The 288358-nt window shown below is 46.2% G+C and overlaps 1 protein-coding gene across 1 annotated transcript; it reads right to left on the bottom strand.

The window, feature by feature from the left end:
- Positions 1–72503: 72503 nt before the first annotated feature.
- LOC147747122 (voltage-gated potassium channel KCNC3-like) lies at positions 72504–208707 on the bottom strand. The gene is made up of 3 exons (XM_086952375.1): positions 208603–208707; positions 180221–180770; positions 72504–74697 (listed from the first exon to the last, which is right to left on the bottom strand). The coding sequence occupies exons 2-3, from the start codon at positions 180716–180718 to the stop codon at positions 73885–73887; spliced, it is 1311 nt and encodes a 436-aa protein (XP_086808501.1). The 5' UTR covers positions 180719–180770; positions 208603–208707; the 3' UTR covers positions 72504–73884.
- Between the last annotated feature and the right edge of the window lie 79651 nt (positions 208708–288358).

Raw genomic sequence — 288358 nt, 5'->3', positions numbered from 1 at the left:
CCATAACTCTCATTTTCTCTTGTTTCTCTTTCACCCTCAGAGAAGCACATTGCACATCATTACTTACAACTTCAGTCATTCTTTTAATCCACCACGGACACAATTTGGATACAGGCTCTCTCCCTCTTAAGAGGCAGAAAGGATTCAATTCTGTGACTGAATGAGAGGTAATTCGATACATCCAAAGTCTCTCCCTCAACACAGCCTTCCACTGTTTCCCAGATTTCCTGGCCCCTGCCACATCATCTTCAAGGACTCGGTTGAACCTCTCGACTTGGCCATTACTTTGTAGTTCATAAAGTGCAGTGTTAATGTTTGTAATGCCACACATCTTCACAAAATCCTCCACTTCCTGTGACTTTAATTGCACATCATTGTCAGTTATCAAAACTCTCTGGGCTCCCTTTACGGGCAAACATTTCCCTAAAAAAATTCAATTACAACTTGCGAAGTTGCAATTGTCTGGGCATTTGGAGTGGTAATCAATATTCACCAAAGCAAATCGGGCATCCTGAGGCCAACAATGAAATGGACCATAGATTTCAAATGCCACTTTCTGCCAGGGACACTTCGGCCATTTGTTTATTTAAGAGTTTTATATAGCGCTGGCCAGCCCCAAAGATATCGGAGCGCTTTACAACCTTTATTGTGATGCAATCAGCTATACAATATTTCAATAAACAGTATTGTCTCGTGTTAAATCCTGTTCAGACCTGGTACTAGGAGTGAGTCAAAAGGCAGGCAATGTAAAGGCCTTCTTATCGAAGTGTCTGTATTCTGCGCTGGGCAAGATTCCTGTGGCAGAGGAACTCTGTCTTGTTGGGAGGCAGCTATCCCTTCGGATGAGTTTGAATGAGGAAGAGGTCTTTGAGATGACTTTTAAAGTTTATGAAGGAGGGGTTAGTCCTGATAAGGACTGGGATGGAGTTCCAAATTGTAGCCACATATCCAGAGAAGGAGCGTGATAAAGTTTTTTGTTTGCAAGTTTTCGGGGGAATGAGAAGTAGAGTGTTGGCACTCCTGAGATTCCTCGTCTGGCATGCCTTTTTGAGTTTGGAGATTGTAGGCAGGTTTACCGGTGTGAAGAGCTTTGTGTGTGAGACATGCAGTTCTGGAGTTGGAACTCATTTCAATTGGGAGCCATTTTAGCTCTCTTAGAGAGGGAGAGATGTGGTCGTATTTCTTTACTCTGGTGACCATCCTGGCAGCTGCATTTAGAGTAGATTGAGGGGAGCTAAGTGAGATTTTGTCGTGCCTGTGAGGGTTGCATTCACGTAGTCCAAGCTGCACAGAACCAGGGATTGTGTGGCGTGTTTAAGGTCGTTGGGAAGAATGAAGGGTTTTATTTTGTTGAATAGTTTTAGGTTGAAGAATGCGCTCTTTGCAGTGTTCTTAATATGTTTGTCCATGTTTAGGCTTGGATCCAGAGTGATTTCCAGGGATTTTACAGAGTCGGCAAGGGTAAAATTGCAGTTCAATGGATTTTTGGCCATTTTGTGACTTGAGGGGGTCTGCTCCTTGTTGGATATGAGAAGGATTTCCGTCTTATCTTGGTTGAGTTTTAGGTGGTTGTGGGATAGCCAGTACTGGACTTCTCTTAAAGTGTCATTTAGTCTCTGTATGTCTCCAATTGAGAATGTTTCCAGGTAGATCTTGGTATCTTCCGCATAGAAGGGGATGTTGGCTTTTTTGAGTATGGCAGTGAGGGGCTCCATGTAGATGTTGAACAGTGATGGAGAGAGAACTGATCCTTGTGGGACTCCCCTGATTATGGGGAGTAGGTCAGTCAGACGTGAAGTTGTTAATTTTTATTTGTAGGGAGTGGTTCTGGAGAAAGGAGGTAAACCATTGTAGGACTACCTTGTCTGGTCCAATTCTTTCTCGGAATACATTTATGAGCAATTTGTGGTCGACCGTATTGGAGGCTGCCATTAGGTCAAGGAGTATGAGTAGGCAGCATCGGTCTGCATTGAGTGATTTGTAGACATCATCTATGACATTCAGGATTGCTGTCTCTGTGCTGCAGCCTTTTCTGAAGCCTGATTGGTGAGTATCCAGAAGGTTGTTGCTGTCAATGTGTTGGTTAAGTTGGAGGAGAACACATCTTTTCAGGATTTTGACTAAGAAGGGGAAGTTGGAGCTGGGCCTCAAAGTTATCAGGGTTGCTTGGGTCAGAGCCCGTTTTGTTTAGGTAATGGCGTGACTTGGCCAATTTTAAGACAGTCTGGCATGTTTCTGGTTCTCAGGGAGCTGTTTATAATCTTGGCCCAGAGAGGGGCTAGGGCGAGGTTGAGATTCTTTGCCAGTTGGGGTCAGCTGTGTGTGAGGAGGGTTTAGATCTGATCTGATAATAATTTCAGTGATGTCTGCTTTGGAGATGGGGTTGAATGTCTTCCAACTGCTAGGGGGCTGTTTCCTTCTTTGCAGGGGGGGTAGGCTTTCGTTGGGTGATAGGAGGTGGTCATCAAGGGAACGCTCAATCTTGGCGATTTTCCCGTGAAAGAAATTGGCAACGTTGTCAAATAGATCTTTGGAGGCCTACACGGTGTTGTTTAATGAGATTGAAGAGTTCTTTGGGACGATTTTTGGCATTGTCCAATGCACTACGGAAGAAGGTCGTTTTTTTCATTCTTGATGTGTTCTTCTATATTTCCTGCGTTCTGTTTCAAGTTGGTCACGGTGGTTGGTGGACGGGTTGTTCTGCACGAGTCATTCTGCAGCTCTGAGATGTCTTCTTTCAAAGTTTAGATCTGTATTGAACCAGGATCTCAATGGGTTATTCCTGACTCTTTTTTGTTTCAAGGGGCCTACTTGGTCAAGTATGGTTCTCATTGTTGCGTTGTAGTGTGTAGTAAGTTTAGTTGTAGAGAAGTCACTCATGGTGGGTGGGGGAGGAAGTAATGTTCTTACTCTTTCTTCCAGGTCGGGAAGGAGAATCTGTCTTAGATTTCTTGCCCATTGAAGGGATTCTTGCATACTGGGTAGGCAATGTGTCATTTAGTTAATATGAAATAATGTGGTGGTCTGACCAGTCAACAGGAAGGATGTGGTCAATAGTAACTGTATCTTCATGAGATATAATGGCTTCAAGGATTGAACCTCTGTTATGGGTTGGCTCTGTGCAGTGTTGGATAAAGGTATTATTGAGTAGAAGTTCATTTACGGATTGGATCAGAGTATTATTTCCATCATTCCAATGGAGGTTGAGGGCACCTAGTATTATGTTGTTGGAGTCCAAGAGTGAGCAGTGTGTTACCAGGTCGGAAAGGTGTTCTCCAAATGTGGGAGTGTTGCCTGGTGGATGGTAGAGGAGATGGCAGTATAGCATTTTGTTGTCATTCCTCTTAATGGTGGTAGTTAGATATGTAAATGTGCTGTAGATAAAGGAGTCAGCTTCAGTTCTGGAAATGTTGCTCTTGTGGATGATTGCAATACCCTCCCCCCATGATTCTTTCTGTCTTTATTGATGACTAGCACTATGGACTCGCTACATTACATCTTCTTCTCTCTTGTTTGGCGAAATTGGTACGTAAGCTTGTGGAAGCCAGCATATGGCCAGCGCAGTTAACTTGCACCCAAGAAAAACAGACGCAAGCCATGATGACGCAGACTCGCTTTACTGTTACCAGTACATGCAGGTGGGGAAGCTCTTACTTTTCTATTACGGGTGGCATTGGCCATACTCTGTTAAAAGGGCTACTGCTCAATTAATTTAACTTTCACCCTGCCCTACCCCTGACTACTACAAAAGGAAAATGAAGAAGATAATCTGATCATCTATCCCTTCACATGATATTTGCTTATATAAGGGACTAGCAGCCCGTACCGACGTTGTCCGGGTATGAATTGCTGCAGGCCAGTAGTGTATTGTTTTGTAGGATTTCGTTTTGATAGCATTTCCTATCTGTGACAGGCCTGTGAAACGCTCCGATTCACAGTGCACTGCTGATGCACTTAAGAGTGCGCGTTCAGTAATGTGTGAACTCGAGTTTCCCTACTTTATTTTTCCTTGCAATATTATATAGCGCGAACTCGACAACATGGCATGAGCACAATTTACATTACCGAAGAACACATTCATTTGTGGTAGGCACGGGGAGACAAAGAGATTTGCCTGGACTCACAGGATGTTGAGCTGATGCAGAGATTCGAACGAAGCTCCCCAGCTCTAAAGTTCACAATTCTAGAACTTGTGGCGGGAGGTGTGTCTAAAAGTGTATGTCGGTGCTGGCCATCAATGGGAGAGACCTGTGCATTTTTCAAATCGGTGGTGAAAAAATATGAGTATGTTGCTGGAGATGTGGGCCGCTGTGCCACCAATGTACTTACCGGGGGAGGGTAAACACCCATTATTACCAACTTTCTTTCTGCATACCATCACTCCGCATACTTTCATTACGAAAGTACCATGACTCCGCAATGCCATTATAACGCATGGCATTATATTTTATATGCTTTTACAACGCATACATTTACAACAAAATTTGTTGTAAATGCATGAATAGTAAATGCATGTTTTTTTAATGTTTGAATAAGGTAAGTATGGGTATGGGGGTATATGTTTTGGGGTACTGAGGTATATGTTTTGGGGTGTTTGGGTATTTTAAGGGTTCAGATATAGTTTTGGGTTATGGGGTACAGGGGTAGTTTTAGGGTTTTGGGATAGGTATGTTGTTTTAGGGTACTGGGGTTTTTTTTAGAGTTCAGGGCTAGGTTTAGGTTTTGGGGTATATGGGTACTTTTAGGGTTCAGAGGTAGGTTTGGGTTTTGGGATACAGGGGAATTTTAACGGTTCAGGGCTTGGTTTGGGTTTTGGGGTACAGGGATATTTTTAGGGTTCAGGGCTAGGTTTGGGTTTTGGGGTACAGGGGTATTTTAGGGTTCAGGGGTAGGTTTGGGTTTTGGGGTACAGAGTTATTTTTATGGTTCAGGGCTAGGTTTGGGTTTTGGGGTACAGGGGCGTTTTTAGGGTTCAAGGGTAGGTTTGGGTTTTGGGGTACAGGGGTATTTTAGGGTTCAGGGGTAGGTTTGGGTTTTGGGGTACAGGGGTATTTTTAGGGTTCAGAGCTAGGTTTGGGTTTTGGGGTACAGGGGTATTTTTAGGGTTCAGGGGTAGGTTTGGGTTTTGAGGTACAGGGATATTTATAGGGTTCAGGGCTAGGTTTGGGTTTTGGGGTACAGGGGTATTTTTAGGGTTTAGAGATATGTTTGGGTTTTGGGGTACAGGATATATTTATAGGGTTAAGATGGGTTAGTGTTTAAGGGTTTTGGGGTATTTTAAGGAGTAAGGGTGGGTTATGATTATGGGGTAATGGGGTATTTAAAGGGAGCAGGGTGGACACCCGGAGCTGGAATGTACAGAGCCTGGGAAGAAAAAACAATGAAATATTGGTTACAAAGCTCGCTTTTTTTCCGTAATCCTGCGCCCCGCACACGCCCACGCTCCCAGCACACGCCCACAGCACACGATATGAGACATGGCATGAAGGGCTGAACGTACCACACGCCCCCAGCGTTTGTGACGCCCACAGCACACGCCCTCAGGACAACGCAGACACGCCCACAAGGGACTACTTTGCTGGCACGGTTCTTTTACCTTTTAAATGTGTATGGTGGGTGTCTTCATAGCCTATGTCCTTCTGCTGCAACTGCCCTTTCCAACTCTGTATTGGGTGTTGTGATTGGTGCTGTGGTTCCTGAGATTACCCGCCGCAAAGGTTTGGGCTTTCTCTTTATTATATTAGTATAGATTGAGAACCCAGGGGCACAAGTGTGTCAATGATTGGAAAGGCGGATTCATTCAACCAAGTTTCTGGGATGAACATGATTTCAATGTCATGGTTTAGGATGGTTTTTGCCAGTTCTGTTGCATGTTTGGTTGCAGATCTGCAGCATGCAGTTGGTCGTTACCTTGTTGTTGAGTTTCTTTGGGGGAGGTGCCATGGGGGCATTAATGAGGTAGGCTGGTAGGCTGGTGGCCTTGTCATTCCTGGGGTGAAGTGGTCTCTCCCAAATCCAGTGATTACCTGTATTGTGGAGATGGGGTTGACATACGTAGATGAGTCGTAAGAGTTGGCAAGATCAGTCACCTATCTCAGGGACATTGCAGTGCTTATTCTTTTGGATCTCGCTTCGTTATGGTGGGGGTTGAGTTCCAGCTGTGCAACTGTGCCTTGGGAAGATTGGGTGTTGATTGTTGCTGTCAGTAGGTGGGGGTGTAAGCCTTGGGTAGACTCCAGGGGGCATATTACCAAGGGGGGCAATAGGCAATTATCGCCGGTTTAGCAGCCGTTTTTGGCCACTAAGCGGCGATAATTCTATCGCTATATTAGCAAGCTGTCGCTAACTGATGTTAGAGACAGCTTTTAGGCGATAGCGAGCGGTTTGGGGCCCGCTTTGCATGTCAGCGATATTTATCGGTAATGACATGCAAAGTGGGCGTACCCAACCTGTTAGCAACTGAAAGCAGTCGCTAACATCGCTATCGCCTATTAGCAAGGAGGGCGTAGCGATGGAAAAATTCCCGCTATCGCCAAAAACTAACGCCTGCTCAGACCAGCTCTTAGCCATGTTATCCAATTGGAGGTGGATAACATGGCTAAGAACATTTTGTCGCTAATGCATGAATATCGCTGTATTCTCAGCGATATTCACGCTATCGCGGAAAAATTATCGCTTTGGAGATAAACGTTGCTAATAGCATGTTATCTCAGTGATAATTTCTGGCGATGCTCCGCGATAAAAAAATCGTTGCTAAGCCTAGTTAGCGATAAATATCGCTACTCGTTGGTAATATGCCCCCAGATTCTTTTTTTTTTTAACATATTTTTATTGACATTTTGCATTTCCAGTGACGTGTTGTATCAGATAACATTCTCATACAGTACATCTACTGGTATTTATCTCAGAATGCATAGGTTTTCATGCAGTTACTAGTCGAGTTGCCTGTCACTATGGAGGTCTTCCTACGAAGAATTACTGAGTATAACTGGGGGGGGGTTGCTCATGGAATACCGGGTACAGATATCGGATGAGGCCTTGGGGTGGCGTATGCCCCGGTGAAAGATAGTGTAGCAAGATGTGTGGTTAGGTTTGATAAGATTTTGTTTCTGCCCTGTATTAAAATCAATAGTTGGCTTTCCAACAGAGAAAGTCTCTGAGTCATATTACAGTGAGGAGGGGGTAAGGGAGTTTAAGTTCAAGATGTCCTATGCGGGACAGTCCAGGGATGGAGAGTGTGGTTCACGTTGTCATTGGTACCTATGTTGCTCCTGTAGTTTACCATGGACATATGGTGAGAGTACTCTTGTCGTGTTTCAGACAGCAGTTTGTTGAGTGCTGTTGTAAGGTGAGAGCTGGGAGGCTTTGACTGTGGGTCGGCTTCACTGGTTGCCTGAGTGGAAGAGTTTCATGATAAGGGAAGGGAAGGTGGGGCTCAGCAGGCGGTAGGGGAGTCTTAGCAGAGACGTTCCTCTAAATTGTTCTGGATGAGAAGTATTTGGTGTGTGAGTGAGAAGTTGTGGTAGTGGAAGAGAGGATATCGTAGGGGGTGAGATTGAAGTTGGTGGAGTGAGTTTTGAGGTTGTTTTGTGATTTCACATGAGTGGACGGTAGGTTGGGGGATAGGGAGTCGTGCGAGTAGTTATAGTGTAAATGGGTGGTGGCGTTCCGTAGCATGGGGAATAGGGATTCAAATAAGTCTAGGTTGGTGGTGTTGGCTTGAATCAAGACTATACCATTGCTGTAGATGGTAACAGAAGTGTTGCCACTGTGCCTAAGACGGTTCAAGTTAGAGATCGTAGTTTTCCTGCTGAGAGGGGTGCTAGTTGTTTTGGATATGTGAAGGTGTGATGGACGCCAATTGTGGAAAATTAAATCCATTTTCTGCTGGCCTTTGGAGGAGCAGTGGTATATATCAGTGATGAGTGTTTCCGGGTGTTGTCTAATCAGCCTATGATTGAAGTTTCTTTTTGCTTTTAGTGTGAGATTGGGGTGGAAGATAATTGAGAAAGAGTTAGGACCGTGGGGTTCTATGCATTTTGGTGTCGAGGTGAGGTTCTGTGATTCTGAACCCGTTTTGTAAAGGTCATGGTATCGTTATGATTTTGGTAGTAGCGAACCGTAAATGACGAGTGCGGCAAGTACGAGTGTTTTCGTCATGTTCGATCGATGGATTCACTATGTATTTGGGGATTTCGTTCTGAACCTTCGGGTTCCATTTTGTGTACGGCAGCCATTTTGTGGTTGCCCTCACATAGGCCGATGACTACGGCCGAGCGAGTCTTTGGGACACGTACACCTTTAGCTGACTTCTAGATGACCTGAGCGAACTGACTCTGTTGCCTGAAGCTAACCTTGCTGAGCCAGTTCCTTGTCCGGCAGCTGGTCAAGATAGAAATCAAAGAGCAGGACATTGCTGAGTTTATGGTACACGCACACACCCTTCTATCTTGCTTCACATCTGTTTCTGTTCCTTCTTTTATGGCCTGTTTATGATTTGGGTTGTGGTTCTTTATTATGGGTTTGCCCGGCCTTTCCGAGCAAGAATGTTGGGCCTTCCCGTGTAATTGATGGTGGGCTGGACAACTGAAAAGTGGGATTGTCGTTATGCGATACCTTTTGCAATGTCACCTATGATTGGACAGTTTGTAAATAATGGGTGTTTGTTAGGAATGTGATTTTTGGCATAAAAGACGATCTCTCGCAATACGAAAATTGAGCAGTCTCTAGCGAACTACCCGTGTCGTACTTCGTAGATTTCTGTTCCTGGTTGCAGCCAATAAATTTGATCTTTGATGTCACCGAGAAGTATCCCGTGTCTCTGTATTCTAAGACAGGTGAACTCGAAGACTTTGGGCGTGCCTCTGGCGCCGCTGGGTTCTAAAACCCGGTTCTTCAGTGGGGCAGAGGGAAGTGGATGTATGTCTTTACTACGCATGCTTTTACAACGCATGCCTTTACCACGCAGGTTTTACAACGCAAGTCGTTACAGTGACTTGCGTTGGGGGGCACTGGATAGTGAATAGTTTAATTTACTATTCCAACTCCAGTCCCCGTGGATAGTAGGGAAGGTTTTGGATTGTAAATTATACTATTCCTTATCCTACAGCGCCCCCCAGCGCAAGTCGTTGTAACGACTTGCGTTGTAAAAGTTGTGTGGTAAAGGTACTGAGTGGTAAAAGTTGCGTTGTAAATGCTGTTCCCCGAGGGAAGTTGATGTGGCAGGTAGCATCATGACTCAGTGGGTGCCCTGATGTTATTTGCGCGTAGATAGGCAGATTTCTGCCAAGGGGTCCCCCCAGGTTATTGGTATAGGAGGGGCAAATCTAAGAGGTGCTGGAGGAGGTCTAGGACTAGCCCCACCCTTAGTGGTTTGGCGAGTGGGAGTTTACCCAGTATTTATTGTTCATTTCTTATTACATTTAAATTAATATGTGGATTCCTTACTGCATATGTAGTTGGGGAGAAACAGATTATGTGAAGATTAAGTGGTGCGGGAGAGGAGTAGGATTCCTTAGTATTTCTCCGACCTGTGAGGGAGGAATTAGTCTTTTTTGTAGTTTCCCCAGTAGTTTTGTTACCCCCTTGGTGAGAGTCCTCTTCCTGTTTCCTATTTCCCAACCTGGCTTGGGAGAAAGGAATTAGTTCTTTTTTTGTTTCCTCTTTCCAGGTTGTCAGCCTGGGTTTTGGAAGAGGATTTAGGGGCTCAATATGATGCTGGACGGAAAAGGCTTCCGTCCGCCGTGCTTGCGACAAAAATCTGCCTGCATGACCTTCAGCATCTCCGTTGGTCAAATTACGATGCAATGCACAGCAAATCCGACCACGTCGGACGGAACTCACAAAAGACCACGGTCTGAAAAGCTGCAAATCCGACCGTGGCGGATGGGAAAAGCTGTTCAATGCACTGAAAAGGCCGCTTCTACGTGGTATGACCACATAGCAAATTATGATGAGACTGCGTAGCTGGCGGCCCGAGCATTGCGGTCTGACCGCCGCGCTTGCGCATAGGCAAAATGAATGACGGTCTGAACCAACTAAACAACAATGCCCGCAATCACATCAATCAATCAATCAATCATGGTATTTGTAAAGCGCGCTACTCACCCGTGAGGCTCTCAAGGCGCTGAGAGGGGGGGGGGGGTTCGCTACTGCTCGAAGAGCAAGGTCTTAAGGAGTCTTCTGAAGGCGAGTAGGTCTTCGGTCTGCCATAGGTGGGTAGGTAGGGTGTCTTGGTAGCGAGGTAGGAGAAGGATCTGCCGCCCCAATGATACACTCCAACTGTCTCATGGCAATGAAAGCCATGCTCAGCATGGAAGAAACACCTGGAGAACATCACTCATGTGGACACACCCACATACCAATATATAAAACTAACCCCTTCCTGGACCAGCATCCTTTGCACACCAGAAGCCAAGACAGGACACCATTTATGCACACAGCACAACATCACATACACCCATCTCCACACAACACCACTTCCCACCCACACACCTGACATTCTTCACAAAACTCCACCACTTCCCGCACCATCCACTTTTCTCCCCTTTGCACCATGGCCAAACAGATAATGCCCAGATTCAGTGACACTGAGTTGAAAGTGATGGTAGATGAGATAATAAGGGTAGAACCATGTTTGTATGGAAGCCTGGTCCAGCACACCCCACTTGTGTGCAAAACCCTGATGTGGACAAGGATCTACAACAAACTCAATGCTGTAGGGACCACCCTATGCACTCTGCGTGACATCAAAAGGCGGTGGGTCGGCCTCAAGGCCCGGGTCAAGCATCGGGCCCAGAGGAACAACACAGCGGAACTGTTGGCGGCCCTCCCATTCCATAACAACAATTTGAGAGAGAGGGAATTGTCAAGGACACTCTCAGTCCCCCTGGTCAATCTTTTCAAACAACAAAAGAGTGTTGTGAAAAACAAATGTATAAGCACAGAAAACAGAGAAGGAAAAATCAACCTAAATGAATCACATTGGAAATCATTAGGGATTTCTTAGGAAGCCCTCACTCACCACCCTGGGTGGTGACATGCTTCATCATCGGGCCCACCAGGAGAAGCCGAATGCCTTCCTGGTGTGCTGCAATGTCAGGTTACTGCGGAGCTGGTTATTCGTGGCAATGGTGTCAAAAGAATGTGATTTAAAAATGTCAAGGGCTGTACGACACAAAAGTTGTATTCAGTGGTCAGCCTGACATAAATAAAAATATATGTGACCGGAAATCTACCAAATAATGTTTTGGATATTTCCACTTAGAGTGGGGTCGACATGTTTCTGCCCATCTATGTGTAATCTTACTGGGCTTTCATCAGGACTGTTAGTAGTGTACCTCAACGGTATGGGCGCGCTAAGGCCCACCCTTACCAGAGGACGTGAAAGTTAAAATCAGGTGTGAAAATTAAAGGGTGCAAAAAACAAACAATCAAGTTGTGGGTTTTCCCTCAGTTTAGAGGAACCTGTATAGTCTGAAAATTAAAAGGATATGCATAGAAAGAATACAACAACACATAAATAGTGCGATCCGTCTGTAATGTTTTCTGCAAGAATGATCTCTGCGTGGATGTGCTAAAGGCTAGTCAATATGAGTGACCATAATGCCATAACAGGTATGTTAGTGCAAAAAAACGCTGTTCTGGGGATCAGACAAGCGTGTGAACATGTAAGAAATGGCCATATGACAGAGCGGCTGATTATACATCACTCGTGGTTAGCGATCAAAGGGCCCGAATGTAGGGCCAGTAGTGATGTAAAAACGTCAAAGCATTATAAATAACTGACAAATACTGAGAGGATTTCTCACTTGTAAGTTAAAAGATCCACACCCCATTTGTCTCAGGAGGGGGGTGGAGGCGACAATGGCACACCCTGTAGAGGGACATTAGAATTACGAAAAGAGGGTTAGACACATAGTATGTAGCGAAATCGCAGATTACTTATCTCTGTGATGGAGAGAAGGAGGAAGGATGTTACGCCCGCAACGCCTGACACCCGCTCGGCACCTAGCGTCTCCTACTACCGGACCTCGTGGATGGGGTATCGGGGTCGGAGAACGCTAAAGAAGAGAGCCGACGGGGGAGGAGTTTGCTGGGGAGGTGAGTAGACCATACAAAACACGGGCATGAGAGTGAGGCTTGGAATGCAAGCCACTCACTCCACGTCATTGGCGTAGAGACAGCCAATCACCTTAGAAGGCTGTGAACACAAGCAGTGGCAGTTCGTGTTTTGATTTGCTGTAACTTTATCGATTTCTGGGAAAGTGCGCAAGGGACTCAAAAGGTACAGAAATGCACAAAAATAATTACAGAAGCGCTTATAAAGAATGTCTAAAAACGCTGGCAGTGGAGATTCATGGGAGTCAATGCTCCAGCTGTGATCTAGTCAAGGGAACTAACAAGCATCTGCGATCGGAGGACTAAGGACTCACAGGTTGTTAGTGGTCATTTTATAAAAAAGGTGTCTGTTGGCACATTAAATGATACACACTGAGGTGTTAAGGGACACAAGTTTCTACATGACGTAATCAATAAAGATAAATATGACGTCACATTAGTAATTTGCAGATAGGGTGAAAAAGGGAGATCTCTAATCATTAGAAGATCCTAATGTTTAAGTACTGAAGACCAGGGGATCTGGTCGTTGAGGCCATTCAGATGGGTCCCCAGTCTGTATACCCAGCGTTGTTCTTTATCAAAAAAGATATTGGCAGCATTTCTCTCAGTGGTGATTTGCTCAATGATGTGAAGTGACTGTCATTTGGGGTGTGATTGTGTTGGAGAAAGTGTTCACTCATCTTGGTTGTTACTTTATGGCATCTGATGTTACTGCGGTGTTCGCAGATGCGCTGTTTCACTTTGCGGGTAGTCATTCCAACATATCTTTTCTGACAGGGGCACGTGATCAGATAGACCACACTGGTGGAGTTGCAGTTTGTGTGTGTCCTCTGTGTCCATGTTCTGCCTGGTTCCAACGAAAGTTGTTTCGTATGTGACGTTAAGTGACAAGCACTGCAATTTGAACATGGATAATGTCGGGTAATTGGTGGTAAACCCCATGTACTTGTGATGGATCTCTCAGTGAGAGAGTTAGACGTCGCTGCTTTTGGTCGTGTATGTACCAGGGAGTCTTTCAGGCTCCTGCCTTTTTTGAACGAGAAGAGTGGTTTTTACCAGGTCCTTTTGTTACTCGTGACGATCTTCCAGTGTCTATTGACTGACTTTTTCATAGCGTCTGATAGACAACTGTATGTGGTAACACATGTGAGAGGCATATCTGCGGATTCCTTAACGGTATCCTCCAGAAGTGCTTCACGCGGTTGGTTCCTTGCACGTTTGTTTCCTTTGTCAAGAATCCTGGCAGGATAACCTCTAGATTTCAATCTCTCGGTGAGGTCAGTTGCTTGGGTTTTGTAGTCCCTAATGTCACTACAATTCCTACGTATCCTAAGATACTGGCCATAGGGTAGGTTCTCCCTAAGAGGTCTTGGATGGAAGCTTGAGAATTCAAGCAGATTGTTCTTGGCTGTTGGTTTGTAATGAGTTCTAGTTGATAGAACCGTGCCATGCACTGTAATGACCACATCCAAGAATACCACTGACAGCTTGCTGGAGCAATGGGTGAATTTTAAGTATGGATCTATGGTGTTTATCCAAGTCAAGAATGTTTCTAGATTAGTCTCTCCACCCTTCCAGATCAGGAAGATGTCATCAATATACCTCCTCCATAATCCTATGGAGGAGGTGAAAGGGTTGTTGGTGGGTAAGATATGCTTGGTCTCGAAGTCATGGACATATAGTCCGGCTATACTCGGAGCAAAAGTGCTGCCCATGGAAGTTCTGGTACACTGGAGGTATAACTTTCCTTAGTATTCGAAATAGTTTTCTTTTGGGGCCATGGTCGCACATTGTAATATGAATTCTTTAGGTGTTCTGTAATCCCACATGATTGAGTCTAAAGCTGTTCCTAGGACTCACAGGGGCAGATTTACAATAACTAGCGCATCCCCAGGGATGCACCAGTTATTGTGCGCCGCAGCTCCGCCACCCATGGTGCGCCGCATTTACAATGCGGCGCACCATGGGGCAAAAACGGCACAGATGCGTGACGCATCTGTGCCGTAAAGGTGGCGCATTGCTGGAGTTGTGTCGCAAGCGTGATGCAGCTCCAGCAAGGCTCGGGGTGCCCTATCTGTCTAATCTGCGTCAAGCCTTACGCCTGATTCAAGCAGGCACAGGGTTTTGACGCAGCATTGGCCTAAAAGTGACTGAGTGAAATCTTGTAGATTTCACTCAGCCACTTTTGCGAGGCACACCTGCCCCGGAACGCCCACCCTGCACCGGAACGCTCACATGTGGCGCAGGGCTTTACAACGTGACGCATCTGCCTAGATACGTCACGTTGTAAATGGGTCGCAGGTATGTGCCACGTTTACGCCGCCGTTGCGTGACGCAAACGTGGCGCAAGTCCAACATAAATCTGCCCCTAGGAGTCTTGTCCTGGGGAATGCTGGTGTAGAGACTCTCAATGTCAAGTGTGACTAGGATGATGGAGTTTTCCTCAAAACTGACTTGTTCTAGTAATTATAAGAGATTTTTAGTATCTTTGAAATACGTGGAGGTCTTCTGTATGAGGGGTTTTAGGTAATGGTCACAAAAAGTCAAAAGGGGTTCGAGGAGAGATCCGATTCACAACACAATTTGTTGGCCAGGAGTTGGATTTTTGTTCTTATGCGTCTTGGGCAGAGTATAGAAATAATGAATTGTGCTACCACCTGCCATAAGAAATGCAGCCTCCTGCCTGGAGACCTGTTCGTTCTCTTCTGCATCTTTCACCAGGTTGTGGATGCGTGCCTTCAGTTCAGGGGTAGGGTCTACTGTCAGGGGAGTGTAATTGGTCCTATTGTTCAAGAGGTTCCGACACACCAGGTCATAATCCTGTGTATTTTGGATCACTATGCCACCTCCCTTGTCTGCTGGCTTAATGGTAATTTCTTTGTCGTTTTTCAGATCCTCAAGGGCTTGATATTCTAAGGCAGAGAAATTCTTGAAGGGTGTTGGTGTTGGCAGGGATTCCATGTCATTAAAAACCGCCTGCTCAAATGCTGTTATTTCAGCAGGGATTGTGTGTGGTGGTGGGACAAACGTTGATTTCAATCTCAAGTTTGTGTCGATAAGGGGGGCGGTGTCCGTCGTTGAGTCTGCTCTAGACTCAAAGAAAGCTTTGAGTTTCAATTTCCTGAAGAACTCGGATAACTCACAATGGAGTTTAAATTTATCTGGTCTGGAAGTGGGGACAAACCCAAGACCTTTCTCTAAAACTTTGATTTCTGTTGGGTTTAGGATCTTGTTAGAGAGGTTAGTTATTAAACTCCCTGGGCACTTATGCCCGGTGTCGGTGTTTTGCTGCGGGTATGATTCCCCACTGGGTCCTTCACTTCCCAGGACACTTGGCTGTTGCCTTGTCTCCTTCCTCTTCCCCTCCCGCCTCTCTCTAAAAAAGGCATCTGGTGTTGGTTTTGGGGAAAGTGGGACTGCATATATGGATTCCAACCCATCATTCGGAATGGTGGTTCTTGTTGGAAGAAGAGTGGTGGTGGGCCATTGCCAGGTGTACGAAATAGTGGCCACCTAGGTTGTTGATTATGATAGTTGGATCTGCCTCTGCCCCCTCGTCGTCCTTTCTGTTTTTGGCCATGGTTGCTAGATGTACTGCAATTTGATGAATTACTATCTGATTCATCCGATTTGTTAGAATCTCTGCGTGGTGGAATGTAGTCCGGGTCTGAAATTTAGTGACCTTTGATTGCATAAGTGAGTCTTTATATTCAATAAGTTCTTTGTTGATTTCGTCCAGCTTCTTTTTGTAACCTGTAATGGATGCTTTAAAGTGTGACTCTGTTTGTTGGATTTCAACCATTAGCGCCTTAGATAGACGCAGTGCTGTTTTTATGATTAAAACCAACCAATCTCGAGTACAATGCCATGCTATCATAGCCCATTCTTTCCGGAATGTGGCATTATTGAGAAATATTCGTGGGGCATTGGTCACAAAAAGGCCTCTAGGTGCGGTGTTGGTTGTTAGGTACTGTTTCAGTATTGTCCCATGTAGAATTGTCCTTATCCGATCACGCTTTTCTCCGTTAGTTTTCCCATTCAGAGGTGTGGGAGATAGCTTGTGATATTGCTGGGTCCGCAAAGAGATTGGGATCAGCGAGTAATGCATCTACCTCTTCCTCTGAGTAGGTGAGTCCGAGGTTCGCCATTGTTAAAAAAGGATAGGAAATTGGTTACTGGGTGTGTACCAAATTCCTGCTATACTCTCACAGCTGCACGCTGCTAAATCAGTAACAGCAATTTGAGAGAGAGGGAATTGTCAAGGACACTCTCGGTCCCCCTGGTCAATCTTTTCAAACAACAAAAGAGTGTCATGAGAAACAAATGTATAAGCATAGAAAACAGAGAAGGAAAAATCAACCTAGATGAATCACATTGGAAATCATTAGGGATTTCTTAGGAAGCCCTCACTCACCACCCTGGGTGGTGACATGCTTCATCATCGGGCCCACCAGGAGAAGCCGAATGCCTCCCTGGTGTGCTGCAACGCCAGGTTACTGCGGAGCTGGTTATTCGTGGCAATGGTGTCAAAAGAATGTGATTTAAAAATGTCAAGGGCTGTACCACAGAAAAGTTTTATTCAGTGGTCAGCCTGACATAAATAAAAATATATGTGTCGGGAAATCTACCAAATAATGTTTTGGATATTTCCACTTAGAGTGGGGTTGACATGTTTCTGCCCATCTATGTGTAATTTTACTGGGCTTTCATCAGGACCGTTAGTAGTGTACCTCGGCGGTATGGGCGCGCTAAGGCCCACCATTGACAGAGGACGTGAAAAAAAAAATCAGGTATGAAAATTTAAGGGTGCAAAAAACAAACCATCAAGTTGTGGGTTTTTCCCTCAGTTTAGAGGAACCTGTATAGTCTGAAAATTAAAAGGACATACATACAAAGAAGACAACAACACATAATTAGTGCGATTCGTCTGTAATATTTTCTGCAAGAATGATCTCTGCGTGGACGTGCTAAAGGCTAGTCAATATGAGTGACCATAGTGCCATAACAGGTATGTTAGTGCAAGAAAACGCTGTTCTGGGGATCAGACAAGCGTGTGAACATGTAAGAAATGGCCGTATGACAGAGCGGCTGATTATACATCACTCATGGTTAGCGATCAAAGGGCCCGAATGTAGGGCCAGTAGTGATGTAAAAATGTCAAAGCATTATAAATAACTGATGAATACTGAGAGGATTTCTCACTTGTAAGTTAAAAGATCCACACCCCATAGGTCTCGGGAGGGGGGTGGAGCCGACAATGGCACACCCTGCAGAGGGACATTAGAATTACGAAAAGAGGGTTAGAATCATAGTATGTAGCGAAATCGCAGATTACTTATCTCTGTGATGGAGAGAAGGAGGAAGGATGTTACGCCCGCAACGCCTGACACCCGCTCGGCACCTAGCGTCTCCTACTACCGGACCTCGTGGATGGGGTATCGGGGTCGGAGAACGCTAAAGAAGAGAGCCGACGGGGGAGGAGTTTGCTGGGGAGGTGAGTAGACCATACAAAACACGGGCATGAGAGTGAGGCTTGGAATGCAAGCCACTCACTCCACGTCATTGGCGTAGAGACAGCCAATCACCTTAGAAGGCTGTGAACACAAGCAGTGGCAGTTCGTGTTTTGATTTGCTGTAACTTTATCGATTTCTGGGAAAGTGCGCAAGGGACTCAAAAGGTACAGAAATGCACAAAAATAATTACAGAAGCGCTTATAAAGAATGTCTAAAAACGCTGGCAGTGGAGATTCATGGGAGTCAATGCTCCAGCTGTGATCTAGTCAAGGGAACTAACAAGCATCTGCGATCGGAGGACTAAGGACTCACAGGTTGTTAGTGGTCATTTTATAAAAAAGGTGTCTGTTGGCACATTAAATGATACACACTGAGGTGTTAAGGGACACAAGTTTCTACATGACGTAATCAATAAAGATAAATATGACGTCACATTAGTAATTTGCAGATAGGGTGAAAAAGGGAGATCTCTAATCATTAGAAGATCCTAATGTTTAAGTACTGAAGACCAGGGGATCTGGTCGTTGAGGCCATTCAGATGGGTCCCCAGTCTGTATACCCAGCGTTGTTCTTTATCAAAAATGAAATTGGCAGCATTTCTCTCAGTGGTGATTTGCTCAATGATGTGAAGTGAAGGTCATTTGGGGTGTGATTGTGTTGGAGAAAGTGTTCACTCATCTTGGTTGTTACTTTATGGCATCTGATGTTACTGCAGTGTTCTCAGATGCGCTGTTTCACTTTGCGGGTAGACATTCTAACATATCTTTTCTGACAGGGGCACGTGATCAGATAGACCACATTGGTGGAGTTGCAGTTTGTGTGTGTCCTCTTTGTCCATGTTCTGCCTGGTTCCAACGAAAGTTGTTTCGTATGTGACGTCAAGTGACAAGCACTGCAATTTGAACATGGATAATGTCCGGTCATTGGTGGTAAACCCCATGTACTTGTGATGGATCTCTCAGTGAGAGAGTTAGACGTCGCTGCTTTTGGTCGTGTATGTACCAGGGAGTCTTTCAGGCTCCTGCCTTTTTTGAACGAGAAGAGTGGTTTTTACCAGGTCCTTTTGTTACTCGTGACGATCTTCCAGTGTCTATTGACTGACTTTTTCATAGCGTCTGATAGACAACTGTATGTGGTAACACATGTGAGAGGCATATCTGCGGATTCCTTAACGGTATCCTCCAGAAGTGCTTCACGCGGTTGGTTCCTTGCACGTTTGTTTCCTTTGTCAAGAATCCTGGCAGGATAACCTCTAGATTTCAATCTCTCGGTGAGGTCAGTTGCTTGGGTTTTGTAGTCCCTAATGTCACTACAATTCCTACGTATCCTAAGATACTGGCCATAGGGTAGGTTCTCCCTAAGAGGTCTTGGATGGAAGCTTGAGAATTCAAGCAGATTGTTCTTGGCTGTTGGTTTGTAATGAGTTCTAGTTGATAGAACCGTGCCATGCACTGTAATGACCACATCCAAGAATACCACTGACAGCTTGCTGGAGCAATGGGTGCATTTTAAGTATGGATGTATGGTGTTTATCCAAGTCAAGAATGTTTCTAGATTAGTCTCTCCACCCTTCCAGATCAGGAAGATGTCATCAATATACCTCCTCCATAATCCTATGGAGGAGGTGAAAGGGTTGTTGGTGGGTAAGATATGCTTGGTCTCGAAGTCATGGACATATAGTCCGGCTATACTCGGAGCAAAAGTGCTGCCCATGGAAGTTCTGGTACACTGGAGGTATAACTTTCCTTAGTATTCGAAATAGTTTTCTTTTGGGGCCATGGTCGCACATTGTAATATGAATTCTTTAGGTGTTCTGTAATCCCACATGATTGAGTCTAAAGCTGTTCCTAGGACTCACAGGGGCAGATTTACAATAACTAGCGCATCCCCAGGGATGCACCAGTTATTGTGCGCCGCAGCTCCGCCACCCATGGTGCGCCGCATTTACAATGCGGCGCACCATGGGGCAAAAACGGCACAGATGCGTGACGCATCTGTGCCGTAAAGGTGGCGCATTGCTGGAGTTGTGTCGCAAGCGTGATGCAGCTCCAGCAAGGCTCGGGGTGCCCTATCTGTCTAATCTGCGTCAAGCCTTACGCCTGATTCAAGCAGGCACAGGGTTTTGACGCAGCATTGGCCTAAAAGTGACTGAGTGAAATCTTGTAGATTTCACTCAGCCACTTTTGCGAGGCACACCTGCCCCGGAACGCCCACCCTGCACCGGAACGCTCACATGTGGCGCAGGGCTTTACAACGTGACGCATCTGCCTAGATACGTCACGTTGTAAATGGGTCGCAGGTATGTGCCACGTTTACGCCGCCGTTGCGTGACGCAAACGTGGCGCAAGTCCAACATAAATCTGCCCCTAGGAGTCTTGTCCTGGGGAATGCTGGTGTAGAGACTCTCAATGTCAAGTGTGACTAGGATGATGGAGTTTTCCTCAAAACTGACTTGTTCTAGTAATTGTAAGAGATTTTTAGTATCTTTGAAATACGTGGAGGTCTTCTGTATGAGGGGTTTTAGGTAATGGTCACAAAAAGTCAAAAGGGGTTCGAGGAGAGATCCGATTCACAACACAATTTGTTGGCCAGGAGTTGGATTTTTGTTCTTATGCGTCTTGGGCAGAGTATAGAAATAATGAATTGTGCTACCACCTGCCATAAGAAATGCAGCCTCCTGCCTGGAGACCTGTTCGTTCTCTTCTGCATCTTTCACCAGGTTGTGGATGCGTGCCTTCAGTTCAGGGGTAGGGTCTACTGTCAGGGGAGTGTAATTGGTCCTATTGTTCAAGAGGTTCCGACACACCAGGTCATAATCCTGTGTATTTTGGATCACTATGCCACCTCCCTTGTCTGCTGGCTTAATGGTAATTTCTTTGTCGTTTTTCAGATCCTCAAGGGCTTGATATTCTAAGGCAGAGAAATTCTTGAAGGGTGTTGGTGTTGGCAGGGATTCCATGTCATTAAAAACCGCCTGCTCAAATGCTGTTATTTCAGCAGGGATTGTGTGTGGTGGTGGGACAAACGTTGATTTCAATCTCAAGTTTGTGTCGATAAAGGGGGCGGTGTCCGTCGTTGAGTCTGCTCTAGACTCAAAGAAAGCTTTGAGTTTCAATTTCCTGAAGAACTCGGATAACTCACAATGGAGTTTAAATTTATCTGGTCTGGAAGTGGGGACAAACCCAAGACCTTTCTCTAAAACTTTGATTTCTGTTGGGTTTAGGATCTTGTTAGAGAGGTTAGTTATTAAACTCCCTGGGCACTTATGCCCGGTGTCGGTGTTTTGCTGCGGGTATGATTCCCCACTGGGTCCTCCACTTCCCAGGACACTTGGCTGTTGCCTTGTCTCCTTCCTCTTCCCCTCCCGCCTCTCTCTAAAAAAGGCATCTGGTGTTGGTTTTGGGGAAAGTGGGACTGCATATATGGATTCCAACCCATCATTCGGAATGGTGGTTCTTGTTGGAAGAAGAGTGGTGGTGGGCCATTGCCAGGTGTACGAAATAGTGGCCACCTAGGTTGTTGATTATGATAGTTGGATCTGCCTCTGCCCCCTCGTCGTCCTTTCTGTTTTTGGCCATGGTTGCTAGATGTACTGCAATTTGATGAATTACTATCTGATTCATCCGATTTGTTAGAATCTCTGCGTGGTGGAATGTAGTCCGGGTCTGAAATTTAGTGACCTTTGATTGCATAAGTGAGTCTTTATATTCAATAAGTTCTTTGTTGATTTCGTCCAGCTTCTTTTTGTAACCTGTAATGGATGCTTTAAAGTGTGACTCTGTTTGTTGGATTTCAACCATTAGCGCCTCAGATAGACGCAGTGCTGTTTTTATGATTAAAACCAACCAATCTCGAGTACAATGCCATGCTATCATAGCCCATTCTTTCCGGAATGTGGCATTATTTATTTTTTTTTTTTAATCCGTTTATTATGCAAAGATAATCAGCACAGTACAATATGCGAGGAGCCCTTCGCCTACAACCCTTCACAGGCCGGCGGTGGACTACCTCGCCATAGTCATGACACTTACAGTTAGCAAGCAGAAGGACCTGTAGATCAGGGCTTAGGTCACAGTGGCGATACGGATCAAGCGGGGCAACCCCCGCTCGCTATTCCTTACTGCGTTGCGGTGTGCATTGCGCGTGCCTTAAACAAAAACTGTACATTTTTATCATTTTCTCCCAACTAACATCCCAACCCATGAACCCCCCCCTCCCACAACCGGTCCCGTGTGCGTGCTTCTCGTGTGCGGCAGTGTGCATCCCAGTGGCGTGTACGGCTCGTGTCACTCACAGCTTCCCAGCATCTCAGCAGAGGCTCTCTAATATCCCATACGGGCAGGGGAGTGGAGTCCTTTCCCCCCCGTGTCGTGTTACAGTGCAGTGTAAAAGACTATCCAGGCTCCGTGTGCAGTTCACCGTCTAGGTCTTCCCCCTCTCCCTCCGTGGAGGCATCCCCTTCTATTCTGGAGGTTAGGTAACTCTGGTACAACCCCCAGAAGTTCTTAGGGCGGCTTCGGGGCGGGAGGAGCTCGCTGTATGTGTCTGTTTGCGTGTGGCAGTATTTCATGTCGCAAGTCCATCTCTTCAGTGTGGGGAGGGGGCCCCGCAGCCAGCTCAGTGCCACCACCCTTTTCGCAAGGAGCATGCCCATGCTCACCAGCCTCCTCACCGCGATAGGTATCTCCTTCGTGTAACCCATCAGTGCGAGGGCCGGGCTAAGGGTCAAGTCCAGCTCCACTATAGTACTAAGTTCTGCGAATACGCTTGCCCAGAACTTCTGAACTCCTGGGCACCACCAGGCTAAATGCAGGAAGTCCGCCACCGGCGCATGACATCTCTCACAGCGGGGCGAGTCACGTAGGCCGTATCTGTGCAAACGTTCCGGCGTGTGATACACCCGCTGCAGGAATTTAAAGTGGATCAAACGGTGCCGCCCGTTTAGGGAAATGCGCCTGGATGCCGCGCAGCAGTACCCCCACATGTTGTCATCAACTGGAGACCCTAGGTCAGTCTGCCAGGCTAACCGCGCCCTAGTGTAGTGCAGTGCCGTGTGCTCATGACCTATCGCGTAAAGCCTAGTAATCAGTTTCTTCGGGTTCTCGGTGCCTATGATGTATACTAGTTCCGGGACGTCAGGGGGTTCCTCGAGGTCGGGGCCCAACAGATCCAGTAGTGCACTCCTCACTCTATGGTACTGGAAGCGCTGGAGCACCGAGGTACGCACCCCCTCGTGTGCGAGTTGGTCCCACGTCCTCACCTTCCCTTGCGCAAAGAGGTCACCCATGGTGCGTACGCCTAAGTCGTTGAGGGCCTTGTAGACACCGGGTTCCGCCAATGTTGGGAGCCATAGCGCCCATTGTATCGGCATGTTGGATGCGTACATCAGGACTTTGTCTTGGCGCTGCAATATGGAGTGCCAGGCATGATTAGTGGACAGGAGGGAGTCCAGCACTCCCACTCTGCGGTCTTTGGGTCCGCATATGGTAGCTGGGAGTGGGGTGGGGTCCGCAAATAGCCGCTCCAGGATCACGTGCGGGATGTCCCGATTACCGTGAATCCAGGTGTGCAGATGGGAGGCTTGCGCAACCCGGTAGTAACGCTCCAGGTCCGGGGCGGCTAGACCACCCTGCTCGTACGGCAACTGCAGCACTTTCCACTGCACTCTAGGCTGCTTGCCAGCCCACGCCAATCTTACCAGTAACTTGTTCATGGTAGCAAAGAAAGCCTTCGAGAGGACCATCGGGAGGTTATTAAAAAGGAACAGAAATCTAGGGAGAATTACCATTTTCATCATAGCTATTCTGCCCATCAGCGACAGCGGAAGCTTGATCCAAACCTCTACGTCATCTACAAGTTTGCTGTATGCTACTCCGTAGTTTTCCCTCATCAGCACATCAGGGTCTGTGTGGAGCATGATGCCCAAATACCTCACTGGTTCCGTGGACCAGTGGAGCGGGTAATCCATCTCGAATGGTTCTGTGATGGGGGTCAGTGGGAAGGCCACCGACTTTGGCCAGTTGACCTTCAGTCCCGAGAGCGCGCCAAATCTCACCACTTCTCTTAAGACCGACGACAGGTTATTGGCGGGGTCTCTAATATACAGCAGAGTGTCATCTGCGTACGTGGATATGCCAAGCTTGTATGTAGGGTAGCTGATGGCCTCATAGGAGTGGTATTCCCGCATCGCGCACGCTAGTGGCTCCGCCACCAGTGCATATAGCAGAGGGGAGAGTGGGCATCCCTGTCTTGTGCCCCTGCTGATGGCGATCGGCTCCGAGACTGCGTCCCCTAGCTTGATCCTCGCCGTGGGCATATGATAAAGCGCGCCCAGGAGTTGGAGGAAGAGCTCCCCCAGTCCCAGCTTTTTCAGAACCCTGCGCATGAAGGGCCACTCCACCGAGTCAAAGGCCTTCTCCATGTCGAGGAACACCGCCAAGGCTTTTGTATCATGCCTAGTGTGCTGCATGGCTCCTAGAACAGTGCGGAGGTTGTAAGTGAGGTTCCTTGCTGGGATAAACCCTGCCTGCTCCGGGGCTACCAATTCCGGGGCCACCAGTGCCAGCCTGGTTGCCAGGACTTTCGCATAAAGCTTAGCGTCCACGTTCAGCAGGGAAAGGGGGCGGTAGGAACCTGGGAGATCAGGGGGCTTGCCCGGCTTCAAGATTGTGACGATGAGCGCCTCTCTCATCGAGGGCGGCATAGCACCGTACTCGCAAATCTCGTCAAAGAGCGTGGAGAGGTAAGGCAACAGCTTGTCCTTGTATGCCTTATAGAATGCTACCGACAGCCCGTCTATCCCGGGGGCGCTTTCGGACCTCATGGTATCGAGCGCGTCCGATATTTCCTCACGGAGTATAGGGGACATCAGGAACTCCCTCTGCCAGTCCTCGAGGAACGGCATCTTAATGTAATCTAAATAGTGGTCAATTTGGTCCTCCACCCCAGTGATCTTGGTAGTGTAGAGGTCCCCATAGAATCTCCTAAATTCCGCTAGAATGTCGTCCTCCGTGGTGACTCTCTCCCCCCCCGGGGTCTGCATTTCCGGGATTGTTTGCCTACGCCTAGTGCCCTTCATTATCCTAGCTAGCAGCGCTCCAGGCCGTTCACCCTCTCCATAAGAGCGCGCCGACGCATACTTTCCCAGGTGCCTAACCTCCCTATCCGCTTCCTCCTGGAACTCTTTCATCAGATCCTGCAAGGTCCCATCCCCGAGTGGTGTCGGGTCCAGAAGCTGGCGGCGCTCGCAGTCCGCAATCTGCCCCTCAAGGAGCTTAAGTCTGTTCCTAATAGCTTTGAGAACACTGGAGTGTTTCGCCATGGCCACCCCCCTGACGTAGACTTTGAATGCCTCCCAGACTGTCCCAAATCTGTCAACTGAGCCCACGTTAGTCGCAAAGTAGGTATCAATGTCCTCCCCCAGGTCCGCCCTAAATGCCTCATCTAGAAGTGAGTATGGCGGGAAGCGCCACGTGAACGGAGGGATCCTCTTCTTGGGAGTGGTCAGCACTAGCACTACTGGGGAGTGGTCCGACAGGGTGCGGGGGAGCGCACTGCAGCCCCTAACCATGGGAAGCAGCGTGTGCGTGGACAGCCAGTGATCTATCCTGGTATGGATGTTATGGTACGCAGAGTAGTGTGTGTATCCCCCCTGGCCGCTATGCCTATCTCTCCAAACGTCTACCAGCCCTAGGCGCAACATTTCAGCCTGCATCTGCAGAGCGGCCGCCGCCGGGCGCCGGGGGGGGCCCGCCGACCTATCCAGCTCCGGGTTGAATGTGAAGTTGAAGTCCCCCCCCCAGAGCATTCTATCGGAGGGGCATTCAGCGCAGTGGCTCGCCACTGCCGCAAAGAAGTCGGGGGAATCGTAGTTAGGCCCATAGATGTTCATGACTAGTATGTCGTGGCCCTTGCCTACGCACCTGCTCAAAACAAATCTACCCTCAGGGTCAGCTTTCAGCAGGGTGAGCGACAACTTGGATTTCGGGTTTACCCATGTAAGGACTCCCCGTGCATGTGTGGTGAAGCCCGCGTAAGTGGCGTTTCCCTGAATCCCCCTGTGCGTGAGCATCTTGCTGGTGTCGGGCAAATGTGTTTCCTGCAGCAGCGCCAGATCTATGTGGTGTCTGAGTAAGTACTGGAGCACCTTGCGCAGTTTTCGGTAATCATTTAACCCCCTAACGTTCCACGTAACAGCCTTGAGGGTCTCCGAGTCACTCAGCAGGTCGGCATGTGGTGCATCAGCCATAGTCCCTAAAGAAGCAAAGTGGTATCAAGGCCCAGCCATTCACCGCGCCCCTCCGTCTATAGCATTCACCTACGCCCTCCAAGAAGCACAACAGTTCAAAGCACAGTCCAGACCCCCTCCCCAAACAGTTCTGAACCCACAGGCCCCAATTCCCCCCCCAACCACAGTCCGCCAACCCCAACCTGGCGTGAAAGAATCCCCCAACTCTCGCAGCCCCCCGCCTCCCACAGTCACTCAACCCCCAACCTGATGTGACCGAAATTCCCGTGTCCCTCCCCCCCCCCACATCCCTACTCAAGCAACAATTCCCCATTTCGGCTCAATCCGAGTCGTAACCGCAGTACGCGCTGGGGCAGAGGTAGCCTGTGTAGTCTTTTTGTCGTCCTCGTCCCCACCGGGACTATCAAACAGTGTCCTTCAGCTTGCCCCTTTGCCAGCGCCGCGGTAACCAGGTCTAGCAGTGTCCACACTACTCCATAGTTCAAGAACGTGTTGGCAATCCCGTCCCCCCCACCCCCCCACGCCCAGAATCCTCAGCACATTGCAGTATTCCGCTTTCGGGAGTCAAATCGCGCCAAGGGCAGTTTCAGTAGCACAAATGCAGCACCCCGGCGGCCCCAGTACATAACACTTAAACCTCACCCACAGTTCAGCATGTAGCAGTCCAGGGCCTGTGGCCGTGCGCTCCGGGCAGCCATCTCCCAGTAGTTCAGCGAGGGGACGTAGGGGCACTAAGGCGCTTAGATATACGGGTTGCTCTGCTTACCGCCCTCTGTAACTCAGTCTTGTTCCTCGAGGTCCCCAGTGCAGGTCCGGTCCGCCGTGTGTGGGTTCGGACTCCCCCGGGCCTCCTTTATCCAGACCTTCAAGGATTTCTGCAGTTCTTTAGGATCCGTGAAGAAGTGCGAGTGTCCCTGCCTGTTGATGCGTAGTCTCGCTGGGTATAACATAGCGTAGTCCAGGCCCAGTTCTCTAAGTTGCTGTTTGTACGGAACAAATCTCCTCCGTTCTTCCTGGACCTTTGAGGTGAAGTCTGGGTATAGCGATATGTCCATTCCCTCATACTGTAGCTTGCCCTTTTCCCGGGCTGCTCTGAGGGCAGCGTCTCTGTCCCTGTAATTTAATAATTTCGCTATTATCGGCCTAGGGCTGGCGCCCGGGGGAGGCCTCGGGCCGAGGGTGCGGTGGGCGCGTTCCACTATAAACATGGGCGAGAAGGTGTCGTCCCCTAGCATCGTCTTCAAGAGTTTTTCAATGAACAACTCCATTTTGCCCGTTTGGGTCGATTCGGCCACGCCTGTGACGCGGATGTTGGAGCGCCGGGAACGCGCCTCTAAGTCCTCCGACTTCTCCTGGATGATCTGAAGCAACCTACCAAATTGCTTACGATCCGAATCCCACTCGGTTTGGGCCTCCTCCGCCTCGGTGAGTCTGCGTTCTGCCATGTCCAGCCTCTCCGCGTGCTTGTCCACTCTTTCTGTCATCCGGTCCATCCGGTAGGCCAGTGCGTCAATCTTACTTCCAATGGCTGACATACCTTCCTGCAGCCCCTTCTCCATAGTGTTGAGCATCTCCTTTATCTCAGCACAAAGTGAGGGGCTCTGATCGCTAGCCGGATTCGGAGATTGGGCAGCCGGTCTTTCCGATTCCTTCTGCCGTCGCTGCTCGAACGCCAGCTTCGTTTGGGTCCGGTCCCCCTTGACCATGGTGAAAGTTCGAGGGTTGAGCGGCACTTTCCGTCGGGGGGGCCCGCTGTGGCAGGGAGTGGCGGCCGTGGAATAATTAGGCGGGCTGTGTCTGGAGTGCAGCTTGCCAGGGTCTGATGGCCTCCAGTGTCCACTATATGTCCCAGGGCGGCAAGGGGAGTCCGCTCTCGTAGGAGGGGAGCTATGCCCGCAGGAGTCGGCTAGCGCCCCGACCAGTGCCCAGTTCACCTTATCTGTGTGGCCGAATGTCGATATTTGGGGCCCGGGCCGAGCCTACCTCCAGGGCGCCCCGTGATCACCACGTGGGCTGCAACCGGCTCCGCAGTCTCACCGGCGTCTCCACCGCTGCTCCCGCCAGCTCCCAAGTGTGTGCCAGCACCTCCGGTGCGCAGTTTCTCAGCGCGGGGCAGTCCGGAGGCCAGCCGCCGTCAGGTGGTTTCAGACGCCCAGCCGGCCACTCGCCGCCGCCGCACGTCGGGTGACGTCGCTCGGCCTCGCCGAGCAGGAAAGGCCGGGGATTCGGGCCTGGTCCGGCGTCAGCAGGGCAGTCGGGCAAAGTAGGGTTTCCCTAGCCCGATTTCGGCCAGAATTGCAGCCGGAGGTCCGCTAGTATCCGCGGGGACGACGTCCGCTGGTTTCGCGTGTGAGGCACCGCTAGAAGAGGATAAATGCCGGATAGATGGTGGCGCTGGCTCGGAGCTTCGCACTTACGCGTCCGCCATTGACGCCGGCTAGCTCCGCCCCCCCCAGGAATGTGGCATTATTGAGAAATATTCGTGGGGCATTGGTCACAAAAAGGCCTCTAGGTGCGGTGTTGGTTGTTAGGTACTGTTTCAGTATTGTCCCATGTAGAATTGTCCTTATCCGATCACGCTTTTCTCCGTTAGTTTTCCCATTCAGAGGTGTGGGAGATAGCTTGTGATATTGCTGGGTCCGCAAAGAGATTGGGATCAGCGAGTAATGCATCTACCTCTTCCTCTGAGTAGGTGAGTCCGAGGTTCGCCATTGTTAAAAAAGGATAGGAAATTGGTTACTGGGTGTGTACCAAATTCCTGCTATACTCTCACAGCTGCACGCTGCTAAATCAGTAACAGCAATTTGAGAGAGAGGGAATTGTCAAGGACACTCTCGGTCCCCCTGGTCAATCTTTTCAAACAACAAAAGAGTGTCATGAAAAACAAATGTATAAGCATAGAAAACAGAGATGGAAAAATCAACCTAGATGAATCACATTGGAAATCATTAGGGATTTCTTAGGAAGCCCTCACTCACCACCCTGGGTGGTGACATGCTTCATCATCGGGCCCACCAGGAGAAGCCGAATGCCTCCCTGGTGTGCTGCAACGCCAGGTTACTGCGGAGCTGGTTATTCGTGGCAATGGTGTCAAAAGAATGTGATTTAAAAATGTCAAGGGCTGTACCACAGAAAAGTTTTATTCAGTGGTCAGCCTGACATAAATAAAAATATATGTGTCGGGAAATCTACCAAATAATGTTTTGGATATTTCCACTTAGAGTGGGGTTGACATGTTTCTGCCCATCTATGTGTAATTTTACTGGGCTTTCATCAGGACCGTTAGTAGTGTACCTCGGCGGTATGGGCGCGCTAAGGCCCACCATTACCAGAGGACGTGAAAAAAAAAATCAGGTATGAAAATTTAAGGGTGCAAAAAACAAACCATCAAGTTGTGGGTTTTTCCCTCAGTTTAGAGGAACCTGTATAGTCTGAAAATTAAAAGGACATACATACAAAGAAGACAACAACACATAATTAGTGCGATTCGTCTGTAATATTTTCTGCAAGAATGATCTCTGCGTGGACGTGCTAAAGGCTAGTCAATATGAGTGACCATAGTGCCATAACAGGTAAGTTAGTGCAAGAAAACGCTGTTCTGGGGATCAGACAAGCGTGTGAACATGTAAGAAATGGCCGTATGACAGAGCGGCTGATTATACATCACTCATGGTTAGCGATCAAAGGGCCCGAATGTAGGGCCAGTAGTGATGTAAAAATGTCAAAGCATTATAAATAACTGATGAATACTGAGAGGATTTCTCACTTGTAAGTTAAAAGATCCACACCCCATAGGTCTCGGGAGGGGGGTGGAGGTGACAATGGCACACCCTGTAGAGGGATATTAGAATTACGAAAAGAGGGTTAGACACATAGTATTTAGCGAAATCGCAGATTACTTATCTCTGTGATGGAGAGAAGGAGGAAGGATCTTCCGCCCGCAAGGCCTGACACCCGCTCGGCACCTAGCGTCTCCTACTTCCGGACCTCGTGGATGGGGTACCGGGGTTGGAGAACGCTAAAGAAGAGAGCCAACGGGGGAGGAGTTTGCTGGGGAGGTGAGTAGACCATTCAAAACACGGGCATGAGAGTGAGGCTTGGAATGCAAGCCACTCACTCCACGTCATAGGCGTAGAGACAGCCAATCACCTTAGAAGGTGGGAGAGAGGCTGTGAATGCAAGCAGTGGCAGTTCATGTTTTGATTTACTGTAACTTTATCGATTTCTGGGAAAGTGCGCAAGGGGTTCAAAAGGTACAGAAATGCACAAAAATAATTACAGAAGCGCTTAGAAAGAATGTCTAAAACGCTAGCAGTGGAGATTCATGTGAGTTAATGCTCCAGCTGTGATCTAGTGAGGGAACTAACGAGCATCTGCGATCGGAGGACTAAGGACACACAGGTTGTTAGTGGTCATTCTGTTGGCACATTTAATGATACACACTGAGGTGTTAAGGGACACAAGTTTCTACATGACGTAATCAATAAAGATAAATATCATGACGGCACATTAGTAACTTGCAGATAGGGGGAAGAAGGGAGATCTCTAATCATTAGAAGATCCTAATGTTTAAGTACTGAAGACCAGGGGATCTGGTCGTTGAGGCCATTCAGATGGGTCCCCAGTCTGTATACCCAGCGTTGTTCTTTTTCAAAAAGGATATTGGTAGTATTTCTCTCAGTGGTGATTTGCTCAATGATGGTCCAGTGAAGGTCATTTGGGGTGTGTTTGTGCTGTAGAAAGTGTTCACTCATCTTGGTCGTTACTTTATGGCATCTGATGTTACTGCAGTGTTCGCAGATGCGCTGTTTCACTTTGCGGGTAGTCATTACAACATATCTTTTCTGACAGGGGCACATGATCAGATAGACCACATTGGTGGAGTTGCAGTTTGTGTGTGTCCTCTGTGTCCATGTTCTGCCTGGTTCCAACGAAAGTTGTTTTGTATGTGACGTCAAGTGACAAACACTGCAATTTGAACATGGATAATGTCCGGTCATTGGTGGTAAACCCCATGTACTTGGGATGGATCTCTCAGTGAGAGAGTTAGACGTCGCTGCTTTTGGTCGTGTATGTACCAGGGAGTCTTTCAGGCTCCTGCCTTTTTTGAACGAGAAGAGTGGTTTTTACCAGGTCCTTTTGTTTCTCGTGACGATCTTCCAGTGTCTATTGACTGACTTTTTCATAGCGTCTGATAGACAACTGTATGTGGTAACACATGTGAGAGGCATATCTGCGGATTCCTTAACGGTATCCTCCAGAAGTGCATTACGCGGTTGGTTCCTTGCACGTTTGTTTCCTTTGTCAAGAATCCTGGTAGGATAACCTCTAGATTTCAATCTCTCGGTGAGGTCAGTTGCTTGGGTTTTGTATGGGAGGAGAATGTGCTTGCCATACTGCATCCCAAGAGTCTCACAGGAATGAAGGGGGGAGTGGAGGGTGGTAAGTACAAACACAATGATCACATCTCACTGTAATGTACTGTTGTGCACAACAAGTGAGCCTCAATTGCCAGACAAAATCAAACTCATGTAGAATGCACACTGTCAATATGAATGTCTCACAAGGCTAGCATGTCCTTCTTTTGCTTCACCTCACAGGTAGGTAGTCAACTCATGCACCCTGGCCTCCCTCCCAAACAGCATGGAGCACCCTCCCCACCCCATAGCCATGTGGCAGCCATCACCCTCGACAGTGCCTCCTAACAGGTAGGTAGCCATCTTACTGGGAAGGGGGTTGTTGGGACCTGCCAGCAAGACCACAACTCCCTCAAGGCCCTTTGTCTCCTCTCCCAAACAGCATGGAGCACCCTCCCCACCCCACAGCCATGTGGCAACCATCACCCTTATCTGCTTCACTTAACAGGTAGGTAGCCATATTACTGGGGAGGGGGTTGTTGGGACCTGACAGCAAGATCACAACTCCCACAAGGGCCTTTGCCTTCCCTCCCAATCCCTAGACACGTGTTGCACAAACTCATACCACATCAGTTGTGGTAAGATAAATTGAGTTCAGTGTCTGCTAAGAAAGCTGCCACAATATACTAATGTCTCTGTACCTCTCCCTGCCCAACTCAGGCGAAACACCATAAGCTACATTACAAGTAAGCATTTTGACAGAACTGCATTTACCAGCATGCCAAGGGGTGAACTGTGCTGGGAGGTGGAGTAGTGTGCTCCCATCCCCCTGCTAACATCTATATGGACATGACATAAGTTGTCCCAAAACACACAGTGCTGATCAATGGAATCCTTAGCTGTGTGCCCACAAATGCCAGCATCAAAACAAATCCTGTCATGTGGTCAAAGGTGACATTGTCGCGTTCACAAACTCATGCCCTTTTACATGTCCGTTTTTAGCATTTGTTCCCAAATGAACAATCCCTGATGACATGCTCATGCCAAATATCCTTCTCATCGGAAGTTATCTTATCCTGAATGACCACAACTGCTGCAGTTTACGGGCAGGCATCCCGTAAATAGTAACACTTGCACTACGTGTTCCTTGCTGTTGCAATGTTCTCCTTACCTCCCATATGTGCTTGGAGATAGTTAGTTGTGGCCTCACATTCCCACAAGGAAAGCAGACTTCAATTATTGATGCCGGCACAAAGGGCTTTTGTTTCAACAAGGAGTCGCTCTTACAACAGCTGGTGAGACCTTCGAATCCCAGGTTCCTTGACCGTCCCATGCGATTCAGTCACTGCGAGACCTGACTCTCCCACTTGATTTGTGTCACACCAAATAATGATAGCGTCTGATACTGAAGACCTTGTACATTTTTCTACTTGTAGGCTCTGGCCTTGTCACTTAGTTGCACACTAATATTGGTGTACTACCGGGTGTCACTGCTCCTATTTACCAATTGCATTTGTCTGCTTCACATCAACCCTTTGCCAGTCTTGCAGAGTGCTGCTTTTCCGACTGCTCTCACGCAATGGAAGCCCATCCTGTGGTCCAGGCTAACCCCGGTAATTTGCAACTGTATTGTGAACAGATGCAGCTCGTCTTTGGATGTATACCATTGGCTGTGCTCTGCATCAGTTATATACTAACCTCCGCTATGCCTATTTCACCTGCGTGCAACCTGTGTTCTACTGTTGCTGATGCCCCTTTCAATGAGCCATGGATGTTTGCCTTTCCTACACATCCCTTGCTGATCTGGATTATGAACTGTGGGTGAGTCCTTTGTTGGCCCACGACCAGGACTGTTTCTGGGATAGCTGTTTATGGGATGCCTTTCAACGTGTCAGACAAGCTCCCAGCTGCGCTTGTGCTTATGCGCAATGGCTCCTATGCCATGCCTACATCGAGCCACTTCCAGGTTGCCTTGAATTGCTCCTTTCGTTCTTGTGGTACGAGGAGCACATATGTTACTTCATGCTACATGATTGGATGGCGGTCCTTTTTGCTGAAGCTGATTTGGATATTCTTCGAAGCTGCATGTGCCTTCTTGAATCCATAACTACTTACCAACATCCGGAACTGTTGGTGACTTATCAATATTGTCTTCACTTTGCTCGGCTCCTTCTGACATTGATTGTCATCCTTCTCTGACTTTGGCCCTGTCTGCATTAGCTTTGAATGTGCTGACCTCTGCAGTCTGTTTCACTTAGTACCACAGCACTGATGAAAGGGAGGCTGTCATATGTCCGTCTGGGACAAAGTCGCATAGTATGAGTCCGGCTTCCATCATGCAGCTGACGCACACATAAAGCCCTTTGGAGTTTAGCAAGTAGCTTTGTTTATGTCTGTCACATGGGAACTGTCCGCAGAGCTTGATCTATCCGCGCGCCTGGAGTACTGTCTGAACATTCTCTCTGTGGTCGGAGAACAATGTCCCTTGTCATTCTGTTCTTTTCAGGCCCTATCCCCACGACTCAACATAGTCTTGCAGCTGAAAGTGAACACAGGTGCCTCTTAGATGTTATTGGGCTGCCGGCTAGGGGTCCCACACTTGGATAGGAGACTATCCAGAGTGTAGAGCGACAAGGCACATGTGATGTACATTTCACCATATATGGGCTAGGGAGCGGGTTTGGCTGTCAAAGCCCATACTTCAGGGACATTTAATACAGGTTCTTTCAGCAGGGGGAGGGGGAATGAGTTCATGGATCTCCTTTCAGAGGACTTATTGATATGCCATCTTATTTATTGATATGTGGGCATGTTACTCCGCTAAATTCTTTGTATGCTAAATACATTTCTCAGATACTTTTGTGCCGTATACTGTATGTTCTTACACAGTAGTTGAAATAAAACTTCTGAACCATTTCTTGTCTTCAAATGAACCCATTGTGGACAAGTGTGAGAGTCAGGGTGACAGAGTGTGTCTGGTTACTGCTATTCCTGAGTGATCTGCGAGTGTTGTGTCCTGGGGGTCTTTGCGCTTCTATGACTGAACGTGAGTTGGAGAGCAAGTGGGGCATTATGGCTATTCTGTCCAGTTTTCAGAGTGCTCAGGTGGTAGGATGACTCGGTCCCGGACTGCCCAAGTCCTCTAACGGTGCACATAGTTATGTGTGTGGACAGAATTCCTGCAACAATCCTCAATGTTTTGGAGACAACAGCATAGCACACAGACACATACATAGTCGCTCATTGTTAACTTACAGTCAATGGAAGTAGTTGGCAATGAGATGTTGACGCACGTCAAGGCCTTCTTCCTCACCACTGTCATCATCACCGGGCATTTGTGGGTTTGGAGTTGGGGGTTGCTGCTGCTCATCATCTTCCTGAATCAGGGGGATCTTCTTGTTAAAGGTCAAGTTGTGCAGCAAGCAGCAGGCGACTACTATCTGGCACTCCTTCTGTGGGGAGTAGAGTAGTGCACCACCACTCTTGTCCAGACACCTAAATCTAGATTTGAGCAGTCCAAAAGTGTGTTCCACCACACAACGTGTTCTCCCATGGGCATCATTGTAGTGGACTTCCTAAGTGGGTCATCAACCACGGACGATTGGCATACTCTGAGTCACCTATTAGTGAGGAACACAGACAAATATTGCAAGCATAATATGTGAGGAGAGCAGCATGACACACATACATCACAGTTATTGACACAGCCCACTCACCAACAACCAGGTCCCGCTCGAGGTGCAGATTAGCCATCAATTGTGGTATTCTGCTGTTCCATAAGATGTAGGAGTCATGTGCAGAACCAGGAAACTTTGCACAGACGTGTGATATAATCTGATCCACCTGGCATACCACTACACATTGATGGACTGTTGGTGTTTGCGGTTGCGATAAATCTGCTCACGATCCTGTAGTGGAAAAAGGCCAATGTGGGTTCCATCAATAGCTCCCACCACATTTGGGAGGCCTCCCAGATCAAAGAAATTCCCCTTTAAAGCAACAAATTCATCGCGCCTGGGAAATTGGACATAGCTGTACTTGTACAGTATCAATGATGACAGGACATCACGCAACACCAAGCTAAACATGGACTGTGACATAGTGTACTGGAAAGTCCCAGTGGGGAAGACCCAGTGGGGAAGCCATCACTTTCACTGTGGCAGACAATGCAGCAGGATATGTTCGGTTTGGTTTCAAATGAGGTTCCAAATGAGCACATAGCTCTCGCAGTGTGGGCAGATCCAAACGATATTTCCTGATGATGTTGATGTCCTCCATCATCGTCAGGTCTGGGACACGTCGGAAGATAGGTGTTCTCTTCCTAAGTATCCTGCCAGAGTACACATGCATGAGATGAGTGAAAGATGGAATATGGTACACAGCTTAAGTGAAGACTCACACAAGCACAACATTGCCTTGACATCCATAGTAGTCGATGTGTATGTGTTGGAAAGTGGGTTATTGGTAGGGGCGAATGTAGATCAGCCACTGTCAATAAGGCCAATCATACAGTATAGGGCTCAGCATAGGTCTTTTTGTCACATGCTCATCCCTTGGTAGCTTGGTTGCGAGCAGGCAGGCTTACCTTCTAAGACAGGTAAGTAACGCATTGTAAGACACCATTTCTGTTGATAATTGAGACACAATGCATGCCACAGAAGTACGTGTGTTGGAAGTGCTAGGTATTACCAGTATGTCCGAGTTGCAGAGAATGGACACCTTCGAATTGCCAGCCTACATCACTGGCCCTTCAGTAGAAGGGCCATGGTCTGGGATTCACAAAGCCAATAGGAAAAGATTTACAGGCAGTGTTAACAGTTGTAAGTTACATTATACAACATTGGTACAGTGCGAGAGGCCTTGGGTCGTTTTACCTCCTTGACTCATTTAAGGCCATGCTGGTCATGTGCTTTATGGAGTATGTAATTTCACTCTCCTTTTCTTGAACAAGCCATGTGTGTGCGAAGGTCACACTCTATGATACCTTTACTGTGTGCACATATCACTTTAGGCTACTGTTTTGGGGGGGTGTCATGCAATTTGCATGGCGATAATGCAAATGCATGATGTATTTACAGGCGCGGTAGCTGGCATCCACAGGGAAAACACGCATTGGGCGCGATTGAGTGATGCAGGATTGCGGAGGGCGCTTCCTGCCCGACGTGGTGTGGCACCACCAATGCAAATGAGCCAACAGCCAATGGGAGCTGCCAGCGGCTTACATTTTTTAATGTCGTGGGGTGCAAGCTCTGCATCTGCGGGGCACAGCATTGGCCCCACTTGCCTTCAGGAACCCTGAGGATGTCACTCATGTGAATTGGATTGGCCTCACACATTGCAGTTGGCAGGTTGTCACATACATCGTGGAGCCAGCCCTGCCTGTACGCTTGCTGGGAGTTGTAGTGGGGTTGCATGAATGGAGATGATTAGTACGTACCTCTGCTGTAGAGAACAGCGGCGTCTTATCTGCCGGAGGTGCACCAGGTAGAACATCGGAAAGGCCTGTAGCATAAGATCCATGGCATCTCAGTAGGTCTGGATGTGCTCTGGGTGGCCTTCTCTTCTGTTGTGTTTCCGCCATCTGCGATGTGGTGGTCTTAGCCACGGTGGGACTGGCTGTTTGTTACAACGTATCTGGTTGGGGGGCGGAACGTGATCCCGCATGCCAGTCTTGCTCTATAGGCTCTGTCCACCACCCTTGCATACAGAAAAAACGTGTGTAGCCGGTAAAACTGTGTTGGACGGATATTGGCCTCTGTTGGCCCATTGTAATATGGTGGTCCCAATGACCGCATCACGGACGGAAAAAAGACGTTTTCTGCCACCGCCACCACTACGGATCGGCTTCCGTCCGGCATCGTAATGGGCCCCTTAGTCCTTTGTTGGTTTCCCTGTATAATCTAAGTGATTGGGTTATGGAACACCTCAAAGAAACTGTTCAAATATGGCTGATTTTAGATTGGGTAGATGGTTTCTTGTGCACTGGGCCAGGAGTCTTTCTTCAGTTTCTGTGGTTGAGATTGTCTAGAAGCAAGGTCCAAATTCGAATAGTTTCTTAACCTTTGCATGGAGGACCTCTGTCCTTTTCATTGGGCAGTGGATGGCCATTTTAGGAAGTCATGTAAATAGTCAAAGAGAATTGCTGTGATAGAGAGTGCCAAGGAACAAAGTCTTTTTTTTTTTTTACATTTTGTTTAGATCTCTGCATGTGAGATCTCTGTCGCCTACACTGGGTAGAGGGTTACCATCTTAGGGGGCCATGCATAAAGTCAAAGAGGAGAGAGTTTCCAAAATGCAGGGCAAGATGTAACACCAGAGAAAGTAGAGCCCCGACTGCGAGGAGATTTCTATACAAAAAAGTTACCTCTTGTACCATAGGTTGAGTATATTGTTTAACCAAGACGGAGCTATAAAATTCTTCGTCTCGCTGGTTCAACTGATGAACATACTTTCTAGAGTGTCAATTTTAGTATAACTAGTATTTCCCATATCATGTTTCAGGTGTAAGCCCAACTGATTTCAATCGAATTGATACTCATAAGTCAGGTATTTAAATTATGTCTTTTTTCTATTTTGTAGATTTCAAATAATTTTTTCTTTCTTTCACATTAGAATACAATGATGACATATATATATTTTTACAACAAACATTATACATTACAAACACCAGGAGAAGCACCAGAAAAGATTAAAGCTAGGCAAGTATGATTAGCGCTGCTCGTCCCAGCAACAGAAGAATTAGCCCCAGTGATAAGTCTTACCAGGGACAGAATTATGCCACTCCACTCGCAGGTCCCGGTCACTGCATCCTCATCTCATCATCTGGGAAGTTTACGAGAGACAAGGAGGGAGGCTGTTGCGCTGTAGCCAGTCACGTCGATCTAGCGAGGAGCACTTCTCTGGGCGAGTTCCAGCAGGCGAGCAATAACCCTCGCATGTGCCTACTCAGTGGGTCCCCGTATATACTTACTTGCCGGTCGGCATCTGCATTCCTCCCCCATCTCCACGACAAATCTTAGCAAATAATGTCAGCCAACAATCTCAGTTCTTGTTGATGGTCATTGTTGGCCGCAGATTTATTAATAACAATATTGCTTATTAATAACAATATTAATAACATACTGGTTGTACAATCTTCATTTGCGAACTTTAACCATAAATCATGCACATCACATTACAGTTTACGACACCTTCCCGTGGTACAGGTGTCTGTCTCTCGTGCACCCATCAGTTCGTAAATGGCACTTTTGTACAACCAGTTCTTAATCAGTTTCTTGGTGTTCCGGTAGTTGGTTGGCCACACCCCTTTTGGGTGTCATGGAGGGGAGCTTCTTTGCCTGGAGTTAGGTCCCCAGCTCGCTACCATTTGAGCCCTGCCGTCCGGCCGGGTCTGGGCCGCGAGTGCCGTCTCCGTTTTTTCCTCCCCTCCTTTGTGCGGCCACGTCACCCTGCCGTACGGCATTGAAAAGTGAGTGGCCCTCCTCCTACACACCGCCCACCGGTGTGTTTGGTTAGCCAACGATTGTAGGATTTCCGCCACGCCGCAGGGAGGCGCACGTCTTTCTGCGGCTCCCCCCTTTGCCCCTTGGTTCGTGGCTACCTACTTTCCCCTTTTTCTTGCTCCTTTTCAACGACAACCCGCGAGCGTCATTGCGCCCCACAGGTTGCCCCAGAACACCTCCATTCCTTTATCGGACAGATGCACCCCATCTTGTCCATATAGCTCTGGGCGGCCCGGGTGGATGAGGCCGTGCCGGATTGATTCCAGGCCGTTGGTTGCGCAAAACTTGTGCATGGCGGTATTTAGCTTGCGCCTTGCGTTGTCCACCGCTTTATTTGAGTCGGCACCCCTCCAGTGCCTCCTGCTGATCATCTCCGACCACACCACTGTCGTGGTCCCCAGCCACGCCGCCGCTTTGGCGATATCCCTCTGGATGGCTTGGCCCACCGCTTTGCGGCCCAACTGCGTTAGGTCGTTCCCTCCTAGATGTATGATCAGCACATCTGGCAGCCAGGCTGAGTCTGCCATGAGGCCGTCCAGGGTCGGTAGTAACTGCTCCCACTTCATGCCGGGCCGTCCGATCCAGCGGATGTACGTCGCCTTGGGTCTGCTTTGGTTGTGCCCCACTCGCCTCCACCAGGACTCCATTCTGGACACGAATGAGTGTCCCACGACCCATACCAGTTGTGGGCGTCCTCCTGTCGAGAGAAAATGCTCCATTAAGGTGGCTTTCTGCGCACCGGGTGTGGACGAGGAAAGGGGGGGCAATAAAACCCTGCCGTGCGGCATCCCAAGGCGGCTGCTCCCCCTCCCCCCTACTACCCCTTTTTTTTTTTTTTTTTTTTTTTTTTTATATGAGATGCGGCCGTATGTAAGACTTGTATGCCTTGGACCGCCATCTGCCCACGGCCTGGATCCTGTCCTCTGGCATGCCATACTGCGATGCCGAGGTGGCCGCCCCGATCCTGAAGGAGTGCGGGGCAAATGATGTTGCCTGGAGCCCCACCTTGCTGAGGCCCTGGCGCATTATGGCCGTGAACTGGAACCTGCTCAAGTTCCTTCCATCTCGGTGCACAAAGAGGGGGCCATCCCCCGCCGGCCGAACCGCCATGTATTGCAGCAGCCAGCACACTGCGCAGCGCCCCACCTCCGGGATACAATGTAGACGAATCGTCGCCCCTTTTCGAGCCCTATCCGTTTTGGATTGTCTAAGCGTGAGCTCCACCGTCTTTACCATCGGCTTGACGTCCCTTGCCTGCAAGCAGCGCTGCGCCGGGCCTGACCTGTTGGGGGCTACTATTTCGCTTACCCGAAAAGCCCCAAAGAAAGCCGTGGTGAACGCGGCCCCGAAGAGTAGCCGTTCATACCTGTCTGCAATGATGCTGGTTAGGGCGCTAAGTAACTGACCCAGCTTGTCGTAATCAATGGGGCGTCTGGTGTCCTTTTTGGTCCCCTCAAGCTTTCGCCAGCCTTTCAGGGCTGCCTTCAGGTAAACCGTTGCCGTGGGGTCCTCGCCTGTGTGGAGCCTGGCAAAGTATGCAATGGCGGCCAGGTGCGCCTGTGCCCAAGACCTTGTTTTCTTTGCGTCGAATGCCCATTGCACGAATTTCTCAGCCGCTGTGCGGACCGTTGATTTGTCCACCGGCGACACTATGCCCCCGATTCTCATTACTGTGGCCGCGTATTTCTTGTATCTCTTGTGCGCCTCAGAGGTGAGCGAGTGCCCTATTAGTCTGGACAAGTCAACTCCCCCAGGTCCCACAGGTATGTTGGAAAGGGGGTCATCACCTCGTCCGCCCCGGGTAGAAGTTGTTTGAACCGTGTCATCTGGGACCGGGATAGCGCATCGGCGACCGTGTTCTCCGTCCCCGGCACGTGCCGAGCCTTCAGCTCCAGGTTCCCCTCGAGCTGCAATTTAACCAACTCTCGCATTAGCCTCAACATGCCCGGGCATTTTGCTGCGCCTCTGTTAATGGCCTGCACTACCCCCAAATTATCCGACCACAAAGTGAGCTTTAGATTCCTTATCTCTTTTTTCCATACCGTCAGAGCCACTACTATCGGGAATAGTTCGAGGAACGTGATGTTTTTTGTGAGCCCCTGCGCATGCCACCTGTCTGGCCACTGGCTGGCACACCATTTGTTCCCCAGGACCGCCCCAAATCCCAGGCTCCCGGCTGAGTCTGTGTATAGTGCTAACTGATCGGCTGATACCCAACCCTTTTTCCAAATCAGCACACCATTGAAATCCTGCAGGAATTCGTCCCATACTTGTAGGTCCTGCCTTACACCCGTGCTCAGTCGGATGTGGTGGTGCTTGTGGGTAACACCAGCCGTAAGCGCGGTGAGGCGCCTGGAAAAGACCCTGGCGGGCGGGATGACCCTCGCCGCAAAGTTCAGCCTGCCTATCACCCCTTGTATGTCCCTGAGGGTGGCTTTGTGCCGGCCTCTTAGTTTGGCTATTTCTTCCCTGAACTCTTGTACCTTCTCCGGGGGGAGCCTGGCGGTCCCCGTCGTGGAGTCAAGCTCAATGCCCAAGAACGTCAGTCTAGTCGTTGGGCCTGTCGTCTTCTCTTTTGCTAAGGGGACTCCGAGTGTTTCGGTCAGGTCCTCGAACGCCGCCAATGTACTGGCGCACGTCGGCGATCCCGCCGGCCCTGTGAACAGGAAGTCGTCCAGGTAGTGCAGCTTCCCGCCCCCTTGATGTCTGTCGTGGAGGGCCCATTCCAGGAAAGTGGCGAATTGTTCAAAATAGGCACAAGATATGGCACACCCCATGGGCATGGCTTTGTCGACGTACGTGTCCCCTTCCCATTGGAAGCCCAGCAGGTGAAAGCTGGTCGGATGTACCGGTAATAAACGAAAGGCAGATTCGATGTCCGCCTTGGCCATGAGAGCCCCTTTCCCTGACGCTTTGACTAGCGCGATAGCGTCATCCACTGACGCGTAACCCACCGAGCATGCTTCCTGGTCGATGCCATCGTTTACGGACCCCCCCTCGGGGTATGACAAGTGGTGTATCAGCCTGAATTGGCCCTTTTCTTTCTTCGGAACCACCCCTAGTGGGGAGATGACTATTCCTTCGCACACTTCTTGAGGGAGGGGGCCCTCAATTCTGCCCAAGTTCCTCTCTTTTTCTATCTTCGCGCCCACCACCCGGGGATGCTGCCTGGCTGACTGTAAGTTATTCGCTCCTGTTAATGGCAGTGAGCCTTGAAACGGGATAATGAAGCCTTCTTCAAAACCCTCAACCAGCGTCTTTGCGTCTGTTTTGTTCGGATACCTGTTTGCCAAACTGCGCAGCTGTTGTGTATTAATGGGGGACCTAGCCAGCTGGCACTGCTTAATGTCTACTAGTGTCATGCCCCCACTGGCCTTCGGGCTAGTGCTTCTTGTGTTTCTCCTTCTTTTCGCTCTTTGCTTCCCGCTTGGAGCCTTTGCATGTAGCTGCCGCGTGCTTTCCTCCGCAGCTTGAGCACGCATGTTGGAATTTGCACGAGGAGCCCCATGAACAGTCCCCCGCATCATACCGCCAGCATATGGCCTTGGTCGCGGGGGGGGAGTTGGACCGCCTAGGGAAATGTTTCTGGTGACTTTTGTTCTTCCCCTTGTGGGACGAGCTCCGAAAGAACTGTTCGTATTTCCCCGTCCAGGCTCTAACTTCTTTGGCCGCGAGCATCTTATGAATAAAACCTGAAACGTCCTCCTCGTTCCACTCCATCTCTGGGTGCCTCTGCATTTTTAACCTAAAACCCTTATCGTATTCCAACCATGCATCCCCGGGGAATTGCCTCTGCGCAGAATGTATGTTAGCCTCATACAGCCATAGGTCAGCCGCGCAATGCGGGAACCTCTCTACTATGATACACGCCATGATCCTAAAAGCGTCTAGCCAATTCTCAAAGTTCCGCTCCTTTCTAGCCCCTCGCCTCTCCCTTTTCTCGTCCTCTCTCCTGTCACATGTGGTCAGGTCGAGGCCCTCTAGCTGTATTTCTAGGAGCGAGAATATATCGATGAACTCCTTGCGCCATATCCTCTCTTTCACTGCGAGAGGAATAAGGCACGCGAGCCCCGTGGCTTTCGTCGTCAAGGAGGCAGGACCGGGGGATGGTCTGGCGTACAGGTCACTGCCTAGCCCCCCCCGATCCCGGGCTCCCGGACCCAGTATTATACCCCCAACCGGGTAATGGGGAAACCTGATCCCCCTGTGGGGACAGGCCCACCTGATCCTGCACCCTTGACTGTCTGGCCCACCCCGGCTCCATCATATGCCAAGTTAAGCCCCCTGACTCGTCGGTGCGTTGTTCCCTGGGCCCCGCCGCCCCCTGCCCTGAGCTGTTCAGTAGCGACGGAGCGAGCGATTTCAAACATTCTTTCACAATGGTACTAATATGCTCACCATTAACCGTTCTGTCGTTCGTATCCTTTTGCTTGCTGTCGACTGACTTCAGCGGCGGGAGCTTCTGGCGCACTTTCTTTGGGGGATTCCTCTTGGCCGTCCTCTTCCTCGGCGAGGTCTTAGGCTTCTTGGGTGCTGACGGGCCTGCTTCCTCCTCCGCCTGGCCGTCTGGCCTATTCTCCTTCTCTTTGGCCAAATAGGGCTGGAGCCATTCGTCGCCGTGTACCGCCGATATCTCGCGGATCTTCTTCAACACTTCCGCCATGTCTCCTGGCTGATCTTCCGCCATGTTGTCCCCCAGGCCTAGGTCTGGTTTCAGCGGGCTGGTCTGCGCCGCTGGGTCGGAAGGAATTCCGGACCCGCCTTTGAACTTCTTTGCACGTGCGTGCTGTGTGTCCGAAGAAGCGGCTCGATGCGCGCTTCAAGCTAGACAATGCTTACCGCGCTGGAGCTTGGAAAAGGTCGCCGAGCTCGTCTTCTCTCTTCGACGCTTCGGATCCCGGGGAGCTGGGTGGAGAACTTGACCGGCGCGCTGCTCCGTGCTGTCGTCCTTCTGCTTCGTCCGTCCTTCGCCGCCTCCTGTCGCAGTCGGTCTTCTTCAAACGATGTCGTTGTCGCGCCGCTCTCCCAGCTCCTTCGAAGACGTTGTGATTCTGGCTGGGGAGCGGCGGTGCTTAAATCCCCTTGAGCCCCCTATGGGCTCCAGGTGAGACCCCCATTGATTGGGGGGTTCAAAGGTAGCAAGGTTAGCCATTGGTCGCCCCCCATGGGCGCCGAGGTCACAAGGTCACTTCCTGTCGGGGTGGCTGGTGCGCACCCCGTTTCCGCCCCCCTGAGCCCCCTATGGGCTTCAGGTGGAAACCCCTTTGATTGGGGGGTTCAAAGGTAGCCAGGTTGGCCATTGGTCGCCCCCCATGGGCGCCAAAGTCACCAGGTCACTTCCTGTCGGGGTGGCTGGTGCGCACCCCGCTTCCGCTGGTCCAGGCCGCTTCGGGGCGCCCAGGACCAGTTCCATCCCCCTGTTGGCACAGCGTGGGTTATGGCGCCGGCCTTTGAGCCTCCCCCACCCTGCGGGTGGGTGCGGTGGCCTCTGCAAGTTCAACCAAAAAATGCCGGCGGTCTGCAGGGCGGACGGATGCCTACCCCAGAACAATCCCCTTCACCGGGGCAGAAGGGTTAGGCATCATAATTTAGCAGTATTGAGCCTGAAGCCTCCGATTGTGAAGGCAGACAGCATGGCATAAGAAACAGCATCGCGGGGGTGACTCACCATCGTTGATCGGGGAGGCAACCGCCTCTGGGACCGGTAGGGCTTTCAGACAGCCATACCTTCGAGAGGCACACAGCCCGCAAGGCCCCACCGTGTAGCAAACCAGCCCTGCAGGTCCAGGGGGTACTTCCCAGTTCCCAGCGATGCGGAAAAAACAGCATTAAGGGACGAATCACCATCTTGGACCGGGCGGTATTTCCCAGTCCCGACTCAAAGCTCCAGGAAGACAATTGCGGAGGCCCCCAATGATCCGCAGGCCAGGACGACACCGAGTAGGCGATACCGGAAACCACAGCAATTGCTCCAGGCTTCCCTAGCAGGCTTGACCATGCTCCAACGCAAAATAGTAGCCATCGTCGGAGACCAGAACATCCACTTTAACTTCACGAAGTTTGTACCTGATCGAGCTTTGGAGTGAACCCTGATTTGTAGCAGGCACAACTCATCAATCCTGGTGCGTAAAGTTCAAACAAAATACCATTACTCACTCTAGATTTAATTCTGTGAACATGCTAGGAAACAGATGGTTGGATGGCGGGATTAAATGCAGGATTTTCACAGATTCGTGATCCCAAATCCTGGAGCTCCCTTTAGGTGCTCCATCTTGGCGGCCACCTTTAAAACCTTGTGCTATGGCACAGGTGTTAAAGGAGCAGGAAATGGCTTCAGCATCTTGTCACTGTTGATACACACACAGTATTCCCTCACTACTCTATCAACCATTTTATCCACACTGGGCCACCAAAAACTATATCTCACCAACCTGTTCATATAGGACATGCTTGGATGGCCCTCGTGTGCATGTTTAAGAATTTCATGCTGCATTGGCTCTGGAGGCACACAATTACCATCTTTGAAAATTAATTCACCTTCTACCTCCAATTCACTAGATGCGTGCTGAAAAAACTTTATTTCTGAGGGAACTTCTCTTGCTTTGGGCCATCCCTCAATAATAGACTTCTTAAGTATGTGCCATCTTTCTTTTGCAACTACACTCTTACTCCAACCTAATGTCTTCAGAAATAGCAGCAAATTATTCTGCAAGATATTCGCCCACAGATGCAACAAACTCAGTATCCTCACTCGCTTCAATGGTCTCTCTGCTCAGACACGGTAGGCGGGAGAGGCAATCAGCAGTCACATTGTTCCTGCCTGGAAGATACACTCCACTGAAATTGTACTCTTGCAGTCTGGACATAAGTCTACTTAAGCATGCTGTAGCATTCCGACCACCTCCAGGTGACAAAATTGACACCAAAGGTTTGTGATCTGTCCTTAGTATAAATCTGCTTCCCCATAAAAAAATGCAGAAGTGCTCAATACCTCATACAGCTCAAAAGTTCTCTCTCAATGACAGAGTACCTTCTGTCAGTATCACAGAGGGTGCGGGAAACAAAGGCAACACACCAATGATCTTTACCACACTTCTGAGATAGTACACTGCCCACTCAACACAAGCTAGAATCAACATTAACAAAGCATAACTTGTTCACACAAAATGGTTTCAATATAGGAGCCTGTATAATTTTATCTTTGATCTTTTAAAACGCATCTTGTTGTCTTTTAGTCCAACAGAACTCTGCTTTGTGCCTAGTAAGTTCCCTGAAGAGGTTCCATCTTGGTAGCAAAATTCTTGATGAACTTCCTATAATACTCGCATAAACCAGCAAATGACAGAAGTTTTTCCTTGCTATATGGGGCCTTCACAATAGCATCCACCAGGGATTTTTTAGGAACTACACCACTTCCAGAAAGAGTGCGTCCTAAATACTCAACCGAGCTGAAAAACATTTTACATTTTTCATTCTTAAGTGTTAAACCATGCAACTCTAAATGCTTACAGACTTACGATGAGAGGGAAATAAACATCCAACTGTAGATGATGCTTTGCATTGCACCTGAACTGAAAGACATTTAAATGTGCGAAGTACGTTGCTCCGATGCAGAAGTGAAATCCTTGCAGGAGGGGTGCTGCTCCAAAGTGCAGAAGATTGCGGAAGTGGCATGGATCGTCCACACTGACGCTGCTCCTAGTCACCTCAGGGCTACATAACATTCCCCCGCCCCACATACCCAAACCCGCAAAGGAAACACAGACAATTAGAAGTTTGGGTAAAAAATTGCTGCAGGATTTATTTACATACAACATATGTAAAGATGGTGGGTTAGCTTACGGGCGATCCAGGACAGGCCGCATTCTCGCCACCTGCCCGCCTGTTTGAGCCAAACAGCACAGTGGCGAACCACCCAACTGCTGTATAATATAATTAAATACTGACACACCCATTTGCTGGGCGTGACTAGGCAAACCCCCGGCTGCACAGGCCCACAACCGCCCGAAGGACTACTGGGGCGCCGACACGGATTCCTGCACCTCCCATGAGGTTACAGGTTAGGCTCTGGCACCCCTATGTGCCAGCTGAAGTACATCATTTGCACCTCTCTTCTTCCGGATCGCCCCGTAACTCCGCCTGCAACGAAAAAACAAACACATTAAAACGCCCCCCAACCCCTACATTGACACTCTGGGTAAGAGGTAGGGAGGGAAAAGAGTGTCCCGCAAGATCACGACGGCGTCCGGGTGGCAAAGAGGCTCAGGAGAGGGGCACCGAAGCATAAGTACCCCTGAAGCCCCTCCCCGCCACCCGGACGAGATTCTCGGCAGGCCGCCTCCTCCAACCGGTGAGGCGGATATGCCGGACATGCAACAGGGGGCGGGACCGCCCTCCATGACTAGGTGCCCGCCCTCTTGATGGCCACTGCATGGCCTCGGGCAGGCGCATAGTCTCCTCAGGGCTACATAACATTCCCCCGCCCCACATACCCAAACCCGCAAAGGAAACACAGACAATTAGAAGTTTGGGTAAAAAATTGCTGCAGGATTTATTTACATACAACATATGTAAAGATGGTGGGTTAGCTTACGGGCGATCCAGGACAGGCCGCATTCTCGCCACCTGCCCGCCTGTTTGAGCCAAACAGCACAGTGGCGAACCACCCAACTGCTGTATAATATAATTAAATACTGACACACCCATTTGCTGGGCGTGACTAGGCAAACCCCCGGCTGCACAGGCCCACAACCGCCCGAAGGACTACTGGGGCGCCGACACGGATTCCTGCACCTCCCATGAGGTTACAGGTTAGGCTCTGGCAACCCTATGTGCCCGCTGAAGTACATCATTTGCACCTCTCTTCTTCCGGATCGCCCCGTAACTCCGCCACAGCCTGTGCGGTGGTCACCGCTGCCGCACAGGCCCCCCACCATTGACACCTATTCTACCTGCAACCTCTGCTCATGAGTGCCTCCTTTAAGTCCAGCAGAAAGAGGTCTAAGCCAACAGGCGTGAGGTGAACACCATCTTCCTCGAAGTACCCCTTGACCTTCTCCTGAATCAAGTCATGTTTAATGAAACCCAGCCCTCTGCGCTGCGTAAACTTTTTCATGGCCGCATTTATGCGCCTTCTAGTTCTCTCGATTGCCTCGCTGGACTTAGCGCCCCGCCAGTGTCTCCTAGGCACTATTTCAGACCACCAGACCTCGCATTCGCGCAACATGCTGCCAATGATACCCAGGTCTGTTTTCATTTTGAGAAGAAGAGCGGATTTCCCCACAGAGGTAATGTCATTGCCACCCAAGTGGATTATTAAATGATGGGGAAGAAGTCCCCCCCGGGCAAGGACCTCCCGCAGTCGAAAGAGTAGGCTCTGCCAGCGCATGCCCGGGAATCCCAACCACACGCACTCTATCTCTGAAAAGCTACCAGTCCACTGCCTGATGGCAGCCCATCGTGCCAATCTGCTGACCATGGAGTGCCCCAAGACCCACACGCGAGCACCTGTCAAAGAAAGACGCGATATGTTGAAGGGTGTTCATTCAAAATTCACATGTTATACAAAATACACAGCACAGCAAACAAAATTAACACCAAAACTGAAATGGGATCAAGGCCTAACATAACGCCTATAACAAGCAGATTCCCAACGCCCAACCGACTGCACCTGCCCTGGAGACATCCCAGCGCGAAAGGCCGAAGTGGCCGCCCCTATGCGGAAGGAGTGACTAGAGAACTTCTTCCCTTGAACCAACAGGCCAGCCCTGTCAAGGCAAGCCAACATGATCTTGTCCATTTGGTATTTCGTTAAGGGGCTGAAATCGGCATGCACTAGGAGGTAACCAGGCCCCGTCGGGCGCAATGCTAGGAAGGCTTGCAGCACTGCCACGGGGCAGCAACGGACATCCCCAAGGGGGAGAGTCTAATAAGAGACCCCTTACCAGACTGGTCTGTCTTGGATCTTCTCAGCCTAATAGACAACCCACCCTCGAAATTAATATCCTCCACACATAGGGCATCCCTAGAGGTATCTGACTTAGAACGAGCCACCAGCTCACTACTCCTAAACGCACCAAAGAAAGCTAGAACAAAAGCAGCAGAGAAAAGGGCCTCCTCGTACCCGGAGTGCACAACTGCCTGCAACACCTGCAACATGGCCTGGAGAGAAGGTAAATCAATGGGAGATCTGTCATCGGGGGCCCTAGGATCCTCCCGCGCCCAACCCTTCAAGGCAGCCCTAATCACAAAAGAAGAGGTGGGATCCTGCCCCCCACCCAATCTAGCCTCGTGACCAATGGCCGCTAAGTGGCCGCAAACCCAAGAATGCGATCTCTTCTGCTTCTTAGCCCATACTATAAAGGCATGAACTCTCTTCTCAATTGGCAACGTTTGCAAACCCAGGTCAGTGATAACTTTAGTGAACGTAGCACGGTGGCTTGAGTAGCGCTTACGTGTACTCAACGCTAAGGATTTTTCTCCTAGTTCCCTCATGTACTGCTCCACTCCAAGATGTGCCAAAGCCTTGACGCAAAGGGGGTCATCTCCTCTCTCGCCTGGGGGCAAGCTGCCCGGAAACGATCCAGCTGCAAACGAGAGAGAGCGTCAGCTGCGACATTGGTGACCCCTACAATGTGTCTGGCTCTAAATTCGACATTGCAAAACAGGCACCTGCTAGCCAGTTCCCGGAGTAGAGACAGCACCAAAGGGCAGCTGGCGGACAACCCATTGATTGCCTGCACCACTGCCATGTTATCTGACCAGAACAAGACCTTTCTGTGGGACAGGACCTCAGGCCACAGGTGTAAGGAAATGACAATTGGGAAGAGCTCCAAGACAGCAATGTTAGAAGTAATGCCCCGCTTGCGCCATGAATTGGGCCAGCCCTGCGCGCACCACTGCTCTCCCAAAATGGCCCCAAAGCCCTCGCGGCCCGAGGCGTCCGTGTACATGTTTAACTCAGGACTCTCCACCCACGGGGACCTCCACTTCACGGTCCCATTAAAATCTGCCAAGAAAACATCCCACATCCGCAGATCCTTCTTGAGACCGGCGGTCAACCTGACAAAATGGTATTGTTTGTTAATCTTAGCAGTGGCTTTGGCCAGGCGCCTTGCAAAGACGCGCCCCACAGGAATCACTCTCGCAGCAAAATTTAGTTTACCTAGTAGGCTCTGAATGACCCCCAGAGGTGCTTTGTCTCTGCCCAGCAAAGCTTGAATGTCACCCCTCAAGGCCACCACCTTTTCTGCTGGAAGACGAGACACTCCCTGGACCGTGTCAAGCTCAATCCCCAGGAAAGTCAGCACCTGAGCAGGGCCTTCGGTCTTACCTGGCGCCAGAGGCACCCCCAAGCGACAAGCCAGCTCAACAAAACAGTCCAAGCCCTCTTGGCACTCCTGCGTGCCCTCCCTCCCAATGAAAAAAAAAAAAATCATCTAAGTAGTGAGACACCGCTGTTACATTATATTCCTCTGTGAGGGCCCACTGAAGGAAGGTGCTGAACGCTTCAAAGAAGGCACACGAGACAGCGGAACCCATGGGCATACACTTGTCGAAGTAATATCCCCCTTTCCATTTGAAGCCCAAGAGATGCTGACTGTCAGGATGGACTGGTAACAAGCGGAACGCTGCCTCTATATCTGCCTTAGCTAGCCAGGCCCCTTCTCCTGCCCTCCTCACTAAATCTATGGCCATGTGAAGCGAACAGTAGGAGACAGAACAAGCCTCTTCAGGCAACCAAGAATTGACAGAGTTCCCCTCTGGGAAGGACAAGTTGTGTATCAACCTGAAAGCCCCTGGTTCTTTTTTAGGGACAACACCCAAAGGGGACACAACAAAATCCGGGAGGGGGGGGGACAGGAAAGGCCCAGCCACCCTCCCCAAAGCTACCTCCTTGATGATCTTTTTGTCGACAACCTCCGGGAGCTCCCTCACTGATTTTTGGTTTTCAGCATCTCTGCTGACTCTAGGACCCTGATAGGGGATCTGGAAGCCCTCGAGGAAACCATAAGACAAGGCATCCCTATCTTTCACATTGGGGTATTTCTGAAGGAGGGCAAGCAGCCTAGGTAAAATTATTGGGGATGGGCCTTTGGAACTAAGATGGGGGGGGTCCCTGACGGGCAACACAGGTGGGCAAAGGGGAGAAGGGAGGAAGTCTGGCTGCTGGGGCACCCCAGCACAGGGGAAAGGGGGGGGGATGTCCCTGGAGGTACTACTTGTCCTTGCTGGCAGCGTTGGGGGCAGGGGATCTCTTCTCACAGGACGACTCGGGGTGGGAACCACCGCACTTACTGCAGATATGGGAGAACTTACAGGCCTTCCCCCAGGTGCAGTTCCCCGCATTGAACATCCTGCAAGAGGGAGAAGCATACTTCTTGGTGTACTGTTTGTTATAACCGCCCCCCCTCCCCCCCTCGAAAGGACTGACGAAAATTACTCTTCTTCTGCGAGAACAGCCTATCATTATCCGTCTTCCTAACCTGGACCACACTGTTGCCACCACTCTCTACTTTACCTTTGCCCATATGGACCATCCACAGTCTGACCTCAACCTGGTCCCATTCCAGCTCAAGGCAGACAGACATCTTTTTACGGAACTCGCAGTCATACAAGTACCACCCCATCCCAGATGTTGCTTCCGCTTCATTAATTATGACGCTATTGTATTGGGAGAGACCCTGTGCCTGTTCTGGGAAACGCTCAGTTATGACAGCCGCCAGGATGGCAAATGCCTGGCGCCAGTTTTTTATTGTCTTCTCGGGCCAGGATTGGAAGCGTGCTTTCTTTTCCTCCTCCTTGGACCCCATCCTTCTCACATCCACCCCATCCGCCCCCAGCATGAGGAGCGAGAAAATGTCTATGAACTCCCTCCGCCAAATGCCCTCCTTAGCTGCCTGAGGAACTTGCCAGGCCAGGGAACATTTGCCAGACAGAAGGGGTGCCATGGTCATGAGGGCTGTGGGCGCCGGGATGGACACCACCGCTGTCGGCGGGGCCACAGCACTGATAGTTGGCAAGGGTGGAGGGGCGGCAGGTGCACCCAACTGTGGCTGAACTGAGACCACCGCAGGCGAGAGGGCCTCCTGGGACACACTCTGCACCGGCGGCGAAACCTGTGGGAGAAGAACTCCAGTCACCGGACTGGGGGGAGAGCTGACCGTAGGGACAATAGAAACACTGCTGGAACCCACATTATCCCCCCCTTGGGAAGAAGTACCACCCCACACTTGCACCACATCAGCCTCTCCAACAGAAGACAAAGGGGCCACTGCTGGCGGTGGCAAAATTACAGATTGCGTAGAAACAGGTGACCGTGTCTGGGCAGGGCACAAACTGGCTCTTATTTCTGACATAAAAGACGCCAGCGAGTCTGAAATCTTACCCAGATCTTCCCGGGTAGCGAATTCCGCACTAGTGGCCGCCATGCGCGGGGGCGAGGGGGGGCACACCCGAACCACCGCTGGGGGGGATGCCGGGGCGTGCACTATCACATTCCTGACCGGGTCAGCCGCCCTGGTCTTTGCGGGGGGCTCCGCTGGGAAGTCCTTGACTGTTGGCTTCCTTGTGCGCTTAGATCTCACTGTGGCTGTGTCCTCTGCCACCTCTATTTCAGTTATTTGTGGGGCAGGGGCCGGCCCTGATGCTTTAGGGGGGTTGGCTAGTAAAAGTCCACTCGCCCATGCCACCCCATTGGTCTTTATCATGTTCAAAAGGGCAGTCATCTGAGGGTCCTGCGACGGTCCTAGCCCTGAATCCTCAACCTGGGATGTCTGTGAGAAAAGAGCGGGGGACCCCTGACTCTCCATGCCGCCTTCGAAAGTATCCTGCAAAAGAGATAACCATGAGCAACTGCACTTAAAACGACTTTATCAAGCCAGCCGGCACCTCCCATCCCATGTATGCTCTCGCCCCTCACATCTCTATGACCGGACCTGTGAAGGCGAGGAAGACACCCGACCGTGTCCCCCCTACGGTAAGCCTACCCATCGCACGTACATACCTCTGCACTTATTCACGCGACTGGTATAATGCGCGGGCCCGATGCTGATCCTTGACTGGTGCAATGCCTGAAAAAGAAAGGCGGGGTAAACACTTCGTCGCGCACACGAATTGCCCTTATCGGGACGCAAAGAGAATCAGAGGGAAAGAGGCCCTAGAGAAAAAAAGGGGGGGGGCCGTGTGATGCGGCCCAACCAGGGCAGAAAGCCCTTGCCTGCACCATCTACACGCACACACATGAGAACATACCTTACGCTGGTACCGCTGAATCGAGGGCGCGTCAGGCGACAAAGGGGGGGGGGGGGGGGGGGAGTGGGGCGGGGTGGATGCACCGATTCAGACCCGAAAGGCCTAAGTGCGGAAGCGATTGCACGAAAGGGCCGAATTCTGAAAGACAAAGAGGAGGCATGTTAACAGGGCGCCGCTGGGGCAGCAAATAGCCGGTGCTGCGCACCCACACACAAATGAAAGCCAGTCCGCTAGCCTAGAAGGGGCTTCCAAAGCAGGAGAACCAATTAGCGCCCTTCCGCTTCGCGGGAGGGGGCAGGCGCCATGCAGCAGCACACTCGAAGGCCCGGGCCCCTGCCCAAGCTGGCACCACCTACCCCCACCCCCTCTAAGAATGAAACATCCGTTGAGGCGGCATAACACGTTAAAAGGCTCGCTGCGCGCCAACAGTGTACCGCGCCCACGTGGTCGGGGGATCCCCGCAACGCGCTCCGCCGTGGTCGGGGAATCCCCACAACGCGCTCCGCCCCTACCTCACACTGGACCCATCAGTAAAATAAAACTTGCCCCAAACAACTCGGTAAACGATGGTTACCAACCCTCGTCTATAGACATCGTTCCGGGGCCTGAACTCCGAACCTACAACATCGCTCAGCAAGTACTGCCATGAAGACCAGCGCGCTAGCCTAATGCGCCTCAGGAGCTCAATAGCCTAGCAAATTTGCACGATTTAGCAAAATTCCCCCCTCTGAAACAAAAGGCGTAAATGGACATTTCAAACGACAGCATGTTATGCAATATGGCAGTACGGGGACATTTCAAACGACAGCATGTTATGCAATATGGCAGTACGGGGGGGGGCACGCAGAGGTGCTCGTACGAGGGGGACACGCAAAGGGGCTCGCCGGGTCCCGCGCCCACGTGGACCGGACACCGCCAAGCTCGGAAATGCGTAGAAACGCCCGCACAGGAAACCTGGTACACCGCGCCACCCCAACAAACCTTTGACATTGCATTCATTAACTGTAAAACACGAGGCATTAAACTTCGGGGTAAAATTTTTTGTAAAACATGGATATATGCGTTGAAACGCCCACACGGGTTACCCGGTATACCGCACCACCCCATCAAACATTCGACAATGCATGTAGTAACTGTAAAGCAGGATATGACGTTTGAATAAAATGTAACAGCATGATAAATTAGCAACGAGTGCACCGGTGCGGTCCCTTGCCCATGTGGACCGGGCTCCGTGAAGCACCCGGCTGCGGCACCTGAAACCCTCTGCCTGGCCGCCCTCGAGAGATTCAAAACATGAAGCACACACGCACAACCTGGGGAAAGGTTAAAATGCCGTATTTGGGAAACAAACATTGCCGCCACAATACCCCACAAACATGGCCGCCCCGATGCCGGAGAGTTCACACCCAGACACCAAACCTTCAGAAAACGGGACTCGGTATAGCAACTACCGCGGGGCCCGACAAGTACAGGCCGGGCCGCACCGACCGGAGGACAGCGACCGGAACGAAAACCGGACGTCCCCCCCCACAGCAGCCCGCTCTAGCGGGCCGCCTCGCCAGGCTCACACCTCCAAAAGGGAGCAGGCGGCTACGATAAGGGGGGGGAGGGGGTCGCTCACCTCAACACGAAGTCCCGACGAAAAGAGTGTCCCGCAAGATCACGACGGCGTCCGGGCGGCAAAGAGGCTCAGGAGAGGGGCACCGAAGCATAAGTACCCCTGAAGCCCCTCCCCGCCACCCGGACGAGATTCTCGGCAGGCCGCCTCCTCCAACCGGTGAGGCGGATATGCCGGACATGCAACAGGGGGCGGGACCGCCCTCCATGACTAGGTGCCCGCCCTCTTGATGGCCACTGCGTGGCCTCGGGCAGGCGCAAAAGCGCAGAGAATTGCAGAAAAAAGAAGGAACGCCGATACGTAAACCACATACATGCGTACAACGTATGCTGCAGAGGAAGCAAAGATTCTGTTCCACCTGACGCTGTGAAAGAATGCCAGTGATCATGGAGTCAAGTCTCAAGGAAGAACTTTCCCTTAGCAGAGCAAACACAAAAGAACAAGACAGGCATCAAGCAGCAGGGCAGTTCTATGTGGAACAAGGTACAGATCAAGCAACAGGGCAGTTCCTTGTGGAACAAGGCAGTCCTTCTTCTGTAATGTCCACAGTGCAGGGAACAGCTAAACCACTCCCATCCTGGCAGGTCGGCCCCCTCCCAGCTATGCCTGCCTCACTTCCAGCCTTGGTGCTTGCAAGAAGTTCCGTACTTGCCCCATAGGTCCCCAAGCATGTGAGGTTTCTCAGAGTGAGGGGAGCAAAAGCCCCAGGTATTAGGAACCCTACTTCTACTCTCCTTCCCGCCAGTCCAGGGGTGCTATCCTGAGACTGGCCACTCATGCCAGGGTCTGTACCCTGAGGCTGAACAGAAGCCTGGCAGCCATGACGCCCAGGAGGGAATCACCAACACCCTCAAGGGGGACACACTCTGTCTGTGTCATGTAGGGGTCTGCCTGGTAAAGGTCTCTGGTTCTTTGTCTCTATGACAGTGCAGGGAGCACCTGCAGGTGGCCATAGGTGGCCTCACCAGAGTTGTTTTAGGCAGCCCCTAATCCACTAGTCCTCCAACTATGGACTGTTCCCATATACTTGCTTCTCAATCTGGGCCTATGTACGATCCTGTTGGAAGTAGTACCCCAGAAACCAGATCCTCAGGGCTCCCTGGATGGTTGCCCCTCTCAGCTGTTCTAACACTGGTCATAGTTAATCTGAAAAGGAGAGGGCAGGAATGCACCATATCTTTCAACGCATGGCGCTTACCTTCTCGCTGTCTGTGCTGGCGCACAACATGCTAACTAGAGCCATTACAGGGACCCCTGTGCCTGAGTTGCATGCAGGATTGTTTTTGTGACTGAAGGGACCCCTTCCTGCACAAAAACAATCCTCTGAGACCTTTCTCTTTTTCTACTTGTGCTGCAAAATGGCACACATGTAGAAAGATGAAATAACGAGAAGCAATACAAATACTTCTCCTTGTGATGCCTCTCCTGGGAAGGCGTAGCATTTTGATGCATTCCCAGGAAGATTGGGGGGGGGGGAGACGGAGAGAATATTTGAGATGAGAATAAAAAAGGAGGGGCATCAAGGGAGGAGAGAAAGGTGCAGGATAGTATGAGAACAATGTCAATGGGGAAAAAGGACAGAGAAGAGCAGAGGGCAGTAAAAGAGGAACGCAGGCAGGATGTGATAGAATGAAGACTAAGAGGTGAATGGTAAAATGAGAGCAGTTGAAAGGAAGAAATATTCGGTGAAGGCATGGGCAGACAAAAACAAGGGACACAGACTTAGACGAAGAAAAAAGAGAATGATTGGGTGTTAGATTTGGGGGTCTCTAGTTGGCATAGGTAGGTACCTGTGACAAATGGGGACCCTTGCATCTAGTCAGGGTAAGGGGGTACACTCCTAAAATAATGCCTGCTCAACCACTTGGTAGCTTGGCACGAGCAGACAGTCTTATCTCAGAGGCAGTGTGTAAAGCATTTGTGAACACATACAGTAAGAATGGTAGAATTGGCTTAGTTCTCTTTAGATCTTAAAATGCAACACTTTGAGTCAATGTACCTTAAGAGCGTCAGGGCATCATAAGTGTTGCAGGAAAGGTGATGCGGTGGTCCCTGGCACGCAAGGACGGTGATGCGTTGAAGATCTGATGCAAAGAAACAAAGATGGCGACTTCTTCTTGATGTGGCGCGCTTCTCCGATGTTGCGAGATGTCTCGGCTCGATGCGTCAGCTGCAGCGGTGACACCCTTGTTCAGACATGCGACGAAAGCGGCTTTGGCGGCGACACCCTTCTCCCTCGATGCGAGACGCTTCCGCTCGATGCGACAGCTGCAGCGGCGACACCCTTGTTCAGAGATGCGATGACAGCGGCTCCAATGGTGACATGCTTCTCCATGGATGCAACAAGGGGTGGTGAGGGACAGAGTCTCTGAATTAAGCAGAAAGCTCTCACCCAGTCAAGAGATCAGGGCTAGATCCAACACCGTTTTTTAGCTCACTGCACCATCCCAGTTTCAGAACCTGGCTGTATGCAAATTAGTCTGTTCCTGTCCCAGTGCATGATGGGAACAGGGCAAACCAAACTACAAAAGCCAATTCTTACACTGGGAAGGAAACAAGCTCCCGGGGACCGGTTTCTGGCATTACAGCCGTCTTCGGCCCGGTTTGCTTGAATCCTGATGGTGCAATGAGCAAGGGTCTCACATCTGAGAATACCCTTCCACGCTTAGGGTGGACAAAAATATTTACAACAAGGGGTGGTGAGGGACAGAGTCTCTGAATTAAGCAGAAAGCTCTCACCCAGTCAAGAGATCAGGGCTAGATCCAACACCGTTTTTTAGCTCACTGCACCATCCCAGTTTCAGAACCTGGCTGTATGCAAATTAGTCTGTTCCTGTCCCAGTGCATGATGGGAACAGGGCAAACCAAACTACAAAAGCCAATTCTTACACTGGGAAGGAAACAAGCTCCCGGGGACCGGTTTCTGGCATTACAGCCGTCTTCGGCCCGGTTTGCTTGAATCCTGATGGTGCAATGAGCAAGGGTCTCACATCTGAGAATACCCTTCCACGCTTAGGGTGGACAAAAATATTTACAACAAGGGGTGGTGAGGGACAGAGTCTCTGAATTAAGCAGAAAGCTCTCACCCGGTCAAGAGATCAGGGCTAGATCCAACACCGTTTTTTAGCTCACTGCACCATCCCAGTTTCAGAACCTGGCTGTATGCAAATTAGTCTGTTCCTGTCCCAGTGCATGATGGGAACAGGGCAAACCAAACTACAAAAGCCAATTCTTACACTGGGAAGGAAACAAGCTCCCGGGGACCGGTTTCTGGCATTACAGCCGTCTTCGGCCCGGTTTGCTTGAATCCTGATGGTGCAATGAGCAAGGGTCTCACATCTGAGAATACCCTTCCACGCTTAGGGTGGACAAAAATATTTACAACAAGGGGTGGTGAGGGACAGAGTCTCTGAATTAAGCAGAAAGCTCTCACCCAGTCAAGAGATCAGGGCTAGATCCAACACCGTTTTTTAGCTCACTGCACCATCCCAGTTTCAGAACCTGGCTGTATGCAAATTAGTCTGTTCCTGTCCCAGTGCATGATGGGAACAGGGCAAACCAAACTACAAAAGCCAATTCTTACACTGGGAAGGAAACAAGCTCCCGGGGACCGGTTTCTGGCATTACAGCCGTCTTTGGCCCGGTTTGCTTGAATCCTGATGGTGCAATGAGCAAGGGTCTCACATCTGAGAATACCCTTCCACGCTTAGGGTGGACAAAAATATTTACAACAAGGGGTGGTGAGGGACAGAGTCTCTGAATTAAGCAGAAAGCTCTCACCCAGTCAAGAGATCAGGGCTAGATCCAACACCGTTTTTTAGCTCACTGCACCATCCCAGTTTCAGAACCTGGCTGTATGCAAATTAGTCTGTTCCTGTCCCAGTGCATGATGGGAACAGGGCAAACCAAACTACAAAAGCCAATTCTTACACTGGGAAGGAAACAGGTTCTGAGCTGGGATGGGGCAGTGAGATAAATAACGGTGATGGATCAAGCCCTGATCTTTGGACTGGGTAAGAGTGGTCTGTTTAACTCAGACACTCTGTTCATCACCACCCCCTTTTGTAAATCGTTTTTGGCCACTATAGGTGTGGCAGGGTATGCTCAGACATGAGTCCCTTTCTCACTGCTCCATCAGGATTCAAGCAAGCCGGGCCGAAGAAGGCTGAAATGCCAGAAACCGGTCCCCGGTAGCTTGTCTCCTTTCTGGTGAAGAATTGGCTTGGTAGTTTAGTCTGCCCTGTTCCCATGATGCACTGGGCCAGGGACAGACTGATTTGCAAATAGCCAGGTTCTGAGCTGGGATGGGGCAGTGAGATAAATAACGGTGATGGATCAAGCCCTGATCTTTGGACTGGGTAAGAGTGGTCTGTTTAACTCAGACACTCTGTTCATCACCACCCCCTTTTGTAAATCGTTTTTGGCCACTATAGGTGTGGCAGGGTATGCTCAGACATGAGTCCCTTTCTCACTGCTCCATCAGGATTCAAGCAAGCCGGGCCGAAGAAGGCTGAAATGCCAGAAACCGGTCCCCGGTAGCTTGTCTCCTTTCTGGTGAAGAATTGGCTTGGTAGTTTAGTCTGCCCTGTTCCCATGATGCACTGGGCCAGGGACAGACTGATTTGCATATAGCCAGGTTCTGAGCTGGGATGGGGCAGTGAGATAAATAACGGTGATGGATCAAGCCCTGATCTTTGGACTGGGTAAGAGTGGTCTGTTTAACTCAGACACTCTGTTCATCACCACCCCCTTTTGTAAATCGTTTTTGGCCACTATAGGTGTGGCAGGGTATGCTCAGACATGAGTCCCTTTCTCACTGCTCCATCAGGATTCAAGCAAGCCGGGCCGAAGAAGGCTGAAATGCCAGAAACCGGTCCCCGGTAGCTTGTCTCCTTTCTGGTGAAGAATTGGCTTGGTAGTTTAGTCTGCCCTGTTCCCATGATGCACTGGGCCAGGGACAGACTGATTTGCATATAGCCAGGTTCTGAGCTGGGATGGGGCAGTGAGATAAATAACGGTGATGGATCAAGCCCTGATCTTTGGACTGGGTAAGAGTGGTCTGTTTAACTCAGACACTCTGTTCATCACCACCCCCTTTTGTAAATCTCCATGGATGCAAGGCATTTCTGCACTGTAATGTGTCAGCTACAGTGGCGACATCCTTGTTCAGAAATGAGACGGCAGCGGCTGCGACTCGCTTCTTCGATGTTGCGAGACGTTTCTTGTGGTGCGAGGCAATGCGTCAGCTACATCGGCGACACCCTTGTTCAGAGATGCGATGGCAGCGGCTGCGCCAGCGACACGCTTCCAACTCCTTGCGACACAAGTCCCTCAGAATGCCCAAAACAGCAGCAGGCACTTCCAAAGAACTCTTGGGGAGCTGGGGTTTGAAGTCTGTTGTACCTGAGACTTCAGCAGAAGGCAAGCTCTTCTCTCAAGCCCTTGGAGATCCTTACAAGTTGATGAACGTACACAAAGTCCCTTTCTCCTTTCTTTGGCAGTCAGGCAACCACTGCAGGTCAATCCCCCAAGCAGCACTTCAGCTTAGGGATAGTCTCTCCACAGTTTCTTCTGGTTCCTCTCCTCAGCAAAGGTTTCTTCTTGTAGTCCAAAAGTGATCTAAATTCTTGGGATCAGGGTCCCACTATTTATTCCCCAGAATCCATTGTCCACTGAGGGCAGAGGGGCCTTTGCCTAATCCAAACCAGTTCTGGTCAGTCCTGGAGCAATCTGTTTACATGACTCCTTCTTTCCTTTCACAGTGCAGGGCAGAAACATCAGACGCTCCACAGGAGGTGGAGCCAGCATTGTGGAGGGAAGGCACAGCCCTGGAGTACTCTGTTGACATGACTACTTCTCTCCTTTCATAGTGCAGGGCAGAGACATCAAACGCACCACAGGAGGTGGAGCCAGCATTGTGGAGGAAGGCACAGTCCTATTCAGCTCCCAGGTACAACTCCTCCCTCACATCTAGATGCAGATCTCTCTATTCACCACTGGGATGACTCACCCTGTCTCCTGGAATCCCCCAGCCCCTGTCACTCAAACTCCAGACAACGAATACACAACCTAGCAGAGGCAGGCTTGGATAGTTAGACAAGAAAATACCTACTTTCTGAAAGTGATATTTTCAAACACAACCAACTTCACTAAAAGATGTATATTATCATTCTGAGTTCAGGCATACTAAATTCAAATTTCTACCATGTTCCCTGAGGCAGTTAGGATTATAAAATCTAATAATCTAACTGCCCATTCTGGCCTATGGAGAACAGATAGCCTTGCAATAGTGAAAAACGAAAATGGCTGTAATTCACTATTAGGACATGCCACACACACCAGGGCATGTCCTACCTTATACTTACAATGCACCCTGCCCTTGGGCCTACCATAGGGGTGTCTGATATGAAGAAAAGGGAAGGTTTAGGGACTGGCAAACGGTGCACTTGCCCAGTCAGCATGGCAGTACCAGACTGCACACAAGCTCTGCAATGGCAGCCCTTTTACAGGCTACTTTGGTGGGTGGTACAACCAGTGCTGCAAGCCCACCAGCAGCATTTGGTTTACAAGCCCAGGGCACTCCTGATGCACTGTACTAGGGTCTGACAGGTAAACCAAACCAGCCAATCATGGAATCACTAATCCATACATTCATTTACAATAGGGAGAGCAAATGCACTTTAGCACTGATCAGCAGTAGTAAAGTGCCCAGAGTCATAAAACCAACAAAAACAGGTCAGACACAATACAGGAGGAAGGCAAAAATTTTGGGGATGACCCTGCAAAAAGGGCCAAGTCCAACACTGGGGGAAATAGAAGCTGGAGGACATGAAGAGAGTGAAAAGAGAGAAGAGTAGGAAAAGAGAGGAAATGGCTAATAGCAAGAAAACTATATAGGAGAGAAAAAGAGGAACACAGGCTGGATATGAGGAAAGGGAGAGAGACAAAATGAGATGACAACACAGAGAGATGGGCTGAACATTGAAAAGGTAATATGAAGAGTGGAGGAGAGGAGATGGACAGGAGGGACAGGAATGAAGGTCAAAGGTAGCTATCAGGTAAATGATGATGTGAAACGAGCTGATAAAGTCATTGGAGGTTAAGTCCGGAAAAGAACTCTTTATTTTACACTTTTTCACCACAACGTAACCTCCAGCACTAACCAAGCAGTAGTTCACACAATTTTGTGATTCATTATTTGGAGGTGCTTTTGTGTTTGAATCCTGGGGGGCTATTTTTTGGTCCCAATCTGACTCTGTAAGTAAGAAAACACAAGAAAGTATCTGAACAAGAGTGACTGCACACCAGCCCCACTAGCTCCTTGGTTTAGGGTACAGCAACATTAGCCACACTTTACAGGCACCAAGTGTGTCCCTGTACACCAAGCACCTTTGCAGTGCTGAGTGGTAGCCCATCGACTGCTATGGATTGCCAGTGATAGACTCTTCTTCCCAATCACCAGAACAATGTAACCATTGCAAGGTGTAACCTCCCAGAAATGCAGTAGGCTCATCTAAAACGTGAAGGACAATAAACCCAATAACATAAGTGAGTCGATCAATGCAATCTAATGGAGAAACAGGGCTGGCTTAAAACTTATATGGATTTGTATATAGGTCTGTATTTGGTCTGACCTAAAAATGGAAATCCTGCTTTTCCATTACTCGTGAGATGGAAACATTCAGCACACCCCCACAGTGGAAGAGTAGGAAGGGTATGGGTGCTTACATGGATCTGTTGGGGTCCTCTCGAAAGGGGCTTGCAGTCGGGGAAAGGTCTTGAACCTCTTACAAAATCAGCATGGGTTGATACAGTCAAACTTTTCTGCATGAGTTGGGATGTGCAGACATTTTATGTGCACCACTGCGCTGGGATCTAAAGGTGCATCAGAGCCCCTAAAATGTTGGCCATTTGCTGGAGAACAGTTTATATTTGGGGCTCCATGCCCACCTCAAAAGTTAAAGCCTCTGGTAGCAAACCCCACAGACCTCGTGCCACTCTTGTAATGGTGCAATGGCAGTGTGCTGGTGCTGCTGCAAAGGATACATTAACCTACACATTATTTTCGTTTTGCAATAAAGAGCATGATGGAACGTTTTTATTTGTGTCTTACCAAGCCTAAGGACCATTCGTATTGATTCTGTCCGGCTATGATGTCACATCTTGTCAGCAATGTATGGAATGCAGTAGCCAAAAATGTGCCTAACCAGGTTATTGTAAGTCACCAATGACGTATGAGACTGTTTATTATTTGCGTTTATACATTCAGAGAAATCATAAATGCTTTCTTTATTTGTATATGTGTACAGACCTGGTGGTTCTTTTTCCTTTATGGATGCATCATTTGCTACATCCTAAATACATTAGGTACCAATGTATAAACATTCTTTGTTGTAATTCATCTCTTTCATAGCTCTTCAGTTCCAGGCACAGTTACACACGTTTGGTCTTAAGTCTGCCCAGTGAGATGCCTGTAGAAGTAAAACTCATCACTGTTCTGTGATTCAGAAACTACTTGCAAATGCAGAAAGATATATTTATTTGGGATCTCAGAGCTCAGTTTCGGCTTTCAGCTTGTAATAAAGGATTCATTTAACATCTGCCATTTATTCAGGTCTGCAACAGTTCTTACAATTGATGTACATAGTTACAAGTTGGTAATTACAATTGCGTGATGTTTGAACATAACATTGTAGCTAATACACGTGGAGACAAAAGAACACAAACATCCGAACCCCATTGCATACAAAAGCCAGGAATTTATATGGATTACATACCTACAATGGATTACATAGACCATGCATAAGGGTAATAATAGCAACCATTGTAAGGATTGTTGGAAGATTTAGCCATCATATGTAGGACGGAATCTCTAAATGGTGGAGGGGTGTGAAGCGCACAATAGTGAGTTGATTTTCAGGAACAGTATGAAGTCAGTAATAGACTCAATTCTATGTCAGGACCGGAGGCCGCAAATTATGCTAATCTTTCCGTGCTTTATTGTAACAGCATGTTAAAAAAAGACAAGGGAACCCAAAAGGTATGTTTGCAGGGACCTTGGGTAGTTTCACATATTTTACAGAACAGTGGTCCCTACATATAAACAAAATAGGTTTCAAGCAAATAATCACAACACCTGATAAGTGTAGTGTTTAATGTCCAGCCGGACAAAAAGCTTTTAATTAAGCGAATTAATTCAAAATAGAAGAGGTAAGAGCAACAAAATAACAAGTGGGCACAGCCGTGACCCGCAACATATAAGACAGAACAACGAAAAGCAATGGCCAAAGGGCAAAGCTACAATAGGTCTGTGAACTTGTATTCAGTAATTACAGACATGAATTTTCAAAAAACAACCTTGCTTCTTTACAATAGTTCTTTATCATATTGCATAGGGTTTTTTAAAAAAGATCGACGACGTTTCGATGCCTATTAAGTTGTGGGCATCATCATCAGGACATAGAATTAATCATTGTTGTCTTTAAAATACTTTCACTAAGCCTTTCTGCGGGCTTAGTAGTGTTACAAATAGAAGTACGGGTTAAAGAATCATCCGTGAAAATATCGGTGGGCAGCCTAGTTAGTAAACGGCTCCTTCGCGATCAGGGTCTGCCCTGGAGCAAGATGGCTCGTTTTGAAAGACTGGTTGCTCGGTGGCATGTACGGCAGTCTGGTGATCGAGTTCTCGATCACCAGGAGCCGTTTACTAACTAGGCTGCCCACCGATATTTTCACGGATGATTCTGTAACCCGTACTTCTATTTGTAACACTACTAAGCCCGCAGAAAGGCTTAGTGAAAGTATTTTAAAGACAACAATGATTAATTCTATGTCCTGATGATGATGCCCACAACTTAATAGGCATCGAAACGTTGTCGACCTTTTTTAAAGAACCCTATGCAATATGATAAAGAAATATTGTAAAGAAGCAAGGTTGTTTTTTGAAAATTCATGTCTGTAATTACTGAATACAAGTTCACAGACCTATTGTAGCTTTGCCCTTTGGCCATTGCTTTTCGTTGTTCTGTCTTATATGTTGTGGGTCACGGCTGTGCCCACTTGTTATTTTATTGCTCTTACCTCTTCTATTTTGAATTAATACGCTTAATTAAAAGCTTTTTGTCCGGCTGGACATTAAACACTACACTTATCAGGTGTTGTGAATATTTGCTTGAAACCTATTTTGTTTATATATTTAGGGACCACTGTTCTGTAAAATATATTATTGTAACAGCAGCCATTTTTAAAACTTTAACTGTGGACCACATTTCCCAAACACCCTCGAAAACATGTTGGGCAGAAAAGAAACAAACAAGGGACCACATGCCCCATAAGTCTGTTAGCCAATCACAGTGCCATGAGCCCGATATAGTCTCTCCTCCTGTCCCTGTCCTTCCTCCTTCTTTGCTGCTCACAGCCCAAAGATGAGTGTTTTTCAATGTTTTTCTCATATTTGCTTGAGATCTGTGTGATAGTTTAGCGCGATCGCGGGTTGTCGCTAGGCGCCTGCGATCGCATGTGCTTCTTAATTATACTTGTATTTACTTGTGTTCGCTGGTATTTACATTTAGGCCCGGTAGCAAGTTAAGTGCATTTACCTGAGGTATTGTTCCCATCAGCCCGGTGCTTCCCGCTCTGGCGGCCGTTGTTCGGGGTTGTACGTAGGTCTTCTGCTGGTGCATGTGGTTGTCGTTGCAGGGGGTGTTGCGCGTTATGGCGGTTTTTGTCAGTCTCCCGCCGGCTCGCGGGTTCCATCTGGGACTTCAGTAGGGCGAGGTCTGCCTCCAGCCACCAGAGGGCGCTGCGGGACGCAAGTTTCAGCGTCTCGTTGGCATCGGGCGTGAAGTACGAGTTTACAGTTGAAGGGTTCTCGTCACTCCACGCTCGCTGCCTCTACCCTGCCTGTGGGGTCCGTATCTGGCTGGCATTTGACACTCAAGCTTCTGCTTGGGTCAGTGTGTGTGTGCTCAATTTCTGATGCCCTCTGAGTGTATTAGTGGCCAGCAGCAGGTTAAAGTAAGACCTGCGGGACACGGTCCCAGGGTATATTTTGTCTAAAAGGCCTGAGTGGTTTAATTAGGTGCAGGCGGTGTCCCTGAAGGGTGGTTACCCTCCTCCCCCTCTTATTTCATATTTGGGCCCTGCCCTTTACAATACGCTGGTTCACAGCACTATTAAGCAGTCCTTGACTGCAGAGGCTCTAGATTTGGCACAAAGGTTGTGTTTTTGGAGACCTTAGTCACACTTCTTAGATGCGTGGGCATGTCTAACCAGGCCGACATGCAGTGGGAGGAGGATCCCCTAGCACAACTGTCCTGGGACGATGATTTTTATAATGCGGTAGACGATTCTACTGGGCTGTTAAGTAGGTAATGGCTCCTATGGAAAAGCGCATATCGCAAAAACTAGAGCAGCTATGCGCTCGTTGGGCTCCCTTAGGGCCCAATGCCCCAGCTGCACCCCTTGGTGCCGCGCCTATTACCCCTACTGATCCCCAGAGTGCCCAGGGATTGGAGTTGGTCCCCGCTAAACACACTAGGATGGACAGGGTAGATCCAGAAGCTTTTGAGGGCTTACGGGAGGCTTTTGTAGCTTGCAGACTGCTGGTGGTTACTCCAGTGCTTAACACGACCTCCCCAGCCACCACTACCCCGGTTAGCCCGTCTTAAGGGGATGACGACCAGGCTGACACGAACGGAGAGCCGGAAACGTCTAGATCTTGGTGACCAGCGTTGCAGGCAGAACCCTCAGATTCACAAGGGGTGGGAGGGGCGTCGGATATTTTGGATCCAGAACTCCTCATGCACCCCAGATCATCTGAATGGACCCCCTCAGCAAAGGTGGCGAGTTACGTGGTGGGTAGAATCAGGTTTGATTGGGAGCCCTTTATTAAGGAGCTGGGCAAGTTTGTCATCACGTTTACGTCATTGGACAAGGCCCAGACTTCTATAAAGAAGGTCTTTTTGCGTCGGGTTTTCCGGAGTGGGCGGTTGAGGCAGGGGCCGCTCATCCGACCAACCTCCACACACGTCCAGGGGGAAAGGCTCCAGGCAGGGGCAGTACCAGAACTAGCAGCGGTACAACAATTTCTACCCTTCCTGCGGACGCCGTGGCAGAGGTTGTGGATTCAGAGGAGGGGACAACTCCTCTGCATCCGGTAAGTGTAACTCCGGAGGCCCTGGAGTGTGTGGGCGGCCGTGTTTCCAAATGTATGAGTCAATGGGAGCGAATCACGACCGATGCGTGGGTGTTACAAACTGCTCGGGGTTTTCAAATAGAGTTTTGTGGCGAGCCCAAACAGTTGGTTCCACTCCAGCCTATCCAGTTTTCCCACCAAGAGGCACTATAATAGACTCAGAGGTCTATACCTTACTAGCCAAAGGGGCCATTTGCAGTGCCGTATTGCATCCACCAGGTTTCATAAGCAATATGTTTCTGGTGGACAAGCCGGAAGGGGGCCAGCGCCCGGTTTCCGATGTCCGAGAGTTCAACAAGTGGTTAGTTTACCGCCACTTCAAAATGGAGGGCATTCATCTTCTCGGAGATGTTTTGTGTCCCGTGGATTGGATGGTCTGCCTCGATTTAAAAGATGCCTACCCGGCCATTTCTATTTTTCCCCCACGCAGGAGGTTTCATCAGTTTCAGTGGAGAGATCGGGTGTTCCAGTTTACATCTCTTCCTTTCGGGCTCTCCTCCACGCCATGGTGCTTCACGAAGGTCCTCCGGCCGGTCGTGGAGTACCTCCGCGAGCGAGGAACCCGTCTGATTATGTACTTGGACGATGCATTGTTACTGGCCCAGATCAGCGTTTGCTTCGGGACCAGCTGCAGAAAGCAGTCACCCGCTTAGAGAGTCTTGGGTTCGTCATAAACATGAAGAAATCTTTGCTGGTTCTGGCGCAATCAGTCACTTTTCTAGGCTTTGTGATAAACTCTGTTGACGCGACCCTCTGTCCCGGCGCTCAAACTGTCCAAGATCCGTCACGAGTTACGACGTGCTCTGGCCAAATTGATGATTCCCTTTTTGGCAAATAGCCCACATAGTGGGGCTGTTGTCCGCATCCATCCAGACGATTTTTGAGGGCCCGCTTCAATACAGGGCCTTGCAGCGCCTCAAGGCGCAACACCTAAGGAAGGGTTTCTCTTACTCCCATCCGGTTTCTCTGTCTGAGGAGGCACGGGAAGAAATATGTTGGTGGCTCTCTCACGTGGAAGTCTGGAATGGGAGAGCAATTTTTGGTTCAGCACCGGATTTCGTCATCGAATCTGATGCCAGAAGGGTCGGCTGGGGCGCGAGATGTGGAGATTTCTCCACAGGTGGCTCCTGATCTCAGCAGGAGCAGGCACTGCATATCAATTGTCTGGAGCTTCTAGCGGGCTCTTTTGCAGTTAAGTGTTGGACCAAGGAGAGAGCGCAGTTGTGTGCCCTGTTAAAGATGGACAAAGTCTCGGAGGTGCGGTATATCAACCACCTCGGAGGCACCAGATTAAGGTGCTGACGGACATGGCAACAAATATTTGGCAGTTTTTCCTGGACCATCACATGTTGTTACAGGCAGAATTTCTTCCTGGGAGAATCAGGTGGCAGATTGGCATTCGCATGACTTCAAATACTTCAGTCTCTGGAAACTGCATCCGGATGTTTTTTCACTGATACAAGATCGTTGGGGTCCTTTTTCTGTGGACCTGTTTGCATCCCGGCTGGAGATTCCTCGGTTTTTCAGTTGGCGGCCAGATCAGTTGGTGCTTGCCACGGACGCGTTCCTGCAGGACTGGATGCAGGAACAACCCTATGCAGTTCCGTTGTTCGCGATGATCATTCGGGTCCCGGCCCAGGTCAGGACGCAAGGAGCGAACTTCGTTCTCATCACACCAAAATGGAGGTCGCAAGTCTGGTTTCCAGTTCTGCTGGAACTTTCTTGGGATTTTCCAATCTGACTCCCCCACTTTCCAGAACTCCTTCTCAGTCCGGAGCACCTTCTCATCAAATGGTGCTCAGCGGAGCCCTGCAACTCATGGCGTGGAGGATTACAGTAGATGGTCCCTCCAAGGCCTTTCAGACTACGCTGAAGACCTCTTGTTCAATGCCTGGGCAGACAGCACCATTAAACATTATAAGTCCGCTTGGCGGCAATGGCGGCAATGGTGTCGTTGGTGTGTGTGACGGGGTTGTGATCCAGTGGGGGCGGACATAGTGCATGTATTGAACATCCTAGCGGGTCTGGCACAGCAATGTTTAGCCTACTGCTCGGTTAATACTTTTCGTTCCATGATTTCAGTGAGACACGTGCAAATTCAGGGTAAGCCGGTGGGGGAACACCCTTTTGTGCATGTCGGCTTTTGCGGGTGTCTCGGTTGTCCCTTCCCCCGGAACCTCACTATTCTGAACTGTGGGATGTGACTACAGTGCTCAATTTGTTTTTGTCATGGCAACATAATGAGTATTTGTCAAGGAAGAAGTTATTGGCGAAATTAGCCATGCTTCTTTGTCTAGTCTCTTGCAGGAGAGTGTCGGATGTGCATGCCCTAGATATCAAAGGCAGGGTTTTTTCCTCCCTCAGGTGTGTCCCTTACAGTGCAAAGATGGACTAAAGGCCATACGAGAGTCATTGAATACCTGGCTTTCCCCGATGCCCCCAAGTTATGTGTCGTTCGTTACTTGAAAGCTTATGAAGACGTCCTCGGAGTTCCAACCTCCAGGTGAAAGGCAACTTTTGATTGCTCTTAGAAAACCACACTAGGCGGTTTCTGATCCAACATTCGCATGATGGGTGCGATGGGTCATGCAAGAAGCAGACACCAGCCTGCAGCAGTTCGGGGCCCATTCGGCAAGGGGGGGTGTGGCTTCTAAGGCCTTTACGTTGAGGGCTCGGTTGGAGGATATCAAGAATGCGACAGATTGGTCTTCTGATTCTACCTTCAAATGGTTTTAATTTAATCCTATTATTGATGTTCCTCAGTTGGTGGTCAGTAAGCTTTAAACTAGCACAATCCAAAACCTCCAGTCCTGACATAGAATGAAAAATGTCCTAGCTATCGTAAAGGAAAGTTTCAATTCTATTAAGGACTCAGAGGTGAGGATTATCCCTCCCGGAGATTTTATTTCCTTGTTTGACAAATGGTTCAGTGATGTAACAGTTGCTTTTTCATTCTGTTTGTGTCCCTCTGGTTTGACAATGTTCAGATAGCTCATGTAGGAAGGCGGCAGTCGTCAAGGCACTACTAAAAAAACCTTCAATAGACCCTGACGACCTGGCCAATTACAGGCCAATCTCTCTTCTCCCGGGAACGAGCAACACCAGCACTCCTGAGTCGGTGGATAAGGAGTTGGTGGTTGACGGTGTCGAAGGCCGCACTGAGGTCGAGGAGGATCACTGCCACTGATCCTCCCGCGTCTAAAAGTGCTCTGGCCTCCTCCACTTTCAAGATACACAATTAGTGGTGTCCCTTTCTCACCCAAGCCAACAACCTGCGGACCTTTACAACTGTCTGACGCAGATACAAGGATGGATGAACAGTTCGTCTTTGAAGCTTAACGGCTCAAAGACTGACATTCTCCTCCTTGGTCAGAAGGGGCCCTCTTTTCCACAGAACATCTGGCCTCCCTGTCTGGGCCCGCCCCCGGACCCCAAACCTGAAGTCAAAAGCCTGGGTGTCTGGATCGAAAAAGACTTATCTTTCTCAACTCAAGCAAAAAAAGTCGCCGGGACCTGCTTTGGGCTCCTCAAGTCGATTCGTAAGATCCTGCCCCTACTCCCTCCCAACTCACAAAAACTGCTGGTCCAAGGCCTGGTACTATCGAGGCTCGACTATAGTAATTCCATCTACCTAGGCGCTCCTGAGGCCACCTTGAACAGACTACAAAGGATCCAAAACGCTGCCGCCCGGATCCTCACTAACACCCCTGCCAGGGCCTCAGCTAAACCAGCCCTAAAACTCCTCCATTGGCTCCCGGTAAGAGAACGTGTGAAGTTCAAGGCCCTCTGCCTGGCACACAGATTGCTTCAAAACAAAGGTCCCCCAATTCTAAGGAGATTCATTAAACCTTATAAAGCCCCAATATCCCTACGTTCCGATAAGGAATATCTTATCTTCACTCCCAGAGTGAAGAAGGCTCGGACAGGTGGAAGGCGTTTTCTGGTCCACACTGCACGCCTTTGGAACGCCCTATCCCGCGATCTTAGGATAGAACCCAGCTACCTACAATTCAGAAAGCGGCTGAAAACCCATCTCTTTCCTTAAACTCTGACCCTGTCCCCCCCCCACTCTGATCCGCAGCTGTACTGATCCTAGCGCTGGGATACTCACGGGTGACTACGCGCTTTATACATTTTTTAATAATAATAATAATAATAATAATGTCTTTCAATGGCAAGATTTGAGATAGTATCTTCTTCTTGGATTCCACGCTTGTGTTGTGATATTCGTTGTTTGGCCAGGAGCTGATTCTGGGAAACAGGAAGGTTGAAGGCTGATGTAGATGGGCATGGCTCATGCTTCAAAAGAGGAAGGACAGGGACAGGAGAAGAGACTATATCGGGCTCATGGCACAGTGATTGGCTAACGGACTTAAGCTAGTGTGGTCCCTTGTTTGTTTCTTGTCTGACAAACATGTTCCCAAGGGTGTTTGGGAAATGTGGTCCACAGTTAAAGTTTTGAAAATGGCTGCTGTTAAAATAAAGCAAGGAAAGATAAGCATAATCCTTGCCTCCGAGTCCTTAATAGAATTGAAACTTTCCATTACGATAGCTAGGACATTTTTCATTCTCTCTACCGAGTGAGGAGAGTGTTCAAGAGTGGCATAAATAACTCTAAAGATGCACAACTTGAAGGTGGCCTGGTAATCTAGCTGGTAGATATTGGCCAATTGACTGAGGAATGGTGTACTGTGCAATGAGGCAGCACCATCATGAATAGCTTTGGTGATGGTGCAGGTTGTGCAGTATTCTGCAGGCAAAACAATAGATCTTGTCTAGCGGGGAGACGTCAGGTGGAAATAGAAGAAGAACGTTTTTATGCACCTCTGCAGAATTGAACAGGCTCTTAGGTGTAAAGGAGGGGGGGGGGACAAGTTCCTGATATCAAATAGTTGGAAAGAAGAAGCAGTAGAGGAGATAAATGATTCCAGAAGCATGCACACGGGAAACTGATCTACTACTGAGAGTATCTTGCAGGGGAGAAAGCTGTGTGTATCAGCATACGACTACATAAGAAGAGAAAAAATATATTATCACTAAAAGAGGTAATTTTAAGGAAGAATAGGCCCGGGAATTGAGCCTTCATGAACGCCAGCAGGGAGGAGGGTCTGTGTTGAAAGCAAAGAACACTTAGGGCCCGATTCACAGAACTAACTTAAGACAAAATTCTAAACTTACTACTTTTAGTATTCACAGAAGTTAGGATTTTGTCTTAAGACAGACTTAAGTTAGGATTCTGTCTTAAGTCTGTCTTAAGACAAAATCCTAACTTCTGTGAATACCAAAAGTAGTAAGTTTAGGATTTTGTCTTAAGTTAGTTCTGTGAATCAGCCCCTATGAGACTGAAAATAACCATTCGGAGAAGGTAGAAAAGAAGTCTGGCACCTTATATCTGAAGCACAAGTATGCTGTTAGCATGGCAGGTGATCAATGGTGAAAGCTGCAGAACGAAGCAGGTGAATAAGAATAGTCACTAGTCTCTGGACACTGCAGATATTGTATGACTACAAGAGAATAGCTGTGCCAATGCATAGAATGGAGCAAAGAAGACCGAGAGATTGTTGTACTTGAGAACATCATGCTTTAGGGATGGCTCCCAAGTCAAGGTCATCAATGATCTTTAGTTCTATGGCCTCTATTTCCTCAATGGGAAAGAAGTTGTTTCTGCTGGTTGCTGGAGCCCTTCATCATTGGGTGGGAGAGTCAGTTATTTGCTGCTTGCATGAACTGCGGGTGGTATTGGGTGTTTCTTGTCTTCATCAGGAGCAATGCCATGTTTTTCATACTAGATTTGAAAATGAGATCCAATTCCACCAAACCCTTCCTTCTTGTAGGTGGTTCAGTTATGGTGCCAGTTTGGACTGGAGCTTTCAGTTCTGTGGACATCTTTGCAATTTTACTTGAATGAAGGATGGGCCCTTGCTAGAACTGGCCCTATGAGCCAATCAGAGTGTCTTGAAGTCAGAGTCCTGTATGAGGGTTTGGTGGCATGATCAGGCTGAAATGGCAGTGATTTTCTAATCAATCAAGGTCACAGAGCTAGAACTAAAATGAAGAGAGGTGTGTGAGAGTTATAGAAGTTAGTGATGTGTATGTTTCTGCTGAAAATAAATATGGCATGGTAGTGGGGAAAAGAAGTATTTTTAACGTGCCTTGGATATTGAGATAATAAGTCATAACCATGTTGTGAAAGAAGACGTACTGGGGTGCATTTGGAGAACTAATCAATCTATCATGTATTTAGAAGAGTGCAGCTTGTCACCCTAGAGGCTCTTACTGCTGGTCTCATTCGAACAGCCAACTAAGGAAGGAGTAAACACTCAAGGTCCCTCTCTGTTGGTACCCAGCAAAGATCTCAAGAGCATAGAAGAGACTGTAGGACCACAGGAGAGATTGAAAGAGCACAGATGAGACTGATGAGTAACAGCACAGAATGTGTGAACATAGCAGAAACACCCAGAGCACAACACAGACTGTCAAGGCACAGACGTTGTAAGCAAAGCATAATGCAGACTCATTGAGTACAGACCAGTCTGCCAGATGCAGCACAGACTACTATAGCTCAGCTGGCAATGCAGGTGTACCAGAGACACAGCAGAAGTATACTTTAGAGGAACCTTTACATGTGAGCAAGGCACAGGCTGCAGGATCATGACCAAGACTGCAGAGGCACATCAAAGACTTCAGAAGTTCCAAGTGCAGAATACAAGATGACTGAAGAAACAGAAGGTGCACAGGAGGAGCTTATCATACAAAAGACTACAGAAGTATTCATGAGCAGAGAGGTAGAGTAGGAAAGCTCTAGCGGACCAAAGAGAGCAGGAAATCAGCAGTATCTATTTGTGAGCACTCCTACAGTCCTCTTTTCCCCCTCTTTTTCTGCTAAACCTTTTAGAGGTCGGGCCTTAATGTACCAAAATATGGTAGAAGTTTTGTGGATCCCTGTGTCTGCACGTGTTAGCACATTAGCTTTGCAAATACTTGCTGTATATAAATTCCTGTAATTTATATAGCACATTTCCATTTATATTAAGAAATAGCATACAGTACACACCTTTTTGGATAGCTCAGTTGTACTATTTATTTCTGCTAAGCTTCATCTTCTCATGTGCGATTGCAATACTGTAATAGTGCTGAAACTTGACCATCAAGATTGGAATTGGTATCACTATCGTTAAGATGGCCGCCATTGCAGTCAACGCTGCTGCCACCTTCCCAAAGTTGGTTATTGGAATCACGTCTCCGTATCCCACAGTTGTAAGGGTGACCACAGCCCACCAGAAGGCCGTATAGATGTCTAAAAACTGGAGTTCAGACAACATGTATTGGTTTGTAGCGTAATACTCTGCGTAAAACATTAGTGCAGAAAAAAAGATTGTTTCAAAAGCCAAAACAAGCATCAAAATAAGGATCTCCTTGATAATGGATCTAAGTGAACCCAATAGGACCCTGATGATCAAACTGTCTTTGAAAAGCATGAAGAATTTAAGTAATCTGAAGATGTAACTTATACGCACAAATCCAAGAACTATCCATAGAATAGCTACCACTTCATGGTTCCCCACAGCAGAAAACTCAATGAATACAGGGAAAATGGAGATAAAATCATTAATGTTCAGGATACTTTTCATAAATTTCTTCTTGTCTGGACAAAAGGCGAAGCGCAAGCAAAACTCAACGATGAACCAGACGACACAGAAGAGCTCCACAAAAAGCAGAGGGCTGCTGCGGGTGAGTTGTAGCTGCACCCAGATGCTGGTGCTAGCATTGGGGAGGTGAGTTACTGTGGACCGTGTGACGTTAGCCTCGTAAATATACTGGTCTCTTGTCTCTGAGAAGAATATCATGATGGCTCCTATGGTGATGAGTAGGGAGACCAGCATCATGCACTGAAAAGAGGAACATAAGATTTTTTATTTCATTTTGTTGTATTTTATTAGTACGTTTTTAAAATATATCGCAAACAATATCTGTATAAATCAAAAACATCAGTCATCATACAATGGAAATCACGCTGTTAATCAATAGAAACTATCCAAAAGACAACTTATTAGTTCTTTTCTGAAACTCCTCTATCAAGACCGAGGTAACCCAGAGGTTGCTGCTATTATCACTCTGAGGTGTGGCTGCTGCTTGATTTTTGTTTTAGTACATTTTACAATTTCCTCTAATTTAGCTAGACTTTGTGGGTTATGAGGCTCCTCAGAAATGACAACACCAATAATGAAATTAATTAATTAATTAATTAATTGTGGGTTTGTAATGCGCTAGAATCGAGTATCTCTGAGCAGTAGACTGCTGGGGAACCCGTCCTGGCTTTCCCTGTGAGATGGTCCCTGCTGGGTATCTCCAAGGTGAAACCAGGCATCCCCGGCATATGTGGGGAGGCCGTTGTGGAGATGAGGCAAGCTTATGCCCAGAGCTGCCGAGTGTGATCCCTGGTTAGAGTAGGCACCGAGGCGAGAATTATCGAGTCCACTGACCCTGGTCCACGATCCTGCCGCGTCGGGAATTGAACCCTGGTCCTGGGCCGTCCTCTGCTCTCGGTTCTGCCGCCTCTAACCAGTGAGCCACACCACTCCACTCAAATAATAATACTCAAATTAATGTCCCAAACTTTAACACAGGCCATACCGAGCTCTAAATGAAATGATGCAACCCCTAATGATTGTTTTAGCCATAATTTCTAATGTAGATGATCGAGGGGGCTGCAGGATCATCAGCCCTCCGGTGATATCTAGAGTCATATTGACGCCGTGTTGCTACCCAAAATAAAATAAAGCAAAAGGTGGGAGCAGAGCCTTTGGAGAAGCTATGACCCTTTAGAGGACGCAGCCAAAACAGAATAGGACTACCTGAATCACACCCTGAAAAATCAAGAGGTTAAATCCTCTCGCAGAAATGCAGATGTGCAACCAAACAAAAAACTGACTGGTTTTGGAACATCTCTCATATTTTTGCCTATGCTGAGCTTTTAGGAATCAAAAGTCAATGCTTCTGGTGAATTACCCATTACCAGAGTAATTGCACATGGCAGAACCTGCTATCAATAAGTTAGAAGTCAGTTTTATATCCTGTACCCGATGTATCTCAGGGGCATATTTACAAGCCCCTATCGCCAATACATCGTCACCTTTAAAGATGTTGTGGTGGCAATACAGGCTTTGCCTTATTTACAAAGCAGTGTTAAGCCACTTAACGTGTTTTAAGGCCCCTAGTAAATAAGGCACCCTTTTACGTTATACTGTGAATGAAAGGGAAGGGCAATGGGTGTTGCTGTGGGCGTTCCACTGCAACACTCATTGATTTTGACGCTACCCCATATTTACAAGGATGGCGTAAATATGAAGGAGGAACGGCAAAATTAAGACCATGGAAAACCTGGTCTTACCCTGGCTAAACGAGGAGAAATATTTACTTTCTCCTTGTTTTTCCGGTTTTTATGTGTGCTGCAATGTGCAGCAAAAAACACAGTTGATGGACAGAATGCAGAACAATGTCTTACATTCACCCCAGTACAAAGATATGGGCCTAAATCCATAGTTTTTTTGCACTCCACACCACCCTAGGTCAGACACTGGCTATATGCAAATCAGCCTTGACCCTGTGCCTCATGGGAACAGTCCAGCCCGAACTACCAAGCCATGTCTTTCCTAGACCGGAATCAAGCATCCAAGGACCGGTTTCTGGCATTCCAGCCGTCTTCATCCCGGCTTGCTTGAATCCAGTGGTGTGGAGAGCATGGGACTCACGTCTGAGCATACTCATCCCACTCGGGGTGACAAATGCAAAAACCAAGAAGGCTGATAGCCAGAAACCGGTCCTTGGATGCTTGATTCCGGTCTAGGAAAGACATGGCTTGGTAGTTCAGGCTGGACTGTTCCCATGAGGCACAGGGTCACGGCTGATTTGCATTTCCCATGCTCTCCACACCACTGGATTCAAGCAAGCCGGGCTGAAGACGGCTGAAATGCCAGAACCCGGTCCTCGGAAGCTTGTTTCCGGTTCCAGAAAAGGCATGGCTTGGCAGTTCGGGCTGGACTGTTCCCAAGAGGCACAGGGTCAGACAGATTTGCATATGGCCATGTCTGAACTGGGGTGGTGTGGAGTGCAAAAAAACGATGGATTTAGGCCCAGATCTCTGTACTGGGGTGAATGTATGACATTGTTCTGCATTCTGTCCATAAACTGTGGTTTTTGCATTTGTCACCCCGAGTGGGTTGGGTATGCTCAGACGTGAGTCCCATGCTCTCTCCACACCACTGGATTCAAGCAAGCCGGGCTGAAGTCGGCTGGAATGCCAGAAACCTGTCCTCGGAAGCTTGTTTCCGGTTCCAGGAAAGGCATGGCTTGGCAGTTCGGGCTGGACTGTTCTCATGAGGCACAGGGTCAGACTGATTTGCATATGGCCATGTCTGAACTGGGGTGGTGTGGAGTGCAAAAAAACTATGGATTTAGACCCAGATCTCTGTACTGGGGTGAATGTATGACATTGTTCTGCATTCTGTCCATCCTCTGTGGTTTTTGCAATGTGCAGCAGACATGGAAACAGCAAAACGTCTTTAAGTGTTTATGTGCAGGAAGGTGTTCCTTCCTGCACATAAACAATCATTAAATTTTTTTTTTACATTTTGCAACTTCTAAGTGAGCTACATTAAGCGCACACATAGAAGTTTCAAATTGCCATTTCAGAATGTTTATGCGCGGGTAGGGACACCTTCCTGCACAAAAACAATTACTCACCTCAATGCAGGCACCCTTGTGCTACACAGCCAAATTTAGCCCTAGAGAAGGGGGAAACACAGGGCTACACCATATTCTGGTAAATATAGTGCAGCCCTGTGTTTCTAAAGTGACGGAGTGTGTCGTTAGCCTTCTTGGCTGAACGACACGCTTCACCACTTTCCTTGTCAGTGCTTTACGTGCACACATACTAGTGCTTAGCCCCTAAAAACTTGTTACTCAGTGATATCAAATGAACTAACATGAGGGGATAGAATAACATCCTGTGGTCCAGTACTCAAACTTAGATTCACACCATCGTCATACACTGATGATATATTTTCAGAAATAAGACTATGCAGCCCAAGACTCTGCCCAATAACCTGTCTGACCTCCAACTCTGATTTGAAGGTCTCAGTGGACAATACTTTGAATGCTGCCAATAGAAACAACAAATATGGACCTTCACACAGTGGCAGTTGCCACCTTCGGGGAGTGGTGAGGCAGGCAAATGGAAGGTGGGTGCTGGTGCATGCGGCCCAAAATTACATCAACAAAATTAAGGACATGCATTACATTATCGTAACTTTAAGAGCAGCACCAGGATTGGATGGAGCAGGCTTTCTCGGTGCTTCAAAGAGCACTAGATGCCTTTGCTCAATCTCAACCCAGCAAGACGGCTGGCCAAAGGGACATGCACACTTTAAACATAAGTACCCTGCCCATATCTTCTTTCTGCTGCTTCCAGTCTGTAGCTGTCTTGTCGCAGTCCTGACGCTTGGCTCTGGACGAGGTTATTGAAAAATAAAATGGTAATACATTAACTGTATTACAATTTTATTTTTCATCTCTGGGGCATGAGACATTTCAATCAGTGTGAGGTGATGCTCCTCCACCTTAATGAAGGAGCCGCCCCTGCCTTCGCCAATCGAAATACGCCCAACCTCATCCACCACCATTTGAGTGGTACACATTGTGCAGCTTGTAGTGTTAAAACCAGATTGGAAACCATTTGACAAAAGGAATATGAAGGCTGAACTCAACCCTAACTGCAACACAAACTCTCCTTTTTAGCAAATAGGAGTAATCACTCAAATTTTAAGTTGCATCAATGTATTTATTTGTTTTCAAGTTTCAAGATTTATTGCAATATTGCGGAGCACACCTGTCAGGATATGAACCTGTGAGGTTCATATCCTGGTGGTCCAAGAGGTCAAACAAAGATTCCTGGAGGTAATAAATTAACTCACTGAGGAATCAGACCCACGACATCAATGTACCTCAAATAATAGAACTTGGAACATTGTCAAGAATCAGGTGCAAGGGCAGGCACAGAGATGGAGCACAATATGGTGAAAAAAGGATAATTTTTAAATCAGTATGCAATTCTTTTGTAACACAATGAAGGTTGAAGATCCTCTGAACGCCCACAACAACCACTAATGTGTCTGTTGAACTCGAGTCTTCATGCTACAGGAACCACCAGTGACGACCACCAACGGGAGTTCTGCACTAAGTGCTACAACTTTGACAAGCTGCCTTGACTGCTAATGCAAAATTCCAGTAATGACCGTCCGCAACAACCAAACGGATATTCGCGCTAAGCAATGACCATCCATACACCAGGCCTGCTTTCACACTACAGAGATGATGCTTTCCCTGCTCCTCTCAGCATCCTAAACCGCAAAGATTTTGAGAGGCTAACCTTTTCAGCAGGACTTATCTAGTACTATACCAATCCCACACTCCATCATGGTTGATCTGAACTTGGGTCTTTTCCCCTCTCTAGCACTACCAGATGACCGAGAATGGCGCTTTGTGCTTTTAAGCACTATATCGACCTAAAGCTTTGAATTTGCATATCTCCAGTTCCACTGATCCAGATTTTTCTCAATACAAATTGATATTTACTATATAAATTACTGCAATTTATATACAAGTATCTGCAGTCTCGGTGAGGAGTCATACTCAGGTGAATGCTGGGGTTTTTCCAATGTTGTTATTAGCTCTGAAGAGTCACCAGAGGCTTGAGAATGCTTCAGATAGTTTTGGAGCAATCCGGACAAATGACTCACTTTTAGAAAGCACGCTATCCAAATAGATAAAAATGGAGACGCAGGGTATCGTTTTTCACATTGATATAACTACGTTTCAAGCCCGCATCAGAGTACATGAGGGGTAAAGGTAAGGCAATTTAAGGACTTGAACTCTGGAAATACTTATTTTGTATGAAGTACACTATTGCAAGTTCTAGAATGATTAAAAACGCACATGGTAGTGGCATAGTTTACTTTTTCATTCACCCGAGCCTTGATTTTCACTAAAGCTTCCCATGTCTTTTGGTCACACATTTTGGTTAAGTGGGGAAGCCGGAACAGGTCCCAGGAATTCTGTTTTACCATTTGCAGTTCAGACCCTGGGTCCTTGTGACTACCTTGCTCATCCAGTGAAAATTGGAAAGAACCCATTATGCCTTACCATTTTCAAAAGTCACCAGCCGCCACTGATCAAACAGCAATGCCAGAAGTGGCATCTTCTATGGAAATTTGCAGTAATCACTTGATATATTCCCAAAGATAACTCAGCAAGGGGGAGGCTCTAATCCATTTGTCATTTTCGACCTCCTGTGTTTGTAGTTGAGAGGGTGGTCAATGCATACTTTGTATGTATTTTACCATTACGGCGTATAGCAGCGCTTAGGCTTGTTATGTTAATATACCCTGAGCAGCCTCTTAAGAAACTTCCTGAATATTTCTTCTCTGAACACGCCTATTCGAAATCATAACTAATTTGACTATTAATGACAGCGCACTACTGTTCTAACTACTCCTGACGTCCGAATCTATTTGCATTTTCACTATGCCTCTATAATCATAAAAGCCCCCAGATCTTAGGAGCTTTTTTGACCTATGCAAACTCTCTCCCTCCCAAGTTTCCACTCTACCTCACCTGAATCTTTCTCTGAAAAACTTGCTAATAAGATCAGTTTTACCTGTAGGGACACCCAATCTTCATATATTCACTTCTTCAAAATGGATATGAAAATATTGCTTCGCACAAACCTGCATAAAAATCTCCCAACTAACAGGACCATCTCAGATCTCAAGCATCATTGACCACTTGAAGGCCTAACATTCAGACCACTACCCTTTTAAAACTGTAAAAAGCATGTAACATAGGCCTGCCCAATCAATGTATTGATCCAAGTTCCATAACAAAGTCAGGCACTTAAGAAAAATATACACAACTGTAATCCGCACATATCAATTGGTGATAGATGAATCTAGTGAGCAAATCGCTCCTCTCAGTTTCACGGAGGGCTTGTTTTGCATATAGTGCTGGGCGCACCGTCTGGGTATACCATTACTTTACCTCCAAACATATCGATGTCATGAAATTGACAGCTTCCCTTATCCTAATCCATTTCATAAACATAATCCTAACCCAAACCACCTAACATCTAACCCAAGCCCGGCATCTAGCCTAGGCTATAACTCAACTTTTTACCCTAACCCCAACTCTATTCCTAGCTTCGCTTTTAAACGCAACACAAACACCAAACTCTAACATTGACCACTTAAAAAATCAAACTCCTAACAGTAAACCATACACCTATATTGTCAACCCCAACACAAACATCCTTGTCCCTCGACCCTGTTAAAAGCCATGATAGAGGAGGCTAATCCTGTAATAAATTCTATTATTAATTCATCGCTTCAGTCCGGTGAGATTCCATCACAATGGAAGGTCGCAGCAGTGAGACCACTTCAGAAGAAGACACTGCAGGACCCCACGACTCTATCCAATTTACGTCCCATCTCGCTCCTGCCCGCCCTCTGTAAACTGGAGGAAATCGGTGTGAATAAGCAGCTTACGGCATTCTTAGAAGAGAATAACATTCTTCATATTAATCAAGCAGGCTTTAGAGCCCATCATTCGACGGTGTCTGCCCTGCTATTCACAACAGAGACCATAAGAGCTGCTTTGGATCAGGGTAAGAAGGCAGTCCTGATCCTTTTAGATCTATCCGCAGCGTTCGATACGGTGTCACATGCTATCCTCTTAGATCGCCTGACCAGTGCAGGCATAGCAGGCACCGTATTAGAATGGCTCAAAAACTTCTTGACACCTAGGCGTCAGGTGACTACATTGGGACAGTTTTGCTCAGAGGAAAAGGTATTGAAGACAGGAGTTCCTCAGGGCTCAAGTTTGAGCCCTACACTTTTTAATCTGTATATGGCCCCTCTGATCAAATTAATCTCTTCATTTGACATCAGCAGGATAGTCTACGCGGATGATACGCAGCTAGTCCTAGTCCTGGATAAGGACATGGCCAATGCGGAACAAACTTTGAAAGACTGCCTAGCTGTGACTTTCACGTGGATGGCAAATAACCATATTAAGTGCAACTCCGCCAAAACGGAAATCTTGCCTTTTGGTCTAAACAACTCCTTTCTTCCGCATAAGTGGTGGCCAGAGGATGCGGAAGCCCCGCCAAACACAATCAATGCAGTAAGAAATCTAGGGATCAAATTTGATGATACCCTATCATTTAAACAGCAAGCAAGAGAGGTAGCTGGCGCATGTTTCCAAATCATGAAGGGGCTTAGGAAATTCTTACAGCCAGACGCACGGTCGCTGTCGCACTAATCACTTCTAGATTAGACTATTGCAATAGCCTGTATGCAGGGTCAAATAAATCGGCCCTGCACAGACTGCAGATGGTCCAGAATGCGGCCGCTAGGCTGGTACTTAGATGGCCGACAAAGTCTTCGGCCTCTGCTGCATTGGATACCCTTCACTGGCTCCCGATACATAAACGCATCCTGATTAAGGTCCTTACCATCACCCACAGGACTTTCATATGCAGGGCCCGTTGTATCTCTGCAGAAGTTTTGCGCGATATCACCCCGCCCGTAATCTTATATCTGCTACAGCCAACTTGCTCATTGTTCCTAAATTTAGATTGGTGACAAAGGGAGGTAAATCCCTGGCAGTGATTGTGTGGTATCCTCATGTTATATGTATGTTCTTGTATCCAGCTGCTCAGCCCAGTGTGTGTATTCTTATTGGAATCCTAGTGTGGGTGGAATGTTGGATGCATCAGAGCTACAGTTAAGGATGGGCTGAGCGGCCAGTAGGCTGCTCCTGATGGGGCTGTCATCTTGACCATGACTTCTGCTAATAAACATCAACTACAAGTACCTGAATTGGTCTACGGTGTCTACTTATCTACACCTGTACCTGTGGGACTTACCCACTACATTTTGGCGACGATGGATCAACGAATCTACAACTTTAATGGATGAAAAACACCTAGAGACTAACAAGTAAGCTAATTATAACTGTCAAGCAACGATTTACCTTCTTGAAAGATAAAGCACCAACTTAAAACGCAACTAAATGAAAAGAAATGATGATTAAGCTGATTAAGAAGCACACACCTCAATGTCAAAGATTCTTTTCTAGTAACCAGACCAACTGCTACCTGCCTGCCCCATCAGAGTCCATCACAACGGACAGCCCTAATGCAGGTGAGCTGTGTCTGTATGTTTTCTTCAAGGATATTCAAGTAACATGCTGCATGTGTAACAGAAAAAGATTTTCAAGCCTCAAACAAAGCAAAGTTAAAAACGAAATCTGTCTATTTTTAAAGAAAACAATGAAATCCATTTTGACTTTGTGCATCTTTGCCCACCGGAGTGGAGCTAAATTGTGCTTTAAGTAAGAGGCAGTTTCAAGGACTCTAAATCTCAGAGCAAACTGTCAAGATTTTAGAGCATGCTCGAGATTTTCAACAGCTTCCTGGTTGTCTTTGCATGACAAATGCTTATGTCTATACTGTAACTTTCTTTCTCTATTGTCATGCAGTGAAATTAAAACTGGCAAGTATTTGAAGCGAGTGAAGTTTGGCAGTGATGATACCGTCATGTCTATGGCGAAATTAAGGTAATTCCTGCCAAATCACTAGTGATGTGCTATTTTCCTAAGCAGCCAAATTTTTCATCAACACTTGTATTTTCCTGTACGGAGAGGTGTGTAATTTGTGTCTTTAGGAGCACTTTATTTCCTTTTCTTCGATTATTTCCAAGCGACGCCATCGCATCGTTTATATTTAAAAAGAACTTGCTCGCGCTACTCACTGTCTCATGAAGCTTCGCGTGGAGGCAAGGTATGCTTCTTGTGACGTCCTCTCCGTCTTGCTGCTGCATGATGACGCTGGCAAGCAGCAACGAACCTAGAGCCATCCGGCTCGACGCAAGTAACGTGCCGCCATCTTCTGATTTGATGCTTCAACCTCTATGACTAATGTGGTGACTGTCAACTTGAGGTAATGGTTTCGTTTGGCTTTCTGACTTATTTCATCAAGACTGTTTTTTTCAAACATCACTACGTTCGTGCTCATTTACAGCGTGAGGTCAAGGTTTTCTATGATATTCTGAATTACTTTATGGATGTCTGTTTTTGTTTTCATCTCTGTTTCAAACGTCCTGCTTGCATATCGTATTTGCCTGCATCGTTCCGGTGACAGGCACACCTTTGACCTTTAAGTTATGGCGCTTTTATTCCAACTAAACTTTCCTGTCTCCAGCTGTACTCGGTGGTAGGCACATCCTTTGTCTTAAAGGAATTGTTGTTTTGTATTTTTAAAGGAAACCTGCCTGTCTGCTTCTTTCCAGGCACACCTTTGATTTTAACGAAAAGGAGTATTATTTCTACGAGTCTTGCCTGTCTGCAGGTTTACTCGGTGACAGGCACACCCTTGATTTTAAGAAATTGGCGTTATGATTTAATTAAACCTGCCTGTCTTCCTCTTTCCGGTGACAGGCACACCTTTGTCAGTTAATGATTTTGTTTATATTTTAGTAAATATGTACAGTGAAATGTTTTATTTCACCTATAAATGTATTGTTCTCTGCTTATGTTTTGCTGCAGAAATGTTAACTTAAAGTTGTGGTTAACATTGGGGTGGGTACATAGTCCCATTTCCTTTTGTAACATGTTGGGGGGGGGGTTTAAGTCCCATCACCCTATTTTTATAGTATTTATCCCTGCTTGTGGGATGGGGGTGGGTTTAAGTCCCATGACCCATGTTCTTGCTCTGCATTATGGTGTGGGTTTGAGTCCCATGACCTTTTCATGTAGTTAAGTTATCCCTGTTTTGTCAAGGGATGGGTGTGGGTTCCAAGTCCCATGGTCCCTTCTTTACGCGTTACTTTTAGGTATGGGTTTCAGTCCCATTACTTCTTCTTTTTATTAGGTTATCCCTGTTTTGTCTTGGGATGGGTGTGGGTTCCGAGTCCCATTTTCCCTAATTATCGCCTTTCTTTTTGGTGTGGGTTATAGTCCCATTACCTCATGAAGTTTGTAAAACCTGCCCTGCGATTTTATCTTTTTAGTGAGGAGGTTTAGTTTGTTGTGGCTTTTGGGTTTTAGTCGCAAACAGTTTTGCACGTTGGTCTTAATCGTTGGTCTTAATCCAACAGTGTTTCCTTACTAGAGGTGTGGCGTATTTAGTTACTTTTTTCCACATTTTTCTAATGCTAGTTCTTTCTTTGATTTGTTTGGGGTTTTGTTGTCCCCTCAAGGTTACTAATTGTTGTGAGCTTTTGTGAGCCAGTAATGTATGCCTTTCTGATTTCGATTTTGTTTATTATTGAAGGAGGAGGATGGTGTCAGTGTATTTATTTCTTTTCGCTTTCTTCCTTCTTTAATAATTTGGTTTTCTGTTTTCCCTCTCGTGATGCTTTTCCTTATTCATCCCTGGGTTACAGATTTCCTGAAAGTTGTATATTTTTCTTGCGCTTAGTTTTTCTTTGCTTAGTCTTCTGTTCTTTTGTTTTCAATTATTAAAGGGAGAGGATAATGTGGTATCCTCATGTTATATGTATGTTCTTGTATCCAGCTGCTCAGCCCAGTGTGTGTATTCTTATTGGAATCCTAGTGTGGGTGGAATGTTGGATGCATCAGAGCTACAGTTAAGGATGGGCTGAGCGGCCAGTAGGCTGCTCCTGATGGGGCTGTTATCTTGACCATGACTTCTGCTAATAAACATCAACTACAAGTACCTGAATTGGTCTACGGTGTCTACTTATTTACACCTGTACCTGTGGGACTTACCCACTACAGATTGGTGCTAGGGCATGGAATAAATGACCCCACCAGCTACACGAGATCACACTCGAACAAGGTTTCAGGAAGGTGCTGAAAACCTGGATATATGACTTGTCGGACTTATCATGTAAAGCACTGATGTGAACCGCTCCAACTCTGGGGACAGTATAGCTGTTACATCTTCAGCTGGTTTGAGTCAAAGCGCCAAGATGCTCCTTGGAGCGACATTGCGCTATATAAATATCGCATCACATCTCCACTGCTAACTTGAACTCCCACCGATAGTACAGACCCTATTAGGGATTCAAACTTTATATATGGCACTGATCTAAAAGATATCCCAAACTTACAGGCATACTATGAACCACCAGAGTTTCACAAACAGCTGCTCAAAAGATCAAATTCAATCAAACTAGTTGATAATATTCATGCCCATACCACTGAGCATATTCCAACACTCTATGCTTAAATCCTAACCCCAATCCCTAAACCTAATTGTAACGGGTGCTTCGCAATCCTGAAATCTTCCCACCTGTTATCACTCATCCTAAACTTACAACAAAAATCAATTATAATAATCACATAGGCGAAACCTAATGCATTTACCAATGCTTATTTTTGTGTGAAGTGGACCCTGAGTGTTTGACCCGCCCATTTCCACGGGCCTAAGCTCATAGATGTGGGCACTAATGGTGTAAAGAATAGGGTGTGGATTCTCGTTTCTCAACCAATCCCTCACGACTTATAGCAATGCTTAGGCCCGTTATGTTAATATACCCTACACAGCCTGTTAAGAAACTTCCTGAATACTTCTTCTCTGATCTCTCCTAATCGAATTCATAACTAATTTGACTATGCATGATTGCACGCTACAATTCCCACTACTCCTCACTGCATCATCTATATTCATTTTCACTATGCCTTTAGAATTTTAAAAGCCTGCCCAATCAATGTATTTATCCATAACAAAGTCAGGCACTTAAGAAAATATACTTAATTAAGAGTTTTGTATAGCGCTGGCCAGACCCGAAGGTATCGGAGCGCTTTACAACATTAGCAGCGGAAAGATTACATAGTATAGCAGAAGTATAAGTGTTGATTCATGACAAGTCGAAAGTAATGGCACGTTTTAGAAAAATTGGTAGCATAGGAATCACAATACTATAACAATGGTATTTCATGACAAGTCAAAAGTCATGAACGGCAACATAACTGTAAACCGCACATATCAATTTGTGATAGATGACCCTTTTGAGGAAATGGCTCATCTCATTTCATGGAGGGGTTGTTTTGCATCTAGCGCCGGGAGGCCCGTCTGGGTATACAAATACAACTGAATTGAATTGAATGCAGCAAAAAGTGTACATAATCATACAATACCTATTCCAATTGTTAGAAGAATGCATGTTATGACAATATTAGAAATATTAAGAGTTAATTAGTCTGCAGACGATGCGTTGCAACAATGCACTACGTTATATTCATTCAAGTCTTTATTTGTATGATTATTAACAATCATTACAAAATTCTCTGATTTCACTTACTAAAAATATTGGAAAAGAACAAATAAAATGAACATACATGTTAAAACATACATATTAAAATATTGGTATCAAAACATATAAATCGGAGCATACATATCCTGACATACACCCGACTGAAAAAGTAGGTGGGCCCCCCAAATGCATATAGTGATTGAAATGCTATTGAATGTTGCTATGGCTTACGACATTTCAAATTACTGTATCTTCCAGTCGATCTTGCCTTTTTAATGTGAATTGGATCTCAATTCAATTAAAAATAGGCATATTAGTGATGCCCGGGTCTCAGGACCTCACTGGAGCGATGTTGGGGTCCCCAAGGGAGCATAGAGTGTGTAGACTGCTGTTTTGACTGATACAATTAAAGTTGACACTCCTGTATAGTTCTTCTTTACACGGTCTAGTATTCCAGCACCGGACCAGTGTACCAGCCATTCCCTCAAGGGCTGGGCCTGGCCTTTACACCCACCCCACACCCATCCAGTACAGGCATCACTGGACAGGCAGTAGCAGCTCCTGGAGGGAGTGCTGCGGAGCGGGGTTTGACCGTATGCCGAAGTTTACTACCCCCCACCCTGCCCCTCCCCTGCCCCACCTCACAGCCCCGCAGCACTCCCTCCTGGAGCCGCTACTGCGGTCAGGTGACCCTACCAATTAAAGGGCCCGAGCCAACGTGCTCAGACCACTTTAGTAACCATACACACCATGTCTGTGCCCCTTATTTATTAGCATGTGAGTCTAGAGCCCACAACCATTACAGGCATGAGGAGAGTCGCATTTTCCCTAGTGGCAAGCTGTCACCACCCCAAAGGAAAGGATATCCTTGTCTTCCACGGCGATCCTGAGTTGCAACTGGAATAGCTTGTCCAGGAGAATAAAGGTACGGCTACAATATGCTGAAGAGCTCATTAATCTTGAACCTCTGGGAGGAATGTACATGCTTTTAACCCTTTTGGTGCTTGCGTCGGCCAATGGCCGATGCAAGCACTACCACCCTGGTGCTGCGCACGTCCATTGACCATCACCAGGGAGGGCAGTTATTAAAGGTCCTGTGCATCGCACCAGAGTTAAAAACAAGCATTTACAATGCAACGGTTTCGCCTTTGAAAAAGTTAGAGCTATTGGCATTGTAAATGACACATTTTTTATCTATGTGTTGGTTTTGAAAACAGATAAAAAAATGGCATTGTCATTTACATTGCCAATAGCTTAATCTCTCGCAAATGTGAGACCTATTGTACCCTACGGACGAGCTCAGAAGACAGCAATTACTATCACACACACACACCCAGAGCCACACACACACACCCAGAGCCACACACACACACACACACCCACCCAGAGCCACACACACACACACACCCACCCAGAGCCACACACACCCACCCAGAGCCACACACACCCACCCAGAGGCACACACACCCACCCAGAGGCACACACACCCACCCAGAGCCACACACACCCACCCAGAGCCACACACACCCACCCAGAGCCACACACCTGTCTGGCTACGGCCAAAGGAGATATGCAATCTGACACATCAATCAGTTCTAGGACCCCACAATTTATCAACTACTTAAGTTCCTTGGAAACGTCCTCCCTCACCATAAAATGAATACTCCGTACGTTGTGAACTATGAGCTTTGCATCAGTTACCAAGATAATCTTGTGCTTGAATCCTTTAAAATGTCCTAGCTTACAACGGAAAACATTTAGAAACTTTGTAGTCAACGCATTACTCATTTGTATCCCTTCATCAATCACCAGGACTTGTTACGTTAAAAATATTTGTACCGGGCACGTTCACCAACGGTTTCATGGCGCTCTTGACATAACGGCAGCTGGGGTGGAGGAGTTACTCAAGTGTTGACTGAAACAGGAAGGTCTTCAACAGTCTTGTTCCTGGCTGGTTGGATCAAGCATGATGTGTAAATTACATTGGTCAAACGAACCGAGCGCAGGTGATCCATGCTTAGCAACATAAAATTTGCCTCTAGCCTGTCTAGTCCTAAAATCTAAAGGTTAACCACCTAAACCCTATGATGTCAATCCTGCCCCAGCTATATACTTCTGGGTTCATGCCTGACTTCAATAGTTTTTCACCCACTTTCTTTACAAAATAGTCCCTCCCAAGTTCTTTATTGATGTTTGGACAATAATACAGCACGACTCCTGCCGATAGATAACCGGACAGACATCTTGGAATGGCATATAATTCAGAATTACTGTGGTCAATGTCGGGAAAGAAACAAAAAAAACAGAACTGGATATTTTCTCTTTAGAATGGAGCCAGATTCGGAAAAAAATGATCTGAGATCAAATATGAAAACATCAATTAAAATGTTTTAAATATGTAACATAATTTAAAATATTAGGGAAACATCTTTTACTATTACCGACTCCAGTGTAGACGATAAAATGTTATTCAGAATGACTAAAGAGAGATACGAATGAAAAAAAAAAGACTACTTCTACCCATTTGCAGCAAGTCTTCTGCCGGTATACAACCATTACAGCAGATCCCCCGCCAGGCCTAGCACAACACCGTCTTAGGTCAGGAGAAGGCCAGACTCCAGAAACTAGAGCAAGGCCTAGAAATCCAGTACATCGCCCACTGAGATGGCAGCGGGAGATGCACGCCAAGCTGGGTTGCTATAGATCTGCGCACAGGCGCGACAACCCAGAAGCCGGCCACAGAGGCACGAAAAACGAGGCACAAGCAGGGAACAGCAGAAACAGCAGCCCCACTCACCGGCTTCTCCTGCTGTTGCGGTTCCGGCAGGATGCGGGGCCCTCCTCAGCGCATGGAGGTCCCGTGGCTGGACAGGCGGGCAGCTCCTTTCTCCTGGGCGGCGGGGTTCTCCTCCTCGCAACGGAGCCCCGCCTGTACCATCCGCCGCCTCTCTTCTTCCGGGTGAGTGCACCGGGGCGCAGAGTAGGCTCCTGCCTGCCCCGGTGCCCAATGCAGCCGCGATTCTTCCGGGGAAGGCGGGGTAGGCTCCCGCCCTCCTACTTCCGGTTCTGGGTGTCCCGGAGGCCCGCCCCCGGCCTGCCTGACTTCATGGTCGGGCGCCGGCAGGGACGATTTCATGGGCAATTAATTTTTGGCTTTTGGCTGACGTAGCCAAAAGCCAAAAATTCTCGGGAACGCCCCCGAATCTGGTCCGGCCATGACGGACGCCTCTCTGTTCCAATGGCTAGCCTCCATTTATGGAGCTAGCCAATGGAACAGAGGGTGGATTCCCGAGCAACATACTGTACTCAGATTTCTCCTGCGCAAAAGCTGCTTGCGCAGCTTTTTTGCAGTCGAAACCTAAAAAGAGAGAAGCAGCCTCTCCTCCTCATACAGAGATCAATCATTTCCTGCAGGCATGTGTCAGCAGTATAGATAGGATTGCAGGATACCACAAAGGGCGCTCAACTCTGAGATGCCCTAGCATTTGAGGAGCCTTTTAGACCACCTGACGAGAAAATAAAGAGACTAATATCTTAGCTGAATCATATAAGTCAGACAGTCAACTGGGATATCCTAGGTATACACTTGAAATCGTTTGGGCACAAGACAGTGCATTTCACTGCACCAGGGGAGTGGAATTCCTATAGCCTAACGCCCAGGTCATTGTTTGGGGTAAAGGACATCAAGTTTTTATGCGCATTTTGTAGTTGGGACAAATAGAACCAACCGTGTGAAGCACAAACCCTTTGGCTGCCAGTTCACGGTACCACATTATGGATCAGAGAAGGGCATTGTCTGCAATTGAGGTAATGTTTGTGTTCATGTTGTTCGAACTTCATTCATTAATGCAAAGCCTTTATTATTACGGTGAGCGTTCAAATAAAATATTGTGTGCTTGGACTGCACTACAGACAGCGGTTCCAGTATAAACATGTGAACACAAGTTTTCAAAGATTAGCAGTATGAGGCTATGTATAATGCTACTGAATGCTCAGATGCAAATATTTACAAATGCTCAAAAGCAAGAATATTTGCTTTCAAAATAAAATGTTCACAAAAAAAATGCAACTACTGTAACACGTTAGGTACCATTTCCTTGCAGCATCGTTTATAAAATGTGTTGATGCATGAGAGTATTTCTAAAAAATATTCCTATCACGGGTAGGGTTGGTGGGCGGGGGGGGAGCAAAGCCAGCAGGTCTGAAACTGGTGGTCAGCCCTTTGGTTTTCTCAATGTGTGTCTTGTTTTGCCATGGTTTTTATAACACCTTATTGGCGCGGGAACTGCCTGGCCCCCACCAATATAACAAGCATTGACAAAATAAAATGTTGATCTCAAAAAGCACACAATGCCACATTAGTTCCTGGCACTGAACAAAACTTTGGGTGCCAATATGCTCCTTGTGAAAGAGCAGACTAATGTCACTCATAGTGAAGCCAGCTGATGGGCAGAGAGAGAATTTTAATAAACACAAAATGTCTTGGTTAACACCAGACCTAATTAGGGGCCTAATTATTAAAGAAATCTCAAAATTGCACAACCGGGACGGGCCTTGCATTAGTGAAGACTTATGGGTTTCAAAAATGTAAAAGAATTTACATAAGTAGGTCAAGAAATCTTAGTTTTAGAAAATATTTGTGAACTGCATTTAAGCACAAGCAAACATGCAAGTGTAGATTTGCTCATGAGAAAATCTGTTGAGCGCTTGCAAGTTCACTTTCCCTCCTTCCACTTTTTACCCCAACCCTGGAAGAAGTATTACTTGCGTCATTGTCAGGAGTAAATGTCCAGCCTCTCTCAGTATGGTAAAAGATTAGAGAAGAGTTGGTGAAACCCCATAAAACATGCAAGTTATTGGGTGTGCACAGGCTCTGCTTACTACTACCTTCAGCCCAGTATGTAGATATGCAGAAAGGTGGTAAATAAGGGAATTGCTAGTATTTAACCCCTACTATGGTATGATCCCTAGCATAATCAGAGATGCGATATCAGCTCTCATAAAATGAGATTGCCACCTGGCATGAAAGGGACAAGTGGATTTTGTTGCACGGCAAGTTGATTTATGAAGCAACCTGCCCCATGGACAAGTTGCTTCCGACAAAAACACCCAAACAGTGGCATGGAAACAGTGCCATGGGCCCTCATAAGTATACAAAATGGCACATAGTCCCATGTTGTGCACTACAAAAAAAACCTTAATTAGAGTGCATAGATGCCCTCTTACAGTTCTAGAGCACCACTGATAAATACATGCCCCTATTCAATCACATCCTCAAACTATCTAATGGCTCATCCAAAAACATTAAATGCGCCATGGAATTGCGCTGTGATGTCGACGGCGTTTCGATCCCCTTGAGTCGGGATCGTCATCAGGACAGGGTTGTCGAGTTACGAGCAGTGTTGTACACGCAAGAGTCCATGAGCTGCTTGGATTCACCGCCAGCCGCCCGGATTGCCTGAGCCCTGACCGCCGCCTAGATTTACTCAGGTGCAGCCACGCTATTACTGCCCTTGGCGACGCCATACTAATGCAGACGCCACACCCGCTGTCTCCGCCAGGGTATCCAGAAACCACGCATATGGTCTTGCGTGTACAACACTGCTCGCATTTAACGTTTTTGGCTCCTGTAAAATTGTTTGTTCCATGTTTTAAGTGACATACTTAATCCTGCGGAGCCATCGCTGTATAATTTCTTTGTCACTTTGTGCCGTTCACGCTGTACACGTTCAGCACTTGCATCTTCACCTTTCACCAATTGTATATATCACCATTCACCAAGTGCCCTCGGGTTGTCACATAATTCTATCTGTACAGTGCTGTTCTAACTGTATTTCCATGTGAAACACCCTCCTTCGAAATTGGTGAACAACAAGCTTTTAAAACCATATGAGCCTCCTTGTTTCTTGTTCATGTAATGCCGAATGCATACATCACTTAACTGCCTTTAACTGATACCTGTTGGGAATTGTTTTTCTTTCTTCTTGAATTCGAGACATAGCTAGAGCGGCCTTATTATAACGTCACTTAATGTAATGTTTCACTGTGCGGGGACCTTCTTTGTGGAACTTGTTTGCGGATGTGATGACAGCTATAGTATATTTATTTATATATGTCTTAGACAAAACCAATAAACTACGTTTTAAAAAATTAATTAAAAAAACAGATCTAAAAGCCTGGTGACTGAAATAATGTACTTAGGCCTAACTAATGTGCTTGTCCCAAAAGTGTTTGAGAGTAGTCAAATAATGCATTTTACAGAGCCGCCCTTTTCTTCCTTGGCACATGAGCACCTTCAAATTGTGATGTCTGCTGTACAAAAAAAGTACTTGTTTCATAGACTAAACTTTTGGTCCATGTATTATGGAATCTAGCCCACAACGGGTACACACGACCCTTGGCATGCCTCTTATTTCACTAATAGCATTGTCATCAGGGTGAGGGCAAGAAGGTTTCTCTGTCCATACTCAAAAAATAATTTTTAATAAATATATTGCTAAAGCATGATGCGACAGTGCGGTGTCATTTTCAGACCTTTCCATTGAAATGGCCACAAGCTTTCGCAGTGACATGCAGGCATACCGATAAATGTAAATAGCGTTCATACTATGACATGTGGTAATTGAGTTTCAGCAAATATCTATTCTTTGTACAGCTCCACGTAAAGTATTCCGATTTGTTTTGACCCTAACAAAATCGTTTCCATCTCAATTCAAAATTACAAATAATTGTTTGCTTACCTACTGAAATAGTGTACAGTTCATTTACAAGCTATTTAAATGTGTTCGCAGCACGACTGTCAGATAGTTCGCTTTTACAAAACCCTCTAACTCTGCATTCAAAGAAAGAAAAGTAAACAATCTCATGGATAAAAATAAGCAGGAATTTTAATAAGACATACGTTGACATCTGACCTTTGTCTTTGAATGCACAGCAAATGAGAAGATAAAAACTAAAAGACACCTTTATTTCTCATTAGTTTTCTGAATGAACAGAACACCTGTTCTTTGTCAACCGGACCTCTTCCACCAGGCAGGCCTTAAAAACAGTACTCCTTGGGAAAATCTGACTCGCCATAGCCGCGGATCAATAGATTTCTCACGGGGTGTTACTGCAGGGTCAACTGCTTGGCAAACTTCTTTCACAAAAATAAGTAGGCCGTACCAGCATTTTGGAGGCGAGCACTTTCACTCTTAACACTACCTGCCGGGATTTAAGATTACTAAACAAAGTGATGCTGGCTAAAAATTAAAGATTGGGTGACAAATCCAATCAAGAAGAATTCTTGCTAACTATGAAAGAGCACATCTAAGTTGGACTTTAGAGAACATGATCTCGATACCCTGCCTGTCATCACATCATGGCAATTTAGCTGGAGAGGACTGCTGTCATCACCTTACAATATATGGTGCAGGAGGTGCCAAAGATGGGATGATGCCTTGCATCTCGTGCGGATTTAGGGGTTGGATTCTGGTATTGCTTCAGCCAAATTAGATCCATGGCTGCAACGTCAAGAACTGCGGACGGGGTGCGATTTAGTGGATGGTAACACCAGCCTATACTCCAAGACCTCTGGAAGTTGTTTGCAGGGAGTACAAATTGAGCACTGTGGTGAGCTGCTAAAGCAGATCCACTGAAAATTAACGCTGAGCTCTTGTGCATAGTTCGGTTAGGGGAGTAAGATACGACAGCAGGTTCAGTGTGCAGTCTCTCAAAGTGCTTCCGATAGGTCCATAGTTGTAGAGCCCAGGAGCTACAGTGCTTCCACCCTGTCCGGGGTATATATACACAGAGTTTGCTAATGAGTCTTGTGTAGTAGAGGCTTTGCGTGCTTCTGGCAGATACTAGATGGAAGGCATCAAGATACAGATGGCCCACCAGTGTCTGGCTCAAAGATTGCCCTTTGGGCCCCGGAATTGGTGGAGGTAGAGTGTTTACAGGAAGAAAACATTCACCATGTTGAAAAAATAAAAAAACATTCCCAGTATACGCCGGATAAAAATACAACTTACTCAACATGGAACAGTTAAAATAATTAAATGTGAAATCTACACTGAAAACAGGGGTATACATCAGATTTCCTCATTTCTTTTAAGAGAGGGGCACAATAGGAAATACGATATAAGTGGCGAGTAGGAGAGCTCCTGTATTGAAAAGACAAATAGGCACCTCAAGATCACAATACATGCCCCTTTCCTGGACTAGCGACCTGTGAGGTATTCGAACTCCTGCAGCCGACAATAGACGCTACAGGCTGCATTTTTCGCAGGTAGTTTGTACATTTACCTTGCTTGCTGCTGAGTAAAGGGCACCAGACTTCCTCTCAGTAGAAAACCTTGGCCAAACCGTACAGGAAGAGTATGCGACGCGCACTCCTTTCAGGCACTGCTGAGAACTCAAATGTTCCAGACTAGAACCCATTTATGTATTCATACTAAAACATGAAAAAAACTAAAGCAATAACTTTGTGGTTTAGCGAGCTTAACGTCTAAAGCGTTATTGTCCTTTATCCAACTTCACGTAAAAACTTCTAAGCGCAGGGAAGACCAGAATTTCTAATGAACGCACGCCACTATTCACATGAACTAAGACTCAAGTGCATAGACACGACGATCTAAGTCATAAAGTGCATTATGCGTACACAAAACCTCTCTCTACATACCCCGCGCTTTAAGGGGTGGGGGGATATGCCAATCAACAGGCATAACGTGTTTATAACCTTAAAAATCTGCAGTATTCCGATATGAGACAAAGTCGAAACGGCAACTTATAAACAAGAGAGAATGTTGAGAAAAATGCACGACTAATTTACAACAGCCGATTGAACTCTGCAGTCATTACAAACGAACTCGAACAGCATCACACAGGGTGCTAAAGAGCTATTTCTCAGACCGGTAGAATGCTATATCCCATTATCTAATGGTACTCGATTGGGTCGTGATCCCTTACTCTTGTAGTGTCGCCTATTGCACTATGAACGTTTTCCTATCACCATATCCGAAAAGTTGCATATTCCATCACAGTACACAGGGGGCAGACCTTTGTAATCACGAAATACTGTTCCCCGGTCCATACTAAAGGATATTCTGCCCGCCTCGCCAATATAAGTTGTTGAGGCGCCCAGAAAGAACGGTGAAAAAATTCTCAAACTTTCCCCTATAGTTTTCCACGTCTGCGGGGCAAGCCCGTGTCCCCTTTAGATGCCCGTACCCAGATGTTCCTTCCTTGAAAGATAAGACGTGAACCCTGTTAAACAATGCTGGATGTTTAAGCCATCCATGCCAACATTTTAGGACAGGGGCGCGGGAGATTTAAAATAAAAAATCGGGAGAATGAAACTTCCCCATTCACTTCTATTGTAGAAAATGCAATTTCAGGCGGGAGACAGGTAAAATACAGCCATTTTTGGCTTGAAAAGTCTCCCACCTGAATCGTTTCTATTGACATGTATGTTACATGGTACATGTTATTTACACTGCCAGCACCATTTTTTTGCTCCTTCTCACCCCTTCCCCTCCCGTTGTCCCTGCCCCCTCCCGTTGTCTGTGCTGCAATGCAATAAGTCTTGCGTAAATGCGAGTCCTATTGCATTGCAAATGCTTGTTTTAGCAGTAACTTCTTCTGCGACACCCTCGTGAGCTTGAGGGTGTACTGTTGACCCCGCCACCCCCAAAAAGGATTAACCCCAGCCCTGTGCTCGGGCAACTCTCCGACTCCTTCCAGGGTGGAAAAGGGTCCGAGGGGAGTCAGTCACTGAATGCTCAAAAACTCCCAAGCTTAAAAGGTGAACCACCAGCCTTGAGCTGCCCACGGCTCACCCACCCTTCCCAGGGGTTACTCCAGCACAGTGTACGCCAATGTGAGGTGCATTGCAGAGCTCCCAGGGGTTTCCAAGCCCACGTGTGAGCAGCTGATCCAATAGTGGTGTTCTGTTTTGCATTCTGGGTCTTGTAGTCTTGTTAATTCAAGTATAAATCCAGGATACGAGTCAGAGAACGCAAAGCAAAGGGCGTGCACTGGATGACTTACACACACGCCTCTCAGCTCACCGACCCTGGGGCCTTGCACCCACCGGCATCCCCTCCTTATCTGCCCTGCTGATGGGTGCCACTGACTCCAATAACATGTCCTGCTACAAAGCAAGTCACAGGAAGTAAAACAGATGTACTGCGACGTTAGGGGGGAGGGGGGGAAGGGGAATGCTTTCCAAAGGTTCATGTCATGTAGCCACTCCTGAATCCAGCAGTTTCACAGCTGGGGGCAGAGAGCAGCAGACAGAGACACGGTCACAATAAACAGCACTCTTCTACATTTGAAATAGTCCCTGCTTAATTTGAGGCGGTGGTTGCAGGTGAAGCCCACTGCCTTATCTATGGGGACCAGGGCATAGTTTTCCTTATTAGACTTTGATCCCAAGGGAGAGAGAAGCAAACACAAGGAACAAGGAAGAGAAAAACGCAAAATCAGTGGCAAAGGAGAAATCAGGGGGGGAGAGGGGGGACGAGGGGGTGGGGGCTGGTGCTGGGTCAAAGTGTCACGAGGTGGAACCGTCACTAAACCAGCTTCGTGTTTGATTGACACCCTGGCATTCAGTAGCGCCGGCCGTGGGCGGCAGAGCAGAGCTTTGGCCCCGGCACGTGTGCGTTTACAAATTAAACAGCCAACAGACCTTGTAATCCGTGTATACCAGCACCAAGGTTCTAAATATGAGGGTGAAAAAAGAAGATCGACAGGTAAAAGAGGGTCTTACTTAGCTAAAAATAGTTTGGGGGGACTCCCTCTAGCATTAGGAGCGGCACCCAACAAGCAGCCACCCAAGGTGGTAGAGTGACGCGGTTGCTCGTGGACTTGTGTAATTGGAGGGTTCTGCAATTATGGGAGAGTAAATGCAGTCACTTCCGGCACGAGACATCCTCTGTAGATATCAAGTAGCAGCAAACCCAGCCATGTAGGGTGCGAAAAGGCTTGCAAATCGGCCCCTTTGTGTCTGTACAGTCCCAGAGAATTATGTCATTGTTTTAGAAAGGGATCTGGTATCCCGCTGAAGATGCGACGAGGAAAGAGTGATGTTATGTTGAATGAAAGAAAAACCTCTATCAATGAAATACAGAAATGCTAGTACCATGGAGCATGGATAAAAAGAAAGTAACATGCCTTAAATGCATATGATTGACCGAGCATTTGTATACAACTGAACAAAAAAATCAGTCGAAATTTAATTTTGAAACATAATGTAGCTTTTAATTTATAAAACGATTTCACCTTATGTAAATATTAGTGAAAAGTGAACATTCCACTCACACATATAATATATATATATATATATATATATATATATATATATATATAGCATACATTTTGGGCAGTGCTTGCTCCCAGGTACTGACAGGCTTGAGGCAGTGTAAATAACGGGGTGATTGTTCTCCCAAGCTGAAAGCACATCTCATTGGCCTGCCTCGGAAGGATGAATGGCTGGTTGAATCTGCTGGGATATAACCTGCAAGGAAGCTGCACGCAGATTTCAGTAGTGCCCACAAAATTCACCGAACCAACTCATCAGCAAATACAGGCGTTTTACATGCATGTTCTCATGTTATTATGAGACACTTGTAAGAGATACATTCATTTCCTGGGTCGGGGCGGAAAGAACATGCACCCAAAATTGGTGGGTTCAGGGACAGGTATTTCTCAGCGGGTGAAAAGTATTTTCCTGTGGAGAAAAGAAAATGGAAGAAGTGCAACGGAGCGAGTGCAAGGGCATTTTCACACACAGGTGCACGCTGTGCATAATTACTAGGAGCCCACCTCGCCTCCTCACGACCGGAACCGGGAACTCGAGAAGCTTTTCCAAGAGGGGTCCTAAAAACCCTTTGTGAACAAAACGTAGAGCAAATCTACACCCCAAAGATACAGATTTGTATTTTTTTTTAAATAAATACGTTTATAAAACTATTAGTCTCGTTTTAGATCAATTAAATCAACTAGGTTAAAGTGAACGAGAACAGTAACACATAAAAGAAAAGCACATGGTGATGCAAATGTGTCTGTGGAGACAAGGAGGTAGGTGCCTGCTCCCTTCAGTGGGACAGAAACACAGATGGCCCCTCCTCCTAATCCCCCCCCCCCCCCAATTCCCCCTTTCCTTAGACCCCCAAATGTACAGATAATGAGGCTAGAGTTACCTTAACGGAACTGTAAAACCGCACCCGTGTACGTTAAGCTCCCCCTAACCGATAATGCTACGGTGTCCTACTTCGGAAAAAAGATAAATACTACCGTGGGCTCAACGTCACAGTACCCCATAAACAAAACGATATCGTGGCAGAAAATGCCAGTACTCGATGATGTTATGCCCAGAAAAAGACACAACTTCACCGACGGTGGCCGATTAAGTTCCGAGTCCCCACCCGTCAGACTGTCCAGTCCATAGTCTCCGATGTTATGTTCCAAAGGGTGGTTTTTCCTTTCTCCTTTACGTTAGGATGTTGTGTGCCTCCATGCTCCGATTCTGGTTACTAGAGCAAACCACGGCCACTCGGAGGGGTGAGGCAGGCATTCTACTGTCCGGAGCCTGGGGCCTCGGTGACCTAAAACCTCCGGGAGGACTCGACAGCAACACCGCTTCTCACACAAAATGGCGCCGGCAGACTCAGCATAACCGGAAGTGACGCTACCCTACCAACGGAGGTAGGAACGATGAAAGTGCATGGAAACTGCCACAGTGCAAAGAAAGAGAAGAAATACTACATAAACAAAGGTCTCTATTGCCATTAGAAACAAGTCAGGTCCCGGGCCGCGCTGTGATTGGCTGACGTCACAGGGGTGTCCCGGGCCGGCAGCCAATCACAGCGCGGCCCGGGAATGACGTCACGGGGGTGTCCCGGGCCGGCAGCCAATCGCAGCGCGGCCCGGGACAAAGGGGCGGGGCTTAAAAAAAGCACCAGAAACGCCCCCGAATCGCGTTTTCGTGAGAAAGCGCGATTGACAGCCTCTGCCTCCCAATGGCTAGTCTCCATTTATGGAGCTAGCCAATGAGAGGCAGAGGCGGGTCATCGATCATATATAGAACTCAATAGGTTTTTTAGCGAATGCTCACTACGTGAGCATTTGCAGGCAAAACCTAAAAAAAAGAAATTTGTACTGGGGGAGACGCGGAAAGCCTTCCATGTCTTCCACCACCCTCCCTCCCACTTATCTGTAACGTCAGCGTGCCGCGAGGTGCTGATTTCCCCACGGAGCCGAGGACAGCTGCAGGTAAGGCCGCGCTCGACTCCGGTGGGGAAATCTGGCTGGAAATGGCCTCCCCAGCTTTCAGGGACGGTTTCCTAGCCATGGATCGCAGAAGCGCTGCGATCCGCGGCCAGGAAACCCCACTAGACACCAGGGATGTCTTTGGGGGGGTCGGCCTTCGTGGTGATGGTTCGGCCCCCCCTATGGGCACATTTTTTTACATTAATTTACTTGGATTTCCCTGGGGGGCGCGAGCGCCCCCCAAAAAGGAAATAAAATCGATGTTTGTTTAGTTTTCAAAATGGCGGCGATATTGGCAGGGGGTTGGTCCTTCTGCTCAGTGGCCGACCCCCTGTGGGGAAAATGCAATCAAGTAGGGGGGGCATATTTAAAAATTAATTTACCTGGCTTTCCCTGGGGGGCGCGATCGCCTCCCCAAATATTAAAACAAAAAGTTTTTAAAAAAGAAGAAAAATGGCAGTGATATTAGCAGGGGGTCGGTCCTTCTGGTCAGTGACCAACCCCCTGTGGAGGCAATTATTTATTAAGAAAAATATGGGCATTTCTGTGAGGTCCACCATCGGCTCCCAGGGGAGCCATAGGCATGCACATAACAATGTGCATATTATGTGAAGAGGTTATTGGTTTACTGATTCTGTGCCCTTTTGTTTTTTGTGCTTTTATTGGGCTAAACTGTCATACTAATGCTGCATGTAAACTTCAAGGGCTATGTTAGAGCTTTATGTTTTTTTGCCCAGTCTTTCATCATCTTAATCTTGTGAAAAGGGTTCATTTGGGTAGAAAATAATTCTTATTATGAAAGAGAACCTCTAACAATGATGGTACGTTTTAAAATCTGGATTTGTGCTTTCCCAGAATAAAGACTCAAACTATATTGCCTGCCAGTATAGATGGCATTTTACTGCTACACTACACCTTGTCCTGTCTGATGTAGCATTTCCTATAAACTGATGTACGAATGTCTCTGTGCAATGTGTGTGTGGTGTAAAGTGCTCTGACACCATACACTGGTGTGAGTGTTGCTATAAAACTAAATGAATGTGAGAGACAGTGGTTATTGAGACTTGAAGGGCACTAGTAAATGGTGCAAGTGAGGGAATCCATGGCAGAGGTGGTCATTGGTGGGGCACCAGCAGACATTGTCGCACTGTGCGCCACCAGAGCTAATGCTGGCCCTGGAGTGAATGATATATATATGTATCTATATACATATCTATATATATATATATTCACTGAAAAAACCATGGGTTTCACACCAGTTATAGTTAACTGGAAATTTTACTGTCATAAAACCATTGAAATTCCACGTTATAGTTAGTTGGACTCACTATAACTTGCGCGTGCAATGCACTGCTGATGACGTCACATATTACATCACTCATGACATGGTCAGTAACATCACTCATGACATCACTGATGACACCATCCAGTGAATGTGTGTCTTTCTGAAAAATAAATATGTTTTATTTATGTATATGTAAAGGTCGATGGAAGAATAAATGTTTAAATAAGTGTCTAAAAAGATATTTTTTAAAAAAAAAATTGATTGGTTAACTGGCTTATGTGAATACATATATTAGCGAGTAATGTTTAAATATTTAAATATATGTATCAGTGTTTCACTTTGTGTATAAGTGGCTGCATGGGTTGGTGAGTTGCTACATGTGTGTGCATATGGGTTATTAGATGTTTTTTTAGTATCAGTATGAGTGTCTGTATGGTTTGGTGGGGGTATTACTTAGCACATAGATGCATCAATGACTGACTCACTGTTTGTATGTGTTTTGAAGACAGCATATGTGCAGGACTGTATGGGTGGATGAGTGTGTATATGTGTGTGTTAGTGAGTGAATGGCTCTCTCCCTAGTGTCTTTATCAGTAACAAGATATATTTTAATCTAGTATATGTGAGTATTGATGTATATAAGTGAGTATATGAGAGAGTGAGAGATTGTAAGAGTTCCTGTTTAAATAAGTATGTGTTTCTATAAGTGATTGTTTAAGTGAGTAAGCATGTGTAAGTTTCCTTAGAAGTAAGGTGGTAGTTTGTGTATAGTTGTATATGCAAATAAATGGATGTTCAATAGTTTATTTGCATGTGTGAGTAACTTTTGGATGACTGTTGGTGTGTAACAGGATGTATAGGTGTATCACCACATATGATGAGTGAGTATATGTATGAGTGACTATATAGAACTGTTGGTGAATGAGTGGATGTGTATATAGATGGTGTAATTTCTGAATTGGTTGTTGTAACTGGTATGGGTATCTCAATTTTTTTGAAAATGTTAGTTTCTATTTTTGAATATGTGTTTCAAGGGTTACATTACACTGAAAGGAGGTCTGTCACTCTGTCACAAGGATGGTGTCATCAGTGATGTCATGAGTGATGTCACTGACCATGTCATGAGTGATGTAATATGTGACGTCATCAGCAGTGCATTGCACGCGCAAGTTATAGTGAGCCCAACTAACTATAACGTGGAATTTAAATGGTTTTATGACAGTAAATTTCTGGTTACTATAACTGGTGTGAAACCTATGGTTTTTTCAGTGAATTTAATAGGTTTTTTAAATGCTAATTCCTAACTATAACTGGTGTGAAACCTATGGGTTTTTCAGTGAATTTCTTAGGTTTTTTAAAAGCTAATTCCTAACTATAACTAGTGTGAAACCTATGGTTTTTTCAGTGAATTTCAAAGGTTTTTTTAATGCTAATTCCTAACTATAAGTCTCACTTTATAAGTAAGACTGTTAGCGCTCTAGTTGTTCTTTAGAACACTCTGGTACATTCTGTCATTGGGCTATAGTTGCGCTACATCTGGCTGATATTTGGGCTACATTTGTATTTTTTTGCCTCTGGTGACCATCTTTGGGCTACATTGGACTACATTGGGCTACACTGGGCTACATTTGGGCTACATTTGGGCTCTAACATATATATAGCCCAATGTAGCCCAATATATATTTTTTCAAAGTTAATTTTCTTAAAAACCACTGGAGCATATATCTTGAGACATAGCAAAGGCACATCGGGCTACCAGTCCCTACAATTTTTCAAAATGTATTTTTTTTGTATATTGTTTGTTTTTTTTTTGCCCTGGAGCGATCCCGGTGCGCGCCCCGGTGAGCGCCCCGGAAAGCGTAGTATTTTGAAGCGCCCCGGTGCGCGAACCGAGAAGCGTCCCGTTAGCGGCAATGTCGCGAACGAAAACATGATCGTGACGTATCGCGTAGCCGCGTCCTCGTGATACGCACGGCGTAAACGCACCCGGAAGCATTCGACGCGCTTACGCGACGCGCCCCTGGGCGCGCCCCGGGGCGCGTAGCGCAAGCGCGTCGGGTCATGTGACCTGAAAATAACACTTTTCATTGGTTCATAACAGTTTTAGCTTCATAATGATGAAACCCCTGGTCATGTGACCTGAAAATAACACTTTTCATTGGTTCAGGATCTTTTTTTTCCCAAATGATGAAAGCCCCCACCTTTTTTCCTTATTCTACCTTTGTGCTTTGAGAGAGGTAGACCTGCAGTTATATCAGTCGAAAATGGCTACATTAGCTGCAGCTCCTGGATCTTCTGGACCACCACCACCACAAGGGCCTCCACAACTTCACAGTGGTGGAGATCAAGAACATGAGGAGGATGAGGAGGAGGAGGAGAGTAGATTCGTCCGAGAAGACAATATTACCTACAAACCTAAAGAGCACATCATCTGGCAATTTTTTTCAATCCCCAACGACAAAAAAAAGTAAATGCACCTAAGGCAACCTACTTAATCTGTCATCAGGAGCTGTCAAGGGGGAATCCCAACAAAAAATACTCCTTCGGCAACCACACGATGATCAGATATATGCTTCGAAAGCATCCAAATAACTATGCTAGGGCAGAGGTCAGGGAACTGGCCAGAAACCCTATCCAATCTTCTGCCAGCACCTCCCAAACTAATGTTTCCACCCCATCGGGACCAGAAGTTAGGGAGATATGCGCCACCATACAAACCAAATTTTCCAATTTTAAAATGGTTTGTATTTTTTGTAGACAAACAATATGCTATGGAGAGCAATGCATCACACTTATTAATCGTGCTTGGGATAACCACAAGTGCCCAAGGAAACATTAATTTGTTCCGCTTTTTTTTTTGCTGTTGAGCCCTTTAGAATTCCCTGTTTTTTGTTTCTCCCCTTAAAAAATACAAAAAAAACAAAAAATGTTCAGAAAAGCCAAAAAAGAAAAAAATGTTAAAAAACCAATAAAAAAATATAAAACAACAAAAAGAATAAAAAAACAGTTCTTTTTAGAACTACCTCCAATTTCTAAAAAAAATGCTAATTTTAAAAAAAAATCTGTCATTCTTTTTTCCCCATGGTACACTCCCCGGTGCGCTCCCCGGTGCGCGTACCGGGCGCTCCCTCCGCGCAAATCGAAAAACAAATGTTTTTTTTGCTCCGCGGGGCCCTTTTATGGCCCCCACATCAAAACTAGGGGGTCAGAGGGGGTCTACTCTGCACCATTATGCTCATTTCCCCCTTTGTTTTTGCCACCTCTTGTGTCTCGATTTTACCGAGACACAAGATGGCGGCCGCTCCGGACTGTTTCAAATGTTTACAGACACCTGAGAGCCAATCAGCTTTCCGTGCGCAAGTCGCGTGGCGCGCCCGGTGCGCTCCCCGGAGCGCTTACCGGGGCGCTGTCATAGATATATATATTTTTTAGAACCTAAATTACTCAAAAACCACTGGAGCACATATCTTGAGACATAGCAAAGGCGCATCGGTCTACCAGTCCCTACAATTTTGTCAAGTTTGGTGAAAATCCATTCAGCCGTTCGGGCTAAAAGTGAGTTCGACCGCCCTATGGAAATTAACATGGGGAAAACATGTTTTGGGAACCCCCTTTTATCTCGGCCCCTGCTTCACGAATCCCCCCCAAACTTTCAGGGAAGGACCGGAGCTTGACGAGGCAAATTTGAGGAGATTTTCAGGCAGATTCGTCAACCGACGCCAAAGTTATTCCAAATAGAATTTTGAGATTTTGCATTGAAAAAAATCCTAACTATAACTACCTACTGGCGACCGGCAGTAGGTAATATATATATATATATATATATATATCTTCATCGCTGCAGCGCGAATTCTGCCGCAGTGCTGAGATTCCAATCGCGGGCGTGTTCATGACGGCTCCCGGCCGTCATCAGCACACGCCCACCGTGACTCATGACGGCTGGGAGCTGTCATGAGCATGGAAGATGTTAAATAGATACATGTACTCTTTGACTGCTGGCCATTAATTAAAACAACTTTTGTTACTTGCTTTCTCGACCGGAAGGCTTCCTTTGTGCTATAATACGGCATGATTTTCATTTGGAATAGTAAAGCGGCGATGTCGCTACGAAGCCCTGGTCCACCTGGAAGGGCGAAGATTCATATTGATATATATTTATTTTTATATTTATTTTTATATATATATATATATATATATATGTAGAAGCTCCACAAACGCCACTTCCAGAACTACACAAGAACGGCGAGGCAGGCAGAGAAGGAGACGGACCACGAAATTCACAGGTTCTTGGCTTTATTGCAGTTGGTACAACAGGAGGGCAATACGCGTTTCGGGCTTCAAGAGCCCTTGTTCACATGCAAAGAACTAGTGCAGCATTTTTGTTTTTAAATGTTTTTAGGTGAGTGACATAAGCTCCGCCCTTCCAACGGTCATATGACTATAGACATAGAAAAAATCTTGTATAAATACTCATTCCTCGTGCAAATACGCAAAGTAAGTTTAAACACAAATTTTACACATGCCAGTTAAATACTTAACCATAGCAAATTGACATTTCATCATTGAAAATCTTTTTATGAAAATGTCACTAAAAGCAGTTATCTTGAAAAATATGACTGGATAAATCCATATAATGCAAAATTTCTAAGTCTGTAGTAAAAATATTTAAATGTTATTGGAATAGGCTGAAGATAAAGTGCAAATAACAGTGCTGAACTAGAACAGTGTCTAACTGTACATAAAGTGCCAACACACGTGCTACAGGGAATAACCACAATATAAAATATTGTAAAAACATGATAAAAAGAACCTGTGCATGGAAGATGTTAAATAGATACATGTACTCTTTGACTGCTGGCCATTAATTAAAACAACTTTTGTTACTTGCTTTCTCGACCGGAAGGCTTCCTTTGTGCTATAATACGGCATGATTTTCATTTGGAATAGTAAAGCGGCGATGTCGCTACGAAGCCCTGGTCCACCTGGAAGGGCGAAGATTCATATTGATATATATTTATTTTTATATTTATTTTTATATATATATATATATATATATATATATATATATATATATATATATATATATATATATATATATATATATATACACACACACACACACACATATATATATATATATATATATATATATATATATATATATATATATATATATATATATATATATATATATATATATATATACAGAAATACAAAGGATGCTGCACTCCAGAGATTTGTTTCAGAGTTGCTTTATTTTCAACAAGACTGGTGGTGGTGAAAATAAAGCAACTCTGAAACGTGTCTCTGGGGTGCAGACTCCTGGCCTCCTTTGTGTTTCTGAATTTAAATATCAGGTAAGGATTCTACTCGTTGCCACCTGCACCAGGTATTGAGCGCGCTGACATTGGAAATTAATTGTTATATATATATATATATTCACTGAAAAAACCATAGGTTATAGACCATATATAGTTAGGAATTAGCATTTACAAAACCATGAATGATGTAATATGTGACATCATCAGCAGTGGATTGCGGGTGCGCGATATATAGTTAGTGCAATTAACTATATATGCGAATTTCAATGGTTTTGTGTGAGTAAAATAAGGTTTTGTAAATGCTAATCCCTAACTATATATGGTCTATAATCTATGGTTTTTTCAGTGAATTTTTAAGGTTTTGTAAATGCTAATTCCTAACTATATATGGTCTATAACCTATGGTTTTTTCAGTGAATTTCAATGGTTTTTTAATAGCAAATATCAAAAGCTGTAAAATGTATTCTTATTTTAATGGAAAAATATATTTTATATGTTTTTAATATCATTTTTTTATGTGTATATATTTTTTTTATTATTATTTTTTTGTTTCGCTACCGGTCCGCGCACCGGGTAGCTTCCCGTTAGCTCAATTTTGTTCCGCGAACCGGTAAACGTTCCGTTAGCGCAACTACCGCGTTAGAAAACAACATCGTGACGCGTCGCGTAAGCGCGACGTATCGCGTTCCCGCGTAATGCGTCTTATGACGCGCCACGTTAGCTCACCCGGAGGCGTTCTGGAACGCGAACCGAGGCGCGAAGCGCAGCTACCCGGAAGCGCTCCAGGTGCATAGCGGGTCGCGCAACGTAAGCGTAACAGGTCATGTGACTTGAAAATAACACTTTTTATTGGTTGATTTCACTTTTGGTTTCCTAATGATGTAAGGCTAGGTCATGTGACCTAAAAATAACACTCTTCATTGGTTTAGAACATTTTTTTTTCCCAAATGATGAAAGCCCCCTCCTATTTTTCTCACTCTGACTTTCAACTTTGTGAGAGGAAGACCTATTTTGCTTATTGGAAGATGGCTTCAATTGTAGCTGCAGCTGGTGGACCCCCACCACCTCCACCACCTCCTAGGAAGGATAGAAGAGGAGGAAGAAGAAGAACAGGATGTACATGACATAGTATTTTTGCCTGAAGAGCCCCGGAAATCACACCGCAAGGACAATTTCATTTGGCAGTTTTTTACATTTCCTCAAGGCCAAAAAAAAGTGAATGCCCGTCATGTTACATGCCTGATATGCAAAGAAGTTCTGTCCCGAGGTACAGATAAAAAGTATAGCTTTGGGAACTATACTATGCATCGCCACATGCAAAGGTGGCATCCAATAAATTACAGTGTGGTGGAGGTGCGTAACCTACGTGAAAATCCACCAACTCCTGTGGCCACCACCTCAACGCATGAAAGTCTTTCGGGACCAGAGGCGAGGGAGACGGTCCCCACTATCCAAACTAATTTTCAACACATCAAGCTGGTGTGTATTTATTGTGGGGGGTTGCTTTCTTACGGCGAAATGAGCATAAACTTAATGAACAGAGCATTTGAAAATCACAAGTGCTCCAAACGCCCCAAAAAGTGATTTTTTTTTTGCTCCTGTTGAGCCATTTCTAATGCCTGTTTTTTGTTGTTCCCCCTGAAAAAAACAATTTTTTTTTAAATTGTTCAAAAAATACAAAAAAAGTAAAAAATGTTCAGAAAAATAATAAAAAAAAATATAAAACAACAAAAACAATAAAAAAAAAGTTCTTTTCAGAACTACATCCCATTTATAAAAAATTGCTAAAATGTTTAGGACTCTTGCATTCTCTTTTTTTTTGATTCGCGCCCCGGTACGCGAACCGGAAGCGAAACAAAAAAAAAAGAAAGAAAAAATAGTGTATATAAGGGAAGGAGACAGAGAGAATAATGTTAAAAGAAAGACAGCTAGAGGGAGTAACACAGAGATACTGTATAATAGATAATTATACAAAAAAAAGTTGTAAGCGGGAAAAATTGAGAAAAAGAAAATAGAAAAGGAAGTGAAAGAAAAAAAGAGTGTAGAAGAATAATAAACAAGAGTTACTTGGAGAATGTGAATGAATTTTTGAAATTAAAAAGAAACAGAGTAAAGGATGTGGAATAAGAAGTAGGGATAGAACCGGACTAAAAAAACAACCCTGAGGGAAGGTGTTAAAAAAAAGAGAGTGTTAGTAAATAGGATTAAAACAAGGTGTATCATAGCGAATAAAATAAAAACATGTGGAATGACAGAGAGAAAAAACAGAAAGACGAAAAGAAGAAGTGATAGAAAAAGAATAATTGAAACAGCAAAGAAATGAACATAAGATACTGTGCATGAACTACAGAGAGAAAGCATAAAGAACAACTTGTAAAAGAGTGAAGAGACAGTGATAGCTTGTGTTAGAGAAACGGACTTAGTGAAAAGGAGTGAGGAACTGTGAGAACAGAGGGACTGAGAAAAGGAGTGGAAGGAGTAGAATAAGTAAGTAATAGAAAAGGAATGAGGGAAGTAGCAAAGGCAGGAAACTGAGGGTTAAAGAAATGAAGCAGTGGAACTAATAAAAGTTAAATGTGAAAGAGATGTAACGGAATGAGTACTAAACACTTACCTTAGAATTGTCGTTAACTTAGTCACTTGTTATTTTTATACTTTCAATCTGTGAATGAAAGAACAAAAATTTAAAAATTGATAGAAGGTAGTAAAAGATGAGTGAGCATGAGACAAGATGAGTACATATTAAAAATCACAATTCAAAGTACAGAATCAATTATACATATTAAATGGTTTATTTTTGCTGTTCTCAGAATATATCAAATTTCACTAAAAACAGTGAGTTGAAGGTATTCATCATATAACAGCGGGGGAAATAAAACACAATCAAAATGATATAACCAATCAGAAATCAGAACTCCTCAAAAGTAACTTACTTTCCATGACGTAAAAGGATGTCCTATGAACAGCTTATACTCTGTTGTGCTGTTATTATTTTCAGCCCGCCACTTTCTGAAAGATAAGCTCCATCGTTTTAACAAATATGAGACATACAAAGCAATTTAAAACAGCACATTAAATTACAGCAACACCTAGAATCATTATAGTCCAGTTACCTACCCTAAATTCTCACTTCTGAAAACAAGTCAAAAGGCAACATTGCTTCAAATGGTAATCATTGCTGAAAGACCAGCCTTTTTTACATTTCAAATAAGCTGTGTAATATCCTGATGTTGTCAAAGGACCATCATATCATATAATAGCTGCAGTTACAAATGTTCTTCCTGAAATCGACGACTGTGTAGCCAAAACATTTTTAATTAGACTTGACAATGTAGTGTAGTTCCTAGTTTCCCACTAGGCCCTGCGCATTGGAATAACATAAACAGTAGTATAGACGTAGAAGTGCGGATCTTCCAGGCCTCCACTGACTATGCTAAACTTAATTGGGTGTGTTACCAACTAGCTCAGAGGTCACTGGAAACTTTCTTCTCTGCATGGGAAGTGATCAGCTTCCCTGGCACAGACAAGAAGGGATTCAGCTTTCCAACAACCGTGCAACATGACAACTTTGCTCCTCAGATCAAGAGTCAATCTCTAGGGTCGTGTGAAACAATAGACATGTATTGTCACTCAGTCAGGTTAGTGCAGTTTACTTTCACAACATGTAGAGACTAGAGAGACGGGCGTTTGTCAATAAAGGGTTAACATTTATTGAACAGTCTTTCTTCTCGTACAAGAGAAATGTATTGCCACAATTGCAAGACTTGTTATGATAAAAAGTACGTACAGTAAGATAAGGATTGCGAAATAATACTGTAAAAGCATTGATATGGTTTCTTAGCCATACAATGGTTTAAAAGTAATAAAACATATATACAGTCATATATACATTAGGCTAAAATACTCAACTGGTGCTTCTAACTAAGCCTACCCCAGTGTGCCTGACCTAAGCCTAATACGTGGAAGGGGAGTAAGTAAGTAGCTTTAAGTTAAGTTGGTTTTGCCAAGGTTTGCTTCAAGAATTCTCATCTAAGGGTTTAGTCAACACCATACCTCTGAATAGAATGATGGAGGTCTGGTATCTCCTTCAGGAGGCACTCGGTATCCCAGTCACCCGCGAGGGCAGACTAGAAACGCTGGAGCTGGATTTCTCAGCAGAAGAAATGCAGCGTCTCTCTTCAGCGCATCGAGGAAGGAGGGGGGACAGCGTCCGCGGGCAACTTGGCATCTGCTGGGCTCTTCGCAGAGGGACGGCTGTTCAGCTCCTAAGCTCACCACACCATCGTTCGCGCTTTAGCAGCGATAATGGTATCAGTAGCTTCACCACCAAAGGGACAGCAGCAGCATCAGCGTACTGCATACAGCATACAACAGCAATGGGACACCAGCAATTGCTTAAGGCAACGTTGGTAGTATTTATACCTGACAGGTGCCTGGTTTGACGCAAGTTTGCTGGACATAAGACGTCAATTAAAGATGTCACTAGGAAGTGATAGCTATCAGTTGCTCATTAGAGTTCCATTACTAATCAAAACACAGCAAGCGGGGATTTCCAGGTTTGCTGAGTTTTTATCTTGTTGAAGAACTCGAAGTGTTAATCTAGGAATATCAGATAGTGACTTCTGCTCTGTCATTGCATTAATTGGTTGCAAAGGAAGTGGCAGAGAACTATGCTGGAATGTGGCTCTGTTCATGTGAGGCCAGAGATGACTTTCTGAATATTGCACTTGAACGGTTATGCCAATATAGGGAATAAATGGATTTATAGCCGAATAGGGGCATAAGGTCACAGTATCGATCAGGAACCTGGATAAACACGCAACAACAACTTATTTGCATCCGGTTTATATAGTTGGAATTGTAAAATGACATTTCACCCATAAGTTTCTATAAATAATGTCGACAGCATTGCAGACTTACATTACCTCTACTCCTTGTTTTGATCTGGTGCTTGAATTAGCTTATTAAAACAAACAATTTTCGCTCTGTGCTACACTTATCCACAAGGCTATATAGTGTAGGAGCCATTAGAACCTCTTGAAATTCCTCAGAACAAATCCCGAGATTCCTTCCCTAAAATTTTGGTTGTAAGAACACCAGGTAAGAATTTTTAAGGTGAAAAGGCAATCTTTTTTTTTAAAGTTAAAACAGAATCATTGCAGAATGACCAGCCGTTTCCAGACTTCAAATAAGTTGTGTAATGTCCTGATGTTGTTGAAGGACCCTCATGATATATAATTGCTGCAGTTAGAAAAGTCCTTCCTGATATTGACAACTGAGAAGCCACAACATTTTTAATTAAAGTTGTCAATTTTGTTCCATCAGGCCTACATCGTTGGAACATTAAAATGACATACTGGCCATATCTTCGTATAAATAATGTGGACAGCATTGCAGACTTACATTGGCTACACTCCATATTTTGATCGGCTGCTTTTACTAGCTTATTAAAGGATACTGATTTACTGTCTGGCAAAGTTAAATATATAAATCTTTCTGAGTCTACACTAGTAGTACTTGATAACGTACAATTCTCGCAGTCATGCTGCCATTGATAAGAAAGGCCAAACAGATGATCTACATCTACACCTTCATCTTGCAATACATTAAGCATATATATTAAAAACTCCTGACAATCTTGCTGAATATTTTGAGAGAATTGTGTTTGACCTGAACATTTGTCTAACAGATTTCGAATTTGAGACACACTTTCTACTCTTGTTCTATCAGTGCTACATTTCTCTAACATAGAATTCAACAAACAGCAAAAACTTTGATCCGAATTGATCACAATTTGTTCTTTTAAAGTTTCTAGAGAAAAGATAACATTAACCACTACATTAGCATAGCAGTTGACACCAGAACTATTTTCAAATTGAAAACCAACAACATCTTCAACAGAATTCATTTTCTTTCTGCTTACAATTTTGGGTTCATCGACTTTTGGTCTTTTTGCTACAACCTCCCTACTATTAGTGATATTTCTTCGTTTCCGGCCTACCACACGTTTCTCAATCAAAGGATATTGAGGCAAATGTGGCGCATACTCTCTTCTTAACCTATTGTATTCCTTAACACAATCTAGATCCGCACAAATGTTTGTGACATCACACTCAATCAAGTACAAACCCGATAAAGTTCTGACTCGTGACAATGCTTCATAAGCCATACCCTCTTTGAACACAGAACTGCCAATATTCATCAAAGCACTGTCTACACTTAAACCTTGGGATTTATGGATTGTCACCGCATATGCCAAGCAACCAGGAAATTGCTTACGGCGAACATATAAGTCTTTTACAAGCAAAAACCCAGCTGTGCAACGACCAATTAGCTGTACTTCCTCAATGCCATCAAATTTAATTTTTAAAAATTCAATTCCATCTCTATTTCTGTATTTCTCAAAATCAACAACATTACCCATTGATCCATTTACCAGACCTCTTTCAACATGTAAATTCCTTCTCAAAATAATACGGCAATTTAAGCACACATTCAGAGTCTTTTCAAAACCAGCAGTTTTAGATATAGTCTTCTCTAATGAATCCAATTTAGATTTCAAATTCTCAGACAAAACAATTGTTGCACCCATATGCTCTATTCTGTCAATAGCTTCCAGTTTCACAATCTCTTGGTTTTCTAAATTCAACATTTTGTTGTTGAAGATGGAACATTCTGCAAGAGTTGGCATCAAACATATTCCCGATTTCTTCTCAGTAATTTTTTGAAAAATATTCTCTGGCAGAACGTCTTCTTCTGGATACAAATTTGACAGTAATCGTGCATGTAAAGCTTCTTTCCCATGCTCAGTCACTTTCCCAATTCTAACATCTTGTAGAATATTCTTGTAATCTTCATCCTTCGCCTGACGCATATTTTCACGCAGCTCAGCATAATTGAAGTTTAACCATATGTTAACGTTGCCAATGCTCCCTAGGCACTTCCTGGTATCTTCATGCGTAAGCAGTTTAAACACTGGTTGTCCTTTCACTGGTGTCAGCTGCAGAAGATCACCAAAAACAATGATGTGTTTGCCACCAAATAACACATCATACTCTGTTTTAAGAACTTCCTGCATTCTCAAATGCACAAAGGCAAGCATGACATTGGAAACCATGCTTACATCGTCAATGATAAGAAGTTTCATCTTCTTCAGGACTCTAGATACTTCACAACAAGCATCTCCCGATAACTTGTGGTATTGTAATTTGTTATCATGCTCCACTGGCAGCATCAGTAGCCGATGCAAAGTAATACCTTTAATATTATCTGCTGCCAGTCCAGTTGGAGCGGTGACAACAAAAGACAGTGATGACTCAGTCCTTTTCTGCAGATAACATGAAATTGCTTTAATGAGGAAACTTTTACCAGTTCCTGCTTCTCCACTCACGTACAGTCGGACAGGCTTCAACGACGTACATGAGCACTTTTTCTTCTCATGACTTAATCCATGATCAATTTGGCTGGTAACTTCGTCATATATTTTCCTTTGCTCAACGTTGAGTTGTCTTTCCAAATCTTCTAAGTTAACCACTTCCTCCTGAGCATGTGCCATGGCTCTTTCCACTTCAATCATGGCAGTGGCAGCTTCATTTTCGATAACTGGTCCTCCTAGTGGATCCTGACTCAATGAAACAAAACTCTGACTGTCCTGAGAACTGTCTCTAGCAATCTCGGCTGCAATTGTTGCTTCCTGCTCGATTTCTGCATTCAACATTTCTAGATATTTTGGAAAAACAGGACATTCTATGGACTCCTTGGCTGCATTCAAAGAGTCTCCGTAACAGAGGAAATCTCCAAACAGTTCCTCTTCTGCACGCCAAGGCTTGAAAAGTTGCAAAAGAGCTAAATAGAAAAACTCTTTTCTTTCTGGAGATTCGCAATCCAATTTTCGATGATTTACCAATAGACATTTTTTTTGCTTGACCAGACATCCCTCACTTCCAATTACATAGCTGGGGGACAACAAGGGCACCCAATAAGTCAGCACAGGACCTCGGGTAACATAATTTGTATTTAACAACAGTGGTTCTATGCAAGAATAGGAATGAAGAATGTAATAATATAGACACAGTGGAACTATATTGGTTGAAGTGATTTGTCCAGCCGGACAGTGATCACAAAAATCTTTACTATAAACAAGATAGACAAGGAAAAATTCTCTTACATTCAACAAAGAGTGAGACACAAGCCTGTGCCTTCACGCTTACAGATTGGCAAAGTGAAAGAATAGGGAAAGAAAAAGATATTTAGGCAGAAAGTGAGCGATTTCTGTGAAATGAAGAAATGACAGAAATTCATAGACACCATTAATTGCATATCTCAATAAATATACATATTCATATATGGTGTGACAAGAGGTCGACGACGTTTCGATTCCATAACCAAAATGCAAGGAATCATCATCAGGACACAAAGTATTATGCCTAAAAACTGTTCTACACAATAGCCTAGGGAAAAGAAAATTGAAATAATTCAGTTAAGGAACACAGAACAGAACGTATCTTGTGACATCCAGTGAATCTAAGTGACTAAATGGTCCATAAGGAACAAAACATGGCACGCGTGATCTCAAGGGTGAAGGATCTTTTTTTTAAAAAACTGTCGAGTGTCTAAACGTGAGTGTCAGCTTTTTAAGTGTAAAAAGCCTAATGTCCAAAGTGGTCTCAATTGGAGAAGAAAAACGAGTGCTTGTGTTGTGCACGGGGGTGAAGTTTAAAAGTGCACACAGGTACTCCAAAAGGCATGGGGTACTGAAGTATACCTGTGAAAGTCAGGGGGATTGCCCTGAAGTCTTGGTAAAAGGATGGCGCCAGTAATATGCTGGGTTGGAGCTGAGGAGGAAGACAAAGTACGGTCATTGTATGTTCGCTTAAAAGAGTCTAGGCAGTTGACCATGAACGGGAACTCACCAGGCGGATGTGGGTCCTATGATCGATGGTAGGGGAATGCTTGCAGAACGGTGGTTCTTAGGCCACCTCCTAGATATGAAGGCGCCTATCCTCGTGGTAAGCCTGATAAGGAGAGGGACGGTGAGAGAAGGCAAGGATTTCTGCACAGCCGGAAGGGCTAGATTACCGCTACACTTACCGGAGGATTTAAAATTGAAGTTCCCCGGCGATGTTTGATGGGAGTTGCCCACAATGGGGTGTTGGGTATTGATTCCGACGCCAAATAAGGCGCGGTCGGGCGAGCCTGTTTAAAATTTCAAGCAGGGTCAGAATTGCAATACGCGGCGCGGTGAGGCTAAAAGCGCTTTCAGAAGTTCCCTTTCACTTACCAAGGGCTTCTCAATATCGGTGCTTCCCAGTGAGGTAGTTCCGTGTTGTCCTCGAGAAAGCAGGGAATGGGAGTATAAGCCGGGATACCTGACTGCTGATTGGTGGGCAGATGGTCAGACATAAGAGAAGGACTAGTGGTGGTGGCCATCTTGAGTTAGGTAAATTACTCAATAGTGAAAAGTGAGGAAGGGGAAGGGGGATAAACGTGGCGGCCATCTTAGAAAAGTGGCTGATTGCATGCAAAAATAAAGTGAAGTGAGACCAGTGAGAATTAATATAACATCCTGACATATTAACACCTAGAATTGACAAAACAATTCATCCAGCTACAATAAGCTAGTCCAATCTTCCTGCAAATTGAGTCCTGTATTGAGACTGTCTGTTCTCAGTATCCACTTAAGTTCCTCTTTGTTCAGCATCCTAGGAGGTCACCTCCTCGCGGTGGCATAGTGATTTGGCTGATTACTGTCCATCTCAGCGCTTAGAGACCCCGGGGTTATATAGCGCTATATAAATCGAAATAAATAAATAAATAAATAAATAAATAAATCTCAGTTGATTCTCCGAGTGTCCTTTCTCCAAGAAATGTTCGACCAGTGGTGCATTTGCTGTTTTGCACCTTATTGTCACACCATATATGAATATGTATAGTTATTGAGATATGCAATTAATGGTGTCTATGAATTTCTGTCATTTCTTCATTTCACAGAAATCGCTCACTTTCTGCCTAAATATCTTTTTCTTTCCCTATTCTTTCACTTTGCCAATCTGTAAGCGTGAAGGCACAGGCTTGTGTCTCACTCTTTGTTGAATGTAAGAGAATTTTTCCTTGTCTATCTTGTTTATAGTAAAGATTTTTGTGATCACTGTCCGGCTGGACAAATCACTTCAACCAATATAGTTCCACTGTGTCTATATTATTACATTCTTCATCACTTCCAATTACAGCATACACTCCTTTATCAATATCTTCTGTGATGTTCCTCTTGAAAATGTAATTTTGTAGAACCTCATACAGACAAACATTCTCCAGGTGACTGCTTCTATTTGGATAATATGTATCCAACATGTTGGTCTTCAAAATATCTGTACTGCTTGGCTCCTTCTCCGCCAAATACTCAATTTCCCGTACAGGTTTGAGAACTCGATTACGCGTTGCAGCAAGACCAAGACTTGCCCAAATGATACTCCTAGATTTGGCATAGAGACTTGCTGAAGATAACCGGTCAGAACATTCGTAAGCTCCGATTTCTCGATGCGACAACATCTTCAGACTGAAACTGTACAACTTCTTACTGAGGCTCTTTTCATGGGAAATGTCCTCCCACATATCCTTGAGTTCTGTCTTTTCTTTTTTTGGGATGTAAGACGTCACATACCGAGCCACAGCCATACAGTTGTCAGCCACAAACTGTATATCCATGTTAGCATTCCACATGGACAAAATCACTGGGTTGTAGTCATTGAAGTTCTTGGACTCTTCGTTTCTTTTCAAATTGTATGTATTTTTGGGTGATTTCCTCGTCACATTATGTCGCAGCGAAGACATCAAATTGTTCATTCTTCCTTTAGATATCACCGATCGTGGAAATCCAAAACGATATTTTGTATAGTACTTGTTCTTTTTTCTGAATTTACGACAACAGTACTTTCCACAATTATGGCTTTGAAACCGTAAAACTTGTTCTCTTAGACTTTTGTCTTCCTTTGTCTTTGGAACAGCACATGTAGAATACTGTTCTATGAAATTCATCACTAAGTCATCCGGATCTGTTCCAAATTTGGGTGCATCTTTGATCCATAGCAGCATATGTATATGAGGAGCACCTCGTGCTTGATACTCCTTTCTCCAGAAGAAATCCAACACCTCTCCAAGAGGTGGATTTTTCTTGTTCGTGATGAAAGACATCATAGCTTCAAATCTATGATTGAAGTACCTGCATACATTCACTGGATCCAAAGAGCACAGTTCTCCGGGTGTCTTGAATTCAATATTTTCAATGTTTCCAGTTGCCTCTCGTAGAAATTCAAGTAAGTCTTCCCAGCCATACTCAATTCAGGGACATTCGCCTGCGAATGTCCCTGAATTGATTTTCCCTTCTACTGCCATGCACAGACTTATCTCCTGCTCTAGCAGAAACTTTTTTGACGGGCCTTTCCTTTTCCTTTAAATTGTCTCTCTTCTTATGCACTAAAACATGTTCAATACTGGTATTTTTTTGTCTGCAAATTCTTTTTAAAAATGATTTCATTTTCTTACCCGGATCTTTTTTGGCGACTTGATACGATTTAATAGTAGAGGACTGCTGCAAATCTTTACCAAGGTGGAGTGTAAGTCGCTTTGCTTCTTTTTGTTTTCTCTGCCTTCAGGGCATTTTTAAAGTTTTCTAAAGATCTTCAGTTAAATCTGTGGAAAATTTAAAAAAAAATTGATATTAACCACTATTACCAAACAGTAAACCAATAACAGTAGACAAACAATTAACACACTAGTTGTCAATTCTACCTACAATAATTTAACAACATAGACAAAGGGGGCGTATTTACAAGGCCCTTGCACCATGGGGGAAGTGAGTTAAAATTCCAAGCACACATGGGGTCGTATTTACAAGGCCCTTGCACCAGGGGAAAGTGACTTAAAATTGCCAAGCAGACATGAGGGCGTATTTACCACACCCATGCACCAGGGGGAAGTGAGTTAAAATTGCCAAGCACACATGAGGGCGTATTTACAAGGCCCTTGCACCAGGAGGAAGTGACTTGAAATGGGCAAGCACACATGAGGGTGTATTTACAAGACCCTTGCACCAGGGGGAAGTGACTTAAAATTACCAAGCACACATGAGGGCGTATTTACAAGGCCCTTGCACCACCATAAGGTGTGGCCTATCCAGAGGTATGCTGGATTGTCTGGCAGCCATGGTAAAACCAAGAAATATCTAGGAGCAAAAAAGCAGGTCTTGCAGTCACAAACATTTGTTTGAGGTGAGGCCTACTCAGGGTTGCAGATGAAATTTTGGCTTGTTGAAGAGTACAGAGGACATAATACATGTGCAGGCCAACAGATGAAGTGAGTCATGTCCACTGCACACTTGAACAAAGGCCAGACCTCCTCTGTCTCCCTGGACAGGCCTAAACCTCATCTGCACAATGTGATTAGTAATGTTAGGAAACATAGGTGATGTAATTGAAAAACGTGCAAATATTTTTGCTCATTTCACAATCACATCACCTGTGTTTCCTCAGCTTATATATCTCAATGAGCAGATATAGTCTAGCATATCCAAGAGTACGCAAAAGGTGAGGACTGTATGCAGCAGTGCAATGTACATAATTCTCCTCCTTTGACAATTACAGAAGCCTCAGCATATCCATGCCCCCTAAACAGTCCTAAATGTATATCATTATTATCATAGTGAAACTCTAGCAGTACATATTGTGAAACCTAAATGACTTCAAGAAACGAGTTTTTAAACCGTCAAACAAGCAAATTATTCTCCCATATTCATGTTGGGAAATGAAATATTTATTTAAAAAAGCAGACCCCATGTTGTCCTTCTCATAAATGTGAAAAGTATTTCTTTTTTAAAAAAAACGATTTTTTGGTCATAATTTGAAAACACAGCACAGCTCCTATGTACAAGCACACCCTAGCTGGCTTCCTTATTTTCTCCAAAAAGCATACTAATCTCTTTCTAAATTAAATAAATCTTTTCTCACCTTAGCACGATTTTTAAACACACCATGTAAGCAAATTAGTCTCCCAGATTCATGGGAGAAGTACCTTAAAATTGTCTAGCACACATAGGGGCGTATTTACAAGGCACATACACCAGGGGAAAATGACTTAAATTTGCAAAGCACTCATGAGGGTGTATTTACAAGGACCTTGCACCACCTTTAAAGTCACTTTTAAAATGGGGAAAATGACGTGAATGTGTCTCATAAGCCTTGTAAATATGCCCCCATGTTGACTATGTAACTCTTGCAGAACATATTGTGAAACCTAAATGACTTCAAGAAACGAGTTTTTAAACCAACAAACAAGCAAATTATTCTCCCATATTCATGTTGGGAAGTGAAATATTTATTTAAAAAGCACACCCCATGTTGTCCTTCTCATAAATGTAAAAAGCATGTCTTTTTGTTAAAAAATGATTTTCTGGTCATAATTTGAAAACACAGCACACCTCCTATGTACAAGCACACCCTGTCAGTACTAATACTTCACATTATCTATAATTATAATTTGTCAAATAAGCAAAATCTTTTTGGAAAAAATAATGAAAACACTTGACACAAAACAACATTTTAAATGCACAGCTGGCTTCCTTATTTTCTCCATAAACTATACTAGTCTCTATCTAAATTAAATGAATTTTTTCTCACCTTAGCAAATGCTTTTTGAATTTCAAAACAGTCTCAGACACACACCAATTTTTCTTTAGCAGAGCAAAGGGTATGCACTCCAGAGGCTGCAACCAACAAAGGCACAGAAATGCTGTATTTCATCACACATATCTCTCATGTCACCCAATCAAAACTCTTCCCTCACTTTTTTCAAATCAACAGAAAGACCTCTCATGTTTAGAAGCTCACACAACAATGTTTCAAATGAACTCTGAACTCTCAGTACACCTGCTAATCCACTGTAATGTTTCTTAAAATCTTTTTTTCTTAACCATTCAAATTACATCTTTCAAAGAACAAATCCATGCACCCTAACTTTCTGTTTTCAGAAATGGAAATCCACCAATCACTGCTAGTGAATCATTAGCACTGAAACTCCACAGTTTTTTTCTTTACAAACTCCTACTGTTTCAACTGCCATTTCATTCCCACACTTCATCTGACTGCAGCAGAACCTCCTCTCACCATGTTTCCTGTCTGGATTCTTGGACATAGCTACTTCCACTGGGCTCACAGGTATGCTGATAACAGAAATTTACACAACCTCAATTTACAAAATGTGAAAATCAAATGGATTGGCCAAAGAGGATTGAGATGTCACCAATTGATACCATTGGTGAAAACCTTTTTACATTTGCCAAACCCTGACCTCATAATAGTGCACTGTGGAGGAAATGATTTGGGCACTTTGACTGGGGTAGGTCTGGAAATGCTTTTAAAGGACACCTTTGAGCAATTGATGGCACTTTTTCCTCAAACAGCCTTGGTATATTCCAATATATGCCAAAGACAGAAATGGAGGTGGTCCAATCAAATTTGTCCACAAATTGAGAAAGCGAGGAAACATGTAAATAAGTCTGTTTCAGCTTATATGAGAGACCATGGAATGGGCGCCATCTACAACAATAACTTGCGTTACTACATGCAAGATATCTACAGAGGAGATGGTGTGCACTTCTCAGATGAGGGAAACAGAGTTTTCATACATTATTGGTACCTACTTATAAGTACCTAGAACTTACACAGAACGCAAAAGCTCTTTTCAGAGCTACCTTAACTATAATTACTCTTTTTAAATTTCGAATGTACCTTTTGTCACAAATTTTCACTTATGTTCGCTTCCCGGTTCGCTACCCGGTTCGCGTACCAGCAGCTAACCGCGCGAAAAATTCAATTTTTTTTCCCCGACATATATGAGCCTCCTCAGCCACCCTCAGAAAACCTAGGGGGTCAGGATACGTCTCCCGTGCCCCCTTATACCCATTTCCCGCATTGTTTTTCCTCCATCTTGTGATTTATTTCATCCGAAACACAAAATGGCGAACTCCCGTTACGCTTCCGGTGAGCTACCCGGTTCGCGTACCGGGAAGCGCTTCTACAGCGAAAAATCGAATTTTTTTAATTTGCCCCACGGGTCCCTTTAATAACCCCCACATCATTCCTAGGGGGTCAGGAGGGGTCTACCTTGCCCCCTTTCATTAAATTCCCCCTTCGTTTTTCTCCACCTCTTGTCTCTCGATCCTACCGAGAGACAAGATGGCGGCCAGTCCGGACTGCTTAGAATGTTGACAGACACCGGAGAGCCAATCAGCTTCACTTCGCGAAGTTCCGTTACGCGTCAGGTACGCGAACCGGAGCGCTAACCGGAGCGCTGTCACAGATATATCTGTTTTTTAAAACGTTAATTTCTCAAAATCCACTGGAGCACATATATTGAGACATAGCAAAGGCACGTCGGGCAAACCATATCTACAATTTTGCCAAGTTTCGTATAAATCCATTCAGCCGTTCGAGCTAAAAGTGATTCCAACGGCCCTATGGAAAAATGAATGGGAAAAACGTGTTTTGGGACCCCCCTTTTTTCTCGGCCCCCCCTTGACGAAACCCCCCCAATTCCGTCCACAAACGCCAAAGTTATTCAACATAGAATTTTCAGAAATCCCATAGGAAAAAAATCCTAACTATATATACCTACTGGCGACCGCCTCCAATGGGCGTGGGTTCAGTGCACTAGATTTTGGTGCATATAACCTAGCAGGAATAAAAACACTCATCAAGGTGTGTGGCCTCCTAAATCTGGTGCTTCTCGTTTGTGATGTTTAAGTGCGGCCCGCCAGGGTCGTGGGAGGCCCCCCTGCGCATAAAGCGGTGTCCGGTGCTTTACTACAATGGCACAACATGGAGCCTTGCTGGTTTCTGCTATAAAGGACTACGATTATATCGCCACAACTACGGAGTGCATACAAACCTACCAAGGTATTTGAACTGTTTAATGTGGAAGAAGCAGCCGTTTGATTAAGGGATTTTCCAGTTACTGAACTCGAAATACCAGAGTGCACTAAGCTGTGACGCCCAGTAGGCGGGACATTCAACTGTTATTTCAGAGTGCGGTTAATTGCTTTTTCACATTTGCCCAAGTCCTGTGAACAAGGGCGCCGTGACGCCCGAAACGCGTAAGGTTATATTTTGTGGCAAGAAGAATTGAGTGCGTCTGTGGCTGTTGTGCAATATAACCTAGCAGGAATAAAAACACTCATCAAGGTGTGTGGCCTCCTAAATCTGGTGCTTCTCGTTTGTGATATATATATATATGTATGTTTTTGTCTAACTTATGACGTTTATTTTGGACACGCCAGGCATGGAATAATGCGTCTGCCCATCTGTGGGCTTAACCACTTTAGTCTATCTTATGTACAATGTCATCCAGTGTCACATATACAACACACACTACAAGATGGCCGCACCTATTCCATGCAAGGTGTAAGTCCCCTTGTTTATGTCCATGCCTTATTGAATGTGGGAGTGATCATCATCTGTTTAAAACAATGTCGGGAGTAAACACAGTGCATCACACACTGACGAAGGCAGACCGCCGAAACGCGTCTGTGTGCACCCCTCCGCTAAATAAAATCTAGCGCGTTGAAACCTTCATCCTCGAGTGCTGTCTTATTCTTTCCGGGAGTTGGAGGGATTTGGAGCGTCATATATATATATATATATATATTTATTTACAGAGATATTTCTCAGGGCTGAAATTATGAGACTGTGAAAGAACTATAATAAGTCTCTTTGAAGTTACCTGACAGGCAGTAAAGTGTGGTTCTGCTGCAGAGTACAAAAACAACAAAAAAATTCTGATAGATAGAGATATCTGACTTTTGTGTAGTGGCAGTTTTGTCGCCATAAAGGGTTTGCTGAAACGAACGGATCTGTATTTTGCAGACAGCTAAGTGGATTAGTCAAGCCACGCAGTAGAAACACTTTGCAACAGAATAAATGTATGTAAGAGAGAGGGGCTATGGAGAGATGAGGGGCACATGTGCAAGGATGGTAGTGGGCGCATCAAAGGAGGTCATAGTGTGCAATTGTAAAGCACACGTTCACCTGTAGGCATCTTTGCGCCAAAATGATGGTCGCACTGGCTCCCACCAGCGCTAAAAGGCTGCGATGATGGGTATGTGGCAAGGTAATACTGTGTCTTTTTTCTCTCTTTCTTAGTCTTTTTGGAGAGCGTACGGATTTCGCAAAGGTCATAATTGATTTAAACACTTCACTCACGCACACACCCACCTACACTTTAAAACCAACAATCTATCTGCTTTCAACTTAGGATAGTGTTTTAAAAGGACAGTTTGGGCACTAGCAGAGATGGCATATCGTTGGATGAATGCTGCCCAGGCCCTAAATTTGGTTCTGGAGTGCAGCTCTGAGGCAGGATCAGAGACTGAGACAGCAGATACTGAGACAGCATCTGAGGGAGAGGACAATGGAGCCGAATCTGGGAGTGATTTTTCAATCGGCGCAGTTCAATACTATGACTCATCGTCCAGCGATTCTGAAGGAGACTATGTCAGTCGTGCTGTCCCTCTGCCAGCACAGTCTGTGCAGCAGGACACCTGTAATAGGTTAGAGCAACCCAGAGTGCAGGCACGTGCGCCACAAGCATAGACGGAGTGCTGTCTTGGCAGCCTCCCAATTTAGTTCAGCCCCAAATTCCGCCTTTCACTGGTGACGCTGGCACCATTTTTATGGGGAGACCTAGGGGAATGGTAGGTGGTAGGAAATGCATGTGTACCCAGCGATGCTACAACGTTCCCACACAAAATGTGTGGAAAAAGTGATTTATTTCAGCTAAATTTGAGGTTTGCAGGGCATTCTGGGTAAGAAAATGTTGGGGGATCCATGCAAGCCATACCTCCCTGCAACCCCCCAGGTGCCTAGTTTTCAGAAATGTGTAGGTTTGATAGGTTTCCCTAGCTGGCCGCCGAGCACCGGTCCAAAAACCGAGGTGACCCCCCACTCGCAAAACCAGGTTGTTTTGTGATAGCCAATTTTGAAGTTGCCTCAATACGTTTTGGGCTCTAGCCTTTTGCGGGTACATGGGCCTCCCACACGAGTGAGGTACCATTTTGATCGGGAGACCTTGAGGAACACTGGGTGGTAGGAAATGCGTGTCTGCCGGCGATGCCACAACTTTCCCACACAAAAATGTGTGAAAAAAGTGATTTTTTTCAGCTAAATTTGAGGTTTGCAGGGGATTCTGGGTAAGAAAACGAAGGGGAATCCACAGAAGTCATATCTCTCTAGAACCCACCGGGTGTCTAGTTTTAAGAAATGTGTGGGTTTGATAGGATTCCCTAGCTGGTCGCCAAGCACCGGGCCAAAAACCAAGGTGACCCCCTTGCAAAACCAGGTTGTTTTGTGATAGCCAATGTTAACCTGTTGGCTGCTGGGTAGGAAAACGTTGGGGGATCCATGCAAGCCATACCTCCCTGGAACGCCCTGCATGTCTAGTTTTCAGAAATGTGTGGGTTTGATAGGGTTCCCTAGCTGGTCGCCGAGCACCGTCCAAAAACCGAGGTGACCCCCCTTGCAAACCAGGTTGTTTTGTGCTGGCAAATTTTAATGTCGCCTCAATGTGCTAAGGCCCCTAGCCTGTCGCGTCTACTTGGGCCTCCCACACAAGTGAGGTACCATTTGTCTCGGAAGCCCTTGGGGAATGCTGGGTAGTAGGGAATGCGTGTCTGCCTGGCGATGCCACAACTTTCCCACACAAAAATGAGTGGGAAAAGTGATTTTTTTTCAGCTAAATTTGAGGTTTGCAGGGGATTCTGGGTAAGAAAACGAAGGGGAATCCACAGAAGTCATATCTCTCTAGAACCCACCGGGTGTCTAGTTTTAAGAAATGTGTGGGTTTGATAGGATTCCCTAGCTGGTCGCCAAGCACCGGGCCAAAAACCAAGGTGACCCCCTTGCAAAACCAGGTTGTTTTGTGATAGCCAATGTTAACCTGTTGGCTGCTGCCGTCGGCCATTGGCAGACGGCAGCACTACCTCGCTGGTGCTGCCGTCGGCCAATGGCCGACGCGACCTCGCTCATTTTAAAAACGGCCGCACTGCCGTAAAAAAGCGGAAGCAGCCAACGGGTTAATGTCGTCTCAATGCGTTATGGGCCCTGGCCTGTCGCGGGTACGTGAGCCTCCCACACTAGTGAGGTACCATTTTTCTCAAAAGACTTTGGGGAACGCCGGGTAGGTGGAAATTCGTGGATCCATGCAGATTCCAGAACTTTCCACCACAGAAATGTGAGGAAAATGTATTTTTTTTGACAATTGTTTAGGTTTGCAAGGGATTCTGGGTAACAGAACCTGGTGAGAGGCAGCCAAGTCACCCCATCCTGGATTCCCCTCTACTTTTGAAAAATGTGTAGGATTGCTACGTTTGCCTAGGTGCCGGCAGAGCTAAGGTTCAAAATCTATAGCTAGATTGAAGCTGTAGATTTTGAAAATGGGTCAGTTTTCACTGCCAACATATGGTGTGTCCACTTTGCATTTTGGGCCGTTTCCTGTAGTGGGTACTTGGGCCTCCCACACAAGTGAAGTACCATTTTTATCAGAAGACTTTGGGGAACAAAGGGTGGGTATAATTGTGGGCTCCACACAGATTTCAGAACTTTCCACCACAGAAATGTGAGACAAAATGTGTTTTTTTTACATTTTGTTAGGTTTGTAAGGGATTTTGGGTAACTGAACCTGTTAAGAGGCAGTCTAGTCACCCCATCCTGGATTCCCCTGGTCGTCTAGTTTTGAAAAATGTATAGGTTTGCTAGGCTTCCCTAGGGTCCGGCAGAGCTAGGGTTCAAAATCTACAGCTAGGCACTTTGTTGAAAAAGGGGCAGTTTTCACTGCAAAAATGTGGTGTTTCCACGTTGCATTTTGGGCCGTTTCCTGTCACGGGTACTTGGGCCTCCCATACAAGTGAGGTACCATTTTTATCAGAAGACTTTGGCGAACACGGGGCGGGTCAAATTTTGTGGATCCACGCAGATTCCAGAACTTTCCACCACAGAAATGTGAAGAAAATGTGTGTTTCTGAAAACTTTTTAGGTTTGCAAGGGATTCTGGGTAACAGAACCTTGTGGGAGGCAGTCAAGTCACCCCATCCTGGATTCCCCTGGGTGTCTAGTTTAAAAAAATGTATAGGTTTCATAGGTTTCCCAAGGTGCCGGCAGAGATAAGGCTCACAATCTACAGCTAGGCACTTTGTTGAAAAAGGGTCAGTTTTCACTGCGAAAATGTGGTGTGTACACGTTGCGTTTTGGGTCGTTTCCTGTCGTGGGTACTTGGGCCTCCCACACAAGTGAGGTACCATTTATATCGGAAGACTTTGGGGAACAAGCGGTGGGAGGAATGTTGTGGATCTACACAGATCCCCAACCTTTCCACCACAGAAATGTGAGGAAAATGTGTGTTTCTGAATTTTTTTTAGGTTTGCAAGGGATTCTGGGTAACAAAACCTGGTGGGAGGCATGTCAAGTCACCCCATCCTGGATTCCCCTGGGTGTCTAGTTTTAAAAAATGTATAGGTTTCATAGGTTTCCCAAGGTGCCGGCAGAGATAAGGCTCAAAATCTACAGCTAGGCACTTTGTTGAAAAAGGGTCAGTTTTCACTGCGAAAATGTGGTGTGTACACGTTGCATTTTGGGTCATTTCTTGTCGTGGGTACTTGGGCCTCCCACACAAGTGAGGTAGCATTTTTATCGGAAAACTTTGGGGAATACGGGCTGGGTGGAAATTTGTGGATCCACGCAGATTCCAGAACTTTCCACCACAGAAATGTGAGGAAAATGCGTTTTTAAAAAAAGGGTCAGTTTTCACTGCAAAAATTTGGTGTGTACACGTTGCGTTTTGGGCCGTTTCCTGTCACGGGTACTTGGGCCTCCTACACAAGTGAGGTACCATTTATATCGGAAGACTTTGGGGAACAAGCGGTGGGAGGAATGTTGTGGATCTACACGGATCCCAGACCTTTCCACCACAGAAATGTGAGAAAAATTTGTTTTTTTAAATAATGTTTTAGGTTTGCAAGGGATTCTGGGTAACAGACCCTTGTGAGAGGCAGTCAAGTTACCCCATCCTGGATTACCATGGGTGTCTAGTTTTCACAAATGTGTAGATTTGCTAGGTTTCCCTAGGTGCCGGTAGAGCTAGGGTTAAAAAAACTACAGCTAGGCACTTTGCCAAAAAAGGGTCGTTTTTCACTGTGAAATTGTGGTGTGTCCATGTTGGGTTTTGCGCCGTTTCCTGTCGCGGGCAAAAGGCCTACCCACACAAATGGGGTACCATTTTTCTCGGAAGACTGTGGTGTGTTCACGTTGCAATTTCACTAGTTTCCTGTAGTGGTCCCTACGCCTACCCACACAAGTGAAGTACCACTTTTATTGGGAGACTTAGGGTAAATCAGATTTGTAAAGCAACTGTTTTCATCTATTGAATTTCGATGCATTTCTGCCTTCCAAATGAAAGACAATGCGTAAAAAAAAAGTCATTTTGAAAATTGACTGAAAATTCTCATGCTAGTATGAGCATTCCCAATTTCGGCAATGTGCAAATATCTACTGTTTCTAAACTCTATATTTTGTTCCCATTTCAGAAATACATAGGAGTCTTTCATACCGAATTTTCCATGTATACATTTTCCCAGAATACTTGCTATATTCCCGGTACATAATAATAAAAAACCATTGCAAGACGCTGCTCAGTTTTTGGCTCTGGGTTCGTCAGGTTCTTGAGGTGAACCGACAAGTTCTATATATCCCCACAACCAGTGAGGTCCAGTGAATGTAACGGTATATTGCTTTAAAAGAGCTGTCATAATTAGAAGAAGTTACAGGTGAAAACATTGACACAAAAGGCAGTTTTTTTTAAACTAATTTTTCCTAATTTAACTGTTAGTTTCTATGAAGAAACCTTGATGGATTTACAAAAATGACCCCTTGCTGAATTCAGCATTTTGTCTACTTTTCTAAAACGTATAGATTTCCCGGATCCATTATTGATTTCATACCCATTTCTACCATAACTGGAAGGAGGTTGAAGGCACAAAAAATAGCAAAAAAAGGCTATGTCCCAGAAAAATATCAAAACTGTGTAAATTTCTTTGGTTTTCTGACAAAAGTCTGTCATTCCCTAAAAGCTGGGAAAATGGAGATTTCAGCCCCACAAACCCTTTTTTGATGCCATTTGCAGGGAAAAACCAGACACTTTCATATGAGGGACTTCTTTCCCATTTTTCACCAAAATGTTGCTGTATTTTGGCTAAAATCTGAGACCCCTCCAGGGGAATCCACAAACCCTGGGTGCCTTTAGAATCCCCATGATGTTGGAAGAAAAGGACATAAATTTGGCGTGGATACCTTATGTGGTCAAAAAGTTACAGAGAACTAAACGTGAACTACTACAAATAGCCAAAAAAGGGCTCAGCACTGGGGGGGAAAGGCCAAGCAGTTAAGGGGTTAAATTAAAGTGTCCTATCTTGAGATACATTCTCTTTGTTTGTGAGAGCTCCGCTATAGTTTGTACATACTTACGTTTTACACATTATTGTCTGGTGGTGCTCTAATGCCTCTTCAACTATTTTAAAAATGTTTGTTTTTATAATCACTCAGGATTTGCTTCCCTTACTAGTATCCTTCTTTTATTATATAACCTTTGATAAATTTAGCAACTTGAAAACCCAGTTTAATCATGTTTTTAACTTAATGTGAACCATTATAGAATTTTAACGTTTTTGTATATTTTTTGCACATTGCTTTTCTGATACTAGTGATTGAATAAAGCATTATTTGATTTAATTTGAATAAAGGTACGCCAGAGGATGCAGATCCATCAAAACAAAACCCACCTCCACCACCGATCTCAACCTGGCTGACACACCTGTGAGAAGATGTCCAGTCCTACCTATAGGACAAGACCTCAGAGTAGTCCAAGACGGGAGAAGATCTTATATTTCTTCTTTCCACTGCTTGCACCCAAATTGAAGACTCGATTACTAAGTAAAAGATGCCATGTTGAAGGTTCCTTGGGATTACTGGAGAGAGGTACCTTAACACCATCAGAATAGCCAATTATCATATGTAGAGGATTATTTTCATGTTTTTATGTATAATATGTGTTGGACCCGGGCCTTTATGGCTGGTTCACCCCTGAACTTTTTGCTTTTGATGGCGACCTGGTGTTCATGATTTCAGGCTTGGCGCACTTTTTCCCTGGGTCCCAGAGTGAAAGTGCGTGCGTGTAGTATGGCTGGCCTGCCCTCCCATAGGAAGGCATGGGGAATGTGTGCGTCCCTGGTAGTTCCTGATGCGTGGGGAGTGCAGGCTCGAGTTTGGTATGTGTAAACTCGTGAGAGTGAATGCTGCAAGATGGTGTCTGCGGCATGTGTGTGTCTAGTTGGGAAGTGCTACTTCTGGACATTGAGAGATGTGTGCAGTGAGGGTACTGGAGCGTGATTGGCTGGAGCTGGCTGGCATGCCAGGCTCCAGGAAGTCTGGATGGGTCTGCCCGGTGGTGAGTGGGAGATTAGCATGAGTGATGTGTGGGAGGAGTGTACCTGTGTCCTGGATGGGCTGGGTTTTCCCCACACAATGCTGGCTCCGCCCCCCTGTGGTGTGTCTAACGACCCTAGCCTCCCCAGTGAATGAAATGGGTGGTTGGGCCATCAAGAGTGCTCCAGAACCAGCTGCGACTGGTTTTCCCCCCACCCTGCACATTGTGACAAAGGATTTCAGTGTATAAAAATGGGGCTGTGTCCCCACTGAAATTGTTCTCTTCTAGGATCTTGAGGGGGCTGCTGCTGCTGCTGCTGGGGCCAGGAGGAACCGCCACTTGGACTGCCTCCCTGCCTGGAGGGCCAGTGAGCTGTCCCCTGGCCCAGCCTTGCCCCCTGCCTACCTAAGGACCTTTGCTGGAACTCTGCCCTGCTGAGGGCAGCTGGGAGCGCTGTGCTTGTGTTCCCAGCGCCTGGGAGCGCTTTGGACTTGCCCTAGTGCCTGGAAGCGCTTCCCTTCACCTGGAGCGCTTGAGAGTGCTTTATTGATGGTCCTAGCGCTGGGGAGCGCTGTTGTGCACAGCCGGTGCCCACCCGGCATTTGGCCGCCTGATCTGCCGATTCGCGGCGCGTAGCGAGTGCCACCTCGCTTTATTGTTAATTTATCGAGCCGGTGCCCACCCGGCATTGCCCCGTACTTTGCTGTTGTGAATACCTCGAGGGAGCCCACTCCTCGGGTACTGGGAGCCCGCCTGCCTACCTGGAACGGGCCGCCGCGCTGCCCGCGACGACCCGGAAGTATCTGGCCGACCGGCCAATAGCAGCGCGGCCCCTGAGAGGCCGACCGGAAGTCCCGCCTCCGCAACCAGGCAAGCGAGGGGAAAGGCGCCGCCAGCGAGGCTCCGAGGACGAGGAGCCCCGCGCTGCAGAGGAGGAGACGCCTCCAGCCAGCAGACACCCGGTGAGTGCCTGAGAAGGGAGAGGGGCGTCGGGACACATTGCCGGTGTCCGCCCCTCCCCCGTAGCGCGACCTCGCGCTCGTGTAGATTGGGAGCCCCGAGGCTCCGGGGGCATTGATTGATTCCCGAGTCCCCCGTGAGGGACTCCAACGATCCTGAGCATAAGGGTAGAGAGCCTGCGAGGCTCTGGTGGCATTTGAAGTCTTTAGAGCCCGAGAGGCTCCTTGCCCTGTCAGTTGTCCTGAGCCCACGAGGCTCCAACGTTGGCATCCATGTTACCTACAACTGTCCAGCACTTAGTGGACAGTTGCTACGTTTAGGCTGGGTGTACTTTTGGCTTATTACAGCCTGCCCTGACTTTGGGACACAGGGACTGCCACAGGTTGTGGCTCATGGGAAGTTTTGCGCAATTGCTTGTGCTCGCACCGCTGAATGTGTTCTGAAGCATCATGTGTCTTTCCTTGCATACACCGCTGAATGTAGGTTCTGCATCATGTGTTTTCTTGTGCTCGCACCTCTGAATGTGTTTGGATCCATCATGTGTCTTCCTTCCCTACACCGCTGAATGTTAATGCATCATGTGTAATGTTCCTATGCTCTACCCCTAGATGTTGGTGATTCCTAGGTGGTTGCTTTTCTCCTAGTACAGGTGTTGCTAGTTGAGGTCTTTTGTTCCCTGCGCAATAGTTGCCTAAGGTGGTTAGGGTTGCGTAGGGGGTTCTTATGCTTTACCAGTAATTACTGGTTGTGTGCTAATTTGTGCTACACGTTCAATTTGATTCTAAAAGTATTCTATGTGCTATTTACTATTCCTAAAAAGTGATGATTCCTGACAGTGGTCCAGGTGGCCCTGTCTTGTAAATATCCCCCTTGTAAATTGTGCCCGTGCCGGTTGGCACAGTGTAACCAAATGTATGTTTTATCTAATGTGTTTTTGATATAATACAAAGGCTATTTTTATATAACCTTGTGTGGAGTTTCCTTTGTGGTGGGCCTTGGGTGTTGTTACTGGGTGCGCGCGCAAACACTTAACCTACATAGCCTCCAAGTTTAGCCTTGACTGCTCGCGCCACGTTACCTAGAGGGCGAGAGAGGGGTTATCTTGGTGTGTGACTCCCTTGCCCTGACACTTAGAAATGGCGATCCCTGACTGACCTCGACGCGAGTCTTGGCCGGCCAGGGTCCCGTTTCTAACATTGGTGGCAGGCGGTGAGGATCCGGATTTGTGTTTGCGTTGTACTGCAGTGGCAACAGGCCACACTACAAAGCTCTGCATTTTAGATAATTACATGTTGGGGATTATTGTCCTTTGAAGTTCTAGTATTTCTTTTTCCAAAGAGTGTCCAGTACATTTGTCCCCTGCCCTGCTCCCAGAGTTTGGTACCTGTGTCACGTGTGGTCAGGTTGAGAAATCAGGGGTGGTAAAAACTGCCTTACCGGTCCGAGGGGGGATGTGCGTGGATGAATGGTGTGTTGCCTGGACAGATTAGTGTGAGTCCTCTTTAGTAGGGAGCTTGCTGAAATACTTTGAACCGTGTGCTCTTGCTTCAGCTCTGACAGTTAAGTCCCCTGTGTTGCACGTGTCTGTGAGCATCCTGTCACGATGGAATCTCCTTTTAACCTTTGTAGCCTGTTTAAGTACAGTATGCATGAGTTGGTACGGTTATGTAAGGAGAGAGACATCCCAGTGAGTGAGTCAGACACCCAGTCCAAGCTTAGGGATAACATGATCCTGTGGCAGAAGAGTGACTGGGAGCGTGAGCACAGTGAGAGGGAGAGGGCCCGGACCGCGCACCATGAGGGTGGTGGGTCTGAGGGGAGCCCTGAAGAGTCTGATGTGGAGAGTGAGGATGACAGTGGATGGGCGCCAGCAGAGAGCGAGTACCCCCTAGATAGGGAGTCCCTTGCTGGGTCCAGTGTCAGATGTAGCACCCCATCCCTTTCCCTGTCCCCAGAGGAGTGGGTGGATAGGAGAGAAGAGAGGGAGCACCAGTTGGCCATGGAGAAGCTCAGGTTAGAGCATGCCAGAGAGATGGCGCAGCTGGGTGTGAATGAGCGGACTGCAGAGGCTGAGAGGGCCTTGGCCAGGGAGAAGATAGCCCTGGAGGGTAGGTTATCCCCTGACCGCAGTCATAGTTTTCTGGATTCCCCAGGGAGGGTTGGATCCAGTGGTGGCAGCAAGAGAGAGTTTGGTGCGGGAAGTGTCATGCCCCGTTTCCAAAGAGTGGTACCTTGTTCCCGAGAGGACACATACAGGTTGAAGTTCAGGAGCAGTAGGAGACTGCCTCACCAGGATTGGGTGGATTATGTGGATGATTGTCATGATGCCCTGCTTGATTGGTTAGAGGTTCATGGGGAACCTGATTTTGATGGACTACTCAACCTTGTTATCAGAGAGCAGTTGCTCAATTGTTTTGTGCCAGAGTTGCGCAAACACCTGTCAAAAGGTGACTACGTGTGTCCTTGGGACATTGCAAAGGAAGCAGACCGCTGGGAAGGTGCCAGTGGTTCTGACACGTCATGGGTGAGTGGACCCGAGAGTAGTGGGTTAGGTATCTTCCAGACCAGTGTGGTGGAAGAGGCTCAGAGTAGCCCAGCTAGGTCCCAGTGTAGCGAGAGGGGTGAAGGGGCTCACGTCTTGTCTCCGTGGAGTAAGAGTGAGTGGGGGACTGAGTGTTCCCAGGTGCCCGAAACCCAGTCTCAGAACCTGGATGGTTTCTTGAGGGAACACCAGGTTAGGGATCTAGGCTGTCCTGTTAGACCCCTTGAGGGTGATCCCCTAGTGTCTAGAGAACCTGGAGTATCTTTAAATAGTGTTCCAGTGGTTCTAGTGTCCGGCAGTGCTACTCCAGCTGGGGGGGCACGGAAGTCCGAAGTGAGGAGTGATTGGGGGAGTTCCCCAGTGGGAGAACCAGTGGGTCAGGGACTACCCAGTTGGGCGAAGTTCCCGTTTAGTGACCATGGTGACACCACTTCTGTTCTGGGGGATCTTCCCGCACTGTCAGGTGGACAGGAGACGGGAGATCTGCGCCAGACAGACAGTCACACAGCACATGAGTCATGTGTTAGCCTCAGGGGGATCGTGAGTGAGTCCCCAGAAGTCCTGGAGTGCCAGGCAATTATCCCACCTAGAGGTTTAGACCGAAGGTTGGGAGGCCAGGTTCAGGATCGGCCTGACCTGAAGGGTGGGACTTCTGTAACCAGAGTCCTAGCCAGTGCTTCTTCCAGGGGTAGCTCTCCAGTTGGGAGGGTGCAGAACTCTGGAAGGGGGTGCAGAGGGTGGGAGAGCCCGCCTCTGACCCCGGCGCAACCTGAGGGGTTAAACCCTGGGTTGGAATGGCGTTCTAGGTGTACCCCTCGCAGGAGGTGGAGGAACCCTAGACGAAGAGGCAGGGGGAGGAGAGCCTTCCCTGAGACTCCTGGTCCGCCTGAGGTTGTAGACCAAAGGCTGGTGAACCAGTGGCAGTCTAGTCCTGTCTTGCAGACAGGGAGAGTGGAGAATGGACACTATGTGCCAGGGGTTACTACCCCCCGCTCTGTGAGTAGGCAGGAACCAGTGGCACCTGGGTGGCCCAGGGCCTGGTCCTGGCCGCGGACAGCTGAGGAGTACCAGTGGGGTAGCCCAGTTGTTCCAGATGGTGGTTTTAGAAGGAATCCCAGGGGTTCACAGTGGCGTGGAACAGGACGGTGTCCCGGCAGTGGCGGGCCCGTGTCCTTGTTCTTTCGCCCAAAGCAGGGAAGCCCATCACGGTGGTGATCGGTCTACCCTGCGTTTTGGCTGGAAGGGGGTTGTGTTGGACCCGGGCCTTTATGGCTGGTTCACCCCTGAACTTTTTGCTTTTGATGGCGACCTGGTGTTCATGATTTCAGGCTTGGCGCACTTTTTCCCTGGGTCCCAGAGTGAAAGTGCGTGCGTGTAGTATGGCTGGCCTGCCCTCCCATAGGAAGGCATGGGGAATGTGTGCGTCCCTGGTAGTTCCTGATGCGTGGGGAGTGCAGGCTCGAGTTTGGTATGTGTAAACTCGTGAGAGTGAATGCTGCAAGATGGTGTCTGCGGCATGTGTGTGTCTAGTTGGGAAGTGCTACTTCTGGACATTGAGAGATGTGTGCAGTGAGGGTACTGGAGCGTGATTGGCTGGAGCTGGCTGGCATGCCAGGCTCCAGGAAGTCTGGATGGGTCTGCCCGGTGGTGAGTGGGAGATTAGCATGAGTGATGTGTGGGAGGAGTGTACCTGTGTCCTGGATGGGCTGGGTTTTCCCCACACAATGCTGGCTCCGCCCCCCTGTGGTGTGTCTAACGACCCTAGCCTCCCTAGTGAATGAAATGGGTGGTTGGGCCATCAAGAGTGCTCCAGAACCAGCTGCGACTGGTTTTCCCCCCACCCTGCACATTGTGACAAAGGATTTCAGTGTATAAAAATGGGGCTGTGTCCCCACTGAAATTGTTCTCTTCTAGGATCTTGAGGGGGCTGCTGCTGCTGCTGCTGGGGCCAGGAGGAACCGCCACTTGGACTGCCTCCCTGCCTGGAGGGCCAGTGAGCTGGCCCCTGGCCCCGCCTTGCCCCCTGCCTACCTAAGGACCTTTGCTGGAACTCTGCCCTGCTGAGGGCAGCTGGGAGCGCTGTGCTTGTGTTCCCAGCGCCTGGGAGCGCTTTGGACTTGCCCTAGTGCCTGGAAGCGCTTCCCTTCACCTGGAGCGCTTGAGAGCGCTTTATTGATGGTCCTAGCGCTGGGGAGCGCTGTTGTGCACAGCCGGTGCCCACCCGGCATTTGGCCGCCTGATCTGCCGATTCGTGGCGCATAGCGAGTGCCACCTCGCTTTATTGTTAATTTATCGAGCCGGTGCCCACCCGGCATTGCCCCGTACTTTGCTGTTGTGAATACCTCGAGGGAGCCCACTCCTCGGGTACTGGGAGCCCGCCTGCCTACCTGGAACGGGCCGCCGCGCTGCCCGCGACGACCCGGAAGTATCTGGCCGACCGGCCAATAGCAGCGCGGCCCCTGAGAGGCCGACCGGAAGTCCCGCCTCCGCAACCAGGCAAGCGAGGGGAAAGGCGCCGCCAGCGAGGCTCCGAGGACGAGGAGCCCCGCGCTGCAGAGGAGGAGACGCCTCCAGCCAGCAGACACCCGGTGAGTGCCTGAGAAGGGAGAGGGGCGTCGGGACACATTGCCGGTGTCCGCCCCTCCCCCGTAGCGCGACCTCGCGCTCGTGTAGATTGGGAGCCCCGAGGCTCCGGGGGCATTGATTGATTCCCGAGTCCCCCGTGAGGGACTCCAACGATCCTGAGCATAAGGGTAGAGAGCCTGCGAGGCTCTGGTGGCATTTGAAGTCTTTAGAGCCCGAGAGGCTCCTTGCCCAGTCAGTTGTCCTGAGCCCACGAGGCTCCAACGTTGGCATCCATGTTACCTACAACTGTCCAGCACTTAGTGGACAGTTGCTACGTTTAGGCTGGGTGTACTTTTGGCTTATTACAGCCTGCCCTGACTTTGGGACACAGGGACTGCCACAGGTTGTGGCTCATGGGAAGTTTTGCGCAATTGCTTGTGCTCGCACCGCTGAATGTGTTCTGAAGCATCATGTGTCTTTCCTTGCATACACCGCTGAATGTAGGTTCTGCATCATGTGTTTTCTTGTGCTCGCACCTCTGAATGTGTTTGGATCCATCATGTGTCTTCCTTCCCTACACCGCTGAATGTTAATGCATCATGTGTAATGTTCCTATGCTCTACCCCTAGATGTTGGTGATTCCTAGGTGGTTGCTTTTCTCCTAGTACAGGTGTTGCTGGTTGAGGTCTTTTGTTCCCTGCGCAATAGTTGCCTAAGGTGGTTAGGGTTGCGTAGGGGGTTCTTATGCTTTACCAGTAATTACTGGTTGTGTGCTAATTTGTGCTACACGTTCAATTTGATTCTAAAAGTATTCTATGTGCTATTTACTATTCCTAAAAAGTGATGATTCCTGACAGTGGTCCAGGTGGCCCTGTCTTGTAAATATCCCCCTTGTAAATTGTGCCCGTGCCTGTTGGCACAGTGTAACCAAATGTATGTTTTATCTAATGTGTTTTTGATATAATACAAAGGCTATTTTTATATAACCTTGTGTGGAGTTTCCTTTGTGGTGGGCCTTGGGTGTTGTTACTGGGTGCGCGCGCAAACACTTAACCTACATAGCCTCCAAGTTTAGCCTTGACTGCTCGCGCCACGTTACCTAGAGGGCGAGAGAGGGGTTATCTTGGTGTGTGACTCCCTTGCCCTGACACTTAGAAATGGTGATCCCTGACTGACCTCGACGCGAGTCTTGGCCGGCCAGGGTCCCGTTTCTAACAATATGACAATTTGTTCGTTTATTTTATGTTCATTTAATACATATTATTGTAAGGTATTCTATTATTGTCATAATTGATATGATATATTTGTACACTGGTAGAGTTAATGTAATTTATTTGTTTCACAGCAAAATATTACGTTTTAAATGGTTTCGTTTTGTTTCACGAACATGGGATATTGTTAATGTCTGTTTTTTTCGTTGGATCACTATGTGCATGTTAGTTCTTCTGCTCTGTGGTTCATGTAGTTTTTATGTTCATTCTTTGAATTCAAGGTCACTTGGTTTTTCTCAACTGAGGGGGCTTTAACTGGTTCATTAACGATGAGCTTGCATTGCGTACAATGCTGATGGTTTCATGGAAATCAGATGCAGTGGGTATGAGGCCATTGAAGGCATTGAGATATTGAGGATTTGGAATATACACTTTACAACATTGTGAGTTAATCTTTATGTTTACGGTGGGGTTGGAACCATGGATTTTTTCTGACCATGGTTCTTTTAACTTGGGACAGATTTTTAGGGAGTAATTGCACCTTTCTTTTTCTGATTTTCTAAGCACTGATAGGTTGCAACTGAGCCTGCATGTTGTAATTGGCACATTCACTGTTTGGAGTGCAAGTTCCATGCTTTATGGTTGGTTTAGGTTCATGTTTTATGTGGTTCTTGATGACTTCTGATGGGCTTTCTTTATGTTTTAGTTTCCCTGATGAAGGGCTTTTTTCACCCTAATTGCATTGGGAGGATATGTGTATAGTTACCCAAGATGAACAGCGTTTTCTTACGTGCCAATGAAAAACACCTAGATGGGCATATCTTGAGCATTTAAAGTTTGGTAGTATACTGTTTCAATTTGTGAAAAATGAATTTAAGAGAAAAATGAAAACCAGGATTAAACCTGGATTACTTGGATTAAATACTGTATTACAGTCCGTTGATCTTTGCAATTCTTTGCATGTCTGTACATCCTAAGCCTCTGACGTATCGATGCACCATACATTTTTAGGGCTCGTCTAGGCAGAGCTTGCACTGTCTCTTGGAGACATTCTGGGGCAGATTTACAAGCCCCTTGCACATCCTTGCGCCGCCACCTTGTCACTTTTTTTGAGGCAATGGTGGTGCAAACAATGCGCCCTATTTACAACGTGACAAATCTAGGGAGATGCGTCACGTTGTAAAGCCCTGCATCACATTATACCTGCGTCAGGTATAATGTATGCAAGGGGGGGGCGTTCCCACACAGGCAAGCCTTGTAAAAGTGACGCAGGGAAATCCACAAGTTTTCACTGTGTCACTTTTAGGAGGCCACTGCATCAAAACCTTATGACTGCTTGAAGCAGGCATAAGGAGTGATGCAGTGTAGTGGGAATAGGCCACAAAATGCATTGCTGAAGTTGCGTCGTGCTTGCGACCCGACTACAGCAATGCGTGACTTTTGCCCCAACAGATGCGTCAGAATTTCTGACGCATCTGTCAATCCTTCTGCCATGGTGCACCGTATTGTAAATACGGCGCATCCATGGTGGCACAAGCGTTTTTCAGGGTGGCGCAAGGAAAGTGACGCATCTCTATAGATGCGTCACTTTCTTGTAAATCTGCCCCTTTATATTCTGGATATGGACATAAAGCTCCACCCACTTTCATCCCATCTTTTTAATAGGCTCCTGTCCCTGTCCTTTGTAAATGGTGGCCTTTCATTGGTCAATAGGCTAAGGAATCCCTCCTTAGTACCACCTTGTCTCTTCTTGTAACCTCCCATGAGTAAAGCCTGGTTACAAGTGTTTTTACTCCCTAGGATTCAATTACAGCCTCAGAGCTCTATTTCCTTAACAGGCTTCATGCAGGATACATGCTTGGTCCTAAGCAGGGCTGTTAATGGTTACTTTACTCACTAGCACATCCCATATCTATATGAGATCTTCTATACATTTCCCTTCATCAGCTACACACAGAGTACAACCTAATCCGGAATTCATATATTAATTCTTTTGTCACATTTCAAAGCAAATAATTGTATATATGGACATAGCTATTTGAATGTACTCATGGCACTGTCTTGCATGCAATGTGGGTATGGTGGATTTTCCATATCGTCTGCAGCGTGCAGTACCATATTCGGCCGAAAGTCTAATGGGACCTCTTTTGGTCACATATGGTACTGCACCCTGCAACATGGCTAGGTAAAAAAAGTTGGCATTTATAATGCCAAAAACACCATCTTTGCAGGGTGCAGTTCTATATGTGGCCAAAAGAAGTCCCATGGGCCAATTATGGTACTGCACCCTGCAACATGGCTGGGTAAAAAACATTAGCATTTACAATACCAATAATTCCAACTCCAACAAATGTGAGACCAATTCCATTCTCAATGCAATAGGTCTCACATGTGTTAAAGTTAGAGCTGTTGGCATTGAAAATGACAATGCTTTTTACCTTTGGTTTTTTATACCTTCGGCAATAGTGCTATGCAAATATAATAATTCCACTGCAAATAAAAAAACAAAAGTAAAAAACATTTTTATCGCCAACAGCTCTAACTTCAACAAATGTCAGAGACCAGCCGAACATTTCTTGCCGATTGTACCTATTTTTAAAGATTGCTCTAATTCGCTGCATACTTGCAATATAAAAAAAAACCTATTGAAGCGTTCTGCTTCTTTTATTCATCTTAGCAATGTTTTGCACCTTGCATTGGTTTTAAACTTACTGTTTATATTGTGGCTTGTATTCCTGTGTTTTTGCTGCTATTTTGCTTTCTGGGCCGATCACACCGATAGTCCCTTCTTTCTTTCGGGACTTCGGGGCAGCGCCATCTTGGTTAGCGCGCTAGTCGTTCTGCGCTGCTTCTTTAACACACAGATGCCAGCGCGCAGTCCTACAGAGACCAGCTGAACATTTCTTGCAGATTGTACCTATTTTTAAAGATTGCTCTAATTCGCCGCATACTTGCACTATAAAAAAAAAACTATTGAAGTGTTCTGCTTCTTTTATTTATCTTAGCAATGTTTTGCACCTTGCATTGGTTTTAAACTTACTGTTTATATTGTGGTTTGTATTCCTGTGTTTTTACTGCTATTTTGCTTTCTGGGCCGATCACACCAATAGTCCCTTCTTACTTTCGGGACTTCGGGGCAGCGCCATCTTGGTTAGCGCGCTAGTCGTTCTGCGCTGCTATTTAAACATGCAGATGCTAGCGAGCAGCGCGCGCGCCGATGGTGCACCAGAGGCAATCCCGTCTGCGCCCGTCCGCGCCATGCCGCGCCCAGCGGCCAGCAACTCTGCTCGAGATCCGGTAAGCCCATTAGGCAACAACAGTGGTCCCAGTTACACTGCTATGGAGCTAAAATCACTTAGGCAGCGGCCATCCCCCCAATGTAAAAATTGCGTTCTTCCCATGCCCGCTTTAAATACCTTCATTGTGAATTTTCACTGGGTAGGATGACCTATAGTAAGGTGATGAAAACAGCTCGTCGTCACACTAGAATTAGTCTTAAATCACAGTTCCATCTTGCCGCGACTTACGGTTCTGGAGTATTAATTGCAGGTCACTCCCTAAACATAAAAATAATATCTTTGATTTTCTGAATACTGAGAAACCTGATGCTCTGTTTCTTACCAAAACCTGGCGACATGCCAGCTCAGGGCCAGATGTCGCTGTGAGCCTTCCCCCTCATTACGTTATGGTAAGAAAGGATAGAGACATAGGCAAAGGAGATGGCATCGCGGTAATTTTTTTAACGAGTTACAGCTGCAAATTTGAAGCATTTCCTCTCCAGGGTTGTGAGGCCGCTCAGTTTAAACTTGCGGTCAATCCTCAGATGACTTTGTCCGGCCTCTTGATATACGGTCCCACTGGAAACCCTAATTCATGGGCCACTTCCTTCTCTGATGCCATTGCCCCTCTTTTGCTAAAAGCTGCTAACTTCTCCATTCTTGGCGACCTCAATCTGCATTTAGACGACCCGCAGTGCAATTTCAGTAAATCTTTCTTATCAGATTTAGAAGCTCTTAATATTTTCCTACGTAACTCAGTACCTACACACACGGCTGGGCACTTATTGGATCCTATCCTTTCCAACCTTCCGTTTAACTGTAGTCTCTCTGCTCTCCCCTTGGAGTGGTCTGACCATTTTGCAGTCCAATTCCTTTTGACACCCACACAGGTTGTAAATAAAGGCAGTGGGACACTCATGAGAGCTTCCGACGTTGGGGTAAGCTTGACATTGATGAGCTTAACGCTCTCTTATCTAAGAATTTGCCGGACACCAGCTTGTCATTATCCTCGTTCGATTTGGCTGTTTCGAACTGGCTTAATGCTGCTGTTCTTCCTCTGGGGCCTAAATATTCCTTGCCACACCGCCCCCCAGTGCCGTGGTTCTCAGAAGATCTAAAGGATATGAAGTCTAAATGTAAGGCCCTTGAGAGGAAATGGAGGCGCACTTATTCACCTACCCGTAAAGTGGACTATAAAGGCGCCCTTAGAGAATATCATAAACAGTGCAGGCTGGCAAGAGCCACTTATACTGCCAACACCGTCACACATGCCCAAAATTGCTCATGTACGCTCTTTTCAGTGGTAAAGAAGTTGGCAGGCTCTGATACTGTCCCTACTCCCCCGACTTTAGATGAGGCACAATGCGACTCAATTGCAGAATATTTTATAGCAAAGGTCGGTTTATCTATGATTTTCTGGGTTCCCCGGTTCCTCCGGGGGCATTTATTCTGCCTCTTGAACCTACTCATAGTAGCGCGCCTGACTCTGCAACTAAAATCGCTGTTTGGTCACCTTTCAATGACATATCCTTTGCTCTATGTTTGGAAAGTATTAAATCAGGCATGACCCTTTGCCGATTAATATTCTGAAACAACTTGGTCCGGACTCCTGTGTTGTCTTGAAGGAGCTTTTGAACTCTTCCTTGAAAGAGGCTTTTGTCCCACCGGAGTGGAAACATGCAATGATTAGTCCTCTCCTGAAGAAGGCTGGAGCCGATCCTTCCAAATTGTCAAACTACAGGCCAATTTCCCTCTTGCCCATCCTCTCCAAGATCTTAGAAAGGCATATTAATACTCAGCTCACCCACTTTGTCGAAAGCTCGGGCTTTCTACATCCGTCCCAATCAGGTTTCAGGGCAAATCACTCCACTGAAACAACGCTTTTGGATGTTAACGAGAGATTGCGTCACTGTATTGATTGCGGAGAAACATCTACACTCATATTACTAGATTTGAGTGCGGCCTTTGATACGATGTCACATTCCATCCTCCTCGCATCACTTCGGTCTTTAGGAGGTGAGGGTCCTGCTTTGGCATGGGTGGCTTCTTTTTTAAGTACCCGTACCTTTCAGGTCTTTTCTGCAGGAGCTTCCTACAAAATTTGCTCTTCAGCATACGGTGTTCCCCAGGGGTCTATCCTGAACCCTTTACTATTCAATATCTACGTTAGACCCCTGGCCACTATTGTGGGGGAAGCTGGTCTCACTCAATTCTCGTACGCTGACGATATGCAAATAATTTTTTCCTTTTCTAATGTGGAAGATGGTAATATCTCAACCCTTAAACAAGGACTGATTAAGGTTTCTGAGTCGATGCGAAGTAACTTTCTAAAACTTAATGGAGACAAGACCGAGGTTGTCATCTTGGGCAAAGGGAGAAACCCATGGGGCCCTCAACATTGGCCTAAAGAAATGGGTTCTATCCCCAAACCTGTTGCCCAGGTGCGCAACCTCGGATTTCTCATTGATGAGAATCTCTCTATGCGGCAGCAGGTGATAAGGGTGGCTTCTGTCTGCTTTACCATTTTAAGATGGCTCTACAAAATTCTCTAAATGCTCCCCGCTTCTACTCAAAAGTCGGTGGTCCAGGCATTGGTTGTTTCCCGCCTGGACTATGGCAATGTTCTTTATTTAGGAGCTGATCAAGGAACCTTAAAAAAACCTCAGGTTGTGCATAATGCGGCTGCACAACTTCTATGTCATGTTCCCCGGAGAACCTCCATTTCTCAATCACTTTATGATCTCCACTGGCTTAGGATTGCCAGTCGAATCACGTTTAAGGCTCTCTGATATATATTTAAGATTAAACTAGGCACGGCCCCTAAATACCTACAAGAACTCATTCAAGCCTACCATCCTACTCGTTCCCTCAGATCTTCAAGTAAAGGTGATTTTGTGACCCCGAGATTTAGGTTGGTGAAGATCGGTGGCCGCTCATTTTCCCACCTTGGTCCCAAGCTCTGGAATGTCCTGCCCGTTGCTTTAAAAACTGAAACTAACCTTTCCCGTTTCCGCAAAGGACTCAAGACCTGGCTCTTTTGGCAATGATCTACGACTGTTCTCCTTTACCTCTTTTAATCTGTCCCTTGGTGCCGGGAAACCCACTACGGGTAGCTGTGCGCCTTATGAGTTAAATAAATTTTAAAAACTATTTTAAACAAGCATTTACAATGCAATGGTTTCGCCTTTGGAAAAGTTAGAGTTATTGGCATTGTATATGCCAAAATTTGTATTTATGTTTTTGTTTCAAAAACAGATAAGTAAATGGCATTGTCATTTACATTGCCATTACCTTTTTTTTGCAGTCACTTGGCACTCTCTAGCACTCCCTAGTACTCTTTTTGCACTCTGCATTTCATATGCACTCCCTGTGCACTCTGCACTCCCTATGCAGCACTCTGTATGCACTCTGTACTCTATATGCACCCTACACGCTCCACTTCCTATGCACTCCCTATGCACTCTGCACTTTTTATGCAGCACTCTGTATGCACTGTGCACTTTGTATGCACTCCACACTTCCTATGCACTCTGCACTTCCTATGCACTCTGCACTTATCATGCACTCCCTATGCACTCCCTATGCACTCTGCACTCCCTATGCAGCACTTTGCATAGAGAGTGCAGAGTGCATAGGGAGTGCATAGAGAGTGCAGAGTGCCTAAAGAGTGCAGAGTACACTCCCTATGCACTCTGCACTGTCTATGCACTCTACACTCCCTATGCACTCTGCACTCCCTATGCACTCTGCACTCCCTATGCACTCTGCACTCCCTATGCACTCTGCACTCCCTATGCACTCTGCACTCCCTATGCACTCTGTATGCATTCTGCATTACCTATGCACTGTGCACTGTCTATGCACTGTGCACTCTGCACTTCTTATGCACTCTGCACTCCCTATGCACTCTCTGCATTCCTTATGCACTCTGCACTTCCTATGCACTCTGCACTCTCTATACACTTTGCACTCCCTATGTACTCTCTCTGCACTTTGCACTGTCTATGCACTCCCTATGCACTCTGCATTACCTATGCACTCTCTATGCACTTTGCACTCCTTATGCACTCTTTATACATTCTGCAATTTTTATGCACTCTCTCTCTGCACTCTCTATGCACTCTGCACTCCTTATGCACTCTGCACTGTGTATGCACTCCCTATACACTCTGCATTCCCTAAGCACTCTGCACTTTGTATACATTCCCTATGCACTTTGTATGCACTCTTTATGCACTCTCTCTGGACTCTGCATTCCCTATGTACTCTGCACTGCCTATGCACTTTGCACCCTCTATGCACTCTGCACGCACTCTGCACGCACTCTGCACTCTATGCACTCTGCACTCCCCCTGCTCTATGCACTCCCTACTCTGCACTCCCTTTGTTAAAGTTTGAGCTTTTGATAAATGGTGTTTTGTATCTTCATTGAATTATGTGTAAAACGTTGATGTGTTTTACTTTACACAGAAATCTGGAGTGCATTCATGATGCAATTATTTGCAGAGAGAGGGAAGGGATGAAAGAGGCCAGGAGTAAGAAAGCTCAAAAGGAAGCGAGTGCAGGATAGAGAGGGAGAGCAGGAGGGAAGGAATAGACGCAGGAGAGAGGGAGGGCATAAAGGAGTGTGAGGGCATGAGGGAAGGTAGGAAAGTGTGAGAAAGGCAGAAAGGAGAGGGCGGCAGGTAAGAGAGGGAGGGCGGAAAGGAGAAGGAGGGCTAGAGGAGGAGAGAGAGGGAGAGTGGGCAGGAGAGGGTAAAGAAAGCACACGGGCAACAGAGGGTGGGCAGAAGAGGGTAGGGAGAACATGTGGACAACGGAGGGTGGGCAGGGGAGGGTAAAGAAAGCACACTGGCAACAGAGGGTAAGGAGAGCACATGGACAACGGAGGGTGGGCAGGGGATGGAGGGGAGAGCACATGGACAACGAAGGGTGGGCAGGAGAGGGTAAAGAAAGCACACTGGCAACAGGGTGGGCAGAAGAGGGCAGGGAGAGCACAAGGACAACGGAGGGTGGGCAGGGGAGGGTAAAGAAAGCACACTGGCAACAGAGGGTGGGCAGGAGAGGGTAAGGAGAGCACATCGACAACGAAGGGTGGGCAGGAGAGGGTGAGGAGAGCACATGGAAAATGAAGAGTGGGCAGGAGAGGGTAAAGAAAGCACACTGGCAACAGGGTGGGCAGAAGAGGGCAGGGAGAGCACAAGGACAACGGGGGGTGGGCAGGGGAGGGTAAAGAAAGCACACTGGCAACAGAGGGTGGGCAGGAGAGGGTAAGGAGAGCACATGGACAACGAAGGGTGGGCAGGAGAGGGTAAAGAAAGCACACTGGCAACAGAGGGTTGGCATGAGAGGGTAGGGAGAGCACATGGACAACGGAGGGTGGGCAGGAGAGGGTAAAGAAAGCACACGGGCAACAGAGGGTTGGCATGAGAGGGCGGGGAGAGCACACGGAAAATGGAGGGTGGGCAGGAGAGGTTAGGGAGAGCACAGGTCAACAGAGGGTGGGCAGGAGAGGGTATGGAGAGCACATGGACAATGGAGGGTGGGCAGGAGAGGGTAAAGAAAGCACACGGGCAATAGAGGGTGGTCAGGAGAGAGTGGGGAGAGCACACGGACATCGGAGGGTGGGCAGGAGAGGGTAAAAAAAGCACACGTCAACAGAGGGTGGGCAGGAGAGGGTGGGGAGAGCACAAGGACATCGGAGGGTGGGCAGGAGAGGGTAAAGAAAGCACACGGGCAATAGAGGGTGGGCAGGAGAGGGTGGGGAGAGCACAGGGACATCGGAGGGTGGGCAGGAGAGGGTAAAGAAAGCACACGGGCAATAGAGGGTGGGCAGAGCACACGTCAACAAAGGGTAGGCAGGAGAGGGTATGGAGAGCACATGGACAATGGAGGGTGGGCAGGAGAGGGTAGGGAGAGCACACTGACAACGAAGGATGGGTAGGAGATGCTGGGTCAAGCAAAATGACAAAGGATGAAAGGCAGGAACAGAATGAGTGAGAAACACAGAGGGGGAGAAGTACACAAGGGAGCCAGCTGGAGGAAACACGCACTCTCATAAAGTGGTGCTTAAATTAAAAGAAAAAAGTACCACCTGAAATAGTGAGCCGTGGATGGACAGCAGTGCGTCCATAACGCTAAAGAAGAAAAAAAAAAAAGAAATAAAGTAGAGGGAGGACAACCTACCGAAGCTAAGAATTCCAAGCAAGCAAAGGAGAGTGACAATGAACCGAAGTAGAAATGGGCGGGCGCTAAGTCCACTGTAAAGTACCAAAACGTCTGGCAACAGACAGAGGTGAGACATAATAAAAATAAAATGATGTACACAGTGGGCTTTGGATCCAGTCAGAGGAGTATTGGTCACTCACCTCCTGGTACAAGACAGCGAGGGGGGGGGCGGGAACGGGGCACAGGACAGCGAGGGGGGGAGGGCGAGAACGGGGCACAGGACAGCGAGGGGGGGGGCGGGAACAGCACACGGTGTTCAATTATTCTCCTGGCGATGTGATTACTGCCAAAAGAGTCCACTTCAACATAAGAAATTCAAGGCATAGTGCATTTAATCAAAAGTTTGCTAATCCTCTTAATAGCACCATGCCCTGCTCCCAATTAGATAAAAGCCATACAGAAGAAACCATTTAAACCTTTGCGTTTTCAGTGGCAATGTAAACCGAGTGCATTCCAGATGATTTCTTGTTAACTGCAGTCAAATAGTAAGCCTAAACTTGCTCTAAATAGTATGGCAACCATGTGCTTGGGCGATACAAGTCTGAATGCAACCCCCTGGGCACCAAAAACAAACAAGCAACGGAGAGTGAAAGGGGAGGGGGGGCGGAACGGACAGCGGGAGGGGGCGGGAACGGGGCACAGGACAGCGAGGGGGGGGGAGGGCGGGAACGGGGCACAGGACAGCGAGGGGGGGAGGGGGGGAGGGCGGGAACGGGGCACAGGACAGCGAGGGGGGGGAGGGCCACGTCAACCGTGCTGAAGGCCAACGTTCACAACCAGAAAAACACACCCTAGTAAAACCATAGGTTGAAAACCAGTCCGGTCGCAGAGTCCATTTCCGTTTAATGAGGTATGAAAGGAACCCGGTCCTCTCCAGATGTTTTCCGGCAGTACATCAATAACAACCTGGCCAGGGGAGGATGTACAGCAACACACAAAAAACCCATGACAAGGGAAGCACAAACCACGTCACAGGAACATTTGACCCGGCTTTGGTGACGAAAGAAACGATTATTTTCTAAACTGGTTACAAAGCGGACACGCTCACACCTTCCTGTGCCTAAAACACACATTTAAGGAGGCTAGCAGCCCTTTTAGCAAGTTTAAATCACTTTGCAACAGTGATGGGCAGAATTGTGGGAGACAGCACAGAAAACATCACAACCTCAGTGCCCACAATTATACATAATCCTACAAGTAACTGGTGCTGACCGTCAAGAAATGTGGTGAGACGACTCGAGCTGGCATAGGGAGTCCAACTTGTGAGGAGCTCTGCTCTGGACACCGTCTGCGGCCGCTCGGAGAACACAGGCGTCCGGGGGCCCTGGCTGGCGAAACCGAAACTGTAGCCGCGGGCGGTGGTGAGCGCTGCAGCCGTGACGCAAGTCACGCAAGGTGGAGGAAAGTAGCGGTTCTGGCCGGTGGGCTCCCCCTATGGTGCCGAAGAAACGCATGCAATTCAGGGCAGATGCTGGTCCCGGCTGAGGAGGCTGCGGCTCGGTGTGTGGGCGCAGAGAGCTCGCATGGAGCCGGTGGGAACCCTGAGCGCGACTACACAGTAAGCGGCACTGTAGGCCCGTAGCGGCTGCCTCAAAAATGGTGCCGCCTGGGGCGGACCGCCCCCCCCTAGCTACGCGGCTGGGCCGAAGACTCACCCTCGCAGGCACGGCCCCCGTCGCAGCTCCCACTGGCCTCCGCTGACGTCGAGGGTTCCCCCGGAGTCAGCCACTCACAGCGCGGCTCCCGGGGCAGATCCTGATGACGCGGCGAGGCTCCAACCAACGGCGGCGCAGCTCACGGGGACAGGCCCACTGCAGCGGCCAATCAGAGCGCGCCTCTGCCGACGAGCCTCCGAAAAGCCACCAATGCGGTCGCAGCCCCTTCGTGCCTCGGCCAAGGTGCCGAGCAGCTGCCGGTTGACCCCCGGGCGGATAAAAAAAAATGGCGGCAGCACCTACGAGGACACGGGGGGGGGGGCGGGAGAGGAACGGACGGCGGGAGGGGGCGGGAGAGGACACAGGGGGCGTGAGGCACGAAAATTGGCACAAGTGCGGCGTGGGCAGCCGCGGATTAAAAAAAAATTTAAAAAAATGGCGCCAGCACCTACGAGGACACGGGGGGGGCGGGAGAGGAACGGACGGCGGGAGGGGGCGGGAGAGGACACAGGGGGCGTGAGGGGGGCGGGAGAGAACACGAACGGCGGGAGGGAGGCGGAAAACGTGCCGGGGAAAAACACTCACGATGCCCAGGACAGCAGCAAGCACGGCCCGGCCGGAGGAGACTCGGGGGCGTTCCCGGCGTCGCGTGACGTCGGCAAAAGCCAAAGAATGTCGGGAACGCCCCCGTGTCTGGTCCGGCATTGATGGACAGGCCCCTCGTCCAATGGCTAGGCTCCATTTATGGAGCTAGCCAATTGGACGGGGGGGCGTGTTCCAGAGTGCTTACTGTACTCAATAGATTTCTCTGGAGGAGGAGCCTAACGGCTCCGCCCCCCAGCGAAACCTAAAAATGGGAGACCTACTGCATTGCAAATCCTTGTTGTTATTAGATATTTGTGCTATTATGACAGAGCACACATCAAAACTGCACAAAATATTTCCTATTGAGTACTCTTAAAACTTTGTTTACATTGAGGAAATTGGTGTGCATTCCCTCACTTTTTTGGACAAAAGGTTTATTTTCCCAGGTCACATTGGCAGTATAAAACTGCACTACAGGCTGCAATGGCAGACCTGAGACATGTTTTAAAAGGCTAATGTAAATGGGTGGCACAAGGAGTTCTGCTGCCCAGCATTTAATTTACATGCCCGGAGTACCCATGGTAGCATATACGAGGGACTTACAAGTGAATTATATGTACCCAGGAGGTGTAAGCCAATTTTACATTTCTTGAAGGAGAGAGCACAAGCTAATTAGCACTGGTTAGTAGTGGTAAAGTACACAGAGTCCTAAAAGCCCAAAAAAACGACATTCTGAAAACAGTAGGAGTGAAGGCAGAAAGTTTGCAATGACCCTGCAGAGAGGGCCAAGTCTAACACAACCCCCCTCCAGCCAAAGGTCAGGGTAGAATAATCAATACTTTGGTGGGCTCTCCTGCTTAGGTGATAGAGCATGGACAATGCCCCCCTTCTGCAGTGTTACTTGTCAGTTCTGTGCCCCTCTGATCCTAGTTGGATTCCCCTCTGTTACTACTCCTGAGCCACTGGACGGAGCTAAGAGGAACCTTAATTTGCTCATAGATGCATCCCAGCTGGCAGACTGTACTAGCATAGCCAACAAAGTGATGTGGTCCATTCAGGCCCAAGCTTTTGTCCCCATCACAAGGAAAACTGTGTCCATAAGGTATGTAACTAGTGAAGGTCACTAACAGCTTCAATGTCAATAGCCAGGCTATGGACTATCCACTGCCAGGTGGAGGCTCAGAGCGGTGGTGTTGCTTAGGCCTCACTTCCAGCCTCTGGGCTGGCCAGGAGTTCCGTGCTTGCTTCTTAGGATCCCCAAGCATCTGAGGTTTCTCAGAGTAGAGGGGTAAACAGCCCTGGGCATTAGGTACCCTACTTCCACACTCCTAACCCCGAGTCCACGGATGGTATCCTGAGACTTCTCACTCAGGCTCAGGGTCTGTACCCCGAGGCTGAACAGAAGCCTGGCAGCCATGACTTCCAGGAGGGAATCATCATCCTCCTCAATGGTGACACACTCTAACTGTGTCATGTAAAGGGGCTACCTGTTAAAGGTCTCCAGACCCCTCTCTCTGTGAAAGTACAGGGATCACCTGCAGGTCAGACATGGCCTCACTAGGGTCAGTCTTGTGCAGCCCCTGATCCACTGGTCCTTACACTGTGGCCTATTTCCATTTACTGGCCCCTCAATCTGGGCCTCTGTATTCTCCTGTTGAGACTAGTATCCCAGTACCAGGGTTTTATGGGCTCCCTGGGCAGTGGCCGTGCTCAGCTCTTCTAACAATTGTGGTAATTATTCTCCCAAAATGTAGTAAATGGGTATCTGGGTCTAAATACGACCTTCCTCTTGGCCACTTCCCCAACCATTTCAGGAACACCAGAGCCATAGAACGGAAAAGGTCCTGCACATAGGCCAGAGTCACCCTACACACAATGGGTGACTGACTCTCAATCGTAATCGTTATCCCTCTGACGTGAGACCAAACTTTGTGATAAGGGCTGCTTTTATGGAGGTGTAGGGCAACTGGTCAACCACCTCTAAAGACAACAGGGTATTCCTGCAAAACAACAGTTGATAGACAGAATGCAGAACAATGTCATACATTCACCCCAGTACAGAGATCTGGGCCTTAGTCCATCGTTTTTTTTCACTCCACACCACCCCAGTTCAGACATGGCCATATGCAAAGCAGCCTTGACCCTGTGCCTAATGGGAACAGTCCAGCCCGAACTGCCAAGCAATGTCTTTCCTGGACCGGAATCAAGCATCCTAGGACCAGTTTCTGGCTATCAGCCGTCTTCAGCCAGGATAGCTTGACTCCAGTGGTGTGGAGAGCATAGGCCTCACGTCTGAGCATACCCATCCCACTCGGGGTGACAAATGCAAAACAACAGTTGATGGACAGAATGCAGAACAATTTCAAACATTCAACCTAGTACAGAGATCTGGGCCTAATCCATCGTTTTTTTGCACTACACACCACCCCAGTTCAGACATGGCCATATGCAAATCAGCCTTGACCCTGTGCCTCATGGGAACAGTCCAGACAGAACTGTCAAGCAATGTCTTTCCTGGGCCGGAATCAAGCATCCTAGGACCGGTTTCTGGCTATCAGCCGTCTTCAGTCTGGATAGCTTGACTCCAGTGGTGTGGAGAGCATGGGACTCACGTCTGAGCATACCCATCCCACTCGGGGTGACAAATGCAAAACAACAGTTCATGGACAGAATGAAGAACAATGTCATACATTCACCCCAGTACAGAGATCTGGGCCTAAATCCATCGTTTTTTTGCACTCCACACCACCCAGTTCAGACATGGCCATATGCAAATCAGCCCTGACCCTGTGCCTCATGGGAACAGTCCAGCCCGAACTGCCAAGCCATGTCTTTCCTGGAAAGTGAATTTGGAAAAAGAAAAAAAGAGGCCAATCAAGGAGAATTAAAATAGTTTGGATCTGATGTCAGGATATTTATATGAGAATGTGATGTTACACACAATCAATGAGTGGCACTACATAGAAGCACCTTATGCCACTGTTGCCACCAATAGGAGAAATGAGGTTATTCATATAGGGAGGATGAAAACCTTACTCAAGCAACAATCACAATCCTTGTCATGGTTACCACAATAGTCTCCAAATTAACCTGTGCTTAACCCTTGCTCTGGTAGCTTGGCACAAAAGCAGCCAGGCTTAATTTAGAGACACTGTCGAAAATATTTATATAGCATACAAATACAAATAAAGTGAAGTTGAACTTGGCACTCTCTGCGGGGTGACCCCTAAATTTTTTTCCTTCTCCCCTTCTGTTTTATGAACTCATTTTTGTTGGCATTGGGACTCCGTGCACTTTAACACTGCTGACTATTCCTAACGTGCTTGTGCTCACTCCCTAAATTATGGTAAAAGTAGCTTATTCATTTACTCATAAGTCCTTAGGTAAGTGGTATACCATATACACAGAGCCAGCAAATTAAATGTTACTAGTAAGCCTGCAGCACTTACTTAGCCACGTATTGCTGTTGCCTCAAATATTAATCCTTCTTTGCATAACGTGCACGGTTCTATTACATAATCGAATTTGAATATAGTTTCATGTTAACTTGAAATGTTTAACACCCTGAACGTGCATGATGACTTTCATGATTCCCACAGGCCTAGAAGCCCTTTATTTGAGGTAGGACATCTGCACATTTTCTGTATCTCGTAGTAAAGGGCATCCTTGCTTTCAATTTTGGTAAACAGAAGAACAATTTTAGGAAAATAATGAATTCAACAATATGTTTTTCTGTCTCTAATCTCGATTAAAGGTCTTTCAAATTCTCTCCATGAGAAGCTCTTGCTTCCTGCTCATGTTTACACCCCAGAGATTTGTTTTGAAAGAAAAGTGTATACAAGGTGTTAAAAATGTCATATTTTAGCATCACATGCTCCAACTAGCTTTTTGAGCAAGAGCTGGGGAGGTTTGAAATGTCAATGCGACCTTATTTGTCTGCCTTTTGCTATTTTTGCATTAAACGTATGTAGGACTTTTAGATCTCCTGGCGTCTTCCATTTTATTTTTAAAGGACAGTGCACAGTCAAGTGCACAATAAAGAAGGACCTGAGAATGTCTTTCTTTGCACTCCACAGAACCCGCACTAAGCAGGTCCGGACTTTGCGGGGGTAGGATCGCACTCTGAATGACAACAGGTGCCAGAGGTAAGGGATTTAGTAAATTGGCAAAACATCCTTAGCACCTTGAACCAAATTCTAGGGAAAGTCTAACTGCGTTTACCGCACATTCACTTGCTTGATTTTCATGACCTGCACTGTTTTATGGTTGTCAAGGTTTTGTTAAAAAGGGTATACACAAATGTGGTTCAGATAGGAGATGATGGGGGGAAATAAGTTGCTTCGGTAGGCAAGATTAGGGTAAGTCTAGTGAACTGGTGAATGTGTATGAGTGCGGATCCATGGTTTAGAGAAAATCGGCACTATAAATAGTGTGGTACTAGGGAAGCTAGGCTGGTAGAAGAGGACATCAAGCAAAGACCCTTGAAGGGTCTACGTGTGTGAGAGTAAGGTGCTTTGATCCTGGTGCCACAGCATCTTTAACCTCTTAGCAGCTATGGAACGTCCAGCTCCAGTGCTGAACGTTCCATTGCGCAGGTGAGGTTCGAACGCCCAACGGCCGACGGCAGCACTCCTGAGGTAGTGGTGCCATCGGCCGTTGGAATAGGCGCAGCACCTAAGAGGTTAAGAGCCCCATTGGGTGTTGACTGAAGAAGAAAAAAACAACACACCAAGCACAAGGGGATCTTTTGGTGTGAGTGCACAATACCTTCCCTCCCCCATCCACAAGATCAGTCTGAAGAAATATAATTGAGGGATCTCTATCCAACTTTCTGCTTCCTTCCCAACCTCCTACCAAGGGATGAGCTGTTGGTACAATGCTGGCTGACCCCTTTCCTTGTTAAATAGTGTGTGAATGAACTGTACACAATGTAGTAAATCCCCACCGAAAGGGGTTCCTGTCCATATTATGTATCACAAATACAGTATAAGACCATGTAGGTAGTTAAAAGAGTGGTGGGGAATTATTAACAAGGATGGGAAGAAGTCCTTTTTAAGGTACCTTTGGTATGAGATTTTACTGTTATCATCCTTATCATCCTTTTCTGGTATCTAGCCTTGAAACTACCTCTTTAATGCCCACCCTTAGGAGGACCTGGACAGTCATCTGGGGATTCTTGAAGTTGGCAGCTCCATTATGGTACTGCCAAAATATTTCATTTTTGGTATCAAACCATGTACCTTCCAACCCCTGACACAAATCTCATGTCCTGGGTGATGTGGCATGCATCCAGATGGACACCTAAGAGGTTACCCGCCTAGTTGCCCCAGCTTCTCTGTGGTCTGGTTGGAAAGCAAACACATCCTGTGTTTGCTACAGCCAAGACAGGATTCGGACCTCCTGCCAGTCAGTGTGATCACTCCCGGGAGTCAGGACCCAGGGTTGGGCAGGAAGGAGGTCACACCTCCCTCCTCCCAAGCAGACGAGTGAAGTGGCACATCAAGGTGTTGAGCTTCAAAGGCTGCACCACCTCTAATATGCATAAGGGCTAACTTCCGGTGGAGGAAAAAACCCTCCCTCTTCCCCAGGCACATTTGCACTAGGACAAGCAAGGAATTAGTTAGTAAAGGATGCCCCCCCCCCACCCAGAAGGCTAGCCACAACCCCATGGTTAGCAGCCTGATCTGTACACTACAATTAGATTCCTCCCATCTTTAGAAGGAGCAGAATAGAGGGCTCTGGGTAGAAAAGGTTACCCACACCCCCAGATGTGGTTACCTCAGGGGCAGGCTGGCTGCCCATTGGTTACTAGATCCCACACCCCTGACTCCCCTAAATCTAGGATTTATGGGATACCTCTGACACCAGAATCTCAGTTCTGAACAACCTGCATCAGAGAGGAGAGAAGAAGAGACTCGTTTCAGTGACAACAAGACTTGTGCAAAGCAAAGGAGGGATACCCTGCACCCGTGGCAACACTCTTGGAACTGCCCAATTGATACTATTCCTAAGCTATCTCTCGGTTCCCCAGGGGAGACACTTGTGGAAGCCTGAAGCACCCTCGGACTACCCTGTACTAGTGGCACTCGTCCCCTGCAAAACTGCTGGTAAAACAATGCTCTGGATCTAAAGAATCACTGGGCATCGGAATCCCTGAGAGATCGCACAAATCCAGATGGTCTAGTGCATTGTGGGAACTGTATTCCTGCCTTTCACAAAGATACAATTATAGAACAAGGGTAAACCCGGAATCACTGGAACCTGGGTACTAAACAGTATATGAGAAAAGTGGTCACAGTATTTAAAAACATCTGAACGTGTTAGTGGTCAAGGCAAGTTGAAACATAAATAATCAAGACAAATCAAATTAGATTTCAAAAGGCAGTGTTAATTAATCACACTGACATTGTTGAAAGATTACAATCCATTGAAAACAATTCTTTACAAACAGTTTGTAAAGAATCCGATGCCAGTCTTACCTACAGTACTTGAATTACAAAGTTCTTGATTGTTACATGGCATACCAGTACAGACATTATGCACTCTTACTCATATGTTGTTTTTGATTCATCTTCCCTGGCATTTTATTAATTTTTGCCTATAATACATGTGATTCGCACTCTCTTTCAACCCACTACCCCATCACATTCACATACCCTCCCCACCCCTTTCCTCTGGGCACTGCATTATCGTCAACTGTGTTTGTAAAGAATTGTTTTCAATGGATTGTAATCTTTCAACAATGTCAGTGTGTTTAATTAACACTGCCTTTTGAAATCTACTTTGATTTGTCTTGATTATTTATGTTTCAACTTGCCTTGACCACTAACACGTTCAGATGTTTTTAAATACTGGGACCACCTTTCTCATATACTGTTTCACAAAGATACAGGCAGCTACCGCATTTCCCTGGGCCACTGGACGTCGAAGTTACTTTTTGCTCCACTTACAGCTGCCAAGGCTTATTTATAACCGACCCTTTTACTCAACGTTGCATCAAGCGGGAATTCCATCCAAACCTCAGCCAATGCCAGCAGCCACTCTGTTGTTGTCTTTTTGAATCTTTTTTCCTCGCAGCACTGTTTCAGCTGCAAAAGCACTTTTTGTGCAGCTCCAATTCAGCTCCAGGGACAGCCAGGACAACTCTGCAGCTGGACAACTTTGCAGCTGGGCCCTGGGGCCAGGTAAAATTGAAATGACTGTTGTGGTTTGGTCCTGGGACCCGCATCACCTTTACCCTGCAAGTGTACAAAGCAACTCGGCTTACAAGTGACCAATAGTTGTTTTTCCCATTGACCACAATGATACATTTTCACTGTATTATTTAGCATTGATTTTCTAGTACTTCTGAAATCAATAACTTTGATTGTATGTATGCAATTACATTAGTTGTGGTGTATACGTTAAGATAAAAATACACTCTATTTTCATAAACTGGTGTAGGATTTCTCTTGAGTTGTGTCAATTACTTATCATCCATGTTGCTACTCTGAAGTGCTTACCATATGTTCCTGTCGTAAAGCCTGACTGCTCTTTGACACACTATCAGGACTGAGCTAAGGATTTAATAGTGTGAAGCCAAGGCCCATCTTTGGAGTACCGTGATAGTATTACATGGTATGGACAAACCCCCATACCACATAATACTACACTTTCCAACATGCTGTATGTACTCTTTATCAAATTGTGGAAAGATGCTAGCCAAATGTAGAATCTGCTCAAATTGATTCTCTCACTAGAACCTGCATCCTAGCTAAAGAAAAGATTGCGACTGTGTGCTCAGAGTGTGTTTGGAGTTTTCCTTTGCTTTGGGCTCCTAGATGCAGAGGGGGTTCTTAACATGTGCAAAAACCCTCATTAAGAACCTTCTAAACACAATACAATTATGCAAGAAGGCGACAGTGGTAAAGTGGGTGGTGCACCAGATTCCTCACAATCATGTCTCAAGGGGTAACACCCTAGCTAATTCAGTCGCTAGAAATGTTGCTATCTATATTGTAAGAACCGATTAAGCTCCTATGCCTTCACTTAAAGGTTTGTCCCAATTGTAGGAGCAAGCAGAAACATGAAAGAGACTTTGAGGGGGTGTGGATAGTCAGCACTGGATGTGTGGTTGCATCAAACATTTTACTCACCAGCCTTGCTAGGTTGTATCTTAGAGCATCCCACGTCGGTAGAGATAGCATTATACATGCAGCAGCAACCCATCGGTATGCGTCCTTCTTTTCTTCTCTTTCTGTTTTTTCTTTTCTTTTCTTCCATAAATCAGAACTATTGTCAGTCCTGTGCCATCTGTCTATCCCAGGGGTCTCCAAACCGGTCCTGGAGGGCCGGATCCATGCCAGATTTCTGGGATATCCCCATTGAGATACATGTAGTTATTTTAAAAATCTGGCCGGTTTGGGAACCCCTGGTCTATCCCATCATGTTGGAAAGGGCACCAAGATCACTCATGCTACTCTTGTAGCCCCTTCGTGCATCTTCAAATACATTTTATCCAGATGCCAAGTTATGCTACCTACTGGTATGTTTTGGTAATTGTGTGTATGTTTTCATGATGGGTGGAAGTGTACCACTCTCCCCATGCAGATGCCATCACAGTAGCTTAGAAATTACTCAGAGAATGCATCCCTCTCTTTGCAGTACCAAACAAGATCTGAAGTTAAAAAAAACAGGACACTCTTTGTTTCAGCAGAAGTACAGGCTGTTTGTGAGCCTCAGGGCTAGACCACCCTTCCCATTGTGCATATCATCCAGCAGGAAAAGTAGAAGGGAACTATGTCACCCTTAAGAAAAACATATCAAATATATGCTCAATGACGCAAGTGAAATGGCACAATAGCTTGCCACTGGCTCTATGGTCCACTCAAGAAAACCTCTCACAGAAAACAAAATCAAGCCCTTATGAAATAGTGACGGGCTGACTCATGATGCTGCCCTCAAATCATTCAGCCTCAGCTGCAAAGTTAGACTCACAACTGAATGAAAATGCAGTCCTGCAGAAAGATTATACAGTGTCTGTACAGTTTTCGTCACTCCCTCCAGCCCAGTTACACCGCCATCAAATGTTGTGTTCTGGTGATGTTGATCCGCCCATCTCACTGTAGGCAGGCTGTTCCTCCTAAAGATGACGAATTTCCTGTTTCTGGACTTGTGCATAGACTGGGATTCAGATTCCCTGCTGTTATCCTGCCACTTGACAGTGGGGTAGGGCTTCCGAGCCCACTCTGTGGGCCTGGTCACCACGTCACACAATACTGTGCCCTCAGCCTCTCATTGTTACAATTTCTGTCTGAGGTAAGTGTCCCACTCCCGGATACTGTATCCCTTTGTGGAGCTGCTTTTATGACTTTTTATGTCGAAATAAAGCTTGTGATGGATGGATGGATCTGGTCTGCTCTCTTTGCTCTGAGTGTCTGGAGGGTAGTTGGTTACATCCTCTCTGTGAAATGGGCAGTTATTACCTAGCCTAACTGTACTGAACCTATCTTTGGGCACAGCTACCACTCTGCCTATGGGAACAACTATGTGCTGTTGCTGGAAAATATAGACAAACATTAGTATTCCCTATTGCTGGATTTACACACGTTTGCCTGTTCATGTGGGGGTAGCATCCCCTTGATTGCTGTGGCTGTCAAGCATAATGACACTTGACTTGATCTCTTTTAGCATGGGAATTGAATTCCAGGTGCACCTGCATATACCCCACTTCAAATCAAGGCCCTGACAAGTTCAGGAATCCTTTGGGTGGAGTAGGTCAGATGTGACTCATCTTGAAATGACTGGCCCATGATTTATCTGTGAACACAGAAAGGGAAATGCCTCCATTGTTTTTATTATAACGAGTGAATGTGACCTTGTAGTAAAGAACATTCCATCCTTTCAAATCACACCCTTATGAATTCTGTCTTCCTACTGGAGTCTTGTTTCATAAACTTCAACAGCAAGAAGGTTATGATTTTTAATTTGCAAATCCCGAGCCTATCCATGGTTGTCCCTGAACTAGAACCTTTTATCCCAGGTATGTCATTTCTGCAATGAGAAACTTTGATGACCGCCCTTTACAGCGAAAGTGGGGTAGGACGGCTGTTTCAACTACGAACAGATTTGTTTCTGCCTTAATCCTAACATATCATATAACTGTTGCTTTAGAAGAAGCAATATGAAGTGTAGGAATCATAGCAGAGATTGCTAACTGGACTGCGTCACCTCTAGGATTAATGGTAGTGTGAAAATGTAAAATCTAATTCTTTCATTTTTTAATTCAGCTGTACCTCATCCATGCTCGCCTTAGTCCTATTTTCAGCCTGGCTCTATCCTTGACACCACACCTACATGAACATTAGGTAACAAATCTAAAATTGAGACATTAAAGGCTGCATAAACATGCAAAGTCTAAACAAAAGAACAGCTGATGTCTGCGCTGTGGGTTTCGTGGGTTTTTTAAACAAAGGTAAAGCCTTAGATAAAGTTTGCTCAGATAACCTATCTTATCATGCATCTTCAGGGCGCGACCAAGGTTGTTGATTCTTACTGATTGTGTCATTTGTGTTTTGATCCCAGAGCTCTATTTACCTCTGGGGGTTCCTTGCCTGTGATCTTCCCTATACAAACCCATGTAACCATCTTTCAAGCGTGCTCTCTCCTTGAGTATCTCTATGGTACTTGTCGGATGGAGACCGCATGAATGCTTAATAAATAAACTATGGTTTGACTTCACTCCAGTGTTGATTCCTCCTTACTTGATGAGGACCCGTGGCAAGAGTGGTGACTCTGCACCAAGCAGATTAAAATTAATCTGCTCCACAAATTTGCGCCAGAATGCGGAGCCCCATCAAAGGCTTGCAGTCGACCAGGGGAGGAGATTGGGTCAGTAAGATGAACTTTGCTGAGGAGCGCACTACCTGAAGAGATTAAAGTTGCTCGTGGTCCAAGGTGATTTTTCAGCTCTCCGACTCTGATCTTCCTGGCGGCTGCTGGCCTTGACTGGGACCTTCGGACGGTCATTTTTGGATCAGGGAGGATCGACAGGTGGGAGTTGAAGACTACACATGAGGTAAATCTGTATTGAACCAGTTAATTTGTTCATTTAGTTAGGATTCGCTTTGTATTTGCTTGGTTTGGTATTTGTCTGGTAGCTGCTTGAAATTCTGAAACTCAGGGCCCGATGTAGGTCGGTCGGTAACGGCCGAAAATCGGTATTTTCGGCCGTTACCGACCGGTATCCAAGGATTGGCATGTAGGGGCACAATTTTACAGAATCTGTAAATTTACCGATTCGGTAAATTTACCGATTCTGTAAAATACTGAATCTGTATTTTTACCGATTCGGTAAATCTCAGATGTAGGTGGGACTCTTCTGAGTCCCACAGGCCCTACAAAATCGGTATTTTACCACACAATCCTATTGAGTGGTAAAATACCGAATTCAGGTGTGCATGCACATGTGTGCATGCACACCTAGCCATGTGACAGACAGACATGCCCTTACGGCATGTCTGTGTGCCACATGGCGCACATGCCTATTTGTGGGGTGCCAAAGTGACACCCCCTGCACCCTTGCAAAATTTGGTATTTACCGATTCTGTAACACAGAATCGGTATTTCCCATTGATTCCTATGGGCTTCAAAGCCCATAGGAATCAATGGGAAATACCGATTCTGTATTTACAGAATCGGTAAATACCGATTGTTACAGAATTGGTATTTCAACATCTGGAAATACCGAATTCAGGTGTGCATGCACATGTGTGCATGCACACCTAGCCATGTGACAGACAGACATGCCCTTACGGCATGTCTGTGTGCCACATGGCGCACATGCCTATTTGTGGGGTGCCAAAGTGACACCCCCTGCACCCTTGCAAAATTTGGTATTTACCGATTCTGTAAATACAGAATCGGTATTTCCCATTGATTCCTATGGGCTTCAAAGCCCATAGGAATCAATGGGAAATACCGATTCTGTATTTACAGAATCGGTAAATACCGATTGTTACAGAATTGGTATTTCAACATCTGGAAATACCTACATACCCACCCTTTAGATTTACCGATTTTTAATTACCGAATCGGTAAAATTCGGTAATTCAAAATCGGTAAATCTAATTTACCTACATCGGGCCCTTAGACTTTGTTTTGGAACTTGCTATTTGTTTTGATTAAAAAAAATTCTTATAGGTAAATGTGAGAATATTTTTTATTCTTCTTTGTTTTTTATATCTTATATAACATGCCTGTGTTTAGCACCCTTTGGAAGTTTTGTTGTTGCTGCTTCGATAAGCAAAGCAAGTCAGCACGCGCCACCAGAACATACGCCGAATTTTGAGATGTACATCAAGGGGCAGATTTACAAATCCCTTGTGACACTTTTACGTTGCTGTTACTTCACTTGCACCACTATGCAACATATTTACAACGTGACGCCTCTAGTTAGGTGCATCACGTTGTAAAGCCCTGCGCTACATTATACCTGTGTCAGGTATAATGTATGCAGTGTGGGCGTTTCGTTGCAAGGAAGCAACGTAAAAGTGATGCAGTGAAATCTACAAGGTTTCACTGAGTCACTTTTACGTCCCCTCTGTGTGAAAACCTTACGCCTGCTTGAAGCAGGCATAAGGAGTGATGCAGCATATTAGGTATAGGGCACACCTGAGCAGTGCTGGAGTTGCGTCGCGCTTGCGAAACAACTCCAGCACTGCGTCACCCTTACGCTGACAGATGCATTACGCATCTTTCTATCATTGCGCCATGGTGCGCCGCATTGTAAATGCGACTCATCCATGGTGGAGCAAGGGGTTTTTTGAGTCACGTAAAATAACTGGTGCACCCCAGCTAATATGCAGAGATGCGCCAGTTATTGTACATCTGCCCCCAAATATGGTATTTGTCCCATCATGTAGAGTACATTATGGAACAAATATACAAAATGGGATCCCCAGTTACAACGGCCATTAGAGGGAACCATGGACCCTCACAAACTCAAGTATTTAGAGAAACAATTGTTTTAAAGAAAGTTAGGCCAGCTATGTTTGATAGTTTGCGTATGTGGAGGAAAGAAGTGAAGGAGTGGCAGCTCAAGGCAGAGAAGGTACCAAGGAAGCAGGAAAGGAAAACAGAGTATCAGAAGTATAAGGAATTGAAGGATAAGGAAGTTAAGGAGAAAAAGGAATGTTTAGATAGAGAGCATAGGTTACTAACATCTAAAGAACATATAGTTAGACCAAATTAGCAGTTCAGGTCCAACAAGAAGATGTGGACTCAGATTTTGATGGGCTGTTGATAGAGCGACCCCCACCCCCATATGTACAATTAACACCTCTTTCCTCTGGACCCCTAAATGTCGCCCCCCTTGTACCCCTGGCTCCCCCTCCTTTGCCCCCAGTTGTCCAGCTCCCTATTTTCCAACCAGTACGGTACATTCTTTACCCCCTCCAACCCAGGCTACTGAACCCCCATCACAGGTCTCTGCGCCGCCACCTCAGGCTACTGCACTTGAAATGATTGATGATCCCGTACCTCTTGTATCTGTTCTAACCCCTCGAGTTCTTCGTTCTACTGTACCTCAGTTTTGTCAGGATGCAATAACAATGATGGTATTAAATTGGTTGAGTGATCCAGAAATGGAGGTAGGAGAAATGATTGATCAGATACAGGACTTTTCTGAAGGCGAGCTCCTTTGTCTCATAAATAGGCTCTCTCATCAATGTATGGTTCAATGGGAGATGACTACAGGACAGAATGGCCCAGATGATGTTAAAGCTATTAATCGACAATGTCCGATAGGGGCCTTCCCTGCGAGTAGAGTTAATGCTGCCATAGCAACGATAATTGGATATCGTAATGAACTCTCTTCCTCTCACCGAATAAGACCTATGAGGGAAGCCGCACAACAGTTCATTCCTGGAAGAGGGAATGCAGATAATGATGACCCAAATAGTGCTAATGCTAGAGCTATTATTTTGTATAATTGGATATACATGCCCTGGAAAAGAACGGACGTACTCACATTAAAAGCCTCCCTACCAGAAATATGGAAAATTTCTAGAGGATTTTATGATGATGTACAGGCAGCCATTGATTCTTGTATCATGCTTTAAGCAGATATTGATATGTTTTTTGGTATGATCCTGCCACCAGATATGTGGCGACTTACCCGGAAACAGGATCATGTTGTTGATTTGGGAGGAGATTGGGCTGCCATAATAACAGCTGATAGAGATAGGAAACCTGGTCAGAAACCTAGTCAGCTCATACTGGATCTTCCTGGTAACATACTTACTTACAGAAAAATGATGGTTCCAGCTAGAAAAATAGATTGGGCACTCCTTACTGCTTGTAAACAAAAAACAGGGAGAGGCCGTCCATGATTTCTTTACTCGCTTTGAGGAAGTGTTCCATGATTTTAGTGGGCAAGATACATCTACACCCATGGATCCACATTTAATTGTAGATAGATTTGTGGGAAATTAGCTTCCTGAGATATCAGTTCGATTAATGAATTCTGAGAGCACATGGCTTCAGTGACTCTGAAAGCTATATTAGATATGGCTCAGTATTACCAGAATTAGGTTACCAGTGAGCAAGAGCGAAAAGAAGGAAAACTAAAAGAATTGAAAACAAAGGGGATGATGGTTCATGCCTATGGACCCCAAGGTCAAGGCCGTGGCCAGAATTATGGTCAGAATTATAGACAAGTACCTCCAGCAGGGCCACCGCGTAGAAATACTCCATTAGGGCTGGATCAGTGTGCTTGTTGCAAAGAGAAAGGACATTGGGTTCTGAATGTCCTGTTTTAGCTGTTGGTGGGAGAGTAAGGGGACAAGTGAATAGTAATCGAGGGACTTCAGTTCCCCGACAGCAGCCACAGCAGAGGAATAGGTTAGGAAACTATTTTGATCAACAAAATAATCAATATTCTATGTAGGATTAGGAATCAGAGGAAACTGTGGGAACACATTTTGCTTAGGACACCGTAGGCCAAGGAGGACCATTTGAGATACCTGTAGATCAGTCAGGGCCCTATATAATAGCCACCATACTTGGGCACAATCAGATATTTTTAGTGGATACAGGGGCAACAAGTAGTGCGATAACTCAGAAACTGGTCCCTGGGATACCCTTGTCTGGCCAAATAATCACATCAATAGGGTTTGATGGAACACCAACTCCTAGCCCTGTGTCCCATAAACTACCTTTGCAGGTTGAGAATTTCATCACTCCAGCCCCTTTTTTACCTCCCCCTCACGCTCCAGATAATCTGATGGGAATTGATCTCTTGAAATATTTCCATGCTACTATACAATGTTCCCCATCTGGAGTACGTGTTATTTTTGGGGAAAATAAATTGCCTAAACAATATAATTTTTCTTTATGTTCGGATCTTGATTCAGTCCCTTCATGTATTTGGGCTACTGCTGACACAGATGTGGGAAGAATGGACATTTCCCCAGAACATTGATATTGATCATTGATGACATGATCTGTCCAGGAGTTGTTGAGGAAGTTTCCTCTAATGTATGCAATAGACCCATTCTCCCCATTCTAAAATGGGGCGATGGAACAAGGGATAAGATTTACTGATTTGTGATTGATTTTAGAGAGGTCAACAAAATAGTGATCCCTCACTATCCTGTCGTCTCTGATATTACGACTTTGTTGACATTAATCTCACCTACAGCAACTGTATTCTCTGTTATCGACCTCTAAAATGCCTTTTTCTCTATTTCTATCCATGAAAACAGTAGATATCTTTTTAGGTTTTCATTACGAGGTCGCTCATTTAGATTTTGTATGGCTCCACAAGGCTTTACAGAAAGCCCTAGCATTTACAATCAGGCACTTAAGCAACAGTTGGATGAACTTCTTTTGCCACCAGGAGTTACACTAGTGCAATATGTTGATGATATTTAGCTAGCTGCCGACACAGCTGAGCATTGTAAAGAGGCCACTCTCTCTTTTTTACAGCACCTTGCTGTCAAGGGACATACAGTCTCTAAGAATAAACTGCAATATTGTTAATCTGAAGTCACTTATTCAGGTCACCTCTAGTCTAAGGAAGGTCGCACTCAAACTAAAGACAGTGTTCAAACTATCCTAAAAATTCCTATTCCAGGTACCCAAAAAGAAGTCAGGGCACTTATTGGAATTACTTCCTACTGTAGATCCCAAATGTCTCCCTTATCATCAAATCTCTTTTGTCTCTTGTTACTAAAGACACTCCCTCTACTCTACCATGGACATCTGAATGTCAGGAAGCATATCAGCAGCTTTGTGCATCCCTTTGTTCTGATCCAGTGTTAGGCACTCAGACTACATAAAGCCTTCCATATTATAAGTACACAAGAGAGAAGGATGTGTATTGTCAGTTTTGACACAGCCACATGGTAATAAGCATTGTCCGTGTGCTTATTTTTCAGCTGTATTAGACCCAGTGGACAGAGGACTTCCAGGTTGTCTCAGAGCAGTTGCCGCCACAGCGATTTCTATATGGCAATCTGAGGGAATAGTGTTGGGTAACACGCTTATGGTCATAGTACGACATTCTGTGGATGCACTTCTGAATCAGACTAAGACACAACACTTGACTAGCGCTAGACTCACAGGATACAAACTCACACTTTTGGCACCTCATATCACACTTAAGAGATGCTTGACATTAAACCCAGTTACATTGTTACCTTTGCCAGCAGAAGAAGCTCATGATTTGAATGACTGTATTTTTCTCACAGAAGAACAAACTAAGGAAAGAATAGATCTAAAGGATACACCTTTGTTAGACCCTGAGGGAAAACTATGGGTGGACGGTTCTTGTCTAGACCTATCTGATGGCACTACCTCTGCATCCTATGCCATAACTACATTACAGACTGTGGTGGAAACAGCCCGTATCCCACATAAATCTGCGAAAGCAGCTGAACTCATTGCACTCTTGAGAGCTTAAGAATTTAGTCAGGATTAAGTGTAAACATTTATGCAGATAGTCAGTATGCATTTGGTGTGGCACACAACTTTGGCAAGCTGTGGAAGGAACGGGGATTCCTAACCCCCCATGACTCTAAAATACAACATGGTGAACTGGTAAATAGTCTTCTTACTGCTTTGACATTGCTAAAGAGTGTAGACATTATCAAAGGTAGTGCCCACAAGAAAATTACAGACAAAGTGGGACAAGGAAATGCTTTTGCTGATGAAGTTGCACGAGAAACTGCAAGTGCACTCGCAAGTAAAATGTATGTACTACGATCCCAAGCTGAATGATGGGAAAACATGTACACAGAGATTAAGGATATACAGCAATCAGCCACTGAACAAGATAGGGCAGAATGGTAAAAGGAAGGAGAGTTAGATGATGAAGGATGTTGGAAAGATATGTTTAAATGGAAATTGCCCTATGCCTATGTATTGCCTTTTGAAACTATGGCTCATTGACCTGCTCTTGTTAGAGCCAGAAACATTATTTTCCAATTAAATCCAGTCTGGGATAGTCCGGATATACGGAAAATGGCTGAACATTTGGTAAAAAATTGAATGATCTGTTTACAGCACAATCCTGGGATGAGAGTATCAACCCCTACGGGTGAATATTCTTCACCTCAGGTTCCCTTTGAAGCACTCCAAATGGACTACATTCAATTGGAGCGCTGTAACAATCCAAAGTACGTATTAGTTGTAGTCTGTTCTTTAAGTAAGTGGGTAGAAGCTTATCCCACCAAAGACAACACAGCCTTGACAACAGCTAAAATTCTGTTAAAATTCTTCCCTTTATTCGGGGTTTGTAGAATGTTATGGAGTGACAATGGCCCCCACTTTACTGCCCAGACAATAGAATACCCAATGAAAGGCTTAGGGGTAAAAGAGAAGTTTCATGCTGCTAATTATCCTCAGGCAGCGGGTTTGGTAGGAAGATACAATGCCACCCTGAAACTCAAACTACCTAAAATCCAAGCAACAACGGGCCTTAAATGGCCTGATGCTTTGCCCCTAGCGTTATTATCTGTTTGTTCCATCCCACACAGTAAGGTTGGACTTTTCTACCTATGAGATAGTCTTTGGTAGGCCTATGAATGTATGGGGACCCCCAAGGCCAAATATGATTAAAGAAATACAGTACCCTCTTTTGAGTGATTATCTTAACAACTTGACTTAAAAACTGTTTCTAATTCATCAGCAGATGAGTGAAGCTATTCCAGACAAAACAGAGGGTCCGGGCCATAGTCTCCAACCTGGAGAGTTTGTAGTCCTAAGAAACTTACAGATTTCTAAGAATCTGGAACCTCGCTGGAAAAATGTCGAGCAAGTGTTGATGGCAACCCAAACTGCTGTCCGTATCACCAACAGACATCACTGAAAGATATCTTACAAACTCAGAAAAGTATTGCTCCCCTGAAAGAAGATACTTTGGAGCAGATTTACAATAACTGGCGCATACCTGCGTATCAGCAGGGATACGTCAATTATTGTGTGCCATGCCTCCGCCACCATTGGGCAAAAATGGCACAGATGCCGTAAAAGCAGCGCATTGCGGGAGTTGTGTCGCAAGACCCCCCCCCTCCCCCACCCCTGCACAGGAACACCTCCCCCTGTGCAGGAACGCCTCCTTCTGGTGCAGGGCTTTACAACGTGACGCATCTCCCAGATGCATCAAGTTGTAAATACCCCGCACCATGGCACATCTTTTGCACCGCCGCTGCATCACAAAAGTGACGCAACGGTGGCGTAAAAGGGGCGCAAGGGGCTTGTCAATCTGCCCCTTTGTTTCCTGATCAAACTATGCCTTCAGTAGCAAGGTACGATCTACGACCAAGGAAGGGAAGGAGCAGATAGAGATACCTGAGGACCGATTTCAATTAGTGGAACGGTTCGGCTGCGGCACGGTTGGATCACAGAATCAGAGGGGGCTGTGATACGTGTTCAGTGTTGCATGGATCTCGCTCCGACCTGTGATTGTAACTGTTAAAAAAGGCGACCTTAGGGGGGAGGGCAGGGGCTCCCTGCCAGACAACCCCAAGTCTCACCCCTCCTTTGAGAGTTGGCCGAGCGCGGTCGAGAGGCCTCCGGGTGAGGTTCCTCTCTTAGGATCGTACAGGTCGAACACTATGCCCCTACAGATGGACACCACACAAGGATAGATTCTCAAAGTCTTTATCAGTAAAGTAGGCAGGTTATCTTAGCAATACAATACAAAGGGATCGAGGGATCCTTCAAGTCTTCGGTAGCTGGGGGAATGGGGTAGCAGGACAGTCTTGGTACCACTCGGGTACGGGGATACCCTGCGCTCAGCTCTCAATCCTCGAGCCGGGGGGTTACTTAGAGTCGGGCCGCGGCAGCGCCAGCAGAGCTCCGGAGAGGTTCTCAGCGAGGTTGGGCCGCGGCAGCGCCAACAGGGCTCCCAGGTTGGTTTCAGCGAGGTTGGGCCGCGGCAGCGCCAGCAGGGCTCCAAAGATGCTTTCAGCTAGGTTGGGCCGCGGCAGCGCCAGCAGGTCTCCAAAGATGGTTTCAGCGAGGATGGGCTGCGGCAGCGCCAGCAGGGCTCCAAAGATGGTTTCAGCGAGGATGGGCCGCGGCAGCGCCAGCAGGGTTCCAAAGATCGTTTCAGCGAGGTTGGAGCGCGGCAGCGCCAGCAGGTCTCCAATGATGGTTTCAGCGAGGTTGGACCGAGGCAGCGCCAGCAGGTCTCCAATGAGTTCTTCTCGGTGTCTCTCGACTCCAGGATACAACTGCCGACCCATTCCAGGGCTGCCCCAGATATAGGTCTGAAGTCCTTTGATGTCCAGACCCTCGCACCTGGGGGCCAGAGGGGCCGGGATGAGAGCGACCAGACACTCAGCAGGGGGGTGGGGCCAGCGCCCAGGGAGGCAGGAGGGCGATCGAATCCTGGCGTCCGGGGGCGGCTGAAGACCCATCGAAACTCTCATCCTCCGTGAGGTGCCAAGTGGCCGATTGACCACCTGGGCGGATGTTGGTGCCTCGATGTCTGGGCTGCGTTGGGGCCGCGGCCGGGGTCGGGCCGAGGCCACGAGGCCTGGATGAGGGAGGCCCAAGATGGAGTCGATGGCTGTGAGGGTGGCCCAGGATAGGTATCGGGCCCGTAGTGTGGGCGAGTCGGGGTCGCCGTGTTCTGATGGGGGGAGAGCGGGGGTCGCCCATGGTGGCGGCCCTCATGCAGGGTTGGAGAGGGTCTCTTCCGCCCGGAGGACATGGGCGATGTTGTCCAGGGCCCGCCAGGCAGGGGGAGCGGGACCACGCCACGAGGCCGGTTCCAACAACGTCCCCCCCAGCCGAAGGCAGGGAGAGTCACCCATCTTCTTGGGGGTCCTCCTTGCCGAGGCGGAAGAAGCGGGACAGGCCGTCGGCGTTGGCGTGGTCGCTGCCGGGGCGATGTTCCACAGTGAAGTCCATCCCTTGCAGAGAGATGGACCAACGTAGTAGCTTCGGGTTTTCCCCTCGCATCTGCATCAGCCACCGTAGGGGCCGGTGGTCAGTTTGCACCCGAAAATGGGTGCCAAAGAGGTATGGTCGGAGTTTCTTGAGGGCCCACACCACGGCGAAGGCTTCTCGTTCGATGGTACTCCAACGCTGCTCTCGGGCCAGCAGACGCCGGCTGATGAAGGCCACCGGTTGATCAATTCCCTCGGTGTTGACCTGGGACAGGACTGCCCCGACACCATGCTCGGAGGCATCTGTTTGGACCACAATCGGGGGCTTGGAGCACGGGAGCGGTACACATCGCTATCTTTAGGCTCTCAAAGGCGGCCTGACACTCGGGTGTCCAGTGTACCTTCGGTGGTTGTTTCTTTGAAGTGAGTTCCGTGAGGGGGCCCACAATACTTCCATAGTCCTTTATGAAGCGCTGGTAATACCCAGTGAGCCCCAGGAAGGCTCGGACCGCTGTCTGGGTGACCGGGGGCTCCCAGGCCAGGATGGCGTCGATCTTGGATTGGAGTGGAGCCACCTGGCTGCTACCCACTTGGTGTCCTAGGTAGGTCACGGACCCTTGGCCGAGCTGGCATTTGCTTGCTTTTATGGTCAATCCGGCCCGGCGGAGGGCTGCCAGGACCTCCTGGAGGTGTTGAAGGTGTTCAGCCCAGTGGAGGCTGTATACTGCTATATCGTCCAGATAGGCGGCGCTGAACGCTTCTAGTCCCGCCAACACTTTATTCACCAGTCTCTGGAACGTTGCGGGGGCGTTCTTCATTCCGAAGGGCATCACCCTGAAGTGGTAGTGGCCATCGGGGGTCGAGAAAGCGGAGCGTTCTTGGGCGCCTGGTGTGAGTCCGATTTGCCAGTAGCCGGATGTTAGGTCGAAGGTGCTCAGGTAGCGGGCCGCCCCCAGGCGGTCGATCAGTTCATCAGCCCGGGGAATGGGTGGGCATCCGTCCGGGTAACGGCGTTCAATCCCCGGTAGTCCACACAAAACCTGAGCTCGGGAGCCGCGCCCGGGGCGGCGGCCTTGGGGACCAGGACGACAGGGCTGGCCCACGGACTGTCAGAGGGTTCGATCACCCCCAGAGCCAGCATCTTGGTTACTTCTGCATGTATGAAAGTCCAAACTCGTTCAGGGACTCAGTAGGCCCGGTGCCGCACAGGCGAGCTGCCCCCAGTGTCGACGTCGTGGACGCACCACGGGGTAACTCCTGGGGTGAGAGAGAACAAGTCCGCAAATTGTCCCAACAGCTCTTGGCAGTCTCGGCGTTGCTCGGGGGTTAGGGTGGCGGAGAGGTGGACTCCCTCCACGGAGCCGTCTTTCTCAGAGGTGCTTAGGAGGTCCGGGTGAGGCACGGAGTCGTCTTCGGTCCCACTGTCAGTAGCCATCAGGAGGCTAATTTCTGATCGGACAAAGTGGGGTTTGAGTCTGTTGGCGTGGAGGACCCGAAGGGGTTCCTGGGGGACTCCATGTCCACCAGATATGTGACAGGGCCCTTGCGTTCCACCACCTTGAAGGGCCCCGTCCACTTGTCCTGGAGGGCACACGGTTCGACCGGGGACATTACCCATACTTGTTGGCCGAGCTCGAACTCAATGGATGAGGCATTTTGATCATACCAGCACCTCATGTCTTCTTGGCTGGCCTCGAGGTTGGTTTTGGCAAGTTCCCGGAACCGCCGAGTCTGGTTTCGGAGAGTAAGGAGGTACCGGTACACGTCGGGAGGAGCATCTTGGGCGGCCACCTCCCAGCCTTCTTTGACCAAGCTTAGGGGACCTCGGACGGGGTGCCCGTATAATAGTTCGAAGGGGCTGAACCCCAGGGACTTCTGGGGGACTTCCCGATATGCGAAGAGAAGGCAGGGCAGCAACACATCCCATTGGCGTCGTAAGGGCTCCTCCAGGCCCATGATCATTTCTTTGAGGGTTCGATTGAAGCGTTCCACCAGTCCGTTCCATTGGGGGTGATAGGGGGTCGTAAACTTGTACGTGACCCCACATTGTTGCCACAGGGACTTCATGTAGCGGGAGATGAAGTTCGTCCCCCGGTCACTGACGACTTCTCGGGGGAAGCCCACCCGGGAGAAGATCCTCATTAGTGCCCGGCCCACTACAGGAGCCGTCACGGTCCGGAGAGGGATGGCTTCGGGATAGCGAGTGGCATGGTCCACCTGGACGAGGATGAAACTGTGACCTTGTGATGTCTGGGGTTCCAGGGGCCCCACGATATCGATTCCCACCCGCTCGAAGGGAATGTTGACGACGGGAAACGGTTGTAGAGGGGCCTTTAGTTTTCCGCCACTCTTCCCGCTGGCTTGGCAGGTGGGGCAGGTCCGGCAGTGATTGCTCACATCGTTCCTCATTTTGGGCCAGTAGAAATGGGTCACCAGGCGGCTGTACGTTTTGTCCTGCCCCAGGTGCCCGGCGAGGGGCACATCATGCGCCAGATGCAGGAGAAAGTCTCTGACCCGGAGGGGAACCACCAGCACCCGGCTGGCCCCTAGCTCGGCGATTTTCTGCTCACTGTAGAGGAGGTGGTTGTCCCAATAGACCCAGTGGGACCCCGAGGAGTCTCCGGTGCTTTGAGCGGTGGCTTGTTGTCGGATCCCCTCGAGGGAGGGACAGGTCTTCTGTTCCTGTCGGAATTGTTCTCGTGTGGGGCCACCTTCTTGGTGCCACTGGGCTAGTTCCGGAAGGTCGTGGAGTGGGGTGATCTCTTCATGGTTGGGCTCCCGGGGACCGGCCTCAGGGTCGGAGTCTTCGGAGACGGCAGGTGGTGGAGGTTCCGGCCACTCCGACTCTTCCGCGGGGGGAGTGGCCCGGGCGGTCATGGATCGGGTGGTCGCACAGGCCCATTCAGGGAGGCCGAGCATCCCCAGATGCTCTCTTCGCTCGACGTCCGCCCAGGGGGAACTTGCCAGATCGTTCCCGAGGAGGCAGTCAACGGGGGCATCATCCCGGACGGTCACCTTCAGTAGGCCCGATACTCCCCCCCCACTCGAAGGAAATGCGAGCCATCTGGCACAGGCTTTCAGAATTGTCTGCGGACCGTACTGGGCACAGTACATTGGGCAGGATCTGGTCGGGGTCACCAGATGGCCACGTACGGCCGTCACGCTGGCTCCCGTGTCGCGGAGGGTTTCGGCCCGGTGTCCATTAATGGTGACCCACTGGCTGTACTTCTGAGTGTTGGCCGGGATCGGGCCCGGGGGACCATGTCTCTTTCGCCCAGACATACCAGGGACATGGCGGCGGGCTCCCACTCGGTCTGTTCTGGGTCATAGTTCTCTTCCTCGCCCGTCTCCTCTACCAGGGCGGCGGCGGCGATCTGGCGGTGTGGCGGACCAGTTGTGCTGAGTCGCTGGTTCATCGGGCAGTTGGGGTCATTGGCATAATGACCAGGTCGCTGACATTTGTGGCAGACGACGTTTGAGCGGGGCCCCGGACGGGCTAGGGGGGCTCCTCCCCAGCCCAGGGAGGGCGAAGTGTTGGCCGGGGACAGCACTTCGGGGGCGTCCCGGTTCCGTGTCTGTCCGGCTCCTCCGCCTCGCGGACGGTGGGACCCCTGGGGGGTTCGGCCTTGGTCTCCCATCGAGTTTCTGAAGACCCTGGTGCTTTCCCAGCGATCGGCTTCGATGGCAAGTTTACGGGGCTCGGTCAGTTTGCTGTCCAGGAGATGCTGCCTGAGCTCGACAAAACAGTTGTTGGAGAGGTGCTCCCATACGATGAGATTGAACAGTTGCTCGTAGGTGGTGACTTGGCCGCCTTTAATCCACCCCTCTAAGGCTCTGCTGTAGTAGTTCACGTACTCCTCCCAGGTAGTACCGGGGATTCTCTTGGAGTCTCGGAATCGCTGCCGGTACATCTCGGGAGTGAGTCCATAGCGCGTAAAGAGCGCGGCTGTCATGTGCTCGTAGGAGGTCATTTCGGCGTCTGGAAGCTGTAGTAGGGCGTCTCTCCCTTCGTTGACGAATCTCCCCCACAACCCGGCACCCCAGTCTTTTTGCGGTATCCGGTGTGAGGTCATGGCTACTTCGTAGGCTTTAAACCATTGTTGGATGTCGTCATTTTTATAGTACTCTCTGACGACATCCTTCAGGATGTGGACCTTGGTGTCTGCAGGAGGAGGTGGGCTCCGGCTCTCGGAAGCACCGGCCACCCCGTTTTTGGCTTTGATCTCGAGTTCTTTCAAACCCCGCTCATGCTCGTACGCCAGCCTCTTCTCCTCTAGATCCCTCTGCCTTCTTTTCTCCTCTAGGTCCCCCTGTAGCCGTAATTGCTCGAGGGCTATCTTTTTCTCGGCCAACTGTAGTTCTCCATCCAGACGGAGTCGTGCCAGCTCCAACTCGTGGAGCCGGCTTTTCTCTCGCTCTCGGGCGTCTTCGTGGGAGAGGCCCGTGTTCATGTTGGCATTTCTTTCCTCCGCTGGAGTTGCGATGGCTTCTGGCTGGGTATCCGGGATCGTGATAACTTCGTTCTGGGGTGGCGTTACACCTGTGTCTACCCAAGTTTGCAGGGCCTGCTTGAAATCGTCCTTGGTGCTTAGTCCAGTGGTAGCGATGCCCAGGTCTTTGCAGATTGTTTCAATTCTTTGTCACTGTAGTCTTCCATCCGTTCAATCTGGAATTCTGCGGTTGGTCTGGTTTCCTTGGTAGTCATGGTCGTGTGTTTCCGTTAGTAGTGGGTGAGTCGCTCTCTGTACGATTTGCGTCGGCTCGGATCGCACCGCCTGCCACCAATGTTAGAAAGGCGACCTTAGGGGGGAGGGCAGGGGCTCCCTGCCAGACCACCCCAAGTCTCACCCCTCCTTTGAGAGTTGGCCGAGCGCGGTTGAGAGGCCTCCGGGTGAGGTTCCTCTCTTAGGATCGTACAGGTCGAACACTATGCCACTACAGACGGACACCACACAAGGATAGATTCTCAAAGTCTTTATCAGTAAAGTAGGCAGGTTATCTTAGCAAAACAATACAAAGGGATCGAGGGATCCTCCAAGTCTTCGGTAGCTGGGGGAATGAGGTAGCGGGACAGTCTTGGTACCAGTCGTGTACGGGGATACCCTGCGCTCAGCTCTCAATCCTCGAGCCGGGGGGTTACTTAGAGTCGGGCCGCGGAGAGGTTCTCAGCGAGGTTGGGCCGCGGCAGTGCCAGCAGGGCTCCAAGGTTGGTTTCAGCGAGGTTGGGCCGCGGCAGCGCCAGCAGGGCTCCAAAGATGGTTTCAGCGAGGTTGGGCCGCTGCAGCGCCAGCAGGTCTCCAAAGATGGTTTCAGCGAGGATGGGCCGCGGCAGCGCCAGCAGGGCTCCAAAGATGGTTTCAGCGAGGTTGGGCCGCGGCAGCGCCAGCAGGGCTCCAAAGATGGTTTCAGCGAGGTTGGGCCGCTGCAGCGCCAGCAGGTCTCCAATGATGGTTTCAGGTAGGTTGGACCGCGGCAGTGCCAGCAGGTCTCCAATGAGTTCTTCTCAGTGTCTCTCGACTCCAGGATACAACTGCCGACCCATTCCAGGGCTGCCCCAGATATAGGTCTGAAGTCCTTTGATGTCCGGACCCTCGCACCTGGGGGCCAGAGGGGCCGGGATGAGAGCGACCAGACACTCAGCAGGGGGGTGGAGCCAGCGCCCAGGGAGGCAGGAGGGCGATCGAAACCCGGCGTCCGGGGGCGGCTGAAGACCCATCGAAACTCTCATCCTCCGTGAGGTGCCAAGTGGCCGATTGACCACCTGGGCGGATGTTGGTGCCTCGATGTCGGGGCTGCGTTGGGGCCGCGGCCGGGGTCGGGCCGAGGCCACGAGGCCTGGATGAGGGAGGCCCAAGATGGAGTCGAGGCCTGTGAGGGTGGCCCAGGATAGGTATCGGGCTCGTAGTGTGGGCGAGTCGGGGTCGCCATGTTCTGATGGGGGGAGAGCGGGGGTCGCCCATGGTGGCGGCCCTCATGCAGGGTTGGAGAGGGTCTCTTCCGCCCGGAGGACATGGGCGATGTTGTCCAGGGTCCGCCAGGCAGGGGGAGCGGGACCACGCCACGAGGCCGGTTCCAACAGTAACGATACTGAGAAGGAGAAATGCAGAAATTGGGATCTACGTTGCGAAACAAAGACAAGACTCTGTGTATGGTGACTCTGATCATACTATTGGTAATGTTGGCAGCAGTTTTTTGGACAATGGAGCAACTGATTCCGGCTCAAACCCTATTGCCCGCTACTACTCCTGTCCCCACAGAACATTTTTATTTTCCCTTGCCTACCATGAACAGAAACATCGGGTGTCTTACCTCAATAACACTTTCATACAAATGCTACATCATACCAACAATGCTACAAACATTACCAAATGTTGGGTATGTGGAATGATGCCAGCTCATCAGAAAAAGGGAGAAACACCTTTTATTCCCTTGCCATTCTTACATAATGGTTCATGTAGAGCCTGGTTTGCATTATTGAGGTTCACTGAAATAAGTCACAAGGTTTCTGCTGATGTGGGTAGACTGAATGCCCAGCTCAACAGGGTCTGTTACCCTGATGAAGAATGAGATCCCCAAGCCAAAGTAACTGTATGAGAAATGGAGGAATATTACAGAGTAAATTCCTCCACCAGATATGTTTCCCCAACACCCGAACAGCTAAGGGTAATGGTCCTCCTGTTCTCACTGTAACCAGAGCTCGAGCAGAACTTTGTGTGAGCAGTATTGACAGTATTCCTGTGGGATAAAGTGACTGTACCACTGTTTTAAATATTACTGGAACAAACAATAGCACTTTTCTGTCTTCCCACAATACTTACTTTATTTGAGGAAATAGGAGTTACTACAAATTACTCATTGGTTGGTCTGGGATTTTCTATGTGTCCTTTTTGCTTCCCCCTGTGTTTCTTAGCACATGCCTCCTATCACAAAGACCAGAAATTGTTTAATGACATCTCTTTAAATAGATTCAAAAGAACCATAAATAGTGATGAAGTAGATCAGACAGATACAGCTTTGCAGCAATACGTTGATTTTAATCTGGGACTCTTTTTCTTTGTTGGTGCAGCCCTAAATAGTAGAAAGATTAGATGCCTAACCCGAGTAGTAGAATCAGTAACTAATCAGACAGCAAGGGCTCTAGGAAATATTACAGAAGAGCTCCACAATGCAAGGATTGTAACTCTTCAGAATAGAATGGTGCTTGATGTAGTGCTCGCCGATCGTGGCGGAGCATGCCACATCATCGGTAGAAGCTGTTACGTGTTCATACCTGACCACTCCCCTTCTGTATATAACGCCATTTCCAAGTTACATAAAATAGCTGCAGAAATACATCACGACCAAGGAACATGGTCCTGGTCTGAGTGGTTACTGGGACTTATCTCCACTTGGGGTTGGAAGTTGTTAATGGGAATAGTAATCATAGGAGCAATCTTTCTCACTTGCTGCTGCTGCATTCAATGTTCCCCTATGATATGTACCACTTATAAACGTCTGTAGTAGTATTAAATATTCCCCGGTCAGTGTTCATGAACCTAATCGAGAAATGATGTTGCAACTTGAAATAGATAAACTAATGAATATTAGTATATGAAACTAACACATGTACCTTCTCTGATAGATTCAGCACAGCTGAAAAAGAAGGACTGTGAAAATGTAAAAACTAATTCTTTTGTTTTTTTAATTCAGCTGTGCCTCATCCATGCTCACCTTTGTCCTGATTTCAGCCTGGCTCTATCCTTCACACCACACCTACATAAACATTAGGTAACAAATCTAAAATTGAGACATTGAAGGCTGAGTAAACATGCAGCCTTTAATAGACTAGATCTCGGCCATCGTGTATTCAGAAACCCAAACACGGTCACCAATGCCGGTGTAGGAGGCATTGTCCCCTGAACGATTCCCGCAATATCGGATGATTTTTCCCGCGCTTATCGACATTGAGGAACCTTCCTCACAGTACAGATACTGCGCCCAGAGTCTCCATCAGAGCCAAGGCAGATCTAATATTCAGGCATGTGATTTAAACAGTCCTGATAATGATCCCATTATATGTCTAAAGGGATCGAAACGTCGTCGACCTCTTGAATAGTTACACACAGACAATCACTGTGTTACATTAGTGTGATAACTATTATGGATAGCTTGTTTTGTATGTACACTGACCCAAAGCTTTCTCTCTCTTTTTTCCTGAAAATCCTAATGTTTATATGTATGTTTGTTGTGTTCTCATGTACTGGATGCAGGATTGTATCCCACATTTTTGTTGGTTGCTCTTAAAATACTGTAAACATTTGATTAAATTGTGTGTCCGGCTGGACACTGCAGAATATAGTACTTATTACAGACTATATTTATTCTAATGTTCTAACTGATTTATTAAGGACCACTGTTGTTATTTAAAGTAAACATGCAAAGTTCGCAAAAAAGAACAGCTGATGTCTGCAGTGTGGGTTTCGTGGGTTTTTTAAACAAAGGTAAAGCCTTAGATAAAGTTTGCTCAGATAACCTATCTTATCATGCAGCTTCAGGACACGACAGTTACACAAGGCACAAAGATTGTTGATTCTTACTGATTCTCTCATGTGTGTGGTTTTCCCAGAGCTATATTGACGTCTGGGCGTTTCTTGTCTGTGTTCTTCCGCCTAAAAACCCACATAACCATTGTTCAAGCGTGCTCTCTCCTTGAGTATCTCAATGGTACTTGTCGGATGGAGACCGCATTCATGAATGCTTAATAAACCTATGGTTTGACTTCGCTCCAGTGTCGATTCCTCCTTACTTGATAAGGACCTGTGGCAAGAGTGGTGACCCTGCACCAAGCAGATTAGCTAGATGCTCATGCCAAGATGCTGATTCAGAATAGAATGGCATTGGATAACATTTTAGCAGCAAAAGCAGGAGTTTGTGCTATTGTGCCCTCTGTATGCTGCAATTACCAGCACCCCCCTCAGCACACACAAGCAAATAAACCACATATGGGATTTTTGTAAGAAACTGCATGAGCATCAGTACGTGCTAGATTCAGGCTCCTTTACATCTGGACGCAGCTTGGTGGACTTTTTGGCCACTGGTGAATTCAATGTCCAGTTTTGAGATACCATAAGACATGTTTGCCTTTTCTCTAATATTTCGAAATGTTTTTCTTTTACTTTTTTTTAAAACAATAATTTACAGGCAAACATTGGCAAAGCCAACATCTCTTGTAGAGGTTCAAGGGTGACTCTGTGCATTGCATTGATATTCTGACAGCTTCTTGAGGTAAACAGGAAGGGAACACCTGGGAAGCATCTAGGGCCATATCACGATGAACTTTGCTGCCTCGGAGCAGAGCGAGTGCCTGACTTTATGCACCTGAGGTGCATAATGTCAATACATTTGACCTGAAAGTTTTCCGAGGTAATGCTTCATTTTCAGACAGTACAGTGAGCTATATTTGCCTCTTTCGTTTTCTTAGCTGTGCTGTCTAAAGTTAATGCACTACCTCAGGGAAATATTGGGTTAATTGAAGTGATTTTACATACTGCAGGTGCACACAAACAGTTGCTGTCCTTTGTGCTGAGAGCAAGGAGAGGCCATGATGAGTGGACACCTAGTCTTAATACAAAATATTAACACTGGTGAAATACAAACAATGATAGTCCGAGCTTTAGACTCCTACCAAACACAAGTCTAGAAAGGTTCATCGCTGCCTTTACTTTGTCACACAATAAATTAATTCTATGCTGTAGTGGGATTCATGCAGAGATCGCAAATTTTCAAAAATTCCTAGAAGAAAGTACTAATTAACATATTTAAAGACATCACAGCAATTTACATCACACAACATTTGACATGGGTGGGGACATAGCAAATGTCATTCGTAAAATGTTTTAAAAAAAGTAAAATAAATATAAAAATGACTGGATTAACAATGGATAACATATGCCAATGTCTACATTAAATAAGCAGACTATGTCATACTCAAGTGGCGTGTCCAAGCTCTGATCTGTCCAGGGCATTCTCTCCCAAGAGCTGCAATGGGATTTGCTATATGCTGGGAGTGCTTTCTTTGGACTATTCAGCTCTTGGGGTCTGCTCTGTACACAGTAGAAATAACCACCGAACCAAACTTGGAGGACTAACATTATTGACCTAGCATGACATTCAGGCTGTTGTGAGTGAGAGCTTAGCCTGACCTATAAGTGTGTAGGTTTCACATGCAATGAGTGACACTTGAGTTCTCCAACCTCAAATAATTCATTAAGCAGTATAATAGAGCTTGCATGCAAGTGCCCATATAAAACATGAGGAATATTACCACGGCAGATGCAGAAGAAGGCGGTATTTTGAAAAGTGCCCAGATCCTCGGTTGCCATCTTGCTCTGCAGCTGAAGTCTGTTCTTCCTGTTGAATTTGTGGTGAGAAACCCTTCCTCGTCGGGTTGATCCTTCTCAGTCCAGATGTTGAAATCTTCGAGGTCACAGTCCTTGCTGCTCAGGTTTAGCCAACAACAACGCGCCAGATGTGATTCATTAATCTCCCAAAACTCCAGCTCCTCCACAAAGACAGACCTGCAGATTTCACTTGGGAAGTGAAGTCGGCCTGTTCGGTAATATTCCATCACATAACCAAAAACACTGGGATTTCTGTCAAAGAAGAACTCGTTCAGATTCGGATCAAAGTCGTAGGTGCTGGAGGCGTTAGATTCGGTGAGGTTGGCAAGCTTGGTCCCCGGGAAAGTCTTCAGGGTGCTGGAGAAGGTTTTAAACCGGACACCTCCAATGTTAATGGTTAATGTGCTATCTGAGGCCTCCATTTTCTGCACTGTGAAATATTGAAACACGTGATGCTCTTCTCGTCCAGGCAACCTGAAATGTACACAAAAAACTTTTAGGTTGCTAGGAGTATATATCTGTGATATAGTAAGGGATGGGGATTGGAAGCAATCAGTCACAGATTTCCAGAGTATGTTTATTCGCATTATACCACTTTCTCAAAAACACAAAAGTGCAATTTCACTTTAAAATCTGTTTTCTTTTCTTTGGGAAAACATAGTTCCATCACCATTCCAACCTTGAATAATGATTTATTCCATCTCTTTCCTGGACTAATTATTTGACTAACTCCAGGGTGGTATTGCGCCTTGAAACTGTTTGTAAACATAGCGACTGTCATTTGTGTCATTATCTCTGAAATGTTTGTTATGTTTTTTCTTTTCCCCACTCTTGCTCTCTTCGATCTCCCATTTACCTCATTCAGTCTATTTTGATGGGTGGAATTCCCTAGAATTTTGTAATTTTGCCACTTTGAGAGCCAATAGAGCCTCTGTGAGGTTTACATTTCTAAGTAGGATCTCATGGTGCTATTATTACGGTATCAAGGTTTTCAAAGGAAGCCTCAAAAGTGGATCCTCATGAAGATCCAGAACAGAAGCAGAGAACAGCTCCTCTTCAGTTCACCACTATGTGAGTCACAGTTCTCTCATCGTGCACTGATTTGTCATTACGTTAGGATCCAGTTGTTGGCCGAAAGGATGTTTATAAATTGCTATAGTAAAGCCTCTTGGTAAATAGTACTGGGTTAATGTCATTTTTTTTTCATTTTCCACTTACTTATCTCATCTTCACAGCAGCAATTGTCGCTATGTAGGGAAAGAATTTCCACTTTATTTAGTTACGAATCCTCCAGTATTCCACTTTTAACCACCCTAACTCTCGCATCATTGCAACTAAATGAAATGAAATGAAAATAAAATTTGTAAAGTGCTACAGCTGCCCTCAGGCGTCCAGGTGCTAGGACTAAACAAGAGTGCCCTCAGATGAACAAAAACAGGGATTCTAGTTACTGAAACAAAAAAGTTTTAAGCTGCTTCCGAAAGGTGGATAGATTGGGGTTGTTTCTCATGTGCAGAGGGAGGGTGTTCCATAATCTTGATACATTATAAGAGAAGGAACGTCCTCCTGCTCTGGCTCTAAAGATTCTAGGAGTCTTGGCCAGAGATGCAGACAAGGAACGAAGCACCTTATTGGGCAGGTAAGGAGAAATCAAGGAACAGTTGATTTCTGGGCCCATTTTCCAGAAAGCCTGATGCGCAATGCACAGAGATTTAAACTTTACTCTGTCCTTGACTGGCAGCCAGTGCAACATTCTTAGCCCGGCTTTTATTGAAGTTCTTCGTGGGACTCCAAGTAGTGCACGAGCCGCACAATTTTGGGTGCGCTGAAGTTTTTGTAAGGTGTAGTCCGGTGCTCCAAGATAAAGGGCGTTATTAAAATCCAGGCGGGATTGAACGAGGTCCTGTATAATTATCTGCTTGGCCTCAAATGGAAGAAGGGGAAGGATTTTTTTTATCACCCTGAGGAGGCCAAAGCAGGTGGCCGCCACCTTGGTAGCCTGAGTATTGAAGCTCAGCGATTTATCTAACCTTACCCCCAGACTTTTGATGTTATCTCTGGGGGCAGGGGCCGCCCCCATGCTCGCGGGCCATAGCACCTCCAAAGCAGAAGGGGCTGCCGGGCCCAAGAGCATGAGCTCGGTCTTATCGTCATTGAGCTTCAGACATGAGCTCATCATCCAGCTCCTCACCTCCTCCAAACACACTGCTAAATTAGGCGGTGATTGGAGGCCACTCTTCTGCACAAGGGAGACCACCAGCTGGGTGTCGTCCGCATAGGAAATGATGTTGATACCATGCGGACGAACAAACCCAGCCAGCGGCCTCATATATGCATTGAAGAGCGTAGCGCTCAATGACGAACCCTGAGGAACTCCACACCCCAGAGGCCTGCTCGATGAAACGGATGTGCCGTCAAAGACCTGGAAGGTTCTATCAGTTAAAAAAGACTTGAGCCAAACCAGGGCTTCTCCGGACACTACTAGGTTGGCGAGACGGTTCATCAGAATTTTATGATGTACCGTGTCAAAAGCGGCACTCAGATCGAGGAGGATCACTGCCACTGACCCCCCCCCCCCGATCCAAGATCCGCCTCGCCTCCTCTGTCACAGCCAGTAGAGCAGTTTCTGTCCCATGTTTCGGGCGAAAGCCCGTCTGGAAAGCATCGAGGAGATGATTTTCCTCGAGGAACTTTGTCAGGATGGTATTAATGTGCTTCTCCAGGATCTTAGCTGCCCATGGGAGCAGAGAGATCGGGCGGTAATTACTAGGATTAGCTGGGTCGAGGGCAGGTTTTTTTAATAAGGCCCGTACCATTGCATGCTTCCATGCCACAGGTACCATCCCACTCAGAATGGAGGAATTCAGCATCTCCATGAGAGTAGGGAATATGGTTTTGCTGGCCAACCCCAGCGAGCCTGGAGGAGCAGGATCACACGGAGAGCAAAATTTTATTTGTTGTGCTAGAGACTCCAATATTTCCAGGTTCAACAATGGGAAAGAATCTAGCTTATTTTGCGGGAGAGTTACTGTATCCAAAGCTGGATCAGAGCATTGGGCGGGTAATTCAATGGCTGAATCTGGAAAGGAGAGATAGATTTTATTAACTTTCTGAAAGAAAAAATCAACCAGCTCGTCACATCTAGAAGGAGAATTACTATTGTCTGCCACAGGCGGAGGGGGTTTTGTCAAAGAATTAACTATCCGATATATTTCTCTCGGCTTAGATTTAGCCATTGTTATTTTGTCATTATAGTAGGCTGCTTGTGAAGTTTTTATTGCGCGTTTATAGATCCTAATAGCGTCCCTATAAGTGGCTTTATCAGTAGGGTCGTAGGTCATGCGCCATTTCCTCTCTAATCTCTTACAAGAGCACTTTTATCCCTAAATTCTTCTGTGTACCACAGAGCTGATTTACTCTGTCTCTTTGACCCAGATAGGTATGGGGGGAGAACCAAATCTAAAGAGGTGGTGATCCAATCGTTGTATTAGTTATTATTTGCCAATGGGTCATGGGAGAGTAGAGGTCTAGTGGTACTAAGGGCCTTCGTCCAATTATCTATAGAGAGTTTGGACCAGTTTCGGGTTTTCCGAGATGTGAAGATGGATGGTGGAGGTTTGCTTGTGGTCCAAGTGAAGGCTATCAAAAAGTGGTCCGACCATGGTAGGCAGCTGATAGTGCCCACTTTAAGTTGATCGCTGTTGCTAAAGATCGGGACCTTTTTCATGCGTTGGAGAGGGAACTAATTGCTCTAACTGGATGGCGGCTAAACTCGACATCATCTCTAGTGCCGTGGGGTCTAACAAATTATCAAAATGAACATTAAAATCTCCAAGTAAGGTAAAATTTGAGGGGGAGGTAACCAATTCGGAGGCTACCGTAAAAAGAGATGTATTAAATTGTCCGATGGCTCCAGGGGGACGACAGATAAGAATACCAGTGAAACTGGTATTGGGGGAAAACTCGATCACGAAGGGAAGACTTTCGCAATCCTCAATCTCCTCCGTCAGACATCGGCAAACATAGCTCTCTTTATAGATAATCGCAAGGCCACCGCCTTTACCCTGAGGTCGATCTAACCGCGCTATCTGGTAACCAGGAATAATGGCCTGCACCAGATCCGGCTGAGAGTCTTGGTTTAGCCAAGTCTCGGTCAAAAAGATCACATCCGGTGTATGTTCATCTAAGAGCAAGGAGATTTCTACACAATGCTTAGCTAGAGACCTGCAATTGAGCAGAAACATGGAGTAGTCCTTTACCTCAGACCTGGCGGTAGTGGTAGTGGTGGTAATTAACTTCACTTTACAGTGCGGGCAGCGGCGGGGGATCTCTAGTGGATATATTGAATGGCCGCAACTAGATAACAGAGGTGGGCGAAGCTGATGTAGGAGGCTCGAGCTATAAGACCTCCTATCCTCCACAGAAGAACCAGGGGAGGTGGCCCCTGGACCCGGTCGGGCGCGGACGGGCGCAGACGGGCTTGCCTTTGGCGCCCCTTCGGCACGCCCGCCCGCTGCGTGGACGGGGGGCCATATTCTTATATCCGGTCTGAGGAGGGCGTGAGGCGGCCAGCAGCTGCAGCGCCACCCTTCCCTCACCCAAGATGGCCGCTAGAACCCTTTCTCCCCGAGCGTCACGAGATGGCAATGTGCGCTGGGAATCGGGGTTCGAGGGGGCCTAGAAATGTGCAAAATAAGTTATTAATCAACTACGCAGTGCACATTATACAATTAATAAAGACACAAGTTAAAACAAATTTTTGCTAAAAATCGAGCAACAGAGCACCCGGCTTCCGCCTCAGGGGAGAGACACTGATAAATAAAAAATCTAGAAAGGTTTCCATTATCCTGCCTACCAATTCCATGCTTTCCATGCATGCATGGTGAAGTAGATCTATTTAATTTCGGTTTTAAATTCCACTTTACATCCAGAGTTGGGTTGTTACCTGAGAGACGGAAAGAGAATGAGGTGAATTTATATAATGAAGGCCCTAGCATCTCCCCAACATTCCCGACTTTTCTATTTTACAAGTTCACCTGATTGCAAAACCACTACTAAAGCAGTGAAATTGTCAAGGTTATGCTGACATTTTACAAACATGCTATCCCTTTACTGATCCCTTAGAACACAAAGTTGGCTTCTGCTCAAAACCAGATGTTCCAGCATTAAAAAAATAGGTCTGTCATCCAGAAATGATTTGTTTTTCTCTCAATTAAATTCAAAACAATTGTTTCTGTCAAGGGAGAGGGCGATTCTTTGGAAAAACGGTAATGAGGGGAAGAGGGGAAGGGGGTAGGGAGGGTTTACATGGATGGGGCATTTATTTAAATGTTTTTCAGCCCATCTTTAAAACTCTGTAACCAAGTTATATTGCACCCAGATTTTTACCCAAAATTAAGTATAAAAAGTGTAATGAAAAGATAGGTTTTGTTGTAGGATACTTTGCCTACCTTACTGTCAGGCCTGGCATCATTGGTGTGAGTTTCCCTTCCATTTTGACGGATTGCCTCCTCTGTTTTGATATGTTTTTGCTGGTTTTGTTCTTTAGGCACTGTGCCACTGCTAATCAGTGCCACAGTGCAAGTGCTCCCTATGTGAAATTGAAATATTAATTGGTTATTCCATGATTGGGTTATTTGATTTATCTGTCAGCTCCTAGTACAGTACACCATGGGTGCCCAAGATGCATTGTAAGTATAAGGTCTGATGTCTGTAGCACGTTCTAATAGTGAATTCCAGCCATTTTCGTTTTTCACTACTGAAGGCTACCTGTTCTCATAGGCCAGAATGGGCAGTTAGATTATTACATTCTTATAATACTAACTTACTCAGGGAACATGGTAGAAATTCGAATGTAGTATGCCTGAACTTAGAATAATAAAATACATCTTTTAGTAAAGTTGGTTTTAATATTCTGTGTTTGAAAATACCACTTTTAGAAAGTAGGTATTTTCTTGCCTAACTATCCAGGCCTACCTCTGCTGGGTTGTGTATTCCTTGTCTGGATTTGTGAGTGACAGGGCTGGGGGATTCCAGAAGACATGCTGGGGCAGCCCAGTGGTGAATAGAGAGATCTGCATCTAGATGGGAGGGAGGAGTTGCACCTGGGACCTGAATAGGGCTGGGCCTTCCCTCTACAATGCTGGCTCCCCCTACTGTGGCTTGTCTGATGTCTCTGCCCTGCACTGTGAAAGGAGAGGAGGAATCATGTCAACAGAGTGCTCCAGAGCTGTATCTTCCCTCCCCTGTGCTGGCTCCACCCCCTGTGGGGCGGCTGATGTCTCTGCTCTGCACAGTGAAAGGAAGAAGAGAGTCATGTAAACAAAGTGTTCAGGAACTGGTTTGGACTAGGCAGAGGCCTCTCTGCCTTCAGAGAACAAAGGATTTTGGGGTATAAATATTCGGGCCCTGATTCCAAGAAATTAGATCACTTCTGGACAAGAAACCTTTCTGCCAAGGAGAAGAACCAAGGAAGCTGCAGGAGTTGTACTGCCCCTCTGCCAGTGTGCTGTTTGCTGGGTTGGCCTGCAGTGGCTGCTTCATTGCAAAGAGAAAGGAGAAGGAACTTTGTAAGGACTTTCATCTACAGAATATTCTCCAAGGGCTTGAACTGTGCTTGCCTCCTGCTGAAGTCTCAGGGACAAAAGACTTCACCTCCAGCTCCCACTGAATTTCCTTGCTGGGAATTCTGACTTCAGAAACTTGAGTGCCACTGGTAGCTAGAAGCACGACACATTGAGAAGAAGCGTGTCGCCTCCGCAGCTGAAATCGTTGCATCTCCGGAGAAGCAAGCCTTTGCCGCATCTCCCTGGAAGCGTGTGTTCATCAAAGCTGCCTGCTGTCGCATCACCAGAGAAGCGTGTTGCAGGGCCTGTCGCGCCTCCAAAGTACAGAGTCGTAACAAGAGTGCCAGGGCGTCATCACATCGTCATTGCATCGCCGCATGAAGGGCGCCATCTTCTCGCATCGCAACCGGATCATCACATCGCATCAAGGCGCCATCTTGCACACCCCAACGGGCCCGCAGGGCGAGAATCTACGCATCAGCTCCGCACCGGTAAGGATCACAACACATTCCCTACTCTGCGCAAGCATTGAGGCACGACGCATCATCTCCCCCAGATCACGGAACTGACGCATCTTCCCTTTTCAGAGCCTTTTGTTTACTTTGCGCTAAGCATCCAGGTACTTTGTTGAAACTTTGTCGCATTTATCATCAACTTAAACTAAGCAACTTTAATCATCTTTTAAGTAATCTTAAGTGTAGTATTGTGGATTTTTGTAGTTTGTGGTCTTGTGTTTAAGTCTATATAAAGAATACTTATTTTTATAAAACCGGTGTTGTGTCCATCTGTAGTGTTTTCACTGTATTACTGTCTATATTCACAAATGCTTAACACACTGCCTCTGAGATAAGCCTGTCTGCTCGTGCCAAGCTACCAAGGGGGTGAGCAGGGGTTATTAAGGAGTGTAATCCCCTTATCCTGACTTAGAAGTAAGGGTCCCTATTTAGACAAAGGTGAATATCATTGGCAATTAGAGACCCCCAGATCAAACACTTACTCATATTCATGAAAATATAAATACAGAAACACATAGAAACATAAGAATTGTGGCAGAGTGTACATCAGTCCAGCATTTTGTGGAATTACTAACACGCAAACGTATCCAACCCAAGGAATTGTTAAAAATGTTTTCAGTGGAAAATCATCCCGAAGTCTGTCTTACGACAAGTTTTTTCTATTTTCAAATTGTTCACTTTTTTGTGGACGTGGTAACATGTGTCTATCTCAGAATCATTTATCACTTTCATATTAATCTCAAAACCCTTACTCACTGCTTCTAAATTTAAGCTTCATTGCAAATGCTTACAGGTGTTGACAGATGTTAATTAATCCGATGTCAGAAATCACCTATCTGGTTTTCACCTTTCTCAGCGACTAATGCTACATCTGCAAGAAGAAGGAGTTCACTTCCATGGACCAGTACAAGTTCTTCCAAAATGTCAGCAGTGCCCAGTGCCACACACAATTGGAGATTTACTAAGGTTTTAGACTGTGTTTGCATCACAAAAGTGACTTACTTTCCATCGCTAAACTTGTTTAGCACTGGAAATAACGGGAAAGTAACGCAAAGCAACGCTACACGCTGTTTTGCATTCCTTAGTGCTAAGGGGGCGTACCATGGGTGGAGCATGGACGTTCCCGTGAAACCACCCAAGGTTTCTGAGACTAAATCCTATTTACTAAATGGAGTAGACCGGGTTTAGCATCAGAAAACTGTGCCCTTTTGAAGTAGGCTCAACAAAGGTGAAATGCTTTCATTTCTCCATCCTTTTCCTACTTTGTACGTGTAGGGCACTTTAAAGCACACATACAAAGATGGAAAAGGGTTAAAGTTAGTCTAAGCATAGTATTTTTTACAGGAAGGGTACTCTTCCAGTACAAAACCTATGCTAGACTCATGGATACATGCTGGCACCATGGTGCAAAGGTGTCTCCATGGCACAAGCAGCTGATTTCAGCGTCAGCGATAGGAAAAGGGTAGGAGTGCCATATTTGTGTAAATATGGCACTGTCCTCCTCTCTCCTTTTCACGCAGCGCAGCATTTGGGGCTACTGCACTGCGCTGCGTGAGTAAGTGGTAAATGTGGCTCACAGTGTCTTCCTTCTCCTGTTAGCATTTTGTGAACCTGCTGCAGCGACTATCTGCTGACGTTCCTACCATGAAAATAGGCTGTAGCAGTTACATGATTCAGCCTATCTTTACAATTCATATACATATTTGCAACTGCGCTAAGCCTGTGCAGATCACTTGGCGAGGCTGGTCAGACTGTATGGTGTGATAAGGAGCACTGGTCCATCAGGGCTTCTTTAATCATTGATGTGACTGCTGCACCACAGACTGCAGACCACCAAGGAATCCACCCGTATCCTGGTAGAGCAGGGTTATAAAATTGCCTTATGTTTTTCAATCTGATCCCCGCTCATGATTTGACTTGTTTGCTGGACCTGAGGTTGCTTCCATGGATGTCATTTAGGGATCATCAGGGGTTGCATCTGCAAACCCCTGGCTTGCCCTTTGCTAACACTAGCATCCCTTTGCGACCCCTGGTCTCAGAGTTGGCAAATTCTGTGCGAGAAACACAGGGGCAGCTGGGGCTCAGCTCTCTTCTGTCAATTTATTATTATACTAATAGTGAGTAAATAAAATATATTATTCCCTAATAGTGTAGTAAAAATGGAGTACAATAAGCTAGAATAGGCCATTCCATGGCAGCTGAGGTAAGTAAAAATGCTTTTAAATATATGTTGTGTGCGTGCTTGCTGGTGAGAGCGTGTTTATGTGTGAGAGAGTGTATATGTGTGAATTTGTGTGTATGTTTAAGTATGTGTGTGAGTGAAAGTGGAGTTCAAACGGTGTGTGATGTCACTTCCGCTACCCATGGCATTTCGGTGAATTGACGTCCATGGTTGCCTCAATCATGGCATCTCTGATCAAATGATGAATTAATACCTGGTATTGGAGGCGACATGACCCATAGAAACCCAGGTTCCTCTGTCATGGAAGAAAATTCTTAATATTAAGGAACTTTAACATGAGAATGTCCGTCGACAGTGCACCTGATACATGACGTTTTGTGCAATATAGTGAGGGTCCTACTCACAAAGTAGGCCACCTACTGGATTTGTTTTTAGGTTTGCTTCTCTTCTCTTGTAATCTAGCTTTGCCTCCATTCTCTGAGACAGATTGGTCAATACTAAAAGTCTCTGGGGCAGATTTACAAGCCCCTTGCAACACTTATACGCCGCGGTTGCTTCATTTTGTGACGCAGCAGCGGCGTAAACAATGCGACACGTTGCGACATATTTACACCGTGACACATCTAGTAAGATGCATCACGTTGTAAAGCCCTGCGCTGCATTATACCTGTGTCAGGTATAGTGTATGCAGGGTGGGCGTTTCGTTGCAAGGAGGCCCCGTAAAAGTGATGCAGTGAAATCTACAAGATTTCACTGAGTCACTTTTACGTCCCCGCTGCGTCAAAACCTTACACCTGCTTGTAGCAGGCGTAAGGAGTGACGCAGCACAGCAAGTATAGGGCGCCCCCAAGGAGTGCTAGAGTTGTGTTGCGCTTGCGACACAACTCCAGCACTGCGTCACCTTTACGGCATCAGATGCGTCACGCATCCATCTATTCTTACGACATGGTGCGCCGCATTATAAATGCGTTGCATCCATAGTGGCACAAGAGGTTTCTGCCTTGGCGCAAAATAACTGGTGCATCCTTGCTGATATGCAGGGATGCGCTATTTATTGTAAATCTGCCCCTCTATGTTTACCCAAATAACTTAATGCAATATCTGTATCCAAAGTATATTTGGACAAAAAATTGAAAATCTTTAGCGCCTCGTGAGCTGCAATCTGCCTAGATTTCATCACATCTAACAATAAGCATCACAAAATATCTAAATTTCTTGGTAGATAAATGTTATAATGAATGCAGATTGGTGCTAAATAGATTTCCCTATTAAGGAAAAACTAAAAAGGAACTAAAAGCAACAACCCCTGAATCATACCGGACGTACTAATTCAAAATCCTAAGGATCACTAATAAACAATGGAAGGAAAAACAGGATACTGTAGAGAGAGTAGCAATCAATAACATATACTGTCTGTCATTCTTGTCAAGCCCCATTAGCTGGATTTTTTTACACACAGATTTTAAATATTCTAAAAAGAAAAATCAGGAAATAACTATTAACGCCTTGTTAATTTCTACTCAAAGACCACCTGAGTGCAGCAAAATGACAGGAATGGCTCCTCCGTTGGAGCGGAGGAGTGTCTCCCCACTTACATGCCCCCAAAGCCATTTTATTTTTCATCATCCCGTAATGAAGCGAGTGTCACGACGGGGTGGGGTCTGCTGAGAGACAGCAGGGAGGAGTGGTGGGCAGAGGGCTGCCTGTGCACTGTTTAAAATGTGCATGTCTCTTTGGCCGGCAGTCTTGTGATGGCCAGCCAGACATGCGTACTTTAAACCAATGCAGGGCTCTAGTGTGCTGGGGAGCACTGAGAGAGGCTGCTCCCTTCATTCAGGGCACTGCTCTCCTGCTGATTAACAGCATGTGAGCAGCGCCCGTATTGGTGAAGGGACTTTGCTGGTGCCCACACTGCAGATGAGAAAAAAGAGGTCCGAGATACAGAGCAGAGGACGTGCTCAGTAAGTGTGGGAGCGAATTAAAAAAGATGTAAAGAAGTGCTTACACACAAAAAAGTAGCATCTACAAAAATGCACAGTGGAAGGACACAAGTAATGCATCCATGGGAGTGACAAACGCACGAAAGGGAAGGAAGCTTAAGCCAGACTTTGGTCAATAAAAAGCAAGCAAATTATAGAGACAATAAAGCCAACTGGTAGTAAACAATGGGGGGGATCTAAGCCCACTGATAAAAAGAAGGTCCGGAAGAGACAGTATGTGTGCTGTCTAGGCAAGACCTAAAAAGATGTAAAATGGCCACATTCAACCTACAGAGCACTATATGCTAAAAATTAGTTAATTCACTGTTATGTTACGTTATGTTATGTTGTGTTACATTATGTTACGTATGTTTTGCAGATTTGTAGAGTGCAGTATCACCAGGACGGGTATCCTGGCACTATGCAGATGTGAGTTTAGCCACTCAATGGGCCTATTGTGACTACTCAAAAAAGCCTGGTCTTCAACTTCAAAAAGTGAGGAGGCTCACATGTGTAGCTGGAGGTCATTCCAACTGTAGGAGCGATGTAGGAGAAGTATTTTCCATATACATGGGATCCGTGCAAGTAGGAGGCCGGACACGCGGAGGTGTCCTCAAGGTTTATGAAAGCAGGTGAGATTGTTGATGTACACTGAGCCAGTGTTATATATTGTCTTGAATGTGTGGGTGAGGAGTTTGAATTGTGCTTGTTTGTGAATTGGAATTGGAAGCCAGCAGACAGCCTTCTAGGTGTGGTGTGATGTGAGGGCGAGATGGGAGGTTGAGAGTGATATTGGTGGCTGAGTTCTTAATGGTTTGCATTAGTCACCCCAAGTGGGATGGGTATGCTCAGACGTGAGTCCCATGCTCTCCACACCACTGGATTGAAGGCGGCTGGAATGCCTGAAACCGGTCCTCGGTAGCTTGTTTCCGGTATAGGGAAGGCATGGCTTGGCAGTTCGGGCTGGACTGTTCCCATGAGGCACAGGGTCAGACTGATTTGCATATGGCCATGTCTGAACTGGGGTGGTGTGGAGCGCAAAACAATTATGGATTTAGGCCCAGATCTCTGTACTGGGGTGAATGTATGACATTGTTCTGCATTCTGTGTTTCAACTGTGGTTTTTGCAGCCTTCTGATGAGTTTTTAGGTCGAGACTATGCCGTCCGGTAGGGATGGTGGGCGAGATTTATAATAAGGCTTCCGAAAAGTCTCCCCAAACTGCAGATTAGGTACAGTTCATGTGAGGCAGGCGCGTGCACATTGCCAGCCACATCCCACACCAAGCCTGGACATCAGACGCGCAATGCCAGAGCTTGTTTTTGGAGTGCCCTGGCATATCTGCGTGCAATTGCAGGGAATTAAGCAGCAGCTGCAGGGGTTGGTTCAGTACTGGGCTACAGGCAATGCAGAATGTTTGCTTACTTTCGAGTCATACACAGCGCACATGCACCAGATGGTATTCAGGAGCTTTACACAAACGAGCAAGTGCAAAATAGTAATTTTTTCTTGTGTCCTCCTGTTTGTTCTCTCTAGCATCACCCTCAACACACTCTCCTAACAAGTCTCCCTTCTCCCGCATGTGACCCTACTTGCATCCTCTCGGATCCATCTTCATTCTTTCTTGCTTTTTCCCAGTTTCCGCCACACACTCCACTCCTTTGTGTCTCCTTTCTGGCCTCTTTCCTACTTAACTTTTCATCCTTTCTCCTTTAATCCCATTTCCACCTTCTGACAACCCCTTTGAGCACTGTTATATTAACATTTGTGTTTATCTCTGACTTATGATGTCTGCCCTGCCACCATTTACTTCAGACCCTCACACACCCTCACACCTCCTCACCCTCACCCTCACACCCTCACACCCACTCATCATCATACCCTCACCCTCACACACACCTCACTCACCCTCACACACCCTCACCCTCACACCCCTCACCCTTGCACACCCTCACATACCCTCACCAACCCCCACCCTCACACCCCCTCAACCTCACACCCCTCACTCTCACATCCCCTCACCCTCGCTCACACCCTCACCCTCACACCCCCTCACCCTCACATCCCTTCACCCTCCCTCACGCCTTCACCCTCACACCCCTCACCCTCACACACCCCTCACCCTGACACACCCTCTCACACTCACACACCCTCTCACCCACCCTCAACCTCACACCCCCTCACCCTCACCCTCACCCTCCCCCTCACCCTCACACCCCTCACCTTCACCCCCTAACACCCCCTCACCCTCACACCCCCCTCACCCTCACATACCCTCACTCTCACACCCCCACCCTCACACACCCTTACCCTCACACCGTCACCCTCACCCCGTCACCTTCGCACCCCCTCACCCTCACACCCTCACACCCCCTCAGCTCACACCCCTCACCCACACCCCCTCACCCTCACCTGCACACACCCTCACCCTCACACACCCTCTCACCCTCATACCCCCTCACCCTCACACACACCCTCACACGCCCCCTCACCCTCACACGCCCCCTCACTCTCACACACCCTCACCCTCACAGCCCCTAACCCTCACACACCCTCACCCTGTCACCTTCACCCCATCACCCTCACACCCCCTCACCCACACCCCCTCACCCTCACACACCTCACCCCCACACCACCTCACCCTCACCCTCACACACCCCCTCACCCTCACACACCCTCACACCCCCTCACCCTCACACACCCTCACACACCCTCACATCCCCTCACCCTCACACCCCCTCACCCCCTCACTCTCATACACCCTCACTCACCCTCACCCCTCCTCACCCTCACAACCCTCTCACCCTCACACACCCTCACCCCCTCACTCTCATACACCCTCACTCACCCTCACCCCTCCTCACCCTCACAACCCTCTCACACACCCTTACTCATCCTCACACCCCTCACCCTCACACCCCCTCTCCCTCACACCCCCTCACCCTCACACTCCCTCACCCTCACACCCCCTCACCTTCACACCCCCTCACCCTCACCCCCCTCACTCTCACACACCCTCACCCCCCACCCACATACCCCCTCACACCCTTCTTACCCTCACACCCCCTCACCCTCACACACCCTCACTCACCCTCACCCTCCCACCCTCACACCCACTCGCCCTCACACCCCCTCACCCTAACACACCCTCACACCCCCTCACCCTCACACACCCTCACACACCCCCTCACCCTCACACGCCCCCTCACTCTCACACACCCTCACCCTCACAGCCCCTAACCCTCACACACCCTCACCCTGTCACCTTCACCCCATCACCCTCACACCCCCTCACCCACACCCCCTCACCCTCACACACCTCACCCCCACACCACCTCACCCTCACCCTCACACACCCCCTCACCCTCACACACCCTCACACCCCCTCACCCTCACACACCCTCACACACCCTCACATCCCCTCACCCTCACACCCCCTCACCCCCTCACTCTCATACACCCTCACTCACCCTCACCCCTCCTCACCCTCACAACCCTCTCACCCTCACACACCCTCACCCCCTCACTCTCATACACTCTCACTCACCCTCACCCCTCCTCACCCTCACAACCCTCTCACACACCCTTACTCATCCTCACACCCCTCACCCTCACACCCCCTCTCCCTCACACCCCCTCACCCTCACACTCCCTCACCCTCACACCCCCTCACCTTCACACCCCCTCACCCTCACCCCCCTCACTCTCACACACCCTCACCCCCCACCCACATAACCCCTCACACCCTTCTTACCCTCACACCCCCTCACCCTCACACACCCTCACTCACCCTCACCCTCCCACCCTCACACCCACTCGCCCTCACACCCCCTCACCCTAACACACCCTTACCCTCCCTCACCCACTCACCGAAAATCTTTGGCAGTCTTAGGAGCTAAAGCATGGATCAAATTGCCCTCCCATCTTCGCACAATTACGTCAGAACAGACTTTTAAAAAATCCCTTAAAACATGGATCTATGGGCTAGCCGAATCAGTTTGCAAATCACTTGTCTGATCTCCCTGTGTACAAAACATCTACAATCAGTTAAAACATATCAATTTATTAGCAATGGAGTCGGAGCGTCAGGATGCTCCTTGGAGGGACAGCGCGCTATATAAATATCCCAACATAAACATAAACACAAAACACAACAAAACATAGCATAGCTTAACAAAACACAACAAAACATAGCGTAACAAAACAAAACAAAACATATAATAGCATAGCAAAACATAGCATAGCATACCAAACACAACAAAACATAGCATAGCCTAACAAAACATAGCATAGCAAAACAGAGCATAGCATAATAAAACACAACAAAACATAACATAACAAAATATAGCATAACAAAGCATAGCATAGCAAAACATAGCATAGCATAGCAAAACATAGCATAGCATACCAAAACATAGCATAGCATAACAAAACACAGCATAGCATAGCATAACAAATCAAAGCATACGATAGCAAAACATAGCATAGAATAACAAAACCAAGCATAGGATAGCAAAACAAAACATAGCATAGTATACAGCATCACTCAGCACCACCACAGCATCACTCAGGGGCACCACAACATCACTATGCGCTACCACAGCATCACTGAACCCCACAGCATCACTCGTTCGCCATCACAACATCACTCAGCGACACCACAGCATCAATCTGTGCAACCAACAACAACGGGTTCAAATATGTTTTGTCAATGTTTCAAGCTTTATTACAAATGTAACAAAAAGATGTTAATATTTCACTTCTGTTTTTGGATTTTCGTCTCAATAAAATACCCTGAACATAATCTTCACAAAAGTTATTTACAAAAGTTTAAGCTATTGCTATTATAAAATACAATAACTTTTATTTAATTATGAATTATTTAAAAAAATTAAAAGCCATTGTTATTTCTAATATCAATACATGTAAGTCACGTAAATACAACACATATTGCATTACAAATGCTATAGGTGTCACTTTTGCGAAAGTTATAACTATTGGCATTGTAAATGACAAAGCTATTAATTTGGCTATTTTCAAAAACAAAACATAAATAAAAAATGTGTCATTTACAATACCAATAGCTCAAACTTTCCTAATGCGAGACCTATTGCATTGCAAATGCTTGTTTGTTGATCCTGGCATAGTGTATGTTCCCGTAGACCAACTTGGTTGTGACCAGGGTGTGTGTGACAATTTCCTTGGAGCTGATTTGTAGCTCTTCATAAACCTTCCTCTGCCTCTTAAACGTATGGATGCATGAGGCAGTAATGGTATTGACTTGGGTGGTCATGTCGAGTTTACTATCAATGATAATCCTGAGGTTCTTGGCATGGTTGGTAGGGGTAGGTGTTGGTCCTTGATATGTTGACTATCAGTTGGAGTCCCAGGATGACGTTATCTTAGCAAAGGCCACAATTTTGGTCTTGTTGGAGTTCATCTTCATAAGTATGGTCTTCATCCAGTGGTCGATTTCAGTCATGCATGCATTGAACTTGATCCAGGTACTGGGCGTCTTCTCCAACAGAGAGAGAATGAGTTGCGTGTCATCAGAATAGGAGAGGACGTTGAAGCAGTGAGAGCCGATGATGCTAGCTAGAGGGATCATGTATGCGTTCAAGAGGGTTGGGCTCAGGAAGGATCCTTGTGGAATTCCGCAGGTAAGGTCATGGGTATCTAAGGTATATGGTGCCAGCCCGACAGACTGCCCCTTCCAGGCAGAAAGGAGCAGATCCATTGGAGTGTGTATCCTTGCATTCTGATGTTTGAAGGCGTTGGATGAGGATGGGGTGGGGTGGGAGACTGCCTCAAATGATGTGGATAGGGCCAGGAAGGTAAGGCCTGTTAGACTAGGCATCCTTGGCGTGGTTTCCCCTAACATTTTGCCTCTAGCTCTTGCATTTTTAACTGTATGATGGATTTCGTTTTTGACGGCTTAGATATTTTAGTCACTTTGCCAATCAGGATCCATGTTAAAGTACAGTGCTCCCTGTATAAATTGTAATTATGATTGGTTATTCATAATTGGCATATTTGGTTTACTGGTAAGTTCCTAGTAAAGTGCATTGAGTGTGCCAGGGCCTGTAAATCAAATATTACTGGTGGGCATGCAGCACTGATTGTTTCACTTAGACGAGTAGCCCTGTAGGTCTGTCTCATACCTACCACTGTATTGTCTGCACATCCAGTTTGTAACTGCCATGTTGACCTGGCAAATTCTTGTTTCCGGTCCACGGAAGACATGGCCTAGCAGTTCGGCCTGGACCGTTCTCACGAGGAACAGGGTCAAGACTGATTTGCGTATAGCTGTGTCTGAACTGGGGTGGCAAAGTAAGCTAAAGAATGATGTTGGATTCAACCCAGATTTGTGACTGGGGGGGAGGGTCTGACAAATTTCAGCGCTTCATCCATCCTCTCCTTGAGTTTGCTTTGTTCGCCATAAGTTGGCAGGGTATGCCCAGACGTAGGTCCCTTGCTCACTTTGCCACTGGATTCAAGCCAGCCTGGCTGATGAGGGCTGTTAGTCCGAAACCGGTTCCAGGATGCTTGTTTCCGGTCCAAGGAAGACGTGGCTTGGCAGTTCGGGCTGGACTGTTCCCATGAGGCACAAGGTCAAGACTGATTTGCATATAGCTGTGTCTGAACTGGGGTGGCGAAGTGAGCTAAAGAATGATGATGGATTCAAACCAGATCTGTCACTGGGGGTGGGTGTTTTAAAAGTTTCAGCGCTCCATCCATCATCTCCTTCTGTTTGCTTAGTGCACCCACTTTCCAGGCCCCCACCTTCACTTTTCTTACATGTAAGGCACCACTTAGGTAGGACCAAGGTACCCCCATGGGCAGGATGCAGTGTATGTGAAAGGTAAGACATGTACTGGTGTGTATCACATGTCCTGATAGTGTAATACTGCCTATTTCGTTTTTCACTATTGTCAGGCTGTCTGTTCAATAGGCTAACATGGGAGCTACACTGTAACATCTTACAAATATAACTCTTCATAGGGACAAGATGGAGAAATAGAGTTTAGGCTCTCTGATCTCAGAATTTTCTAACACATATTTTAGTGAAGATGGTTTTTAAATTGTGTGTTTGAAAATGACACTTTTAGAAAGTGGGCATTTTCTTGTTTAACATTCTATGTGCCTCTGCCTGTTTATGTATTCCCTGCCTAGTTTTGGAGTGACAGGGGCTGGGGATGTGGATTCACTTCGAACAGTCCCAAAGGGGGGTTGAGGTGTGTTCTGCCTTTGCTGGGTGACTCATAGTTGTGCTGAATAGACATAGGATGCATTTAGAGGAGTGGGATGAGTTTCACTAGCACCTGAATAGGCTGTGTCTCCTGGCACAATGCTGTCTCAACCTCCTGTAGTGAAGCTGGGCCACAGAGGGCAGAACTGATGCGTCATCGCCGATGCCACCTCATTTCCCCTGTCCTGGACTCAACACCTCGCCTCCTCCCAGACTTGATGCCTCATATCACCTGTGGCCGAAAGTAACCGGCGTTGTCTTGGCACCTACACCTCACCTTCATGATTTTGTGTATTGTACGTTGACTTTGTTTCCAATGTACTGTTGTTTGGGGGTCAGTGCACCTCGTGGTCGGCGCAGTCCTTTGGATTTGTGCCTGTCACGACATCGTAATAGCCCCGGTTGCAGCTATTTGTTTCTACAGTTCTATTTTTTAATTAACCATTCTAAAAGTGATATCTTGATACATGTATGTTGGATTTTTGGCATTTTGGTCTGGTTTGGTTTAGATAAAGATACCTTATTTTCTCAACTGATGTGGTATCCATTTGTGGTGTTATCACTGTGTTATTGTGTGTTTGAGTACAAATACTTTACACATATCCTTTGGGTTAAACCTGAATGCTTCTGCCAAGCTACCAATGGGGTGAGCAGGGACTATCAAAAGTGTGTAACTCCTTCACCCTGACTAGAAGGAAGGGTTCCCTGGAGAAAAGTGCATACCCCGACCGATTAGAGACCCCCATTTCTGACAGGGCAGCTGTGTCTCCTCTGTCTAGAGCAGAGGTCTTCAAACTTTTAGATGCTGAGACCCCCCTGTCAACATTTTCAAGCGTAAGGACCCCCTCCTGACAAACATTTCTAAACCTCTAGGTTATGAGGAAGGTGAGGACCAAATTATGCGACAGGCTTGACTAAATTGTGTGAGTAGAAAATGTAAATAATGTTCTGTGATGCTGCGTATTTTGAGGTAGCAATGCTTTATTATTTAGAATTTTTTTAAACACAGTAATACTGAGGAAAGATTTCATCCCATCAGTACCAGTTTATAACCAAAATACAGCAATTAACATCAGAAAGATGTCAACCTCTGTGAAGGGCCTCCCCAATCCGCTGGAATACACGCTGCCACATTAGAAGCTCACCTGGCCATGGCCGGGAGCATCAAGGGTGAGTGCATGGTGATCGGTGTGAGTGCATGGTGACCGGTGTGAGTGCATGGTGATTGGTGTGAGTGCATGGTGATTGGTGTGAGTGCATGGTGATTGGTGTGAGTGCATGGTGATTGGTGTGAGTGCATGGTGATTGGTGTGAGTGCATGGTGATCGGTGTGAGTGCACTGTGATTGGTGTGAGTGCACGGTGATTGGTGTGAGTGCACGGTGATCAGTGTGAGTGCATGGTGATCAGTGTGAGTGCATGGTGATCAGTGTAAGTGCATGGTGATCAGTGTGAGTGCATGGTGATCAGTGTGAGTGCATGGTGATCAGTGTGAGTGCATGGTGATCAGTGTGAGTGCATGGTGAATAATGTGAGTGCAGGGTGAGCGGGTGAATAGTGTGAGTGCAGCGTGAGCGGTGAATAGTGTGAGTGCAGGGTGAGCGGGTGATTGCTGTGAGTGCATGGTGATTGCTGTGAGTGCATGGTGATCAGTATGAGTGCATGGTGATCAGTATGAGTACATGGTGATCAGTGTGAGTGCATTGTGATCAGTGTGAGTGCATTGTGATCGCTGGGAGTGCAGGGTGAACGTGAAAGTGAAGGCGAGAATGAGAAGTGAGTAGTCTGAAAGCAGGGTGCATTCCCAAAAACTTGAAGCGTAGGGTTTCAGATATAAGTTAAATTATTGCTATAATCGCATTAATCAGGGTTCAAGGGTGGAGGAAATAAATAATGTGCTGATCCTGCAACAAACTTCCAGTCTAATGATTAGGGTTACCAGCTCATTATTTTGATGGCCCAGAAATAAGCAGTCACCTACAGCTGTATGGTTTGCACTTATCTGTGAATACTTAGAACAGCAAATATAAATAGAAAACACTTTTAATTGTGTTCTAGGGATGCCTTAATGATCCATGACTAATAATTAAAGAGAATAAAGACAGAAAAGTCACATACCTAATTAATACATACTTTTTTATTTATAACTTAATTTAGTGTCAAGAGTAGGCCTCTGCAGGATCTTTAAACAACACATAGCAGGCATGTTTCTTTTGGCAACCCAACTATATATTTATTTTCATTAAATGCATTCTCACACTACAGCAGTAAGTGTAAAAATACAAATGTAAGAAATAGGCAGGGTGGGGGCCCAGGGGGTACTGGAACCATAAAAAAACGAATCTTTGGTAATCGGTTAACAAAGGCATGTAAATATGCTAATGGTCTTTAAAGACCTGTGAAAACTTGGGCTGGAGATAAGCCTCCAGACACTGCCCAGCCAAGGCCCCAGAAGTGCGAGCTGCACTGCAGCAGCCCGGGCTGAGAGACAGGATGGGGGAGGAGGGGGGCTGAAGCCCTGGAGGCAGAAGTGATACTGTGAAGGCGCGACCCCCTTTGCATCGTTCCACGGCCCCCCTGGGGGTCGCGCCCCACAGTTTGAAGACCCCTGGTCTAGAGTCATGTGAATGTCAACCGTGGCTGTGATCAATGCAGTTTCCATGCTGTGGTTGGGTCTGAAACCAGACTGAGTGGTGTTGAGGAGTCAGTGGTCCTTGAGTTATTGGGTGAGGTGTTTGTGGAGGATTTCCTTTAGGACCTTGACCAGGATGGTAGCAGGGAAATAGGTCTGTAGTTGGGAAGCATTGAAGCATCAGCAGAGGGTTTCTTCAGCAGGGAGAAGACAGTTGCGTGTTTCCACGCACCTGGGAAGGTCACAGAAGAGATGGATGCTTTCAGGACAGGAATGAGCATGGCTCTGACGGGGTACAGTTCTCTGGAGTAAGCTTGGTTGGGCAGGGGTCCGATGGGGCCCCTTAGTTGATGGACTACATGTTGGTGGCAGTTTCTTATGGAGTGATGACAGGTTATGTGGTTAGCATTGGTTCTTTGGAAAAGATCAGGAGGAGTTTGGAGAGGTCTGTTGGGTCTGGTTGCTGGTTAAAGTGGCTGTAAATGGTGGTGACTTTGTTGCTGAACAATTGAGAGAGATTCCTGGGTTGGGCTTCCTGGACCTAACCAATGGTCCAGCCTGCCTATCTGTACCTAGTGCTCTACAGTGTCAAGTGCTGCCACTAAATCTAGATGGAGCTACAAAGCTACTCTTCCTCTTCCAGCGGACTTAACAGATTTCCCTGACACCCATTACAGCTATCTCAGGACTTCTCCTTTGATGGAAATCTGATTTAACATCAGTAAAGAGGTATCATCTTCCATATGAATTAGCAGCTTGTTAGCACTTAGGTCTGGCTAGCATGGGTAAACTTGAAATTGGTCGCCATATCTGGAATAAGGGTTGCCAAAATTGTTAGTTCTTTTGTGAAGCAGCCTGTTTACAAAGAGGCGTTAACAACACACAAAATCATGATTGACCAGTTCAAAAACATTAATGCACGCTTTAAGTAGCACAAGAGACCAAACTTCTATTTTAAAACCCAAGCGATGTAGAGTGCATACTCTCTATAAGATACTGATTAGAAGACTGCTTCTGGACAACACAGCTACAAACATTGTCAAAGCTAATACATAATGTAAGTGAGACTCATTGGTTTCGCCATTGCTTATTTACCATAGAGGCGTCTGGAGGGTCAATTGGACCAGGTTAGCATATAGGGGTCTACAAGTTCAATGAGGCAATTGACATCTTTTTTAATGTATGGAGTCTGCTAGTTCAATTAGATCAGCTTTCATTCTTAATTTAGCATTTAGGGGTGTGTAGGTTCATTTGGGTCAGTTTATATCTTTTTTTAGCATACCGGGGTCCGCAGGTTCAGTAGGGTCAGTGTTGGACTTGGTTCTGTTTGCAGGGTCATCCCTAAACTTTGCCTTCACCCTCATGTCGTCTGAACCCGTTTTACTTGGCTTTTAGGACTCTGCACATTTTACCACTGCTAACGAGTGCTAAGGTGTGTGTCCTCTCTCCTTTAAACATGGTAGAATTCGCTTATACCCAATTGGCCCATTTAATTTACTTGTAAGTCCCTATTAAAGTGGTACCCCATGTATCCAGGGCCTGTACATTAAATGCTAATAGTGGGCCTGCAAGACTGATTGTGCCTTCCCATGTAAGTAGCCCTTTAAACATGTCTCAGGCCTCCCATTGCAGCCTGTGTGAAGCTTCTAAACTCCCATATCGACCTGGAAAAACAAACCATTTGCCTGCTCCAAACTTTCTTTTTTAGAACATATAAGTCACTCCTAGGGTAGGCCCTGTACAGCAGAGGGGGCAGGGGACAGTATATTTAAAAAGTAGGAAATGTACTTTTAAGTTTTACATATCCTGGTAGTGAAAAACTTGTCTTCATTTTTCACCACTGCAAGGCCTAGCTCTCCCATATGATAACATTGGAGTTACCCTATTAGCATTTAATACGCTGTAACTTCCAATTGGGAGCAGGTAGACAGATTTAGGTTGGTGTCTAAAGAATTATAATTAAAAGCCCTCTTTAATCGTAAAGTCAGATTTTTGTTACAATTGTGAAAATGCCACTTTTAGAAAGTTGCCATGTTCTCATCCTAACCATTTGGTGCCTGCAGCCTGTTCCTTGGTTGCATGACTAGGTGTAGCTGGAAGTATGTCCTTGTGTATTGCTCCCATACAGTGAGACAAAGGGAAGTTAGGTGTTAGCAGGTGTTGGCCTGGACTCTGCCATCTGTGAGCCATGCCCTCCCATGTGCTACCACCCCAGTCCTAGACCTGTGGAAGTAGACTTGAAGGTGCTCTGCCAGCCCATCTGTGGATGCAGCAGAACCAATGCATCTACTCTGTGGCACTGTGCATCTCCTGCAGAACCGGCACACCGTCTCTGTTGCACGATGCATCACCCTCAGAACCAACACACACTTCTGCTGCGTGGACTTTCCCATTGCATCACCCTTCACAGCCCATTGGAACCACAGCTGCACGACGCATCTCAATGCAAGGACATCGCCTCACCCAACGCAGCCCGTGGGAACCACCAACTCGCGACGCACCTCCACACACAGACATCATATCACACCTCGTAGATCCCCAGAGCCGCTGCTGCATGACACAATGCCTCACCTGGATCTTGCATTACATCTGCTTCGTGACGCATCCTCAGTGCAAGACTCCACGGGCTAGATTTACTGAATTCTCACGTAAAGCAGCAGCCAAAAATGCATGAGAAGGAGCACATATAAAAATCGTTCTATTGCACAGAGCATAAGACTCCAGGCGTTGTAAATGATTTGTCTCAGAGGCGGCTCAGATTTGGACTGAAGGACTTGGAATACATGAACGTTAGTAACACAATTTAGTAATAATAAGTGACCCAGTCAAACGGGTTATTTACACAGCTCATCGCGTCGAACAAAAAGTGAAACTAAAATTCCCATGATTCATACGTGAACCGACCCGGAAACACCATTCATTGAAATAAGGCTGACCCGGAACTAACTTTCATCGCATAAACACACAATGGCGAGTTAATCCGGAGGAAATGGACGCCTGATCCCAGGTAAGGACAAATTGCTCGGCTCAGCCTCGCGCCGCGAACTCCTCAGAGCCTGCAGCCCGCAGTTAAAATATCGTTTAACATAGCCACAACTCGGGAACGTTCGCCTGCGCCTTTACTAATGGCCATGTTTCACTCCTTTCATAGGCACCATGATTGCATTAAGATATGTAGACCTGCCCGCGGTTAACTATCGTTTAAAATAGCCACAACTTGAGAACGCTCGCCCGCGTCTTTTCTATTGGCCATGCTGAACTCCTATAAAAGTTACCACCATTGCATTACGATATGCAAACCTAACAGCCCTTCCTCATTGTATTCCCCAGAATTAATCTCGAGGCTAAACAACTCGAACTGACTGAGAGTTGAACCGTGTTAGATCTTCCCACTGAGTTTGCGAAAGGATCCCCACCTACAGTTGGACACGATATTGCCACCTGCTAGTGAGTACTTTAGACCCCCCAAAAAACTGATGTAGTACGATTGTTTAGCAACCCCGCTCTGATTCATTTCTTATCAATCCTTTGTAGCTTACTACAACTTCTAAACTCCATCGAAACTCTGCGACAGGTAAGCTTACTGAGAGTATGTGGTGGCTGAATGAAAGCTGAGAGCCTCTCCTTTATGATTTGACTGACAGAATCTTTTCACTTATTGTGTTTTCCAGATTAATTGTGTGTGGTCCTGAAGAGAATCCTTTAGACTTAGTAAGGATTCGAAACGCGTCGACCAAGGCGGTAGTTGTGTTTGGTGCCAAGTTTATGGCTTTAGACCAAGTTTTGTATTAATAATAGTGACAGAAAAATATTTTGAAACATAGTTTGGTGTCAGTTACTGTTTTGATGTTTGGAGCTCATTTACTGTATGATACCACTCCTATGATTGTAAATAGGACCAGGATTTAGCTCCGTCTTTAAATACAGCAACTCAGTTCTTTGAATCTTTTGAAAAAACTGTACCACCAACTATCACCGCGCCCCAGAAATGTTTGATGTACATCCCCTGTCTTGTGTACACGTGTCTTGTGTCCATTTGTGTCTTTAGTGTTTACACAAACCACTCCCACATATACTTCCCTTGCCCTTCAAAAGTTTCACTCCTCCATGTCCTAATTATGTTGATTGTTTGATGTTGTAAATATATATATATATATGTAAAAAATCTCTTCTCTGAAATACAAAAAACAAACTAAATTCATAAAAATTAAAAATTAAAATAAAAGATTTCTAAGTTTTCTACTATAAACTTTGACTGAAAGAGTGGTCTTTTTGGAATTAGCGACTAGGAGCTTTTTCTTATATTGATTGAAAATTAGTGCACAGTATTGGCAATTTTCTTGTTCATTCCTAAGTGGCGCAGCCTTACTGTGCTTACCGCCAGACCCGTTCAGTTTCGTGAGAAGGAGAGAGGGCAATATCTTCAGAGATATGGCTCTCTCCTCCCCTCTGCCTAGCGCTGGTGCAGAATTAGCTGCCAAGTGCCACGCACACACATTTGAGCCCTAGTGCAAGGGTGTGTGCATGAGTCTACTATAGATTTTGTACTGGAAGACTACCCTTAAAGTACAAAATACTATGCTTAGACAACTTTTAAAACTGTTCCTACTTTGCTAGTGTGCTGTACAGTGCAGCACACATGCAAAGTCAGAAAAGAAAGGTGGCTGAAAACCTTTCTCCTTTTAACGCCTGCTTTCAAATGGCGTTAATTTTGTTAGCAAAACCCTGCCTCAATATTTTGGTAGATAGGTGTTTGCATCAAAAAGCATGGGTGGTTGTATGGGAATGCGCATGTAACAGCTCCTTGATGCTAAGTTCAGAAAGCGGAGCTCTGAGCTACTTTGCGATACTTTTAGGCAATTTCCAGTTCAAAATAAGCTTTGACCTGGAAAGTAAATAACAAAAAAAACATTTTGTGCTGGTTTGCATCACTTTGATGATGCAAACACAACACAACATGTTGATAAGTCTGGCCCGCATATCTTCACAAGCAGGATTAAGGATTCAGCGGGCCTGAGTGGGTCCATTGGGGTCAGACTTAACTTGTGACTTTGTTCTGGTCCGGCACGACCAGATAACTACAGTTGGCGCTTTGTGGTGTCTAACACTATTTTCACTGAAATCTTTAAACTTTGCATATCTCCATTTCTACTGATTGGATATTTGTGGTTTTGGTCTTGATTTATTTATTTAAATTACTCTATTTTTCTAAATAGATGTGGGATTTTTCTTGTGTTGTGTTTTCACTTTATTACTGGGTAAGTTGCTGCATAAATACTTTACACATTGTCTCTCAGTTAAGCCTGACTGCCCTGTGACAAGCTAACAGAGGGTTTGAGCACAGGTTAATTTGGGGTTTGCTTGTGAGTTCACCCAGACAAGGATTGTGGTTGCTGCTCGAGTAGGGTTTCACCTCCCTCAACCAGTAACCCAGTTTCTGACAGCGAGTTTATATCTTTTTTTTTAACATGCCGGGTCTCCAGGTTCAATTAAGCCTGCTTACATCAGTACTTTCTGCATATCCTTTCAGTCAATGCATGGTTCTCTCTTCTCATTTTATAGGGAAGCGTGGTCTGCGTTCTGTAGCTTCAAATGTATGCAGATAACGCCTAGGATGAGGCAACTCTGGTGGACCTGTCAATTACTGGATGAAAACTGTATACATATAACAGAGTGAAAAATGAAGGTCAGTTTCCTTCGCTAAAGTTACAAAATACCAATCCATACGAGTTAAACAATTTCTGCAAAAAACATTCCAAACCCTGTAAATAATGTTTGAAGGGAAGCTAAAACACTAAAAGGCACTGTGTATAAATATTGGGGAACGAATGCTCCTATGATACCCCCATAAAATATAATTCTGGCTTTGGACCTGCCCACACTGGTATGACTTTCTCACTTCATGCTAGTAGCTGTTTGGTGTTTCATTCCACCTCCTATGGATGCTTGTGCTGTAATAAATGTGGGACTATTTTCTGAAATTGAGCGCTTGTCTGGTTGTTCCGCTTTAGTTTCGTTTTGCTTATTCCAGGGCCCGCATTGGACCTGTCTCTCTCTCTCTATGAGAATGACTCTTCCCTAACCCTTTCCCTGTAGAAGAGTAACAAGAGGCGTGTACCTATGTAGGTACTTGCACAAGGAATTCTGAGCAGACAGACTTCTAAATATATTGCAACTGTTATAGGGAATGCTGGGCCTACTTCTTCTTAGGCCCTCGGTGCCACTGCACCAGATGCACCACTAATATCTACATCCCTGGCTATTGTACTTCTTAAAAGTTCACGGAATTATCAGGCATTAAACTCGTTGTCAAATAGATGCATTGAATACAGAAAGCAATCTTGTTTTTCACTGCAGCAGACTTAAAAAAAATACATTTTAGTCAAGGTTCAACATGTAAGTCAGACTTATTGGCATTACCAATGCTTGTTTACATAGTTGCAGTTAGACCCTTCACTAACCCACAAAAAATCCACCACGGTAACCATCACACCATTTTATTTATTTTTGGTTCAGTTTTATATAGCGCAACCTTGACCCGAAGGTACTGGAGAGCTGGACACCAGTTACAGTACACATTTATGTTCAATAAGCACGGTGAAATTTAAGTGATTTGTCCAGAAAAACAGGAGGTTGAGCCGACGCCGAGACTAGAACTTGGTCCTTTATGCCGAATCTTCTCCCCTCCTCAAGTCAGTAAATAATTCATTATATAACGTTTTACAAAACATTTTTGAGCGTTGCACAATTCCATTAAAAAGTTAAAATCACCCCTTGTTTTTCATTCCAAATATCGACCAGGAGCAGGAGCAGCAACGCCTAACGGGGTGAAGAGGGGGCTTAATAAAAGAGCTGTTGCATCTCACCTTCCGCCAAAAGTAATTTGAGCGCTTATTTTGTTTATATTTTTGGGGGTTAAATTTGTGATTTTATTAATCGCCATCGTGCCGCGTTGTGATTCATATGGCGCTTCCTAGTACTCCTACGAAGGCGTTGAAGCGCTTTGTGACGAGGCACTCGCATTCTGTAAATAGTTCCATCTTTGCCCGTTAGTGCTCTTGAACTGACAAATGAAAAGGGGGCATCAAACGGCTCTCTCGCTCTCTACTTCTGCGTCACATGTAAATGAGGCATGCTCAAAACAAACAACTAATGGCGTTATATGCAAATGGTTCCGTTTCTTACCTTTCTGCGTGCTGCTCTGAGTCTGAAGCGACAGTTTGAGGCGACTGGCGGGGGGTGGGGGCCTACAGAGGGGACTGGACGGAGAAGGCAGCTGTTTCAGTGAAGAAAAAAACAGGAAGTTAGGGGGCTTGACTGCTAAAGTTTGACAAGAGGAGCCAGGAAAAAAGAGTTAACAGATGTTTTAGCCACAGAAAGAACGTCCAATCAGTAAGTACGTTTTGTCCTGTGAGAGTACCAGGTTCTCTGTACAGAAACATGTGCAGTTTTACATGCTCTCTGGCCCGTAGCCACGAATGTTCTGATTTTTAAACATTTCAATCAAAGCCGCTTCTTTATTCTTGTGTTAATAATCGTGGAAGAAATGTAAATTCGTCAGGAAACGTGCAAATGCTTTCCATCTGGACGGCGATATAATAATATTGAGGCATTTAACCTGGGGACCTGCTTTATGGTCCTGGCATTGGCGACGACTTTTCCCGGTGCATTATTGTAAACATGTGTCATGTTTTAGAACAATGTGTAATGTAAACACATTGAATGTGAAGTGTATTTTTACATTTACATGATGCATTCCCCTTCCCTCTATCACAAACATTTAAAAAAAAAAAAGTTTTATATAGCGCTAGCTTGACCTATGAGTATCAGAGCGCCTTACAAATACACAGGAGATAAAGGTTGCAATACATACCATGTTCTAAGGAAGCAAAAAAAAGATATAAGCAAAACTAGGCAAAGAGTGAATGGGCGGGAAACAAAAAATGTAGGTGGTTGACACAGTCCAGTAACCACCTATCCTTGATGGTCAAGTGAGAGGGGAGTTAACTAGGTTATTAGAGTCTAGACGAATTTAAAAGGCTAGCAAAAATAAGCACAAAAAACTCTCCTCACTGGAAGATAAGGCACGTCTAGCAAGAAGAAGCCACAGCTGGATGACCTTTTTATCATACGTCCAGCTGACGCCCACAACAGCAAGGAACTCTTCAGCATCGTCAAAGAGCTCTCCAACCCCAGCGCCGGAAACAACGACATCACTCCCTCGCAAGACCTCTGCGACTCACTCGCCTCGTTCTTGCACCGCAAGATCGCCGATATTCACAACAGCTTCAGCGCACCAACCACGCACCCAACTACTGAACCAACGCCCCCCCACCACCCTCTGCGCCTGGACCCCGGTCAGCACCGAAGACACCACCCGCACTATGAACACCATCCACTCCGGATCCCCAACCGACCCCTGCCCCCACCACGTCTTCCACAAGGCAGACTCCATCATCGCACCCCAACTCCGGGACATCATTAAAACCTCGTTCAACACCGCCACCTTCCCGGAGAGCTGGAAGCACGCCGAGCTCAGCGCCCTCCTGAAGAAGCCAACAGCGGACCCCACCGACCTCAAGAACGTCCGCCCCATCTCGCTCCTCCCTTTTCCTGCCAAAGTCATCGCAAAGACCGTCAACAGACAGCTTGCCGCCTTCCTCGAGACGAACGGATCCCTCGACCACTCGCAGTCCGGTTTCCGAGCCAACCACAGCACCGAGACCGCCCTCATCGCAGCCACTGACGACATCAGATCCCTGCTCGACAACGGGGAAACAGCGGCCCTCATCCTCCTGGACCTCTCCGCAGCGTTCGACACTGTCTGCCACAGCACCCTAGTACAGCGCCTCAGCAACATCGGAATCCGTGAGAAGGCACTGGAGTGGATCATCTCGTTCCTCGTCTGAAGAATCCAGAGAGTCCGCCTCCCCCGTTCAGATCCGAGGCCACCAAAGTCATCTGCGGCGTACCACAAGGATCTTCGCTCAGCCCCACCCTCTTCAACGTCTACATGAGCCCCCTCGCAGCCATCGCACGCCAACACAACCTCAACTTCATCTCCAACGCCGACGACACCCAGCTGATCCTCTCCCTCACCAACGACCCCACCACCGCCAGAACCAGCCTACACGAAGGGATGAAAGACGTCGCCGAGTGGATGAAGAACAGCCGCCTGAAACTGAACTCAGACAAGACAAAAGTCCTCATCCTGGGATCATCGCCCTCCGCCTGGGACAACTCCTGGTGGCCCCATGCCCTGGGCACCACTCCCAAGCCAACGGACCACGTACGCAACCTGGGCTTCACCCTGGACTCTCGATGACCAGACAAGTCAACGCCGTCTCATCATCGTGCCTCAACACCCTGCGCATGCTCTGAAAGATCTTCCATTGGATCCCCACCGAAACCAGGAAGACGGTCCCCCAGGCACTCGTCACCAGCCGACTGGACTATGGAAACACCCTCTACGCTGGAACCATAGCCAAACTTCAGAAAAGAGTTCAACGCATCCAGAACGCCTCCGCACGACTCGTCCTGGACATCCCCCGACACAGCCAAATCTCCGGCCACCTGAGAAACCTGCACTGGCTCCCCGTCAGCAAGAGGATCACATTCAGACTCCTCACCCACGCACACAAGGGTCTCCACGACCTGGGCCCCAAGTACCTCAACAACCGCCTGACCTTCTACACGCCCACCCGCCAGCTACGATCGACCAGCCAAGCCCTCGCCGCCGTTCCACGCATCCGCAGAGCCACCGCCGGAGGAAGATCCTTCTCCTACCTGGCTGCCAAGACATGGAACTCCCTCCCCATCCACCTTCGGCTAACCCAGGACCATCTCTCCTTCAGGAAGCAACTCAAGACCTAGCTTTTCGAGCAGTAACGTACCCCTCTCCCCCAGCGCCTTGAGACCCTTCCGGGTGAGTAGCGCGCTATACAAATGCCAAGATAGATAGATAGATAGACGCCTCAGAGGTATCTAACCCTGCCGTTTACCGCACGCACCAAATTAAGTTTTTTAAAATTGAGAATGGGAGTGACCAACTTCTGTTATCTGCCTAAATGGAAAAGAGACCATGGCCAGGAACATTGTCGACTTTCTGGAAATCATAGGGAAGACATAATACACATCCTATGCCTCTGTCCAAACCTGCTGAAGGAAAGACGGTCCCTTTTACAGAAAGGCTGAAACATTAATGAGGTCAGATCATGCAGAGCCGCAGTACTAGCCTGCTTTGACCCACGGAACACCAATTTAAACTCTGCACTAATAAAGTTTATAGATCGTGCTGTAAAAAAACTAGGAGGGGGATCCATGAACAACATCATTCATTAGAAAAATAATTGGCAAGTCCTCCTCGCAGACATCCAGACAAAATATAAACTGTTGGAGCCATCAAACTAAGTGACTAAAGGGGCTGAGCACACAGGCTGGACTACTCCGGGACTCAAAATTCTTTAAACTTGAACATAACCACAAAAGCTCCAAAGGGGCCGCCTCCAATGCTTTGGCGGCAGGGCAACTACAAGAGACCTCTGACAATCGAGGGGGACTGGTGGTCTTTTACTATAAGGAATTGGGGTTCCACTTTCTTTTAATACGTACATTTTAATCTTTTGTAACTTGCAAAGGTTTTTTAAATCATGCAATAAAGTTTCCATCGATTCTAGGTTAGTTGACATTGGTCAGTAAAGTATTTGTTGAGGAGATGGAGTTTCAGGTCATTTTTGAAGCAGAAGGAAGGATTGCATCTGAGGTCTCTAGGGAGTGAGTACTACATCCTTGGTACATTCCCAGAAAAGGTTCTGCACTGAGTGGTTTTCCTTTTCAATTTCGGAGGCATCAGACAAAGTGAGTTGGAGCTTCTCAGAGTTCTGGATTTTCCTGCTATTACCAGTTTGCTGTTTAGGTAGTTGGGCGAAGGTGAATGAAGGGTTTAGTGTGTGATGCAGGCCAGCTTTTAAATACATATACCTTCCAGGGGAAGCCAGTTGAGGGTTGATGTGATGTGTTCAAATCTTTTTACACCAGTTATGAGTCGAGCTGCCATGTTGAGGACTGACCTTAGGGAGGCTAAGTGAGCTTTCGGTGTCCGTTAGGATGGCGTTCCCATAGTCCAGTTTGGAGATTACTAGGGATTGTACTAGTGTCTTGAGATCATCTTGGGGAATGAAAGGTTTAATTTTCTTGAGGTGTTTTAGTGAGTAAAGCACACCTTTTGCAGAGTTTTCGATGTGGTCTTTCATTGATAGGTTCTTGTCCAGGGTAATGCCTAGTGACTTAACCGAGTCGGATAGGACGAGGAAGCAGTATAGGGCATCAAGATGCTTGAGCCAGTCTTGGATTGGTCGGTGGTTACTTTTTGAAGAGAACACTATTAATTCCATTTTGTCTGGGTTCAGCTTTAAGTGGTTTGCGTTGAACCAAGTTTGGATCTTCGTTAGTGTAACATTGAGGTGACAGATTTCGCTGGGAGATTTGATTTTGTAGTAGATTTGTTTGTCATCTGCATAAAGGTGGTCGTTTACTTCTGCTTGTTTCAGAATGATTGTCAGGGGTTCCATAAAGAGATTTAAGAGGGATGGTGAGAGGATCGATCCTTGCAGGACCCCAAGTGTGACTTGTGTTGGCCTAGAGACACAGGAGTAGATTGTATTTGTTGTGAACGGTGCTGAAGGAAGCAAGTGAACCATTTTAGCACTATGCCATTAATGCCGGAGCGCCTCTTCAAAGTCTAAAGTAAAGCTGGATGATTTATTGTGTTGAATGCTGCTGATAGGTCAATAAGGATGAGGAGACAGGCTTTGCCTTCATCTAAGGCTCTGTGGGTATAGTCAAAAATATGGAGCATAGCTGTTTTGGTGCTACAACCTTTTCTGAATCCCGATTGAAAGGTGTCGAGGAGGTTGAAATTCTCAATGGGTTTGTTGAGTTGTTAGAGAACGCACTTCTCCAATGTTTTAGCTAGGAACGGGAGGTTGGAGATAGGTCTGAGGTTGTTGAGATCGTTAGGGTTGGCTCCTGGTTTCTTGAGTATGAGTGTGATTTGTCCTAGTTGAAGGGAGTATGGGACACAGCCTGACGTGAAGAGGAGTTAATGATTTTTGTCCAGAAAGGGGTAATAATGTGATTGAGTTTTTTTTACTATTGTGGATGGGAGGGGGTCCATAGTGTGGGAAGGGGGCCTTAAGCTTGTAATTATATTAAAGACCTCGTTTTTTGACATGAGTTTGAAGTCTGACCAGTAAGCATTATTTTTTATTTGGAGGCAGACCTGGTTGTCCTTGGTATGATCTCTTTCTGTTTGGTCCAGGGTGCTTAAAGAGGGCAGGTTAAGAGGTAGGGAGGATTTGAGGTTTGGATGAAGGATTGTTCAATTTTTGTGACTTTATCTGTGAAGAAGCCGGCAATTTCTTCGCAACGATCTTTGGTGGCTTTGATTTTGTGTGGGGATGTGCCGTTTGTTTGACTTTTAACAATGTTGAAGAGTTCTCTAGGTCTATTCTTCACCTGGTCTAGTTGGTTGCGGAAGAAGGTGGCCTTTTCTCAGAAAATTTGTTTTTTATAGGCCAACTGCGCAGATCTAAGATCTAGGTTATTGGGGGCTATTCGGCAGCAAAAGGTCCTCAGCAATCATAGAGGAGGCTCCCTGGGGGTGTCCGATTCATCACCAGCTCAGTGTGGGGCATCTATGGAGGATCGGACTATTAAGTAGAGAGGTCAAAGGACGGGAGGTAGAAATCACTCACCCTGGTCTCTCTGCAGAAACTCAATATTCGCTATCTTGGGACCCTGCCGGCCCCACTGGAATTAGAGGAGGATCGTCGATTCTGCAGCATAAAAGGCAGTCAGCCAACCAGGGAGAACGTGAAAAAACGGACCGAGTTGCGGTTGGGACCCAGCAGTCACCACCTGAGTTGAAGGAGGCTCGACGATGATTACTCAAGAAATTGAGGCGGCCAACAACCTAGGAGATCGTGGGAAAGGTCCAGGTGGTGGAAGGGTTTGAATTTCGCGAATGCCGGGTGCAGCACTGTTGTGGGGAGCAGATAATGTCATGTTGCCTGGAACAGCATTACAACAAGAATCGGTGTAGAGGAAGGGAATTAATCTGGCAATGCGCTTTGGTCATTTACGCCGCATATGTATGTTTTGAATCAGCACTTCAAGTGTAAAGGGCTCCTCCTGGAATAAAAATGTGCTGTGATAAGTCTTCTGCTGTTCCTTTGGAATTATGTTTGTGCGATATCAAATGCACAAAATCAAATAAATACATAAATACTAAACACTTCAAACACAGGGCTAACTTTTTTTATGTGAAAAACAAATTTTCAAACTATATATATATATATATATATATATATATATATATATATATATATATATATATATATATATATATATATATATTAAGCAGTAAATCTCGGCTGCCGCCGAGAACGCCATGCCCCCGCCTCAGCTGACGGCGGTCCGTGGTCAAGGTGGCAAACCTTTCTATCACTCCCACTTGTACTGTACACCTCTCCAGATCCTGGAAAAACAGCCACCACGGACTCGAAATGCACAAAGCAGAATTTTATTTGCACATTTTTGCCGGCAAACTCACTCGACGCGTTTCGAGACCTAGTTTCTTGGTCACGAGTGCCGTCAGTGAGATTTCATTGGTTTAAATGCACGTAATTCTTTTACAAAACAATGAACAGTGAGGACAGACTTCCGTTACATCGCACAACATGAAAGTGAAAGAGACACTGTAACAAACTCAATTGTTCAACACAAAATAATGTTCAAGTCCTTATCGTTCATATCAAAATTGCTAGTGAAACTAAAAATAAACTTGAGTGGAAAGTGATTATAAATCGCAATTAAATAAGGGATGTCAACAAAACGCACCTCCCTCACAGATCAAACTGTGACTGCTATCAGTGCTTTTCACGACGTTCTTACTCGTACCGCCCCAGTGGGCTTTTTTCAAAACTTTATCAGTACCAAGTAAAGACCAGCGATCATTGCAGGCTTCTGAGGCCACACGTTGGCACAAGCGGCACCAGCGACGCACATCCCATAAAAGAAAAGAAAGGTGGAGAAAATAAATCAACACGGGGCAAATGGAACAAGTTCCAAAACCGGCCGCAACCATCAGCACCAACTCAATAATTAACCTATCAGGCATGAAGTTAAGAAAAAAGGATGAGGCGATCTTAGGATTGGGACTATCATACTGTCCACCTTGCAACTTCAATTATGCCAATACTCGCATGGAAGCATATAGGTTTGTCAGAAAATTAAAGCTTAGCAAGTTCCATCAGTTGCAACCCCTTAAAAAGAAGAAACACAATGAAATACCCAGGAGTCCATCATTATTAACAGTGGCAGAGTGTCCCACATTTGAAGACATCTGGTCACTCCAAAATGAAGGTAGTTCTTATGATGATTCATCAGCATCTACATCTACAGTGGATTTGGGGATGTGCTTTACTCCATTTAAACCAAAGTCAATTTTTCTACCGATTATGACACACGATAACCTTGATGTATACCAGGAAGTCATCACGCATTATCTTAAAAAATTGTACATGGCCACAAACAGAAAGCAATTTGCCATCAACAAGCAGAATCAATGTTATAGACACATGATTAAGAAATTGGATTTAAATCAGAACATTATTGTGCGGCAAGCGGAAAAAGGTGGGAACATTGTCCTGTGGCCTCGCGATATGTACATTAAAGAAGCGGAATCCCAATTGGGGGATCAATCCTGCTATAAAAAGAGCAATATCATGGCGATTAAGGCAGCATGGATTGACCAGAATTCGAATTTGGTGAAGTGGTGGATTAATTTCTGATGATGAGTTCCGATTCCTTAAAAAGGAACACCTGGTGATTCCCACATTTTATCTGATTCCTAAAATACATAAGGACATAAGTACACCACCTGGCAGACCGATAATTTCAGCCATTAACAGCTCCACTGAGAATATTTCCAAATACATTGATTTTTTCTTGCAGGATTGGGTTAAGAGTTTGAGTTATTTTGTTCAGGACACCACTGACTTTATTCGAAAACTGGAAGAGGTGAACTGGACCTCAGATTGTCTTTTAATGGCTTTAGACGTGGCTTCCTTACGACGGAATGAAAGCTGTTGAACACTATTTGAACAAACGTCCGATAAATTTCTCTAATTACAACAGAATGATTTCAACCATGATACAGATGTGTTTGGAGCAGAATAATTTTTTATTCAATACCCAGGTGTTTCAACAATCAAGGGGTGTGGCTATGGGGGCCTGCTTCTCCCCCAGCTTCGCATGTTTACACATGGGGCTGTGGGAGGAGCGTGTCCTTATGGACCAACACAAATAAATTATGAACAATAATGTTGGATTATACCTGAGATATATTGACGATCTGTTCATGATATGGAGGGGCCCGCAATGTGGTGCTGAAAACTTCGTAAATTATTTAAACGATAATTGCTTCAATCTGAATTTTACATCTGTGATTAATGCTGAATCTGTCTGTTTTTTGGACGTGGAGGTATTTGTGGATGGTAGTGGCTTATCCACAAGATTACATAGAAAGATAACCGCTGGCAACACAGTATTGCACCGGCCAGCCAACATCCGCAACATCTGATCCGCAGCATCCCCTACGGTGAGATGTTGCGCATCAGAAGGATTTGCTGTTCCGATTCAGAATGTGCCATTGCGCAAGAGGCTAGTAAAAAGCGCTTCTTGGAGAAAGGTTACTCAGAAGAGACAATAAATAAAGCAATTGTAAGAACAAAACATGTCTCTAGACAACAGGCATTGATTCCTAAGGGCAGTGTTGAGAAATCAGAGAATACAGTGGGAAAGATACAGTCTAGAATCATTCTGACATTCAGTAGACAACATTCAGAGATTAGGAAAGTGTTTTACAAGAACTGGAATGAGGTGAAGGGGGTTCCGGTGATAGGTGGTTTGGTGGATAACAAACCCGAACTGACCTTCAGAAAATCTCCCTCTATGGGCAATGCCTTGGTTAGGAGTAACCTTGAGGCCCCGATTTCAAGCACATGGATGGCATTAAGTAAAGGTTTTAAGAAATGCCTATCATGTAAGGCTTGCCGTCATGGTTGTAATAAGACCCATTATTTAAGTCCATTCAAGACTGAACCGATACCCATTACCAAGAGACTAACCTGCAAAACCGACTATGTGGTCTATGTGCTGCAGTGTGCATGTGGGCTAAGATATGTGGGCAGTACCCGTCTGCCAGCCCACAAATGGATCCTGCAGCATATTAGGGCCATCGTAGGAAAAGATCAGGCGTACCCAGTAGCGTGTCATTTCGAAGTAAAACATGAAAGTGACCTCAAATTTCTCCAGTATTTTTTAATTGATGCAATCCTTCCATTAAAACGTGGAGGGGACAGAGAAGCGAAATTACGTCTCCTTGAGATCGCTATATATTGGAGTTGAATAGTAAGAACCCAGGGGGTTTGAACGCCAGCGAAGACTTATATACCTGTCTTTGAACTGGGTAGGCGAGATAATATGGAATAACTTGATTGCCAGTGGCCAATACAACATGCCTGGTAGGCAGGTCAGAATGTTAAATGAACAGGAAGTAGGAAAATTAAATAACTTCATTTCCTAATATTCACAAAACATATTCTTTCTTTTTTATGTATAGACACGGCTCTGGAACTGTAGGGTTCATATTTTCACTATGGACAGGTACAATTTTTTATTGTTCATAATCTATCTACACCACCCCCGTGAGGGAGGGATATAAGTGCTGTATGCTAACAAATAATAATAGCTGGCTCAGGTTTTTGTTAAGCCCACATGGGCTTTATTTAGTTGGACATAGGATTTTCTATCAGAGATGTAGCCTATAAAATTTAAATAGGCTGGGGTATCAACCAGGCCAGGATAGATAATAGAAACATCCATTTGGAATTGTAAAAATATATACATTTGTAATTACTCGTGTGTAAAGTATCATGTATATGTTGTATATAGAGGTAATCATTTATTACACAGAACAGAATTTTGATACATAAGTGTGTATATATATATTTTTTTTTTACATATTTTTCTATATTTGATATTTAAGGAGATTTTAGACACTATGGGGGTCATTAGGATGACGGGTGGACTTAGTCCGCCCGCCATCCTATCGGGACTAGGGACCGCCCGCCATAAGGGCGGGGGTCCTGTGGGTGGAATTAGGATGCAGCCGCCACAGTGGCGGCCGCATCCTGCATTTATAACATTGCGGTGGGCGGTGCTCTCGGCACCGCCCGCCACAATGCCATAAATGCATGTATGCATTTGCATACAAATGCGGCAGGCACCGCACGGTGCCTACCGCATTGTATATGCAAATGCAGGGGGATACCCCAGGTACTCCCCCTTGTGCACCCCCACCCCTCCTTCACTTTGGGGGCCCGCTGGGGGCCCCCAAGTGAAGACCGCATGCCTGCTGCCATGGAAAGGCACCTGCCCAGGCCCATCGTAATATGGCTGGCTGTGTCTAATAGACACTGCCACCATATTATTCCTTTTCTGCCCCAGCCGCTAGGCGACCGGGGCGGAAAAGCGGCGGACGGTCTTGCCGTCCGCCGAGGTCCTCCCCGCCATACTAATATGGCCTGGGGAAAACGAGCGTGGATGTCGGGCGGATTGCCCCCGCCAGGCTGGCGGTGGCTACCGCCAGCCCGGCGGGGGCAATCCGCCCGTCATCATAATGGGCCCCTATGTCTTTTATGACTATCAAATGTTGAGGAATAATACAGTATTTTTTCTATGTCCATTTGGAATTGTTTGAACTAAATGAGCTGCTGTTTTCGCGCACTTTTTGCACTTTATAAACCCTCCTCTATGTCCATGACAGGTCATGTAATCAAGCCTCGGGTACTGCTGGGCGATATTTATGCACTGAAAATAAAAGCACTGAAAGTTACACCTATTCGTGGGTCCACTCATCGTCATTTCCAGGGATTGGAGGTGTGTTTGTGTGGCGAGAACTTTGTGATATATATATATATATATATATTCACTGAAAAAACCATAGGTTTCACACACGTTATAGTTAGGAATTAGCATTTAAAAAACCTTCGAATTCATTGAAAAAACCATAGGTTTCACATGTTATAGTTAGCTGAACATTTCTCTCATACAAAACCTTTGAAATTCCTCCGTCATAGTTAGCTCAGCTAACTATAACTTCCGCGCCCGCAATGCACTGCTGATGACGTCACATATTACATCACTCATGACAAGGTCAGTGACATCACTCATTACATCACTGATGACATCTCAAATGACATCGCGTATCAAGAGAGAGAGAGAGGACCAGAAAGCTAGTCCTTATCCCCGGGTTTATATATCGTTAATCAAAAAGAGACTAGCTTATGTATTACGAGGTTAACAAAAGTTTAAGGACTCAAGTATGTTTCGTCAGGGGGTAGGAGCACCTGGTGAGTGTGCTCATGAAGCCCTCACCCACCAACCTAGTTGGTGGCATGCTTCATCATCGGGCCCACCCAGTGACACCTAGCGTGTCCCGGGTGTGCTTCGACGCCTGATTACAGCGGAGCAGGTATGTCGCTGAGTGTGCGGTGAAGAGTGTTATGAAGGTGAATTTAAAACGGCTTGGCGGGGGTCCCAGTACCCGGAGGTGAATTAAACTTTAATACCTGGGCCACCGTCAGCGGTTAAAAATAAGGCTCGCGGATGTTAGAGGCGAGTTACGACCTCCCACATCCTTTGGTGGGTCAACATGTTTCAGCCAGAGCCTTATGAATATGCTGGCTTTCTTCAGGACGATATTAAAATAAGTGTGTGTGATTAAACTAGTGGGTGTGTAATTCAGACTATGTGTATACACGCCCTAAAGTGTTTTTCTATGTGTGAGAGGAGGATTCCCTTCTCAAAACACGCTAGTTTAAGCAGTATTCTGCTCCAAGGTTGTGAAGTGGCAAGGGGTTGACCAGCTTTTCTGGGCAGAGCCTGCTCTGGGCCTGTAGTGCCTCCTTCGCAAAACACTTTAGGGCGTGTATACACATAGTCTGAATTACACACCCACTAGTTTAAACACACACACTTATTTTAATACCGTCCTGAAGAAAGCCAGCATATTCATAAGGCACTGGCTGAAACATGTTGACCCACCAAAGGATGTGGGAGGTCGTAACTCGCCTCTAACATCCGAGAGCCTTATTTTTAACCGCTGACGGTAGCCCAGGTATTAAAGTTTAATTCACCTCCGGGTACTGGGACCCCCGCCAAGCCGTTTTAAATTCACCTTCATAACACTCTTCACTGCACACTCAGCGACATACCTGCTCCGCTGTAATCAGGCGTCGAAGCACACCCGGGACACGCTAGGTGTCACTGGGTGGGCCCGATGATGAAGCATGCCACCAACTAGGTTGGTGGGTGAGGGCTTCATGAGCACACTCACCAGGTGCTCCTACCCCCTGACGAAACATACTTGAGTCCTTAAACTTTTGTTAACCTCGTAATACATAAGCTAGTCTCTTTTTGATTAACCACATCTCAAATGACATCCCTGATGACATCACTGATGACATCATCCTTGTGGCACACCTCCTCTTACTGTAATATAACCTTTGATACACACGATCAAAAATAGAAACTAAAATTTTGAAAAAAATGGAAATACCAATTCCAGCATGCCGAACTTTATGAGCCTGGTGTGTTAGTATGCTTTGCGCCCTCATTCTCCATAAAGGTCCGCTTACGGATTGAGTCAGGTTAATCTTGCCTGTTATTGCGCTATGGTAATAATGTTGCTGGAAATCTTACTGTTTGGCCGGCGTAGTGCTGGCGTGTAGTTTCTTCGGTCTTCAAACTTCGCGCGCTATGTGTTCTAGCGTCGATACGTACGTAACGTTGTGGCCTCTATTTAAAGTGGTAAACACTCTTACTGTTGTCCTCGTATCCGATCAATAAAGTAAGAAATGTCTAAAAAAAAATGGCTATGCCGGCGCGTTTGACAGCGCGGTGATACTCATATCCTGTGTGGCGTGGCCTTCAGTTAAATATGTGTTTATTAATGACATTACCTCTGGGGGTTATTTATGTGTGTTAGCAACAATTTCGGAACATTGTCACAAAAATGATTGCGTACTGTTCAAAATAGTAAACTCTGATCTTGCAGGGCGGTCTCCCATCCAGGAACTGTCCGGGGTAGACCCTGCTTAGCTTAAATGACGGTGTCATGCGTTTAGTTTATGGATGTATAAGCCCTGTGTGAGAATAAACTGTATTTTCTAATCTTGTATTGCTGGTGTGTGTTATGCCCACGCGTTACACTCGAGGACAGTTGTGTTTACATACCACAATAATATACATACCACAATAATTATAAGAATGATGATTTCAATGATTATAAAGAACACAAAAATTCAACTCTGTCGTTTAGTCCGTTTGGTTTCTTTGTGTTCAAATAATAAATCCAGTAATTCTCTCTTTTCAGTAGAGTTTTCTTGTTGTCCGTGCATTCTCTTTTTTCCACGATTATGCACGCTCTTAATTGGCTGATTTGATGTTTTGCTTCCAAAAAATGAGTGGCTATGGTAGATTTCATCATTTTAGTCCTTATGTTGCTCTTGTGTTCATTTAACCGGGTCTTCAGTTTTCTCTCTGTTTGGCCTACGTAAGCCTTTCCACATGAGCATTTTAACATGTAAATGATGTTGGTGGTATCGCATGTAGCATTGACTCTAAGCATTATGTTGTTTCCTTTGGTGGGGTGTGTTATATTTTTACCCCTGATGATGTTATTGCAGTTAGTGCAGTTATGGCAAGGTTGCATGCCTGTGAATTTCCTCTGTGGTTGCTTCTCTATGGGTTGTTTTAACAACTCTCCAATGTTTTTAGATCTTGTATGCGCAAGTAAGGGTTCATTGATGAATGAATGCTTAAAATCCGGTTCAGCTTGCAGTAAGGCCCAGTGTTTTTTGATAATCCTTTTAAAATGTATGCTCATGTTGGAGAATTTACTAACACAAGTTATGAGATTTTTCTGATCTCTGTAATGGTGTCTTGAGAAGGTCTACTCAAGTCTTTTTTTGTGCTCTGCTCAATGCTTGTTTGAGGGTTTTTTCTGGATAGCCTCTTTGTCTAAAACAGGATAACATTACTGTGTTTGTATGTTTTGTTGTTCGGATTCCGAGACCACCCGCTTCACCCTTAGTAATTGAGAATACAGTAGATGTTCTTTTAGTGATGATAACTCTCATATCTCAGGATGTTGTTCCTATCTGTTGGTTTTCTGAAGATATTCGTTATGAGCCCCGTTGTTTTTTTTGTGATTTCTACATCCAAAAAATGGATTTTATCTTCCTGGATCTCCCACGTGAATTGTATCCTGTCATCCACCTGATTTAATTGGGTTATCTGATTGTGCAATGTTTCTTTGGAGCCTTCCCAAATTACGAATATGTCGTCAATGAAACAAACGTATAGTTGAATGTTGGATTTCCAAGTTTCTTTCTGCAATATGTTGGTTTCCTCAAATACGCTCATGTAAATATTGGCATAGTCTGGAGTGGCGCAGTTCCCCATCGAGGTCCCGCTCTTCTGTAGGTACCATTTGTTGTTGTATGTAAAGTAGCTATGCATCAGTGTGAATTCTAATAGTTCCATTAGAAATATTTGCATGTCTTCTCCATATTCGCTGGACAGTAACGCCTTTTCCACTGCTTCCAAGCCCTGTTTATGGGGTATGGATGTATACAACGCTTTTACATCAATGGTTGCCGTGATGATGTTCTGACTGTCGACTATTCGTATGGTGGATAGCTTATTGAGGAAATCTGTGGTATCCTTTATGTAGGATTTCGTAGCTATGACACTTGTTTGTAAGTATTTGTCCAGGAATTTCCCGACTGGCTCGTGAATGCTTTTTCTGGTTGACACAGTGGGTCGGCACGGGGGTGTGTGTAAATGTTTATGTACTTTGGGTACCATGTAAAAACTGAGACTCACTGGATTCTCTTGGGGTAGGTACTGTTTGACTTTTGTTTGTATTACTCCTCTTTCTGTGGCTTTTTGCAGTATGGTCTGCAGGGTATTTTTGATCTCCTGAGTAGGGTTGAAGTCCAGTTGCATGTAAGTGTTATCGTCCTCCAGATGGTCTTCCACTTGGGATTCATAATAAGATTTGTCTAGTATAACGAGGGCTCCTCCTTTATCACTTGGTCGTTGCTGCTAATACTGTTTAGTGTTCCATATTCCTTCTTAGTCATGTTCAGATGTTTGCTTCTTTTTTGTGTATTCAATTTATGGATATCTTGCTTGCATAGTTGCTCAAATAAATCTATGGTCTTGTGACTTATCGGAGCCATGTATGTACTTGTTGTTTTCAGTCCTTTTAATTGGTCCTCTTCCCCTTGGCGTGTGTCGGTTATGACATTATCAAAGAAATGTCTCAATCTTATCTTCCTGGATAGTTTGAATAAGCTGACCTCCAGTTCTAAAGTGTTGGTATGTGCTGTGGGCACTTAAGATGTGCCTTTTTGGAGAGTTTTTATCTGTGATTTGTTCAATGGGCATTTCGATATATTTAAGACTAGATTATCCTCCGTCATTGTTAGTTGGGGTGTTTCTTCGTCTTGTCCTTCTTGGCTGTGACGTTCCTCGTCTGGGGGGGGTCCCTTGTCTTTTTTTTTTTCCTTGTCCCCTCCTGGGTCTTCCGTTTCGTCGTGGCCTCTTTCTAAAACCTTTACACACTAACATAGAAATATAGTTCTTTCTTTGACCAGTGAAGGTAGTTCTAAAAATAACTGTTTTTTTTGTTTTGTATTTTTTTTGTGTTTTCTCAACAAATTCCAAGCGGAACAAAACAATGAAAAGAAGAACAACTAATGTTGAGGACAGCAATGATCCTGCATCTGCGTTTCATCAAGTCTATAGACTGTTCCCCATAACACAAAAGTTTATCGCTATTAATGCATACAATTTTAACTTTAGCAAAGTCAGAATCAATATGTGGGTGTGGACTGCTTTCTGAAAATCCTGCTGCCGCAGTTGATATGCTTGGTGTAGCAGCAGGTGGGTTCTCGTGCAACCTCCGTCTTGCAGCTAGAGCAAAGTTCTTAGGGGCAAATTCTTCACGTGTGGCACCATATTTGCTTTGCCAAAGGAGTATTTTTTACATGGATCACCCCTTGAAAGAGTTGTTTCACAAATTTTACAGGTTACTTTTAGAGCATTAACTTTTTTTTGACCTTCTGGAAAAGTGAAAAACTTCCAAATTAGAGCTTCTTTCCTCTTCTTTGGAGGTTCTGCAGGAATGAAATCTCCCTCTGAAGAACTGCTGGAAGATGACTCCATTGCTCTTATTATTGTGATCTTCCTTCTATTTGAGAAGATTCTCAGAACAAATGCTTCTTCTTAGAAAGTCAAAGTCGAATAATTATAATGGGACGGAACTTTCAACAGTCGCAATAGGAAAAGTTATGAACCAATCAAATCTCTACTTTTTAAGTCATATGGCTTTGCGTACGCTTATGATGCGCTTGCGCAACTCTTTCAATACGAGTACGCATGATGTTCTACCGCGATTTGTGTGATTCTTTTTAAAAGTAATAAATGATTATTACAAGTATTTAAAAAAATTCATAGTTATCCCAAATGTCTGCCCTTAGTATGTACATTAAATACATACATGTTTTAAACCAAGTAGAAACATTGCCCCCTTTCGCATACAGAATGCCGTACATGACGTCACACCGAAGTTTTAATGCAACGCGTAACGTCAAAGCATATTCGTACTGTATGCGCGGGTACACGCTGAGTATGATAAGCAGTACAAACTATAGTGCGATCACCTTTCAGTGCTCAGAGCGCGCTAAGGAGAATGATTAGAAGTGCTGATTCATTGCAGTTCCGATTCTGGGCCTGCCTCTGCGTACATTATAACACCGCCCCATCTTTCTCTGTTGTTAATTGTTAGTGCACACACTCATATTTGCACATGCGCGGTGCACGCCCGCCCACACTACACACATGCCACCACCAAGCATGCTTGCTATCATTTAGCCTGGAAACCAATACATTAGCCAATGGGCTGTCCCCCAGGGCCATCATTCTTGCAGACCGCGAAAACGCTACCAATAACGCCCAGGGCTTGGTTTGGTCAGCCCCCGCTGTTCCCATATAATGCGGGCACTGACGTGAGCATGCCCTCTTTTGCCTGCCTCTGCTGCGATGACACACAGACTGTCGAAAACACCCCAGACTCAGCGAAACCACAGCCTTTCAAGACACGACAAAAGACAACAAAAACAAAGGTAAGAGAAGACGTCACAACATCAGCCTCCACTGTAAATTGTATATGCATAATACTATTTTTTATCCTTCATATGGCTTTCCTACCCCTCAATGGTTTTAAATTGTAGTTACATAAGTGAAATATAAGTCACGAGGTCCTGTACACCTCTAATCTTAAAAATTGTGCGTGCATAAATTTCTGTGTCGTAATTCTGTTATACGCCACGTGCTTAGGCCTCTATTATTATTAATTTGGCGTCCATGATAGTATTTTTTTTCTGCGTCACGAGGCCGTCCCAGGCCTCTATTAATTTATTGATCTTCCTTTGTTTGCTGGAGCTGCAACAGTCTTAACTACGGAATATTAGGAACCCACATTAAAATTCGCTTTTGATAGTAGTTACACAACTCAGTTTACGATGACTAATCAAAATGTCCTTTTGTTTCCTTCAGCAAACATCGTTCACAAGCAACCACGGCCTATCGAGCAACAGCAATGGAATTCTCTGCAACTTATTGAAAATACTTTGACGTATAGAAGCAGAGCACTCTTTATACAGGGTAAGCACAGCAGCCTAGATCTCCAAAGCCTTCATAGGAATGCATTAGAAATAAGTCGGCATAATGGGCGTCAGTAACGCAGTAGGCACTTCCATATAGACACCACTTGAACGCGGCACTATAACAACTGAAATATACCAGGTACACTGCACTCGTAAAACTGTAGTGTTAGCTTTATTTGTGAAACGAGAGAAGGCCATATTATCAAGCCTGGGCGACAAAATTATCGCCACTTTATCGGCAGGAAAGTGGCGATAATTGGTTTGATAATATGCTCTATGGAATTCCAATCGAAGCTCATGTTACATGTTAGATGTGAAGGACATCAGACATGAGCTTCGATTGGAATTCCATAGAGCATATTATCAAACAAATTATCGACACTTTAACAACACTTTCCTGCCGATAAAGTGGCGATAATTTTGTCGCCCAGGCTTGATATTATGGCCCAGAGTGCGTACTCTGGGCCATCGCCCGACATCTCCATCGCCATCCCGGACGGATACAAGATCACCCGGAGGGACCGCGTCAACCAGTCTGGAGGAGGCATCGCCATCGTACACAATAACACCACCCGCATCACGACCAACTCCGACGACACCTTCACCGCCACTGAACACCTCCACTTCCAGATACACACCGACCCCTAGATCACACTCAGAGGCACCCTCATCTACAGACCCCCGGGACCACGCACACAATTCAGCGAAGACATCGCAGACTTCATCAGCCCGCACGCCCTCCGCTCCGCTGACTACATCCTCCTAGGGGACCTCAACTTCAACCTGGAGAACAACAAGGACAGCAACACCACCACCCTGCTGGACAACCTCGCCAACCTCGGACTCAAGCAACTGGTGAACACCCCCACCCACTACGCCGGCCACACCCTTGACCAAATCTTCTCCTCCAGCAAGTACATCTCCTTCAGCCACTCCACCGGACTTCATTGGACTGACCACAGCTGCGTCCACTTCAGCTTCAGAAGAACCACGACCACCCGCAACAGGTTCCTCGCAGGAGCTGGAACAAGATCACCGACGACCAGCTCCTCACCTCCCTCAGCCAGAACCCTCCCGCCAGCACAACGGACCCCAACGAAGCAGCCCGCAATCTCACACAGTGGATCACCAACTGCGCAGACGACCTCGCACCACTGAAGACCCCTCCCAGCAGAACCGGCAGCAAGAAATCCTCCTGGTTCACCGATGAACTTAAGAACTCCAAGAAGAACTGCTGCACCCTCGAGAAAGCCTGGCGCTACGACCAGACCACAGACAACATGACTGCCCTCAAGCACGCCACCCGCAAACACCACCAGCTGATCAGCACCACCAAGAAGACAGCATTCAAAGAACGACTGGACAACAACGCCCACAACAGCAAGGAACTCTTCAGCATCGTCAAAGAGCTCTCCAACCCCAGCGCCGGAAAAAACAACATCACTCCCTCGCAAGACCTCTGCAACTCACTCGCCTCGTTCTTCCACCGCAAGATCACCGACATACACAACAGCTTCAACGCACAGACCACGCACCCAACCACTGAACCAACGCTCCCCACCACCACCCTCAGCGCCTGGACCCCGGTCAGCACCGAAGACACCACCCGCACGATGAACACCATCCACTCCGGATCCCCAACCGACCCCTGCCCCCACCACGTCTTCAACAAGGCCGACTCCATCATCGCACCCCAACTCCGGGAGATCATCAACACCTCGTTCAACACCGCCACCTTCCCGGAGAGCTGGAAGCACGCCGAGATCAGCGCCCTCCTGAAGTAACCAACAGCGGACCCCACCGACCTCAAGAACTTCCGTCCCATCTCGCTCCTCCCTTTTCCTGCCAAAGTAATCGAGAAGACTGTCAACAGACAGCTTGCCGCCTTCCTCGAGACGAACGGATCCCTCGACCACTCGCAGTCCGGTTTCCGAGCCAACCACAGCACCGAGACCGCCCTCATCGCAGCCACTGACAACATCAGATCCCTGCTCGACAACGGGGAAACAGCGGCCCTCATCCTCCTGAACCTCTCCGCAGCGTTCGACACTGTCTGCCACCGCACCCTAGTGCAGCGCCTCAGCAACATCGGAATCCAAGAGAAGGCACTGGAGTGGATCATCTTGTTCCTTGCCGGAATAACCAAGAGAGTCCGCCTCCCCCCGTTCAGATCCGAGGCCACCAAAGTCATCTGCGGCGTACCACAAGGATCGTCACTCAGCCCCACCCTCTTCAACGTCTACCTGAGCCCCCTCGCAGCCATCGCACGCCAACACAACCTCAACATCATCTCCTACGCCGACGACACCCAGCTGATCCTCTCCCTCACCAACGACCCGCCACCGCCAGATCCAGCCTACACGAAGGGATGAAAGAACAGCCGCCTGAAACTGAACTCAGACAAGACGGAAGTCCTCATCCTGGGATCATCGCCCTCTGCCTGGGACGACTCCTGGTGGCTCCCTGCTCTGGGCACCACTCCCAAGCCAACGGACCACGCACGCAAATTGGGCTTCATCCTCGACTCCTCCCTCTCGATGACCAGACAACTCAACGCCTTCTCATCATCGTGCTTCAACACCCTGCGCATGCTCCGAAAGATCTTCCATTGGATCCCCACCGAAACCAGGAAGACGGTCACCCAGGCACTCGTCACCAGTCGACCGGACTATGGAAACACCCTCTACTCCGGAACCACCGCCAAACTTCAGAAAAGACTCCAACGCATCCAGAACGCCTCCGCACGACTCGTCCTGGACATCCCCGACACAGCCACATCTCCGGCCACCTGAGAAACCTGCACTGGCTCCCCGTCAGCAAGAGGATCACGTTCAGTTTTCCTCACCCACGCACACAAGGCTCTCCACGACCTGGGCCCCAAGTACCTCAACAACCGCCTGACCTTCTAGACGCCCACCCGCCAGCTACGATCGACCAGCCATGCCCTCGCCGCCGTTCCACAAATCCGCAGAACCACCGCCGGAGGAAGATCCTTCTCCTACCTGGCTGCCAAGACATGAAACTCCCTCCCCATCCACCTTCGGCTAACCCAGGACCATCTCTCCTTCAGGAAGCAACTCAAGACCTGGCTTTTCGAGCAGTAACGTACCCCTCTCCCCCAGCGCCTTGAGACCCTTCCGGGTGAGTAGCGCGCTATACAAATGCTATGATTGATTGATGGTACTGTACAGCAGCTTCTTTTTAAATTCTATAATTACCTCTGAGCAGTGACAACAGATAGGTTACAACAGTCTGACAAACAGATCTACAACCTTATTACGCAACTTTTGAGTCACTTTTAACATGGTTAAAGTGATGCAAGGAGCTTGTAAATCTACATCTCACTGTTCAATAAAAAATCTCAACTCCAGACTCTGCGACACAGTTTTAATGTTGTTTTCTCTCTCTTTCTCTCTCTCTCTCTCTCACTCCCTGTGACATAATTTCTCTTTCTCCCTTAAATTTAGACACTGCTGTCTCCTTAAGCATGTAGAAGAAGTGTTGAAATCAAGTTGTCAATCCAATTGCCTGAAGTGTTTGGCCGCAAGATTTATACAACGGTAAACACAGAGGCCTAGATCTACAAATCCTTCATAGGAATACATTAGAAATAATTCGGCATAACGAGCATTAGTAACGCAGTAGGCACTTCCATATAGACACCACTTCAATGCGGCACTATAACAAGTAAAATGTACCAGGTACACTGCACTCGTAAAACTGTAGTGTAACTTTTATTTATGAAAGGAGAGAGGGCCATATTATCAAACCTTGGCAACAATATTATCGCCACTTTATCGGCAGCAAACTGCCGCTAAAGTGGCCATAATAGGTTTGATAATATGCTCTATGGAATTCCAATCGAAGCTCATGTTAGATGTGAAGGACATCTAACATAAGCTTTGATTGGAATTCCATAGAGCATGTTATCAAACCCATTATCGCCAGTTTAGCAACACTTTCCTGCCGATAAAGTGGCGATAATTTTGTCGCCCAGGCTTGATATTATGGCCCAGAGTTTTAATGTTTTCTCTCTCTCTCACTCTGTGACATCATTTCTCTTTCTCTCTTAAACTTAGACACTGCTGTCTGCTTGGACGTGTAGAAGAATTGTTGATGTGAAGTTGTGAAGTCTACTTCCGTATGTGTTTGGCCGCAAGGTTTATACAATGGTAAGCACAGAGGCCTAGATCTACAAATCCTTTATAGGAACGCATTAGAAATAATTCGGCATAACGGGCGTTAGTAATGCAGTAGGCACTTCCATATAGACACCACTTGAACGCAGCACTATAACAAGTAAAATGTACCAGGTACACTGCACTCGTAAAACTGTATTGTTGGCTTTATTTGTGAAACAAGAGAGGGCCATATTATCAAGCCTTGGCGACAAAATCATCACCAATTTATCGGCAGCAAACTGCCTCTAAAGTGGCTATAATGGGTTTGATCTATAATTACCTCAGAGCAATGACAACAGATAGGTTACAACAGTCTGACAAACAGATCCACAACCTTATTACGCCACTTTTGAGTCACTTTTAACATGAGTAAAGTGACGCAAGGAAAAAATCTCAACTCCAGACTCTGCGACACAGTTTTAATGTTGTTTTCTCTCTCTTTCTCTCTCTCACTCTCTGTGACATCATTTCTCTTTCTCTCTTAAACTTAGACACTGCTGTCTTCGACGTATAGACGTGTAGAAGAATTGTTCAGAATAAGATGTGAGACCCAACTGCCTAAAATGTTTATCAGCAAGGTTTATACAACGGTAAGCACAGAGGCCTAGATCTACAAAGCCTTCACAGGAATGCATTAGAAATAAGTCGTCATAACGGGCGTCAGTAACGCACTAGGCACTTCCATATATAGACACCACTTGAACGCAGCACTATAACAGAACTGGAATGTACGTGTCACACTGCACACGTAAAACCGTAGAGTTACCAAAACTTGTAGGGGCATAGTATCAAGAACGGCGATAAAATTATCGCCGTTTCAACAAAAAGAAACTGCTGCTAAAGCGGCAATAATGAGCTTGATAATATGCCCTTGTAAATTCCCATAGTAGCCCAGGTTAACACCAAAACCTGCACTGCTATGGCAATTCACAACAGCATATTATCAAGCCCATTATCGCGGTATTCACCTGTTACAACGCATTTTTTACAACGCACTACCACTACAACGCAGGCATTACAACGCATACCATTACAACGCATAGCGCTGGGGGGCGCTCTAGGATAAGAGGTAAGTTTAATTTACTATCCAACACCTTCCCTAGGGTCCACGGGGACTGGAGTTAGAATAGTAAATTATACTTACCACTATCCAGCACCCCAAAGCGCTATGCGTTGTAGTGGTATGCGTTGTGAATACCGCGTTGTAATGGTATGCGGAGTAAAAGTATGCGTTGTAACGTCATACATCCCATTATCGCTGCTTTAGCTGCAGTTTCCTGCCGCTGAAACGGCTATAATTTTAGCGCCGTTCTTGATAATATGCCCCGTAATGCTTCAGCTCATTTACTCACATCTACATAATTCTAAACTCTAATTTTCTTTTTTCTTTTGCAGATTACCAATCGGACACCTTTTAGAATCCATTTCACAATTTGTTTATAACATTGTTTACGTTATTTTTCCAGTTCTAATATAGTTATAATTGAGTTTTGTTTATATTTATTGTTTAATAAAAGTTAATAAAAAAAACGACATACTTCTTTTATTTTGTGGGGGAGGGGTATGACGGCCCACAATAAAAATAATGTGGAAATAGTAATAGTAAGATATTCAAGACTAGGATTGAAAACTACTGAGTTCTAACTAACAGATATAATAAAAACAATGGTGAGAAACTACGAAAATGGCGATAGACGGAGTACGTAATCAACGTTTGGCGCCTCGGCACTACCTTTCAAATAAATATATAAAAAATATGACTATTAATACTGTACAAAAGTACAGCAGCGGATGAGACACACGAACCGGGAAAATTAAGCAACAGATTTACTAACTGATACAAAGAAAAGTTTGCTTGTTGAACTTGAAGAAAAAGAAAACGTGGGCTTCGAAACGACGCTGAGCATGCGAAGAGAGTACAACTGCTACACCAAAAAAAAAGGAAAGCTTTACTTACTATCATAGGAATGAAAATTGTAACACCGGTCTTTGACAATATGCACCTAAGTTTACTGGTCAAAAAAAGAGCAATGAGTCATATTATCCACAAAAGGCGATACATTATCGCAGCTTTTATCGACAGGAAACTGCTGATAAAGCGGCGATAATAGGCTTGATAATAGGCCCTTGTAACTTCCCAAAGCAGCCCAGGTTCTGGTATTAACCTGGGCTCCTATGGTTATTCACAAGGCCATATTATCAAACCCATTATCGCCGCTTTATCTGCAGTTTCCTGCCGATAAAAACGACGATAATGTATCGCCTTTTGTTGATAATATTGCCCATTGCTCTTTTTTTTTGACCAGTAAACTTAGGTGCATATTATCAAGGACCGGTGTTAAAATTATCGCCGTTTTATTGGCAGGAAACTGTTGATAAAACGGCGATAATGAGCTTCATAATACGGTCTTGTTATTTCCCATAGAAGCCCATGTTAACACCAGAACAGCTTCTATGGGAATTTACAAGGACGTATTATCAAGCCCACCCTCCCAACATTAATAAAAACTCCAGACAATGCAGGTACCCGGAGATGGAAGGTCATTTTACATATCACTGTCCCAGAAATGTGGCGTTCCCCGCGACGTGTACGGGGAGAGAGAGAGAGAGAGAACTCAAAAAGACCGGTGTTACAATTATCGCCGTTTTATTGGCGAGAAACTGCAGATAAAACGGCGATAATGACCATGATGATACGGCAATGGGGCATATTACCAAGCAATAGCGCGAATATCTCCAAAAGTTGGTAATAGGAGATAGCGATGTGAGCGACTGTTTCCAGTCGCTAACATCTTGGCATGCCCACTTTGCATGTCATTAGTGATAAATATCACTGACATGCACAGTGGGGCCCAAAATGGTCGCTATCTCCTATTAGCTGTCGCTAACTGGTGTTAGCGACAGCTAGGTAATAGGGAGATAATTTTATCTCCGCTTTCTTGGCTTTTAAAGCCAAAAAAGCGGAGATAAACCCCCTTGATAATATGCCCCCTTGTTATTTCCCATAAAAGCCCATGTTAACTCCAGAACATAGGCTTCTATGGCAATTAACAAGGACGTAATATCAAGCCCACCCTCCCAACATTAATAAAAAACCATAGGCCCTTGTAAATTCCCATAGCAGCCCAAGTTCTGATGTTAACCTAGGCTGCTATGGTTATTCACAAAGGTATATTATCAAGCCCATTATCTCCGCTTTATCAGCAGTTTCCTGCCAATAAAAGCGACGATAATGTATCGCTTTTGTTGATAATATGGCCATTGCTAATTTTTTTGACCAGTAAACTTAGGTGCATATTATCAAGGACCGGTGTTAAAATTATCGCTGTTTTATTGGCAGGAAACTGCTGATAAAACGTCGATAATGAGCTTCATAATACGGCCTTGTTATTTCCCACAGAAGCCCATGTTAACACCAGAACATGGGAATTTACAAGGACGTATTATCAAGCGCACCCTACCAACATTAATAAAAACTCCAGACAATGCAGGTAATTTTCCATATCACTGCCCCGGAAATGTGGTGTTCCCCGCGACTTGTACGGGGAGAGAGAGAGAGAGAGAGCTCAAAACATAATTTTTTTTTTTTAAAGATTCGCGGGGTGCAGCTCCCGGAGACTGCAGGGAGTAGGACCGTAACCCCCCGCATACGTCAAAAGGAGTGCCGTTCCCTAGTGCTCTGGGCACCTTACAAGCCCTCATTATGCAAAAAAATTGCCCCCGTAATTTGCCCCCCCAGGACCTAATGAATAAAACAGATTTCTACTTTTTTTTCACCTTTTCCACCGCGTAAAAGTACTGCACGAGTACCCCGCCATTTTTTATTTAAAAAAGAAATAAAAATTGAGCCAAAGATCCATGTACCACTCCCTGAGCAAGACTATAGCCTCAGAATCATTCCACCCTGCTCGTTTCCTTATTTCTCAACTTTGTTTTACTGTTTTCTTGTGACTCTCCTCTCCCGACAAACAACATGGCGGCCAACACTTCCTGGTTTGGAGTATTGACAGCCAATCAGCATGCACCTCCTACTCGTAATTGTATGTATTTCCATACACGTTCGGCGCGATTTTTCTTTAAAAAACATGTACGACCCCCTGACAAGCCTAGAGGGCCAGAATGTCTCTAGCCTACCTCCTTCCCCTATTCCTCATCTTTGTTTTACTGTTTTCTTGTGACTCGGTTCTAGCGAGGCACAAGATGGCCGCCAACACTTCCTGGTTTCGAGTGTTGACAGACAGTTCACAGCCAATCAGCATGCAGCTCGCGCTCGTAATTGAACAGATTTCAGTACGCATGCTGAACTCCGTCTCTACATAGCGCTATGATTTTACTTGCAATTTTCTCAGAAACTACTGAACAGATTTACACCATTTAACAAAAAGCACAATCTGGGACCAGAACTCTATCTCTCTGCCAAATTTCGTGTAATTCCGTTCAGCCGTTCTGGCTGTAGCCCTGGCTAAAGGTCCCTATGGAAAATTGCATTGGGAAAACATGTTTTGGGACCCCCCTTTTTTCTCAGCCCCCACTTGACGAATCACCCCCATACTTTCAGGGAATGAGTGGAACCAAGCAGGCCATTTTCTTGGAGAAATTCGCGAAGATTCGTCCACCGGCGCCAAAGTTATTCCAAATAGAATGTTGTGGATTTCCTATGGAAACTAGGTCCTAACTATAACTACCTACTGGCGACCGCCAGTAGGTAATATATATATATATATATATATATGGCGATAGCCAGTAGGTATATATAGTTAGGATTTTTTCTCTATGGGATTTCTGAAAATTCTATGTCTAATAACTTTAGCGTTTGTGGACGGAATTGGCTGAAATTTTCAGGAAAATGGCACATTTTGTTTCTGAGCCGCCCCTGAAAATTTGGGGGGGTTTCGTCAAGGGGGGGCAGAGAAAAAAGGGGGGTTCCAAAACACGTTTTTCCCATTCGTTTTTCCATAGGGTGGTTGGACTCACTTTTAGCTCGAACGGCTGAATTAATTTACATGAAACTTGGCAAAATTGTAGATATGGTTTGCCCGACGTGCCTTTGCTATGTCTCAATATATGTGCTCCAGTGGATTTTGAGAAATTAACGTTTTAAAAAATATATATATCTGTGACAGCGCTCCGGTTAGCGACCCGGTTCGCGTACCGGACGCATCACGGAACTTCGCGAAGCGAAGCTGATTGGCTCTCCAGTGTCTGTCAACATTCTAAACAGTCCGGAGCGGCCGCCATCTTGTCTCCCGGTAGGATCGAGAGACAAGATGTGGTGAAAAACGAAGGGGGAAATGAAGGAAAGAGGGCAAGGTAGACCCCTCCTGACCCCCTAGGATTGATGAGGGGGATATTAAAGTGCCCCGCGGGGCAAAAAATAAAAAACACATTTTTTTGGCGATTTTTCGCCGTAGAGGCGCGTCCCGGTACCCGAACCGGGCAGCTCACCGGGCAGCTAACCGGCAGCGTAACGGGAGTCTGAGGAGAAGCTGATTGGCTGTCAACATTGTAAACAGTCCGGAGCGGCCTCCATCTTGTCTCTCGGTAGGTTCGAGAGACAAGATGTGGTTAAAAACAAAGGGGGAAATGAAGGAAAGGGGGCAAGGTAAACCCTTCCTGACCCCCTAGGATTGATGAGGGGGATATTAAAGTCCCCAGCGGGGCAAAAAAAAAAAAAAATAATTTGCGATTTTTCGCGGTAGAGGCGCTTCCCGGTACGCGAACCGGGCAGCTAACCGGCAGCGTAACGGGAGTCCGCCATCTTGTGTTTTTAGAGCGTCCGGTTCGCGTACCGGGTAGCGTCCCGGTAAGCGTAACAATGGGAAAACCAAGAGAAACAGTAAAAAAAAAATTAAGGGAATAGATTTCCAGCAAACTTGGCAAAATTGTAGGGACTGTTTGTTTGATGTGCCTTTGCAAGGCCTCAAGATATGTGCACGTGTGGATTTTGTCTAATTAAGGTTAAAAAAATATATATATCTGTAAGCGTGCTCCGGCGCGCTTACGTTACGGGTTTTGTTTGCGCTGCAGAGCCGATACGTCACGGTTATGGGACGCGTCATGAGGCGTCTCACGTGGATACGTGATACGTCACGTAATAAATAATATATTTTACAGCTATAGATATTAGCTTTTAAAAAACCAATGAAATTCACTGAAAAAACCATAGGTTATACACCATATATAGTTAGGAATTTGCATTTACAAAACCTTGAAAATTCACTGAAAAAACCATAGGTTAGAGACCGTATATAGTTAGCTGGACATTTTATTGACATAAAACCAATGAAATTCCATATATAGTTAGTTGCACTAACTATATATCGCGCACCCGCAATCCACTGCTGATGATGTCACATATTACATCATTCATGACATGGTCAGTGACATCACTGATGACATCACTGATGACATCTCAAATGACATCACAAAGGGGGAATTGACCATAAGGGGGAATTGACCATAAGGGGGCAGGGTAGAACCCCCCTGACCCCCTAGGTCTGATGTGGGGGCTATAAAAGGGTCCAGCTGGGCAAAAAAATAAAAAAAAAAAATTCGATTTGCGCGGGGGGAGCGCCCGGTACGCGCACGGGGGAGCGCACAGGGGAGAAAAGAGAATGGCAGAGTTTAAAAATGTAAGTCATTTTATATAAATGGGAGGTAGTTCTGAAAAGAACTGTTTTTTTTTCTTTTTGTTGTTTCATATTTTTTTTGTTTTTTGGAACATATTTTTTTTGTTTGGATTTTCAGAACAATTTTATATTTTTTTTGTAGTTTTTCTGGGGTGAAACAGAAGACAGGGAATTGCAAACAGCTCAACTGGAGCAAAAAAATAGAAAAAAATTAAGGTTGCTTGCTGCAGTGATGGTTGTCTGCAGCTCGATTAAGTAAAGTGATGCTCTGCTCACCATAAGATATAGTTTTGTTGCAATATATGCAAACAAATTTAAATTTAGAAAACTTGGTTTGAACATTAGGGACCATCTCCCTAGCCTCTTCACCCGATGGAGTGGGTTGGTTGGAGGTGCTGGAAGTAGAAGGTTGGGGAGGGTTAAAGGTCAGTTGCCTGACTTCTGCTCTTGAATAATTGTTTGGGTGCTTCCTCTGCATGTGCCTTATCATCGTGTGGTTCCCAAACGAACATTTTTTATTTGGGTTCCCTCTTGACAGTTCTTGGTCACAGATGAGGCAAGTCACCTTTGCTGCATTTACTTTTTTGGCACCCCTTGGCATTTTGAAAAACTCCCAAATAAAATGTTCTTTGGGTTTGTATGGGGGATTAGACATATGGTTTTTTCAGTAAATATATATATATATATATATATATATATATATATATATAATATATATATATACATATATATATATAATATATATATATATTATATATATATATATATATATATATATATATATATATATATATATATATATATATATATTTATATATATATATATATATATATATATATTCACTGAAAAACCAGAGGTTTCAGATCAGTTATAGTTAGGAATTAGCATTTAAAAAACCTATTAAATTCACTGAAAAAACCATAGGTTTGACACCAGTTATAGTTAGCTGGAAATTTTACTGACATAAAACCATTGAAATTCCACGTTATAGTTAGTTGGACTCACTATAACTTGCGCGTGTAATGCACTGCTGATGACGTCACATATTACATCACTCATGACATGGTCAGTGACATCACTCATGACATCACTGATGACACCATCCAGTGAATGTGTGTCTTTCTGAAAAATAAATATGTTTTATATATGTATATGTAAAGGTCGATGGAAGAATAAATGTTTAAATAAGTGTCTTAATGGATGTTTTTTTTAAAGAAATTGATTGGTTAACTGGCTTATTAAGTGTATTTTAGTGAATACATATATTAGCGAGTATTGTTTAAATATTTAAATGTTTGTATCAGTGTTTCACTTTGTGTATAAGTGGCTGCATGGGTTGGTGAGTAGCTACATGTGTGTGTATATGGGTTATTATATGTTTTTTTTAGTATCAGTATGAGTGTCTGTATGGTTTGGTGGGGGTATTACTTAGTACATAGATGCATCAATGACTGACTCACTGTTTGTATGTGTTTGGAAGACGGCATATGTGCAGGACGGTATGGATGGATGAGTGTGTATATGTGTGTGTTAGTAAGTGAATGACTGTCTCACTAGTGTCTTTATCAGTAACTACGTATGTATTAATCTAGTATATGTGAGTATTGATGTATATAAGTGAGTATATGTGAGAGTGAGAGATTGAAAGAGTTCTTGTTTAAATAAGTATGTGTTTCTATAAGTGATTGTTTAAGAGAGTAAGTATGTGTAAGTTTCCTTAGAAGTAAGGTGGTAGTGTTTGTATAGCTGTATATGCAAATAAATGGATATTCAATAGTTTATTTGCATGTGTGAGTATGTGTGTGAGCAACTTTTGGAAGACTGTCGGTGTGTTACAGGATGTATAGGTGTATCACTACATATGATGAGTGAGTATATGTATGAGTGACTATATAGAACGTGTTAGACCTGACATCATTGGCTTGAGTCTCTCCTCCATTTTTTTCTGTTTGCCTCCTCTGTTTACGATGTTTTTGCTGGTATAATGCTTTGGGCACAGTGCCACAGTGCAAGTGCTCCCTATATAAAATTGCTGTAGTGATTGAATTCCATGTTTGGCTTATTTGGTTTACTGTCAGTCCCTAGTCTAGCGCACGAGGAGTGCCAGGGCTTGTAAATACAAATGCTGCTCGTGGGCTTGCAGCACAGGTTGTGCCACCCACAAGAGCGGCCTAGTAAAAGTATGTCTAAAGGTCTGCCATTGCTAGACCTACGTGCAGTCTAGTGCTGTCACGCTGACTGCGCAAGTACACCTACTTGCCAGTCCCTAAACCTTCCCTTAACTTCATGTTAGTCACCCCTATGGTAGGCCCACGGGCAGGGTGCATTGTAAGTATAAGGTAGGACAAGCCTGACCAAGGTGGCATATCCTAATAGTGAATTACAGCCATATTCGTTTTTCACTATTGCGAGGTAACCTGCTCTCCATTAGTTAGAATGGGCTGCCAGGATTATTAATGCTATAATCCTAGCTGGCTCGGGGAGCATGGTGCAATGTCGAGTTTGGTATCCCTGAACTCGGGGTTTAATAACGCATCCGTTTGTGTGGATGGTTTTTGGACTCTGGGTTTGAAAATAGCACTTTTAGAAAGTGGCTATTTTCTTGTCTAACTATTTCTGGTTTCTGCTGGTTTGGTGTGTGTGTGAGAGGAGCTGGGTGGCTCCAGAGGTCTGAATGAGTCAGTGAGGGATGAGTGGGACATTTGCATTGAGAGTAGGGGAAGAATAGTTCCTGATAGCCTGCCTTGCCTGATACAATGTGGCTCCACCTCCTGCCAGGCGACTGATGGCTCTGTGCCTGCGATGGACGATCCTGGCCCCACCTCCTATCAGGAGGCCAATAGCTCTGCTCCTGCCAGTGACAATGCTGGCTCCACCTCCTGCTGGGCATCTGAGGACCCAGCCCTGCTCAGTGAATAGGCCAGGTGCCTCTGCCTGGTTACACCCACAACAGACCCAGGATGTGGGGAAATTCCCCTGCATGTACAAAGGGATCAAAGCCAAAAAGGGGTATAAGAGAAGGACCCCTGAACCAGGAATTTAGATCACTTCTGACAAGGAAACCTGAACCAAGAACAAGAAGCCTGCTGATCCAAGGACTTGCCTACCCCTTCTGCCAGTGTGCTGTTTGTTGGGGGAATCCTGCAGTTGCTTCTTTATTTTTGCCAAGGAACCAGGAGAGAGGAACTGAGTGTGTACTCTCAAGTTTTGCTAAAGAAAATCTCCAAGGGCTGGAAGAGTGCCAGCCTCCTGTTGAAGTCACAGGGCTAAAGGACTTCATCTGCTAAAAGTGCTTGTTGCTGGAACTTGAGAATCCAGCACCTCTGAAAGAAACCAGCAATCTCGACGCCGACGGACGTCGCCGAATCCAGCTCGACATCGTGAGTAACGGATCCAGTGTCCCGCTTCCTCGACGCCGGCCGCCGGGCCTGATCGACGCCAGCAGCAACGTCGGTGAGTAGTGAGTTCGGCTCCAGCTCCAAGTGACCTCGTGTCTGCACCGCTGCTAATCGCATCGACTTCGTGCCCTCTCGACGCCGTGAGCGCTGCTCACTCTTGCAACATCATCATCGACGACGACGCCGTATCCTGCTTTGCCTCGTGATCGCTGCTCCTGCCTGACATCTGTCGACGCCGCTGCAGGTCGCCCAGACTCCGAGGCCGGATCGACGCCAAAGACGCGACGCCGGACATCTCGACGCCGCTGATCATCGTCTGCTTCGCTTTTCCAAGGTACTGTGTTGCTGGGGTCTGTGCGACTCCAGGCTCGACGTAGCGCTCCTCACGGTCGACGCCGAACCCTTTGGATTAACTTTGCCTCAACGTCGTGTGACTCCCGTGTGGGTTACATTGTTGCCAAGAACTGTGTTTTACCGAAGAAGAGTTACTTTTGTTGCTAAAGACTTTTGTGCTAAGAAGAAACTACACTTGAACTATTATTTTTCCTTCCAAGAGTATTTATTAAGATTGTGGTATATTTTTGTCGTTATTTGGTCTTGTGCTAAGCCTTATATAAAAATCCTTATTTTTATAATACTTCTGTGTCGTGTCCATTTGTAGTGTATTCACTTTATTACTGTATGTGGTCATAAATGCTTAACACACAGCCTCTGAGATAAGCCTGTCTGCTCTGCCAAGCTACCAAGGGGGTGAGCAGGGGTTATCAAAGGGTGTGATCCCCTTGCCCTGACTAGAAAAGGTGTATCCCTATTTGTCAGAAGGGCATACCTCTGCCAACTAGAGACAGCCGGTTCTAACATAACTGTTGATGAATGAGTGGATGTGTATATAAATGGTGGAATTACTGAATTGGTTGTTGTAACTGGTATGGGTATCTCCACTTTTTTGAAAATGTTAGTTTCTTTTTTTGAATATGTGTTTCAAGGGTTACTTTACAGTGAAAGGAGGTCTGTCACTCTGTCACAAGGATGGTGTCATCAGTGATGTCATGAGTGATGTCACTGACCATGTCATGAGTGATGTAATATGTGATGTCATCAGCAGTGCATTACACGCGCAAGTTATAGTGAGTCCAACTAACTATAACGTGGGAATTTCAATGGTTTTATGTCAGTAAAATTTCCAGCTAACTATAACTGGTGTCAAACCTATGGTTTTTCAGTGAATTTAATAGGTTTTTTAAATGCTAATTCCTAACTATAACTGATCTGAACCCTCTGTTTTTTTTTAGTGAATTTCATAGGTTTTTTAAATGCTAATTCCTAACTATAACTGGTGTGAAACCTATGGTTTTTTCAGTGAATTTCAAAGGTTTTTTAAATGCTAATTCCTAACTATAAGTCTCAGTTTATATGTAAGACTGTTAGCGCTCTAGTTGTTCTTTAGAACACTCTGGGACATTCTGTCATTGGGCTATATTTGGGCTACATCTGGCTGATATTTGGGCTACATTTGTTTTTTTTTTGTCTCTGGTGGCCATCTTTGGGCTACATTGGGCTACATTTGGGCTACATTTGGGCTCTAACATATATATAGCCCAATGTAGCACAATATATATTTATTTCAAAGTTAATTTTCGTAAAAACCACTTGAGCATATATCTTGAGACATAGCAAAGGCATATCAAGCTACCAGTCCCTACAATTTTGCCAATTTTTTTTTGTATATATATATATTTTTTTTTTCGTCTTGGAGCGCTCCCGGTGCACGCCCCGGTGAGCACCCTGGAAAGCGTACTTTTATGAAGCGCCCCGGGGCGCGCACTGGGGAGCGTCCCGTAAGCGCCAATATCGCGAACGAAAACATAATCGTGACGTATCGCGTAGCTGCGTCCGCGTGATACGCACAGCGTAAGCCCCCCAGGGAAGCACTTGAGCGAATACAATCGCGCAACGTAAGCGTCCGACGCGCTTACGCGACGCGCCCCTGGGCACGTAGCGTAAGCGCGTCGGGTCATGTGACCTGAAAATAACACTTTTCATTGGTTAATAACAGTTTTTTTTCACAAGTATGGAAACACCCCACCCATTTCCCTCACAACCTGTTTGCTTTTGCTGAGACAACACCTCTTGTCTGTTCCTGCAAAAAAATCTAATTCAACCATGTCTGGTTCCCAGAACCCTTCCCAGGACCAGTTCTCTGACTCTTCGGATGGATTCCTGCCTGAGGCCCCCCCCACAGAGAAAAGTGAAGGACCACTTCATATGGAAGTTTTTCTCTTTTCCAGAGGGAGAGAAAAAATGCAATGCAGCCACAGTCACCTGTAAAATTTGTGACACTGTCCTATCACGTGGGGATCCCACCCGGAAGTATAGTTTCGGGAATGCTACTTTAATCAGGCATGTTGAGAGGAAGCACCCGATTAATTATGCACGGGAGAGCACCAGGGCCCTGGCTCGCAATCCACCACCCGATGGCCCCTCCACTTCCACCGGAGCTTCAACATCATCGGTGAGAGGAAGACCAGCAGTGATGATCCCAAACATTCAGCCTGTTTTTTCAGATATTACAATTCGTTGTAAGCAGTGTGACCAACTGCTCTGTTATGGGGAGCAGAGCATTGAGCTGATTGTTAGAAAGAGGGAGGAACACCGCTGCGCCCCTCAGCCCTAATTTTTCCCCTTTTTTATTTGCTCCTGTTGAGCAGTTTTGCATTCCCTAGTTTTGTTTTTGTTCTGAAAAAAATACCAATTTTTTTTAAAACGTTCGGAAAAATTAAAAAACAAATTAAAAACTAGAAAAGAAGAAAAAAAACAGTTCTTTTTAGAACTACCTCCAATTTAAAAAAAAGGCTACATTTAAAAAAAATATTATTCATTTTTGCCCATGGTATGCTCCCCGGTGCACTCGCCGGTGCGCGTACCGGGCGCTCCCCCCGCGCAAATCTCCCCCCAAAATTTTTTTGCCCCGCTGGGCCCTTTTATAGCCCCCACATCAAACCAAGGGGGTCAGGGGGCTCTATCCCTACCCCCTTATGGTCATTTCCCCCTTTGATTTTTCCACCTCTTATGTCTCGATTTTACCGAGACACAAGATGACGGCCGCTCGAACTGTTTCGAATGTTTACAGACACCCGAGAGCCAATCTGCTTTCTGTGCGCAAGTCGCGTGGCGCGCCCGGAGCGCTCCCCGGTGCGCGTACCGGGGCGCTGCTATAGATATATATATTTTTTTGAACCTAAATTACTCAAAATCCACTGGAGCACATATCTAGAGACATAGCAAAGGCACATCGGGCTACCAGTCCCTACAATTTTGCCAAGTTTGGTGTAAATCCATTCAGCCGTTCGGGCTAAAAGTGAGTTCGACCGCCCTATGGAAATTAACATGGGGAAAACGCGTTTTGGGACCCCCCTTTTATCTCGGACCCCGCTTGACGAATCCCCCCCAAACTTTCAGGGAAGGACCGGAGCTCAACGAGGCAAATTTATAGAATTTTGAGATTTTGCATTGAAAAAAATCCTAACTATAACTACCTACTGGCGACCGCCAGTAGGTAATATATATATATATATATATATACTTTTTTTTTTTCAAAACAAAGGCAAAAACGCGGCACTCTTCTTTCACAGTAGATTTATTTTACAGGTCTCATGCAAACTCCTACGTGTTTCGAACTAACGTTCTTGGTCACGGCAGTGTTCTACAAAAGTCCCTTTTCCCTTTCCACATTTTATAGTCTCACACAAGATTTTACCATGTGATGCATTCTGGGCCTTGCAGTTTTTATGAATGATTTGTGTTTCAGAATTGTTTTAAACAAATTCAAAGAATGGGTATCATTGTGGGAAGTCTATTAACATAAATGATACTTAAGTTATAATTCTTGAGTAGAAATAAATACATATTTGATTACAATTAACATTATCATTGCGCTCTTGTCAGGCACATGTTTGTTTTTCTAGGTATCTGATATTATGTTGGTTGTTAACCGGGCTGAGTGCCCTACGTCCCACTTTTATACCCAATTTGATTTCACATAGGCCATATTTTACAGTTACTAACTCACACAGTAATTCATACCAAAGTCAATACATGTTCATCATGATGGGGTAGTGGGAGAGGAGCATAGCTTGGAGAGAAGAAAACGACCATCATATGGCAAAAGTAGCACTATGGGTGCGTTTTATAGACGATTTGTTTCTCTTATGGAGAGGTAGTACAACAGAATTTGAAGCCTTTTTTAATATCCTCAATACGAATGATGTAGGGCTTAAATTTACATATAATATGAGTCCCAAAGAAATAGAATTTTTGGATATTAAAGTTTTTGTACAGAACAACAAAATAGAGACAACCACCCACAGAAAAAAGACTGCAACAAACAGTATCCTTCACGGACTGAACTTTCACCCCCAAAAGTTGGTAAAAAGCATACCATACCGTGAATTTCTCAGTATGAAGAGAAATTGTTCAACACAACAGGAAACGGAAAAGAAATTCAAGGATACAAGAGATTGTGTCCTTGCAAGAGGTTACAAATACACAGACATAACCAAAGGGGAAGAAAAAGCAAAACTGAAAACGAGATTGGAAACACTGAGTAAGGAAAATAGAGATACATTACTCACCGGATCAGAAAATATTGTACAGTTGAATTCAAGCAATCAAACAAAAGAAAAAGAAGAACGACCAAGGATGATTGCAACTTACAATAAAGAAAGTTATAAGATCCAGAAAATTCTCTTAAAATACTGGAACATATTAATGAAAGATCCGGATATAGGCACTGACATTGGAACTGGCCCACTAATCTCATATCGGAGAGCGCCAAATCTCTTGGACCATTTGGTACAAAGTCATTTTTCACTGAACAAACCAGCTGATTGGCTACAAAAGAGGAGCAATGGCTTTACAAAATGCTTGACTTGTAAAGCCTGCAAAATAGGACAGAACACAACTACCATAACAGACCCTTCAGGCAAAGAATTTACAATCAAATCGAAAATAACCTGCGAATCCTCGTTTGTAGTATACATGCTAAGATGTCACTGCGGAAAATAATATATAGGCAGTACTAAATGCCCCTTAAAGAAAAGGATTTTAGAACACATCCGGGCAATACAAAACAATGACAATTCATATGCCATGGCGAAACATATTAAAATACATGCAGGGAAAACCTGGCAGGACATCAAATATTTGGGATTGGCATCTATCCTCAAACAAGAACGGGGGGGGAGGGGGGGTGACAGACTACAAAAATTGAGAAGACTGGAGTCGAAACTCATAATTAGATTTAAAACAAAACATCCGAAGGGCTTGAACGCAGATGAAGAAATGCATGTTCATTTGTAGCAACAGAGAGGAAAATGACAAAAAAGAGGACTATGATTAACATGTATTGACTTTGGTACGAATTACTGTGTGAGTTAGTAACTGTAAAATATGGCCTATCTGAAATCAAATTGGGTATAAAAGTGGGACGTAGGGCACTCAGCCCGGTTAACAACCAACATAATATCAGATACCTAGAAAAACAAACATGTGCCTGACAAGAGCGCAATGATAATGTTAATTGTAATCAAATATGTATTTATTTCTACTCAAGAATTATACCTTAAGTATCATTTATGTTAATAGACTTCCCACAATGATACCCATTCTTTGAATTTGTTTAAAGCAATTCTGAAACACAAATCATTCGTAAAAACTACAAGGCCCAGAATGCATCACATGGTAAAATCTTGCGTGAGACTATAAAATGTGGAACGGGAAAAGGGACTCTTGTAGAACACTGCCCTGACCAAGAACGTTAGTTCGAAACGTGTAGGAGTTTGCATGAGACCTGTGAAATAAATCTACTGTGAAAGAAGAGTGCCGCGTTTTTGCCTTTGTTTTGAAAATAAACAGAGACACGCTCCCGGTCTCCACACGCGAGCACCAACGCAAGCAGTTCCCTCTGCGACGGGAACATTTGGGATGAATATATATATATATTTTAAGCAGTAAATCTCGGCTTCCGCCAAGAACGCCATGCCCCCGCCTCAGTTGACGGCGGTCCGTGGTCAAGGTGGCGAACCTTTCTATCACTCCCACTTGTACTGCACACCTCTCCAGATCCTGGAAAAACAGCCACCACTGACTCGAAATGCACAAAGCAGTATTTTATTTGCAAATTTTTGCCAGCAAACTCACTCGACGCGTTTCGAGATATAGTCTCTTGGTCACGAGTGCCGTCAGTGAGATTTCATTGGTTTAAATACACGTAATTCTTTTACAAAACAATAAACAGTGAGGACAGACTTCCGTTACATCACATAACATGGAAGTGAAAGAGACACTGTAACAAACTCAATTGTTCAACACAAAATAATGTTCAAGTCCTTATCGTTCATATCAAAGTTGCTAGTGAATATAAAAATAAACTTGAGTGGAAAGTGATTATACATCGCAATTAAATAAGGAATGTCAACAAAACGCACCTCCCTCACAGATCAAACTGTGGCTGCCTATCAGTGCTTTTCACGACATTCTCACTCGTACTGCCCCAGTGGGCTTTTTTCAAAACTTTATCAGTACCAAGTAAAGAACAGCGATTATTGCAGGCTACTGAGGCCACACGTTGGTCTAAATTGACTCAACCATATAACCAGTATTATTACACCTAACACAAATCATAGCCCAAGTGGGCTTTGAAATCATCCATTTCAGCAAATATTTCATTAATACAGGACTTGTAACACAAAAGTACTACTTAAACACAAGATACTTTCGCTCTTCCACTTTCCTTCCATTTTCTTTTACCGCAGAATCTGTCGAGAAAAATTAATAACAGTAAACAAAAGAAAAAGATAAAGGACAAATAAAAAACCTACACACTAACAGTAACAGTGAATTAAAAACAAGCTATACATACGAGCAAATAGTTAGCAGGGTTTCTATATTTACACTATTTTTACACTATTAATGGAAGTAACAACTGTAAAGCCTCAAACCAAGTCACATATACAATCTTACTTTGTGACTAATAAATTGAACATAACACATTCATCAAGACGAGAGGACTTGCCAGACAATACAATAAGTACAGGATATCACAAAACCTTCACGTTACCCCAAATGAACCGCAAGCTCCTCATCGCAATTATGTCCAATTGGGGCTAGTGTCCTGTACTGTATGATTAATCTCGACTCTAGGCGGCGCAGACATTGTACTCTATTCCCACCTCTTTCATTAAGTTTAACAAAATCATGAACACAAAAACTCAAAAGATTTGTGTCCTGTTTGTGGTGGCTTTGGAAATGACGAGCGATTGGATACTGTTTGTCTCCATTTTTGATCACTCGTAAATGCTCAAGAATTCTAATTTTGGCCTTATGAACCGTGCTCCCTATGTACGTTTTTTTGCATGGGCAAAAAAGTGCGTGCACTGCAAATTCTGTATTGCAAGAAGGTGTGTTCTGTAATCCGAAATGGTTGACTACATGGTGATAAAATAACCTCCTTAATGTTCTTACTATTCTTGCATGCCTTGCATTTTCTGCACGTGTAGAATCTTTGTATACTCAGAATTCTTGATTTAGATGGTTCAACAGCCCAGCAAAGAAAATCTTTAAGTGATCTTGCTCTCCTGAAAGTTACTTGCGGAGAGACAGCAACACACTTTGCAAGATCTGGATCTGTGTGTAACATTGGCCAGAACTTCTCTAAACTTTTACGAATCTTAAACGCTTTGTTGTTATATGTCGTGATGAACCGAGTTGTAACTGGTTCCTTAGAATCCTCTGTATCTTTCACCTTTTATATACCAGCAGGGATTTTCTAGACCTTTCTGCCACTGTTGTTTTAGCTTTATTGATCACTCGTAATGGATAACCTCTGGCCAAAAATCTTTCTGTCATGATAGTTTCGTCTAATTTAAAACTTCTCTTTGTACTACAGTTGCGTTTCGCTCGTAAACAACTCGCCTACTGGGACGCTGTTAATGAGTGAATTTGGATGACAACTACGGGCATGTAGTGAGAGTGCGCTAATCCATACTCAAGTAGTCGGATCCTGGCAGACTGTCTCACGCTATCTAGCGGACGCCCCAAAGCATCATCCTTGGTTTCTACCACCCCATTGTGGACCCCGCATTTCGCCTATGGATAGAGCAAAACAACGACTATCCAGTCGGTTACCCACCCGAACATTTCACCGCCCCTGGTGGGCTCCTCACCAAGACCAACATTTCTGCGAATCCTTGATCTCCCTATAAGTTGCTTACTCACCACCGCCAGTGAACCCAGCTGGGTTCAATGTGAGTAAACACTTTTACTCTCTGGTTTTTCACACACAAGGTTGGCACACCTCACCACACGTGATTGAGCATTGCGGAACTCAGATGTCCCCCACACTCTTGGTCCTGACGAGACCCCTTATCCTTTATGGAAGCGAACCACTCAGACAGCGCTTATGATTGTATAAAGTCGCTGTAACATTGTACTGTCCACATCACGAGAATGGTCGCTTTCCTTGAGAATATAATTGTTTAGTAACCTTGTAAATATATTCACCTACTGTCACTTTACTGTTCTTTGGTTCATCAGATACACTTGGGACACTTCGCACTGTTAATAATTCATTTTTGTATATTTGATATGTTATTACTTTTGTGAAAAAATAATACAAATCTATTTGTCATATAAGCCTGGTGTCATGATCCTTCTCTCTCTCTCTAGCATCCCCATTAACCCTCATATTGATATTGCTATTATGCTTTTTGTTTACTATTGTAAATGTATGACTCCACTGGAACTGCTGTTTTCTATGGAAAGTATATGCCCTGGTTCCTGAGTGAGTAGGGTTCCCTTGTTTTTTCCTTCCGGCATAAGGTGCCAAATCAGGAGTGGAGGCCAATCTGTGCCAAAACAACAATGGGGGAGCCTCGCAAGATCGTTGATGGACTTAATACCCAGATCAAGTTTGAGAGGGAAAAGGGATGTACTCAGGGAACTTGTTTTCCATAACTGCGAGCTCATTTGAGGGTGCTGTGCCCCACCGCTCTGCCCCATAGAGGGCACTAGTCACAGCCTTACAGTTGTAAAATTAAAGGGCAGGAGCTATGGTCCTGGAATACGATAAGCAATGTAAGCAATGCTTCCTCCTCAGCACCCCAATAAGCTGAGTTAATTTCAAGAAAACCTTCTCTAGATGACTCTTCCAAGCCATTCCCTCCGATAATTTAATGCCCAAGTAATCAAAGGAACTAACCCTCTCAAGCGGGACATTATCTAGGAATGAATTTCCCTTAAAGGATTTGTGGGGGTTCAGAATCATTAGCTTGGTTTTGGTGGTGTTAATGACCATGCCCCTCCCCTCGCAACATGCCTTGAAATGGTTTAAAATGTTTCGGAGACCCAGGGGAGTTTTGGAAATCAGTAGGGTGATGTCAGGGAATAACAGTGAGCTTTTTCATTCTGCTGGTTTAATTGTGTTCTAAACACAGGCAGCAAACAATCATGGGCCTTATTTATGAAGGACTTGCGCCGCCGGTGCGTCACTTTTTCCCATGTTAAAATTGACGCACCGGCGGCGCAAGTCCTTCATAAATAGGGCCCCATGTTTTTAGCAGTTTTTTAAATCTTATCAACTAGATTCACTTCTAAGCAACAAAAGAAGCTCATTCCACAATTACAGACTTGGCATCTTTGGCTTGGTTTCCCTTGACTTTTTTGCCTTCTGACTTCATGTTTTGCTGACTTTGTTTTTGCTGGCTTTAGAATTCTCTGCACTTTATCACAGCTATTCAGTGCTAAAGTGCATTTGCTCTCTACCCATGGTGTCATTGACTTATGCACAACTGGCATATTTAATTTACATATAAGTCCTTAGGAAAGTGTACTACATGTGCTCAGAGCCTGTAAATTAAATGCTCTTTAAACATGTCTCAGGCCCGTCATTGCAGAACTTTGAATGAACAGAGCTACCCTCCCATCAAGAACTTCAAATACTGTGGTTTGGTTGTATGGGTACATCTTTAACAATGACTTTGACTTGATTCCTTCTGCCCTCAGGGAGTTCGACGAGTGGAGAAATGTCATGCCACATTTGGTGGTCATATTGACTCATAATGGCTTGGGCATTGGCCGCTTGGTTGGAGGTTGCAGCAATTGAGCTGATCCTACATCCCAGGTACTCTAGGCTCTTCCCATTTCTGGTGCAGTGACAAAAGTGTGATTTAAAGTTTTTGGATCTTCTTTGCACTGCCACTTTTATGAATGATTGTCTCTTATGATAGCCAATGAACCATGCTGGCACTGAAACTACTCCTTTATATTTATTCTCCAGACGTGGAATTACAGCCTGAACAGTAGAAGATACCTTCATGAGTTTTAATCTTTCTTTCCAGATGTAATCCAGAATTGGGACTGACTTCCTTTGCTGTTCTTTGAATTTGTGGATAAATCAGTCTATTTCCACTGTCACCACTGGAAGACTATTCTCTTGAATGCTCTCTCAAGTAGAGAATGGAGGTGAGTGATATAATCTGGAGAGGACTCAGGCTGCAGTGCTGTCTTTCCTCCAACCTCAGGAAGAAATACATTTCTCTGTTCTTCACTCTCTTGATGATCATCATAATACTCCCCGATCTAGAGGTGTGGGACTCTGGGTGTAATGATTGTGGGTCACCCTCACCCAAATCCTGAGGTGGGGAGTTGTCTAAAAGGGGTGGAGGCCATTCTGGTAATAAAGGCAGCTGAGGAGGCACTGCTAATGGTTGCTGAGATAGTGGCAGCTGTAGATGTTGCTGGGGAATAGGAAGGAGAGGCATCTGCTAATGAACCATAGTAGGGTTGTGTCTGAGCAACCAACTTTTCAAAATGTTTCCAACATGGCTTGTAGGCTATTAAGCACTGTTGCAGGTACATGGATCATACAGTAATCCTGGAAGGTGGAGTGGTCTGGCCTCAAAAGGCTTCTTTAACTCTTTGCATGCAGAGGACATAATGATTACGTCCTCAGCTGCAGTTCTGCTGTGCCAAGGACATTACCCTTATGTCCTAGGCACAGCAGTCAGAAATCCCTCTGATGTTTACAGCAGAGGGATTTCTATTTTTTAGGCCTGCGCGTATGCACAGGGAGACTTATGGTGGAGTAGCAAATAGAAGCCCCACCCACTCTCCGCCCATATTTACCATTGACTTGTGTCATTGTCTGTCCTAAATGCTGGCTTCTGGTTCGTAAATAGGCTTGTTAGTCCCTCCTTAGTACTGCCTCCTCTTCATTTGTCACCTCCCATGGTGACTGGCCCCTTTACTACGGTTGTTACATGGTACGTGTTATTTATGCTGTGAGCAACATTTTCTTTCTTCAGTTTCTCTTACTGCAGGCTCGACGCGCTTTAGTGCCTCCCATTTTCATGCCTTGTTTACACCCCGCCCTCCCTACATTGTATATGCCTTCTCCCTCGTCACCCCGAACCCCCCTGCCCGCTAACCATGCCTGCTCCGTGTCCAGTCTGGTGCCTAGGGTTAGTCTACTAACCTGATCTTCCATTAACCACCAGCAAGACCATACCAAAGGTAACTAAAGTTTGTTTCTATTCATTCATCTTTTTTATAGTGCAGTAGATTCTTTTGAAAAAAGTGGTTTCTTGTCTATACCTGCATCAATTACGGGAGGTACAGGCACATAACACATTTTATTCACAGCAGCCTAAAGTCTTCTTGGGTCAAAATCGTAAGTTGTACTACAGATTTTCTGCTACTCGTGGGAGGCGCTGTAGACATAAGCAGCCTGATTGCAGTTTGCAGAACCATGACCTTGTCTTTACATTGTCACTGGTGTGTACATTTCTTATGAAGGCTGAGGGACCCTTTGTTTCAGTTAACATCACGGCAACACATACTTCTTTTCTGCACGTAAATATTCGCTGTAAATGCATTTCCTTCATACTCCTACTTTCTTGGATTTGTTTTTATGTGAAGTGTTTGTGATTGTTTGAGTTGTTCTGATCTTAATTGAGGTAGTAAGGAACATATCCTGCATTTCGGTGCACAACAACACTTACGTTGATAAGCCATCAGGTCATAGGCACTATGAATAGCAAGTGTGTGCGTTATCATGTTTAATCGTGGGCAATGAACTCCACTCCGACAGCTGATGTTGCGGAGATTTGGTAACTACGCATTTCATTGAAAACACTTAATTCATGCAATAATTCCGTCTCCGCTACATATGTATCCGTTAGACCTCTCTCGTCGACGACGGCCGTCGTCGACGCCTCGTCATTGGCTTCTCTGAAGGCTCTACCGTCGACGAAGAAGATGCCGTCGACAAGCTCGTCGGCGAGCTCCACTCTGTCGACGAAGTTACCACCGTCGACGAAAGCGTTGATGAAGGTTGTACCGTCGACGACGAACATTCCGTCGACGAAGCCCAATCCGTCGACGAAGCCTCTACGGCCGACGAAGCCTCTACGGTCGACGATGCCCATCTCGTCGACGAAGCCTCTACCGTCGACGAAGTCCATCTCGTCGACGAAGTCCACTCCGTCGACGAAGTCCACTCCGTCGACGAAGCTTATTTCGTCGACGAAGTCTATACCGTCGACGATGGAACCTTTGACGTCTACTACTGTGGCAGCGGAAAACACACCGTCGACGCCGCAATTGCCATCTTGCACTGCATTGCAGGACTGGTCACCGTCAACGGTGTTCTTTACACCAAAGCAGTCTTTAGCTCAAAGGCGTTTTTCCACTTTCACCGCTTCATATTTCACCTCAGAAAACATCATCGCAGGTTCCTGACCAGCTTTTAGACTCGGAAAGTGAGGATGACGCGGTTCATACATTCGGAGCAGCCACTAGTCCTTCTGAGCTATATATAAAGTTTCAAGAAGAGGAACAGGAGGATGAGGTACAGGATGAGTCTTAACCACCTGTACAAATGGCGTCCCTAATAGACAGTGTGCCTGTCGCGCAAGTACCAGTTGCTTTATTGACCAACCTACAGTATATGTTGGATGATTACTATAAAAGATTTCTGCCATCTGAATCTACAGGATCAGTGCCTGGTACTCCGGCTACTAAAGCGCCTGTGCCAGTTTTTCAACCAGCAAATCCTGCTACACCTCCACCGCAGTCTGTGGATCCTCAGTCTTCGGAAGAAGAGGAACAAAGAGAAGAAGGAGAGGTACAGGATGAGTCGGAGTGGGATGAATACCAGGTGCAGACTCCTTCTCCTTCGCCACAGACTGTCTCAATTTCACCACCGGTGGACGTGGGTAGCTTCCACCTTTTAATGGAGCGTGCAACTAAACACTTTCATATTGATATGGAACACACAGAACAAGACTGTTTACTATATGACTTTAAAGATCAGCCCAGGAAACAGATCAAGTCTATACCCATCATTGACTTCATTTGGCAGGAGGGTATAAAGGGCATGGCAACCCCAGCATCCATTCCTCCAGTCCTGCCAAGAATGGAAAAGAAATACAGAGCACCGGACAAATCTCCTGCGTGCCTTATTGGGCAGCCGAAGCTTGACTCTGTCATTGTCCAATCAGCCCAAAAAAGGGCTAGGAACCCTTCTTTTCCTGTTACAGCCCCGCCAGACAGAGATGGGAAACGCCTAGATTCGATTGGGAAGCGCGTCTCCACTATGGCGGCTATGACTGTTCGAGCAGCTAATTCATTGGCCATCTTAGGAAGGTATGACCGAAAGATGTGGTCAGACATTGCACCATTCATTGACCTCCTTCCAGAACCTTCCAAGGCTGAAGCGCTCAAGATATTGCAGGAAGGCCAAAGAATCTCAGAAGAGATTATTGATTCAGCAGTGGATGTAGCCTCAACGGGCTTCCGACAGCTGGCGGGTGCTGCGGTTCTACGTAGGCAGGGGTGGCTGCGTTCCACTTCCTTTAGACAAGAGGTCCAAAATAAGGTGCTGGACATGCCATATGATGGCAAATATCTGTTTGGAAAAAATTCACAGAAACCTGTGTTTTGGGGAGCACTATTCACTTGTTCACTAATACATGATTACTTTTTCTTATTTTTCATACATTTATAATCAAGACTAAACATATTAAATTTTCAGCCTTATATTTCGCCACACAATCAAAACGAAAATATATCCGCAGTCTTATGAATCAGACTGCTAATGTAACCCAGCATATACAAATCACGGATATGCTTTTGACCCTTGGAGATCTTCTGGTTCCTGTATATCACATAAGTAAAGCAACAGTTTAGTTGTAAATGTAAATAGTACAAGATTTTTCTAGCAGATATATGACAGATTTTTTGTTATTCATAGTGCATTCCCCTGACGAAGGTGCATACCGAAATGCATTGGGATACGTCTACATTTGTTTAATGATGGAGAGTTGTTTGAAGAATTCAAAATAACATATCTTCTGATGATAAAGAAGAATAAAAACTACTTTGAAGAAAAGAAATACGACCACCACCTTTGATGAGAGTTCATTATTATTTCACTTTGTGATTTGTATATGCTGGGTTACATTAGCAGTCTGATTCATAAGACTGCGGATATATTTTCGTTTTGATTGTGTGGCGAAATATAAGGCTGAAAATTTAATATGTTTAGTCTTGATTATAAATGTATGAAAAATAAGAAAAAGTAATCACGTATTAGTGAACAAGTGAATAGTGCTCCCCAAAACACAGGTTTCTGTGAATTTTTTCCTATACGTACTAACTTGACTTGGGGCTAGTCAAGATTTGGGGCAGCACCAGGTTTAATGGTTGAGTTGTTGTAAGGGACACAAGTTGTTAAAATAAGGAGTGCATATCACGCAACATTGTTTCAAATATCTGTTTGGCCCACAGGTGGAGGAAGCCTTACAGCCGATAAAGAAGGATATGGAAACAGCGAAATCCTTGGGCACCCTTCAATTCCGCAAGCCGCCCTTTCGAGGAGCGAGAGGACAGGGAGCGTCCTCCAACAGAGGTGGATATAACCAACAATCCTCCTACAGACAAGGCAATCAGCGGTATCAGACCCAGCGCTACCAATCTTACGGCCAAAGAAAGTCCACTTATGCCCAGAACAGGGGAAAGACAAATTACCGCGGAAAGGGTAAGCGCCAATGAGACATTTCACCTACCACCACCGCTGCCCCACTCTCGAGAAAAAATTGGAGGGCGAATATCAAAATTTTACTCAAATTGGCTGTCAATAACATCAGACAAATGGGTCCTGGAGATTGTGGCCAGGGGCCGTGCCCTAGAATTCGAGAAATTTCCTCCAAATGTTCCCCCAAAAGGACCACCTCCAGCTCACCTGAAGGAGCTGTTTGCCCAAATCAGATTGATGATGCAAAAAGGAGCGATCAAGAGCGTACCTCAGAAGATGAGGGGAATGGGGTTTTACTCCAGATTTTTCCTAATAAAGAAGAAAAACGGAGAGTGGCGCCCGATCCTAGATCTTCGCGCTCTAAACAAGTATTTAAGGAAGTTAACTTTCAGGATGTTATCGCTTCAGGAAATATTACATCTTTTGGCAGCGGGAGATTACATGGTCACCTTAGATCTCAAAGATGCATATTTCCATTTCCCCATTCTAACTCGCCACAGAAAATTCCTGCGCTTCAGGGTGGCTGGCAGGGATTACCCATTCAAAGTTCTTCCTTTCGGACTACGGTCAGCGCCAAGAGTTTTTACGAAGGTTTTAGCTCCAGTGGTGGCGCACCTCCGGCTGGAGGGAATCCAAATTTTCCCATACTTAGACGACTGCCTTATAAAGGCCAGTTCTCACGAGGTCGTACATTCTCATCTACAACAGTGTCTACACCTGTTTCAATCTCTGGGCCTGTCCATCAACATCGACAAATCACAATTGAGACCCTCTCAAAGACGAGCTTTCTTAGGAGTAACATTGGACACCCAGAAGCTCCAAGCTTTTGTCTCGGAGGAGAGACAAATGAAAATAAAAAACATGGCGCAGAATCTGCTATCAAAAAAGTCAGTTTCCGTTCGGCTGTACAAGTCTTATCTGGGGATGATATCATCTTGCATCCCATTAATACCAAATTCTTGCCTCAGGATGAGACCGCTCCAGGAAGAACTAAGCCTGCAGTGGCTACAGATCTCCGGCACTTTTGAGGATCTCATCAGGATCACACTGCTCATGCGGAATTCTCTCCGCTGGTGGACACAAAAGCGACATCTCCAACAGGGGTGTGCATTCCTTCAAGATGCACCAAGCCTCACCATCACTACGGATGCGTCTCTCGAGGGCTGGGGAGCGCATCTTCAGGGTCTCACAATCAGCGGCAAGTGGACTGCTCCACAAAGGCGGTGGCACATCAACCGTCTGGAGCTGAGAGCCATTTCTCTGGCACTCAAGGCGTTTTGTGCACTCCTTCAAGATACCAATGTGTTGATAAGAACAGACAACACAACAAGCATGCATTACGCCAACAAGCAGGGAGGAACACGATCTCTTCTCCTATCCCAAGAAGCCCAAGAACTATGGGCATGGACCTTAAAGCAGAATATAAATCTTCAAGCAGTGCATGTTCCAGGAACAGAGAACATCTTGGCAGACGCACTCAGCAGGACGACGGTCTCCACTCACGAGTGGGAACTGCATCAGCAGACAGTGGAACGCATCTTTCACCTGTGGGGTCGACCAGACCTGGATCTATTTGCGACAAAGACCAACAGCAAATGCCAATTCTTCGCAAGCTGGCATCCTCACAAGGACTCTCAGGGGAATGCGTTTTCGATAGACTGGTCTCTGACATATGCGTAAGCTTTTCCACCGATTCCTCTAGTCCCTAAGGTTCTGCGGAAAATTAAAAAGGAACCGTGCCGATTGATCCTAATTGCTCCCAGATGGCCGCGCCAGTATTGGTTTACAGAGCTTCTTCTTCTGTCAGAGTGCGAATCGATTCAGTTGAATCCAATCCCGACCTTACGCAGCATGCAGAACGGTCGGGTTTATCATCCGGATCCAACATCACTGAGATTAGCGGCCTGGCGCCTGAGTACCGTGAGTTCGCCCACCTGAACATCCCGGAGGAATGCAAAGAGGTTTTGGCCAAGGCAAGGGCACCCGCTACCATAAAGACATACAGTCTTAAATGGAAGCGTTTCTGCATCTGGTGTCGCTCAAACGGGGTTCACCCTTTTTCAGCAACGCCGGAAGAGATTCTACCTATCTTCCTACAATTAGCAAAATCAGTCCTGTCTCACGCAACCCTGAAGGTTTTTCTGGCGGCGATCTCAAGTTTTTGACAGGATGGGACTAATTCCCTATACTCTGCGAGGATTATACAACAATTCTTTAAAGGCCTCTTTAGGATGTTCCCTCCAGTACACCGACCACCTCCTGCGTGGCATCTTAATGTAGTCCTGGCACAACTCATGCGTCATCCATTCGAACCCATCCACAAGACCGACCTGAAATATCTCTTGTGGAAGGTATCACTGCTGCTGGCTTTAACATCCTCCAGGAGAGTCAGTGATATCCAGGCTTTCACTGTTCACCATCCTTTCCTGCAGTTCACAAGTGACTCTGTGATACTCCGCACTAATCCGAAGTACATCCCTAAAGTACTTTCGGATTTTCACCTCAACGAACCTATAATTCTAAAGTCATTTTTTCCTAACCTGCAAACACCGGCGGAAAGAGCGTTGCATACGCTGGACGTTAAGAGATGTCTTAAATTCTATCTGCAGAGGACATCCACTTTGCGTACTTCTGACCAACTATTTATCACCTATGGTGCTATTCGTAAGGGGCAGGCAGTTTCGAAAGAGACTATTGCAAGATGGATATCTTCTGCCATTGCCTTTTGCCATACACAAGCAGAACGAGCTCATTCCACAAGATCAATGTGATCGTCTACGGCTTTATTTGCTGGAGTTCCTCTTCAGCAGATCTACAGAGCTGCTACTTGGGCCAGTCGCCATACATTTACCAGACATTACTGTCTGGAGACAACCAGCGAAGCTGATACTTCTGTGGGTCGTGCAGTTCTACGAAATCTTTTTAACCAAGGTGAGCCTCTGTTTTCCCACCTCCATTACTGCTGTCAGATGCTTCATATGTTATGTTTTTACACATGCTTACATGATTGCATTCTGCTATGCTTAAAATGATATGTGTATTTTCAGTTTACACTGTTATATGACTTATATGCTGACAAGCTTGACAACCAGTAGCGTCTGCCTAGCACGGATATGACTGCTAGCTACTCTGATTCAGGCATGTGAATCTATGAAAGACACCCCTAATACTGGAGAAGAACAATAGTTACTTACCTGTAATCTGTGGTTCTCCAGTATTGGTGTCTTTCATAGATTCACATGCAACCCGCCCACCTCCCCTCAGAGGCTTTTAGGCTTTGTTGGTTTACCTTCACTCCTTGCGAGAAAATCTGAGAGCCTGAGCCTCTGGGGAGAACATTCTAGTTCAGAGGTCTTCAATCTGTGGGGCGCGACCCCGAGGGGGGTCGTGGAGTCCTTGGAAGGGGGTCGCAGATTCTGCCAGAGCACGCAGTTCCTGGCGGTGGGCGGATCGAGGGTGTTCATGGCAGAGGCCTAATTCACACCAAGGTGTGAAAAACATCAACGCCTCATTAACAAGTAAAAGGTCTTCTAAAGACCTGTCAAGTACTCGGGTGTGGCTGTGTGTGTGTTCCTGAAGCCGTTTCGAGCTGGGGGAGAGGAGAGGTGGGGGGGGGGGGGCGGAAGGGGGCTGGGGGAGCAGGCTGTAGTGTAGCCCTTTGAGGTCAATGCATATTGCGCGCCTGGAGCTGTGAGTCCCATGACACGTCCCCCGCCCCCAGCAGGAATGCACAGAGAAGCCCTCCCATGATCGGGAAAGAAGGAAGAAGAGCAGAGAGATACTGACCACCCCCCCATGAGAGAGGCACAGAAAAGGTGGGTGGATGAATGATGGGTGGATGAATGGATGGATGGATGTAAGGATGAAGGATGGATGGATGGATGTGTGAAAAGGTGGGTGGATGAATGATGAATGAATGGATGAAAGGGTGGATGGAAGGATGAAAGGATGGATGGATGAAAGGATGGATGGATGAAAGGATGAAAGGGTAGATGGATGAAGGATGTATGGATGGATAAAAGGTTGTATGGATGGATAAAAGGTTGCATGGATGAATGATGGATGGATGGATGTGTGAAAAGATGGGTGGATGAATGATGGGTGAATGGATGGATGAAAGGTTGAATGGATGGATGAAAGGGTGAATCGATGGATGAAAGGGTGGATGGATGGATGAAAGGGTGGATGGATGAAGGATGGATGTATGGATGGAAGGATGAAAGGGTGGATGGGTGAAGGATAGATGGATGAAGGATGGATGGAAGGATGAAAGGGTGGACTGATGAAGGATGGATGGAAGGGTGGATGGATAGATGGATGGATAAAAGGTTGCATGGTCGAATGATGGATGTGTGAAAAGGTGGGGGGATGAATGATGGGTGGATGGATGGATGCAAGGATGGACGGATGATGGGTGGATGGATGGAAGGATGAAAGGGTAGATGGATGTATGGATGGATAAAAGGTTGCATGGATGAATGATGCATGGATGGATGTGTGAAAGGGTGGGGGGATGAATGATGGGTGGATGGATGGATGAAAGGGTGGATGGATGTAAGGATGGATAAAAGGTTGCATGAATGAATGATGCATGGATGGATGTGTGAAAAGGTGAGTGGATGAATGATGGGTGGATGGATGGAAGGGTGGATGGGTAAAGGATGGATGTATGGATGGAAGGATGAAGGGGTGGGTGGATGAAGGATGGATTTATGGAAGTAAGGATGAAAGGGTGGATGGGTGAAGGGTGGATGGGTGAAGGATAGATGGATGAAGGATAGATGTATGGATGTAAGGATGAAAGGGTGGACGGATGAAGGCTGGATGGATGAAAGGGTGGATGGATGGAAGGATGAAAGGGTGGACGGATGAAGGATGGATGTATGGATGGATAAAAGGTTGCATGGATGGATGAATGATGCATGGGTGGATGTGTGAAAAGGTGGGGGGATGAATGATGGGTGGATGGATGAAAGGGTGGGTGGATGGATGTATGGATGAAGGATGGCTGTATGGATGGGAGGATGAAAGGGTGGATGGATGGATGGATAAAAGGTTGCATGGATGATTGATGGATGGATGGATGTGTGAAAAGGTTGGTGGATGAATGATGGGTGGATGGATGGAAGGGTGGAGGGTAAAGGATGGATGTATGGATGGAAAGATGAAAGTGTGGATGGATGAAGGATGGATGCAAGGTTGAAAGGATGGATGGATGTGTGAAAGTGTGGGTGGATGAATGATGGATGGATGTGATGAGGTCTAAGGCGCATTTATGGTTGTCAAAAGATGATGATGAGGAGTACCAGTTTCTAGAAACTTTTGTCGGAAGGGGGTCCTTACCCCAAAAAAGGTTTTACAAGGGGGTCTCGGCATCAAAAAGTTTGAAGACCTCTGTTCTAGTTGGTGCTGGCGCCTGATTGGCTGTAGTTTGGACTATACAAAATGACTAGGATAGTCATAGGTGTGGAAGTTTTTCCTACTTTAGCTTTAGCTATTTTACTTCCTGGTTTGTTTTTATTGGTATTTACTACATATTTATGGCATTTTATTGCTTTTTTATGTACCGTTGGACTCCCACTCCGACGACGGGGAATGATTCAGGCATGTGAATCTATGAAAGACACCAATACTGGAGAACCACAGATTACAGGTAAGTAACTATTGTTCTTACTTGTTTTAACAAGGGTATGTGAGGTTTCTGTTTTATTAATTGGGGTGAGACGGAACAGATTTCTGCGTAGTTGTACTCCGCCCACCCTTATTCACGTTTCCTCGTCTATTTTGATAAAAATGCAGCACCGCTGTTTCTGAGGGCAGCCTCGGTTTATTTTGTCTGTCTGTCTCTGCTGTTCCAGTCTCTGGAAGGCCTGGGCTTTTTTCGAGACACATTTGTCTCTTCCCAGTCTGTGGTTTCCCTTTCTCATTTACACTTCCCATTAAATCTACCGAGTCTATGGCTGTGTGTCTCCTCGCTTAGCCGTAGGGTGTCTTTTCTACTCTGCGGTGGTTGTTTTCCACACCTTCGTCTGTGCTACGTTTCAATTACATCTACAAGGTTTCTTTTATATATACAATTTCTCTGATTTTTAGTAAGGAGATCTGCTCCCATACCTCTCATTGTTATTCTACCTCTGTTCCCACAGCACTCAACTGGAGTCCGTCTGTCCCAAACACTCATTTCACTCACAGTCTCTGACTCTCTCTTCCAGGCCGGCTGTCAACGCCTTACATCAGTCCCTTACCTTCATTTTTTCTGCCAGTCACTGTCTAAAGTGTTAGTGCTTTTTGCCTGTATGGCAGTACACTGTCTCTTACGGACACTCGCTGTATGGAACTGTCAACCATGTTTAGGTTGAGCGTGGGCAGCGCATGCGCTGCTCTGCGAGGCATGCTCTGCCCATATTTTTCATTGGCTTGTGTCATTGTCCACTGTAAACTGTGGCTTTTTATTGGTCAATAGGCTTAGTAGTCCCTCCTTAGTACTGCCTTGTCTCATTTTGTAACTTCCCAAGCGGACAACCCCTGTTACAAGTGTTGTTACTCAGTAGGTTTTAATTCCAGCCTCCGAGCACTATTTTTTTCAAAGAGCAATAGGTCTCGCATTTGAGGGAGTTTAAGCTATTGGCATTGTAAATGACAATGCATTTTATTTATTTATTTTAAAAACAACACATAAATAAAAAACTTTGGGCCCGATGTAGGTAAAAGTCATTTACCGATTTTAAAATACCGATTTTTACCGAATCGGTATTCTGAAATCGGAAAATGAGATGTAGAGAAAAAAATCGGTAAAATACCGATTCGGTAAAAATCGGTATCGTGTTTCGATACTTACCGAATCGGTAATTACCGAATCGGTAGATACAGAATCGGTAATGGCAATACAACCCTATGGGCCAAAAGGCCCGTAGGAATGCATTGGAAAAACCGAATCTGTATTTACCGATTCGGCAAGCAAGTAAAAGTGAAACCAATGAAAACAGCCAATGAGGTGGAACCACCCTCCCCCACCCTAGCAGGGAGTGGCTACCCAGGCAGGTGCAACTCATTAGAACTTTCTGGAGAGGCAGCCAGAGCTGAGCAGTGAGAGTGAGCAGCAGAGAGAGTGGTAGCAGAGTTTGGAACACAGTGGAAATGGCAAGCAGCTCAGAGAGCCAGAAGGCTGAGAGAAAGCGCAAGGTGAAGTTCAGCAGCATGGAGCTGCAAGTACTGGTGGAGGAGGTGGTGAGGGTCAAAAGGCAGCTCTTTGGGAGGCTGTCCCTCACAGTCCCTGAGTCTACCAAGAGGAAACTGTGGAGTGCCATCAGTGAGAGGGTCAATGCTGTTGGTGTGACCCCCAGGAGCCTGGAGGACCTCAAGAAGAGGTGTTATGATATCCGGAGCCTCACCAAGAGGAAATTGTCAGAGCTCCGCAAGCAGGCAGGTCTGACCGGTGGAGGCAGGAACCCCGCGCCCCCCCTGACTGACCTGGAGGAACTGGTGGCCACAACCATCGAGACGGAGAGTGTGGTGGGAGTAGGGGACATGGACAGCTCAGCCAGAGCTACAGCAAAAGGTAACAAGCATGCACAGCATGACACACCCAACCAGACACCTCCCCTTTAGCCTCAATGTACAGCCAAACCCCAGTCCAGTACTGCTAGCACCATACATGAGCAATGCATTATGAGAAATGTAGTCAGCTAATGTAGGAACAAATGTCAGTGCACATTAATCTGCAATGCATTTTAAAAAATAATCAGAGTAATGAAAGTGACATGTGCAATGCTTTTATTGTAGTGACTGTAAGACATTTGCACTCAGTTCACAAATTCTTCTTTATACCTAGGGGCGCCATCAGGCAGTGGAGCATCAGCTGCACAAGCGACAGCTCCAGCAACAGCGGACAGTGTGGTGGCAGGGCCAAGCACCATGGATGCCTCGCAGGAGGAGGAGGACAGCAGTGCCATGGCGAATGAGGACGACCCAGGACATGCCCTCTTATTTCCCCACTCCCCCAACTGTCACAATCCCCCCCACTGCAGTTCTCACCAGAGAACTCCCGCACACGTTCCCAGCCAGCACCTGCCACATCTCCAGCCAGGAGTATTGTGGCCCCAATTTCCATCATGGAGGGAGCTGCGGGTCTGGCACCAGCACCCACACCTGTGACACCTGTGGCACAGCAGTCCACCCAGCAGGCCAGCACCAATCGCCGCCGCCCACGCACTCCCAGCAGTGCATGTCCATCACAAGAGGGCACCGTCTTCCAAGGGCTTGAGGGGAGCATGGTGCGAATCCAGCGGATGCAGGCCAAGTCCATCCTGGCTTGCCACCGCCAATTGCGTGCACACAACCTGCAGATGGTGGAAATGGCAAAGGGATTTGGTGAGTTTGTGGCAAGTAACAAGGAGGTGGCACAAACAAACAGGGAAATTGCCACAGGACTGGGTCGCATGACAACTGCCATTACACAGCTGTGTGCCAAGATGGAACATAATGAACACACAAGGTGCAGGGATGCCCGTGTACAAAACCGGGCAATTAACCGGCTTGCCGCCGCGACGTCCCTGCTATGCCGCAGAGGGGCAAATATGGAAGAGTGCCTCACTCAAAACACTGCGGAGGTGACCAGGGGCATGGCCCGGATCACCAGTGCCATGGAGGCCCTCATCATTTCCAACACAGTGGTGAATCCTGCCCTGGACGTGGCCGAGGCTGGGGACAGCAGCAGCCGCAGCAGCCCGGCCAGCGCTGTGTCAGAGCCGCGCCGGAGCACCAGGCGCTCCGCAGAGGCAGCCGGCCATGCAGAAGGGGGGGAGCAGCATCCCAGTGGTTCTGCAAAGCGCAGCAGGAAATGACTCTGCCAGTGTGGGTGAGGCAACCCGGCCCATTTCCAGTCCCCACCTTTCATTTCATTATTTTATTTGTTGCACATCAGTGCTGTAACGTTGTGCCAACATTATTACATTTTTATTTCACATCCATAACCTGTCTGTGCATCTGTACTCACTCAGAAATAGTTTTCTGTTATCTCCTCATGTCTGTATCTGCCATCACTTGGTGTAGACACCCCAGCAGGTTGTGTTTGTGGCACAGCAACGTCGTCGTCATGGTCCTCGTAGTCTGACAACTCCACCTCAGTGCCCTTCTTCACCGCAAGGTTGTGCAACATTGCACAGACAGCTATTATCTTACAGCAGGTGATGGGGGTATACTGCCTTGCACCTCCACTCTTGTGCAAGCATCTGAACCTGCTTTTCCAGATGCCAAAGGTCCGTTCTACTACATTCCTTGTGCTTTTGTGGGCCCGGTTATACCTCCTTTGGCTGGGTGTAGAGGGGTTGAGGTAGGGGGTGAGTATGAATGAGCGGAGGGCATATGCGCTGTCGCCTAGAAGGAAAAGGGAATACATCACTCACATGCATACATGTACTTCACAGTGCTATTTTTATAATGTGGGTCTGATGATGTGTCTCACCTAGGAGGTATCCTTCACCAAATTCCCCTGCCGTCAGCCGTGCATAGATGCCGCTGTTTTGGAAAATGTAGGAGTCGTGGGTACTCCCTGGGAATTTTGCAACCAGGTCTGTGATGGCGCACTTAGCATTGCAAATCACCTGCACATTGATGGTGTGCGTAGACTTCCTATTGCGGTATATGTATTCTGTGTGGCAAATCGGAATGTGCGTGCCATCAATGCAGCCAATGATGTGGGGAAATCGTGCCATCTGGTAAAAGTCTGCTTTTGTTTGTACCAGTTCCGCATGGGTTGCAGGGAAAGAAATGTATTGGTCCATCCTCTGTATCATGGCGTCAAGGAATTTGTGGAAAAACCTTGACAGGCTGCTCTGGGTCACCCCTCCTACCACAACAACTGCACTTTGATAGCTGCCAGATGCAAGCAGGTGCAGGCTGCATAGCACCTGCACGTGCGTTGGGATGGCGTGTGCCCTTGGGGTGGGGAGGTCCAACAGTGGTTTTAGGTCCCTGATGAGCTCCAGAATGGTGTCTGAGTCCAGCCTGTACCTCTGTAGGATCTCTGCCTCTGTGAGCATGAGCAGGGTGATCCTCTGTCTGTAGACCTGCTCCTCTCTCCTTCCTGCTGTAGCCGTGGCCGCCTTGCAATGACATAAATGCCGCCATCCTGCAAGTTGCACTGCATTTTGGGTCTCATTTTATAGGTTGCAGTTGGTTACCACCTGATTCCAATCCATGGTAAATACCGATTTTGAAATACCGATTTTGAGCCAAAATCGGTATTTCTGTGCTTCCCTACATCTCTATCTGAGTTTTAGCCTGTCCGATTCGGTAATTTACCGATTCGGTAACTCTACCAATTCTGTAGATGGTCCGAATCGGAATATTTACCGAATCGGTAACTCTACCGAATCGGTAAATGGTCCGATTCAGTATATTTACCGATTCGGTATGTTAGCGATTCGTTAATTTACCGATTCGGTGTATTTCCGAATCGTTTTTTTACCGATTCGGTATCTATACCGAATCGGTAAAAATACCGATTCGGACGGATTTCTGGCTCCTACATTCTGATGACTCGATACCGCTCGGTAAGGGCCGAAAATCGGTATTTTCGGGCCCATAGTCATTTATAATGCCAATAGCTCAAACTCTCGTAAATACGAGACCTATTGCATTGCAAATGCTTGTTTCTCTTAGCCTCTGGAGCTGGGGAAGAGCTTCCCCAGCTGCCTGAGGCATTACTTTTTCAATGTATTGACGATCAGCACGCATGGTGCGCTTACTTCATTACACATAAACTAAAAGTGAAATTAGCTAATTTCACTTTCACTGCCTACGTGCTCCTGGGGCTATCTCAGCCCTCCAAGCAGCATGTAGGCAGTTGGGAGAGCTACCATTGGAAAGGGAAAAATCTCCCCTTTCCAATGGTACCCTTCCCTAGTGGATCCCTGCAGGAGGGTGATCCGCAAGCAGGGATCCACCCACTAGACACCAGGAAGAATGGAGGAGCCCCTTGGGCAAAGGCATTTGCTCCCCCCACTAAAATTGGGCAATTATTAGTCTTCCTGCCCCGCACTGCGGGGGGACAATCTTTCTGCCCTCCCGGGACACATCAGGACAGAACACTAGACAGCAGGGATTTTTTTTGTGTGCAAACTTAGAGGTGCCCCCATCCGTCCCAAATATTGGCACAGATTTTCAGCCCCCTTGGGCACAAATGGGGGCAGTAGCCCCCAATCTGGCCCCCTGGGGGTGGGGGGTAGAAGGCAGACTAAACACAAGGGATTCTTTTTGTGTGCAAACATAGGGGTGGGGGCTGCCCTAAATGGGCATTATAATGTCCCCACCTCTCCCAAATATTGGCACAGTCTTTCTGCCTCTCCCGGGGTGCAGATGGGGGCAATAGCCCACAATATGCACCCCTCCCGGTGGGCAGAAAGCACACTAGACACCAGGGATGTTTTTGTGTGCAAACATAGGGGTGGGAGCCCTAAATGGCCATTATAATGCCCCCACTCCTCCCAAATGTTGGTACAGTCTTACTGCCCCCCCTCCGGGAGAGCGAAAAGCCCATTAGGCACCAGGGATTGGTTTTTTTTGTAATAACAGAGTGGTGTGGGCTTCCCACAATGGGCATGCCAATGCCCCCACCACCCAACACAAAAGGGGCCATCTTACTGCCCCTCCCCGCCCGGAAGCAGATGGGGGTTATTACCCCCGATCTGCCCCCTGTCAGGGCAGAAAGCCCACTAAACACCTGGGATTTGTTTCTATCTAAAAGAGGGGTGGGGCTGTCCAGAATGGGCATGCAAATGTTCCCACCCGCAAAACAAAAGGGACTGTCGTCCTGCTCCCCCTGGGGGGGCAGATGGGGTTATTACCCCCAATGTGCCCCTTAGGGGGGCAGAAAGCCCACTAGACACCATTGAATTTGTAGGGATGGAGGCTGTCCACAATGGGCAAGGTCATGCCTCAATTATACCAGAAGTCTGTATCACCCCCTGGGGGGCAGATGTAGGTAACAGCCCCTGATTTGCCCCCCCGGGGGCAAAAAGCCCACAATGCACCAGGGATTTTTTTAATATGTAGGGATGGGGGCTGCCTAAAATGGGCATGCCAATGCTCCCAACCTGCAAACAATAACCGGACAGTCTTTCTGCCCACCTTGAGGGGGCAGATGGGAGTTATTACCCCCAATCTGCCCCGGCGGGGGGGGCAGAAAGCCCACTAGACACCAGGGATTTCTTTTCAATAAAAGAGGTGTGGGCGGCCATAATGGGCAATGCCAATGCCCTCCTCGCCCACAAAATAGCCTCAGTCTTTCTACCTCCCCCTGGGGGCAGAAAGCCCATTAGGCACCAGAGAGGTTTATGGGCATGTCAGGGAGCAGCCCCTTAGGCAAGGGTTGCTCCCCTTTTCTTTTGTGTTCACATTTTGGCTACTTATGCCTTCCCTTGGGGGGCAGAAAACCACTAGACACTAGCAAAAGTTTCTATGTGTGTGTGTGTGCACTGGCATTCGGCTAATGGTCTGTGTGTACTTGCTGGCTGTGTGTGAATCTGCAGTTTGCTGGTGGTGTATGTGGACTTGTGCTTAGCTGGCAGTGTGTGTGGACTAGAGCATGGCTGGCTAGGTGCATGGTTTGTCCCTTGGCTAGTGGTCTGTGCGGATGGCACATGTCTGGTGGTGTGTGTGTGGACTGTCGCTTGGCTGGCGGTGCACATGGATGGCGCTTGGCTGGTGGTGTGCAAGGATGTCGCTTGGCTGGCAGTGTGACTTGCGTGGATTCGCCAGCGTTTTCTCTGCAGGGAACTTTTTATAACTGTCAGAGCAATAGGGTTTATATTTGGGGCACATGGCATGAAGTGAGGGTCTCACACCACATCCTCATCAGGCGCCTGCAAGAGATTGGCATCCAAGGCCCCACTCTCAGCTGGATCTGCTCCTTCTTAACAAATAGAAAATTAGCTTTCTGCCTGGCACTTTACTCCTCGGAAGCCCGCAAACATATCTGCACAGTGCCTCTAGTATCATCACTCAGCCACACCCTCTTCAATGCAAACATGATCTGTCTGGCCAGAACCCATTCACACATCAACATTTTCTACTACACTGACAACACGCAGCTCATACTGTCCCTCTCGGACAAGAACCCAACACACGAAACAAGTTTGCCGCCTGCATGATCGAAGTTGAGAACTGGATGAAAGCCAATGGTCTCAATCTAAACTTCGGCAAAACAGAAGTAATGATCTTCAGCAAGAACACCTCGCCATATGACTCCAACTGGTGGCTGGACAAACTCTGATCTATATCCACACTCCGTGTCAGGAACCGCAGATTAACCCCTTGCCCACTGGCCGCATTTTCGCGGTGTGCCGGTGAAATAAAGAGTGGGCGGGGTTTGTACGGCCTCCGGCCATCCTCCGCACATGCTCACCGTGACCCGTGATCGCCAGGGGCCGTCCGCAGGACGCAAGGGGATAATCATCAACAGCAAACTAGACCTGACCGCACAAGCCAACACTGTCTCAGCATCCTGCTTCCACACCCTAAAGAGGCACCTTGTGGTATATAGTGCGCTTTGCAACTGCACATAACAAACATAATCAAACAGGGTTCATCATAGACCTTTAGCTTCCCCCAAAAGGAAAGGGCATTAGAAAGAGATCCATTTACCTTGTCTGCTTCAACTTTACCCCTGTGAAATCTCAGAAACAATGTACTATGCGGCGTAACTGATGCTGGGCTGGCAGAATTTCAGGGAGGTTGAAGAAAAATTTAAATCCTGTGAAATGTATCAAATATGCTACGTTGAAACACAGATCTTCATTGGAAAACTCTAGCACAGAGTGCAGCAAATATTTGAGCTACAATGGCCTTTAGAGTGTGTCAATAGTTCAGGACTTCCATCTCATTGGTTGAAGATTGGGTTGTTTGGAACAAGATATGTAAATGTAAATTGATACTTGTATAGCACACTACTCACCCGCAAGGGTCTCAAGGCACTTGTACGAATACCGCTGTGGAACCCATCCTGGCTTTCCCTGTGAGGCGTCCACTCCTGGGCACCCCCAAGGTGGAGGCCAGGCATCCTTAGTGTTGTTGGGGCCGTTGTGGAGATTAAGCAAGGTATTGCCCAGAGTTGCAGAGTGGGACTCCATGATGGAATAGGCACCGAGGCGAGAATTATCAGGTCTGTGGAATTTTGAGCCCAAGACCAGCCGAGGCGGGGAATTGAACCCTGGTCCCGGGCTAGACCTCTGCATCAGGGTCTGCCGCTCTAATCATTGAGCCACACATCTCCACCTCAGGTTAGAGTATCCGCCAGAGAGAGTGTTGCTGAAGGGGAGTGCACTGTTCTTCTGTGCGGCTGTGAAATGTTGTAGACCATAAAGTAATGCAGAAATGAATGGGAAAAATGCCCAACCTGATGGACCTGACTGTGAAGGCAATATTGCTTCATGCACATGTGCGATGATGTCCATGTAGCAGCCTGACAAATATCCAGGACAGGCCCTACCCGTGCTAGTAAAGTAGTAATAGCCTTGGCTTGAGTGGAATGAACCCTTAATCATTATGAGCTTGCTGCCTGCTAGCACATACGTTTTTATGCAGAGGACACTCCACCTAGGGGGGTTTCTTTAATGAACTTTCTTGTCCTGCTTCACTCATAAGAAACCCAAAGTTAATCCTCCACCCAATGGTCCAATTTAAAAACTCTCTTGGGGTCCAAAAGTAGCAGCCTCTCCTCCTCTTTTGAGGGTTGAGTGAAGCAAACAAAGTCAGAAGCTCGATAGCCTGCCGTACGTGAAAAGGTGTTACTACCTTCAGCAGAAATACACTTCAAGATCACAACACCAGCTTTTCTGCAAAGAATGCTGCATAAGGCAGATGAACCAAAAGTACCTGCTGCTCACTCACACGACAAGCTGATGGCAACACAATCAAAAACACAATTTTAAGGGTCCAGAGATGGAGAGGACAATTGTGCATATGCTTAAATGGACTGCACATTAGAAAAGTGAGAACCAAGTCCCATTGTGGCTGCACAAAAGGTTTCAGGGGAAACATATGTTGTAAACCTTTAAGAAATCTCATCACAACAGTTGATTTAAACAAAAAGCTGATCAGGCACCCTCAAAAGCAGAAAGAGCTGATAAATAGCCTTTATTGGTGCCCAAAGCAAACCTTGCTGGGCATAGGATAGACAAACAACAACACAAGAGACAGCTTAGCTTCAGGTCATTTTGATGTGTACATCACCAAGCTGCAAACTTGTCCCAGCACAACCAGATTTCTTCGCTGGTCGCTTGGATGCCAGAATTTCAGGCGAATTTGGGTGGAAGATTGAAGATTAGCTGCCGCCACCCAGTCTCCACAAATGGAGGTGCAAAGTTTTATAGGCCAAGTGTAAGACCCTGCCCTGTGGCTGTGACTGTAAATCCTGCGGAAGTAGCATCTTGATCGAAGGACAGACATTATTTCCAGAAAATCTGAATACCACACATCCTGGACAACAAGGATGACTTTGGCCCAGTCGGTGTTGATCTTTGTCAGAACTCAAAACAAGAGGTGAAGAGATGGAAAGGTATACAGAACCCCACTCTAGATTAAGTTTTCTTCAAGAGAGAGCCTTCTTTGGAACTCTAGTGTGAAGCATTTTTGAATTGCGTATTCTGAAAGGTGGTGAAAAGATTGAGCTGTGATTCTCTCTACTGCTGGAAAAGGCCCTGCGCCACCTCCAGGTGTAACTGCCATCTGTGTTCTGATAGGCGTCAGCGACTGAATGCATCCATTCTGGCAGTTAGAGATTTCACAAGGTGGTTCACAACCAGAGAAATGCCTTGGGGAGTCAGCCACATCCAGAGGTGCAGAGCTTCCTGGCACATGACCCAAGACCCCACTCCACCCTGTTTGTTGCAGAAAAACATGGCAGTCATGTTGTCTGTGAGAACTTGTAGTAACCTCCCCTTGATGCATAGTAGGAAGGCCTTTAATGCTAAGCAGATCACCTGCCACTCCAAGACAAACTGAGAGGCACGTTGATGTCACCCTGCCCCCTCCGGAGTTCCAGAGAATGGCAGAAAAAGTTCAATTCCCACTCAGACTTTTTGTGATTTTCTTGTGACATACCTGAAGACTTCCTTGGAAACAGGACCTTCTTACAACTTTGTCTGGTCACAATGCAGTATTCAGATGTTTGGTGACGTAGAGTTTTGCCTGGTGATCCTGTACAGACGTCAGGTTCATCTGCGGGGAAGTCATTTTAGGCCCTGGAATCATGCTCCTACCCCAGACATATCTCGTGAAGGTCTGTCACAGACATTTGTTTACGACGGTCCCTACAAGTTAAATTTTGGTAAGAAAGATGCGTCAAGGACCCGAAGAGTAGTTACGGATCCACTTCTGAAGATGGGGGGAAAGGTAGGACGTGACGTCAGCGTGGCACTTATATGCAGTCCCGCTCCTCATTTCCGGAGCAGAACGATGTCTGTGCAGAACCGCACGTAGCCATCTATCAGTGTGCTGCTTTTGAGTTTCTGGAACCAGTCTGACACTTGGGGAATATTTACAAGGTAAGGAACCTGTGGTTAGACATATCCACCAGGAAAACATTGTTCAGAGGTCTATGGACATTTTAACACAGTTTACAGCTATTTTAAAAGTGACAGGTTTGCCAGCCTGATGACAGGTAATTATTCAAGCAGGTGAATTTATGAAAGATCCAATGCTGGTGAAATGCTACATTTTATACATACTCCATGGAGAATTGAGAACCAGGACTCTGCTACAGCTTAGCTACTTTAATTTCAAGGCACATGGCTCAACTAAACTCTGGATCACCTTCTGGTCCATGCTTTGTGCATCATATTTTAAATGGGTGGTTCAAGTCATTTTGCTGATCCTTAATAACTCTATGCACGCAGTTGTAGTATAAAAATGTGTGAAGTCCCTCATCACAGTGATCAGTTTACTAAAGAAAACATCTTGCCATCCAGTAAACTTGGGAACTAGAGCCCTAACTTATTGCTTCCAGCAGCCAAATATGTATAGAGGCAAATATGTCTATACAATCATAGTAAGCTGGAGATCAAGGGTATGCCTCATGCATTCCAGACAGGACACCCCCTTAGTCAAAGAACTTAACCTGTCCTGAATGATATAAATTAGGTCATGAATACAGGATGTGCCTGCACCCAATTTCTTCTGGATGTCTCTGCAATGTTTGACTCCATTAACGAAGCCATTTTTAACTTAACTCCAGATTAGGTTAGAAGGTATAGTATACAACTGGTCATTCCTTAAAGACGTGTCCATCTACAACTACCAAACTAACCAGCTCTGGTGCTCTCCAATGTTCCTTGTCACCAAACATTTTCAAAGATTCATTTAAGCCTTTGCCCTGCCTTACGCAGTCCTTTATCTTTCACATCTACAGATACACTGAGAATACCCAAGTCCAACACCAGTTCAAGGGAGACCTGGCCATGGCTGCAAAAAGCATCCTTCAATGTAGGTTGAAAGTACCTAACTTAATGAGCTAGCATTTGCTCAATGTTTGAAGCTAACTTGATGGCAATAAAGTATGGTTGATTATCTGTGGGGTGAGTCTCTCTGGGATCAGGAACTTGGGTCACTGTACAGCCTACGAATGTGATGGAAAGCCTGCCTTTATAGTGAACTCATCTCTCTGATTGGAACCCCAGACTTATACAATCTCCTCAGCTTTTTTAGTCTTAAAACCTCTTTAGAATTCTATCATGTCTTATGCCTGCAAGCTGGGCCTCAGTAGCGACTACATTGCAAGGTTCTTGAGTTGATCATAGAAACTCTGTGTCTTGACATCTCCACGGTTTTCCTTTAGAACCTGCATGTGGTCCAGAGCATCACATCCCACCTGCAGGTGCGATTAGCTACCCCTCTTCTTAGAACTTTGCTGCTAGGCTCATCAAGATCATCTTCAGGGTCTTTTTAATTGTGCACACATCAATGTATGACTAGTTGCATGTCCTTCCTAGAGCAAACTGTCATGTTGCATTACAAGAGCTTAATGTCCATTTCAAGACCATTGTCTCTCTTTGGGGACCCAAAATTCCAGGGGTAATGCAAAAATCAACTTTTCTACCTGCAGATAATATCTGTCCACTTCAGCTTCAGGACAAAGCCTTAAGACCTGGCTATTCTGTTTACATATATTGTACTTCTTGGCTATTACAGATCTCTGTTAAATTTCGAACTTGAAGAAGCAAGACGAGGTAAGGAAATAAGCTCTTTATTCTGACCATCCACTCTCCACACTGAGAGAGTGTCAACATTCTGTTGTACACAGGAAGAAGGGGGAGTATAGGGGAGGAAGAAACCATGGGGATAGACAGGTAAGGGACAGCAGTAATACAAGAAGATTACAGCACATCTCCCTACATTGGGAAGGGAGAAATTTATGCTAAGTTTACAAGTCTATCACCACTCCATGTCTGTCCATTTTCGAGACAGACCACGTTTCTGCTTACCTTAGCCAACTGTTGAGGAGGTTTGAATTTGCTCTGACCAATATGTAAATGGGTGGGTTTCCTCACTAGTACAGGATTGTTAGTCTTGAGGTGATGCTCCTTAACCTCATGCTTCTGTTCATACCAACTTTTATAATTCCTTTGATGTTGTTGGATTTTTCTCTGACCCTCCCAGTGGTTGGGATCAACTTTCTTACCTCCCTCCAACCACATGGGGTTCATCTTGGTCCAAGGTTCTCTCCCTCTTTGTGCCACAAAAGGAGAAATCCCTGTGACGAGATTTGTTGCAGTGTATACGCCCAGATGCACTCTCTAAGCGAAATCTCAATCTTGTGGCCATTTGTGGTAGACAGTTGAATATGTTCCTTTATCATGCGGTTTGTCCTTTCCACCAGTCCATTTGCCTTAGGACAGAAGAGTGCTGTTTTCTCATGTTTGAGGTTTAATTCTTCTACGAACTCTCTCATCTCCTCAGACGTGAATTGCACTCCGTTATCCGTGACTAAAATTGCTGGTATTCCTTCATTGCAAAAGATATTTTTTAGGAATGCAATAAGGCTGCTTGTTGTGGTAGAAGACGTGAATTTGAAATTGATCCAGTGGGAGGTATAGTCTATTAAAAACAAACACGAACTTCTTTTGGGGCCCAAGGCTTCCATAGGGCCAATTATGTCAATGGCTGGTTTAGTCCATGGCACAACAGGTACCTCTACTGGAGACAAAGGAACTTTGCGTAGGGTTTTGGTTTCATCACTTTTATCACAGCTGATGCATTCTTTGACTTTCAGCTCTACCATTGAATCCATTTTGGGAAACCAGAAGCAATTTCTCACTTTATTCTTCATGATGCTCCTTCCTAAGTACCTCTCATGGGCCAGATCTCTTATTTTATTTCTGAGGTCTACAGGTGGAACAATTTTCTCATTGCGATACACTTTATAGTCTATAAGTGTTAGTTCAAATCTTACTTCCCAAAATTCCTTCATTGCTTTAGAGAGCTCAGTGCGTATTTTAGATTAAATCTTTCAAAGTGTTCATATTGACATCTTTTCTCATGGTCTCTTCCCTTTCTTCTCTAGTCAGGGACGCTAGTTGGATGGCTAAGATGGGGATATCCAATTGTTCTTCTTGTGTACTGGCACTTAGGGGGGCACCTAGACAAATAATCTGCCACCTCATTCTCTATTTCAGGTACGTATTCTACTCTAAAACAAAAGTTTTCCAACCCAAGCACCCACTTGGATATGTGTGGAGAACTACATTGAATTTTTTTAAACAAGAACATGAATGTCAGAGGCTTGTGGTCCGTACAAATGGTGAATTCGGTACCCCATAGATAGAATTTAAAGTGATTAACAGTCCAAAAGCATGCTAATGTCTCTCTTTCGATGACTGAGTAGTTGCGATTGGTAGGACTCAGGGAAAGGGAAGCAAAGGCTATGATGGTTTTACCACTCTCCCCTCTTTGAGATAATGACGCCCCCAACCCTTTGTTAGAAGCATCTGTGGATAATATGGTTTTCTTTTTGGGGTCAAAAGATCCTAGGGCAGGTGATTCAATGATCTCCTTCTTCAACATGTCCACCAGTTTGCTGTGCTTCTCTTCCCATGTAAATTCTTTGTGTTCACCTACTCCATCACATTTCTCCGAAATATTATTTACAAACTTGGCCATATATTCGATTAGGCCTAAGAAGGACTTGAGTTCCTCTTTGTTAGTCGGGTATTGAGCATCACTGACAGCTTGAATTAAACTGTACTTAGGTCTGAAACCTTGGTAGATGGTGTGCCCAAGGTAGTCCACAGAGCCTACTTTGATCTTACACTTGTCACGTTTCACTGTCAACCCTGCTCCTGAAAGTCTCCTGCAAACTGTTTTAAAAACTATATCGTGCTCTTCAGCAGATGACCCATAAATCAATGTCATCTTGGAAGCACAGGGTGTTTGTGATGCCCATAAGGACTTGCTGCATAATTTTTTGAAAAAACTGCAGAAGCAAATCCAAAGGGCATTCTGACAAACATATATGCTCCAAATGGCGAGGTGAACGCTGTTAATGGTCTAGACTCAGGGTGTAACTCCACCTGGTGGTCTGCCATTAATAGGTCGATGACCGAAAAAACTCAGCATCTTGTTTATATTGGGAAGGGGAAACCTCTCTACCCATATATTCTCATTGAGACTGTGTAGATCAACACAGAGGCGAATACCTTTCCCATTGACCTAAGAACCTATGACTATGGGTGCCAACTACTCTGAGGATTCTATGGGTTGGATGACACCCATCTCACATAACTTGTCTAGCTCCTCCTTGAGAGGCTCTCTCATAAGGAGAGGAACTGGGCGGTGTCTGTGAACCACAGGTTTGGCCCCCTGTTTGACCTTAATCTTGTTGGAAGTCTTGCAATATTCTTAGTTTATCCACAAAGAGTTCAGGAAAAGCTTCACATAGTGTACTATTACTGTTGGAATCTTCCAGTAGGATGACTCGGTCTTTATTATTAGGGTCAAGTATAATGCCCAGCTCCTGCTGGTGTTGCCGGCCAAGGAGATTGGACCCTCTCTCTACTACGTACACCTTACCCACAGTGGATCTTCCTTTAAAGTTTATGGGGCATATTCTCATGGACTTATCGCCGAGTTAGCAGCACTTTATCACAGCCAAAGTGGCGATAAATGTATCGCCCTATTCACAAGCTGGTGCTAACAGCCGACAACATCAGATTTCCTGTGATAGCACCCGCAAAAATCATCGCCACAGATGACACCGGCAACAAATGCTAATGCTATGCAGAGTAGCCGTTCCCGTGCAAAAGCCACAACACTACCACTTTGCAACATTCTCAACGACCAGCCAGATCGACGATAAGATCACAATACAGACGATAAGGTGTGTTAGCAGCAGGGAATTACCACCTGCTCTTACCTGGTGTAAAGTCGGACGACAATCTCCACCATAAAAGGGAGCCCAGCCCAGAGCCACACCTGAAGAACAACAGATGTAAATGTAAATGTATTTGAGCTTATATAGCGCACAGCTACCCGCAGTGGGTTTCCCGGCGCTTGCTTAGGGAACCCGTCCTGGTATTCCCCTGTGAGATAACCCCGGCAGGTTATCCACAAGGTGAAAGCCAGGCATCCCGCCGCGAGGGGCCGTTGTGGAGATTAAGCAAGCTATTGCCCAGAGTCGCAGAGTGCGAACCCGTGAGTCGAGAAGGCACCGGAGCGAGAATTATCGAGTCCGTGAAATTTTTAGCCCAAGACCCGCCGAGGCGGGGAATTGAACCCTGGTCCAGGGCCGATCTCAGCTTCCGGGTCTGCCGCCTCTAACCCCTGAGCCACACTTCTCCACATATGCCATGGAGCTGCTGATCATGCAGCTCGGACACCCAAGAGGGCCACAAGAGAGAAAGAGAGGGATAGAGAGACAGTGAAAGGAAGAGAGGGAGGGAGAAAGAGAGGTAGAGAGAGAGAAAGAAAGAAGGAGAGAGACAGTGAAAGGTAGAGAGGGAGAGAGACAGGGAGAGAGAGCAAGAGAGGGAGAGAAAGAGAGGGAGAGAGAGAGACAGTAAAAGGAAGAAAGGGAGAGAGAAAGAAAGGGAGAGAGAAAGAGACAGTGAAAGGAAGAGAGAAGGAGAGGGAGAGAGACAGTGAAAGGAAGAGAGGGAGATGGAAAGAGAGGGAGAGAGAGAGAAAAAGAAAGAGAGAGAGAGAGAGGGAGGGAAGGAGGGAGAGAGAGATAGTGAAAGGGAGAGGGAGGGAGGTAGAGGTAGAGAGAGTACCGACACTGCGGACCCAGGCCTCACTGCTTACTTGCTGCCACCGGTGTGTCTCCAACCATGTGCCGGTATACACTGAAGTCCACCAGGTCCCTTATCTGAAACAGAATCCAGATTTATGACTGGCAGAATCCATACAATTGCACATGGCATCATCGCTTGCCCACCCCTGCGCATACAGGCTGCTGCACCCCAGCCCCTCCCACCGCCCAGCGGTGATCGCCCGCCCCGCGCACCCAGGCCTCACTGCTCACTGTCTGCCACCAGCATGTCTCCAAGAGGGCCCACCATGTGCTGGTGCAAGCTCCAAGCCCGGGGCCCTCGACTTAGCAAGGCTCCACATCATGCAGCTAAGTACCGCGGACCATCAGGTCAAACACTGGATTCTGGGTCTTGATTTCGCAATGGCAGAGATCATATAATTGTACACTGCATCGTCGCGGGCTGCACACCCACTCAGCTCTTTAGGTGCCACTAACTCTGTAAACCGCTGGCTCAGGACTACACTGCAGTCCAGCAGGGCTAACTCAAATCCTTACCAGTCTGGACCACCAGGACGGGGCATCATCGCAGTCTACACACCCGCTCAGCTCTTTAGGTGCCCCTACCACAGTGCACCGAACGTCAGCGTCCCATAGCGGTGTTTCTGTGCCGGCCGCAGTGTATCCGGTGCCACCAAGTCCGTGCACCGCAAGTCATGGACCCTTTATGAATGAGTATTATGGTGCGGACGCCCTCATGTCACCTCCGGCAGTGGGGAATGTGATGTGGTAGGGCCCTAGGCCCTCAAACATAAATAATAACCATAAGGACACACCCAGATAGAGTAGAAATGGCATCCAGCATGTGCGCCCGACCCTTTTTATTGGCAGGGTCACATGTCCTGTGAGGTGTGTGCTGGATGGGGGTGGTGTGGGTGTAAATCAGCCATGAGGGAGTGGCTGTGGCATGCGTACAAACTAGACTTGTGATCAGCAGATCACTACAGGGAAGACCTGGGGCATGTAGCGTTGTCGTCCCCCCCTGTAAGCGTAGGTGGAGTGGGCTGGCCTGGCGTGCCAGTCCAGCATAGGGGTGTGAACAATGACTATGGGGCTCTGGGCGTGGTTCCGTCCTGGGCTGAACAAGGAAGTAACTAATGCGAGTGTCTCTGTTGTGGTATCAGCACCACCCGTACCGCAATCGGTAATGTTGCACCCTGTGACTCAAGTTCCACAACATGAGCAACATGGACGTAAGGGGGAATCACTGACTCTACATTCATCCGGACTTCCACACTTGAATGATCATAGACATGACACATATGTGTGAATATGAAAGTTTCATGTACATTCAGTGGAGTGTTGTAGCTGGAGCAGTACAGGGCCATGCAAACCCCACTTTACATTGTAGGCCCGTGGAGGGCCAGCCAGAGTACTTTGCAGAATGACAAGTTTCTCAGAAGAGGAAGAGTTCAGACAGCAGTCTGATTGCTGTGTCATTGGTAACCAAACAGATTATGGCAGTTCATTTTGAGGTCCAAGGTGAGTGTCGCAGAGTGCATCGGGGGACAAAGGAAGTTGATGATGCGGAGGGCACAACCAAGCAGAAACAGGCCATATCGCTGAGATGAATGCTACAGTAAATATCCTTTTTAATGAATTTTTTATAAGGCAGACTTTGACTCCACATACCTTTTTTCCGCAATGTTCTCCTACCTCGCATACCATTACTCCGCATTTTTTTACACCGCATGTGCATTTATCACACATGCTTTTACAACATGCGTTGTAAAGGTATGTATGGTAAATGCACATACGATGTAAAAAAAGAATTTGGGCGATGCACGTCGTTGTGAGGAATCAGGCTTTTCTGTTTCCTCACATTGACCTGCACCGCCCCTGACAGAAAGAGGACGTGATGCAGGAAGCAGAAGGAGAGAGAGACCATGAGGAGAGAGAGGTAAGGGGGAATGGGCCTGGGGTGGGCGTTCATTTTTAAGGGATTAGGGTAGTGTTTGTGTAGTGTAGGGTAGTGTTTGTGTAGTGTAGAGTAGTGTTTGTGTAGTGTAGTGTTTTAGGGTAGTGTTGTGTGGTGTTGGTGTAGGGTAGGGTAGTGTTTGTGTAGGGTAGTGTGTTAGGGTACTGTTTGTGTAGTGTAGGGTAGTGTTTGTGTAGTGTAGGTAGTGTTATAGATAGTGTTTTAGGGTTTAGGGTAGTGTTTGTGTAGGGTAGTGTTTTAGGGCTTAGGGTAGTGTTTGTGTAGTGTAGAGTAGTGTTTCGGTAGTATAGAGTAGTGTTTTAGGGTAGTGTTGGTGTAGTGTAGGGTAGAGTTGGTGTAGTGTGGGGTAGTGTTTTAGGGTTTAGGGTAGTGTCTGTGTAGTGTAGGATAGTGTTATAGAGTAGTGTTTTAGGGTTTAGGGTAGTGTGTGTAGTGCAGGCTAGTGTTTGTGCAGGGTAGTGATTTAGGGTTTAGTGTAGTGAAGGGTAGTGTTTGTGTAGTGTAGAGTAGAGATTTAGAGTAGTGTTGTGGTGTTGATGTAGTGTAGGGTAGTGTTTGTGTAGTGTGGGGTAGTCTTTTAAGGTTTAGGGTAGTGTTTGTGTAGTGTAGGGTAATGTTTGTGTAGTGTAGGGTAGAGTTTTAGGTGTTAGGGTAGTGTTGTGGTGTGGGTAGTGTTTGTGTAGTGTAGGGCAGTGTTTTAGGATTTAGTGTAGTGTTTGTGTAGGGTAGGGTAGGGTAGTGTATGTGTAGTGTAGGGTAGTGTTTTAGGGCCTGATTCACAGAATGAATGTAAGACTCAATCCTAAACTTACTACTATTTTGGCATTCACAGAATGCACTTACTACTTATGGCATTCACAGAATGAACTTACTACTTTTGGTATTCACAGAAGTTAGGATTTTGTCTTCCGTAGAACCCGGCTACCTCTCTCTGGTGTGCAGCCGTGTCAGCCACTATTTCCGACTGCATCCGCTCCATGTTCTCCATGATCCTCAGCATGTGTCACAACTCCCGGGTGACATAGCTGGAGCCACTCTGACTAGACAGTTGTTCTCGTCTCTTAATCAGAACTACAGCGATGTCAGCCATGGATCGTTGGAGAGCATGGAGCGGACTGTAGGTGTCCGTTAGGCACTGTGAGTGGTCCCTGATTGGACTTAAGAAACCCACGTATGGCATCTAGTTTGGCTGCCATGCGGTTGAACCACACCCGCACCTGTTAAGCCAGCTTCTCCTGGCACCCCAACTAACGGTGTTGGAAGGCCATGTGTTCTTCGTGGGGGACCTGGGAGCAGCCATGGTGGTGGGTGCTGCCTGCTGTGTGGTATGTGCAGGGGGTGGAGTTTCCTCATTACAGCTGGGCTGCCCTGCTCCTGGAGGTGGGCTGACATAGCTGCCAATGAACTCTTGAAGGGCGTCAGTGTCGAAGGTGTGGTGGTCCTCTTCGTCATCAGAGAAGAGAGGTTTGGCCTGCTCTGCAAGAGGTGTTAGTTTACCCTCTGCAATGTGAAGGGGAGATGTAGTTTAACATTGTGTTCACATGTATGTTGACATAGTGTACATTGTGACTGTTTGGGAGGAGCTGCCTATTTGATGCGAGACAGTGTACATTTCGACAACATCACGGATGTGTGTTTGTACTTGTACATTGTCAACTCACATTTCCCTGCAATGCCAAATGTGATTGGCCATTTTCTACAGACAAGCGGCATCAGTTGTGTCCTCGGTTCTGTTGTGGACGTGTTGCGGTTTGTACCACATTATATAAATGCAAACCTTTTTCCCTCTTCTATCCCTACGCTACCTTTCTCTATCAAACTGAACAACACATCCTCCACTCCAACTACTTTCATATTTCACTATACTAATTTTCAAACCTAGGGGCATATTATCAAGGGGGTTTATCTCCGCTTTTTTGGCTTTAAAAGCCAAGAAAGCGGAGATAAAATTATCTCCCTATTACCAAGCTGTCGCTAACACCAGTTAGCGACATCTAGTAGGAGATAGCGACCATCTTGGGCCCCACTTTGCATGTCAGTGATATTTATCACTAATGAGATGCAAAGTGGGCGTGCCAAGATGTTAGAGACTGAAAACAGTCGCTAACATCGCTATCTCCTATTACCAACTTTTGGAGATATTCGCGCTAAGCGGGAATATCTCCAAAAGCTAACACCTGCCCTGAGCATTTCTTAGCCATGTTATCCAATGGGAGGTGGATAACATGGCTAAGAGCATTTGCTCGATAATGCATGAATATCGCTGACTTTTCAGCGATATTCATGCATTTCGGCCGTTTTTTATCGCATTTGCGATAAACCTTGTTAATAGCAAGGTTTATCTGCGATAAAAATCGCCGATGTGCGGCGATAATTTTTGTCTCTAAACAAGTTAGAGACAAAAATTATCGCTAGTTGTTGGTAATATGCCCCCTAATCCTTTATGGGTTCCGGAGTAGCGTGCTACTCGCCAATAAAGCGCTTCAACACCCCATCAGGGTTACAAGTGCTATATAAATGTATACCTTTTCCCTTTTCTACCACTCCTCAACCCTTCTCAATCCAAATAACTGACTAACGTATCCACCACTCAAATTACTTTCATATTTCACTATACTAATTCAAAACTAATCCTTATAGGTTCCAGAGTAGCGTGCTACTCACCAAAAAAAGCACTTCAAACCCCATCGGGGGTAGCAAGTGCTATATAAATACAAACCTCTTCCCCTCTTCTATCCTGAAGCTCGCCTTTTCTATCCAAATAATCGAATACCATATCCACCACTCAAACTACTTTCATATTTCACTATACTAATTTTCAACACTAATCCTTTATGAATTCCGGAGTAGTGTGCTACTCGCCAGAAAAACCCTTCAACACCCCTTCAGGGGTAACAAGCGCTATATGAATGCAAACCCTTCTCCCCCTTCTATCCTTCTCACTCCAAATAACTGACTAATATCCACCACTCAAATTACTTTCATATTCACCAAACTAATCCTTCATGAGTTTCCGGAGTAGCGTGCTACTACCTCCCCACAGCCCCCCCAAATAAGGCGCTTCAGCACCCCGTCAGGGGTAACAGGCGCTATATAAATACAAACCTTTTTTCCTCCTCTATCCTTTTTTTTTAGGTCTCGCTATTATATCCCGCAGGGATTAATAGCGAGTATATAGGAGGCGAAACAAACTCTTGACCAAGCACGGATTACGTGCCGTTCATGAGACGCAAGTGCACATCAAACGCATCAGCCTCGCACCAGACTTCAATGGAATGAGTCCCAAGCTGCTCCCCCGCCCCGCCATCCCACAAAGCAAGCCAAGAACATCAAAGCGACCGGCCGCTTTGAGTCCATTTGCCACCATCCACTACACGCGCTCTGCATGTCATAAAAAGGACCATCTGCTCGAGAATTGGGATGCTGGCATGGTTGCCCAGCCCCCCTCCCAGCACTGCCTTTTCTCTGCAGGCTACTTTTCACCCTTTTCTTTTAGTGCTTATCTGCTTATTCTCTTCTCCCCCGTCTTATTTCTTCAAGCAGATTACTTTGCATCATTCTTGTTTCTTGTTCTTGTCGTTGATTTTCGCACCAAAGACCGTTGGATCACACTGCAACTCCTCCAAACTCAGGGGTGGCAACCGGGAATTAATTATTTTTTTCTAGCTCTTGTATGCGTGCCCATGCGTGGTGAGGTATGTCTGTGTATATATTCAAATACACAAAAATAACTGTGGGTCAAGAGGAATGTGTCTTTTCTAAAGTGTGCAATGGTGACGATGTGTGTGTTGAGAAATTTGTTAGAACAGCACACAACAGAGTATCGCACTGAGGGGGAAGATATCCATCAGTTTATCGTCCTTTGCCGCCCTGTCATCATTTGAACCCTTCCCAGGGGTGGAAGCTGAGTTGTTGCCACTTCAACAAGGAAAGGGAAGTGTACGGTAAAGTGAATGGTAGTTATACAATAACTGAGGAGCAGTGCAGAAGAAATGAAAAGTGGAGAAAAAAGTGCTCTATATTAAAATTGGATAATGAACGCTGGGGAACTTTATTCTGGTGCCGTTCATTTCCAAGGTTAAAAAACAATCAGTGCAATATACCCAGTGAGTAACCCTAATAGTCACTGGGTTGTCATAATGGTCGACATGTTTCTGCGGTCTATAGATCACTAAGTATCACCCGCTTCATCAGGACCTAAGGTATATGCTACTGCTCAGTGTGCGAAAAAAATAGATTATATGGTACAGATACAGATATCACCTGATCAACCTGGTGGTCCTCTTGGGAGTATAAGGGGGGTCCAGGGAAGGCGTCATCAAGACACAGACAACACAGATAAGAAAGACACATACAAAAATAGAAACGACATTAACAAATTAGTATAAGTCATTTTACATTATTGATTCATGATGTGACATTCCTGTAATGTCAATTACCAGTCACTCATCAACTGAGATTCCTCTCGCTCACCTTTAGGGTAAGAGGAACGTGCCACTCCTCGCCTGGCTACAGCTCAGGAAGATAGTGCACCGCTCTAAAATGTAGAGGAAATGGGATGTAAAGTCAAGAAAAGAGAAAGACACCCGCAAGTGCCCGACTTGTGGGCGCCACAGTGAGTTGAGATATATCAATTGTTCTCTTAGTCTCAGTATTCTTGGCATGAGGTTTATCACCAAGTCGTTGCTGGAACATAGGGGTGAAAAACCTCATGTAACTCTTATCAATTTTTCAGACTCATTGGTATGTCACTCTGGTACTATTAATATTGAAGGGCATCAAGATGGCTCAAATCTCAGACTGTATCCCTCTCTTGCTGGATGATAAATATTGAGGGTAAGATATCCCAAATATTATGTGACCAGACCTTGCCCCGTGCCGAAAATCGCTCTGATGAGCATGGTATCTATGTATTGGCTAAACCGGGTTAGGGCTAGGTATCCTTACTCGTTGACTGGAGCAAGGAGCGTAATTTATTGCAGGGATGAATCTTGATAAAGATGGACTAAGTTCACATCCCGCACATAAGATATCACTTATTTCCTTGCTGTTGGATAATGTAAGCCGGTGTTCCCTCACGAGCATCTTGAAAATCTAGTGACAGGGCATCTAGTATTGCCAAAGGCTTTAGCTTAAAAACCCCCGGCTCACCCTGCTCGTAGTCAGGAGCGTGAGGCAGGATTCTTTGTTAGCTTATCAGGTTCAAACACAGGTGGTAATAGGTTGGTTACCACACGCTGATCGTGCTCAGATGAACACTGTCGTCTAATCAACAGAAAATGGGTGTGGGGGGGAGGGGAGGGGGCCGGAGAGAGAGAGGCATAGACTGAAGGGCTTACCTGCCCGTCGGTACACTCGGCAGCCGTCTGTGCTGCTCGGGGAGGTGCCGGGAGGCAAGAGTCCTCGTTATTTGTTTGTTTGCGGTAGTCGCCATCATGACGCATGTATGCACCGCCAGCGTGGCGCGTATGTGACCTCACTGGTATGCGACGTGGTATGCCGGGAACCGTAGTCTATCAATCCCGCTGTAGTTTATTTTCCTCGATCTCGCGACCAATTTCTTTAGAGGGTAAAGCAAACTAAATCGAATTGGTTGGTGATGTTTTACTTGAGGAGACAGGAAAGTTCTATGGGGATCATATATCCACCTTGTATTGTGCCACATAGGTGGAACCAAGACGATATTACTGATGACCTATTGAGTCTCGTGATGTAGAATGAGAGCTATGATCGGAAAATAGCCGATCTAGTGGAAATGGCATATCTGGTCTATTCATGACGTTTGTGAGGCATGGTGGTTTACAAATGCTGATTTATCAGAGTTATGTCGAAATAATGGCAATGGAATATTAGGTTCAATTTAGAGATGTGGTGGATATATTTAAAACCACGTCTATCTGCAGATGTAATAATTGCTCATTATATTGAGAAAACTTGAAAAAAACGCCCATATATTTACAAAGCTAGAATAGCCAATCTTGAAAAATTCTGTGTGACCAGGACAAAAGGATACATCAGAGATGGAATGAAGGAGCACTGTGTCTCATGTATTAAAGATTGAAAATTACAGCATTGTTATAAGGACATCCAGGGGATGTCCTCATTGAGGCCACCCTTATCCGTGTTGAGTTTATAAACCCATTTCTGTTCAATCTTGAAGAGATATTTAGACACATCAGTAATGTGAGTAGGAATCTGAGGTTGTTCTAGTACTGTCCATTGGAAGTCTGTGGGTTTATGATTGACTTCTATAAAGTGATTAGTGAGTCGAGTTGCCTGTTTTTTACAGCGGATAGTACTTTTATGCTCGGAAATCCTTGTTCTTATTTTCCTGGTTGTCATTCCTACGTATCTCAGGGAGCAAGGGCAGGTGATCAAATATATCAGATTACTGCTATTGCAGTTAGTGAAGCGCCTTTGCTCCCAAGCTCTACTTGTCCCAATGTCTATACTGGTAGATTTTTTAGTTTGAGGACATGCGGCACAGTTACCACAAGGGTGGTGTCCTGTCACAGCGGGCATGTCCCAGAGTGTCCCTATTTGGCAAGTATTCTCAGGCCTAGGTCTTGTATGGACAAGCTGATCTCTGATACTGGTGCCTCTCTTAAAGGCAAAAAGGGGTTGATCTAGCCTATCCTGGCCTGTATTTAAGATCTTCCAGTGTTTACGAACGATCTGTTGGATGGCATTAGATCGTGTGCTGAATGTATTGACACATGTTATTCTGTCAGTCTGTTCTTTAGGGAGAGCCGGTTCCAAGAGGGCCTCCCTGTTGTTGTTAGCAGCCCTCTTTTTCGAGGTACGAATCAGTTTCTTTGGGTATTTTCTTTCTAGTAGTTTGTTTTCCAGATCCTTGGCGTGTTTGTTAAAGGTCTCTTTTGTTGAACAATTGCGTTGAACACGTAAGAATTGTCCAAATGGGAGGTTGTCCCGGAGAGATTTCGGATGGCAGCTCCCATATTCTAAGAGCGAATTGCGAGCCATGGGCTTCTTAAATAGCTCAGATCTCAATCCTTCTGGACACACGGTTATTAACAGATCCAGGAAAGCCAGCGAATGATGGTTGTATTCAAAGGTGAATTTGAGAAAATTATTGCAGTTGTTCAGCCATCTGTGGAACTCCATCAGGTCATGCACATTGCCACGCCATATGACCAAAATGTTATCTATATATCTTTTCCAAACCCGCACAGATGGTAGATACGGGTTTGTGATGTTGAGTGCGTGGTCTTGTTCAAATTTGTGCATGTAGAGGTTCGCCAGGCTTGGCGCGAAAACGCTGCCCATGCTGGTGCCCGACGTCTGTAGGTAGTAATTATCCTCAAATTGAAAGAAATTATCTTTCATTGCTATTGATGCGAGATCCATGATAAAGGGGACCGGCGTGATGGAGTCGTGATCACTCTCATTCAGAAGATGTTCAATGACCTCCAAGGTTTTGTCCTGTAGAATCGAGGTGTAGAGCGATTCCACATCAAAGGACACCAATATGTCTGATGTTGGATCGAATTCAATGTCAGGTAGAAGCCTCAGCACGTCTTTGGTGTCTTGTAAGTAGGACGGCATGGTCCGTACTAATGGCCTCAGAAAGACATCCACAAAGGATGACAGGGGTTCCATTAAAGAGCCGATGCCCGAGATTATAGGCCGGCCTGGTGGAGGTCTCTGTTTCTTATGTATCTTTGGTAAGATATAAAAGTAAGGCATCGTTGGATGTGTTCTGCGCAGATAGCTACCTTCGTTCGGGGTAATCCATCCTTCTGAAAGGGCCTCTTCAATCAGATGACCAATCTTAGTGGTCAGTCTGAGTGTAGGATCTTGCGATAGGAGCTGGTAGGACCGAATATCGCTGAGGTGTTTTTGACACTCTGTTCTGTAAGTTGTTGTATCCAGCAGGACCGTTGCTCCACCCTTATCAGCTGGTTTTATGGTGATGAGGGGGTCTTTTGACAAATCTTGTAAAGCCTGCTGTTCAGCTTTGGTCATATTGATGAACGTTTTTTGTCTTTCCTTGAATAGGTTTTGTAAATCATGTGTCACCGCTTCTTCGAAAGCTATGACTTTCGCTGGAACTGTGGAGCTTAGAGGTGTAAACGTTGATGCATTCCTCAGTCCTGTGTTCTGTACATTGGCTGTGTTCTCTGTGTTGTCTTCCATTGTGTTTTTTTCGAAGAAGAAGTGAAGCCGTATCTTACGGAAGAATTTTGAGATCTCTACCTGGGTATGAAAAGCATCTCCAGGAGTGGTTGTTACAAAACCAAGCCCGCGATTGAGTACCTTTTCTTCTATGGGTGTTAGTACTCGAGAGCTCAGATTAACTATGAGCCCTTCTCCGTGTTCGTGCTCGTGCTCGCCTGGTCCTGTGGAATTTTCTTTCCACTCCGCAGATCCATCGACTGTGGGGGCAGATTCCACTGTACATGGTTCTGTCCGGCCCGTCTTCTCCCGCGGGGTCTCCCTTGACCAAACCCTAAAAAAGGAGTCGTATTTTGACCTTGTGGAAATTGTACTGGACCATATGGCCCCATTTGGTGTACAA

Source organism: Lissotriton vulgaris, chromosome 1_1 (genome assembly GCF_964263255.1).
Source record: "Lissotriton vulgaris chromosome 1_1, aLisVul1.2, whole genome shotgun sequence".
In the NCBI taxonomy this organism is placed as follows: Eukaryota; Metazoa; Chordata; class Amphibia; order Caudata; family Salamandridae; genus Lissotriton; species Lissotriton vulgaris.
The sequence above is the reverse complement of the archived record's forward strand: the minus strand, read 5'-3'. Positions and strand labels throughout refer to the sequence as shown.

Bases quoted from the DNA above. Each gene is read 5' to 3' on its own strand.
- LOC147747122 (XM_086952375.1), bottom strand. From the start codon at position 180,718: ATGGAGGCCTCAGATAGCACATTAACCATTAACATTGGAGGTGTCCGG. The intron at 74,698-180,220 runs GTAATATTCCTC...TCCTCTTTTCAG, and splicing joins CTTCTTCTGCATCTGCCGTG to TGCATGATGCTGGTCTCCCT.